This window comes from Pongo abelii, chromosome 11 (assembly GCF_028885655.2).
Source record: "Pongo abelii isolate AG06213 chromosome 11, NHGRI_mPonAbe1-v2.0_pri, whole genome shotgun sequence".
Classification (NCBI taxonomy): Eukaryota; Metazoa; Chordata; class Mammalia; order Primates; family Hominidae; genus Pongo; species Pongo abelii.
In genome coordinates this window covers 51,628,684-51,917,041 of record NC_071996.2, presented here as the reverse complement: position 1 = coordinate 51,917,041, position 288,358 = coordinate 51,628,684, and the positions used below count along the sequence as shown (strand labels likewise).

The 288,358-nt window shown below is 40.2% G+C and overlaps 1 protein-coding gene, 1 long non-coding RNA gene and 2 pseudogenes across 4 annotated transcripts; 1 reads left to right on the top strand and 3 right to left on the bottom strand.

The window, feature by feature from the left end:
* Positions 1–58,715: 58,715 nt before the first annotated feature.
* On the bottom strand, positions 58,716–200,663 carry LYPD6 (LY6/PLAUR domain containing 6). 3 transcript variants are annotated; one of them, XM_054548637.2, is made up of 6 exons: positions 200,452–200,663; positions 140,141–140,167; positions 94,419–94,607; positions 83,116–83,214; positions 63,531–63,661; positions 58,716–61,659 (listed from the first exon to the last, which is right to left on the bottom strand). In XM_054548637.2, exons 3-6 carry the CDS (start codon positions 94,534–94,536, stop codon positions 61,492–61,494), a joined length of 516 nt encoding a protein of 171 aa, XP_054404612.1. In that variant the 5' UTR covers positions 94,537–94,607; positions 140,141–140,167; positions 200,452–200,663; the 3' UTR covers positions 58,716–61,491.
* Positions 165,551–165,679, top strand: LOC112132527 (U2 spliceosomal RNA; annotated as a pseudogene).
* An 8,025-nt stretch (positions 200,664–208,688) lies between the features above and the next one.
* On the bottom strand, positions 208,689–209,883 carry LOC100446662 (protein FAM8A1-like; annotated as a pseudogene).
* Positions 209,884–233,119: 23,236 nt separating this feature from the next.
* On the bottom strand, positions 233,120–236,509 carry LOC129057875 (uncharacterized). Its single transcript, XR_008522655.2, has 3 exons — positions 236,282–236,509; positions 235,557–235,811; positions 233,120–233,275 (listed from the first exon to the last, which is right to left on the bottom strand). It is a non-coding gene; the product is annotated as an uncharacterized LOC129057875 (long non-coding RNA).
* Positions 236,510–288,358: the final 51,849 nt, after the last annotated feature.

Here is a 288,358-nt window from a genome sequence, read left to right as displayed (position 1 = left end):
CACAGGGCTATCTTATTTCAGATTCCATGACAAGCAAAATATGGCTATTTAACAGAGGAGGCAAATTCTACCCTATGGCTAAGAACTGAAGTCTAAATGGAATGCGAAAAGGAAATTCAACTTCTCTTTAAATGCCATCTACAGATGGTTTCTAGCATGCCTTCAGCTATTTTACAATGTCATCCACTGAACGAGGACTTTTTGAAGACCATGTATGTAAGTATTTAGAGACACTTCTAAGAAAGATATCCTTATAAATATCCTTTACTTGCTACTAAATCCAGCTTTTACTAAGACAGAACTTCTCATTATTTGCAAAGAGAAAAAATCCTGTTTACCTGTGAGTTCTTCTTGTTTCAGAATCTATGCCTCAGAAATAGGATTGCCTCATGTCTAGCACTTAAGATTGTGGAGTCCATGTGTGTTTAAAGTAGAGGGGGAAAGAGAAGGGTGAACAGGGCCAGAAGCTGACCTGCTTTAGGAGTCAACCTTCCAGGAATGGCAAGTTCATGCATTGATCCAGCTCTCTGTCAACAAGATAACATATGTCTATGTCCAGTTACTATGTGACAGGGATTGGGCTAGACCCTGGAGCCACAAAAACAGAAAAACCACCCTTGAACGGTTCAAATGTTCTTTCTAGAAAAGGTTGCATGGCTCTGAGAGTCTACGCTTCACATCTTCTACTCCTGTAATGAGGTCCCTTGCCAGCTCCTCCTCTTTGCTCCACAGTGTCTGGAATCTTCTTTAAGGGGTTGCCAGAAGGCCAAACACTCTCAGGATATCTTCTAGATTTTGTTCCCCCAAAAAGAGATTAGCAAAGCAAATATGAACCCCGTGATGGAGGGAAGGGGAGGCCAGTGCACTCAGGATCTGTTCCAGTATTTACACAGGCCAAGAGCTCAGTGCACTCTGCAGGCTGGTACAGAATGATACCTCACCTCTCTGTTGCAGGGAAACTGAGAGGAGTGGGGATGGGGAACTAGTCCTAGAGGCATCTTCATTAATTAAATCCTGCCTCTTAGTCCTTCTTTTCTCACCTGCCTGAAAGCCAGATTGGCCTTCCAACTCCTCCTTTCTTAATTGTCATTATCTATGTTTGCTGCTGCAATTCCTAACACTTCTGCCACCTGCCCCAGGACTCTCAGGCTTTCCAAATCAAACCCACTCCTCTTCAGATCCCTCCACCACCCTTCTAGCTTCTTCCTGTACCTCCATTTGATTACAAACAGCCTACTCGGTTATCAGACTTTTCTTTGTGTATATCATCCACTAACATTTGTTTTTATTTTTATCCTCCATGACAGTGCAGAATCTTTCTAGTGGTACCATTCTCTCCGTTTCTCTCATCCTGTACCCCATCATCACGCCCTAGGCACAGGTCAGCAAATCCCTTACAGCCACCTGCAGATCATTGTCCCATGCCCTCCCTCCACAACTAGAGGAACTTCCCTTCTTTGTTGATCCCACTGTTTAACTATGGAATCCTCTCACTAGCCTCTCCTCTGAGCCCCCAGGTTTCCATTACGCTCAGTGATGTCTCTCTAGGAATTAGCAATGCCAGACTCAAGCTACTTATCAAATACTTGAACTCCTAGTTCAAGCCCCAACAGAGCAATAGAAAATTCACTACAGTGGGGCCAAAATGGCTGATTAGAAGCAGCTGGGTCTGCCGCACTCAAGGAGAGAAATGAAAGACGCAAGTGAATTCAGCACCTTCAACCGAAACATCCAGGTTCTCGCATTGGAACCGACGAGGCAAACAACTCGACCATGGAGAACAAAGAAAAGCAGGGTGGTGGGATGGCACACCTGGGAGCGCACGAAGCCAAAGGAACCTCCATCCCCAGCCAGGGGAAGTGGCGAGTGATTGTGCAACCCCTCCGGGAAACCATGCTTCTCCCACAGATCTTTGCAACCTGCAGATCAGGAGATCCCCTCGTGAGCCCACACCACCAGGGCCTTGGGTCCGATACACAGAGCTGGTTGGAGTCTCAGCAGAACTGAGACTGTTCAGGCACACCTAGAAACCACGGAGTTTTACATACCTCAGCCCCAGGATCCCTGGCGAGGCGGCAGATCCGTCTGTACATACCTCCAGGAATGGGGCTGAATACCGGGAGCCAAGCAGTGTCATTCTGTGGGCCCCAATTCCGTGGCACCTCACAAGTTAAGACCCACTGGCTTGGAATTCCAGCCAGCCAACAGAAACAGGCTGGAGTCTACCTGAGAGGGGACTGAGTTCCCCCAGGGAGGGGTGGCCGCCATCTCTGGGGTTTGGTTGACTCAGCCATTCTAGCCTGCTGGCTTGGAGAATCCAAACGGTCCCGACAAGGAAGGGTCCCCACAGCACAGCACAGCTGCGTTGCCAGATTGTGGCCAGACTGCTTCTTTAAGAGGGACACCGATCCACTCTTCTTCACTGGGCAGAATCTCCCTGCAGGGGCTTCAGCCACTCCAGCCAGGGTTATATGCACACAGCTCTGATCTCTCCCTGGGATGGAGGTCCTCGGGAGAGGGGTGGCCACCATCTCTGTGGTTTGGTGGACTCGGCCATTCCAGCCTGCCAGCTTTGGAGAATCTAAACGGTCCGGATGAGGAACGGTCCCCCTCAACACAGCACACCTGCTCTACCAAAAAGCAGCAGAATGTTTCTTTAAGAGGGCAAAACCACACAACTACATGGAAATTGAACAACCTGCTTCTGAATGACTCCTGGGTAAATAATGAAATTAAGGCAGAAATCAAGAAGTTCTTTGAAACTAATGAGAATAAAGAGACAACAAAACAGAATCTTTGGGACATAGCTAAAGCTGTGTTAAGAGGGAAATTTACAGCACTAAATGCCCATATCAAGAAGCTAGAAAGATCTCAGGTTAACAACTTAACATCACAACTAAAAGAACTAGAGAACCAAGAGAAAAAAAAAAAAACAAAAAAACCCAAAGCTAGCAGAAGACAAGAAATAACCAAGTTCAGAGAGGAACTGAAGGAGATAGAGACATGAAAAGCCCTTCAAAAAAATCAACAAATCCAGGAAATGGATTTAAAAAAATTAATAAAATAGATTGCTAGCTAGACTAATGAAGAAAAGAGAGAAGAATCAAATAAATACTATTAGAAATGATAAGAGGAATATCACCACTGGCCTTACAGAAATATAAACAACCAGCCGAGAATACTATAAACACCTCAATGCACATAAACCACAAAATCTAGAAGAAATGGATAAATTCCTGGACACATACATCCTCCCAAGACTGAACCAGTAAGAAATTGAATCCGAATAGACCAATAACAAGTCTGAAATTGAGGTGTAATAAATAGCCTACCAACCAAAAAAATCCCAGGACCAGATGGAGTCATAGCTGAGTTATACCAGGGTTACAAAGAAGAGCTGGTACCATTGCTACTGAAGCTATTCCAAATAATTGAAAAGGAGGGACTCCTCCCTAACTCATTCTATGAGGCCAGTATCATCCTGATACCAAAACCTGGCAGAGATACAACAAAAGAAGACAACTTCAGGCCAATATCCTTGATGAACATCGATGCAAAAATCCTCAATAAAATACTGGCAAACCAAATCCAGCAGCACATCAAGAAGCTTATCCACCACAATCGAGTTGGCTTCATCCCCAGGATGCAGGCTTGGTTCAACATACACAAATCAATAAAAGTAATTCATCACATAAACAGTCCTAAAGATAAAAAATACATGATTATCTCAATAGATACAGAAAAGGCCTTCGATAAAACTCAACATCGCTTCATGTTAAAAACTCTCAATCAACTAGGTGTTGAAGGAACATATCTCAAATGAATAAGAGCCATATATGACAAACTCACAGCCAATATCATACTGAATGGGCAAAAGCTGGAATCATTCCCCTTGAAAACCAGCATAAGACAAGGATGCCCTCTCTCACCATTCCCATTCAACATAATATTGGAAGTTCTGGCCAGGGCAATCAAGCAAGAGAAAGAAATAAAGTGTATCAAATAAAAAGAGAGGAAGTCAAATTATCTTTGTTTGCAGATGACATGATTCTATATCTAGAATACCCCATCATCTCAGCCCACAATCTTTTTTTTTTTTTTTTTTTTTGGGTTTTTTTTTTTTTTAATGTTAACTATTGTTTAATCTATTATAAATAGTGATATACTAGTGTTGGTTGTATTAGTCTTTTTTTTTTTGTACTTATTTTTGTCTTTTTTTAATTATTATTATTATTTTTTTAATTTATGAAGTATTTATTGATGATTCTTGGGTGTTTCTCGGAGAGGGGGATATGGGAGGGTCATAGGATGATAGTGGAGAGAAGGTCAGGAGATAAACACATGAACAAAGGTCTCTGGTTTTCCTAGGCAGAGGACCCTGCAGCCTTCTGCAGTGTTTGTGCCCCTGGGTACTTGAGATTAGGGAGTGGTGATGACTCTTAAAGAGCATGCTGCCTTCAAGCATCTGTTTAACAAAGCACATCTTGCACCGCCCTTAATCCATTTAACCCTGAGTTGCCACAGCATATGTTTCAGAGAGCATGGGGCTGGGGGAAAGGCCATAGATCAACAGCATCCCAAGGCAGAAGAATTTCTCCTAGTCAGAACAAAATGGAGTCTCCTATGCCCACCCCTTTCTACACAGACACAGCAACAATCTGATCTCTCCTTCCTTTCCCCACACTTCCCCCGCCTTCCTTTCAACAAAACCGCCATCGTCCTCATGGCCCGCTCCCGATGGTCGCTGTCTCTTCGGAGCTGTTGGGTACACCTCCCAGACAGGGCAGCCGGGCAGAGGCGCTCCTCACCTCCCAGACAGGGCGGCCGGGCAGAGGCGCTCCTCGCTTCCCAGACGGGGCCGCCCGGGCAGAGGCGCTCCTCACGTCCTCCCAGACCGGGTGGCAGCTGGGCAGAGGCGCTCCTCACCTCCCAGACGGGGCGGCCGGGCAGAGGCGCTCCTCACTTCCCAGACGGGGCGGCCGAGCAGAGGCGCTCCTCACTTCCCAGAGGGGGCGGCCGGGCAGAGGCGCTCCTCACTTCCCAGACGGGGCGGCCGGGCAGAGACGCTCCTCACTTCCTCCCAGACGGGGTGGCGGCCAGGCAGAAGCGCTCCTCACCTCCCAGACAGGGCGGCCGGGCAGAGGCGCTCCTCACTTCCCAGACTGGGCGGCTGGGCAGAGGCGCTCCTCACTTCCCAGACTGGGCGGCCGGGCAGAGGCGCTCCTCACCTCCTAGACGGGGTGGCCGGGCAGAGGCGCTCCTCACCTCCTAGACCGGGTGGCCAGGCAGAGGCGCTCCTCACTTCCCAGACGGTGTGGCGGCTGGGCAGAGGCGCTCCTCCCTTCCCAGATGGGGCAGCCAGGCAGAGGCACTCCTCACTTCCTCCCAGACGGGGTGGCGGCCAGGCAGAGGCGCTCCTCACTTCCCAGAGGGGGCGGCCGGGCAGAGGTGCTCCTCACTTCCTCCCAGACGGGGTGGCGGCCGGGCAGAGGCACTCCTCACCTCCCAGACGGGGCAGCCAGGCAGAGGTGCTCCTCATCTCCCAAACGGGGCAGCCGGGCATAGGTGCTCCTCACTTCCTCCCAGACGGGGTGACGGCCGGGCAGAGGCACTCCTCACCTCCCAGACGGGGCGGCCGGGCAGAGGCGCTCCTCACCTCCCAGACGGGGCGGCCAGGCAGAGGTGCTCCTCATCTCCCAAACGGGGCAGCCGGGCATAGGTGCTCCTCACTTCCTCCCAGACGGGGTGACGGCCGGGCAGAGGCACTCCTCACCTCCCAGACGGGGCGGCCGGGCAGAGGCGCTCCTCACCTCCCAGACGGAGTGGCCAGGCAGAGGCGCTCCTCACTTCCCATATGGGGTGGCGGCCAGGCAGAGGCGCTCCTCACTTCCCAGATGGGGCAGCCGGGCAGAGGCGCTCCTCACTTCCTCCCAGACGGGGTGGCGGCCAGGCAGAGGCGCTCCTCACCTCCCAGACGGGGCGGCCGGGCAGAGGTGCTCCTCATCTCCCAGACGGGGCGGCCGGGCAGAGGTGCTCCTCATCTCCCAGACGGGGCGGCCGGGCAGAGGTGCTCCTCATCTCCCAGACGGGGCAGCTGGGCAGAGGTGCTCCTCACTTCCTCCCAGACGGGGTGACGGCCGGGAAGAGGCGCTCCTCACCTCCCAGACGGAGTGGTCAGGCAGAGGCGCTCCTCACTTCCCATATGGGGTGGCAGCCGGGCAGAGGCGCTCCTCACTTCCCAGATGGGGCAGCCGGGCAGAGGCGCTCCTCACTTCCTCCCAGACGGGGTGGTGGCCAGGCAGAGGCACTCCTCACCTCCCAGACGGGGCGGCCGGGCAGAGGTGCTCCTCATCTCCCAGACGGGGCAGCTGGGCATAGGCGCTCCTCACTTCCTCCCAGACGGGGTGGCAGCCGGGCAGAGGCACTCCTCACCTCCCAGACGGGGCGGCCGGGCAGAGGCGCTCCTCACCTCCCAGACGGGGCGGCCGGGCAGAGGCGCTCCTCACTTCCTCCCAGACAGGGTGGCGGCCAGGCAGAGGCGCTCCTCACTTCCCAGACGGGGTGGCCGGGCAGAGGCACTCCTCACCTCCCAGACGGGGCGGCCGGGCAGAGGCGCTCCTCACTTCCCAGATGGGGCAGCCGGGCAGAGGCGCTCCTCACTTCCTCCCAGACGGGATGGCGGCCCGGCAGAGGCGCTCCTCACTTCCCAGACGGGGCGGCCGGGCAGAGGTGCTCCTCACTTCCTCCCAGACGGGGTGGCGGCCGGGCAGAGGCGCTCCTCACCTCCCAGATGGGGTGGCCGGGCAGAGGCGCTCCTCCCTTCCCAGACGGAGTGGCCAGGCAGAGGCGCTCCTCACCTCCCAGAGTGGGCGGCCAGGCAGAGGTGCTCCTCACTTCCCAGAGTGGGCGGCCGGGCAGAGGCGCTCCTCACTTCCCATACGGGGTGGCAGCCGAGTAGAGGCGCTCCTCACTTCTCAGATGGGGCAGCTGGGCAGAGGTGTTCCTCACTTCCTCCCAGACGGGGTGGCGGCCAGGCAGAGGCGCTCCTCACCTCCCAGACGGGGCGGCCGGGCAGAGGCACTCCTCACCTCCCAGACGGGGCGGCTGGGCAGAGGCGCTCCTCACTTCCCATATGGGGTGGCAGCCAGGCAGAGGCGCTCCTCACTTCCCAGACGGGGTGGCGGCCAGGCAGAGGTGCTCCTCACTTCCCAGATGGGGCAACCGGGCAGAGGCGCTCCTCACTTCCTCCCAGACGGGGTGGCGGCCAGGCAGAGGCGCTCCTCACCTCCCAGACGGGGCGGCCAGGCAGAGGTGCTCCTCATCTCCCAGACGGGGCAGCCGGGCAGAGGCGCTCCTCACTTCCTCCCAGACGGGGTGGCAGCCGGGCAGAGGCGCTCCTCACATCCCAGACGATGGGCGGCCGGGCAGAGGCGCTCCTCACTTCCCAGATAGGGCGGCCGGGCAGAGGGGCTCCTCATATCCCAGACGATGGGCGGCCAGGCAGAGATGCTCCTCACTTCCTAGACGGGGTGGCGGCGGGGCAGAGGCTGTAATCTTAGCACTTTAAGAGGCCAAGGCAGGAGGCTGGCAGGTGGAGGTTTCAGCGAGCCGAGATCACACCACTGCACTCCAGCCTGAGCACCATTGAGCATTGAGTTAGCGAGACTCCGTCTGCAATCCCAGCACCTCGGGAGGCCGAGGCAGGCAGATCACTCGAGGCCAGGAGCTGGAGACCAGCCCGGTCAACACGGTGAAACCTCGTCTCTACCAAAAATACAAAAACCATTCAGGCGTGGCGGCGCGCGCCTGCAATCCCAGGCACTCGGCAGGCCGAGGCAGGAGAGTCACAGGAGCCCGAGGCAGGGAGGTTGCAGCGAGCCGAGATCATGGCAGTACAGTCCAGCTTCGATAACAGCGGGAGACCGAAAAAAGGAGGAGAGGGAGACCGAAGAAGGGAGAGGGAGAGGGAGAGGGAGAGGGAGAGGGAGAGGGAGAGCCCAAAATCTTCTTAAGCTGATAAGGAACTTCAGCAAAGTCTTAGGATATAAAATTGATGTGCAAAAATCACTAGCATTCCTATACACCAACAACAGTTAAGCAGAGAGCCAAACCATGAATGAAATTCCATTCACAATTGCTACAAAAAGAATAAAATACCTAGGAATACAGCTAACAAGGGAAGTGAAGGGCCTCTTCAAGGAGAATTACAAACCACTGCTCAAAGAAATCAGGGAGGACACAAACAAATGGAAAAACATTCCATGTTCATGTATGATAAAAATCAATATCGTGAAAATGGCCATATTGCCCAAAGTAATTTATAGATTCAGTGCTATTACCATTAAACTACTATTGACATTCTTCACAGAATTAGAAAAAAAACTATTTTAAAATTCATATGGAACCAAAAAAGAGTCCAAATAGCCAAGACAATCCTAAGCAAAAAGAACAAAGCTAGAGGCATCACGCTACCTGACTTCAAACTACACTACAAGGCTACAGTAACCAAAACAGCATGGTACTACTACAAAAACAGACACATAGACCAATGAAACAGAACAGAGAACTCAGAAATAAGACTGCACACCTACAACCATCTGATCTTCCACAAACCTGCCGAAAACAAGCAATGGGGAAGTGATTCCTTATTTGTTAAATGGTGCTTGGAGAACTGGCTAGCCATATGCAGAAAATTGAAACTGGACTCCTTCCTTACACTATAAACAAAAATTAACTCAGGATGAATTAAAGACTTAATTGTAAACCCCAAAACTATAAAAACTCTAGAAGAAAATTTAGGCAGTACCCTTCAGGACATAGGCATGGGTAAAGATTTCATGATGAAAATGCCAAAAGCAATTGCCCCCAAAGCCAAAATTGACAAATGGGATCTAATTAAACTAAAGAGCTTCTGCACAGCAAAAGAAACTATCATCAGAGCGAACAGACAACCTACAGAACAGGAGAAAACTTTTGCAATCTATCCATCTGACAAAGGTCTAATGTCCAGACTCTACAAGGAACTTTTAAAACAATTTTACAAGAAACAACCCCATTAAAAAGTAGGCAAAGAACATGAACAGATACTTCTCAAAAGAAGACATACATGCAGCCAACACACATGAAAAAAAGCTCAACATCACTGATCATTAAAGAAATGCAAATTGAAACTACAATAAGATACCATCTCATTCAAGTCAGAATGTCTATTATTAAAAAGTCCAAAATAACAGATGCTGGTGAGGTTGCAGAGAAAAAGGAATGCTTTTACACTGTTGGGGGGAGTGTAAATTAGTTCAACCATTGTGGAAGAGAGTGTGGTGATTCCTCAAAGACCTAGAGGCATGGATACCATATGACCCAGCAATCACATTACTAGGTATAATCTCAAAGGAATGGAAATCATCCTATTATAAAGATATTTACACGTGTATGTTCATTGCAGCACTATTCAAAATAGCAAAGACATGGAATCAATCTAAATGCCCATCAGTGATAGACTGGATAAAAAAAAAAATGTGATACATATACACCATGGAATACTATGCAGCCATACAAAGGAACGAGATCATGTCCTTTGCAGGGACATGGATGAAGCTGGAGGCCATTATCCTTAGCAAACTAATGCAGGAACAGAAAGCCAAATACTGCACGTTCTCACTTAAAACTGGGAGCTGAATGATGAGAATACATGGACACATGGGGGGAACAATACACACTGGAGCCTGTCTGGGGAGGAAGAGTATCAGGAAGAATAGTTAATGGATGCTGGGCTTAATACCTAGGTGATGGGATAATCTGTGCAGCAAATCACCATGGCACACATTTACCTATGTAACAAACCTACACATCCTGCACATGGACTGCTGAACTTAAAAAGTTGAAAGAGAAAAGAAAGAAAAAGAAAATTCACTACAGCAGGAGCCATACCTTCCATTTGCAAACACCTCTATCAATGAGAAATATTTTAATAAGCTGAAGCCTGTGTTCCTATCATCAGTGTTAATTGTCTAGTCCTGCTTTTTGAAATTCTATAAAAGAAATCAAATTGCTTTTCCTATATCACAGCCCCTGGACCATTTGGGAATTTTTATCATATTCCTGCTAAGACTTCTCTACTGCAGGCTAACCAACTCCAGGGCCTTTTAGTTTTGTGAATATAACACATTATAAGGTTTCTTCACTCATATAATTGCTCTCCCCCTGAATATTCTCCAGGCTCTGCATGTGGTAAGACTGTATATGTAGTTTTCAGTGTGATGTGATCAGTGGTGCTATCCCTTCCACTCCAGAAACAGTTTTTCCATGAACACAACCTAAGAACACATAAAGTCATTGTGGTGGTGGTGATGGTGATTATGGTGGCAACAGTGGTGGTGATGATGGTTGTCGTGGTGGCAGTTATGGTGGTGATTGGGATGGTGAGGAGGGTGATGGTAGTAGTGGAGTTGGTGGTGTGGTGGTGGTGTTGATAGTGGTGTGGTATCACCATCTTCGGTGATAGTCTCAGTAATCATGTAATACTCTTGACTTAGTGAAATTAAGTAAAACTAAAAGCTTGTTTTGCTGTTATTAAGTCACATCTCCATCATCTTTTCGATCAACTGTTGTCTTTTGGACCAAGATCAAGACTACTGACCATATGTTGGTAGATTTGAGCCATGATTTCAACCTAACAAGGGTCAATTTAGATCCTGATTTTGTCACTGTTTGTTCACCATTCTTCCCAGCTTTGGTTCATCTGCAGATTAATGATCATGTCTTCTATATCTTTATCCAAGTTTCTGATTAAATATGAATCAAGCAGTGTTAAAGTTAGAGGCCTATGAAGAGACACTAAAGAGTGTTCTTCAGGGTAACATCTATCTATTAATCACCATCCTTTGGATAAAATTGTTCAATTAATCAATTTTAATGTACCTCATTTTTCTTCTGTTCCATTCCCAAGGCTATCATGAAATTTGGATGCTCTCTCCATATGTTGCATTTCTTCTTTGTACCAATTTAATAATCAAGGCCCCCCTTGAAAAAAAATTAGTTTGATATGACTTTTTTGTGTTGCTATAAGAGAATACCACAGACTGGGTAATTTATAAAGGACAGAAATTTAATTTCTCACATTTCTGGAGGTTAGGAAGTTCAAGATCAAGATGCCAGCATCTGGTAAGTATTGCTCTCTACTTCCAACATGGTATCTTGAATGCTGAGTCCTCTGAAGAAGAGGAACATTATGTCTTCACATGGCAGAAGGCAGAAGGGCAAAAAAATGGCACACTCCCTCCATCAAGCCCTTCTACAAGGAGACTGCCTAGTCTCGTTCTTGAGGGTGGAGCCCACATGACTCAATCACCTCCCAAAGCCCATATCTCCCAATAATGTTTCATTGGGAATTATGTTTCAACATAAATTTGGAGATGATCAAAACATTCCATCTACAACAGACTTTTTTCTTTTTCCATAGGTTATTGGGGGCACAGGTGGTGTTTGGTTACATGAGTAAGTTCTTCAGTGGTGATTTGTGAGATTTTGGTGCACCCATCACCTGAGCAGTATACACTGCACCCTATTTGCAGTCTTTTATCCCTCGTTCCCCTCCCACCCTTCCTCCCAAGTTCCCAAAGTCCATTGTGTCATTCTTATGCCTTTGCATCCTCATAGCTTAGCTCCCACATATCAGTGGGAACATACGATGTTTGGTTTTCTATTCCTGAGTCACTTCACTTAGAATAATAGTCTCCAGTGTCACCTAGGTTGCTGCGAATGTTGTTAATTCATTCTTTTTTATGTCTGAGTAGTATTCCATCATTATATATATATATATATATATATATATGTATACATATATATATGAGTGGATAAAGAAACTGTGATATATATGTATACATGTGTGTATATATATGTATGTGTGTGTGTGATATATCTCACAGTTTCTTTATCCACTCGTTGATTAATGGGCATTTGGGTTGGTTCCATGTTTTTGCAATTGCGAATTGTGCTGCTATAAACGTGTGTGCAAATTATCTTTTTCGTGTAATGACTTCTTTTCCTCCAAGTAGATACCCAGTACTGGGATTGCTGTATCAAATGGTAGTTCTACTTTTAGTTCTTTAAGGAATCTCCACACTACTTTCCATAGTGACTGTACTAGTTAACATTCCCACTAGCAGAGTAGAGTGTTCCCTGATGACCGCATCCACACCAACATCTACTGTTTTTTTATTTTTTATTACGGCCATTCTTGCAGGGGTAAGGTGGTATCACATTGTGGTTTTGATTTACATTTCCCTGATCATTAGTGATGTTGAGCATTTTTTTTCCATATGTTTGTTGGCCATTTTTATATCATCTTTTGAGAATTGTCTATTCATGTCCTTAGCCCACTTTTTGATGGGATTATTTGGGGGTTTTTTTGTTTTTTTTCTTACTGATTTGTTTGAGTTTGTTGTAGATTCTGGATATTAGTTCTTTGTCAGATGTATAGATTGTGAAGATTTTCTCCCACTCTGTGGGTTGTCTGTTTACTCTGCTGACTGTTCCTTTAGTCATGCAAAAGCTCTTTAGTTTAATTAAGTCCCAGCTATTTATCTTTGTTTTTATTGCATTTGCTTTTGGGTTCTTGGTCATGAAATCCTTACCTAAGCCATTGTCTAGAAGGGTTTTTCCAATGTTATCTTCTAGAAATTTTATAGTTTCAGATCTTAGATTTAAGTCCTTAATCCATCTTGAGTTGATTTTTGTATAAGGTGAGAGATGAGGATCCAGTTTCATTCTCCTACATGTGGCTAGCCAATTATCCCAGCACCATGTGTTGAATAGGGTGTCCTTTCCCCACTTTATGTTTTTGTTTGCTTTGTCAAAGAACAGTTGGCTGTAAGTATTTGGGTTTATTTCTGGGTTCTCTATACTGTTCCATTGGTCTATGTGCCTATTATTATACCAGTAACATGCTGTTTTGGTGACTATGGCCTTAGAGTATAGTTTGAAATCAGGTAATGTTATGCCTCCAAATTTGTTCTTTTTGCTTAGTCTTGCTTTGGCGATGCAGGCTCTTATTTAGTTTCATATGAATTTTACAATTGTTTTTTCTAATTCTATGAAGAATGATGGTCGTATTTTGATGGGGATTGCATTGAATTTGTAGATTGCTTTTGGCAGTATGGTCATTTTCACACTACTGATTCTACCTATTCGTGAGCATGGGATGTGTTTCCATTTGTTTGTGTCATCTACGATTTCTTTCAGCAGTGTTTTGTAGGGTTACTTGTAGAGGTCTTTCACCTCCTTGGTTAAGTATATTCCTAAGTATTTTTTTTTCAGCTATTGTGAAAGGCGATGAGTTCTTGATTTGATTCTCCGCTTGGTTGCTGTTGGTGTATAGAAGAGCTACCGATTTGTGTACATCAATATTGTATCTGGAAACTTTGCTGAATTCTTTTATCAGTTCTAAGAGCTTTCTGGAGGAGTCTTTAAGGTTTTTGAGTTAAACAATAATATTATCTGCAAGCAGTGACAGTTTGACTTACTTTTTACAGATTTGGATGTCCTTTATTTTTTTCTTTTGTCTGATTGCTCTGGCTAGGACTTCCAGTACTATGTTGAAGAGGAGTGGTAAGAGTGGGCATCCTTGTCTTGTTCCAGTTCTCAGAGGGAATGCTTTCAACTTTTTCCCGTTCAGTATTATGTTGGCTGTGGGTTTGTCATAGGTGGCTTTTATTACATTGAGGTATGTCCCTTGTATGCTGATTTTGCTTAGAGTTTTTATCATAAAGGGATGCTGGATTTTGTTGAATGCTTTTTCTGCATCTATTCAGATGATCATGCGATTTTTGTTTTTAATTATGTTTATGTCGTGTATCACATTTGTTGACTTGCATATGTTAAACCATCCCTGCAACCCTTGTATGAACCCCAGTTGATCATGGTAGATTATCTTTTTGATATATTGTTGGATTCGGTTAGTTAGTATTTTGTTAAGGATTTTAGCATCTATGTTCACCATCGATATCTGTCTGTAGTTACCTTTTTTGGTTATGTCTTTTCCTGGTTTTGGTATCAGGGTGATACTGGCTTCACAGAATGACTTAGGGAGGGTTCCATCTTTCTCTGTCTTGTCGAATAGTGTCAATAGGATCGGTAACAATTCTTCACAGCAGACTTTTTCAATATTGGTGATCACCAGATTCCTTTCTCATCGCCATCCTGTTAATAATTAATACTAGAATCTTACTTGGAATCTATACAATACCCAATGATCTTTAGTGAAAAAATGCTGCTTCTTCATTTTGAGAACCAGAATCACTTTTGTCCATTCCACTTTTTTAACGCCTTTCCCCTCTACAATTCCCTCATTGGAGAAAAAATTCATTCCTCCTTGGAGCCTCAGAGCTCACTGAAACCTCGTGAAACAGCTCTTGCTCTGCCTTCTATTAGGGTTGTTTATTTAGATAGACATCATATTCCTTCTACCCCCACCCCCAAGATATTCACACTTGATTATACATTCCTTGGTAACAAAAGACATTGCTTTTTTTTTTTTTTTGCTATCTCCTGCAGTGCCTTACACCATATATTTGAAAGACTGAATTGAACTAAAGTGCACAAAGGAAGAAAATTAGTTTTATCTATGCAGTCTCAAAATTATTTTTGGTCAAATTGGATTTTTTTCATCTATCTTAATGTCTAATTTGTTCATAGTTGAATCAGTCTTGCAGTTAATCTGATGTGGCCGTTAAGACTACTGAAGACAGTAAATTCATTTTCCTGATCTAGTGATTTTTAATCATATAGTCACAACCACTCACCCAGAAAAATAAAACAGCAGACTAAATAGCAAACTAATAGCAGAATGATGAATGGAATTATCCCTAGGCCCAAAGGCTATTATATGTAATCTACAGTCTCTGTCTAATTCATTCATTCAGCTTTGATTCAACACCCTTTTGTTAAGTGACAATAATAGTTACCAGTTACTGAATCCTTCCTATGGGCTAAGCACTTGAATAAGACAGTAATGTGGTGGCTGCCAATATCAGGCTTGCCTTGAGTCCTGGCAACACCAGTTATTATTTGTGCAACCATAAGCCAGCTACTTCATTTTAAAACAAGTTATCATAAATATTAGTTATACCATTATTGTTAAAATGTATTATCTCATTGAATCCTCACAACAACCTTGTGAGCCACTTTTATTTCTTCCTACTTTAAAAATTTGCAAGGTACTGGGTGCTGGATGCTGCAGGATTTATAGAAATGACCATGTCTATAAATGACCTGATCCTGCCCTCAAGGACTTTACAATGAAGTAAAAAGGACTGAATTTTAAATAATTAATTATAATCAAAAGCAGAATGAAATATTTCCCATAGCATTGTGAATGCAAAATGTTGGAGAGCACAGAGGATTCAACGGATGATGGCTTTATATAAAAGGTAGAGTATGAGTTGAAACTGGAGGGGTGAAAAGGATTTGCAGAGTCATAACAGAGGTAAAGGACAATCCACAAAAGTGAAGGAGCCACAGAAGCAAAGCATGACAGCATAAAAAAGCATTAGGGGTGCAATGCTGACCAGGGAGTGTTTCTCAACCTGCCAGCTGCAAGAATTATTTCACTGTGGCCCTACCAGGATTATTTTTGTATATGGAGTATATCAGCAAGACAATTAGAGCGCATCACACATAGAAAAGATAAGGTTGGTTTTGTGAAATTTTTTTCAATGATATGCAAGAGTATTGAGTCATAATATAAAATATACTTCTTATTGTGGGTTGTGGTCTAATAAGTGGGGAAGGCGCTCATCTAGAGAGGTTGAAACTAAGTCATGAAGAGAGATGTAGTGTGGGGATGAGGCTGGTATCCTAGAAAAATCATGTCTAGAAAATGGGATGATGTATTTACATTTGAGATGAGGAATGGAAGAAAGGAAACAAGTTAGGGGAAGCTGCAACAGTCTGTGCCAGCACATCCCAAATTGCTGTGAATCAAGCCTGTTCTGGGAGTTATTAGTAGGCATGAGGAGGGGAAAGTCTTTGGGTGAGCAAATACAGGCATTGTAACATGTAGATAGAAGTGGGTTTATGGTAAAGCTAATGAAGCTAAATCTTCTTGTTTTCATAAGTCCCTTCCAAGGCTCTGTTCTGAATTTTGTGTTCATAATTTTGTGTTCTTTTTCTTAAAAAGGACCTTCAGATTGTATAAACTTTGATACCCACCAAACCTGAATCTTCCTCAGCTTGTATATAAATTTAAGTAGGTGTCTTTTTCACAAAATAGGGCTTCTCAGAAACTTTAAGCTACTGTTGTGCAGGCTGGGCGCAGTGGCTCATGCCTGTAATCCCAGCACTTTGGGAGGCCAAGGCAGGCAGATCACAAGTTCAGGAGTTCGAGACCAGCCTGGCCAACATAGTGAAACCCTGTCTCTACTAAAAATACAAACATTAGCCAGGCATATGTCTGTCGTCCCAGCTACTCAGGAGGCTGAGGCAGGAGAATCGCTCTGTTGCCCAGGAGATGGAGGTTATGGTGAGCCGAGATCACGCCAGCCTGGGCAACAGAGCGAGACTTGGTCTCAAAATATATATACTCAGTCTCAATATATATATATATACTAATGTTCATTTTGAATCCCCTGAGATAGTAATATTATACCTTCTCCTCTTTCCTCAAACCCCCACACCTCTCCCTTAACCCTTCATCTCAACTGTCACTCACACCTCACATTTCATGAGCAACACAGAAGCCATTCAATGCAATTTCACTCGTCTCACCAATAAACCTACTATATTGCTGTCAAAATTTATATCACAGCCCATGTTTAGGGAAAGGGTGACTTTTTTTCTTTATGTCTAATTGACCCCATCTTTCTCTGGAGTTCTCATTTCCACAAAAAAAAAAAAAAAAAAAAAAAAAAAAAAAAAGATAACAAGTTTACTAAGAGTAACTTGGTTTCTTTCCATTTAAAAGAAGCTGTTGGTTAAATAGTCTCTGTGGAGTTAAATACTCAATTTTTCAAAGTGTTTTCCATTTCCTGTTGTCTTTCTCTTCTCCTTAGGTAGCATCTGGACATAGTGGAACCCTGTGTGAGTTCATAGCAGTGGGAGAGAGGCCTCTGGTCTACCTCCTCTCCTTTGAGCCCCCAGTCCCGCTAGGGGATAAGTCATTCTAGTGGGCTTCTGGCCATCTGGCAGCATCCACAGATGATACCCTGGTCTCTCACCACATCACAGACTCCCATCTCAACCTCAGTCTTATTCTGAGCCTTGGCTCCTCTCAGCACTTCCGCCACCACTGGGAGCTGGAACCAGCTGCTTTCTCAAACCTGTGGGAGCAGCTTTGTGTTGATGGAAATATTTGTTGAAGCATCTCTCAAGCATCTCTTTCAGCCTTGATTTCTCTCCCATTCCTATGCCTTCTTGGAGATGATGCCACCTCAAATGTAGGGCTCATTTGAGAGGATTTCAACCACCCCAGGCTGTGTCTCAGCAAAGTAAGTACTAGCCATATAAATTTTGTTTTCTACAAATCTATCTAGAACTTTCCAATATAACATACTCTCAAGTTAGACCTCAAGAGCATTCGTGTGGCTGCTTCTTTCTTTTACACTTCTCTCTGGCCTCTCCTCCCTTTGTCCTCCCCTTGCCTGCCTGGCAGGAAGTCCCCTCATATCGTTTTCTCCTCCTCTTCTATTCTTTGTGCTTTACTCAAGACAGTACCCTCCACTTCTTCCTTGGGGCAATAATATGTGTAATTTAACCTTATAGTAGAAGGTCAGCAAGAGAAAGAAACCCAGATAACAAAGAAAAAAAAAAGTCAGGTTATGGTTTTTAGATGTCCATTCTCCTACATGACAAATGTATTTGTTAATCCATAGTGTCTTTATCTTTTTCCATCACCATGGAGACTATTCATATAAAAGGTTAATCCTCCACTTTGTCAACAACCACAAGTACCCTCCAGGATTTCCCTTTTAGGTTATCTCCCCTCAGTCTGCCTCATCAGTCTCCTCCTCTGAGATTACCACCCTCCACATATGAACAGATTCCAAAATCACCCACCATTTCACTCATTCTTGACTCTAAATTCTCCTCCAGGACAACACCATTTCTCCTGTCATTCAGAGCAAACCTCTCAAAACAGTTGTCTCATTCCACATTTCCATTTTCTTGTATCTCTCTAACTATTTAATCCACTATAATCTGATTTCTTCCTGAACCATCCCACTGAATTTAATATTGTCAAGATCACCTATGATTTTTGTATTAGTCAGCTCCAGCTACCATAACAAAATATCATAGACTGAGTGGGTTAAACAACAAAAATTTAATTCTTCACAGTTCTAGAGGCTGGAAAATCCAAGATCAAGGTGCCAACAGGATTTGGTTTCTTGTGAGGGTGCTCCTTCTGGCTTGCAGATGGCCACCTTCACACTGTGTCTTCACATGACCTTTTCTTGGTTTATTTGTACATATGTGTGGTTGAGGGGTAGGGGGGAGAGAGAGAGAGAGAAGAGATCTTCCTCTTTTTATAAAGCCACCAATTCTATGTATTAGGATTACACCATTACGACCTCATTCAACCTTAATTAGCTTCTAAAAGCCTTGTCTCCAAATACAATCACATTGAAAGCTGGGGCTTCATTAGATAAATTTTGTAGGGTTGGGGTGGTGGGGAGGAGAACACGATTTTGTCCATAGCAACTTGCTTATTGCTAAAGCCAATAAAGATTTAGATTCTCATGCTTGTCTTCTTAATAACATTTGAAATAAGAAATTATGACTGCCTTCCTGAAACACATTTCTTAGTTCTCTGTTATCACTTTTGTTTTTCTGTGCTTTTTCCTCTGCCACTAGCCTGTCCTTTTCAAGCTTGCTTGCTAGGTCTGGCATTTGATTTTGGGGGCTGCTAAGGGTCAGTCCTGAATGCTGTCCCTCTCTCTGCCCTTTCTTTATGTTCATGACTCTAAAATTTATATTGCCAACCCAGACTTCTGGTTTGAGTTTGCTACCATATAGCCATGTGCCTACTTAACATTTTTTGAATGTTTCACACATGTATCTTCAGCTTGACAGATTTGAAAAATAATTATTGATTTTTCTTAACACACTGCACCCCAACCCCAATTTCTTCCTATCTTATTAAATAGCATCATTTTCTTTTTCTTTTTTTTTTTGCAGGGTGGGGTGGGGGGAGGAGGGGCGGGGAGGTAGGGGAGGGGATAGAGTTTTGCTTTTGTTGCCCAGGGTGGAGCGCAATGGCGCAATCTTGGCTCACTGCAACCTCTGCCTCCTCGGTTCAAGCAGTTCTCCTGCCTCAGCCCACCAAGTAGCTGGGATTACAGGTGCCCGCCACCACACCTGGCTAATTTTTTTGTATTTTTAGTACAGCTGAGGTTTCACCATGTTGGCCAGGCTGGTCTCGAACTCCTGATCTCAGGTGATCCACCCACCTTGGCCTCCCAAAATGCTGGGATTACAGGCATGAGCTACTGTGCCTGGCCCAAGAGCATCATTTTCTAACAGTTGTTCAAGCTATAAATCTAGGAATTTTCCTTAATTTCTACCTTTCCCTTACCTTCTGCATGTAATCCAAGAAAAAGTGCTTTCAACTCTCCAAATATGTATTTTTCTCTCCTCTGCCTGCCCCTTACATCACACCACAATTATGCCACAATCACCTCTCACCAGACCTTGCACATTAGCCCCTTAACTAGTTTCCCTGCTTCAGTTCCTGTCTTCTCCAATTCACGCTCCATATAAATGTAAGAGATGTTGGTTTAAAATATACCATAGCTCTTCTTCCTTCTCCTCCTCTTTCTTTTTCCTTTGTTTCTTTACCCTTCCTCAACAATTCAGCCCCTAAGCCATTCATTGGTGTTAAACAACATAGGCATTCATATTGTGGGGGACTGGCCACAATGACCAGAAACGGGGGTCAGAACCCAGGGAAAGCTCAGGAGGGCATCCATGTGGGGAGACAGCTTGGTGGGTATTGCCTAAGCCTGGATGAGTAAGAAGGATATCCACATAGGAGGGCAAGGAGATGGCAATAGCCCGGCATGGCTGTTGGAGCCTGAGTGGGTGAGATTGTCAATGTTGGGAGGTGCAAAGGGTTGGCAGCAGAAATGGGAGACTGATTATATGCAGGGATGCTGATCAAATAAGTTAAATAGATTAAGGGTAATGGAAGCCATATTTCTCACTGTGGAAGAAAAGGGCTACAAATATGGAAAGGTATAAAAATAGGATTTACCCTGTAGTGTTGCATTGGAATTGGAGACAGCAGTATGAATTCATGATCTCCAATATATACCAATGGACATAAAAATCAACAGAGGTAAATATGTGTAAACACACACACATACATACACATATAGCTCCCTAACTCTGTCCACTGAGAAAGCCTGGGAGCAGTGACACCCAAGTAACAATAAGCACAAATCTTAGTGTCTAAATACCATTTTCTACTAAAAAGAACCAGGGCTCCTAATTGAAATGGATCATCCCAAGCCTGGGGCAAGGGAAGTACTAGATGACTGTGGAAAATGTTTTATGTGAGAAATTGAGAAAGTGTTCATAAAATGATGGAAACATATCAAAAGAACACAGAAGCCACCTTGAAGGGGTTCCCACTGGTCACATCTGTAACTATTTTAGCACCAAAAAAATAGTGATCATACTAAATAATTATTCATTAAATAAAATAAGACATTTTAAAGGTAACTTTTCAGTGGAGAGGCCTGGCTCGCACCTGACCAGAATCAGGTGATCAAAGTTAAAATCACTGGCTTAAATAGGTTGCTCAAAACCATGCACCACTTTATAGGATGTAATGCATCATTCTGATGATATTCCTGCCAATTATACATAACATGAATTTAATCATAAAGTGACATCAGAAACACCACAATTGAGAGATGTCTACAAAGTAGCCTCCAATCTTGCAAAGTGTCAAGATCATGGCCATCGAGGAAAGGTGGGGCACTATAGCAGATGGAGGAAAACTAGAGATATGCTACCTAAAAGCAAAGCATGATTTTGAATGGAATCCTTTTGCTATAAAGGACATTATTGTGACAACTGGCAAGACTTGAATAGGGTCCAAGGATTAGTTAATAGTAATGTATTGACTGTAATCTCAGCACTTTGGGAGACCCAGGTGGGTGGACCACTTGAGGTCAGGAGTTCAAGACCAGCCTGGCCAACATGGTGAAACCCCATCTTTACTAAAAATACAAAAAGTATCTGGGTGCGTTGGTGTGCACCTATAATCTCAGCTACTCAGGAGGCAGGAGGATTGCTTGAAGCCGGGAGGCCGAGGTTTTAGTGAGCCGAGAGCCTGGGTGACAGAGCAAGACTGTCTTAAAAAAAAAAAAAAAAAAAAAAAGTAATGTATTGATTTAATTTCCTGATCTGTGGGATCGTATTTTGAGTAGTAGGAGAATGTCCTTGTTATAAAGTGGTTGGGTTGATGGGTCACATGGTAGGCAGCCTTTAAAATGTCTCCATGATCCTTTCCTCTTGATATTCATGCCCTCATATAATCCCCACCCATTGAGTTACATCTATGCCTAGTGACTCACTTCCAAATAATAGCACACAGCAAAAATGATGGCATATCACTTATGAGATTAACCTTTTTGGTTACAAAAAGATTGTGGCTGCCATCTTGGGTACTCTTTCTCCTTTTCTTGCTCACTCACACTGAGAAGTCAGCTTCCATGCTGTGAGCTTCCCCATAATGGGAAGTACATGGCAAGGAACTGAGGGAGGCCTCCAGCTACATGCCAGTGAGGAACTGAATCCTCAGAAAGCAACTGAAGGCCTTAGTTCAGAAGCCTAAAAGGGGCTAAATCCTGCCAATGACCACTTGAAAGAGCTTGGAAGTGAATCTTCCTACAGTTGAGTATTTGAGTGAGACTGCAGCCCTAGCCAACACCTTGTTCAAAGACTTCTGAGAGTCTCTGAGGCAGATGATCCAGCCAAACCACACCTGGATTTTGACCCACAGAAACTCTGGGATAATAAATGTTGTTTAGTATTTACATTTCTTTCTGGATTTTCTTGGATTTTAATGAAAAGTTGGGACACAAGGCATCAGTCTTCAAACTACATTCTGCTGTCTGCGGGCAAATAGAACTTCCTTTCTCCCTTTATTTTAGAATTAAATACATTCTAAATACATAATCTCATTCCTAAAGCTGCTAAGCTTTAGGGTAATTTGTTAGACAACAATAGATAACTAATATAGGGCATCATATTGCAACTTACTCTCAAATGGTTCTGAGGAAACGGCAGAACCATTTCAGTTCCTTGGACAGATCCTGCCCTCTCCTATCACAGGGCCGTTGAATTCACTGCTACCCCTTCCTGGGATGCTCTTTCCCAATTCCTCATGTGAATATTCTAATCTTATCTTTGGAATCTCACTATAAATATTAGCTTAAGTCTCTTACCCCTCCTTCATATTCTCTTGTTCAGCTCCTCATTCATTTCTTTCATATACTTTATCAGATGTTGTAATTCTCCTATTTGTGTACTTGTTTTGATCAGTCTCAGCCTTTGATAAAGACAAACCCCATGGGAGACATCTTCCTCTTCTACACCATTACATTCCCAGTACCTAACAAATAGTAAATACTCTTTAAATACTTGTTGAATGAATTGATTAATATAATGCTTGATCATCTGGGTAGAATTTTTTAAAGTAAAATTTGATTAATACTCACTCCCGAAAAGAAATTTTAAGGCTACATAGAGAGTTCAATTGTACCAATATAGGCTGATCATACCAATCGAGACTCATTATAATAGATTATTTATCTTTCAACATCAAAATTAAGAGTGTCCTTTTTCTATATTACGTTCTGGTTATCTTGGTTACCACACTTACCTGTCTCTACAAGTGGGTTTTTCTTTCTTTTTTTTTCATTCTTTCAATCCCTGTTTTGCAGATATCACAACAGAGTTGTATTCTATGTACAATAAAATCCCACATTCAGGTAACAGCACATTCTTCCAAGAGTTCCAGGAACAGCCCCCATGTGGATTTAATAGGCCAAGGAGCATGGCTTTCAGGAAGGCAATGATGGTGGGGCTGGGGACCCTCTTCTGACGGCTACATGGCCCCATTCCTCTTCAACAGTTCAGCACCATCAGTGAGGAGAGAAAAAGGCAGAGAGAGAGACAGAAAGACAGACAGAGCATACCTGAAATCTCCCAGCTTGTTTCTGTCAGAACACATCAGTTCCAGGTCATGTTTCTGCAGCAAGCATGTCATGGAGCAAGCACGAGCTGTCAATATGGAGAACAGAGAAGCTCCTTTGACAGATCCCACATCTACATTCCAGGCCCATTATGTCAAGATAACTTGTTGTTCCCCTTGAATGAGCTGCCTCTCCCTCTGCTGGGTCCCCAGCTGTGGAAATCCTCAGTGTCGAGCCTTGAAAGGTGCCATGTCTCTGCTTGTCATACATATTTACAGGCCAGAACTGCTATAGTCATAGTTGGGAGTAGGGGTGAGGAGGGACAAACAGGCAGGAACTTAGCCCGTCTTCCAGAAGTGCCACCTGCCACTCCACATTCTCACCATGGGAGGTGTGTTCAGTTCAAACCTAGAATCATTAAAGTCAGCATCAGAGTTAACTTCTTTTAGTGGTAACCTCACACTTCTGAAAGTAGCTTTTGAGAAATGGGTAAACAAATCTTTTAATGAAAATTATAATAAACTCTGCCTAATTCCTCATTACCTTTGGCTTCTAGTGTCTGGGTATGAGGGGGTTGGGGAAGAAGACAAATGTGTTTATTTGTTGACTGGGGCTGTATATTGTAAAATAAAGGGAGAAAGGTAGTTCTATTTGACAGGAGACTGTAGTGTGAAGACTGACGCCTAGTGTCCCAATTTTTTATTAAAATCCAAGAAAATCCAGAATGAAATGTAAGTATTTACACTGGCCAGAGCTAGTACTGACAGTCAAGTTATTGCCCAACTCTAGGAGGAATTTTTATAAACTACAAGACTGGGTAGATTGAAAAACACATTTGTGGGCGATGGAGCCAAGATGGCCAAATAGGAACAGCTCCAGTCTACAGCTCCCAGCGTGAGGGACACAGAAGATGGGTGATTTCTGCATTTCCATCTGAGGTACCGGGTTCATCTCCCTAGGGAGTGCCAGACAGTGGGAACAGGACAGTGGGTGCAGCGCACTGTGCACAAGCGGAAGCAGGGTGAGGCATTGCCTCACTCAGGAAGCACAAGGGGTCAGGGAGTTCCCTTTCCTAGTCAAAGAAAGGGGTGACAGACGGCACCTGGAAAATCGGGTCACTCCCACCCTAATACTGGGGTTTTCCAACGGGCTTAAAAAACGGCACACCAGGAGATTATATACCGCACCTGGCTCAGAGGGTCCTATGCCCACAGAGTCTCGCTGATTGCTGGCACAGCAGTCTGAGATCAAACTGCAAGGTGGCAGCGAGGCTGGGGGAGGGGCGCCTGCCATTGCCCAGGCTTGATTAAGTAAACAAAGCAGCTAGGAAGCTAGAACTGGGTGGAGCCTACCACAGCTCAAGGAGGCCTTCCTGCCTCTGTAGGCTCCACTTCTGGGGGCAGGGCACAGACAAACAAAAAGACAGCAGTAACCTCTGCAGACTTAAATGTCCCTGTCTGACAGCTTTGAAGAGAGGAGTGGTTCTCCCAGCACGCAGCTGGAGATCTGAGAACGGGCAGACTGCCTCCTCAAGTGGGTCTCTGACCCCTGAGCAGTCTAACTGGGAGGCACCCCCCAGTAGAGGCAGACTGACACCGCACACGGCCGGGTACTCCTCTGAGACAAAACTTCCAGAGGAACGATCAGGCAGCAGCATTTGCAGTTCACCAACATCCACTGTTCTGCAGCCACTGCTGCTGATACCCAGGCAAACAGGGTGTGGAGTAGACTTTTAGCAAACTCCAACAGACCTGGAGCTGAGGGTCCTGTCTGTTAGAAGGAAAACTAACAAACAGAAAGGACATCCACACCAAAAACCCATCTGTACATCACCATCAAAGACCAAAAGTAGATAAAACCACAAAGATGGGGAAAAAACACAGCAGAAAAACTGGAAACTCTAAAAAACAGAGTGCCTCTCCTACTCCAAAGGAACGCAGCTCTTCACCAGCAACGGAACAAAGCTGGATGGAGAATGACTTTGACGAGTTGAAAGAAGAAGGCTTCACACAATCAAACTACTCCAAGCTACAGGAGTAAATTCAAACCAATGGCAAAGAAGTTAAAAACTTTGAAAAAAAAATTAGACGAATGGATATCTAGAATAAACAATGCAGAGAAGTCCTTAAAGGAGCTGATGGAGCTGAAAGCCAAGGCTCGAGGACTACATGAAGAACGCAGAAGCCTCAGGAGCCGATGCCATCAACTGGAAGAAAGGGTATCAGTGATAGAAGACGAAATGAATGAAATGAAGCGAGAAGGGAAGTTTAGAGAAAAAAGAATGAAAAGAAATGAACAAAGACTCCAAGAAATATGGGACTATATGAAAAGACCAAATCTACGTCTGACTGGTGTACGTGAAAATGACGGGGAGAATGGAACCAAGTTGGAAAACACTCTGCAGGATATTATCCAGGAGAACTTCCCCAATCTAGCAAGGCAGGCCAACATTCAAATTCAGGAAATACAGAGAACACCACAAAGATACTCCTCGAGAAGAGCAACTCCAAGACACATAATTGTCAGATTCACCAAAGTTGAAATGAAGGAAAAAATGTTAAGGGCAGCCAGAGAGAAAGGTCGGGTTAACCACAAAGGGAAGCCCATCAGACTAACAGCGGATCTCTCGGCAGAAACTCTACAAACCAGAAAAGAGTGGGGGCCAATATTCAACATTCTTAAAGAAAAGAATTTTCAACCCAGAATTTCATATCCAGCCAAACTAAGCTTCATAAGTGAAGGAGAAATAAAATACTTGACAGACAAGCAAATGCTGAGAGATTTTGTCACCACCAGGCCTGTCCTAAAAGAGCTCCTGAAGGAAGCACTAAACATGGAAAGGAACAACTGGTACCAGCCATGGAAAAAACATGCCAAAATATAAAGACCATCAAGGCTAGGAAGAAACTACATCAACTAACGAGCAAAATAACCAGCTAACATCATAATGACAGGATCAGATTCACACATAACAATATTAACTTTAAATGTAAATGGGCTAAATGCTCCAATTAAAAGACACAGACTGGGAAATTGGATAAAGAGTCAAGACCCATCAGTGTGCTATATTCAGGAAACCGATCTCATGTGCAGAGACACACATAGGCTCAAAATAAAAGGATGGAGGAAGATCTACCAAGCAAATGGAAAACAAAAATGGCAGGGGTTACAATCCTAGTCTCTGATAAAACAGACTTTAAACCAACAAAGATCAAAAGAGACAAAGAAGGCCATTACATAATGGTAAAGGGATCAATTCAACAAGAAGAGCTAACTATCCTAAATATATATGCACCCAATACAGGAGCACCCAGATTCATAAAGCAAGTCCTTAGAGACCTACAAAGAGACTTAGACTCCCACACAATAATAATGGGAGACTTTAACACCCCACTGTCAACATTAGACAGATCAACGAGACAGAAAGTTAACAAGGATACCCAGGAATTGAACTCAGCTCTGCACCAAGTGGACCTAATGGACATCTACAGAACTCTCCACTCCAAATCAACAGAATATACATTTTTTTCAGCACCACACCATACCTATTCCAAAATTGACCACATAGTTGGAAGTAAAGCACTCCTCAGCAAATGTAAAAGAACAGAAATTATAACAAACTGTCTCTCAGACCACAGTGCAATCAAACTAGAACTCAGGATTAAGAAACTCACTCAAAACCACTCAGCTGCATGGAAACTGAACAACCTGCTCCTGAATGACTACCGGGTACATAACGAAATGAAGGGAGAAATAAAGATGTCCTTGGAAACCAACAAGAACAAAGACACAACATACCAGAATCTCTGGGACACATTCAAAGCAGTGTGTAGAGGGAAATGTATAGCCCTAAATGCCCACAAAAGAAAGCAGGAAAGATCTAAAATTGACACCCTAACATCACAATTAAAAGAACTAGAAAAGCAAGAGCAAACACATTCAAAAGCTAGCAGAAGGCAAGAAACAACTAAAATCAGAGCAGAACTGAAGGAAACAGAGACACAAAAAACCCTTCAAAAAACTAATGAATCCAGGAGCTGGTTTTTTGAAAAGATCAACAAAATTGATAGACTGCTAGCAAGACTAATAAAGAAGAAAAGAGAGAATAATCAAATAGATGCAATAAAAAATGATAAAGGGGATATCACCACCGATCCCACAGAAATACAAACTACCATCAGAGAATACTACAAAAACCTCTACACAAATAAACTAGAAAATCTAGAAGAAATGGATAAATTCCTCAACACATACACCCTCCCAAGACTAAACCAGGAAGAAGTTGAATATCTGAATAGACCAATAACAGGCTCTGAAATTGTGGCAATAATCAATAGCTTACCAACCAAAAAAAGTCCAGGACCAGATAGATTCACAGCTGAATTCTACCAGAGATACAAGGAGGAGTTGGTACCATTCCTTCTGAAACTATTCCAATCAACAGAAAAAAATGGAATCCTCCCTAACTCATTTTATGAGGCCAGCATCATCCTGATACCAAAGCATGGCAGAGACACAACAAAAAAAGAGAATTTTAGACCAATATCCTTGATGAACATTGATGCAAAAATCCTCAATAAAATACTGGCAAACCGAATCCAGCAGCACATCAAAAAACTTATCCACCATGGTCAAATGGGCTTCATCCCTGGGATGCAAGGCTGGTTCAATATACGCAAATCAATAAATGTAATCCAGCATATAAACAGAACCAAAGACAAAAACCACATGATTATCTCAATAGATGCAGAAAAGGCCTTTGACAAAATTCAACAACCCTTCATGCTAAAAACTCTCAATAAATTAGGTATTGATGGGACGTATCTCAAAATCATAAAAGCTATCTATGACAAACCCACAGCCGATATCATACTGAATGGGCAAAAACTGGAAGCATTCCCTTTGAAAACTGGCACAAGACAGGGATGCCCTCTCTCACCACTCCTATTCAACATAGTGTTGGAAGTGCTGGCCAGGGCAATTAGACAGGAGAAGGAAATAAAGGGTATTCAAATAGGAAAAGAGGAAGTCAAATTGTCCCTGTTTGCAGATGACATGATTGTATATCTAGAAAACCCCATTGTCTCAGCCCAAAATCTCCTTAAGCTGATAAGCAACCTCAGCAAAGTCTCAGGATACAAAATCAATGTGCAAAAATCACAAGCATTCTTATACACCAATAACAGACAAACAGAGAGCCAAATCATCAGTGAACTCCCATTCACAATTGCTTCAAAGAGAATAAAATACCTAGGAATCCAACTTACAAGGGATGTGAAGGACCTCTTCAAGGAGAACTACAAACCACTGCTCAAGGAAATAAAAGAGGATACAAACAAATGGAAGAACATTCCATGCTCATGGGTAGGAAGAATCAATATCGTGAAAATGGCCATACTGCCCAAGGTAATTTACAGATTCAATGCCATCCCCATCGAGCTACCAATAACTTTCTTCACAGAATTGGAAAAAACTACTTTAAAGTTCATATGGAACCAAAAAAGAGCCCGCATTGCCAAGTCAATCCTAAGCCAAAAGAACAAAGCCGGAGGCATCATGCTACCTGAGTTCAAACAATATTACAAGGCTACAGTAACCAAAACAGCATGGTACTGGTACCAAAACAGAGATATAGATCAATGGAACAGAACAGAGCCCTCAGAAATAATGCCGCATATCTACAACCATCTGATCTTTGACAAACCTGACAAAAACAATCAATGGGGAAAGGATTCCCTATTTAATAAATGGTGCTGGGAAAACTGGCTAGCCATATGTAGAAAGCTGAAACTGGATCCCTTCCTTACACCTTATACAAAAATTAATTCAAGATGGATTAAAGACTTACATGTTAGACCTAAAACCATAAAAACCCTAGAAGAAAACCTAGGCAATACCATTCAGGACATAGGCATGGGCAAGGACTTCATGTCTAAAACACCAAAAGCAATGGCAACAAAAGCCAAAATTGACAAATGGAATCTAATTAAACTAAAGAGCTTCTGCACAGCAAAACAAACTACCATCAGAGTGAACAGGCAACCTACAGAATGGGAGAAAATTTTCACAACCTACTCATCTGACAAAGGGCTAATATCCAGAATCTACAATGAACTCAAACAAATTTACAAGAAAAAAACAAACAACCCCATCAAAGTGGGCAAAGGGTATGAACAGACACTTCTCAAAAGAAGACATTTATGCAGCCAAAAAACACATGAAAAATGCTCATCATCATTGGCCATCAGAGAAATGCAAATCAAAACCACAATGAGATACCATCTCACACCAGTTAGAATGGTGATCATTAAAAAGTCAGGAAACAACAGGTGCTGGAGAGGATGTGGAGAAATAGGAACACTTTTACACTGTTGGTGGGACTGTAAACTAGTTCAACCACTGTGGAAGTCAGTGTGGCGATTCCTCAGGGATCTAGAACTAGAAATACCATTTGACCCAGCCATCCCATTACTGGGTATATACCCAAAGGATTATAAATCATGCTGCTATAAAGACACATGCACACGTATGTTTATTGCGGCACTATTCACAAGAGCAAAGACTTGGAACCAACCCAAACGTCCAACAATGATAGACTGGATTAAGAAAATGTGGCACATATACACCATGGAATACTATCAGCCATAAAAAATGATGAGTTCATGTCCTTTGTAGGGACATGGATGAAACTGGAAACCATCATTCTCAGCAAACTATCACAAGGACAAAAAAACCAAACACTGCATGTTCTCACTCATAGGTGGGAATTAAACAATGAGAACACATGGACACAGGAAGGGGAACATCACACTCCAGGGCCTGTTGTGGGGTGAGGGGGGAAGGGATAGCATTAGGAGATATACCTAATGCTAAATGACGAGTTAATGGGTGCAGCACACCAACATGGCACATGTATACATATGTAACTAACCTGCACATTGTGCACATGTAACCTAAAACTTAAAGTACAATAATAATAAAATAATAATAAATAAAATAAATAATATAAATAAAATAATAAAATAAAATAAAAAAGAAAAACACATTTGTGACCTTCTAATTTTTTACCTCCAGAAGGGGAGCAATCTGACAGCCTTTTTCCTGTCCCTGCTGGTTGTCACTGGCCCAGCAAATAAAGTCTGAACCAGCCAGAGAAACGAGGAATTGTCTGTACTACAAAGGTGGAGAGGGTAACTGGTACTGCTGTTGACTAATGATGAAGAAGGACAGGGTTAGGAATGAATGACAGTGGGAAAATCTGGGAGTGGCAATGTCACATATATTCCAGAGGTTCTGAGTGTCAGAGCACCTTGCCACAGTCCAGCAGAGTCAAGGCATGGAAACATGTGGGGTGAGAGGAACTGGCCTTGGGATTGTGTTTAAAATCCTTCCTTCCTTCTGAGGTAAAGTTATTCATTCACTCAGCAAATATTTATTTAGTGGCTACTATATGCTAGACACTCTTCCTAGCAATGGGGTAAACTACTTGCCTTCAAGCAGCTTACTTTCACATAGGAAATAAAGAACAAATGTTGCTTTTTAACATGAAGTGCTGTGAAGAAAATTAGTCTAGTGATCTGGCAAGATGGTCAAACAGGAACAGCTACAGTCTGCAGCTCCCAGGGAGACCAATGAAGAAGGTGGGCGATTTCTGCATTTCCAACCAAGGTACCCAATTCAGCTCATTGGGACTGATTAGATAGTGGGTGCAGCCCAGGGAGGGAGAGCAGAAGCAGGGTGGGGCGTTGCCTCACCTGGGAAGTACAAGGGGCCGGGGAACTCCCACCCCAAGCCAAGGGAAGCTGTGAGGGACTGTGCCATGAAGGATGGTGCTATCTGGCCCAGATACTATGCTTTTCCCATGATTTTTGCAACTCGCAGACCAGTAGATTCCCTCGGGTGTGTACACCACCTGGGCCCTGAGTTTCAAGCACAAAACTGAGTGGCTGTTTGGGCAGACACTGAGCTAGCTGAGGTTTTTTTTTTCATACTCTAGTGGCACCTGGAACCCCAGTGAGACAAAACCATTCAGTCCCCTGGAAAGGGGGCTGAAGCCACGGAGCCAAGTGGTCTTGCTCAGCGGGTCCCACCCCCACAGAGTCCAGCAAGCTAAGATCCACTGGCTTGAAATTCTCACTGCTAGCACAGAAGTCTGAAGTCAATCTGGGACACTTGAGCTTGGTGGGAGGAGGGTGATCCACCATTACTTTGGCTTGAGTAAGCAGTTTTCCCCGCACAGTATAAACGAAGATGCCAGGAAGTTCAGACTGGGTGGAACCACCACAGTGCGGCAAAGCCACTGTAGCCAGACTGCCTCTCTAGATTCCTCCTCACTGAGCAGGGCATCTCTGAAAGAAAGACCATAGCCCAAGTCAGGGGCTTATAGATAAAACTCCCATCTCTCTGGGACAGAGCACCTGGGGGAAGGGGCAGCTGTGAGCGCAGCTTCAGCAGACAAACATTCCTGCCTGCCAGCTCTGAAGAGAGTAGCAGATCTCCCAGCACACCACTTGAGTTCTGCTAAGGGACAGACTGCCTCCTCAAGTGGGTTCCTGACCCCTGTGCTTCCTGACTGGGAGACACCTCACAGCAGGGGCCAACAGATACCTCACACAGGAGAGCTCTGGCTGGCATCTGGTGGGTGCCCCTCTGGGATGAAGCTTCCAGAAGAAGGAGCAGGCAGCAATTTTTGCTGTTCTGCAGCCTCTGCTGGTGATACCCAGGCAAACAGGCCCTGGAGTAGATCTCCAGAAAACTCCAGCAGACCTGCAAAAGAGAGGCCTGTTAGAAGGAAAACTGACAAACAGAAAGCAACAACATCAACATCAACAAAAAGGATGACCATGCAAAAACCCCATCCAAAGGTCATCAGCATCAAAGATCAAAGGTAGATAAATCCACAAAGATGACAAAAAACCAGCACAAAAATGCTGAAAATTTCAAAAACCAGAATGCCTCTTCTCCAAAGGATCACAACTCATCAATAGCAAGGGAACAAAACTAGATGGAGAATAAGTTTGATGAATTGACAGAAGTAGGCTTCAGAAGGTAGGTAATAACAAACTCCTCTGAGCTAAAGGAACATGTTCTAACTCAATGCAAGGAAGCTAAGAACCTTGATAAAGGTTAGAGGAATTGATAACTAGAATAACCAGTTTAGAAAAGAACACAAATGACCTAATGGAGCTGAAAAACACAGCATGAGAACTTGGTGAAGCATACACAAGTATCGATAGCTGAATTGATCAAGCAGAAGAAAGGATATCAGAGATCAAAGATCAACTTAATGAAATAAAGTGTGAAGACAAGATAAGAGAAAAAAGAATGAAAAGAAACAAACAAAGCCTCCAAGAAATATGGGACTATGTGAAAAGACCAAACCTACATTTGATAGGTGTACCTGAAAGTGAGCAGGAAAATTGAACCAAGTTGGAAAACACACTTCAGGAGAATTTCTCCAACCTAGCAATACAGGCCAACATTCAAATTCAGGAACTGCAGAGAACACCACAAAGATACTTCTCAAGAAGAGCAACCCCAAGACACATAATCATCAGATTCACCAAGGTTGACATGAAGGAAAAAATGTTAACAGCAACCAGAAAGAAACATCAGGTTACCTACAAAGGGAAGCCTATCAGACTAAAAGCAGATCGCTCTGCAGAAGTCCCACAAGCTGGAAGAGAGTGGGGCCAATATTCAACATTCTTAAAGAAAAGAATTTTTAACCCAGAATTTCATATCCAGCCAAACTAAGCTTCATAAGTGAAGGAGAAATAAAACCCTTAACAGGCAAGCAAATGCTGAAGAATTTTGCTGCCATCAGTCCTGCCTTACAATAACTCCTTAAGGAAGCACTAAATATGGAAAGGAAAAACTGGTACCAGCCACTGCAAAAACATACCAAAATATAAAGACCAATGACATTATGAATAAACTGCATCAATTAATGTGCAAAATAACCAGCTAGCATAATGGTAACAGGATCAAATTCATACATACCAATATTAACCTTAAATGTAAATGGGCTAAATGCCTCAATTAAAAGACACAGACTGGCAAATTGGATAAAGAGTCAAGACTCATTGGTGTGCTGTATTCAGGAGACCCACATGCAAAGATACACATAGGCTGAAAATAAAGGGATGTAGAAAGATTTACCAAGCAAGTGGAAAGCAAAAAAAAAAAAAAAAATGCAGGGGTTGCAATCCTAGTCTCTAATAAAACAGACTTTAAACCAACAAAGATAAAAAAAGACAAAGAAGGGCATTACATAATGGTAACGGGATCAATGCAACAAGAAGAGCTAACTACCCTAAATATATATGCACTCAATACTGGATCACCCAGATTCATAAAGCAAGTTCTTAAGAGACCTACAAAGAGACTTAGACTCCCACACAATAATAGTGGGAGACTTTAACACCCTACTGTCAACATGAGATCAATGAAACAGAAAATTAACAAGATTATTCTGGACTTGAACTCAGCTCTGGAACAAGTGGACCTAATAGACAGAAGTCTCCACCCCAAATCTGCAGAATATACATTCTTCTCAGCACCACTTGGCATTTATTCTAAAATTGACCACATAATTAGAAGTAAAACACTCCTCAGCAAATGCAAAAGAACAGAAATCGTAACAGTCTCTCAGATCACAGTACAATCAAATTAGAACTCAGGATTAAGAAACTCACTCAAAACCACACAACTACATGGAAACTGAACAACCTGCTCCTGAATGACTACTGGGTAAATAACAAAGTTAAGGCAGAAATAAATAAGTTCTTTGAAACCAATGAGAACAAAGACACAACATACCAGAATCTCTGGGACACAGCTAAAGCAGTGTTTAGAAGGAAATGTATAGCACTAAATGCCCACATCAGAAAGCAAGAAAGATCTAAAATTGACACCCTAACGTCAAATTAAAGGAACTAGAGAAGCAAGAGCAAACAAATTCAAAAGCTAGCAGAAGGCAAGAAATAACTAAGATCAGAGCAGAAGTGAAGGAGATAGAGACACAAAAAACCCTTCAAAATATCAATGAATCCAGGAGCCAGTTTTTTGAAAAGATTAACAAAATAGGTAGACCACTAGCCAGGCTAATAAAGAAGAAAAGAGAGAAGAATCAAATAGACACAATAAAAAATGATAAAGCGGATACCACCACGAATCTCACAGAAATACAAATTACCATCAAAGAATACTATAAACACCTCTATGCAAATAAACTAGAAAATCTAGAAGAAATTGATAAATTCCTGGACACATACAGCCTCCCAAGTCTAAACCAGGAAGAAGCCAAATCCCTGAATAGACCAATAACAAGTTCTGAAATTGAGGCAATAATTAATAGCCTACCAACCAAAAAAAGCCCAGGACCAGACAAATTCACAGCTGAATTCTACCAGAGGTACAAGGAGGAGCTGGTACCATTCCTTCTGAAACTATTCCAAACAAAAGAAAAAGAAGAACTCCTCCCTAATTCATTTTATGAGGCCAACATCATCCTGATATCAAAATCTGGCAAAAACACAACAAAAAAAGAAAATTTTAGGCTAATATCCCTGATAAACATTGATGCAAAAATCCTCAATAAAATACTGGCAAACTGAAACCAGCAGCACATTAAAAAGCTTATCCACCACGATCAAGTCAGCTTCATCCCTGGGATGTAAGGCTGGTTCAACATATGCAAATCAATAAACGTAATCCATCACATAAACAGAACCAATGACAAAAACCACATGATTATCTCTATAGATGCAGAAAAGGCCTTCAGTAAAATTCAACACCCCTTCATGCTAAAAACATTCAATAAACTAGGTATTGATGGAACATATCTCACAATAATAAGAGCTGTTTATGACAAACCCATAGCCAATATCATACTGAATGGGTAAAACTGGAAGCATTCCCTTTGAAAACTGGCACAAGACAAAGATGCCCTCTCTCACCACTCCCATTCAACATAGTATTGGAAGTTCAGGCTAGGACAATCAGGCAAGAGAAAGAAATAAAGCATATACAAATAGGAAGAGAGGAAGTCAAATTGTCTCTGTTTGCAGATGACATGATTGTATATTTAGCAAACCCCATCGTCTCAGCCCCAAAACTCCTTAAGCTGATAAGCAACTTCCGCAGTCTCAGGATACAAAATCAATGTGCAAAAATCACAAGCTTTCCTATACCCAAAAATAGACAAACAGAGAGCCAAATCATGAGTGAACTCCCATTTACAATTGCTACAAAGAGAATAAAATGCCTAGGAATACAACTTACAAGGGACGTGAAGGACCTCTTCAAAGAGAACTACAAACCATTGCTCAAGGAAATAAGAGAGGACACAAACAAATGAAAAAACATTCCATGTTCATTGATAGGAAGAATCAATAATGTGCAGATGGCTATACTGCCCAGAGTAATTTATAGATTCAATGCTATTCCCATCAAGCTACCACTGACTTTCTTTAGAGAATTAGAAAAAAACTACTTTAAATTTCATATGGAACCAAAAAAGAGCCCACATAGCCAAGACAATCCTAAGCAAAAAGAACAAAGCTGGAGGCATCATGCTACCTGACTTCAAACTATACTACAAGTCTACTGTAACCAAAACAGTATGGTACTGATACCAAAACAGACATATAGACCAATGAAACAGAACAGAGGCCTCAGAAATAATGCCATACATCTACAACCATCTGATCTTTGACAAACCTGACAAAAACAAGCAATAGGGAAAGGATTCCATATTAAATAAATGGTGTTGGGAAAACTGGCTAGCCATATGCAGAAAACTGAAATTGCACCCCTTCCTTATACCTTCTACAAAAATTAACTCAAGATGGATTAAGACTTAAACGTAAAACCTAAAACCATGAAAACCCTAGAAGAAAACCTAGGTAATACCATTCAGGATGCAGGCATGGTCAAAGGCTTCATGACTAAAACACCAAAAGCAGTGGCAACAAAAGTTAAAACTGACAAATGGTATCTAATTAAATTAAAGAGCTTCTGCACAGCAAAAGAAACTATTGTCAGAGTGAACAGGCAATCTACAGAATGAGAGAACATTTGTGCAATCTATTCATCTGACAAAGATCTAATATCCAGAATCTACAAGAAACTTGAACAAATTTACAAGAAAAAAAACCCCATCTAAAAGTGGGCAAAGGATATGAACAGACACGTCTCAAAAGAAGATGTTTATGTGGCCAACAAACATATGAAAAAAAGCTCATCATCATTGGTCATTAGAGAAATGCAAATCAAAACCACAATGAGATACCATCTCATGGCAGTTAGAATGGCCATCATTAAAAAGTCAGGAAAAAACAGATGCTGGAGAGGATGTGGAAAAATAGAAATACTTTTACACCGATAGTGGGAGTGTAAATTGGTTCAACCATTGTGGAAGACAGTCTGTCAATTCCTCAAGGATCTAGAACTAGAAATGCCATTTGACCCAGCAATCCCATTACTGGGTATATACCCAAAGGATTATAAATCATTCTACTATAAAGACACATGCACACGTATGTTTATTGCAGCACTGTTCACAATAGCAAAGACTTGGAACCAACCCAAATGCCCATCAATGATAGACTGGATAAAGAAAGTGTGGCACATATACATCATGGAATACTATGCAGCCATAAAAAAGGATGAGTTCATGTCCTTTGCAAGGACATGGATGAAGCTGGAAACCATCATTCTCAGCAAACTAACACAGGAACAGAAAACCAAACACCACATTTTCTCACACATAAATGGGAGTTGAACAATGAGAACACATGGACACAGGGAGGGGAACATCATACACTAGGGCCTGTCAGGCAGTGCGGGGCAAGGAGAGGGATAGCATTAGGAAAAATACCTAATGCATATGGGGCTTAAAACCTAGATAACGGGTTGATGAGTGCAGCAAACCACCATGGCACATGTATACCTACGTAACAAACCTGCACATTCTGCACATGTATCCCAGAACTTGGAGTATAATTTAAAAAAAGAAAATTAATCTAAATAGGGAAATGGAGATGGGTGTCTAAAAAGGCCTGAGGAGGTGACATCTGAAGAAAGACCAGGAAGAAATAATGAAGCCAGTGTGAAGGTCACGATGAGCATTACAGAGACAAAGACAATTAAAGAAGTGGAGGCAGAAATGAATGCAGAGCCTGGGTCAGGGAAGCAGCACAATCAACAGAGAGGTTGTGGGAGAAAAGAGAACACAGGTGACTAGGGGGCAGGTAATGGAGGGTTTGGGTTTTATTCCAAAGGGGAATGACATGATTGGGTTTACATCATTTAAAGATAATTGCAGTTACTGTGTTGAGAATTTATGGAATGCGAACAAAGGAGGAAGAGGCACACGAGTTAGGAGGCTGCTGCACCACTCCAGCCTGAAGGTGGATGTGCCATGGATTAGGGTAATAGCTATGCACATGATTAGAAGTTGTCATATTCAGGATATAATTTGAAGGCAGAGATGATAAAGTCTGCTGATGAATTAGATGTAGTATGTGAAAGAAAGAATATTAAAGATGACTCCTTGGTCCTGCATCAGCACTACTGGATGAGTGATGGTGCCATTGTGATAGAAAAATCTGGGGAAGAATACAGTTGAGAAGGTAGAAATTGAGGTTCCGTTTTGCCTTTTTTTTTTTTTTTTCTGAGACAGAGTCCCACTCTGTCACCCAGGCTGGAGGCAGTGGCATGATCTCAGCTCATTGAAACCTCCACCGCCCGGGTTCAAGCAATTCTCCTGCCTCAGCCTCCTGAATTGCTGGGACTACAGGTGCATGCCACCAAGCCTTGCTACATTTTTTTTTTTTTTTTTGTATTTTTAGTAGAGACAGGGCTTCACCATATTGGTCAGGCTGGTCTTGAATTCCTGACCTCAGGTGATCTACCCTCCTCAGCCTCCCAAAGTGCTGGGATTACAGGCATGAGCCACCGTGCCCAGCCTTGCATATGTTTAATAGAGCTAACTTCTAGGCATCCAAGCTAAGATATGTGTGTAGCTCAGGGGAGTGATTTGGACAGGAGACATGAATTTGAGGGTCATCTGTTAAGAACTGTAATTTAAAGCTATGAGACTGCACAGGATCTGCGGAATGAGGGTAGATCCAGAAGAGGAAACAGCCAGGATCTGAGCCTGGGGCACTCCTGCATTTAGTCAGAGAGAGAAGGCAAGAAGGTATGAGAGGAACTCAAAAAAGGAAGACAATGGAAGACAGAGTTCAGACGCTGCCAAGAGATGAAGATGAGGACTGGGAATTGGTCTTGGGAGTTGGCAAGATGGGGGCTGCTGACTTTGGGAAAAATATTTCATGTAAGGGTCGACCAAACACGGATAGGAGCGGGTTCAAGAGAGAAAGGGAGGAGAGGAAGTGGGGATATCAAGGACAGACCAACATTTTAGGGAGTTTATTGTAGAGGGAAGTAGAGAAGTGGGGCAGTGGTAGAGGGAGGTGTGGGTCTAAGTCCATATTTTTTCTTTTCCTTTCTTTTTGCATCAGAAGTAGAGGGAGGATCAGTTCTCCTCACTCCTATCACAATGCACTTTCCATCTGACCACATGGATTCTCACTTCATTTGAACTGAGATGAGAAATTATGATGAACTTCACAGTTAGAAGAGTATTTGTTAAAATGGGTAGTATTGCAGCACACTTATACACTGATGGGAAAAAACTCTAGTAGAGCTGGAGAAATTGTGGATGACATAGGACAGGAATTGACATACAATTGTTGCAGGACAAATCCGGACTTCTGCCTACTTTTAAAAGTAAAATTTTACTGAAACATAGTGACAGATATCATGAGACTTACAAATCTTAAAATATGTATTATCTAGTCTTTTACAGAAAAAGCGTGCTGACCCCTGATATAGGAGGTCAGGGGAAATTGGAGGAACTGTGGACTTGAAGAGATTAAGAGAGATGAGATTCAGGGTACAAGTGGAAGCACTGGCCTTAACTACAAGCAAGGACACCTCCTCTCTGTAACTGGAGAAGGCAGGTATGGTATACAAATCGCACATTAGTGAATCTGGAGGTGCTTCTTCAGGTTGTTTTCTTCGCATTATTTATATTTTTTCCATTAAATAAAAAGTAAAGTCATTTATTGAGAGTGTGGAGGGAAGAGAGTGTTGGATCTGAAAATATGAGAAATGCATTTAATAGCACCAAGGCAAGGGAAGGTGATGAGGAGAAACATCATATCCAATCATGCAACAAAGAGTATATCTGCATAGATCTTCCCTCACCGGAGAAATTGCAAATTAAAATAAATTAACATGGGACCTCACACAATCACTAAAGATCAAGAGGAAAGAAATATTCTCACCAAGATTTCAAGAAGAAAACAAATGGAAACTAATAATTTGAGATATTAACATCTAGCAAAACTTAAAATGTGTGTTCTCAATGACTGAGTAATCACATTTTCAGATAATACTCCTTAAATGTGTAAACATAAGTAAATAGATAAATAGCCTCATTCAAACACTTTTACTGCAGTCCTCCTAGAAAGAAAACAAACTTGATAACAACCCATATTTTCATAGCAGTGGTACAGCCAAATTAATCTTGGTATATTTATATAATGGAGCTCAGTATATATGTAGACCTTGAAAACATCATGTTGAGAAACATTCAATTTGCAAAATATTATGTACAGTAAATCATTTATGTAAAATTTACTTACACAAAACAATGTTGTTTATTAATATATATTTAGTAAACATATAAAACCTGATGCACAAAATTCATGATAGCATTTCACTCTGAGGAGAGAAGAATAAAAAGAAATATAACCAGGGAAAGGCTGATAGAGAACTCAACTTCATTGGGAATAGTTTATCTCTTTAAAAATCAAATGAAATATGACATATTAATATTTGCTAATTCTGGATGGGAAATACATGGGTATTTATCTTATCCTTTTTTAAAACTTTTTTATCTTTAGTTATTCAAAATAAAAAATAAATTATAACAGTTTATAAAATTTTGAAAAAACACAAAAACAGGAGCTGAGATAGGTTAACAGGATGAGAATCACCATTATAAAAAGCTCACCAGCCTGGACAACACGGCAAAACTCCATCTCTATGAAAAAGTACACACACACACACAAATCCAACCAGCCATGGTGGCATGCACCTGTAATGCCAGGTGCATCTATTCGGGAGGCTGAGGTGGGAGGATTGCTTGAGCCCAGGAGGTCAAGGCTGCAGTGAGCCGAGATTGCACCTCGGCACTCCAGCCTGGGTGACAGTGTAAGACCCTGTCTCAAAATAATAATAACAACAATCATCATCATCATCATCATCCCATTATCTCAGTGGTCAGGGATGCTGCCACGAGTAAACTACAAAGCCCTTCACCCTTTGCTTCCTACTTAGGGGCGTGCAGCCTGAGTCCCAGAATGGATTTCCTCTCCTCCCTATCACCTGGCTGGCTCTACCTCATCCTTCATCTCTCAGTTTATAAATCATCCTCTCTAGGAGGCCTTTCCTATTTTGTAAAAGTGAGTTATACTTCCCTCCTTTGTACTTGAAAAGTTCTCTTTGTACCTCAACCTTGCAGCATTCATCACTCTAGTATAATTTCTTGTTTACTTGTTTGTCTCCCCTCTGAGATTGCTGGCTTCTGAGGGGAGGGGCTGTGTAGGATCCAGCGTTTCAGCTCCAGCTGGCGTAGTTCCTAGCCCTGAGTACACGTGTCCTACATTTTTGCTGAATTTTGTAGTTTCCTGGCCTAGAGTACTGCAAAGGGCAGCATGAGGGTACTGAATGCCTGAAGATCCCAGCAGGAAAAAAGGCAAGACAAACCATCCACTGAAAACCCTTTGCTGGAGCTGGACTTGCATTTCAGAATCAACGTCTAAAACTGATTTTCATGAGAAAAAAAAAAAAGTAGACATTTTATTTTTAAAAAGCAGCTGATCTTCAGTCTTGCTTTTTTTCCTTGTTTTATCTAAACACACAAGTAGGGAAAATTGGCTCAGAAATGATTCAAAATTGGATTTTTCTTTTACAGCCACCACTCAAAATCACCCACTTAAACCATTTTTCCTCATAAAAATAAATCCAAGGCTCAGCCGTATGGAAAACATCCTAACGACATTTTTCTGTTGTCATCTTGTCCAATTTTGGAAAACGTAGAAACCACATGAAACCTACCTATTTCAGTAAGGAGGAAAAGACGAGGGTGGGATGGTGGGTAATGCAGGTTGCATGGAGTGAAACCATACCTCCCATGAACTTTGACCTTCACCCATCCCTACTTTTAGAATCATGACTTAATATTGATGCCCCTTGGCTTCACAGCTATTGGTCAGAACACATCAAAGGCAGGAGCCCCATCCCCTCTGATTTTTGAGGAGCACAACGTTTGTGGGACTTAGCCTGAATGGTAGGTAGCACAGTTGTTCCCGAGTGTTCACTGCCCCTTCCCCGACTCGGCTTGCCCCTGCCACGTGACTTGCAGAGTCCTCAGTCGGAGGAGAGGAGGAGAGTGCTGCTCTGCACTGCCGTATTGACAGTAGCTTGGCTAAGGGACCTGCTTTGGCCAATGAAATGAGACCAGAAGCGAACGTGTGTGTTCCTAGCAGAAGGCGTTAAGAGGCATTGTGAAAAACAAACAACTGCATCAAAAAGTGGGCGAAGGACATGAACAGACACTTCTCAAAAGAAGACATTTATGCAGCCAAAAAACACATGAAAAAATGCTCACCATCACTGGCCATCAGAGAAATGCAAATCAAAACCACAATGAGATAGCATCTCACACCAGTTAGAATGGCATTCATTAAAAAGTCAGGAAACAACAGGTGCTGGAAAGGATGTGGAGAAATAGGAACACTTTTACACTGTTGGTGGGACTGTAAACTAGTTCAACCACTGTGGAAGTCAGTGTGGCGATTCCTCAGGGATCTAGAACTAGAAATACCATTTGACCCAGCCATCCCATTACTGGGTATATACCCAAAGGATTATAAATCATGCTGCTATAAAGACACATGCACACGTATGTTTATTGCAGCATTATTCACAATAGCAAAGACTTGGAACCAACCCAAATGTCCAACAATGATAGACTGGATTAAGAAAATGTGGCACATATACACCATGGAATACTATCAGCCATAGAAAAGGATGAGTTCACGTCCTTTGTAGGGACATGGATGAAATTGGAAATCATCATTCTCAGTAAACTATCACAAGAACAAAAAACCAAACACCGCATATTCTCACTCATAGGTGGGAACTGAACAATGAGAACACATGGACACAGGAAGGGGAACATCACACTCTGGGGACTGTTGTGGGGTGGGGGGAGGGGGGAGGAATAGCACTGGGAGATATACCTAATTATACCTAATGCTAGATGACGAGTTAGTGGGTGCAGCACACCAGCATGGCACATGTATACATATGTAACTAACTTGCACATTGCACACATGTACCCTAAAATCTAAAGTATAATAATAATAAATAAATAAATTAATTAATCTTAAAAAGAGGCATTGTGGCTTCCCCACAGCGATCTTGCTCTCTTTGCCCTCTATCAAGAGAATGACATGCTCCAGAAAGAGGCTGCGCTTGTAGCCTGAATTCCAGAATGAAGGAGACCAATGGTGCCAACTTGCAGCTGATAGTGTGAGCAAGGAGGGAAAACAACAACAAAACCCTTTCTTTCTGAAGCCACTAAGCTTTTAGTGTTGTTGGCTACCGTGGCATAACCTACTGAAAGATGACAGACAGTGAGTTTAATAATAATAATAAACTAAAACTGTGCCCCACACAGAAAGCACCAGGGTGCGGCTCAGCGGCTTCTCTGGAAGGTGGGAGGGAACTGCGCCCGGAGTTGGCCTCTTTTCTTCTGCAAGCTCACGTGTAGTGAATGTTCTGTTTCTGGTACACAAGCCGACAAAAAGCCTTTTGATTTTTTTTTTTTTTTAATCCCAAAGACCCAGAATTTTCTGAGTCTGAGACAAGCTGCTGTGTTCCACTGAACTTCCCAGGGAGAACTTTGCCATTTGGGCAGAGCAGATTGTTTCCTATCTTTCCAGTATCATTGGTTGGAAGTGCTAGAATTTCCCAAATTAAAGTATTTTTCCCCCTATTGATTTTGCCATGAGCGACAACAGCAGCTTCTCCAGGAAGTTAAAAAACCTTTCATAAAATATTTCTAGAATATGGGTGTAGCCTAGAGTCTGCCTGTGGTTATCTTATTTCAGAGGAGCAAGACAAGAGTTTCATAGTTGCAGAGAAAAAAACAACAGCGTTTCGTGGAAACATGGTGCTCAGCAGGGGTGTTGCTCTGAAGGAAAGAAATTCAACTAGAGAAGGTGATTAAAATGCTGTATTAACACTGGAAATGTAGAATAAACTGGATATTGCATCCATTTGGTTTTAGCGCATTCAATACATGACATTATTCAGCTCACATAGGAGCATTCTGTACATAAAAATAATTCCCTTTCAATACCAAATGTACACGCTGTTGAGAATTCAACATGCCATTCTTATTTGCTATTATCATAGTTCACGACAGTGCCTCTAACTTACTGTGTGACCTGGGATAAGTCATATCTCCTCTTTGTGTATCCATGTTCTCATCTATCAAATGAACTGAGGATGTTTGGTTTAATTATTTCTAAGGTCCATTGTCACATTTTAACAATAGGAATCTTGCTGCTTCTGTGTACATTTGGTCATTTGAGTCTGCTAGTTTTGAATCATCTGCTAGTTTTCATTTGAATCTGCTAGTTTCCTTGAGCCAGTTTTACTACTTCTTTATTATTACTATTTATTGACATGTGGGCTTTGAAAGCAGGTATTTTCTCTTATTTAACAGCTGCTGTTATATTGAAACCTGATATTGATTGTCCCTAAAATGATATTTCTAATTTGTAGATTTTCTTAACAAAAATTCAGAATACAAAGTTGCAGAATCTAAAAGGGATAGGGGTGGGGTGGGGAGGGGATGAGGATTTTCTTCTGCCTGAAGATGGCAAGTGAGTTAATCCATGTTTCCAAAGAAAATAATCATAAAGCTACTCTTAAGAGAATTTCAGCATCTGTCCTGCATCATAAGGCAAGAGTGTTGATTTCCAATGTGCTCCCAGAGTCTATTCTTCATAAGCCAGGACCTAAGCAACAGAAGATGGTGGTGTGATAGCAACCTCTCTGTTGGTGAATAAAGGGAAGGAAGTAAAATCAGTCACATCAGCATCAACATAGCTGCATGTGGCAGGGCTGAGAAAGGCTCTCTAGGCTTGTAGGTCATTTGATTCACGATCTGTCAGACAGTAGATGCCTCAAGCCTTCAGAAAAAGTGTGTGCTGCACATATAGTCAATGGCCAGTGTCGAATCTCTCCTGGAAGGTAAAATGACTTGTCCCATGAGCAGTTTTCCTCCCAAATAATTCCAGAATGGGCAAGGGCATTGACCCCTCTTATCTAAATGTCTCCTACTTTTCTCCACTGAGTTAACATAAACATTTTTGTTAATATTTCCAAATGAGAAAAAAAGAGATCTCAAAGATAAAATATTGATGGGATACCAAGTTTAGAGAGGCTTTGCAGATATAGCCATTCTCATACACTGTTGGTATAAGCCTAAATTGGCACCTCTTTCAAGAGGGTAACTTGGTAACATAGATCACAGCTATAAATGCATAAAATAATTCCATTTCTATTAGTTATCCCACAGTTATCTCTAGAGGGTACACAGATGTTTATGGCATTATTGTTTATGATAGCAAAATCTAGACACAACTTTTAGAACACACTGAATTTGAATAAGTAGGGGATGAGTTAAATAAATTATGGCCCATCTATACAATGGAATACATACAGCCACTTAGAAAACAAAATGAATCCACATGTGCTAGCAACAAAAGATGTTCCAAATGTACTAATATTAAAAGGCATATTGCAGATCTTGCTTTCTACATGTATATATGAATTCATTCACATAATTATATAAATATATGCAAAATTGTATATGCATTAGAAAATATTTAAAAAGTATACTCAAGAAATTATTAATAGTAGTTATTGCTGAAGAATGGGAAGAGATGGAATGGAAAGGGAGAATGGTTTTACTTTTCTGCAGAACAATTTCAAATTTCAATGCTCATGCATTACTTTTATACAAAAAGATTTTCAAAGTAAAAAACTAGAAGCACCTAAAAAATAAGGAGGAAATGATGAAATAAATTATGGTGCAATCATAAAATGTAATACTAACCAACCATTAAAAATTATTTCCTACAGTTCTACTTGCTGACAGAAAAATGTTTGTGATGTATTGGTAAATTTTCAAGGCAGTTTACAAAACAAAAAGAGAAAGAGGGTGAGCCTGACAAGCACCAGAGCCCCTTAGGGGTGCATTCCAGGTCATGGTCTTTGTCACACCAGTGCCAGCACAGTGCCCAGCACACCCATCAAGAAAGGGCTACTCATCTGATGCTTGCACATGCCTGCACCTGCACATGCTATGGGCTTATATTGCTGATAGCTGACCCTCGCAACAAGCTCATTTATCCCATTTTACAAGCAGAAGATTGAAGAAGATTAGGGAGAGTGTTTTAACTAGCGAAGCTTGAATTCAAACCTAGATTTGTCTTTTTAAACAAGAAGATTTGTGAGACAATTAATCAACACATCAAAAAACATTCGAATGAACTGCAGAAAGATTACAGGACTACACTTGAGTTAGTACAAGAGTGAATGTGGAACTCATAATTCAGGAAGAGATCATTACCTTATCGAAACACCTGATCAGTGAGGGGGCATGGTCTTTAGACCAGGTATTGAGTTCCTGATTTGACTTCAGGTATATAACTGGAAATAAATATTGAAAGGGTCATTAATAATCATATAGTTCACCGTTTTTCAAACTATAAGTTTTAACCCATTAGTGGAGTCATGAAATCAATATTGGTGTGTTGAAATTAAGACTTTTAAAAAATAGTAAACTGGAACGGAATGGAATAGAGACAATATTCAAGTGTAATATAATAATGAATACTGTGAAGGTCCATATCTTTTTGTGAAATGTATTTCAGTTACATTTTTATATACATAGAAATATGTGCATTGAGTCACACTACAAACTATTAGGATGAATGGCAGCCAGAAATGTTTTAAAACCCCTGATTCAAGTCTGCTCCTTCACCAGTTGGTGACCCTGAGGTCTGGAGGGATTAGGTGGTTCCTTTAGGCCATAGTGTCTTTGTCTACAGAACCTGGCTCCATATTGTGCTTCCCATGTACATTTTGTGTTTTAATGTTCCCAACTTTCAAATGGGGCTAATTTTGAGCTCACCTTTCTGACAGGGCCATTAGGGGAATGAAATTATCTTAAAGTGCTTTGAAAAGATAAAACTTATAAATACGGAAACTCTACCCCCTAAGACTTGCCGTGCTATTAATACAGGATGAGCTGCTGGGCTCTGGCAGGATCCAAAGTCACTGGCTCAGCGTCAGACAAACAGAGCAGGTTTCATGACCTGGAGAGTGAGAATTCCAGGTCCACATATGCTGACAGCTTAGAAGAAATGTTTCCAATCCCTAAATGGCTCACAGGTAGAGAGAAAAGCGTGTGGCACAGGACCAGCAATGCAACATGACAATGAGTACTTATGGAGCATTCCACATCACTGTGCTCCAAACGCCTGAAAGCAATTCCCTTTCAACTGCAATCCTTGCTCTACCTGCAACCCTTTAGCCTCAACAGGTGTACGAAATTGGTAAGAAAGTTGTAATTGTGATTCAACTTAATGCTTTTTCCAATGCCTTACCTACTCAGTTTCATGCTGAGTAAAAACTTGCTTTTCTTTAGTCTACCAATGTACCATTTTATTGCAGAAGTACAAAATTTTCTCCCTTCAGGAGCATAAGGAATGCCCTCCCCTTCTCCATCTCAAGATGTAAACACTTCATTCTTCCCTGGCCCTTAACTATGATCACTTGTGCTATGAATCCTTTTGGCTTGTGCTGAGGGGCCCGTGATGACCCAATTAACAGGGCTCTTTATGGAAGGTTTAATGTCAGGCACTCCACATGCATAGTCAAAACACTGTGGCTGGATATCAGATATCCCAAGACAAGAAATAGAACAAGGCTAAGAAGTAGATATTGTGAGATTGCTAAGTTTCCAACTTTTATTGGGTTTTGCCACCTTTGGTTTGGTGTGGTCTGGGCATGGGCAGTACTAAAGACATCCTTAGAGGGATACAGGGGAAAAATAACACCAAAAACGCAGTACCTTTTTGCAGTTTTTGATCCTTTTTTTTTTTTAACCTAAATTACTCATTTGCTCATTACAACTGGTTTGATTTAGGTGTGCTTTTTATCTTACCTTGTTTTGGTCCCACTAGGATTGGCCTGAGCTGGAATGTTCGTTTCTTGATTTGGAATTCCATTTCTAATCCTTGCTTATTCATTTGCTCAAAGAACAACCCAAATACCTTGACACATTAATTTCTAAGGAAAGCTTTGCCTGCATCCACTAGGTTCTGAAGGATTGCTGTGCATGGACTATGGGGGTAGCTATGGACCTATGACGGTCTGTGTTTGTATCTGAATTTTCTCTGCCATTTATGGTCTTTCCATAGGATCCAAGCTTTCTCCTCTCTATTCCCATGGAGGGCATTTTAAATCTGTGCTTAGTGTTTAGTCTGAAAATGGATTTTCCACTGGACAGAAACCCTGGCATCATGACAATTCCTGTGTAAAATTAAACATACCCCAGCCATAACTGCAAGCTGCAGTCCTCTGGCATTGACACTAGATCACTTATTTTTCAATAAGGTACAGGTTAGGGATAATCAGTCCACACTAAAAGAGTCATGTTGGGTCCCTTGTTATTCTAATCCATTTCTCTACAATCTGAAATGTCAAACAGTTTGGTAAACTTCAACCTAAATCAGTTGACAGTACTATAGGTTTATCCAATTCAAGTCAGTGGAAACTTAATAAGCAGTTGAAAGAGAGCAACCCATACACAAATCTATTAACATTTTTTGTAAGTTCACTGTGTGCCCACAGTTAAGAGCTTTCCATGATCTCTTTTGAGCCTCAACACAATGTGAAGAAATTTAACTGAGGTCACTTCGCTTTTTGGTGGCTGAGCCATGACTTGAGACCTAACCTGCTGATCCCAAGCTAATGCTCATTCCATTTTTACAGTTCTCTCTTGTCACTACGATATACACTACATTTTATGGATGTATTTATTCTGGCACTGATTGTAAAATGTGTCATTAGGTTCAATAGCATTTCAGAAAAAAAGTATACTTCAAAAATTTCTAAATTTAATTCCATTTTTAATTGACAAATAATAATTGTATAATTTATGGGCTGCAATGTAATGCTTTGATATATGCTTACATTGTGAATGATTAAATCAAGCTGCTTACCATATCCATCACTTAACAGACTTATCAATTTTTTGCAGTGAGAACATTTAAAATCTATGTTTTTAACCAACTGCAAATAGCATATATTCACCTCCTCAATTGCATTTATTTATAGTCAGAATTTGAGTCTAAGCCTTCTTCCCATTAGGGTCTTCTAAATAATTCTTGACCAGTGAGTCAGAAACTTCTGTAAGAAGGAAGAGGTCAAGAGAAAGAGAGCGGAAGGAGAGACCTTCTCATGCTTTAGTATTCAATGGGAGCATTAAAACCTCCCTTCCTTCTTAGCACAGTCCCACATACGCAATCAACATAGATTAGAGAGTGAGAAGCAGAGAGGCAGAAAATGCATTTTTCAGCATCTTTTTTTCCTCCAGGAAATATGCAGCCCACAACTCCTGGAGTTGAGCAGACTTGCCCAGACAGAAGTTCCCTGGTCAAAGGTTTTCTTATCGTGGAGCAGGCAAAAGCCCTGCACTTGAATGCCGGAGTGCGGAGTGCCAGACAAAGGCAGGCTCCTGACATCCTGCCTGGAGGCTGATGGGTCCCCCGGGGCCCACAGACAACTGGTTTCCCTCCACTAAGACCTGAACGGGTGTCCATGACAGATGCAGTCTTGACAAACCTCCACCGGGCTCGCATCCAGGGGACTCTCCAGACACAGGGAACTGAAGTAGTCACCTTTGGAGTCCCATGTCTGCAGGAGGTCCCTGGCCATGGCTTCCTCTGGTCTTGGGATCAGCAGCTTTTAGCAATGCTTTCTGCTCACTCAGAGCCTCAGCGTTCCAGGATTTTTCTTAAGTCAGGATTTGATCCTTGGAGCCCTGGTCAGGTGTGGTCAGATCTCCTGTGGACAGGAATGATACTTGTCTTCCACCAGTTTCTATATCCTGAATGATACTTGTCTTCCACCAGTTTCTGTATCCTGAAGCATTTTGTGTCCTAAAAAGGAGAGGGGGAATGTCCTAGAACAGCCCAGTAAGCTTAAAGACATGAAGAACTCAAGTATTCTAGGAACAGTCCCAGCTCAACTACTCTAAACCAGCAGGGTTCTTTGGTGGCAAGCAACAGAAACTGACCCTAGCTAACATAAAACTTTATTGGAATAAATAAAGTTTTTTCCATTTGGCTAGAACGATATATGGGAGCTCAGAGAATGGAAGGAGTCTGAAGAAACATGAGAAAGGACAGGTCTGATTCCTGGTATAAGGGCTGATTCCTGCTGCTTTGTAGCTGATGGTCTGTGTAGCCAGAGTAACAATTAGAAGAAAGCCAGTTCATCTGTAATAACTACCTTCTTTGTCAAATGCTTGTCTTAGAATTAGAATATGGATAATAAGCTGTTGTGTCTATGTTAAATTTCTTGATTTTTATAACTGCATTCTGGTTATGAATAGAGAATATCTTTGTTCTTAGGAAATGCTGAAGTATTAAGGGGTAAGGAGGCATAGTGTTTGTAACCTTCCTTAAAATGGTTCAGAAGACAAACTGTAATATTATATTATTGGAGACAAAGAGAATGACAAATCAGCAAAATTTAAAAATTAATGTGCTTGAAATTTTTCTATACATTTGGAATTTTTTTAAAGTAAGTAGTTTTAAAAGAAAAAATTTTTTAAAGTCATTTTCTCCAGATTATCTCATCCAAAATCAGTACAATTTGCATCTCTGGGGGTAGGATTCCAACACTGGTAGATTTTAAAGCTCCCCAGGGACTGCACTGGGCAGCCACAGCTGGAACCAGGCTCCCAGGGTCTGAGCCCTGATCTGGGTTAAAAGCAACACTTCTGAGGAACCCCTAAAGTAATTAACAACCATAAACTTAACATATATAGTCTTAACCATTTATTATATTTATGTTTTTCATTATAAAGGTAATATAACTACATTGCATAAAATTGGAAAATTTTTTAAAAGAAAAAAGTTATTACCCTAACATAAACAATGAGAGGATTTTGGCTTATTTTCTCCAAGCATTTTTTAATGTACATATTTGCTTCCTACATAGTATGACACATTGAACATATGGCTTTAGCACTATTTTCATTTGACTTGAAAATGTCTTTAGAGCAATCATTTTTGTTGATAGTATATCAAGTGGATGTGCTGTTACTGACTTAACTATTCCCTTACTTTCATGTATTTACATTGTCACGATTTGTTTTTTGTTTTGTTTTGTTTTGTCTTTGTAATTACAAATAATGCTTCAAGGAACAAATTTGTTCATAACAGTGTTTTTAATATTTCAGGCCACTGTACAGAAGTAGGATTATGGCGTCAGAATATGTCCATTCTCATAGCACTCAACACATACTGCCAAATTGCTTTGTGAAAGAGCTTTAACAATTTATGTTGCAACCAGCAAGAGATGCTAGTTTTACAGCTTTGACATTATACAATTTTTAGTGCAAAATTAAATATATGAAGATGTGTCAGAAGTAGGCCAGGACTAGCAGAAGTACGACCTCAATTTTAACTCTTGTTGTGTCACTTACTAGCTGTGATGCTTTGAGATTGCCCCTTACTCTTTCTTCCTCATTTTATGGGTCTACTCCATACATTTACCAAGCACCTATTATGTTCCAGGCACTATTCTCCATGCTGGGAATATGTATTGCTATAGGTTAGGACTCTTGAGAAGGAGGCTCTGAGATGGAGATTAGTGTGCAAGAGACTGATTAGGGACTGTTCTTGGCATCGACACTTGTGGAAGGGAGGTGACAGATGCAGGCTTGAACAGAGAGGGGAGTTGGGCTGCAATGAAGTCTCAGTGAAGCCACAGCCAACCCCACATGAGCTCGTAAGATGGAATATGCCTTCAAAGGTGTCCGAGGTAGGTGATAGGGGCTGGGCCTTTATATTCTTACTTTGCTTCATGACTGCATGTAGGGGCTGCCTAGGGAAGGGGGCATGGCCTTGGGTGAGGCAACTCTCTTCAGCCCCCATCACTTCACAAGGACGACTACTATCAGAGGGCTGCTGGGGCAACGCTCCCCCAATAACGAGGAAACAATCATTCCTGAAGGGAAATCTGGGTGGTGCACGGCAATACCACTGCAAGTGATAAGCAAAGCAGACAATGGTCCTGGCCCCATGGAACTTAGAGCTGGAAGGAGAGCCAGGCACTGAGATTACAGACACAAACACCCACACACACAGGAAGACAAACTGAAAAGCACTGTGAAAGGAAAGTTCAGGGTCCCATGAGAGTGGGCAACAAGGGGACTTGATCTAATTTGGGGGTGTCAGGGAAGATGTTCTTGAGGAAGTGATAATGAGCTGAGATATGGAGGGTATAAAGGGGGTCACCAGGTCAATGGAGAGAGGGTGAAGAGTACACCTGGCAGAGGAAAGAACACTGTGCAAAGAGCTGAGGCTGGAGGGAGCACAGTGTTGAAAGAAAAGAAAAGCAGAGGCCGGGCGTGGTGGCTCACGCCTGTAATCACAGCACTTTGGGAGGCCGAGGCAGGCTGATCACCTGAGGTCAGGAGTTCGAGACCAGCCTGACTAACATGGTGAAACTCTGTCTCTACTAAAAAGACAAAAGTTAGCCAGATGTGGTGGTGCATGCCTGTAATCCCAGCTACTTGGGAGGCTGAGGCAGAAGAATCGCTTGAACCTGGGAGGCGGAGGTTGAAGTGAGCCATTGCACCCCAGCCTGGGTGACAAGAGCGAAACTCCATCTCAAAAAAAGAAAAAAAAGAAAAGCAGAGTGGCAGGTACCTTTCAAGTCAAAGGGCATGTAACAGGTGTGAGGCCATGGAGCTTCGAAGGCTGTGTGGCCAGTGCAGGGGGACTTGCTGGCCCATAGAGAGGGTATTGTTTTCCACCCCATGAACAATGTGAAATTCTTCAATGGTATTAAGCAGACGGGTGACTTAATCAGGTTTGCATTTTAAAATCTACTTCTGGCTATGAAAAATGGATTGAAATAGGGCAAGAAAGGATGAGTGAGATCAGTAAGGATGCTGGGAAAGATGTGATCATAGCTGGGACCAGAGGGGTGGAATTGGACATGGAAAGGAGTGGATAGACTTGAAACGGAAAAAATTGACAGGATTTGACAGTAGATTAGACCTGGGAGGTGAAGTAGAGGGAAGTGTGAAGGAGAAACCCAGGTTTCCGGTCCACACAACCAGATGATGTCAACGCTGTTCACTGAGATGGGGACACTAGACGAGGTGAGCCTGGGAGTGGATGATACATTTGGTTTTGGTCACTCTTGCATTGGAGGTGCTTGAGTTTGAGGAATCATACAAATGAAATGTTGAGTAGATAATTTGGGGAGAGCATTCTAGAATTCATAGAAGGAGTCTGAGGGGGAGCGATTATTTGTCAGCCACTGACAAATGGCTGGAAACTTAAATAACAGGCATGGAAGAATCACCAAGGAAAGATTATAGAATGGGGAGGAAGCTTAGCACCAAATTTTGAGGAACTCTGACATTTAAATTTGTATAGAAAGAAGGCAGGTTTTCTAAGTAGGAAAGCTCCTAGGGGTGGGTGGTTCATGGAAGCCAATGGAAGTATTTCAAGTAGGAGGGACTAGACGAAGTGTTGAATGAAGCTGAGAAGTTACTTGAGGAGAGGACTGAGAAGTGACTGTTGGGCTGAGCAGCTTGTCCTTCATTACTGAATTCAGTGAATTCACTGTGAGTCCCGAGGACAGACTGGAGTGGTATAAAGAGTGAGTGGATTGTGAGGAAATGGGGTCAATGAGCACAAAAGTCTTTCAAGAGGTTTGGCTGTAGAGGGTACTAAAGAGAGGGGGTAGTTGGATGGAGAATTAAGAGTTTAGGTCAATTGTCCTTTGTTTTGCTTTTATGATGTGTGAATGTGGGTGGGACAGATCCAGTTCTTTCAACTTCATCATTCCCTTCATGTAAGTACCAGGGGTGAAATGCCCCAGGTAGCAGGTGGAAAAATAAAGTAAAAGTATCCAGAGTTGAGCTCAAAAGAGGCATTTCCTAGACTGAACCAAATGTTCATTTCCAGAGCCAAGTGCAGTGCCTCACTCCCGTAATCCCAGCACATTGGAAGGCTGAGGCTGGCAGATCACTTGAGGCCAGCAGTTTTTGACCAGACTGGGCAATATAGCAAGACCCCATCTCTACAAAAAAGTAAAAAGTTAGCCAGGTGTGGTGGCACACACGTGTAGTCCTAGCTACTTAGGAGGCTGAGGCAGGTGGATCATTTGAGCCCAGGAACCAGAGGCTGCAGTGAGCCATGGTTGTGCCACTGTAACCTGGGCAACACAGTGAGACCCTGTCTCTAAAACACACACACACACACACACACACACACACACACACCCACAACACCTCTACATACCAAAGGGTGAATTCCCTGTCTTCTGAGAATTTGGGGCAGTATTTGTCTACCCTATTTGTTCAGTGGACAGAACCACTTAACAGGGGCTCTGAGGACCCTAGTGAAAATCATATTCCTAGTAGGCTGCCTTGGTACTCCAAAATTCTTGAGGTGAGTACGAAGAGATGCCCTTGCTGTCCTACTATCTTTAAAATTAAGGTGGTTATGAGCCCAGCTAATTAAGTTGGTCTGGAGTGCTCTAAAACATCAGGTAGTTTTTGAAAGCTCCCCTACCCCAGGTGATTCTAACAGGCAGATACTAGCTAACAGACTGGAAGGGCTACAACCATCAAAGATGAACAATAATAATCACAGAAGCAGCCTTAGTGAGGACCAATCTATAAAAATTAATCATGGACGGGCCTATTGCAAGTTATATTTACCTACAGCTAATTACCAATTTCTCTCATGACTGATCTCACAGCTTTCCTAAAATTCCACATCCGTGACCTTTTGATGCCTGTCTGACCAGGGGACTCTTTTCACTAGCCTGACACCTTCTCATCTTCCAAGTATTGGATTAAATATTATTTTTCCTGGGGAGTCTTCTCTCACCTCTAATCAGAAGCCAGACTTATACTCTGGTTGTTTTCAAGATCCTCAGATATAGCCTGGCTGAAACATACCACTATGCTTTTTTCCTAAATACTCCAAATAGGCCTTTCAGGGTTGTTGTTTCTTTCTTCCTTTTTTTTTTTTTTTTGAGACATAGTCTCGCTCTGCTGCCCAGTCTGGAGTGCAGGGGCACAATCTCGGTTCACTGCAACCTCTGCCTCCCAGGTTCAAGCGATTCTCCTGCCTCAGCCTCCCAAGTAGCTGGGATTACAGGCGTGTGCCACCATGTCTGGCTAATTTTTGTTTCTTTAGTAGAGACAGTGTTTCACCATGTTGGCCAGGCTGGTCTTGAACTCCTGACCTCAGGTGATCTGCCCTCCTTGGCCTCCCAAAGTGCTGGGATTGTAGGTGTGAGCCACCACACCCGGCTGACCTTTCAGTTTTTTCAAGATGATCTGACTTTAAAGAAAGGGCATTCATGGGAGGTCTGATGGTATATCTCACGTGGTCTCAGGCTGTCTTGCATCAAGGAGAATGTGTCTCTACACAGCACACTTGGTATTTAGGGCGGTGGCAAAACATACACAAGGTTATTAAGTAATTAAACTTATTAAAGTCAAGGATGGGCCCAACGCTTTGAGTGTTTAAAGCCTTTAAAGGTAGGGATAAACCCAGTGCTGACATATGCCAGGACTGAGCCAGGCTGAGTCATGAGTAAGTCCAGAAGTGTTCTCTCCCACCACTGACATCTACTCAGCCCCTTTCCACCCAAAGCACCTCAGTGCCAAGCTTCTCAAGCGTGATCCCTCTCCCCAAACAACTGGTCTTCACACGCCACTGTGTGATGTGGGTTGGTCGTTGTTCACAGACTTTCTTTATGGCTGGGAGAAGCTAGGGTCAGGGGAAAGCTTAGCCAGCAGGTAGCTGTGAAGTTGGACCAGTAGCCATCACCAGGTTCACAACAGTGGGGAGGCGGACGGCATGTGCTCAGACTCCGGGTGCAAACTCCATGGGACCCAAACAGTCACGCTCCTCTGTAGATGGAAGAGGAACAAGACACTAAGTCTATTCTGAATTCTTCTCAAAGATGAATGGATTTATTGAGAGCATGGCTTATTTTTAGCCCTTCTCTTTGCATCATGGCTACATCCTGGTGGCATTTTGTTCATTTTGCCTAAATCCAACAGAGCTGCTTTTCAGATACACTTTCCCCACTGTGACAACACAAGCCCTGTCACCTCCCCAGGAGGACATCAATGGAGGCCTGAACTCTGAGCATAGAGACAACACACGGTTTTGGGAGGCCAGTTTCTGACATGGGACATGCCATAAACCCCAAGAAAACTACTTCTGAATAACTGATAAGGTCTAATTTAGACACATCATTCTACCTTTTTAGGCCATGATTCTGAAAATGATTATTTTCCCAGAATATTTTTCTTCTCATGTAAGAATGAAAAATCTGTTTCCATTAGGCTAGCTTGCTGTCCTGCAAAAGCTTGCCCTTTTATTCTCTACCCTTCACTACCATGATGGTCCTCGTGAGACTGCCAATCCCACAGTAAAGGGAGAGGAAGCCTCTAAATTGTTTTCTATCAGCCATGTCTTAATTACTCTGAGCATCAAAGAAGGGACATTTTGATGAGTTGTAACAAAAGCAATGTGGCATGCTCAGAGACAAATGATCTGAGTTCTCCAGGGTTCTTTTCTCTCCTGTATAAATCTAAGCGGGTAGACTAGATGTTTTCTAAGGTTCTACTCACTCTAACTTTGTGACCTGAGAAATGGCTTTCTAGTAAAAGTGCCAGAGAAGGATGAGGCCATTATGCATGTCACCCTGGTGACATGTGTGTGGAACAAAGAGTCCTGGATCAGGGATCAAAATCCTTCTAGTATAAACTACCAGTGGGGCCTCCCAAAACCACTCCAAAGCTTTAGCTATGAAAGCTATAAATGGGGTCATGCTGATCAACTGAAGCAAGGTATATAAAACTGTTTTGCAAATAAAGTCATATACAAAAATCATTCTATTGGGGTAATAGAAAAGAGGACCCCAGATAAATTTCTTAGGCTCTAGATTTTAGGTCTCTACCCAGTTTAAAATACAGCTATGTAGAGGTCCTCCAATCCAATTCCAGCAATTGCAATGGAGTTAAAATTTGTCAAAGATAATAAACAGCAAGATAATAGTAATTGCTAATGAGAGAGGCCATAATTTTTTAAAATAGCTAGAGAGAGTAACTGCTGAAAGTGAAGGCTTCATTTGAAAGACATTTTGGAAATCTGCATTGGTTTTGTCACACCAAATTATGTCAGAAATGTTTACTTTTTTAAAAAAAAATCATAGGCCTGTTTTCAGTAGACTCCAGTGAAGAATGCCCCAAGGTAAAGTCATGATGCTTCACGTCCACGCCTTAGTCCTGCCCCAAGTTCCTGTGCAATCTTAGAAAAATACCTGAATCTTTAAGTTCAAGTGCCCCCAGTTACAATGAGAATTCATAACAGATTCTCAGTGTTTTCATGTACTTCACTCCTAGTAGGTAAGTTAAAGGAAAGTTATAAAAACATTTGTAAGTGCTCTAAGTATTTCAGATAAAAGATACTGTAACACAGCCAAGGCACCACTTCTAACTTTTACAGAGCTCGCATGCACTAAATTTTGTTTGTAAATAAAATCTTAAAAATGTGTTAGGAAAGGGATACGAAATACATTTATAAAGTGAAGAATTTCTTTTAAAACCCCTCTGGGAGGCCGAGACGGGCGGATCATGAGGTCAGGAGATTGAGACCATCCTGGCCAACATGGTAAAACCCTGTCTCCACTAAAAACACAAAAATTAGCTGGGCGTGGTGGTGGACACCTGTAATCCCAGCTACTCGGGAGGCTGAGGCAGGAGAATCGCTTGCACCCAGGAGGCAGAAGTTGCAGTAAGTGTGAGATCGTGCCACTGCACTCCAGCCTGGCGACAACAGTGAGACTCTGTCTCAAACAAGCAAACAAACAAACAAAAATCCACATTAAGTAAATATGTAAGTCTATAACTTCAAAATCAAATTTTCTAAAAGCACAGTCCACCTGCAGTACCATTTACATTAAAGACAGAACTATTCACGGAGATGAGCAATAAGAGCTATCTTCATGTAAGTACCACACTTTAAGGAGCATCAGTGACCAACTGTGTCACTGATTCAGACCAAGAGAAAACATATAACTTTGTGGAAAAGATTTCCCTGGAAATTTCAAAACATACGTAATTAAATAACCAGAGGTTGGGTGCAGTGGCTCACACCTATAATCTCAGAACTTTGGGAGGCTGAGGTAGGAGGATTGCTTGAGCCTCAGAGTTTGAGGCCAGGCTGGGCAACATAGTTGGATCCTGTCTCTGCAAGACATTTCATTAAAACCTAGCCAGGTGTGGTGGCACATGCGTATACTGTAGTCCCAGCTACTTGGGAGGCTGAGGCAGGAGGATATCACTTGAGCCCAGGAGTTTGAGGCTGCAGTGAGCCATGATGGTGACACTGCATTCCAGCCTGGACAACATAGCAAGACCCTGCTGTCTCAAAAAAGCAAAACAAAAAAACGAGAAGGAGAATAATCAGGAATCACAAACAAGCTGACATTTTTCAAGCTTGCTTTCAATGTCTATCACTTTACAAAGAAAAATATAATAAATTAATTGTATAGATAAAAATGACATGTACACTATTCCACTATTTGTTTCCTGTTGAAGAAACCATCAAGAGAAAATCTTTTCTGGTGTATCATCATTAACACAACCCCCAAAATAGAATAAGATTTAAAAATAGTTAATAGGGTGGTATATATATATACATACACATACACACATAATTTTTATATTTCCTGATTTAACAAAGACATGCTCTTGGGAAGCTGTAGACCTTATTGAAAAGTCTGGTGACAGTATTTCCTTCTTTTATTTTCTGCAGTACTTAAACAGCCTGTATGAATCATTTGGCATGGGTGAATTGTCTTCTATCTTCTCATGCATGTATTCTTGTCTATACAACTAGAAAGCGAGCCTCTGGAAGGAAGTTCCCTGTGGTGCTAAGCCCAGTGCCTTGTACGTAACCTGGGTGCATTAATCATTGACTGACATGTGCATTTGCAGGGAGGAGCCTGGTAAGATACACTCAAAACCTTTATTCATTGATTTACAAAATGTACAATATTTACAAAGTTTAGGCATTAATCTCATATTGACATGAATGCTGTGGAGAGTCTAAAAATAAATATGTGGCACATAGCTTAATATACACATCATGGCTCTTTATACTTAAGCCATTACCAATGGTGAGATGTAATGGAGAATTTAATGTGGTAGAAAAGTCAGATGGCTGACCAGTCCTGGACCTTCCATGTGAATGACTCTTCCTTGGCTCCTTGAGGCTGGGGATAGTGAGCAAATCACTTTCTTTCAAGAGAATTAAACACAGCCATTCTGACAGGCACATGGGATGCATGCAGCAACATCTATGCAGAGTCCGCAAGCACTCCCTGGGTGGTGGTTGAATCTGCACCACTGTGGACCTGATCCCTGTACACCAGCCAGGGAGGCTTTGGTGTGGTCACTTTCTTGTTTCTTATTCAGTCACATGCAGTACTTGGAAGATGTCAGTGGAGTGTAATCATGCACAAAAATGGTACTTGTAAGTATGTACAACATCAAATTTTCATTGTCTTATAGCATCTTTAGATGCAACATCAACTATCTCCTCTTTCAGCAAGAGGGATGAATGAGGAAGCCAAACCCCTACTCCCCAAAGAAAAAACATCATCTGGGGACACATGCAAATGGCATCCTGCAACAGCAGGGTGAGATAAACTCCACATGATAAGATGGATGAATTCCCATGAAGTCAGGCCTGAAAGTCTTCCTAGGGGGATAATTCCACCTTTCTTTCCTCTTCAATCCCACCTCATCCCACGCAACCTGAATCTGAAGGAAACAGCTTCACAACATTGCGTTTGAGTTTTGGTACCTTCATTTCGAAAGTGTAAATACTAGTAACATTCCTTATAGGATTCTTGCAGGGATTAATCCTAACTTATGTAAAGTGCTTAGCATAGTGCCTGGCACACACGAGGTGCTTAATAAATGTCGTGCTTTCTCTCCCTCTACTTTCCCACCCCAATTAAAAGCAACATATTGATAAGCCTAACAAACTCTGAATTAAGGCCATTTGATGCAATTTAGATTATTCTGTATCAGAGTTACTGCTGTCAGTTCATATTTAGTCCCCGAGGGAGTCTCATTTTATGAGCCAGAGACATTTTTCTATGGAGGGCAGATGGACCCTGACAACACTGTCCTCTTTATTCACCACGGTTCTACCAAGTTTCACACAAACACATCCCAAAACCCTGCACAGAAACTTAGACCAGTGATGGTCACTACCTGAATAATTCCGGGACACCATCACTGAGGAAACCATGAGAAAAATCCTTGAGACAAACATATTGCTCTTGCTCACATGTTAACTTTTTTCAAAACTGGTGCAAGTATTATAGATAACTTTCAATAAACATATATTAAAAGCTCTACCACTGTTGAAAAATATGTATTCTAATTTGATCACTTTGTTCAGAATAATGAATTTTTTAGAATATATTTTAGTTTTTAGTTATGCCTTACAAAAATAAATACTGTTTAAATTATTTACAAGGAAGAAGAAAAATTGTAACTTGGGGTACAAAAAAATACAGGAAGGATGACAAAAATTTTACCATCTACTTCAAAAGCAATATCTAAAAGAAATAAGAACTTCCCATTGAGTCTCCTTGCTAGTCTTGCAATCACCTCACTGGTCTACTTTCTCCTCATCATTGCATATTATGCTTGCTTCCCTATCATTCTAAAGACAATTTAATGCAGAATCTTCTCCATAAAGTCGCTGGGGATTTGGAAGTGGGAGCTCTTTGGCAGTATGAACTGCAGATGGAGTAAGAAGCTGGCTGAGCCACTTAGTCGGCCCTCAGAATGAACTAGGACTAATCTCCACACATTTTTCCTTTCATTCTGAAATCCTCTGTCTAGATTATCTATGGCTGAATAGAACCCCCTATCTGGGGAAAACAACTCCATCCTGGTTTGGGGCTCTGGACACAATTGACTCAGGTGGAATCTAGGATCTCATGAAGCATAATTAGGTGCCAAGTCAAGGAGAAGGCCGATCTCACCAATTATATGAATAGATAACACAGCCACTTTATGGACAGTGGCTCCATTAAGTTGAGGAAAATCCTCCTTCAGGCACCCCCACAAATATAACAAACTTTCATGATTGCCTTTTTGTCTTCTGCACAGAACAGAGGGAATGTGATTCCCAGCACTGGGAGAAGAATGTTGGGAAAATTAATTGAACAAATGGCTGGAATTGTTGGAATTACTACTCTTGCAGGGACTCAGTCAGAATTTCCAAGGAAATAGTCCATTCAGTTTGGAGTCAATGTTTTAAAATTCTAAAGCTACAAATGAACTCATGATTATATTTAAACCAATGGTTACTTTTCTCCTGAAAAGCCCACATCTATACATGCCCCTATAACATACTCCTAATATCTTAGAGTCTCAGGACCTACTGCATCTCATGCATGTATTCTTCCAAATTAAGAACCCCAGATCTTGATAAATGCAGAACTACTTCTTGGAATGAAAACAAAGGTTTATGGTATGGAACTTGGGCTGTACTGACAGAAGGCTTTGATGAGTCTCGGTTAGACTCAAAATGGCTACAATGAAGCAACATTTATTCCTCATGATAAGTGGCAATGCTTGGCTGTGATGACCTCCAAGAGTGTTGTGTCTCACATGTGTAATTACCGTCAGGCCAATGACTCATGCAGGACTGTGGACCACTGAGATCCCCATGGATCGCTACTAACACATGGAGCCATTGAGCTGCTATAACATGAGCCCTAACCACAACCACAAGCAGGACACTATCACTGACATACAGCGTGGGTGCCCATTTGTCTGATTTATAGGTGACGTCGTGGCAAATGTGGCATCAGTTTCATTTCGGGGCAGTGGCAAGTTACAGATATTTCCTTCACAACAAGAAGTGCAGACCTGAAAGAAAGGAAGAAAAAAAGATAATGAGAAGCCAGCACGTCTTGGAAGGAGGCGGGGTTTTTGAAGGCATTGTCGCCCACATGGCAAGATGCAAGTAAAAATTACCTAATCTATAAAGGAAATGCCAACTCTATGTTCAGGAAGGCTGGGGATAATATTTCTTCTAGAAGCAATCTGGTCAACATTTCAAGAGATCTAGGTTTTGTTTTTGACACCCTCCACCCATACAATTCTTACAAAGGTGTGTACCCTTCCTGGGCCTCAGTTATTTCACCCTTAAAATGGGAATAACGAAACTCGTCCTTCTTTTTCCATGAGGCTCTTTCTGACTATTTGAGGAAGAGAGGGTAAGCCTTCATTTGCCAAGTTTTCAAGTGAGAGTCAAGTGGCAACAACCCGGGTAATTTAAACTTGAGTACTGACTTTCATAGAACTGTTTGCATAAGTGTCTCCATTCTCATTGGGTGAGTTAATGTTTGAAGGGTTTTCATTCATGCAGTTACTCCTGCTTTACACCAGCTTACTCATGGATCATTAGAAAGAAATAAACCCACAGAGCTAGTGACAAAAATTTTCTTGGAGCATGGCTACACAAGCTACAAACCAGCAGCTCCAACATCAGCTGGGAGTTTGTTACAAGTGCAGAATCTCAAACCTTGCCCCAGACAAAGAATTAGAACTACATTTTAACAAGATTCCCAAGTGATTCCTAGTCACTAATAACCACTAGGATGGTTATTAATAATATTCTATACAGTCATCTTCCTGCAGGGATTTGATTCTTTAGTCACAGTGACATGTGCCAGAAGACAGTATAATGTTGCGGAGGTAGACTCCAAACCAGACGTGAGCTGGAATTCTGTGCCTGTCACTTACCAGCTGTGTGACCAAGCATATGACCCAACTTCTCTAATCCTTAACTTTCTCCTTAGTAAAGAGGCCACAGTAACTCCTCAGAATCAAGTCCAATTTGCTGGAGAGGTCAGGGAAAGCCTTTGGTTTTACTCATTTTGAACCAGGAGCAGAATAGGCAGATTATATTTAAAATTTTAATTATTAGTGTATTCAAGAGGTTGCTTGAAAAATAAGCCCTTACTGACAGTGCTGTTCCCAGGTATTGAGACTGGACATTGCCCAAACCACCAGGAAGGCCACCTGCAGGAGAAGTGTTCAGCTGCTAAATAAAGGCCAAAGCCTGATATGTTAAGGTCACACATATAGACACACATATAGAGGGCAAGGCTGCCTTTCTGTGATTCTTTATATGCCCCTTAAAAGTTGCCTCCCAAGCTCATTTTACACTGAGTGCTTCTGTATATAGGCACCATGTGTTTCCGTATACAGGCTTCTACAGGTACCAGGTGAAGCTTAAGCAAACACACAAGATGGGTCTCTCGTCACCTATCAAATAACTCAAGAGCCAGTGGAGACCCTCCCCAAACTGACATCCCAGTCACAACATGAGCCCTACTTTACATAAAGTTATCAAAGCTGAATTGCCTCGGTCCTCCTGTGATGAATGAACTGGGTACATCTGCAAAGCTTCACTGTGATGGACATAACTGGTCCCTTGCTCCTCTTTTTTCTGGTAGCTTTATTACTTTCCTCTGAGTGAAGAAAGGGTTTAAAATAACACTGAATACCCTCCTGATGTGTGTTTACACAATTTATATCAGTTGTCCTATGCTCTGGTATAAACGTGTATTCTTTTAGAGCAAACACGAAAGGAAGCGTCTTTTCATAGAGCATAAAGACAGTCAAAAGACAGCCTTCATGGGGGAGTAAGAATCTGCTCATGAGTACTGGCAGATGTCTGAAGAGAAGGCAGCTGGCTATGTAGTACTGGTCACTTGCTCTGTTGCCCAGACCTTGTGGCCTTCATGCTCGGAGTCTCTGCAGCCAGTGGATAAGCACTCTTCCAGTGGGACACAGCGTTTGGTGACTGAGATACTGTTTCCTGTGACTTCCATTGTGTGCTGAGTGTAGCAGTATCTGGTCTCTGTCAACAGAGAAAATATATTTGAAATGGGAAATGTTGGCCCAACCTGCCTAAAAGGAAAATAACAGGAATGTCAGCATTATCATTCCAGAAAAGACCTAATAGCACGTAAGATATGCACTGCTTTGAGTTTATGTCCAACCCCAAAGACCTCCTTGGAGAGCTCCACTTTGCCATGGTAGGAGGACAGCCTTCAAAGAATATTGATTTCTCTGCCCAGCATTATTCCCATAAACCAAGACACATTGGTTTCTCCTTGCCTTTCAACAAACTTTGCCACTGGACTGATTTTTATTTTTAGGGGATGAGTGGTTTTGCGGGGAGTCATAGCAATTTTAAGGAAGATGAAAGGACAAAGAGGTTCAAAGAACTCAGGGTTAAAATGAGTTAGGCAGGTAACAGTAGTCCTCAAGGAGATAAAACACTACAGCAGTGGCTGGTGTGTGTGTGTGTGTGTGTGTGTGTTGGGGGAAGCAGCTATTCACAAGAGCAGAACAATTTAAAACTTTGTGCCAATGAGCATAGCTGGGTCCAGGGTACATTACAGAGGAAGACTGAAACAATAATAAACATTTTTCCAAAACTGAGGAGCTTTGTTTCTCCCTAGCATGATTTCAGTGTCTTCCTAGGACAACAGATGAAGACCATGATGGGAGTTTCCAGAGGTCCCTCTAAGTCTAATGAATCTGAAAGCTTGAGATCTCTTCCAAAATTCTTTAGGGGAACTTTTTATGTGTAATTTAAAAACTAAAGAAAAATGGCTCTGTCAATGTAATTCTTTAAGGCCTCCGGGCAATGCTCAGCTCTCTAAGTCTGGGATTTAGGAGAATGTTCTTGCTCTACTTTCACATTAAAAAAGAAAATGAATAATTCTTAAGAAATGTCACTGAGCTGTTTTTCATCTACATCTTGGGTCCAACTTTGCATGCATTATACATTTCAGATATTTAGTGGCTAATATGGAATTATGACCTCCTATGAGATTATTTATTAGGCAATAAAAATTCCTCCCCCCCACCAGATTCTGTCATGATTTTGGCAGCTTTTAACTGAAGAACTAATGTCCAAAGAAGAAAGCGTAAGAAAATTTTAGGTCTTGAGAATGAGCTAATACAGACCTATCAACACATCCTGGAAGTCATCAAAATTCAGGGGTTTTAACAGTCTTCCTAGAGACTCTCACCTGACAGGAATCCCAAATGGTCTCCAATTAAATCGTACAAAGAGCTGCCACTTTCCCAGTGGTGATGCTATTGGCGGGTGTGCCTGGGCAGAGTCTGTGTCAACACCCTCCCCTAAATGCTGTCCCACACTGCATCCTGGCTGGAATCGTTAGTTGGAGTGGGCTGAAGCTTGCTCCAATTGCCCAGGGTCCTACAGTGCTCTTTGGAAGTAGGGTAAGGTCATCTGGTGAGCTCACAATAAGAATAGTTGAAAGTTTTCTACCTGGCAATAATTCTCCCAAAGCCCTAAACTATCTTAACATTGGAATGATTGCTTTTCTGTTGAAGAAGAGGCAGTAGCTCTCCTCTTTTTTAAGCCTTAACAGGTTTTGACAAATGGAGGCCAGTGGCCTGGGAGATTTACCACATCTTCTAAGAGGACTGGTTTACTTCTTTGGTATCAGACTCGATGGACATTTATGGTCACAATAGGTTCATCTTTCCCACCCCCACCCCAACTTCAAATGTTCTAGAAAGCAATAAAATCAGGAATGTTCTTATCTCCCATCTCCTCTTCATGCAGACAGCTAAGAGCAGCTGCCAGAGGTTTTACTGCTCCAAATGTAAATCCGAGCAGATAAGATCATAGGCTTACGGAATAAGTAAATCACTACATAGCTGCAGTTTTGGAAATTAGCCTTTTCCCCCAAGTAGTGAATTATCCTGTTTTATAAGTAAGCCTTAAAATAACAATTGGTGAACATGATATGACTACTTCTTTGTTCATACTTTTCTATCTTTAACAAAATATCTTATACATAATGAAGAGCGTATTCCATTGAATGAAAGTAGATGCAACAACTGATAAAAATAATTTTTCAGGAAAACATGCAAAACCTTAGTACCTAATAAGCTGATTTTTTGCCATTCTGGGGGTAGAAGGGAGATCAGTGCAGTCAGAATTTTTTCTTGTATTTCACCCAGTCCAATCCATGAAACAAAAATATATGGAGAACACTGCCATCACTTCTAGCAGTACAGACCTCGGTGCTGAAGCACCAATCCTTCAAAAGCATTTATTCCACTTCTTATCTTACAAAAACCCTAGGTGAGTTATGAAATGTTAACGTGGAAAAAGGTTCTGTGGTTTAAGAAGTTTTGAAAATGCTCAAATAAAGTTGAACAGGTTTCTTCAGTGCACAATTTATGAGAACCTTCTATATGTGTTGTGATCTCGTGATCTCCAAAGGTATATTGGGGTGAGCAGGCAGAATTTCCCAAGTAGAACTAGGTGGGCCACATTTGCCTTATCACTGGACTGGAGTAGTGATAAAATCCTAGTTTCAGCCACAGAGCATTGTTCTCCATGCATTTGGAAAACTCCTTGGGTTAGTAATGAGGTAATATGAGAATCAAGCCTGCTGATAACTTCACACTAAAAGAATTTCAAAGGCTTTTATCTAAAAGATAAAAGATGAATTTGAATTTCCACCAGGTTAGTTTCAGTCTCTAAAATCTCATATTCCACAACTACATGGTATTCCCAGAGGTTGTGAAACAGAAGTCTTTTACTATTAGATCCACAGGCATTCAACTAAAATCAGAAATGGGAAAGAGAACTTCATCAACAATTGGAAAATATAATTTTTATGAAATTCACACCCATGTGCACGCATGCACACAGAGTTCATAATCTAGTTCTGAAAGTTAAAAGTAATCCAAAGCTAAATTGCAAACTTTCATTTACCCACCAATATTGTTTTTAATAACAGAAACTATATTTAAACAAAACATACATAAGATGATTTGAATTGAGACATTACAAATGTCCAACTTTCTTATAAAAGGCTTTCCTGCCACTCAATTATTCTTCATGGTTCTGCTTGTTTTAGTTTCTTCACAAACATACAGGTTGATAAACATGATGCTAGAGAATAATTCTCCAGGTGCAAGAAAATTAAAGGGAGGAAAATACTTTAATAGTAACATTATGAATTATATTTAAAAATGAAAGGCCAGTCGCAGCTGCCTGCTCTCTCCCTGCCCCCATTCCTTACTGTTCACACAGCTCTTCACTTCTGCCACACTACGCCCCTGCAACGACTGTTCCCTACGCATCAAATTCCATGCCCTTTTCCCATGTCTGACCCTCTAGGATCTCTTTGTGACTCTGGGACTCTACTATGGATAATCTCGTCTGTGGGACTTTCCATCCTAGACTTCAGAGTTCTGTCTTCCAGATGTTCTCCTAATCTCTGTTCTCTCCACTTTCAACACTTTCCCTAATATGAAAGTCAATATTCTCCCGTGTTCTGTCCTTGAAACTCTTCTCACTCAAGTGGCCTCATCAAACTTCTCATGCCATGTGTTCAGTCTGACTCTTTCTCCTGAACTGTAGAACCAAATTACCAACTATTTTCTGGACACTTCCAGCATCACCTCACACCTAATGTGTCTCAACCCAACACATTATCTCCCTCCCTCTTGCATCTTTTTATCTTCACATGTGTCTATCTCAAGAAGTGACCTCCTGGGATATTGTAACTCCATCTTCTCCAGTAACTTGAACTAGAAATCTGGAATCAGCTCAGACTTCTCTCCCTAATCTGGGAGTCTCCAAGTCTTCTGAAATGTCTCCATTAACCATCTGGTCTTTTCTATTCCATTTTCCATTTCCTCAATCCGGACCTCATTGTTTCTTGTTTTCTTTGTCTCTGACATGCAACTCACCATGCACAAAAGCATGAACGCCACCTAATTGTCAAAGAATCCTGATTGCTGAATTACTAGGCTTATTTGGCCTGCCTGAGTGGCTTGGGAATAGGCCATTGCTCTCTCTGCTCCTGAAGCTGTGTGTCAAGTGCATTGGAGTAACTGCGCTTCCCTGATAGAATCATCAATTAATTTAATTTCTAACTCAGAGCCTGGCATTTGAAACTCAGCCCTCATTACTCACGGTTCTCCTTGATGGAGGCTCCAAACTATCTCCTCATTGCCTCGTATATACCTTGAGACATAGTACCACAACTTTTGACCATGCACGATGAAAAATGTGCATCCTTAGCATGGTCTGCATATTTTTTCCTATCTTCTACTCCTGGACACCTGATATTCTTCAAGGCTCAATCCAAATGTGATAAATTCTGTGAAATCTTCCTGATCTTCCTCCCAACCAGGTCAATGTTAATCTTCTCTCTTCTCCATGTTGCCTCAGTCCTTCTTAACTTTCTCATTTGGGATATCTGGCTTTTCTTCTAGATCACGGTTCCTGATCAAAACAATTGACTTTTTGTTTTTAAACTTTTTTTTAATTTAACCTATTATTTTGAGATAACTGTAGATTCCCATGCATTTGTAAGGAATATTAATAATAGGAGATCCTCTACACCTTTTACCTAGTTTCCCCAAATGGTAACAACTGCAAAACTATGGTATAATATCACAACTGTGATATCGACATTAACCCAATCAAGATACAGAACTTCTCCACAGTCATGAGGATCCCTCATGTTGACCTTTTATAGTCACACCCTCTTCCCTCCTGCCCCCACCCCTTCCCTAACCCTTGGCAACCACTAAACGGAACTGCATTTCTATAATTTTGTCATTTTGAGAATGTTATATAAATGAGTCACACAACATGTAATATTTTGGAACTGGGCATTTTCACTCAGTCTCATTCACTGGGTTTGCTAATTTTTAAGAGTTTGTTAACTTTTATTGCTGAGTAGTATTCCATGGTATAGATGTACTAAAGTTGGTTTAACCATTCAGCCATTGAAAGGACATCCAGGTTTGTTTCCAGTTTAGAGATATTATTAATAAAGCTACCATGAACATTTGTGTAGAGGTTTCTGTGTGAATATAAGTTTTTACTTCTCTGTATGAGTGACCAGAAGTGAAACTGCTGGGTTATACGGTAGTTGCATGTTTAGTTGTTTAAGAAACTGCCAAGCTGCTTTCCAGAGTGGCTGTACCATTTTATATTCCTATCAACAACATATTGAGTGATCTAGTTTCTCCTCCTTTTTACTAGCACGTGGCATTTTTCCTATTCTTTATTTTAGGTATTCTGATAGAAGTATCGTAATATCTCATGTTTGAAATTTGCATTTCCCTTATGGCTAATGATGTTAAATGTTTTCATGTGTTTATTTGCCATCTGGTTATCTTCTTTGGTGAAATGTCTGTTCATATTTTTCCTATTTTCTAATTATGTATTTTGTTTACTGGTGTGTTCTGAAAATTATTTATATATTCTAGATAGCAGTTCTTTGTCAGATACGTGATTTGCAAATATTTTTCCCATTTCATAGCTTGCATTTTCATTCTCTTAACAGGGTCTTATGCAGGGCAAAAAAGTTTTAAATTTTGATGAAGTCTAATTTATTATTTTTTCTTTTATGAGTCATGCTTTTGGTATTAAGTCTAAGAACCTCACCTAGCCCTAGATTTATGAAGATTTTCTTCTATTTTTTCCTAAATGCTGTATGTTTTTATATTTCACATTTAAGTCTGTGATTCACTTTAACTTTTGTAAAAGGTGTGAGACTTAGGCTGGGATTCATTTTTTGCCTGTGGATGTCCAGTTCCTCCAGTACCATTTGTTAAAAAGGCTATCTTTCCTCCAATGAATTGCTTTTACACCTTTGTTAAAAATTAGTTGGGCATATTTTTAAGGGGCTATTTATTCTGTTTAATTGATCTATGTCTATTTCTCTGTCAATACCGCAGTCTTGATTACTACAGCTGTATATTAAACCCTGAAATAGGGTAGTTTGATTCCTTCCACTTTAGTCTTCTTTTTCAGAATCGTTTTAGCTATATACCAGTTTCTTACCTTTCATAAAAACTGTAGAACACTTCTGTCTATATCTAAAAAAAAAAAAAATCTTCCTGGGATTTTGACAGGAATTGTGTTAAACCTATATAACAATCTGTAGATAATTGACATTTTACTATGCTGTCTTTCAATCTATGAACATGGTCTTTCCATTTATTTAAATTTTATTTTTTTCACTGATGTTTTGTAATTTTCAGCTTACAAGTCCTATACATGTTTTGCTTAGATTTACCTGTAAGTATTTAATTCTTCTGAGCAATATAATGCTATATTTTAAATGGTATATTTTTAAATGGTATATATAAATGGTATATTTTAAATTTCAGTGTCCACGTGTTAATTGATAGCATAAACACAACTGAGTTCTCAATTTATCTTATATCTTATGACCTTGCTGAACTCATTTATTCGTTCCAGGAATTCTCTTTACATTTGTTGGAATTTTCTACATAGAAATCATGTTATCTGTGAAAAAGGACAGTCATATTTTCCTTTCCAATCTGTATGTCTTTTATTTACTTTTCTTGTCTTATTGCACTCGCTAGAACCTACAGGATTGCACTAAATAAAAGTAGTGAAAGCAGACATAATTGCCTAGTTCTCTGTCTTAGCAGGAATGCACGCAGTCTTTTACCATTAAGCATAATGTTAGCGGTAGGTTTTTTATTGATGTTCTCAAGTTGAAGAAGTTTCTCTCTATTCCTATTTTTCTGAGAGGTTTTAATCATAAATGGTGTTTAATTTTGCCAATTTTTTTACATCGGTTGATATGAACATGTGATTTTTCATCTTTAGCCTATTAATACTGTGGATTATATTGGTTGATTTTCAGAGATTAAACCAGCCTTGCATCCATGGACTAAGCCCCACTTTTTCATGGTGCATAATTCTTTTCATATATTGCTATATTCTATGTGCCAATATTTTGTTAAGAACTTTAGTGTCTATATTCGTAAAAAATAATAGATTTTGTATTTGTTTGTTTGTTTGTTTGTTTGGTGCTGTGTTGGTCTGGTTTTGGTATCAGGGTAACTCCAGCTTCATAAAATGAATTGAGTATTCCCCCTTCTCTTCCATTTTCTGGAAGATTTTATGTAGAATTGGTGTTAATTCCTCTATTAAAATTTGGTAAAATTCTCCAGTGAAATTATTTGGGCCTGAAGAGTTCTTTTATGGGTGTTTTTAAGTTATATAAAAAAAATTTCTTAGGAGTTATAGGACTATTTATTTCATTTTTAGTGAATTGTGGCACTTTGTTTTTTGAGTTATGGTCCATTTCATCTAACTTGTCAAACTTATCTTTTTGAGTTGTTCATACTATTCCCTTATTTTCCTTTTCTTAGTACCTTAATGTTTTTCTCCATTGATTTTAATTAAAAAAAAATTGTATATGTTTATGGTGTACAATGAAATGTTTTAGTATATGTATTCTCATTGAGTTTTATTCTTATCATTAATATTTCCTGATTTTTGCTTAGTCTTGTTTTGTTTTACTTTTGGTTTGTTTTTCTCTTCCTTTTTCATCTTCTTGATGTGTGAGCTTAGAGAATTGATTTTCCTGTTTTTAAATATGTGCATATAATGCTATAAATTTCTGTCTCAGCACTGTTTCTGCTGTGTCCTACAAATTTTCATATGTTTTAATTTCATTCAGTTCATTGTCTTTTAAATTTCCCTTAAGACTTTATCTTTGATCTGCGGATTATTTAGATGTGCACTGGTTAGTTTCCAAGTGTTTTGTGATCTTCCTTTTATCTTTCTGCCATTGATCTCTAGTTTAATTCTATTGTGTATTGAAAACACTCTGTATGATTTCAATTTTTAAAAGTTTGTTGAGGTTTGCTTTATGGCCCAGGATATAGTTTATTTTGGTATGTGTTCCATGGTCACTTGAAAACCATGTATATTCTGGTGTTGCTGGATGGAGTGTTCTGTAAATGTCAATTAGATTCTGTTGGTTAATGGTGCTGTTGAATTCTTCTATATCTTTGCTGATTTTCTTTCTGTAGTTCTATCAGTTTTTGAAAGAGTGGTGTTGAAGTCTCCAACTATAATTGTAGATTTATCTATTCCTCCTTTCCTTTATATTATTCTGTTGCACATATTTTTCAGCTCTGTTATGTGATGCTTATATACTTAAGATTGCTATATCTTCTTAGTGGATTGGCTTTTTTTAAATCATGCTATAATGTTCCTCTCTGCCTCTGGTAATTGTGTTTGCACTGAAGTCTTTTGATTAATGTTTCCATATTATCTTTTTCCATTCTTTTAATTTGCTTATATAATTATTTTGAAGTAAATTTATTAAAGATGACATATATTTGGGTCATGGTTTAACATATTCTGTCAATACATTTCATTTATTTTGTATATTTATGCCATTTACATTTAAGGTAGTTATTGATATGGTAAGACAAATTTTGTTGTTTTCTGTCTTTTCTTTGTTTTCTTTTTCTTACGTTCCTATGGGTTACATGAACGTTTTTTAGAATTCCATTGTGATTTATCTACAGTGCTTTTGAGTATATCTCTTTTTAAAATTGTTGCACTAGGTATTAAATTATATGCAAAACTTATCACATCCTGCTGGCATCATAATTTTACCAATTAAAGTGAAGTGTAGAAAACTTACCTATTTTTATGCCCTAATACCTTCACTTGTTTGTAATAATTTTTTTTTTTTTTGAGATGAAGTCTTGCTCTCTCGGCCAGGCTAGAGTGCAGTGGTATGATCTTGGCTCACTGTAACCTCCGCCTCCCAGATTCAAGTGATTCTCCTGCCTCAGCCTCCCGAGTAGCTGGGACTACAGGTGCCTGCCACCAAGCCTGGCTAATTTTTGTATTTTTAGTAGAGATGGGGTTTCATCAACCTGACCAGGCTGGTCTTGAACTCCTGAACTCAGGTGATCCACCTGCCTTGGTCTCCCAAAGTGCTGGGATTACAGGCATAAGCCACTGTGCCTGGCTGTAATATGTTTGTATTAAATAATCCTCTACAATATATTTAGAACCACATCAGACAGCATTATAATTTTTGCTTCAACCGTCAAACATAATTCAGAAAACTCAAGAGAAGAAGGACATTCTGTTGTACTGCATTGTAGTATAAAGTATGTTTACTAAGTTTTTCCTTCCTTTCTGATGTTTCAAGTTTCCTTCTTTTATCATTTCCTTTCTGCATATAGAGCTTCCTTCAGCCATTCTTTTAAGGTAGGTCTTCTAGTGACACCAATTCTCTCAGTTTTCGTTCCCCTGAAAATGTCTTAATTTCTTCACATTCCTGAGGGATATTTTCTCTGAATATAAGATTCAGCATTGATAGCTTTTTTTAACAGTTGGAAAATATTGTACCATTGACTTCTGGCCTCCATAGTTTCTGATGAAAACGTTTCATTCAACTAATATTTCTCATATCAGATGTTCTTTTTCTCTTGCTATTTCAAGACCTTTTGTTTTTAGAAGTTTGATTATTATGTGTTTTTGTGTGGATTGCTTTAGTTTTGTCCTCTTTGGGGTTTGCTCAGCTTCTTAGAAAAACTTTTAGCTGCTAATTCTTTGAGTACTTTTTTTAGCTTCACCCTCTTTCTATTGTTCTCTTGAAACTCTGATGATGTAGTGTTAAAACATTTGTTACAGCTCCATAGATCTCTGAGGCTCTGTAGAGGTTTCTTTCCCCTCAGCCTATTTTCTATCTGTTGTTCAGATTGGACAATTTTTATTGCTCTATTTTCCAAATTCACTAATTCTTCCCTTTGTTCCTTCAATTCTGCTGTTGAGCCCATCTATTGAGATTTTTATTTCAGGTACATTATGTTACAATTCTACAATTTCCATTTGGTTCTCCTTTATATTTTCTATTTATTTGATGAGATTTTTAAAATCTGTTTCAAGTGTGTTTGTTATTACTTACTGAAACATTTTTATTACGGCTGCTTTAAAATCCCTGCCAGATAATTCTAACATCTCTATTTACCTTGGTGTTGGTATCTATTGATTGCTATTTTTCATTCAGTTTGAGATCTTTCTGGTATGACAAGTGGTTTTTTTTATTGAAGACTGGACATATTGTTATTATGTTAGGACACTCTTGATCTCATACTCCCTGTTTGAGAGTGGTAAGAGTGCCTCATTAATGCTTCCCATGTAGCCTCTACTGATGCGATGGGATGGGAGATGTGTTGTAGCCTCAATACCAATGGGTGGCAGTGAAGGGTGAAGTCTTGACTCTCCATTAAGCCTCCTTTGACACAACCTTGGTCAGAGGAAAGTAGAGGCATCTCATTGTTGCTGGTGGAGGTGAAAGTCTAGGTTCCCTAACATGGTCTCTACTGACACTGTGGAAGAGACCTTGTTACTGCCTGGTGGGGAGGGACAAAAGTCACCTTTACTTGTCCTTCTCTGATACAATCCCAAGCAGAAAGGTTGGGACGTCTCATTACAGCCTATTGAGGATGAAGTCAAGGCTTTCCATTCAGCCTCTGCTGGTATGGGATTGGGGCTACAATTTTTTCCATAGTGTTTTGCTGGAGTAGAGCAGCTATTGCCTAAAAGTTATCTTTCTAGGCTTCCCCCTTCCTGGTCCTTTTGCTAGAGAGCAAACTTTTGTTGGGGGGTTATTTTGCCAGTGCCTATGGCATTTTCAGGATGTTGACTTCTTTAGCTTCAAGTCTAGAATATATAAGACTGAAAGAAAACCTAGCGAACTCAGCACTGTGTTGTTCCTTGAGTCTTGAAGTCACTAGTCGGTCATTTTCTTTACACCTTTCAGAGTCTTTTCATGTTTTTGGTTTGCTTTTTAATAAATAATGTTCAGAATTTTTTGTTGTACTTAGCAGGAGGAATAGAAAAGTACATCCACTCCATCTTTCCAGAAATGGGAGTTTTCAGCTTCTGACATTTTGGGCTAGATAATTTTGTTTTGGGCAGACTGCTCTGTGAATTGTAGGACATTTAACAGCATCCAACAGCCTCTTCTCACTAGATGCCAATGTCACTGCCAACAGTAACAACTAAGAATGTCTCCAGACATTGACAAATATACTTCGGGCAGGGAAGAGGGAATTGCTCCTGGTTGAGATCTACTGTTGTGTTATACATTACAGTCTTGAGAATCAGGCCCATTCTTGTTGGTGTCTGCATTCTCTCCAACATATAACACAGGGCATTTCACACAATAGCAGGCATTTAATCTCTAATAAACTCTGTATTACCAGCAGAGATGGATGGGTAGGAAGAATATATCTAGCTGAGCTCTTCCATTCAAAGGTGAACCAAATTAAAACATTTTAATTTAGTTCTATGATGTCTATATCTTCCATTGAATTTGAATAGTCTCATCAAATTTAAAAGAGAAATAATACTACACTTCTACCAATAGTGCAATTTTCACATACTATCACGACTTCTCAAAATTATTTGCCAGGACTACTAAAAGTAAGCCTATGCATATTCTATGAAGCTAAAATTCTATTCCTCAATATACATCCAACAGGAATGATAAGTCCTAGAATGCGCAAAGAAGAACTGTTCATACAAACACGCTGTAAAAATGTCAATTAGTGACAGAATAAATAAATTATAGTATCCGTTCACATAACAATGAGAATGAATGGATTACAACTAAATCTAACAAAATGGATGAATCTCACATAATATTGAGTGAAAGAAGTCAGACACAAAAGAGTTATACTGTATGATTCCACTTCTACAAAGAACCCAGCAAGACAAAATTAACCTACACTACTGGAAATTAGGAGGGTAACTATATTAGTTTCCAGGGTTGCCATAAAAAACCACCGAATGAATGCTTAAGCAAAGGTTTTCTCACAGTCCTGGAGGCTAGAAATTGAAAATCAAGGTGTTGGCCAAGGCTGGTTTGTTCTGAGGCCTCTCTTTTTGGGCAGTCTTTTCCTTGGGTCTTCACATCAGCTTCCCTCGGTTCCTGTCTGTGTTCCAATCTCTTCTTATAAGGATACTTGTCAGACTGGATCAGGGCCCACCTGAATGACCTCACTTAATTACCTCTCTAAAGACTATTTCCAAATATGGTCTCATTCTGAGGTACTAGAGGTTAGGACTTCAACATAAGAATTTGAGAGCAGGTAGGGGGAAAAATGGGGAGGACACAAGTCAGTCTATAACAGCGACCCTTGGTGGTAGGAAAAGTGACTGAAAACAGGCATGCAAGGAGCTTCTAAGATGCTGGTCATTTCTTAATCAGGGTGCTGCTTACATGGAGTATTCAATTTGTGAAAGTCCATCACGCTATTTACTATTCAGTATGTATACTATACTTCAAAGCTCAGCATAATTGAAAGCGAAAGAAAAAAAGAGCCCAAGATGAAAGAAAATAGACTCAAGAAAAGGATGAACTACAAATTGAGTTGCAGATAAACTGAATTATTTAAAACTTACCCTTATTAGTAATTACTACAGTCTCTGCTTTCAGGCACCAGATTATTGTTTTGGCCTTTCTGCTCTTAACAATTATTCTCCATAGATCTTTTAAAAAGATGCATTTTCTCCTCTTGTCCCAAGTAAAAAATTCCACAAGGCAGAAATTAAAAACAAATAATGCTCATCAAACTGACTGAATCGTAACTGGTTGGTCTCCTCTACCCTGAAGTCAGCACCTTTTGAGGAAGCTGCCAAATGGAGACTTCCCTATTTTCTTTTAAAAAATATTCATCCACATTTCTTAATGAACCTCTCACTAGAGGAACTTCTTTTAAAACTAACCACTGAAATTCAGGAGGCAATGTACTTATTACCAAGGCCAACTCCAAAAAGGCAGTTGGGAAGGTATGCAAAGGTAGTGAGGACAGATAGGACTTTATGGTGAACAGTGGTCAGGATAAAAGTGATAAGGCAGACCATCAAATGGAAGCGTCCCAGCTGAGGCAACTGGATTTGTAAAATATATTTGGACAAAATACTGTGAATTGGAGAAGGTTAGATGCTCTCAGTGTACGAAAAAAAGTCTTGTACAGGCTGACAGAACTTAAGGTTAAAAACTTGCTGGAGGCCAGGCGTGGTGGCTCACACCTATAATCCCAGCACCTTGGGAGGCCAAGGCGGGTGGATCATGAGGTCAGGAGATCAAGACCGTCCTGGCTAACATGATGAAACCCCATCTCTACTAAAAATACACAAAATTAGTCGGGCGTGGTGGCGGGCGCCTGCAGTCCCAGCTACACGGGAGGCTGAGGCAGAAGAATGGCGTGAACCTGGGAGGCGGAGCTTGCAGTGAGCTGAGATCGCACCACTGCACTCTACCCTGGGCAATACAGCAAGACTCTGTCTCAAAAAAAAAAAACTTGCTAGAAAAGTTCTAAGACTAATTCCGAGAATTATAATGCCAGCTGAAATGGGATGGCTTACATTGTCTTACCAAGAAACAGAATAAAATTAAAATAGCCAATTAAAATGTAAACAACAAAAATCTGTGTGAAAGCACAGGCCTGCCGTTGTAGACTGGATTTAAAGAGCAAGGTACCAGAGAAAAGACAAGCCCCCTGAGTGGTGCCTGACATTCTATACCTGTTCTCCCCTCGAGGCATTTGCTGATTCAAAAATTGCACAGGTGGAGAGGCTGAGAAACCAAGCAGAAAGCTCTGCTAAGGGGCAGAGAAGTAGGGCAGCACCTTCATCGGTCTCAAGGGGACTGGGAGCACAAATAGGAGATCAGAGCTAGCAGGGCAGCTGCAGGAGAAATGAGGTTCAGAGAAGCGAGACTGATGGCCTCCACATAGAATTCCAGGATGCCAGTTATTTACTTTCAGCACTTTAAAAATGTCATCTGGTTAACTTCTACCTTGTATTGTTTCTGTCAATACTAGATGTTGGCAAGATTGTGCAGCAACTAGCACTTGCATGCACTGCTGGTGAGATTATAAGTGGTACCGTCATTTTGCAAACGGTCAGGCAGTATCTAGTAAAGCCAACGCTTACATGCCCCATGCCTAGCAATCCCACTTCTGGGAAAGACCTAGCAGAAACGCATATGAACACGTACCACAAGACATACAGAAGAATGTTCATAGTGTTAAGAAACTGGAAACAATTCAAATGTCCTTCAATAGTGGAACAGATGAATTTTGGTATATTCATATAATGATCTACTATACATCCCTGAGAAAACATGACTTTGTTGCTCAAAAAGACATGGAGGAATTTCACATACATAATGTTTGAAAGCAAGGAGTACATTCTATACAACTCCACATATATGATGCTCAATGATAACAGTCTCAACATTGTTACCTTTGGGGATGGAGTATAATGACTGGGGCACCCTAGCAGCCTCTGGGGTTCTATTGCTTCATATGGGTGGAAACACAGCATGTTCACTTTGTAAAAATTCACAAATTGTGCACTTATGATCTCTTCACTTTGCGGTATGTATATTCAACTTTACTTTAAAATTACTTTTAAAAAGGAGGATGTTACTTTTAAAAAGACTTTCACTTAGCAAGATGACAATAATACGATGAGAGATCATCTGAAAAACACCTTATTACATAGCAGCCAGAAGTGTTGGATAAAATGTAACCAGCACTTTTTGTAAATTACAAATGAATTCTCCAGAAAGGAAAGTGTCAAGGGCCAACACTGGATAAGGTACTGATCTCTCTATCCTAGGGAAAGAACAATGTTAAAAGATAAGCCATAATAAATTCCAAGTCGTTGGGTCCCCATGGGATTCAGAGAGACAATAGAGACTCCTGTATAAATGAAAAAAAATTGGAGGGCTATATTCTAACTGTAAAATTGCCTAAAAGGAAGAAATTTCCACCCTTAGGTTAAGTCAAACACAAAGGTTGTCTGTTTCAGCCTGGGCCATGTCAAAAAAGTCAACAATAAAGAAATCATTCCTGAAAATTTGTAACTATGGTCTTGTCTTCAGTTGAGCTGAGGATCACATTTACATTTCCTGCTTATAGCAAGAACCATCAGGCAACTGATCTGGAAAAAGCCATCAAGAAATATGTCCAGCTTTTTCTTTACTTTTACAGAAAAACAGTGAACAGCATAGAAGCTGGAGCCAAAAGAATATGTGTTCTCTAACTCAAGAATTTTCTTTTTCTGATTATATATCAGCAATATTTTCAAATGGAGATTTTGCCTTAGAGGGAGGCATCTGTACTTCATAATTAAGAAGGAACATAATGTCTTTGGCTTAGCTATCCTCCACAAAACAGGCCTTTTTAAAAACTGTAATGTCGTTGACTTCACATTTAATTCCACAGACTTTTAATAACCATTTTTACAGTCCCTCTCTCTAGGATCTTTTCATCTTGCAGCACAGAGAAAAGTCATGGGCAAAAGTAGATCCAAGCACATGACATTCAACTCTTGTTTTAGATCATCAGTTCCTTCAACTGGCTCCTCACATAATGTGATTTCAAGATCCTTTTCCATTCTGGTTCACAAAATCAAGAAAATTGAACAGATTTATAATAAGTAGCTGATAAAATTAAAGTTGTTGCAAAGGAAGTGTTCAGAGACCAAAGATGAAATGGAAGCCAAGCAAGTAAAGCAACCAGAGTCAGTTATGGAGAGCATCTTAAGCTCCCATTTCTAGGAAGGGAGTATGGTACTATGAATCTGGAAGCACCAGAGGCACCAATAATGTAACGGAGGAGAATGCCCTTGTATCACACACCTTCTGAAAAAAAGAGAGACAGGGAACCTGAGTTAGCTAGAGGTGTGCCCAGCTGATGCCACCACTGCCAAAAGAGTGATTCCAGTCAGGAGAAAGCTTTCCTGACACTTGGCCAAACAATAACTCAAAACAAGTCTGAATCCCTGAATGTCAGTCGCTAAGATACACTATGTCTCTATGCACATGCATGTGACTGAGGTTAGCCTTAGAAAATTCTTGACATTCAGTGAATCCCCTAAGCAATTTGGGGTGTGCACTTATTCTGCATATATAAGATTGAATACTTAGATGAGGTGATTTTTTTCACTTTCAACAAATTATTTTCACATCAGGTGATAATTTAAACCTAGTTAACTATGTCACAAAGCAAACCAAAAAAAACCCAGGAATGTCTTAGAATTTCCATAGCAGTGTCTCAGTTGCCCTTCCTAAGCCCTTTGGTAGTCCTAGAGCTGCTTCAGACTACTAACAAACAGAAAAATCTAGAGTTAGCTAGTAGTGAAATACATTTTCTATTTTAATTTATTAATAAAATGGCATTATTTTCATTGTTAGAAAAATCTGAAGAAAACCTGGAGGAAAGAGCGGAAGACTCATGGGAAATAGGGCTGGCCAAGCAGGAAGCTGAGTGTGGCCTCACCCCTTCTCAGGTTACAGCTTTAAGTTCCCACTCCTTACCTGATGCTCAAGGCCCCACAAAAATCACCTGGCTCCACTATTTTGGGTCCCTAATTCTCTCATACAAACTAGCTGCTACTCCCAGGTCAGCTCTCTCCCCATCCACTGAGCACACCTGGGGAGTCTTGTCTCTATGCCTTTGCTATGAGTGAGTTCCTGGAAGACATGTTCTCTCCAATGCTGGACCTCCAGTTCCAAGTTGTAGAGCTACTGCAATCTTCTCAGCACATGATGCTTTTGCTGGATACCTCAGTCCCCAATAGCTCTTTTTCCTGTAAACTCCCACAGTGCTTAATGCCAGGTTCCACTTGGCACTTACCTTTGTCCTGCTAATTTTGACATCTGATATGTTCAGATCCTATCGGCCCAACTAAACCGCCTGCTCCCTGAAAGAAGAAACCAGATTCCTATCTTTCACTTTGTAATTCCCCAAGGGGCCTAGCATGGTTGTTTTGTGTTCTGAACCTCAGTGCATGACTCTCTATTTATCCCTTTAAATTGAAGGACAAAAAGATAAAAGTACAGGGGAAAAAAGAGAAAAGGATAAATTGTGTAGAGACCACTCTGCAATACCTTTAGGTATCCGGACTTTGAAATGATAGATTATGACCACAAAAGAAAGTATCAAGATGGAACTTCCTCTTTTCTCTGAGAGGCATTCAAGCAGTGTTTCTGGTCCCTTGCTTTTTCTTTTTGACAGGGATATACTTGTATACCATCAAACGTGGCCCAGAGCCTACAGAGAATACCAGTTCACATTCCTTTTTCCTCTGCATTATCTCCACTAAGGTTACCTCAAAGCTCAGTCAGTACCAAGAGAAGCACAGTCACATTTTGCTATGGTCCGAATGTGTCCCCCAAAGTTCATATGCAACTTAATCACCAATGTGAGGATATTAAGAGGTGGGGCGTTTAAGAGGTGATTAAGTCATGAGTGTGGAGCCCTCATGAATGGGATTAGGACCCTTATAAAAATGTTTGAGGGAGTGGGTCTGTTCCCTTCCCCCCCTTTTGTCTTCTGCCACGTGAGGGCACAGTGTTCCTCCCCTCCAGAGGATGCAGCAGCAAGGTGTCACCTTGAAAGCAGAGAGTCTATGCCCTTCTAGAACCTGCCAGCACCTTGATCTGGGACTTCCCAGCCTCAAGAACTGCGAGAAATAAACTTCTATTGTTTATATATTACCCAGTGTGAGGTATTTTATGACAGCATCACAAGTGGACTAAAACATGCTTCCTATACACTAGCTCTGACCAACGGGGCAACAGATTCAAAAGCAAATCAGCCAGCTTTATCACACAGGAACCAACCCAAAGATGACTAGATATACAAAGCAAATCATCTTGGTTTTGCCTGAAGTCACTGTTCATGATGGTTCTCAAATTTGGTTGCATATTAGAACCATTTGGAGGGCTTTTAAAAATCCTTATGCCTAGCTAGACCATTTAATATGAATCGCTGGGAATAAATCTAGGTGTTAGTGCTTTCGAAAGTTTACCAGGTAATTTCAATAGACAGCCAAGTCTGAGAAGCAGTGGTTTAACCAGATCCATTAGCAATGTTCATTCCACAGTGGTAATGTTAGAAAATACTGGCCCATTTGGAAATGAGCAGTGACTACAGATGGCAATAAAACTTATTTTTGATTACTCAGATGGCCGGATATCTAGTTTTCAGTTAAGCCAATCTTTAGTGCTTCCATGTTTTTCTCTGCCCTATAGGCCCCATTGTCATCTCTACCTAAAAGTCAACAAGAAGAGCCTAGAAATGACAACACTACATTTCTCTTTCTTATATAGAGGAGCTCCCTGTGGCTCTTGCCCCTGACTTTTCATTAGAATCAACTGCAATATTTAAAGTACCAATGCAGGGCCCTAATCTCAGAATGCTGGTTCAATTTGTGTAGAGCTGTGATTCTTAACTCATCACCTGACAACACTTTAGAAATGCGAATTCTCAGGCCCTATCTCAGACCCACTGAATCAGAAATGTGGGTGAAGAAGTGGGTGGGAGCAGAAATCTATGTTTTAATAAGCTCTCTGGAGAATGATGCTGCTGCTGAAGTTTGAAAACCACTGGTCTAGGCAGGGCAAAGCTTTCAGTGATTTCTTTGAAAAATTCCACAGGTGTTTCTACTGCACACACTAGGTGGAGTGGAGACTCCTGGGTTAGAGTACTAGCTTGGATAGTTGACATGTTTCCTTTAATTTCAGTTTCCATGCTCTCCCAATTTCCAATCCTCCATGAGAGGCAGAATACCATTCACTGGGTTAATTATGAGAACTCTTATATAATACTCGTGTTATGTTGAAAAATAATTGATTTGGTGGTGTTGTGTCCAAGCCATTTTAACAACTGAATTAGATCAGCAGTGAAACCCATCTAACTACTCACTCGAACATTTGTCAATAAAATTCCCTGTGCTCATTATCTCTACCCCCACCAAATAAATAGATTTTCCTCCAAAGTAAAATAGCCAGTTAACAGTGACTCCGTAGCCAAATATAACCATCTATTTTTTTTGATAGGATAAAAGAGACATGAATATAATGGGTATTTCTTTATTTTGAAATGGGCCTTTGGGTCAAAATTCCATGCTTCAGTTCAGTGTTCATCTCATCCTTCAAAACTTAATAGTTTAAAAATCCCAGGGATTTTATTTGTGCAATGATGACATTCAGAATTCTAAATTCTAGAGACTGCATGAAAGTCTCTGGCAAGATATGTAATCAATGGAATCTTTATATGAACATCAATTCATACATTACATAAAAGAGGTTACTATGCACTGACTAATGCCTCAAAGAGTGGCAGACAGACTGGCTGTTCTCTTGTCCTACATTTGACTGGGCCTGGGGGTACAGACGAAGGTATCACCTCCTGTGGAGTGCCAAAAATACTTCATGAGAAAGGAAACAATCCTATGCTCCGTTTATATCTCTGAGAATCTCTGATAAGTTATTGGTGTGGTACAAAAGATCGAATAGCCTTAGACAAGAGGAGCAGCTGAGATTGCAAGCATGCCTCTCTTTATACATCACCAAAGTCAAAAGGGCTGTTCACTCATAGACAGCCCAGGGGACCCCAATCAGTCTACTGAGAGTTTACCTCGAGGGCAGTAGATGTCTGGAGCCCATCGGTTGCACTCATAATTGTCTGCTGCCTTTTCACAGGTGAAACATTTAAATCCACCAGGATATGGTGTGGCTAAAAAAAGGATTAAGAGAAAAGATTAATTTTTAGACAAGGCACAGAATCCTGTGAAGTTAAGACATTTTCATTATTTTAAAGAAAGGATTCTCAAGACAACTTAGCAGTTTCTTAAACCTTCAACTACCATATGACCCAGCAACTTTACTCTTGGGCATCTATCCCTGAGAAATGAACATTTGTATTCATGCACAAATCTGTACACAAATGTCAACAGGAACTTTATTTGTAATAGCCCCAAAACTGGAAATATCCTCGATGTCCTTCAGTGGGTGAATGGTTAAACAAACTGTTGGACATCCATACTATGGAACATTAGTCAGCAATAAAAAGGAATGAACTATTACTACTTTCAACAACTTGGGTGAGTTTCCAGGAAATTATCTGGAGTGAATAAAGCCCATCCCAAAAGGTTATATATTGCATGGTTCCATTTATATGACATTTTTGAAATGATTAGTGGTTGTCAGGGGTTAGGGATGGCAGAGGTGGGAGTAGGGGTGGAGAGGTGGGGAGAGAGGTGGGTTTGAGGCCAGTAGGAGGAACCCTTGTGTTACTGAAACTCTTCAGTGTCTCGACTGTGGTGGAGGATACACAAACCTACACATGATAAAATTAGGTAGAACTAAATGTACACACACAGAGTAAAATTAGGGAAATCAGAATGACATTGGTAGACTGATTGTGTTGATATTAATATAATGGTTGTGGTATTATGCTATAGTTTTTCTTTTCTTTCTTTCTTTTCTTTTTTTCTGACTTTCACCCTCGTTGCCCAGGCAGGAGTGCAGTGGCACAATCTCGGCTCATGGCAACCTCCTTCTCCCGGGTTCAAGCGATTCTCCTGCCTCAGCCTCCCAAGTAGCTGGGATTACAGGCATGTGCCACCATACCCGGCTAATTTTGTATTTTTAGTAGAGATGGAGTTTTACCATGTTGGCCAGGCTAGTCTTGAACTCCTGACCTCAGGTGATCCACCCTCCTTGGCCTCCCAAAGTGCTGGGATTACAGGTATGAGCCACCACACCCAGCCTATGCTTTAGTTTTTCAAAATGTCACCACTGGGACCAACTGGATAATGGGTACATGGGATCTCACTGTATTATTTCTCGAACTCCTGGCCTCAAGGGATTTTCCAGCCTCGGCCTCCCAAACTGCTGGGATTATAGGCATAAACTACCACACTCAGCATCATGTACTATGTCCTAAAATTGCGTATGACTTTAAAATTATCTCAATAAAAATTTTAATTAAAAAGGCATTCTCTGGATTTCTAATAACTTACTCATGTCAACTTATACACAGATGTCAACATGCGAATAAAAATATTGGGTTGAATCATCACAAAATTTCCTGATGTTTGACCATTTCAATCTACAAAAGTGGCAATTTCTCTGGTACATTGTAAAATTTTTATCTGTTCAGACCTGATGTCATTATGAATCCTTGGAGATGGTAAGCCTTAGCTAAGAGAAGAGTCTTCATTGCTAAAATATATGCTGCCCATGCAGAGGTGACCCTCTTCAGGTGCCTTTCGGACCCATGTCCATAGAAGCTAGATGCTGAGGGGACATGGGGATGAGGCACCAGAGGCTACCAGTTCTAGCCTGAGGACTAGGCCATTCCAGGAAGCCCCACTTATCTCTTCCTACTGCTCCCACTGGAGAGTTGCCTCTTCCTGCCTTCAGAAGGAACTGTCCTCCAAGTGCTTCTATTCTTCACCTATAAGCTCAGGTGAGGAGGGGTCACATGAGATTTGAGCTCTGGAGATTGTCGCGGGCACCCAAGGCCTTCTCTCCACAAAAAGATGAGGATCACCGAGGAATGTCAGGCCCAGCTGTTCTTTGTCCTTACCACTGACGTGCATTTAGCTCTAATCATTTGCTTGCTTCACTACTTAAGAGTTTTGCCTTTCATAAACAAAACTTGTGTTGTTTAATTTGTAAAATTACCTGGCCTATTTGAAAGCTGCAAACACTCAAACACTTCATCTGCAGGAGCCAACTGTTCTCCCTCGCAGATGGCTGAGCCTGCATATCCCACTGGCGGAAATAATCATCTCAGGGTAAATTGCTCTGCCCACATGGAACCAATTAGATATGTTATCAAAAATAAATGAAGGAGAAGGCAGCAGCTTAAGGCCAGAATGATGGACCAGATATCACTTTGATTTTCACCTTGCCGAGAATAGCCGCCCATCCATGTACATGCTTGCATTACTTCACAGACCTGACTATGACAATATCAAATAATGTATCATGATCAAAAGTCATAAACAGTCTAAAAAAGGCAAGTAATCGGAACTTTTTATGGCCCATTTGCATGCTCTAAGTCTCTCACACAGTAACTCAAATTCATAAACAGAATGATAGAAAAAGTACATAGATCATTTTACAAAATGATGGAAAGCAGCTTAGACACAGCCATCCAACCACTCCATTTTCATGAGGAAATTTTAATAGGGGGAAAATGTCATATAATTGTGATAAAGAGAAGTATTTTATAAGCTATAAACAAATACTTTTTATACCTTCACATTACCCACCTATAGAAAAATGGGTTACATTTGAATTGAAAGGTTCTATTTAGGTAAGGGCAGATATACCTTGTTGTATCACAATTCATTTTAGCACACTTTGCAGATACTGTATTTTTACAAATTGAAGTTTTGTGGCAACCCTGCATTGAGCAAGTCTATCAGTGTCATTTTCCAATTGCACATGCTCACTTCATATCTGTGTCACATTTTGGGAATGCTTGCAATATGTCAAACTTTTCCATTACTTTTGTATCTGTATGGTGACTTGTGATCAGTAATCTCTGAAATACTATTATAATTGTTTGGGGGCACCACAAACTGCACCCACATAAAATGATGAACTGAATAAATGTGTATGTTTTGACTGCTCCAACGACCTGCTATTCTTCCATCTCTCTCTCTCTCCCTTTCCCTGCCCCAGACCTCCATATTTCCTGAGATACAACAATACAGAAATTAGGCCAACTAGTATCCCTACAAATGCCTCTAAGTGTTCAGGTGAAAGGAAGAGTAACACAATTTTCACTTTAAATCAAAACCTAAAAATGATTAAGACTGGTGAGGAAGGCATGTTGAAAGCTGAGATAGGCTGAAAGCTAGGCCTCTTGTGCCAGTTAGCCAAGTTGTAAATATAAAGGAAAGGTTCTTGAAGGAAGTTAAAAGTGCTACTTTAATGAATACACGAATGTTAAGAATGTAGAACAGCCTTTTTGCTGATACAGAGAAAGTTTGAGTGGTCTGGATAGAAGATCAAACCAGCCACAGCATTCCCTTAAACCAAAGCCTAATCCAAGTCAAGGTCCTAACTCTCATTAGTTCTATAAAGGCTGAGAGACATGAAGAAGCTGCAGAAGAAAAGTCTGCAGCTAGCAGAGAATGGTTCTCAAGGTTTAAGGAAAAAATCCATTTCCATAACATAAAATCATAAGGTAAAATGGAAAGTGCTAATGAGGAAGTTGCAGCAAGTTATCCAGAAAATCTAGTTAAGATCACTGAAGATGACACTAAACAGATTTTCAGTGTAGACAAAACAGCCTTATATTGAAAGAAGATGACATCTAGGACTTTCATAGCTAGAGAGAAAAGTCAATGCCTGGCTTCAAAGGATAGGCTGATTCTTTTGTTAGGTGCTAATACAGCTGGTGACTTTTAAATTGAAGCCAATGCTAATTTATCATTCTTAAAATCCTTGAGACTTTAAAAATTATGTTAAATCTACTCTGTGCTCTATAAATGGAACAACAAAGCCTGGATGACAGCACATTTATTTACAGAATTGTCTACTGAATATTGTAAGCCCCCTGTTGGGATCTACTGCTCAGAAAAAAAATATTTCTTTCAAAATACTACTGCTCATTGGCAATACAGCTGGTCACTCAAGAGCTCTGATGGAGATCTACAAGGAAATTAATGTCGTTTTCATGCCTGTGATCCCAACATCCCTTTTGTAGTTGATGGATCAAGAAGTCATTTTGAGTTTCAAGTTTTATTATTTAAGAAATGTATTTGTAAGCCTATAGCTGCCATAGATCATGATTTTGCTAATGAATATGAGCAAAGTAAATTAAAATCCCTTCTAGAAAGGATTAATCATCTAGGTGCCATTAAGAACATTTGTGATTCACAGGTGGTCAAAATGTCAACATTAACAGCAGTTTGGAAATACATGATTCCAACCATCACGGATGACTTTGATTTCAGTAGAGAAAGTAACTGCAGATGTGGTGGACACAGCAAGAGAACTAGAATTAGAAGCGGAGCCTGAAAAGGTGACTGAACTGCTGTAATCTCACGATAGAAGTTAAATGAATGAGGAGTTGGCTTCTTATGAACGAGCAAAAAAAAATGCCGTTTCTTGAGATGGAATCTACTCCTGGTGAAGATGCTGTGAACATTGTTGAAATGACAAAAAAGGATTTAGAACATCACAGAACTGTTGATAAAGCAGTGGCAGGGTTTTGAGAAGATTAATTCCAATTTTGAAAGAAGTTCTCCTGTGAGTAGAATGCTGTCAAACAGCATCACATGCTACTGAGAAATCTTTTGTGAAGGGCAGAATCAGCTGATATGGTAAACTTCATTGTTGCCTTATTTTTAAAAATTGCCACAGCTACCCCAGCCTTCAGCAACCATCACCGTGATCATTCAACAGCCATCAATATCAAGGCAAGACCCTCCACCAGAAAAAAAGATTACAACTCACTAAAGGCTCAGATGATCTTAGCATTTTTAGCAATAAAGTCTTTTTAAATTAAGATACGCACATTGTTGGTGGAACATGGTGGCCAACGATGTAATCTCAGCACTTTGGGAGGCCGAGTCACGTGGATAGCTAGAGCTCACAAGTTCAAGACCAGCCTTAGCTACATGAAGAAATCCCGTCTCTACTAAAAATACAAAAATTAGCCAGGCGTGGTGGTGCACACCTGTGGTCCCAGCTACTCAGGAGGCTGAGGTGGGAGAATCGCTTGAGCCTAGGTGGCAGTGGCTGCAGTAAACTGAGATTGCACCACTGCACTCCAGCCTGGGCCACAGAGCCAAGCCCTGCCTCAAAAAAAAAAAAAAAAAAAAGATATGCACATTGTTTTTTAGACATAATGCTATTCCACACTTAATAGACTATGGTATAATATAAACATAACTTTTATATGCACAAGGAGACCAACAAATTTGCATAACTTGCTTTATTGTGATAATTGCTTTGTTGTGGTGCTCTGGAACTGATCCTGCAATAATCTCTAAGGTATTCCTGTACATGGCTGAAGAATTAAAAAAACAAAAACAAAACAGGTTCTCAAATGCCAAAGCCATGCAATACTCTTGCAGATATTTTAATTAATCATATAAAATATTTTAGGAAATTGTCCTCATTGGATACATTAAAAAAGTTTCCCTATCAAGTTTAAAATACTTAATATATAAACAACTTTCAAAGATTGGACTTTAAAATGGCTTGTAAAATTTGAAGCAGAATGATCAAAGTAGACATTTTGGAAAAGAAAAGATATAAAGCATTTGTCAAAGAAGTGCATTTCTCAGAAAAATGATCCTCATATTCACCAAGGTTTATGGCTGCAAGCTACTCATACCACTTCAGTTTGCATGATTAATTCACTGGGGCATCCAATTTTATCTGTCTGTCACTGCAGCCAGTAAAATTTTTGGATGGAATACTGAATTAGTTATTCCTGGAAACTTTCCCATCAAAGAGATAAATTAAGAATTCTGAATGAAGATTGACGATCCAGCTACTCCAAGAACAAACTTATTGAGACCCTAATACTAGTAAGTTGTAGTGTTCACAAATTTGAATTACTTAATAGACTTTTCAAAATGATCTTTTGTGAGACAAGTGACATACTATAAACACTTATTTCTTACATAAGAGGCCTGGATTCTGAAAATGAATCCAAAGTATATTGAAATTTAAACAGGAGTGGGAACTAAAATACTATGGCAGCAAAATGAAGCTTTGCTTAAATTCTTTTATCTCTGAGTTTATCAGCACATATCATTGACAACCAAATTATCTCATTTTTGGTGAGTTTTCTTTTAGAATCTACAGCTCCATATCTGTGCACATTCTCAATGGCTAGAGTTTAATATTTGCCTGTAGGAACTTTTACTGACATCTTGGCAGGTAATACCAATTAGTGAATAATCACACCCTGATTAATGACAAATCTCTGCAAACATACTGCTTTCAGTGGATAATTAAGGTATAATACAAGTAAATGGTTAAATTCTTCCCTCGAGATATTTTGTCAGAAATGAGGTCTACAGATGAACAACTATCTCCAGTAACTTGCTAATTGATACTGCATCTGATAAAGAGGTTTTTTTTTTTTTAAAGGAAGGAAAGAGGTTCCTAAGAGATGTGCTATTTGCTTCTTTGTTACTTCAAAGTACTGTAGAGCAAGCGGAGTTTCAAATTGTTGTGGCCCCAGCTGTGAATGAATCTAATTTGGCTCTTGATCACAGAGTTAATAAGCTCAGTACTCTGTATTTCAGGGCATAAGTCCTTGGTCCCTTAAGAGAAGGTGATTGTAAAGAAAAAAAGAAACGCCAAAGTGCCCAGTTACTTCCTGTAAAATAATCTGTCCATTAACTCTCATGGTCAGCCATAGTTCAACCGACCATAATTCATTTGTACGGTATCAGAAAAGATTTAGTCTTTGTTTCCATCTCTTGGAACTTTTGCCTAGACAAAGGCCTTCAGTTACCAGAACCGTGGTGAGAACAGACTTTTGTTTTGAAAGGTACGCTGATGTGTAATGCATCCAAACATTTTTCTATTCTTACCAAATTAACTTCCATTGTTTCTGAAAACTGGATGCAAATATAAAAATTCTAGAAATCTAATAAATGTATCTTTTTTCTCAGTCCACTTGGCAACAAAATATTGTAAGTAAAATTTTAATATGAACATATTTCTGACAGAAATAAATACATTATCTGGTACCTTCCTAGAAAGTCCCCTTACTCTCTAAGGCTTACGTAGTACAGTCTGAACAAACTTATTTGGCTCTCTACATGGGCACAAACAAGCCCCCACAGGAATACAGCTCTTTGGTGCACATGATTAAGGAAAGATTCAAAACATGCAACCAGAGGAAAACTGGATATTCTTAGGAAAGGTTTCTTTCTATTCTAAGGAAAGAAATGGAGGCCAAGAATAGGTCGCAGCCACTTAGTATATTAAACTCTGCTATCTCTTACAATGTCTGACTACCAAATAAGCAGCTCCATTTCTCTTAATAGTAACTCTTGTTTTGAAAGTTTTTATTTGATTTGGTATTTGAATCATAGGCTGGGATGAAATTCATTTTTCACATAAAAACAAGCAAAGAAAAACTCAACAACAAATGACACAAGGATTACAGAAAAGAACATTATTGACGACAGTGCTTCAGATTTGAAAGCCATGAAGTTTCTTTCTTTTAAATGTTCAGAAACTTCAAAGATTAGGAAACCAGGGAGCAAAAAAGATTAGTCATGGGAGGCTGAATTTTCCCAGCCTGAGTTCCAATCTCTCCCCAGTTATTATCAGTGATGGCTGTTCCGGGCATCGGAATGAGGTGAAAATAGCTTCTGTTTGTCTGGTACAGAAAATGTGTGTGTGTCTTCTCATATCTCCAGCATCACTATATTTCTCCTTCAGCAGGTTCCGAGCTTCATGTTACACACTGTAACATTAATGAAATGTGGCTCACTCACAAAAGAACGCTGTTTGTGCCTTCATCTACAAAGTGAGGTGACTATATAAATAATTCAAAATCAAACTAATCCCATACTTCCCTCAGATATTTTTTACGGTCTATGTTCAACAGATAACTGCTTATTTGTAGAGACTACATCTTAATATGGTCTAGTGCTCAAGGACATAGAACCATGCCATTTAAAAAATCAAAGTGTGAAAACACACACCACAAACTTCTAAAATAGTTCAAAGAAATTAGAAGTTAATACTGATTTAAAAGTGGACAGAATAGGCCAGGCGCGGTGGCTCATGTCTGTAATCCCAGCACTTTGGGAGGCCGAGGCGGGCAGATCACGAGGTCAGGAAATGGAGACCACCCTGGCTAACATGGTGAAACCCGTCTCTACTAAAAATACAAAAAAAAAAAAAAAAAAATTTAGGCCTGGTGGCGGGCGCCTGTAGTCCCAGCTTCTCGGGAGGCTGAGGCAGGAGAATGGCATGAAACCAGGAGGCGGAGCTTGCAGTTAGCCAAGATCGCACCACTGCACTCCAGCCTGGGCGACAGAGTGAGACTCTGTCTCAAAAAAAAAAAAAAAAAAAAAAAAAAAGGGACAGAATAAACAAACTTCTGGCCAAGTAGGAGCCATTCATAGTAACTTCACTCTAACAAGAATTTATACAGTATTCCCATCATAAGTTACGGAGGGAGACTCTAAAGAGAACTTGGACCCTGACCTGCTGGTGAATCATCTACTTATAATCTCACTTAGGAACAACTTCTATCCTTTTCCATATCTCAGAATCATATCAGAAAACCTCACCAATTCTTTTTTCTTTTACTTTTATTTGCATTTGTTTTATGCTGCATTTATTCCCATGTCATACGTTTTTGTTTCTTCAGTTTCTTCCGGGATATCTTTTTCTTCTCTGCAACTCCCTCTTCTGGTTTAGGAACAATTTGATTCTTTTCAGTAAGGGTCATCTCGACGTGACACGGGGAGCTCATGTATGGCTCTTTAAGTAAGTTCAGCCGTGCATCTTGGATCCCTTGTTCACCTGGATAGGCTCAATGACCAGGGAATCTACATCTAAACCCTTAAGTACAGCATGACTCTGCGTTTTAAAGCATGTGCAGCAAACAATCAGCACTCTTTTCAGGCCACTGGTCCTGTGTTCAGCCTCACTGTTTGGCCTGGGCACACCTACCAACTCCACCATCTTAATGTTAGAATGGTAGACATTATTTTTGTAAAGTGACATCTTTCAGACAACTCAGTGGCTTTTTGTACATACATACGCTTGATGGTCTGGGCAGTTTCACAGGTGTTCTTAAAGTGAACATGAAGATTTGAACCCTGATTTGCATGATTTGGTTTTCCAGGTCAAATGAATAGTGAACCATTTTTACAGATCACCTCAGGCCAGTGAGGGGAAGAGGAAGCCCTAATAATTCTTTACATATGGCGAGTTTCTTCTAATCAGGCCATGGCTTTATTTAATTAACATTGGTCATATGAGCAGAACTTTTTCACCAACTTTTCAAGAGCAGAAGTGATTTCCCTCTGCTTGCAAGGCTCAGCCTTCAAGACCTCCTTCTGAAATTGAATTTCCAAACAGAGACCCAACACACAGGGCACTGACCCACCACACTAACTGAGGTAGAAGTGGTGTGTATGTTGTTAAATCCAGTCACCTTAATTCTCCTTCCCACTCTGTGTGTACAATCACAGCCTCCGTGTAGGTCCGGTGTGGACCTTTTCTGCAGCCCAGTTACTACTGAGTCTGTCACTGAAGTTGAGAAGGAATCATACAGAAGCTGAAAACTCTGGCAATCAACCCTAAGAGACAGAAACTTAGGTTTTTGATTCACCAAGTCTAATAAAGTAGCATGCCTATTTGGAGAAAACAGCAAAATGCAATCTAGAAAACAGAACAAATATTAAAGCACCTTCTCTTCATGCATATTATTAAAATAAAAAGCCCCACGAAACAAGCAGCCAGGTAAGTCTTCCATACGATTAACCAGTGGGCACCAGACTACACTGATAAGAGGGTACAGACACAATAGAAGTCTAAAGAAATTATTTGCTGCCTATTAAAAGTATATTGGAGTTATACAACACTGCAGCAGTGTATTCTCAGCACCCCCAGTTTACTAAGCCAATGATAACAAAAACAATAATGTAAACAACCATTTGATTGCCTGGTGTGGTATAGGCCTAGTGTTTTACAGATATTATTTCTGCTCCGTAAAATAATGCTACCGAGTATGCATTATATTACTTTACCACTTTAGAAAAGACAAAATTAACACAAAGAATTCTCCTAACATTGAGCATGTCCTATGTCTCACACGCAGTGCTAAGTGCTTCATACACATTTTTAATTTAATCTTCACAATGATAGGGAATTTAAGTCAAAAGGCCACAAAGCAGCTGAGCTAGTTGCTGACCCTAGGTCAGGTGGACTCCAAGCCCCGGGGCATTCTGCATACCACCTCTCAGCTAACCCAGAACAAGCAGACATTAAATATTCCAACCATGTGGATTGAAGGAATCCACATGGCTGCCTTCACTTTGTAGACTATGTGATCCTCAAAAGCAAGGACTGTGTTTGATTTGCCTTTATGCTTTCAAGCCTATCACAATCCTTGACACACAGTGGACACTCAAACTATATTTGTTAAGTAGAGCATTTCAAAAGAGTAATGCACCTTGGGGCAAAAGCCGAAGGTCAGAATATACACAATGCAACCAGCTCTCACCTCAACAGGGGCAATACAGAAGAGGATTCATACAAAGAGACAATAAATACAAAGATAGAGACCAAAAGAGGAAGTCAAACTGCTGTTTCCTAAAGTGTGATCCTTAGAATATCTGCAGCAGAAGTAGTTGAAGTTCTTGCTGAAAGCAAAAATCCACAGGTACAGCCTGAGATACATGCAAATCAGAAACTCTAGGGCAGGGATCTGGGCATCTATGTTACTATGCATTCCCTAGATAATTCTTAAATATAGGCAACCAAAAGGAGGCACAGGGCATTGGAAGTTGTGGGAGGAAATTACGCTGAAATTGAGAATTAGATGCAGAGAGAGGAAGACCAGCTATTATCTTACGTATAAAGGATTGATCTTTTACAAACAATCCTCCTTCTGGGATATGGTGGTTCACTTTAATAGCTGACTTAGGACTGGCACGAGTACAAGGGGAAGAGTGTTCAGAATCAGAGTGATTGTGTAGGGAACAGAGAAAACAAACCCAATAATTTGCCTTAACACCACCAAAAATCTTCTTGTGAAAAGGTGAGGGTAAAGCATAAAACATCTTTTGTAAATTACTGCACCACTCCAATTAAATCACAGGAGGTTTTCACTATACTGAAGGATCCTTTTCCTGGCCAGTTTTTGAACCACTTCTTATTTGAAATAAAGTGATATTTCTGCAGCAAAGAGAACAGTCTTACTTGAAGGGTGGAGGTAGATAATGTCTTTCACTGTGAAGTCTCGGGACTGAGCAGCTTTCAGACAATCCGCCAGCAGGCTCAGGAGCAGGAGCCAGGCCAGAGCAGGGCCAGGTTCCATGGCAGACCAAAGTGTCACTCATACAGAGGGCCTGGGAGTGGGCACTCAGGGCAACAGGAGAGAACTTGCACCTGAAAAATGAAGAAAGAATCATCTCAGTGATCGACTGGAGAAAGCCACAGGAGGCTTGGCTGAGCTCCCATGCTGGTAAGATGGGATGGAGAGCAACAGGGCACAAGGAAGTGGGTAGACATGGAGAGAAACTTTATCAACAGTAATTTTAGAGCACTGAGAACATTCCAGCCCAGATCTAGTCTTAATCAGGTTGCTAAGGCTCCACTGGTAGCCATCCCCTCTCATATCCAGCAGAGATGGTATCAAGAGAGACTGAATTTTAACAAAATCCAGCTACTTTTTGCCAGGAGGCTAGGGGATGGCTGCCAGAGTACGATAAAGAAGTCAGGAGCAAAAGCTCAGAAGCATTTCCCTGAGAATGGTGCAGGTCAGATAGGGAGTTCAGCCATACTGGGCCACGGTGTCCATGCAAACCTGTACAGGGCAGACTTTCAGATTTAGGAAAACAAACAAATACAGAAAAGCTGACCTCTCCAAAATTAAAAAGTGCCTCCGTAACACAAAATCTCCTTAACGTAACTAATATTTGTTGGCCAGGTACTACTGAAGTCCTTTATGTAAATCCATTTATTCTCCCAGCAACCCTATGAGGTAGGCATAACTATTAACCCATTTTGGGTAAACTGGGGTTCAGCAAATAAGTAGCAGATCTGACTCCAACCCAGGCAATGTGGCATTGGAGTCTGCATATTTAAACACTAGGCAATTCTGTGTTCTTAAGACTGACTTAAGGTGTATTTAAAAAACGGATTGGATGGGCGCAGTGGCTCATGCCTATAATCCCAGCACTTTGGGAGGCTGAGGCGGGTGGATCGCCTGAGGTTGGGAGTTCAAGACCAGCCTGGCCAATATAGTGAAACCCTGTCTCTACTAAAAATACAAAAAATTAGTTGGGTGTGGTGGCAGGCACCTGTAATCTCAGCTACTCTCTGGAGGGTGAGGCAGAAGAATCACTTAAACCTGGGAGGCAGAGGTTGCAGTGAGCTGACTTTGTGCCGTTGCACTCCAGCCTGGGCAACAAGAGTGAAACTCCATCTCAAAAAAAAAAAAACAAACTGATAAGATCGTGTTGTCGCTATAGCACTAAGTGATTATTATCTACTGTGTCCTTTATTCTGATTGTCCTTTTCACTCAAAATTAAGGAAAAGACAAATCTGTAATAACCCTGAATTGCTCTGCTTACTGGGAATGCAGAGATCTGTCTTAATTTTTATATAGGTGCTATTCTCTTGCTATCTTCTTGGTTTCCTATAAAGCTTATTCCTCATGTTCTACTACTTTTCCAAGTACCATTATCTCTATTGCTCTGCAAGGAGTCAGGGTTATTCATTTTATTTTAACCTAGCTGAAAACCAACAGTTTTGATATTTTGTTTAATATAAATGTTCAACAAGATTTTTTAAATAGCATAATTACTTTGTAAAAATACATAGGCAAGGAAATACATTATGAAACAGAAACTCAGTAGAGAAAATCAATATGACCCAATCAGATCTAGAATATACTACAAAGCAAAATTAATCAAAACACAATGATAGAAAGTGTAAAAATGAACTTAGAAAGTAGAATACTCTAAGGAGCCCAGAAATAGACCCAACTGTTTATAGGGTGCAAGCAATTGTTCAAAATTACAGAATGGGACCACATTAAGTGAATAGTATTATAACTTTCTTAAATATTTTTTTAAATAGCTGAAACCATAAAATGCATAACTTGCTAAATTACTTCCAGATGTGCTGATTATTCTTTTTTAATTGGCAAATTGTTAGACAACAGAGTAGAGCTCTCTTATCACTTGTAACAGCTTGATAATGCCAACCTTGCTAATTTCATGCTCACTACGCCATCTTCTGTTTACAATTTAATTCCCCAAGCAAACCTGGCATTCAGGAAGAGAATGGGCCACTCAATCACTTAATAAATGTGACTGCCAGGCACTGTGCTGGGCACTTGGTTGAACACTATGATGAAAAAACAAGTATCCACCAGTATCTTTCCCTTGCAAGTCAGCAGCCAAGTGACAGAGACAAACATCACTTCATCTTGAATGAATGCAACAGTGCTTCTTTCCACATCCATCTGGCTTTTCTCTGCCAGCATGGTGAGGTTGGTAAGGTGAGGCTGCACCTCTGGGACAGGTCTGCACAGCACCCCATGGAGACCTGGCAGCACCATGGCCAACACCCCCATCTCCTCCCAATCTGTATGTAGCAGGGCTCAGTTTGAGAGTCAGAGATCAAAATGGCATGAACATTATGTGTGTAACTGTAAACATAAATGTGAACAAATGCACAGACAAAAGACTGGAGAGGAAAAAACAAAATTAAGATAGTAAAGCCATGGTGTATGAGTTAGCCCAGGCTGCCGTAACAAAATACCATAGACCGGGGGGCTTATACAACAGAGATTTCTCACAGTTCTGGAAGCTAGGAAGTCCAAGATCAAGGTGTCAGCAAGGCTGCTGTCTCCTGAGGTCTCTCTTCTTGGCTTGCTGATGGCTTTGCCCTACATGCATAGTCCTGGTGTCACTTCCTCTACTCGTAAGAACACAGTCAGATTGGATTAGGGTCTCAGCTTTATGGCCTCAGTTAGCCTTAATTACCTCCTTAAAGGCTCAATCTCCAAATATAGTTACATTCCAAGGTACCAGGGGTTAGGCTTCAACATACGAATTTTGGGGGCACACATTTCAGCCCACTGCATGTTTTCTCTTATTGTTTTGTTTTTTAGGTAACATTTCCTCCCACACGACATGTCCCAGTGATGATGATGTTTCATAATTTTAAAACAGTATAATTGATCTGAGATGACACAGAGTACTGTAAACTCCTTCCCAGGTTATAGGACCATGAGCTCCTCAGGACAGGAACTTGCCGTGATTATCCTTACTTTCCCTGCCTCAGACCCTGGCCACAGAGAGGGCTCTGAGAGCTTCTGTGGATGCGGACGGGAACATTTATGTCAGACTATTCTAATACCTCAGGGTTGGCCTCCTGCCCTCCACTCCCTTTCTTTGTCAACTCATCCTTTGTTTTGCCATAAGAGATGAGTGATAAAAACATCATCACATCTGCTAAACACAAAAATCCAGATCCATGCTCTAGAAAAAGACTTAATTTGAAGTCATGTATACTACATCTTTTATGACCAAAAATATGAGCAGATGGGAGTGAGAAATGTCTTGAAGGGATAGTTAAAAATTCGCAATATCAAGAATATGAAAAATTATATTCATAGTAAATAGTGAAGCAAACTCATGGCAAAGTTTAAATTGATGAGGATTAAGTATAGCAGAACTTTTGTTCTGGTTACTTTTTGGAAAAAAGTAATGACTTATAAAACTATGTGGCATCACTTCAATTTTTAACTTACTCTTCCATGTACTCTTATGCAGCATTTTCCATTTTTGTTTTGTTGCCTTTAATAGTGTGTTTAAATTGTCAAACATGCTTCCCCCCTCCCTCCACCATACCACTTATTTATCATCTAACTGGTTTGCAAATGTCTATGTGCAGAACTAAGAGTGATCATGGTACCTCCATGGTGCCTAACGTAGATGACGGGCTGATAGGTGCAGCAAACCACCATGGCACGTGTATACCTATGTAACAAATCTGCACGTTCTACCCATGTATCCCAGAATTTACAGTATAATAAGAAGAAGAAGAAGAAATGGTGGGAGATATCTTCACAATATATCATGATTCCACATCCTTTCTGACAAAATTATACACTAATGCTAATGATATATTAAAGGACAATACCAAAAAGCCAAGGCTCAGGTCAAAAAGGAGATGGATATTTTTACAGACCAGACACAGAGTACATATACAATGTGGGGAAAATGCCATAGGGTTGCTGGGAAATGGACCCAGCAGCAGGGATGTGGCACCAGGAACTTGGCCTCTGTGAATAGTCTTACATGTTTTCATGTGAGATAGGGAACTAAAACCAGGCTCACAGCATCAAACTAGGGACTGGAGTACAGCACTCTGCTCATAGAAGCTAAAAAACCCAAATGGCCAAAAACCCCAAATGACTACAATTGCTGCTTGAAGCTATGCCTCATAACAAGCAGGATGCCTCATGAGAAAACAATCAAAGTTCCTGCTTTGCAGCCAGGAACTAAACCAAGTCCCCCACAGCTTTCCTGACTGTATGGCAATATCTCCATATCAAAAAAAAAATTTTACTTGTATAAAAGATGCTGATGGAGGTCAGGAGCACATTGTCTTGTATCACCTTTCAAGGCCACGTCCTGTGTGTGCACAGGATGGTGGATCAGCGCGGATGAAATTAAAGCAACTATTTCACTCATTACAAGAGATCCACCTCTACTCATCATAGGAAAGAGCAAGCTGAATTCATTAGGCCTGATTTGTTTAGCACAAGTTTTCAAATTTGGGGGATTCAAATAATTTTTTAACCATGAATTTCATGTGTTTAATGCTGAATTTCCAAATTCTTAAAGTAGTTGAATTTTAATTCTCCCAATACATTTTACTTGTGAAATCATTTCTTCTTTGGAAAAAAAAAGAGTATGTCTTTTCTAGGTTTATGTGTAATTAGAAAAAGGACTGAAAGGATAGACACCAAAATAATGTAGGATTTAGGGAGTGTTTTAATATTCACTTACATGTTCAAAACATCTTAATGAGCATGTATTATTTTATAGAGAAAAAACTTTTAATAACATTTTTCAAAGAATGAGTTTGACAGACTTACTTTTTATGCACAAGTCAGTCAGCTTTTCACCTAAAACCAATGAACATAACCTCAAAATAGTCATATGTCTTCTAAAATAATAGATTCAATATGAAACAGAATGTTCTCTCTTCGCATCTCTTACCATGCCCTTCCCTGGTGTCCTAACACTACTTGGAAGATGCAAGCCTAAGACAATGAGGGAAAGGGGGAAAAGAGAGATGGAAATAAATCTAGAAAACAGGAGGCGATGTGCTCATAGGGTACTATGCTGCTCACCACCTCAAATGACGCCACAACGGTAGAAGATTAAGAGGAAGGCCTGCACCTTGGTGTAGCCCGTGGAAGGAGAAAGAGAGAAGTCATCTACCTGGTTCCTTCCTGCTTGATCACCATTGATCAAGCTTCACTCCACAAGGAACTCCCTCCCTCCCCTACACTTCAGCAGCCAGAATGGAGGGCCATAACCCAGTGTGGACGGACCTCTGATCAGGAAACAGAAAGAAAGCACCTGGCACAGAAATCTGACGTTTCTTTTATTGTATGAACATACTATGTTTATCCATTATCAGATGATAGACATTGGGTGATTTTCACTGTTTGACTATTGAGAATACTGCTGCTAACATTCATGTACATGTTTGTGTGTGGACATACGTATTCTGTTTTTCTTGGGTATATATGCAGGAGTGGAACTGCTGGGTCTTGTGGTCTTACGTTTTACTTTTGGAGGAACTGCCAGTTTTGCACTGAAGCTGCAACATTTTACATTCTCATCAGCAATATATGTGTTCCAATTTCTCCACATCCTCACCAACACTTTTCTTTTCTTTCTTTTTTAAAAAAAATTATAGCCATCCTAGTGGCTGTGAAGTATATCTCACACTGGTTTTGACTTGTATTTCCCAAGCAACTAGTGATGCTGAACATCTTTTCATGTGCTTATTGGCGATTTGTATATCTTCTTTGGAGTGATGTCTATTCAAATCCTTTGCCCAATATTTTGCCTGAATATTATCTAATTATTTTTGAGTTGTAAGAGTTCTATATTCTGGATTCTAGATCCTTTTCAGATAAATGTTTGCAAATATCCTCTCCCATTCTGTGTTGTCTTTTACTTTCTTGATGGAGTCCTTTGATCTACAAAAGTTTTTAATTTTGATAGAGCCCACACCTTATTTTTTATAAACATAGATTTTGTTCCCTTATAAAAGTCACGACCAACATAAGACTAAAAAAATGCACACAATGCACAGTAAAAGAACTTGTCTACTTTATAGCAGACAAGACTGTATTTTCCACCTCTCTTTTCCATGGGAAAAACAGGATGGGCAGGACTGTTTATTCATATCACCGACTGTTTACATTCCTGCAGTAAATCATGAAGCATCACTCACTCTATTAGTATTTTCTAGGAACTGAAAAATGAAAGATGAGTGGCATGCATTCACAATTAACCTAACAGCTACTGAAATACAAGCACTGCTAAGGGGATGTATCTTTTCCTCACAGATTCTCAATAGTTGATGGAGCTTTAATCCACAAACCTCACAAATGTGATGCTGGACATGTTCAGATGATATGAAGTCTTTTCTGGGACTTTGATGCTTTTCCACAGAATCTGCAGTGCCTTTGTACTGTATTAGACATTTAGAAAAGACATTGTGTTTCCATTTTATGATGCTGCTATTTGAATATGCACTGCGGATCCTGTCCCTGAATACGGTTCTCTTTATGAAGAAGTACACTCTCATTTTCACAGCTCTGTGACCTTTCATTTGTTATTTATGAGCTTTTGCAAATCTAATACCGCTCTGACAGATTTAATTTGTGCTCTAAATTACCTTTGCATGAGTTACTCAACTGCTGGTTTTATTCCAATGGATTACTTGCTACATTCCAAAACAAACAAAAAAAAATTAGTTCATGATCTATTGGACTTCCACCACTTGGGAGAAAGTTGAGAAGAGTTGCATTCCGAACCTTCACTCTGTGGATGGTACTAGACAATATAAAGGAGGATTTCTAAATCAGTCAGGGGCAAAGTGCTGGACCATAACCCAGGTCAAGTTTTACAAGTCTACACCCTAATTACTATTTCATGTACAGTCTATAAAATGAGATACTTCCACTTAAACTGGTCACTAGATGAAAATTAAGCACTTTGGAAGCTATCTTAAGAACCAAGTACTAAATTACAAAATCTCAGGACTAAGTCAGTATATAAGCAATTATAAAGTGGCAAACAAATACAAATCTAAATATTTCAATGCTATTCAAACAGAAATTTAAAAATGCCTAATACAAGAGCAGAATGGAATTCTGAAGCCTCAAAGATCACAATCAATCTTGATTTAATTTTTAATATGGTGGTACCTTAGTTGCCTGAAAAAGTTAATACAGTTTCCAAAAGTATAAACTAAAGGTAGGTCTTTCGAAAGCTAAGTCTCCTTAAATGATATATTCTGACCACAGGCACCTTTCTTGCAATTTGGGAATTGCTCAAGATATGCCCTGCTTTAAAAACTTGTCTGGGGGCTAGGTGTGGCAGCTCACGCCTGTAATCCCAGCACTTTGGGAGGCTGAGGCAGGAGGATCAACTGAGGTCAGGAGTTTGAGACCAGTCTGGCCAACATGGTAAAACCCCATCTCTACTAAAAATACAAAAATTAGCTGGGCATGGTGGCGGGCACCTGTAATCCCAGCTACTCCAGAGGCTGAGGCAGGAGAATTGCTTGAACCCGGGAGCCCGAGGTTGCAGTGAGCCAAGATCACGCCAATGCACTCCAGCTTGGGTGACAGAGTGAGACTTCATCTCAAATAAATAAATAAATAAATAAATAAATAAATAAATAAATAAAATTGCGAATTCTTTCACATGTCTCCATTGAGATGTGAGGTCTGCATCTTGTCATTTTGACTCTGGGCCAACTTTACTAACTAGTTGACCAGAGTGTGGTATAAATGATGCTATGTGATTTCCAAAGCTAGGTCATAGAGCATAATGCAATTTACACCTGGTACTCTGGAATAATTATGTTGAAGCTCTGAGACACCATGTAAGCAGCCTAAGTACCTTGAGGCTGCCATGCAATGAGGAAGCCTAAGTAGTCCACAAGGAGCTACTGAGACTTCATAAAAAAGAGAGCTGCCCAGCCAACCCCCAGGGGCTCCAATCCCAGCTCCTCCCTTCTATTCCATAGCCACAGTTACCTTGCAACAGCATAGAAACTTCCAGAAAAGCCTAGCTTAGCCCTTCTTACATTCCTGACCCACAGAAATCATGAGAGAAAATAAAATGATTGTTACTGCCTTCTAGCCACTAAGGTCTGTGGTGATTTTCAAAGCAGCTACAGATACCTAAACACAAGGAAGTGGAGCTAAAGAGCTAACTAGAAATTACAGTTCAGCTCACGAAGATAATTGCATTTTTAAGAACACACTGGTTGTAAGGTACAGAAATCCCAATCAAATAGGCTGTAACTAAAACTGCAACTGGGAAGGAAGGGGAAGCATTTTACTGTCTCACCTAACCATCCAGTTTAGACATGGCTGGACTTTTAACCTTGTTTTCAGAAATTTTCATCCCTCAACTTTGCTCTGCCCCCTCTTTTACTTTTATTCTCATCAGGTCCTCCCAAACTACAGCCACCAGCAGTTCCAAAGGCATTCTCCAGAAGTCTCTTTTCAAAATGTTTCAAGAAAAGCTCTAAGAAAGGAGGGAGGTCCATCTCTGGACCAAGAATTGGCCAGAGGAATGTGCCATTCCACTTGCCCAGGGCTGCGTCACTAGCATGTAGCTGAAACAAGAGCAAAAGTGTCATTTTTATTGAAATCACAAGGTATGAGAGTGTGGGAGGTATTGGTTTCCCACAGGAAAACCTAGGTGTTTCAAGCTGAAGCAGAAGGACTGACTAGAAGCTGGGAGAGCGAAACCACAGATGACCACTACAACAACAACACAGAGTTTGAATAACCTCATTAGCCGAGGCATGCAAAATGAAGCTAAAGGTTGCTCTGGTGAATATTTCTGCAAATACCAGAAGAAAGCAGTGTTCTTTATTGACATGTTACCTATTGACAAGTAGGAACGTTACCTATTTTCTTCTCTAAAAATTGAATACCACTCCATTACAACTTTTCAAATCAAAATATAAGATTGAAACAATAAAACAAAAGTTCTAGGGGGCATTTGCAATGCATTCTGCTCTATACTTCCCCCTTCTTATGGGAATGGGTCTTCTGCTAACACCAATCATGTGTTACTATTGAAGATTTTCACGTTCTTACATGGCCCAGCCTACTGGCTACTGTTATTTGGGTCAGTGTTGGACATTTTCACCAAGTCTGGCCAATTAGAAGTATTCCCGAATATTTTTCAAGTGAGAATGGAAAAATAAACCAGTCTTCTCTGGTACAGGAGCCCCCAAGGTGTGACACGCAGGAACACATGTATGCCATGTTCCTCCCATCATGGAGGAGGAAGAAGAGAATGAAACTTGCTGGCTAAGAGAAACGGTGATGAGAGAGAGTCAAAAAAGCCCCAACTGTGTTCAACCCTTGCATTTTTTGCCAATTTTTAACTCTTCCCTTAATTATTATAGAAGCCTTAATATCCATCCAATAAATCTCCCTTTGCCCAAGCTAGTTTGAGCTGGCATTCTGTCCCTTGCAGCCAAGGAACTCTGGCTCCAAAAAAGTCCTCCAAAAGGATCCAGCCAATAGCTTAAATTTTGTTTTGTATGTTTTGTTTTGTATGTTTTGTAAAAAATATGCTTTTTACATTAATATTTCTTTAAGGCTTATCAACTAAAGGTTAAAGGTGGTTTTAAAAATGTCAATAATAGAGAACTAGCCAGAGATGATCTCTCTTGGACTTCACAGACAGATACTTTATTCTACACCTAGACGGAGAAAGTTATTCACACATACCCAATCTTAACTGCGAATCTATTTGCATAAAAATCAATGTTTTTTAAAAAAGTTCATTTCTCTTTCTGGAGCCCTTTGGCAAGGCTAGAGTTACAGGGAAAAGCTGTCTTCCCCAGTTTGATTTAAAGTTCAATTGCATCAAAATACTTCAATTCCTGAAGGGCAAATGATGTCTTGTTGTGTATGTCTAGTAACACACAATCATACATCATTTAACAACGAGGATACGCTCTGAGAAATGCATTGTTAGGTGATTTTGGTGTTGTGTGAATATCATAGAGTGTACTTATACAAGCCTAGATGGTATAGCCTACTATACACCTAGGCTATTGAGTATAGCCATTATAATCTTATGGGATTACTGTTGGATATGCAGTCCACTGTTGACCAAAATGTCATTATGCGGTGCATGACTGTATTCACAATTCTAAAGGATGTATTTATTCTAGGAGCTATTCAGCTTGTTGGCTGTACGCTTGTTTGCTTTCTCCATCAATCTGAAGGTTCTTGAGAACCGACAAGAAGGCATTTTCAAGTGCAAACAGCCAGAAGGGAAAGGAGTCAAGGAACTCCCAGGCAGGAATGGAACACTAGGTACATTTCAGTTACAGCCTGTCATTTTTTATTTATTAGGAGGGGGTGGTGGTCTGAAGAAATTTTTGCCTTTAGTGTCTTTTATTAAACTCTTCTTATGTTTCAGAATGCCATTTTTCATTTTATTTTTTCCAGGAATTTTTACCCTAGAGATATTCCAAAAATGCAGAAGTATAAAATGTACTCAGAAACAATATAATATTTCTAAGTGAACTAAATTGCAGCCAGGTCTGTTCTTATATTCAAAATAACCTGGTTCCAAATCTAACATTAGATTATTAGGCATATGCTTTATATCCTTTAATCAAAAAAAGAGTTATCTTGGCACTATACAGAGGTAGTCATTTCTGTATTTGGAGTGATGTATTTACCTTTCTTTTATTCATGTTTCCAAATCTTCAGAAACAAGAAGTACTAGTAATCAGTTATAAAGCACATGCTGCCTGCCATGCACCCGTGGAGATATTCTGCACTATTTGAACTGAGTTTTATTGGAAATGCCCACTGAAAGGTGTTTTGGGCCACTCTGTCATCATTTTAGAGGGCTGGCATGAAGATTCTGTTTGAGACTTTGAGATCAGTTCATTCTCCCACCCCACCCAATGTCTTTGGCACTGCCCTGCTCACCACTTGACACCCCTCACCACATTGTCTGAAAGCCAAATGTAAACAAACCACTCTGAAATCTTTAACCTCTTCATGAAATGTTTCTTCCATTGCTTTGTGTTGACAGAAGCCCAGCTCACAGCAAAAAACTGCTGCTTCCTTTTGAGCTATTTCCAGTAGTGAGTACTCACTCTTCCAAGTCCCATGGATTCTGGGGACAGGAGGAAGCCAGAATTCTCCCTCCCACCATAATTTACAAATCATGCCCTTTCTCTCTACACAAATTCTCCTCCTTACCACAAAGCCTAAACCATCTGCCCTTGTAGCTAGCTGTCAAGAAGGGGTTAGAGAACGTGAAGAATATGGCTCACCTTCAACCATTAACAAGCACTTAGCTTCATCTTGATTCCCACTCAAGACTGGGAAGAACCAACTCATGCTGAATCTTATGTCCTACCTGGCATGGAGTAGGGTTTTTCCCATGGTTCCAAGAACCCTGACCAAATGTTTGTCAAAAAATCTTGAGAGTTGTTTCCATTTGGCCTTTGAAATAATTTAAGTTCAAGAAAGAGCTGTAATTACTAATCTGGTAAGTGTGGAGAGTCCTTCCAGAATTTCTTACAGCAGAGAAGAGCCAGCCTGTGCTCTCTTTTCTTGTAGGAAAAAAAAAAAAAAAAAAAAAAAAAAAAAATCAAACAGCCAACAACAAAACAATGGCTTAGGTAAAAACCCTATGGCTAAACCACTATTTGCAAACCACTGGGTTAATTAGCAGCCAACTTCTAAATCTTAACCAATATTTCTCACTTGATAATGAATATGTTTTAAAAACAAATCTATGTGTGTACATATCCTCCAAATCTGTGATCAATACCTTCAGCTACACACAGTATGTCTCCTGGTAGCTCAAAGACCATCACAGTTTTATTTTTGTGAAAGGGTATAAGATTGGCTAAATCAACCTAAACTATAATTTGACTTTTCAAACACATTTAACTAATTAGCACACGTATTTAGAGGAAAGAAGGATTTCCTCATCCTGCATTTGAAGGCAAAAAAATGTATCAAATAAGCTCCCAACTCTGCATCACTGAGGCAGGAATTCTTCCTTTTAATGCACCATCTTCATTTATAAGTCCCTATAAATAATGATAATTTAAGAAGTGTATTATTGTAGCAAAGCAGAATATAATAAGATTTTACATAGCATTCATTCAGGCAGAAAAGGATACAGGGGTTATTAGTAAAAGAGGGCCGTTCTTCATAATACAACATTTTTGTTTTGGCATCTAAATTAATTTCTTTCTTAGAGAAAAAAGTACTGAGTAGCCTCCTATGGATAAGAAAATTGTCCTCCTTGTGTTCTATTTTACATGTTCACTCATTCACCCACTCATCATGCTCTACAAGGCAGGCATAGATAACATTATCTATTATATACATTATTGTTAATAGTTCTAGCATAATACTCAGATTCTTGAGCTCTCTTAGTAAAATCATTAAAGTTATTCTTAAAATAAAAGTCCCCACAAAGGCTGCTAAGAGCATGTGAGGAAATGCTGGTTTCAGTCACTTAGTGAATAGTGAGCATGGTGTGATGTTGATGTGCCATCCTTAGAACCAAGGCCACATACATGTGAGACGTAGGAAGAGAAGCCAGGTGACATGACTGCATCAACCCTACACAGGCATTACCCATGAAAACCAATAAGACATCCATAATCCTTCCTTCCAACTAGAGAAGCTTATCTGGAAGAAAAAAGGAAACAAAAAAATGGAGAGAGACAGGGATGACACACAACCTGAGGGGCAGGCGCGAGCTGTGGAATGCCCTGGACTCCCTGATCCAAGGTGATCCCATTGAAGCTTTCCGGTGTCCAACCAGACTGGCAACTAGGGCCCAATTCTGTCTTCAAAACAACCCTAAGACGAACCTTTGGGGAGGAAGTAAAGTGGGAGCTCCAGCAGCAATGAGAAGCATCGGTTCTGGGTAGAAGGGGAAGTCTACCAGTCTCCCCATGATCTGGTGCCTGCCTACCACTTGCCCCTTGACATTTCAGCTCAGTTGACAGCGCCACTATGAATAGGTGTCTAGTGCACCACGCTACTTCTCATTCAGTGCCTTGGCTCCTGCTGTCATCCTTGGTTTCCTTCAATTCACTACTGAAGGATCAGTTCACTTCCTTTAGAAAGCCTCCCATCCCCTCTCCTCACACCAGATCAATTAGGAACCACCTTCTCTGCTCCTGTTTTGGCCTCTACCTACCTACGGTGGCTACAGGCCTTACTTCATAAGGACAATGGGCTTTGTATTTTGACAGATTTGGGCTCAAGTCCCAGCTTTGCCACTTATTAGGACTATGACCTTGGACAGGTTACTTTTTCTTTCCTCATCTCTAAAATGAGACTGATAGCTTCTACGCTGTAGGGACATGATATGAATTAATATACCACATATAGCTTTCATTAGTTATTATGATTGCCAACATGTAGTAGAACTGTTAAGATGACATACTTTTTACTAAATATTGAGCTCCTTAAGGGCATAAATTTTATGGACATCATCTGATTTATCCTTAGGTCCCCAACCCCTATGACATAGGAGGTCTCTGATAGCAGATTTGTTGATTTGTTGATTTGATATTGAAATAATCGTAATAACTGCTTTTATAAAAGATGTGTGTGTGTGTGTGTGTGTGTGTGTGTGTGTGCGCATATTGACATGTGTACGCATGCTACAGGAACTTGGAGGAAGAAAAGAATTTGGGGTGTTTCTGGCGAGGAGGGTGAGAAGATAAAGCCATCTTGAGACGATGGCATCTTTCGGGAAAATCTTCATGTGTTTGAGTAATACTTTATCAGGGCTGGACTGGACCAGCAAAGGGTTCTGTCCCACATCTCCCAAATCAAGCTTACTCAGAGGCGTCCATGGGAAATACTGTGCATTAAGAGTCAGAATACACATGAGCGTATTAAAGGCTCTGAAATGTGCTGCCGTGAAGAAATCTTTTCGGTTTTGCTTAAGTCAGCATTTTCCCCACACTTATTTGAACAGCGACAACTCCCACCCCCCGGCCCAGCAGAGAGCTTATTTTTTAATGAACATCTATTAACTAGTCTAGTTTTCTGAGGAGTAGTTTGCGGAACCAATGTCCTATTCAAAGTGTGTTATTTTATACATGAAGGAATTGAGGCACAGAGTATTTCAGGTATCTATCCACAGAAAAAAGCTGGCAAACAATTAGAGCTTCAAGGGCAGCCTCGTTTTCCTGCCACCCTGGCTAGGACACTTTTCAGCCTAGCGTGCCATGTCACAGTCAGCAGAAACACGGCAACTCTAAACCTTGCTTAACTTCAACAGAGAAAGTAGGCAATTGTCTCATTTTGCAATGTACAGGGTGATTAAAATCTACCCCAAATCTGCATCCCACCTATCAAAATTTCCCCCCTTCATCATGCAGCCTGATATCATCACGAACTGGAAATGTATTTAAGGTTCACAAATGTTTTCTTTTAAAATTCAAATAACCCAGAAGCTTATTTTAAGAGAACCTTCCTTTATTGAATGCTTCAGGCCAATCTAATTCCTTGACCTCCACATCCCACCTGAGATACAGCTACCCCCACGGTGCTGATGAGAGAGGAAGGCAGAGGCTGGGAGGTGGGCAGGGCAGTCCAGCTGATCCTCCAGCTACATATGAGGTCACCTTGTACCTCCTTGCCCTGTGGGGGCAGGTGGTTATCTGTCTTAGTGTTGCCTCCAACTGCCAACCCAGCTCAGGATCCATTACATTTTATAAAGATCAGATAAACCTCTATGTTCATAAGTATACAAGTGGTATACTTATTTGATTATTGGGCACTGGAAATAAAAGGGTTTAGAGAAAAAGCTGTTAAAATTCAATTGCAGCAACATGGATGAACCTAGAGGACATTATGCTAAGTGAAATAAGCCAGGCACAGAAAGACAAACATTGTATTCTATGATCTCACTATATGTAGGACCTAAAAAAGTTGAACTCACAGAGGAAGAGTAGAATGGTGCTTGTCAGGAGCTGATGGGGGCGAAGACAGGCAGATGGGAGATGTTGGTCAGAGGGTATAAAATGTCAGTGAGATAAGAGGAATAAGTTCTGGGGATCTGTTGTACAGCATGGTGACTAGAGTTAATAACAGTGTGTCATATACTTGAAAATTGCTAAGAGAATAGTTCTTAAATGTGCTCATCACTAAAAAATCTTAAGTATGTGAAGTGACTGATAAGTTAATTAGCCTGATTTAATCATTTCACAATGTACACATATTTCAAAACATCACGTTGAATACCATAAATATATATAATCTAAAAAATACTAATCCCAGCTACTCAGGAGGCTGAGGCAAGAGCACCTGTTCAGCCCAGGAGCTCAAGGATGCAATGAGCTATGATGGAGCCACTGCACTCCAGCCCGGGCAACAGAGTGACATCCCTAAAAAATGAAATAAAATAAAAATAAATAGATACTGCATAAAAAATAAAAGAAAAAATTCACAAGCACCATTGCTAGAGGTGGATGTATTGTACAGTTTAGTGGAGTCTAAGCTTCAGGGTACCTGACTGCATGAACCCCTGACAAGACCCTGCTCCTCATTTTATGGTTGTAATTGTGTGTTTTTTTCCTTAAGGAGGGCCCTACTCTCTAAAAACCTGGATCCATCACCCCTGACCAGAATAATGCAATAACAATTTTTATGATTAATAATAATATTCTTTTCTCTGAGAAAGGATTAATAAGTAAGAATACATGCTGTCATTCTACTTTCATGGAAAGAAACAAAGAGGGAAAGATGCCACACTAACAAAGGCCTTCTCAAAATTGGGGAAGTAGAGTTACAGCTGGAGAAAACTATTAGCCCACTGAATAACCCCACTGTCTCTGAGCCTCCTCCAGCACTGCCCTGGAACACTCAAAGGGGAGAGGGTGTTGGGGGTCCCAAGGTAAGTATAGTCAACAGAAGGCTCCAGCAGCAGATACCATGTTTTTTACCTATTCTACGAAGGCTCCAAGAAACCATTTCATCTCATCACCCTAAACAGGGCAGAGTCCTGGCCTTGGAAAGGAGAGCCTCTAAGGATAATAGGGCAGCCACACCCAACAGCCACAAGCAGGCTGACCAGGAACCACTACAGCAAGGACATGAAGTGCTGGGCTCCAGAGCAGAGAGACCCCAGGCACCATTACCCACTTGCTAGGCTTACTGTGAGGGAGAATAGGTAATGCATCAAAAGCAGTGTGGTACAGTCCAGGAGCACAGGCTCTGGGGTGGGCCAGCTCAGCCTAGCATGCTGACTGCTACTGGGAAGGTTGCTTAACCTCTCTGTGCCTTAGTTTCCTCAATTGCAAAATAGGGAAATTAAAACCTCTAGTTTACAGGGCTCTTAGGAGGTTTAATGGAGATAGTACACTTTGAACAATGCTAGCACATGCTTGCTAGCTAATATAGTCCTTAAAATCAGCTCACAGTAGGCGAAGCAGGCACCTGGTTACTCATCTGGGTCAAGACACTGCCCAGGAACGTTTGCTTTCCATTCAGAAAGAAACTTTGAAAGGTCTTCCAAAAGGCGCCATGGCATGCCAAGCTCTATTATAAGAAGTCAAAAGCCTGGGTCACCTGTCAGACTTTCTACCTGATCCCAAGCTAAGATCAGCATCTTGTGGTGAGGATAAAAACACAGGCAGAAGTGAGGCAAATTAGTTAGGGAAGGTCTGGGGCAGACTTTCTCAAATTTGAAAAGTGTTTTCTCCTATAAAAGGAGAAAACAGTTTCACAGACAGAACCTCTCCCACTCCATTAACTAATGAATGTTAATTATGATACTACTTATGAATACAGACAGAAAACTGAGATTAAGCTTTAAAGCCCATATATGGCTTTAAAACTAAATAAAAATTGCCAAATATAAATATTATATTCAAATAAAATACATTGGTTACATGGAAAATAACAGCAACAATTAACATTTATCGAGCACTTACTATAGGACTGAATAGTATAAGATTGCCACTATTCCATCATTTTCGACCTACAAAAAGAGCAACTTCATATGGCTCAACCTAGTATGTGCAAGGTGCTTCCATAGGTGCTTTCTGTAATCCCCACAACACTCAGTGTAGTAGGGGTAATTATTATTACTCCATTTTACACATACAGAAACTGGGACATCAAGAAATAAAAATGCACTTTTTTTTTTTTTTTTTTTTTGAGATGGAGTCTTGCTGTGTCACCCAGGCTGGAGTGCAGTGGTATGATCTCAGCTCACTGCAACTTCTGTCTCCCAAGTTCAAGTAATTCTCTTGTCTCAGCCTCCCAAGTAGCTGGGATTACAGGCATGCACCACCAGGCCGGGCTAATGTTTTGTATTTTTAGTAGAGACAGGGTTGTTGGCCAGGCTGGTCTCAAACTCCTGACTTCAAGTGATCTGCCCACCTTGGCCTCCCAAAGTGCTGGGATTGCAGGCATGAGCCACCACATCCAACCCCAAAACACACATTTTTAAATCTAAAAAGCTGGCAGGTGCCTGAGACCTGGGAGCAATAAAGCATCCTGGGGATGAGGTGATGGAGAAACAGACCCAGATAAAAGTTTGGGGCAGTCCGTGTGAACTAGAAGGACACAGAGACCCTGAACAGTGTCTTCTGCTGGAGGGATAGGACCACTGAAGACCACCTTGCCTTGGTTTCTTTTTGGTTTTGCTTATTTTCCTGTTGTTTCAGGGTGGGGCAGAAAGAGGGCTTCCCTGGTACATCCCAGGAAGACAAGTGCTGGCCCATAGTAGGGAACAACAGTTATGGGAAAACCTGCAAAGGGGAAGAGGAGGGGGAAAGGATGATGAAAGGAGAGAGGGAGATGAAAGAAAGAGGGTATCAAAAAGGGCCAAGGTTTCCAAATTTGCTGCACATTGGAATCCCCTGGGGATCCTGAAAAACTCCTGATGATGGCTCTCACCCATTACCATTTCACTGCTATGGGATGCAACCTTGATACTGGGATTTTAAGAATCCTCCAGGTGATTCTAATTTGCAACACAGTTTGGGAAACCTTATAATGCTTCTGCAGAGTTGCCAGCGGGAAGAAACAGCCCGAAATGTGTTCTGTTATTCCACAGGCTGCAGCAAACAGCACTGAGAAGTTCTCCACATGGCTCAGTTAAGGGGCTCTTAGCAGTCCCGCATAATCAGAGTACGATGTATTCCACCAGGTCTCCTCTCTCTATACTGCCTGTGGGTCTTCCAAGTCTTTGGGGAAAGGAAGTAGGCAGGCCCTCACCTATGAAACTACCACGGCATCTTTCCTGGTTTCTACAATGCCAAGCCCTAAACCTAATGGGATTCTCTTCACTTCTTTGGCAGTAACTTCCCTGAAGTGTTTTTCACCCTCTTGATGGAAGTGGTTGTCTGGTGTTACCCTTGAAATACTCCAGGTGAAGTACACTCTACCTTTCCAGCCAAGCACACTCGATTTTTATGACAACAAAAGAGAAAATGTCTTGAGGCCTCTCCAGGGACGAACATACACTCACACCCATTACTCTAAAGGTAGCCAGCGGGACGGGTCAGATTTTGAGAAATGAAACACACACAGACACCAACATTTTCAGAGGCAGCATGGAGCGACCAGAAAAGAACAGCTTTTGCAGACTGCATACTTGAACTTTGACTCCTGCTCTGCTACAAAGAGCAGGGTGAACTTGAGCAATAAAACTTCCCTGCAGTTCAATGTCCTCGTTTGCAGTGTCACACTGAGATGCCTTCAGCTCACTGGGACCCCCGCCCTGACATCTGGACTGTGAGTAACTATGCTTGTGAGAACTAAGCCTTGATTACATGACCCCTCTCTAAAGGTGGCACACTTTCTGGCTTCTCTTTCTAGTCACTTGTTCTGATGTTATTCATAGCAGAAAAGCAGGCAGGCCTGGGATTAAGGCAAAAGGAATAAATACAAGTAATGTAGTCAGGAATCAACAGGAAAGGTAATGATACATTCATTCTGATTTCACTCTGTAACGTAGAATAACATAGTTCCAATATCAAAACCATACAATTTCTGTAGTTACACTGTATCCTGCAAGGTCTTTTTCCTTATGAGCAGAAAGAAACACACACACACACACACACACACACACACACACACACACACCCTGAGCACATGTTGTAGAGAATTATCCCACAAGAGGCAAAGGAATTTGATCAAAAGTCTTTGAAGGATCGGCATTTGATATGAGATAACTGGTTGTTCTAATTCCTGTTTTTATGCTTATAGGGATCTGAAGCTTTCTAACAGCTTGTCTGTGCACGAGAGCACGCAGGTAGTGAGGATAAATGCTACAGTGATTCTCTATAACAAGGGCAGCAAAAGAAAGCGTCTAAGTCAGCTGTCCAATAAGACTTTCTGTAATGACAGAAATGTTCTGTCAGTGCTGTCCAATTTGGGAGCCACTAGCCACAACTGAAATGTGTGACTGAGGCACTGAATTTAATTGTATTTAACTGAAATTTAAGTTAAATAGTCACATGTGGCCAGTGGCTACAGTACTGGACAGTAGAGTTCTTAATTAATGATAAATGAATAAAATCCAATCACTTAAAGCTGTGACCTCAGAACCAATTAGGACTAGGGTGAAGAAGAATGAGTATTACCCAGTGAAATACCAACACATCAACGTTAATTAAATAAGAAAATATAACACAGCTGCTTCTAGGGGAGATACTCTAGGCCTGATCATTAGAGCCCAGTAAAAGGGGATCGAAAGGAAATGAAATAGACCAGCCATCATACCTGCAGAAGTACTACAAAGAAACACTCCACCTCACCTTTCTTTTGTAGCTGATGGCTGAAAATGATAGATTATTTGAAAAGAATCATTCCATGCTTTACATTTGACTCCGTCAATTACCCTCTGAGGTAGGTTATTATCTTAATCCCAGCTTTTACAGATGAGTAAGCTAAGGAAGATCAATTGTCACCTATAATTGTATTATAGAAAGTGGCAGACTCAAAATTTGAATTGAAGCAGCCTGGTTTCACATGCCAGGTTTTAAAAGTCTTCAGCCAGTTAGAAGATAAGGTGAACAAAAGCCAGTTAGAAGATAAGGTGAGAGAGGCTGGCTTGCTCAATGTATCCTGGACATGCTAAGAATGTGTCACTGTAGGGGAAAGTGGTCATTTCGGTTTTAAGAAGTATAAAGCAAGCATGTGAAAGCTGGGTGCTGAAGAAGGGTGAAGAGAAGGAAGCAAACATTGAAACCTGGGGCTCTGGGGTACTCGCACTTTGCCAACTGGCCAAATGCTCTAGGCCTTCTCTGAATCTGCTAGCTTCTCCTCAAGCTATTAAAGTCAATGGGAAAACTGTGGACAGGTATCTGAGAAATAGCGCAAGGTCTTGAGAGAATTAGAGGAAAGAAGTGTTTCTATATGTTAGAAGTTGGTTTCTCTTTAACCCAGTTTGCTTTAACTATAAAATCTTACCAATACAGATCAAAATGTAGGTTATTTTAAAGGGCCATGTCCCCCATTTCAACCTCTTATTATTACTCATTTCAGAGAGTTCCAAATTTTTATGTTCTAGATAATGCGTGAGCAACGTCCTTGCTACTACATTATATGGTCTATGCCCCATTATTTTCTTAGAATAAACTCCTAGACATGAGGGAAAAAAAGGAAATGATCGAATCCCAGCTTGCACTGGTTGGACCAGTAAGAATGTGGGGGTTTCCCTTCCCCTACAATTGTGTCACAAAGGAATTTCCATATTGTCTGGAAATCTTTGTTCCCTTTGGCTTATAATCAACAGGAGAAAAAAGAGGATCTCTCTTGGTCCCTTCCTGCTGTGAAGATTTGATCAGGCCATAGAGATCGAGCCCATGCAAAATCAGAAAACATCCGAATTGTCTGTAATTTAATACAACCAGTCCCGCTTACCACAAGACGAGTGAACAAAGCATTTCACCTCCAATATTTATTACACTGCAAGTTCAACATCTCCCAGTAGTAACTCAATGCTCATGGCAAAAATGAATCACAAATTTCGGATTATGGTTTAGTTGGGAAAATTCATTCATTTAATAAATACTTACTGTGTATAATATGTATTAGGTACTACTCTAGGTTCTGGTGTTACAAAGAAAACAAAACAGATGAAAACAATATTGATATTCTGGTTCATTATATTTCTGGTTTATCCCAGCTCAGTATTTTTTGGAAGAGAAAAATTAATCCAATATGAATTAATATTGGGATTCACTTAAAAATCCAGCTGATTAAATATAGCTCAACACAGGTCAAGTTTCTTTTAGTGGTATAGTCCTTGGGAACTCCTTACTCTAAAATGCAGCATCAAAAATTTAACACATGAAATCCTTTCTGGTTACTTTGCAGATCCCCAAACCCCAGAATTGTTCTAGACAGTTTTTCCCTCCCAACATGCAATTTCCCCATTTTACTGATCCTACTTTCTAAATACTCTTCAAATCACTTCCCCTTTCTTCATCATGCCTATGGCCTAAATTTTAGTTCAGACCCCTTAATTTTTGCTGGTCTGACTGCTTCTTTTCTTTCCAAACATTCTGTATTACAGTTTTCTAAAAGATCTAATAATACAGCTCCACAGTTAGAAACTGTCAGTGGTTCCCCACTGCTCACAGGATAGTCTAAATGCTTTATCAGTATATACAAGGCAGTATAGAGCTTATGGTGAGCCCCAGTGGGAGAATCATCAAATAGGCCTTGGGATTCTGGAGCAAGTCCATGTCATCTGCAGTAGAAGAGTAAAGCCCTTTTAAGAAACTGCCCTTGGCATGTTACTGATTCTTGCTAACAGTGGAGTGTTGCCCATGTGATAATGAGTGATCCTGAATCTGGAACTACCCATCATGAGCTGAGTTCTATTGGGCATGCCCAGTCATAAAGGGACTCACACCCAGCAGAGCCCCAGCCAGCATTGCTACCTGGGGGATTGTGGACTGCCTGGTCCATAGGCACGAGATCCTGCACAGCATAACATCTTCCCATGCTGTCACAGAAAAGAGATGCAAGATTGGGCCCAAGACCATGGAATCCAGTGTTGTATCACATACCACACCACTCATAAGCAGCAGGCCTCACAGAACACTAGAACTGCCTTCTAAATGTGCAGCTGAAGCACCAGCTAGGAGGCGATCTTCTGAAAGGATGTGGTGCTGTCCTTCAGGATGCAGCATACACACTGCATCAGAGTCCTCCACAGGGTGCTATGTCTCGAATAGGAAGATGGCATGGGCCCCAAAACCAAGAACAGGAGTAGCCCCACTTATTAACACTCCTGATAACTCACCAGGGGATTCTATGATTCTCCTTCACAAAACTCCGGGCTTTGTAAGGTGGGAGGTCCTGGTCTCCTTACCCTCCTGCCAAAGAACTTAGCAAGGGTCCCACTGAACTACAGTTATAGCTGCCACGAGGGCACCCTGGATTCTTTCTGTCCGGGGACCAACTGGCAGAGATAACTGACCCTAACTGGCAGGAAGAGGAAGGGCTGTCTTTACCCAGGTAAGGCAGAGAGGAATACATACGAAACTGAGGCAACCCATGTAGGTGCCTCCTGATATTCCCTTACCCCACTGTAACTGAACAGACACATGCAGCAATCCCAGCCTCTGAAGGGCATGACTACAAAGGTTTCATTCCCCCAGGAAAGAGGATTTGGGTCACATCATTAAGTAAGCCAGCAAGACCCACCAAGGTGATAATTAGGGATATGGAGAACTCAGAGTGGGTAGCTCAGGAAGGAGAAGATGAGTACCCACTGCAGACCCCAAATTAACTGTGGTGAGGAAGGGATATAGTTTGTCATGCTAACCTTCCTCTTCTGAGTTCTCTCTCAGAAAAAGCAGCCCATGGAAATCACGGAGGCACTGCTCTTCAAACCTGAGTGGAGAAAGAGGTCTGTAAGGCACAACTGTGGCAACTTTGACTCGAGACTGTTAGCTTTGTCAAACTTTCTTAGAATTACAGGTTAGGCTGGGCATGGTGACTCATGCCTATAATCCTAGCACTTTGAGAGACCAAGGTGGGCAGATGGCTTCAGCCCAGGAGTTCAAGACCAGCCTGGGCAACATGAAGAGAAAACCCATCTCTACAAAAAATACAAAAAAAAAATTACAAAAATTAGCCTGGCACACTGGTGTGTGCCTGTAGTCCCAGCTTCTCAGGAGGCTGGGGTGGGAGGATCACTTGAGCCCAGGAGGTTGATGCTGCAGTGAGCCGTGATCATGCCACTGCACCCCAGCCTAGGGGACAATGTGAAACCCTGTCTCCAAGAAAAAAAGAATTACAGTTTAGTGTAAGGCCTTCTACCCAGCCCTTCCTTCTTTCTTTCCTTCCTTCTTCCTCCCTTCCCTCTCTCCTTCGTAAGGGTGAGACCTGCATTACAGTCTGATAGCTCTCCAAGCCTTCCCCAGCTCCAGCACCATTTCCCTTAGAGATATTTCTCCCAGTCAGTTGCTCTCAGCATCTGCTTCAGTCCTTCCTAATCTGCCTGTACCATCCCTAGGCTTAGCCCCCTTCTTTGCCCCTAGCAAGCCCCCTGCCTTCTGCCATGTGCTTCACAGACTCCACACTAAAGAGCCATCCTCCTTTCTCAGCCAGGCAGAGGGGGATCTATACTACTCCCTCTGCTCTCTCTCCAGGAACTGACGTTTGGCATTTGGCAGCCAGTCTAAGGACGAGAGTTGACTCTGGCCCTGCTTTCCCTATTTGTTTTTGCATGGCCAGTTCAAAAGGATCTGCCTGACTGCGGAGCACAGATTCCTCCACATCCTACACCAAGTTGTAGGGTTCCATATATTTATACTACACAGCATGCATCCCACAGAATGTCTCTTTCCCACTGGACAGTGATAAAATCTAGAGTGTGTATCCATCTATAAGGAACACCCACTACCAGCTCTGGCTGAATGTTGTCACAAGGGCTAGTGAGGTTAGCTCTGCAGAGTTTTTAAGAAACCTCAGAAGTCTGTACTTTTATTGTAAGATCACTGCATTTTTAATGTTGTAAACTGGTTCAAAATTAACAAAACGTAACATGAGGACAAATGCACCCAATGACTGTTTTGGTTCCTGCCTGCCAGCTGGTGTCCACCATTCTAAATGCTCCAACAGCCTCAACATGACCTCCACAGAATGCCTCTTAAGAAGCCAAACTGTCACCATTTTAAGAAACTAAGTCATTATATTTTGGATTTTGTCCTTTCAGTTGGTGGGGTATTTCATAACTCCAAGATACTACAGAATATATTAACTTCACCAAAGAGGCAATTAATTTATTGTCTTATTCAACAACTATTTTCTGAGAATTCAATATGGGTCAAGCCCTGTGCTAGTTATGAAGGTTCAGATTTGTATAAGAGTTGATCCTTATCCTCCAGAAAATCATAATTTAATAGGAAAGAGAACAATGTTAAAAGTATAATTTTATATTATTTGAGGCAATTTTAATATATATATTCTCTACTAAAGGCCAATGTTTTGATTTTTCAAAGAATAGTACCATCTTTCAAACAAACAAAAATATAATGCAAATTTAAAAATACTATCTTTTTAGAAACACCTTTAAACCATAAGCTATTTCCAAAGAAAGATTTTAATGGATGAGAAAGCTTGTCATTACAAAACTGTAGAACGTGAGAATTTGAGAAATATTAACAGTGAGTATTAAAAATATATTAGGGAACATTTAGTAAATGTTTTAACAAATGCTTTAATAAAATCACTTTAAAATTATATCTTATTCTAATACTCTGAAATTTCTTTTTCTGAATAGTGGCATAAAACACAAATTAATCTGAGGGAAGAAAAAAGGTACAAGTTCTTTAACTGAACATCTATCAAAGTTCCATTGCTTATCAAGTCCTATTTCTAATTATGTAAATTTGTAAAAATATACAAACACAACACCAACTAGTTCTAGGGAAAAGTGGCCATAGATTCTGGGATTGCTAAAGAACCACCTACACATTTTAAAGATGCAAGTGGCCACCCTTTGGCCAGTATTCCTAACTTATGCACATTTTCAATAACCTGTAAAGGTTATAAGATATGTTCTCATCGATTGTGCTGTATGGTGCAGAATGCGGACGGACTCCAGAATTAGAGTAGACTTGGTAATTGTTCTCAATACCTCTTCCCTTCTTCTTCCCCAAAACCCACAGTCACATAGCAAATCAATTGCCAGGTACTGTCCTGGTGCCACAAAGTAGATATGTGAACTTTGCTTTTCTAATGACCCTGGCCAACACTTTAAAACACACAAATTGAAACTGCTCCATGTCAGTGAGTATTGGGAGAATTTTAACAACTAGATTAGAAGGCCAATCAACAGGTAAGTCCCCAGGGGAAGTGCTAATGCCAGGGAATAGATTAACTGTTAACTGATTTCAAGAATAAATGGAAAGTGCAAATCTCACAGAAATGAGGTGGAAAGGAGAATAAAATAAGTGGGAGATGAACAACTAAAAGAATTTTGGACCAGATAAACTGTAGTGTGGTAAGTCTGTAACACAGTAGAAAGATGAAATTCTTCTTTCTTCTAATCTCTCTGTCATTTCATTTTTCTTTACATGAGAAAATTTGGGCTGGTTTATTTATCCATGTTTCTGTATCATGTTGCAGTAAATCAGAAGGTAGAAAATGTACCCAGTAACTCACAAACTCAACCTCCTCTTTCCCCCATCTTAGTCTCTCCTGGGCAAGGAAAGGCTGCCTGGCAGGATGTTGGCGCCATAATTACTGAGTAACAGAGGGTGTCTGGAGGACCCAGTTGGGGACTCCCAAATATCCTCAGTTTGCCTTGGGTGAGGAAAAGGCCAACTGCAGATGGTACTTAAAGATGTGTTAATCCTTTATAAAGTCAAGAAGAAGGGAAAACACAAGCCCCGGGAGAGTTTTGGAGATGAGTGTAACATTCTCAAAAACAATAGAAATTTGGGGGAAAAAATAGAAATATCAGAAACCTAGCAAAATACAGTTGCTATGATTGGTCTTAAAATTCAGCTCTGGGCTTCTAGGCTCAAAAGGTAGTATGGAGAGCATGATGAGTTAATGATTATGAAAGGAAAACACTGAACTAGCACATCATTCACAAATGGGAATTCTCCTAGAAATAATTATTCTCTATATTCCATTTTCATTTCTGCCACAAAAGGCAGTTTGGATCCTAATATGATATTACTTTTTACATATACTTTTTTTGCTTAAAAAAAGTTGACACAGTATTTTAGTTTCCAATGATAATATTGCTTACAATGCAATACTGAAAACTGATTTCTAGTCAATTGGATATAGACAGCAGAGACACTACTGGTGTGAGAAAGCTCCCTTAGATGCTATGTTTATGCTGCTCTTGGACCACAGCCTACATCTGACTGACTGGCAACAGAATCTGTAAAAGCAGGCTATTAGAGTTGAGAAACAGACTCAAGAACTCTAGAGTAGAATCAGAAAATCTGTACTAAAAAAAAAAAAAAAAACAAAAATAGCTTCTCTGATGGATTCTAAGGATTTCTAGGTATGGGAACTTGAAGATTAGATCATGAAAAGCATAGATAAATGCCATCTCTAAACACCAGTCCACAAAAAAAAAGAAATAAAATTAGCTAATAAATCTTTTTTAAATGCTCAACCTCATCAGAGTTAAAGAGATGTGAATCAAAACAATTAGATTTGATTTGTACACCCATAAAATTGGTAAAAAGGTTTTCATTTGATAATATCCTATGGGAAAAGAGAGTCTCATTTGAAAAGCAAATTAATTTATATTTTCTGGAAAGTTACTAGGCAGTACCTATTCATTTTTTAAATGTATATACTCTTTAATCCCAAAATTCCACTTCCAACAATTTTCCTAGCTGATAAATTTCAAACGTGTGTCAAGATAATATAGGCAAGAATGCACATAATCTAAATACTTGATAATAGGAGGTAGGTTTATAAAGTTCAATCATATAAAAGAATATCATATAGACTTTAATAAGAAGACCATATGCTATATTATGAGAAAAAAAGATGCAAACAAGAATGTACACTAGGTCCTTTTTGTGATTTTTAAAAGGCAAATGCATAAATACATATACATATATATGTGGGCTCTATGTCTAACCTTTATTTTCTAAACTGAGTTAATGATTATCTTTGGGGAAAGAGCCATCACTAGGGGAGTGCGGGAGGTTTTAAATTTTTCATTTTATATTTCTCTATACTGTTTGCATTTTCTTACCATGTGTAAGTATTCAAAGGCATACATGGTATTTTCTGCAAAATATGTTTAATTCCATGCTAGCTTCCCCTACTATCATTTCTTTGTCAAATATTTCCACTGTCAATCATATCATGTGAGTGAGTCAATTTGTTTCAAATTATATCCCACCCCACACTGCCAACCCACTTACTAGCAAAATGGATTTGAGAAGGCCTATAATAAAAGATTCATAGAAAGGCTGTTAAATAAAACAAGCAAATAAAATTCATGGAAAGGAAGAGAAAATAAAAAGCCCAGGCAAATGGAGTAAATGGAATGCCTATGATTAAGCAATAAGCACAGCTCCAAGTTTCCTGAAGGAAAAGGCAGAAATGGAAACATGATGAGTGATGTCACTCTTGTTGTCTGGAGAAAGACTTCATCCCTGTTTATAAAAAAAAAAAAAATACACACACATTTTTACTAGACGATGAATTCTCAGATGTTATGCAAGACACTGAAAACATCTTGATTTTACGGCTTAGCCAGTGGTCAGAGGGCTTGTTAAAACAGACTGCTGGACCCCACTCTCATTTGAGTCATTAGGTCTGTGGAATGGAGCTTGAGACTACATTTCTTACAGTTTCCTAGATGATGCTGATGTTGCTGATCTGGCACCACACTTTGGGACCTTAGACCAACCATTCCACTGTACTAATCCTAATGGTCGATGACTTCATCAGCAGTTCTGCTGAAGATCTGGAGATACTCTTCACATAAGCATTTCAGTAAAACAATGAAATGTAACATGGCGAAAGCATTTACAAACCTAATGAGACCACATAACTTTCCTATGATCTAAACAGAAAACACAGATGGAACTTGAGTACACCCATACATTCAAATGTATTGTACTTGCCTGGGTCCTTCATAATGCAAATGTATTACACATCACCTGCCCCTAATAGGGCTTAGACAAGAGCTCATAATACAGATTTATTGAATACTGACTCGCATGAACAATAGCCTTGTTTTATTCACACAGAAGACTGGTCTCCTGCCAACATCCAGAATACATTATAATTCAATTCAAAATCAGGAATCAATGAACTTTAGACAATCTGCACTCTTTTTTTTTTCTATTGACATGAGGAATAGAGGATTAACTGTACCAGAAATTAGCATAGGACTTTTCACTGGAGAAGCAAGAGTTACTTTTCAGGTAAACAACCTCATTTGTTTTCCAACATCCTTGAGGGGTAAACTGCACCTTAGTCACAGCACTAGAATCCTATGTCTGAGACCACCATTTCTAACTCCTACTTGGTTCACATTTGTCAAAAGTACTTGATGCCATAGGAAATAGCTCATGTATTTAACAACTGCACCTAGATACAAATCACAAACACATACAACTATTCACGTATACTGGCACAAACAACCAGCATGTTTTACAAGATTAAAAACAACTAAAAATGTATCCAACAGATACACTTATAAACGTATGCATTATACTCAAAAAAGAGAAAAATAAAAAAAGAATTTTTACAAAAACTAGAAGTACTCTGAGACCCCTAAATTTCAGTAAGTTTTACTAGTTTTTGACAGTTCAAGTCAACAAACTTCAACTGAGCACCTACTATATGCCAAGTGTTGTGTTAAGAGCTGGGAACTGGGGATTAAGATGGTAGGTAAAAGGCAGGACTAGCTTGCAGCTCCTGCTCAGAGGGACAGAGCAGTGTGTGGAGATGCACATCATGACCTTTTGCTCCAAGAACTACTGCAGGAACACACCAGGAAAGCTGAGAGAATCCATAGGCCCTTTGAAGGAACTGAATCACTGCTGCAGGCCCCCTGAGATGCCGAAAAACTGTGATTCTGCTGCTTCCTTTCTCGATGGCTCATGGTCTGGGGCAAGTTTTCAGCCCTGGTCACTGGCTGCCTGGAAATAGACTCGGTGCTACTGGTGGTGGGGGGCACAGTAGGAGTGAGACCAGCCTTTAGGACTGCCAGCTGTGTGGAAGCAGGGTGAAGCCAGTGACTGCCAGCTTTCTCCCACTTCCCTGGCAACCTATATGACTCAAAAGAGGCAGCCATAATCCCCCTGGGAATATAATTCCACTGGACTGGGAACCATACTCCCATCCCCCCACAGCAGCTGCAACAAGCCCCACCCAAGGAGATGCTGAGCTCAGACATGCCTATCCCTGCCCCAACCTGGTGGTCTTTCCCTACCTGCCCTGGTAACCAAAGACAAAGGCCATAATCTCTTGGGAGTTCTATGGCCCTGCTCACCACCTGAGAAACCTGAATACTTAACCAGGTGTCTCTAGGGCAAGTGTGCATCCTCCCTATAGGACTGCAGCTGATGCGCTCTTGAAAGCGCCACCTCCTGACTGGAGGCTAACCAACACAAAAGCAGTGCTCTAAACAAAAACACAACCAAGGACCCTCAGAGTCCACATCACTCCCCTGCTACCTCCACCAGAGCAGGTGCTGGTATCCACAGCTGCAAGACCTGAAGAAGAGATACATCACAGGACTCTTTGCAGACACTACACAGTACCAGCCCACAGCCTGGTAGCTCTGCTAGGTGGCTAGACCAAGAAGAGAAAAAACATTTACTACAGTTTGGCTCTCAGGAAGCCCCATTCCTAGGGGAAAGGAGAGAACACCACATCCAGGGAGCACCCCGTGGGCCAAAAGAATCTGAACAGCAGCACTTGAATCCCACATCTTCCTTATGACATCATCTACTCAAATGAGAAAGAATCAGAAAAACAATTCTGGTAATATGACAAAACAAGGTTAACAACCCCAAAAGATCATACCAGCTCATCAGCAATTAATCCAAACCAAGACAAAATCTCTGAATTGCCAGAAAAAGAATTCAGAAAGTCGACTATTAAGCTAATCAAGGAGGCATCAGAGAAAGGCAAAGTCCCACTTAAATAAATCAAAAACATGGTACGGGATACAAAAGGAAAATTCTTCAGTGAAATTGAAGTACGTAAATAAAAAACAATCACAACTTCTGTAAATCAAGGACACACTTAGAGAAAAGCAAAATGCACTGGGAAGTCTTCACAACAGTATCGAATGAGCAGAAGAAAGAACCTCAGAGCTTGAAGACAAGGCTTTCAAATTAACCCAATCTGTCAAAGGCAAAGAAAAAAATTTAAAAAATGAAAAAAGCCTCCAAGAAGTTTGGGACTCTGTTAAACGTCCAAATCTAAGAGTAACAGATGTCCCCAAGGAAGAAGAGAAATCTAAAAGTTTGGAAAATATATTTGAGGAAATAATCAAGGAAAACTTCCCCAGCCTTGCTAGAGATCTAGATATCCAAATACAAGAAGCTCAAAGAACACCTGGGAAATTCAATGCAAAAAGATCATTGCCTAAGCACACAGTCTTCAGCTTACCTAAAGTCAAGACGAAGGAAAGAATCTTAAGAGCTGTGAGGCAAAAGTAACAGGTAACCTATAAAGAAAAACATATCATATTACACAGCAGATTTTTCAGCAGAAACCTTAAAAGCTAGAAGGGATTGAGGTCCTATTTTTAGCCTCCTCAAACAAAACAGTTATAAGCCAAGAATTTTGTATCCAGTGAAACCAAGCTTCATAAATGAAGGAATAATAGTATTTTCCAGACAAACAAACGCTGAGAGAATTCACCACTACCAAGCCAGCACTACAAGAACTGCTAAAATGAGCTCTAAATCTTGAAATGAATCCTTGAAATACAATCCAAAATAGAATCTCCTTAAAGCATAACTCTCATATGACCTATAATACAATAACACAATGAAAATAAAAAACAAGGTATTCAGGCCAACAGATAGCACAATTAATGGAATAGTACCTCACATCTCAATATTAACATTAAATGTAAATGGCCTAAATGCTCCACTTAAAAGATGCAGAATGGACAAGAATTCATCAACCAAGTTTCTGCTATCTTCAGGAGACTCACCCAACATATAAGGACTCACATAAACTTAAGGAAAAGGGGTAGAAAAAGATATTCCATGCAAATAGATACAAAAGTGAGCAGGAATAGCTATTCTTGTATCAGCCAAAACAAACTTTAAAGCAGTTAAAAAAGACAAAAAAAAGGACATTATATAATGATAAAAAGAACTAGTACAACAGGAAAATATCACAATTCTAAATATATATGCACTTAACACTGGAGCTCCCAAATTTATAAAACAATTACAATTAGACCTAATAAATGAGAGACAGATGGCAACACAATAATAGTGGGGCACTTTAATACTCCACTGACAGCATTAGACAGGACATCAAGACAGAAAATTAACAAAGAAACAATAGATTTAAACTATATCCTACAACAAATGGACTTAACAGATATTTACAGAACATTCTACCCAACAACTGCAGAATACACATTCTATTCATCAGCACATGTAACAGTCTCCAAGATAGACCATGTGATAGGCCACAAAACAAGTCTCAGTAAATTTAAGAAAATCAAAATTATATCAAGTACCCTTTCAGACCACAGTGAAATAAAACTGGAAATCAACCACAAAAGAAACTCTCAAAACCATGCAAATACAGGAAAATTAAATAAACTGCTCCTGAATGATCATCGGGTCAACAATGAAATCAAGATGGAAATCAAAAAATTCTTTGAACTGAATGATAATAGTGACACAATCTATCAAAACCTCCGGGATACAGCAAAAGCAGTGCTAAGAGGAAAATTCATAGCATTAAATGCCTGCATCAAAAAGTCTGAAAGGGCACAAATAGACAATCTAAGGTCACACCTCATGGAACTGGAGAAACAGTAACAATCCAAACCCAAACCCAGCAGAAGCAGAGAAATAACAAAGATCAGAGCAGAACTAAATGAAACTGAAACAACAACAACAAAAAAATACAAAAGATAAATCAAACAAAAAACTGGTTCTTTGAAAAGATAAATAAAATTGATAGACCATTAGTGAGATTAACCAGGAAGAGAGAAAATCCAAATAAGCTCAATTAGAAATGAAACAGGAGATATTACAACTGATACCATAGAAATACAAATGATTATTCAAGGCTACTATGAACACCTTTATGGACATAAACTAGAAAACCAAGAGGAGATGGATGAATTCCTGGAAATATACAACTCTCCTAGATTAAACCAGGAAAATATCTCTAACAGACTAATAACAAGCAGTGAGACTGAAATGGTAATAAAAAAATTGCCAACAAAAAAAAGTCCAGGACCAGACAGATTCACAGCTGAATTCTATCAGACACTCAAAGAATTGGTACCAATCCTGTTGACACTATTACAAAAGATAAAGAGGGTATCCTCCCTAAATCATTCTAAGAAGCCAGTATCAGCCTAATACCAAAACCAGGGAAGGACATAACAAAAAGAGAAAACTACAGACCAATAGCCCTGATGAAGATAGATGCAAAAATCCTCAACAAAATACTAGTGAACCAAATCCAACAGTGTATCAAAAAGATAATTCACCATGATCAAGTGGGTGAATTATCCCACTTGAATGCAGGAATGCAGGAATGCAGGAATGCAGGAATGTTTTAACATACACAAGATATCCACAGGAATGCAGGAATGTTTTAACATACACAAGTAAATAAATGTGATACACCACAAAACAGAATTAAAAACAAAAATCACATGATCATTTCAACAGATGCAGAAAAAGCATTTGACAAAATCCAGCATCCCTTTATGATTAAAACCCTCAGCAAAATTGGCATAGAAGGAAATAACTTAAGGTAATAAAAGCCATCTATGACAAACCCACAGCCAACATTATACTGAACGGGGAAAAACTGAAACCTTCCCCCTCAAAAAGCTGAGAACTGGAACAAGACAGGATGTCCACTTTCACCCCTTCTATTCAACATAGTACTGGAAGTCCTAGCAACAGCAATCAGACAAGAAAAAGAAAAGGCATCCAAATACAGTAAGTCAAACTGTTGCTGTTTGCTGATGACATGATCATATACCTAGAAAACCCTAAAGACTTACCCAAAAAACTCCTAGAACTGGTAATGAATTCAGCAAAGCTTCAGGATACAAAATGAATGTACACACATCAGTAGCTCTGCATACACCAACAGCGACCCAGATGAGAATCAAATCAAGAATTCAACCCCTTCCACAATAGCAAAAAAAAAAAAAAACCCTTAGGAATATACCTAACCAAGGACGTAAAAGACCTCTGCAAAGAAAACTACAAAACACTGCTGAAAGAAATCATAAACGACACAAACAAATGGAAACACATCCCATGCTCATAGATGGGTAGAATCAATGTTGTCAGTACCATACTGAAAAAAGCAATCTACAAATTCAATATAATTCCCATCAAAATACCACCATCATTCTTCACAGAACTAGAAAAAGCAATCCTAAAATTCATATGGAACCAAAAAAGAGCTCGCATAGCAAAAGCAAGACTAAGAAAAAAGAACAAATTTGGAGGCATCACATTACCTGACTTCAAACTATAAGGCCACAGTCACCAAAACAGCATGGTACCAGCATAAAAATAGGTGCTCATAGACCAATGGAATGGAAGAGAGAACCCAGAAATAAAGCCAAATACTTACAGCCAACTGATCTTCGACAAAGCAAACAAAACACAAAGTGGAGAAAGGATACCCTATTCAACAAATGGTGCTGGGATAACTGGCAAGCCGCATGTAGGAGAATGAAGCTGGATCCTCATCTCTCACCTTATACAAAAATCAACCCAAGATGGATAAAAGACTTAAATCTAAGACCTGAAACCATAAAAATTCTAGAAGATAACTTGGAAAAAACCCTTCTAGATAATGGCTTACGTAAAGACTTCATGACCAAGAACCCAAAAGCAAATATGACAGAAACAAAGATAAATAGATGGGACTTAATTAAACTAAAAAACTTCTGCACAGCAAAAGAAATAATCAGCAGAGGTAACAGACAATCTGCAGTATGGAAGAAAATCTTCACAATCTATACATCCGACAAAAGACTAATATTTAGAATCTACAAGGAACTCAAACAAAACAGCAAGAACAAAAACAAACAATCCCATCAAAAAGTGGGCTAAGGACATGAATAGACAATTCTCAAAAGAAGATACACAAATGGCCAACAAGTATATGGAAAAATGCTCAGCATCACTAGTCATCAGGGAAATGCAAATCAAAACCACAATATAATACCAACTCACTCCTGCAAGAATGGCCATAACCAAAAAATAACAGATGTTGGCGTGGATGCCAAGGTGAAAAGGGAAAACGTTTGCACTGTTAGTGGGAATGTAAACTAGTATAGCCACTATGGAAAACAGTGTGGAGATTCCTAAGAGAACTAAAAATAGATCTACCATTTGATCCAGCAATCCCACTGCTAGGTATCTACCCAGAGGAAAATAAGTCATTATATGAAAAACATATTTGCACAGGCATGTTTACAGGAGCACAATTTGTAATTGTAAAAATATGGAACCAGCCCAAATGCCCATCAGTTAACATGTGGATAAAGAAAATGTAATACACACACACACACACGCATGCGCGCGCGCACACACACACACGCACACACACCGTGGAATACTATTCAGCCATAAAAAGGAATGAAATAATGGCATTTGCAGCAACCTGGATGGAACTGGAGACTATTATTCTTTTCTTTTTTAAGTTCTGGGATACAGATGCAGAACATGCAGGTTTGTTACATAGATATACATGTGCCATGGTGGTTTGCTGCACCCGTCAACCTGTCATCTAGGTTTTAAGCCTCTCATGAATTAGGTTTCCGGAGACTATTATTCTAAGTGAAGTAACTCAGAAGTGGAAAACCAAACACCATATGTTCTCACTCATATGTTGGAGCTAAGCTATGAGGATGCAAAGGTGTAAGAATGATACATTGAACTTCGGGGATTCGGGGGAAGGGGTGGCGGGTGGCAAGGGATAAAAGACTATGCAGTGGGTACAGGGTACACTACTCAGCTGATGGGTACACCAAAATCTCAGAAATCACCACTGAAGAACTTATTCATGTAACCAAACACCACCTGTTCCCCAAAAACCTATTGAGATTTAAAAATTTTAAATTAAAATAATACTAAAAATAAAAGAGCTGGGAATAAACATTGGACACAAATCCTACTCTCAAGGCACTTACAAGTATAATGAGGTAATACTCCTAGAGATTTCCACCAGATATAGAAAATGTATATGTGGAAAAAGACAGGAAATATGAGATGTGTGAATACAGAGTACCATCAATGCTCAAACAATGGACACTTAACCCCACCTGGGGCTCACAGAGGGCTTCCTGGAGGAGATGACACAGACAGAGGCCTTCCAGATGAGCAGAAATCAGCTGGAACAAAGACAGAGGGGAATGGTGAAGGCTCCTGTGCCTGGCACTTCTGCTTACATATCCCAAATCCAATCACTCCTTCTTCATTATGAATAGAAAAATTTTTTCAAGGTGGCAACCGGCCTGACCCAAAATATACTTCCCAGAATTCCATACAGGTGGTCATGTGGTGCATTCCTGACCAACGAGATGTAAGTGGAAGCCACTAGCAGGCCTTCCAAGAAAGCTTTGCATTGGACTTTTGCTTTTCCTTCTTTGTCCTTCAGCCTTCTAGCTGCCTGAAATACAGATAAGAAGCCCAAAGGCATGGCTGTCACTTGGGGGAGCATGAGGTATGGAAAGATGAAATGAGAATGGTATCCCAAAGCTTTCATACCTGCTTTCGGCTACCCACTACCAGTCTTCATATTACTGAGAAAAGTAAATCCCAATTTAGTTAAGCCCCCGGAAAGAGGATCCATCTAGATTTACACAAACAAAAACCCATCTCATACACACAGTGCATTTAAGCATTACTATTTGTTTGCATATGCTGGAGAAGGCCCCAAGTTTTAGATAACTGAAAGCAAACTTTCTGAATCTTTCACTCTTATCAAAACATAAATTAAGGATGCCCTGACACTTCTGTAAAATGCTGTTATAATTAAGTAGCAAATGATATTAAAATTGTGTTACCAGGAAGTTTATATATGACATTTAGTCAAGAACTAACACAATTACAATCTCTAGCAACATTTGCAGTTTCCTCCAAAAAAGTTCACGACTATATAATCCCGGGGTTTAAACATCATTCGTTTAAACAATACTTGTTACTCTCTCATGCTCCAGAAAGACACTGAACTGTAAACACACCAACACAGCATTCACTGACACAAACACCCTGCCCCCATTCTTTTATCGTTTTCTCACATACAGTCACCAGTCTCAAGAACTGATGTTGCTTTCCGTTTGCTACATAAACAGCCATGTGCGACCATCGATCAGCAGGAAACAATTCAAGCATTCTCAAATCCATGTCTTCATTACCCCCTGTAAGAATGGTAAGAGCTGGGTAACCCAGGAGGGTGGAGTAAGAGGCAAGAAGTGCTCAGACAGTGGACACTCTAATGCTGCTGCTGCTTCCCGCACAGGGCACGCATCACTCACTAGCTGTTCTCACGCGTAGAAAAGCACCAGGCCATTGTGCTGAGACTTCCCACTGCCAGGACACTCTCTCCAGCTGCAGTGTGCTGGGAAGGACCCAGCTGCTCCCCTCCGACAGTCACACAGGCTTTTCCACCCTGCATCTGTGGGTTGTCAGCTGGAGGGTTTTGTGGACCAGTAAAAGTGTGGTCCAACAAACCTTTGCCAATGCTGTGTTTTTCTCAAAATGAGCATCCAAATAAAGCAACAACAAAGGACAAAAGCCTTATTAGACATAATGTTCCCAACCACCACCCTTTATTGGGAAGATTTATCCTTTTATTATGAAGGATTCTGTTCTTCCCATTTTGGGTGTGTTAGACTGTCCTCCAAGTCTCTTTATGTCCCTCTAATGATTTTATTTATTTTATTTCATTATGTACTTATTTTTATTTATCCATATACTTACTTATAATTTATACATTTTATTTTATAATTTATCATTTATATTTTGGTTTTTTTCCACTTTTATTTTTATATTTTTATATGTTTTTGCTCTTCCACTTGATCTTCTGGGCCAATAGTTTACTCCAATGGTCCCTATATCCCATAGGTTTCTTGACCTTTTTGAGGGCATGATCCCTTTGGCAGTCTAATGAAAGCTAGGGACCCTATCCCAAATATAATATGTTTAAATGTATGAAGTGAAATCCATAGGATTACTAAGGAAACCAATCCTATTTAAGTATCAAAATACTAAAATACACAAACTCAATGACATATGCTTTTATTATGACATTAAATACCAAGCTCTAGTGGTGGTACCATGAACAATTATAACTTTAAGCTCTGATGAACATAAATGCTATTCAAGATGTCTGCAACAACTGTAATATTATATGAAAATATTTTTGATTTCTATTGCTGACAAAGTTACAGGTACTAATAACACTGTTCCAGTTTCATTAGAAGAAAATGAAAAAAAGATGTATTTTTTTAATTCCAAATTAAATGTTGTATTCTACTATAATTCATAAACAGGAAATTTCCACCCTGGCCTAACACCACTGCTTGATTTTTTTTAATACCTTCCTCTTCATTCTCCATTCAACTATAACTGCATATATACATGATATATCATTTTGGCGTAGTGGCAAATGTCAATGAATAAAGGAAGTCATCTTCTCACCTTGGTCCCCAGCCATCCTTTTGCCTCCTCTCTGGAGGTAATCTCTTGGCAATTTCTTGGGTATCTTTTCCATATATTGAATGTCTCATTTTTAAACTACTTGTTTAAATTCTAGAAAACTTTCTTTTTGCAATGGAATTATTTTATACCTTTTTGTTAGGATTAAACCTTCTCCTCTATCCATTCTGTTTGACTTGCACCACTTACCTTCTGCTTATTATTTTCTGGTGGCTGAGTCCCCTTATGTTGGTTTCCAGGCTTCTCATTGTTCTATTCACCCTCAGAGTTCAATTCAGGTCGAGCTATTTGGGAACTGTGAACAGCAACAACCCCATGAGAGGGCTAGGGCTGCAGCAGGTCTAGCTGCCTGTCCTTTGTGGAGGTCTCCAGGAAAGCTTCTCTGCTACCCCCCATCCCCTCCCCACTCTAGCCTCCTCAGTAACAGGAAAGTAAGGAAAGCAGCATCCCTATGAAAATCTGCTGGAAACAGTTTCAGGACAGCCAGGAGACAAAAACAACAAAACGAGTGTGCATGTACACATACACACACACACACACACACACACACACACACAAAGCCATCTTTGCTATTCCCATCATATCACAAAGGACAATCTTCTACAATAGGAAAAACAGAACTTTATAACAAAAGAACAAATCTTCCCATGAAAAGGCAATTGTCATATCACAGCCAAGCAAGTAACAGAGAAAAAGGAGTATATGGAAGAGAGACAGTAACTGAAGAAATAAAAGTGAAAATAATCCCTACTTTTTAAAAAGACTTCAGTTGGCATAAGAAGTCTCATCCAACTGAACTGAAAGAGCTCGTCCAGTACCAGGTTTAGAATAGATTATAAAAGACTTTCTATCAATCCAAACTATGGTGCTCGCTAGAATAGAAAAAAAAAGCTATTGTGTTTACATGTTTATCTTGTAATGTCTCATCTTACTATGTTCCCTCTTTAATTCTAGTTAGCTGCTTTTTTCTTAATGGAGTATCCTGGGCTTGCTAAAAATAATCATCAGCACAGAGAGGAAATTTTATTTTTTTCAATATCTACTTCTTCCTTTTCTTGTCTTATATTTTCTAGAACCTCAAAAGGTCTGTTAATAAGTGGTGATAACTATCTTATTTCTGCTTTTACTGAAAGCTCCTAGATAAAAATAACAACTTGCCTACAAAGGAAGAGTCATTAGACTGGCATCACACTTCATCTGCACATTACTTACAGAAAAGAACCGCAGTCCTAGACTTCTATACTCATACAAGACATCATTCAGCTCTCAGAGTAAAAGCAAATTCTGAAGGTAATTGAACGACCGCAATAATATCACTGAGTTAATAATTCTATAGCACTTATTCAGTGCCAGATTCTAGTCTAAGCACTTCACTTATTGTGGTAGTTTGTCTATAAATGTGGCTATCATTAATTCTTTCCCTCCCTCTCTACTTGTGCCACTCCTCCAACTCAAGGTAGAGTCTATTCTTCCACTTCACAGAATGTGGTTGAAGCACTGCTACACCAGTTCTGAGCCAAGACATTATGAAGACCAGCAGTTTTCTGCCTCTGGGAACCCTGAGTTAGCAGGTAAGAAATCCAGGCTACTCTGATGGAGACAGAGGCCTCATGGAGGAACACTGAGACGATAAATAAAAAAGCCATTTGGGACTCCCGGCCCAGCTGAACCTTCAGAGGACTCCAGCCTCTGCTGCTATCTGACTCCAACCATGACAGCCCCCAAGCAAGAACTGCCCAGCTAAACCCAGCCAACTCATAGACCCATGAGAGATAATAATATATTGTTGTTACACTGCTGTTTTAAGGTAGTTCATTATACACTGCTGGCCCTCCATATCCACAGGTTCGACACCGATGAAGTCAACCAACCACGGATAAAATATATTTTTTAAAACATAAAAAATACAGTATAACAACTGTTTGCATAGCATTTACATTGTATTAGGTATAATATAGAAATGATTTAAAGTATATAGGAGAGCTGCAAAGGTTATATGCAAATACTAAGCCATTTTATATAAGGGACTTGAGCACTTGTGGATTTTGGTATGGGAGGGCAGAGGGTGTCCTGGAACCAGTCCCCCACAGCCACTGAGGGACAATGTAGCAATAGATAACCAGAATGCATATATTAACTCATTTCATCTTCATAAAGTTCCTGTGAGGTCTCTGTTCTTAGAATTCCCATTTTACAGTTAAGGAGACTGAGACTCAGATAAGTTAAATAACATTCTCAAGATTATACAGTTAGAAAGAAAATCTTTGGAATAATGTAGTTTCAATAGTAAATCAACCCCATGCTTCATCTGAGGAAAACATCAAGAAAGACTCTAATGCAACAAGAATAAATCAGAGCAGAGATCTCCAGGGAGAGGGGAGGGGAAAGGAGAAAAGAGTGGTGAGAAGGGTATCTTGCAAATACATTATGAAATCTAAATGGAAAATGATACCATGACTGAGAACATGTAAATAAATATTAAAGATTTCTGAAATAAGAGGCAAACTTCAAGGGTATACTAATACTCAGGAACAAAAGAAAACATAGGCATTAGGAAGAAGCAGCGCTGCAGGCAGAAGGGGGAGAAAGAAGAGCATTCTGAAGTTCTTGATGTGGCTTTCCACAAAACATAAAGGAACAAAACTGACTCAAGTAGAAAATTGAATAGACCAGTTACCACAGGAGAGATAGGTGAAGTGATTTTCTATCACTAAGAGGAAAAAAAAAGCAGAGAGAAAAAACAGTTGATTTCACAGAGAGTTCTATATAACTTAAAGGACAGAAATGTGATTGAAATTATTCAAGACAATAGAAACATAGGGAAAATCACCTAAGTCCATATTATGAAACTGGTTTGGCCTTAAAACCAAAACTGGTAAAGGCAGTACAATAAAAGAAAACTACAGAGCAATCTCACTTGTAAATATTTGTTAAAATTCTAAATGAAACATTATGAAGCAAAACCCAAAACCATATCAAATGAATATTGTCAATGATCAAACAAGGACAACTCCAGAAAGGCAGTTTTCACATCAGCAAATCCATTACCATCATTCATAAGAGCAACAAATGCATGGAGTAAAAGTGGTTGGTTATATCAATAAGTTCTAAAAAAGCATTTGGTGAAATTCAACAGCCATTTCTAATAAAACTTCAAGTAAAATAGGAATAAAAGAAACCTCTTGAATATGGATTCATCAAAAATCAATTGCAAACATCATTCCAAACAATCAAATGCCAGGAATAAGATGGGATACCTGCTGTTATCATTATAATTCAAATTGAGGGGAAAAAATAGTTACTATAAACAGAGTAAACGAGAAGACAAAATTTTCCCTTCCTGCTAATATATTCATACTCCTAGAACACCAACTCTAAAAATAAAAAGTACTCGAATCAATGAAGGAATTTAATCAGGTGGCTGGAAAAGTTTAGGACTTTTTAAAATATCTGTAATGCAAATTGAAAAAAATTACAATAGCATTATACTGTCATTAAAAAGGAAAAGAAAAATTAAAGCATATAAATTCAAAATTCACATATACATTTAATTAGAATCCCAAAATTTTTAATGTGGATATAATACATTTTTAGGTAATATCAAATATCCAAAAATTGGCAGAAAACTTTTGAAAAAGAATTATGAGGGGAGTATCATACCAGACTTAAATCCACTAAAATGAAAACATGGCATGGGAATAAACAACAGAACTGACAGATGAACTCGGAAATCAATTCCAGTATCAACAGAAGCTTCTACGTGACAAGGTGAGTCTTGTGATCCATGGTGGAGAGAACAGCTTATTGATAAATGGCACATGCACAACTGACTACTCAAATGGAAAAAAAAAAAAAAATGGTTGGTCTCCCACCTCACATCCTATTCCAAGGCCATTACAGAGTGAGTCAGCCCGAAACCATCAGGAAGGGTAGTCCATGAGGTATTGTTGAGTGAGAAAAGTAACATGCAGAGAATATATGTTTCAATAATCTCATTTTTTGGAATATCTTGTCCACCATTTTGAATTGTGAATAATGGATCCTGGGCACATGACAAATACCGCTTTGGAGGGTGACTTTTTGTAGAAAACAAAACATAAATATATACATAAACATGGATAGAAATGTGGACATCTACAAACTAGGCTGTTCAACACTGGTTGATGGTGGTGAGCGGGGAGTGAGTATCAAGGGAAGGAAAGGAACAGAACAGAACATAACTTTTAAAAGCTATGTACAATAAGTATAAAATGTATAATGTAATTTGTGAAAATCTATTTATACCCATGCCACATACCAGTGCATGTGTAGAGAGAGACAGAAAGAGAGAGAGATATATGAAAGAATGAGCACCAAAATGCTATTTGTGGTCATTACAGACAGATGAAATGTCAAATAGTTTTTACTTTATGTGATCAAAAAAAACATTTTATTATCGAAAATACTAAAATTATAAAATATAAATGTATGGGTGTAAATTTAGTTTTAAAATATATCCAAAATGGATGCCAAGTTGGTGGGCTTTCCTACTATATTTTGAGGAGTTAAATACGGTGGAGAGTAAAAGCCCATGGCACAGTGCCTGACACATAGAATAATGATTGCTATTTTTACTACTATTTTCAGAGGTCCGTGATCACCTGTTGACAACTCTGTCTACTTGTACCAAAAGAATCCCCTCAGGGACCCAGAGGGGAGGGAAGCTTCTAGAAGCACTAATGGCTCTAAAATCACCTCCATCCAGAGGAAAACAAGAATATGGACTGATTTTCTCCACAGGACTGTGCAGCAACAGGAGATGACACATTGCGAGTTAAGAGTTGAAGCAAAAACATTAGTTTCTGACTTTCCAAACAGAAGGTCTTAAGTCCTCTTGTCATTCAGCTAGAAATGTGACAGTGTAAGCTAATGACTGCATTTTATATTTGAGACTGTCGAGCTGCCCGATTTGTAAGCAGGCTTTGTGTAATATCTCCCTACCTCTATCGGCAGGTCTGGAGAGTCCTTCCAGTCTCAGCTGGCACCTTGGGATTCAAACCTCACCACAAAGGAGAGCAAATTGCCCTGTCACTGCCCTATCTTTTTGGCAGTCAGTGTTTCAAAGCTAATAGATGGTAATGGATTCCAGGAGAACTTAGAAAACCCTCTGGTTAAAATGCTTTTTAAAATGTCTCCAGTCTCTCCAGCTGGGGAAAGCTAATCTCATCTTCTCTCACGGTACAGAGCAACCCAGATCCCTTAATCTTCCTCAGATTTGTGCATAATACTTACCCTCTGATGTTTAAGTAATGCAGTCCAAAAAGGTGGCTCCTTAGTGCACCACACAGTCAGTAGCCTGCTGGCTGCCCTCACGGGACCAGGAGGACCACACTTGGCTCAAGCTCCATCTTGGTGAGGCTGCCCTGTCCACTCTGCTTTTATGCCCCCTAACTCAGTGGGCCTTAATTCTTGATAAATTGGCTCTTTAGTACCTGAAAGAACAACTATGAGGCTATTTACTTTCAAAATGTATGCTTCTGTAATTGTGAGCAGAAAATATCCTGTTACCATCACACATAGAAGAGCTTTTAATTCACACACTCACCCTAAGTCGTTTATGAGCACACTGACCTCAGTTGCCTGGCTGCCGAAAATGATGGGAACACAAGAATAGGTTTTAAATGGACCCTCTTCGAGCTAAATCAGCCCTCAAAATACTTCTGATGGCATCTATTTACGTGTAAAACTGAGAAGCTATAGATGCATAAATGTATTCAGATGTCTGATTATAATTACCATGAAAAAAAGGCTTTTATAGCTGTCTCTGAGTCATTGTAACTTCGAAAGCAAGGGAAGACTTGTGTGAGATTCTGCTCAATCAGGTGAGTATGTCAAAAGAACACAAGACCATACACTTCACCATGTACCTGGGCCAAAGCACAAGGATTGGTCTTCCTTTGTGAGATGGAGTCTCGCTCTGTCGCCCAGGCTGGAGCGCAGTGGCACGATCTTGGCTCACTGCATCCTCTGCTTCCCGGGTTCAAGTGGTTCTCCTGCCCCAGCCTCCCAAGTAGCTGCAACTATAGGCACTCACCACCAGGCCCAGCTAAATTTTTTTGTATTTTTAGAAGGGACGGAGTTTCACCATATTGGTCAGGCTGGTCTTGAACTCCTGACCTTGTGATCTGGCCGCTCAGCCTCCCAAAGTGCTGGGATTACAGGCATGAGCCACCACGCCCAGCCAAGGACTAGTCTTTCTAGCGGGGTCATACATAAAGCAGTATCCTCTCAAGTGACAGAAAACTTTCCCGGGGGTCAAATTTGAACCTAATGTATTTCAAAAGAACAGATATTCGTATAGCCTCAAAAATAAATAAATAACACGTTTGCATTCTGCTTATGGCAATGGGGACAACACTCTCTCCCATGCCATCACAGCTTCCCTGGTCCTCAGGGGGACTGGTTACCATGTGAGTTTCCAAGAGTTGAGAGAAGAGCTGAGTTATGCCAAGCATTCACAAGTCCCACTTTCCTCTTACTTGCAGTCCAAACAGACCACTGAGAGATTGTTTTCTATAACCTTGTTGATTATGCCTTTTATGCCCACACTTAAACACCCACACACTTGCCCTGACCATCCTGGAGTGCGATCTTCCCCCACGTTTTAACCTCTCCACCATTATGCTATGTACTGAATGGTATCCCCACAAAATTCATGGTGAAGCCCTAACCTCCAATATTTGGAGATGGGTCTTTGGGAGGTGATTAGGGTTAGATGAGTTCAGGAGAGTAGGACTCTTATGGTGAGATTAGTGCCCTATAGGAAGGGGCACCATGGAACTTGGTCTGCCCTAACCACCCCATCCCCATGGGAGGACACAACTAGAAGGCAAAGGTCTGTAAGCCAGGAGGTGGGCCCTCACCAAGACCCAAACTGGCTGGCACCTTGATCTTGGCCTTCCTGGCCTCCAGAATTATGGGAAAATAAATGACTGTTGTACGAGCCACCCAGTCTGTGGTATTTCGTTATGGCAGCCCTAGCTGATTCAGGCACCGACTTCGATGGCTTCCCCCTGCTTTGTTTCTGGGCCCCAGTTGGCCAAACCATTTGTCCTGGTGAGGTACATCAATTAGTTTCTATTTCCCCACCAATAGGGATGCACATAGCCACATTTCCTTCTAATATACCTTCTATTCTTCCAGAAAGCTTCTGCCAGCAACACCTCTTCCTCTTATTGAAAGGGAGGTATGTCACAGGCAGGGAGAACTCAGGGTCATGTCCAGCTCATCACATACCCTTGAGTGGCCCCTAAGTGTACCACTGTGAAACAGGGATCAAATATTTGCCCTTCTAGGAGCAAATCAAGTAATGTATATGGAAGGCATTTTATAGATCATGAGGGGCCCTATAGATGTGAAACATAATTATACTTATACAATCTTAGCTCCTTTTGTGGAATTTGACCTCAAAGCAAAGATCACACAGCTCCAGTAACAAAATAAGTTGAAAGAAAAAAAACCCCACAAGCATATGAAGATCCACAACAGTCTATGCCATCCCTTAAGGTGCATTTCTTTAGGGCAAGAAGTTTTCTTCATTTTGGGGGGGAAAAAAGGGAGTTGGAATAAGAAAAAGCTCAAAGGTAGTAGTTTCATGACCTTTCTCCACCAGATCAAAAATTCTGTGACATTAAACAAGTGGTTCCCCCACTCAACTATGAAATGTTTGAGGTAAGAGCCAAGTCTTACTTACCTTTAAAACTCGAGACCATGTCAGCATCTGGCAGATAACAAAAAAGGATCAATCAGTTGATAAGCAAATATGGTGTACATTCAAGAGAACGCTAGTGTCTCCTCCTGCCAATAGTAGGTCACTAATTATCACCACTAGGATTCTTCTTTGTGAATATATAGCCACATAGCCTAATGGAAAACTGACTTTGAAGTCAGATATATTGGCACAATAACACTGATTCCACCTCAGGCAAGCATCTCATGTCCTTCCTCTATAAAATGGGGATACCAATGCTCACCATACAGGTTGAAAGTGTTATGGGAAATACTTAGAGCATTATGCAATCCAGCATATGTTCTCAATAAATAAAAGTTGTTTTTATTATTGATGAATCTCTCCAAGGAAGAACCCAATTATAGCTACATGATGTCATAATCTGTTCATCATCTATAAAGTACATCTAGTAATATTTCCATTCAATTAACTGTCTGCACTATTCTGTGTGTTAATGGATTGCAATATTTTCTGCTGGACATCAAGAAGTCATAATGCTAAGATAGAATTGGCTATCATAAGAATTGAGGTACTGAGATTTAAAATGGAAGCTAGGATAAGCAGTACAGACAGGGCCTACATGACTGAGGAGTGGGTAATGCTGCAACAAATCCCAAGGAATTTTCCAGAAAGCCAAAAAAGTTAGCTGTCTCTAAGTAGGACAGAGGGCCACTAAGCAAGGTTGAAATGACCAACATACAAATGTACAATTAAATGGAACCACAGGAAGTACTGCATGAGTGGAAGATAGGGACCCAGGACAAGCCAGGCCTCCCCAAATCCCCTAAACCAGTAAGAACCAGTGAGCATTTAGCTTCACAGCTACAGCATGTAGGAGAGTCTCCCCCGAGGGACAAGGGCCACTGTCCTTCCTAAAGGATGGACAAGAGATCATTCAAAGTAGAGATGAAGTAATAAGATGCTTCGGGTAAGAGGCCAGAGAGCCAAACTAAATGGTGGGGCTGAAGGACTAACCATTGCATGGCTAAAGATTTTCAAAACTGACCAAGACTTCTTTCAAGGTCAATATATGGTACCGTGAAAATTAATCAAGATCCAAAATACGAATGAACTACCTGTACAGAATATCTACCAACAAGGAACTGAATGCAAAATAATTATAGTCAACCACATCTGATTAGCAAACAGCATATAATGCTGTTCAATGTGCTTACACATAAATTATTCCATTTGGGAAAATGCCAAGAGGCTGTATGCTAAAAGGTCAAGAGCCAGGGATAGGGAGGGGGTCTGCTAACATAATCTCAAGAAAGCTGGCCACCATGCTAACCATACAAATGACAGTTCAGTACTAAAGTGGATCCCTGCACTGCAGCTCAAAGAGAGAGAGGGCTTGGGGGTCCTGAACTAACAGGACATCCATCAGTAGTCAGGAGCAGGGGGAGTGTCTGACTAATTAGAAACATGAAGCCAGTCCACCTCCACTCAAGGCCTGGCTCAGGGAGAGATCAACTTTGCCTTGAACAAAAGAGCTTACAGACCAAAAATAAAGATAACAAACCTAAACCCCATTGCACGGACAGGTCAGAACTCTTAATCCTGGTGACCTTCCATGCTATTCAAATGCAGGCATTGTGATGAAAACGTCCCTGGATTCAGTTTGTAAGCTAAGACGCAGACAACCACAGATGTTCCCTCAGGCCATTCATTAATGCATGGGGTCATTTTGGCTTCTCTGATTTTCATATATCTGTAATGTGGTTCTCATCTTCTAAATGCCTAACTTGGTCATTCTCCCTGAAGCCAGTTCCATGCCTAGCTGTGACTGTTTTTATGCCACAAAATTTTAATCTCTTCAGGTGTCCTGATTTCAGTAAATTCAAGGAAGCAGTATCAAATCAACTCGGAGAGACAGGAGTAGCTCCCCAAACTCTCCCCCACCCTGTATAACTGGCCCCAACTCTCTCGGGCATCTACAGGACAGTATTTTTGCCATTAAAGAGCTTCCTAGGAAAAGGTTAGGGAGATTGTTATCAGAATGGAAATTAAGAAAAGTGATTCATCAAATGTCACAAAGGGAATACAATTTCGTAAGTCTTTAAAAGCCAAAACTTAGGGTTTTTTTTTAACCTTCTAGCCACTCTCTCTTTCCCCTAAAGTCATGGCATAATTGACCTTTAAATCCTATGCTGTAACCTGATCTGACAATGCCCACAGTAAAGCTGAACAAAGTGTGCAGTACAGTGCTAACCTATTTTGTTGGGCAACTACTTTCCAGAATTTTCTCAGTCCATCCAGGAAAGGAAAGCTAATGTGCCCAGCATTAGGAAGGGTTAAGTATATCAAGCTGTTGATAACTTTTAATCTTTCTTTTAATCTAAGTCATAGTACTATTAACTTGAATGTTATTGAAAACAGATTGAGTTGATCTGCTCATAAAATACCAACACAGAGAAGAGGAAAACATATTCCAACTCCAGCAAAATTAAGAATGTGTAAAGAACAGGTTTTTAAATGTAGCTAATCATCTTGTAAAAAAGAAGCCAGGCCTTGAAACAAGAATTACATGACTCTCCCTCCCACCACACCCCCTACCTTCCCAGCTCCTCATCCCCCTAGCGGAGTTGTGAGAGTTCCAGGAGCATTAACTAACACCCAGACATGTTCTCCTGACACACCATCTCTGCATAAGGACCTTCTTGTGCTTGGCTTTGCTCAACAACAGAGCCCAGTGCTTCTCAGTCTTCTTGACAACCCCACTGCAGAGCAGAGCAGGCACCCACCCAAGAGGGCTTGAGATTCAGCCCAAAGTAGAAACTTCCTTCATGCCTCATGTTTGTTTTTAAAACATGCCAATTGCATTCTACTCCATAATATATACATTTTTTTTCATTTAATAGCAATGTTTCTGAATTCATGTGAATGAATCATCCCAGGTTAACCCTGTGCCCTTGTATATCCATGGCACACTGACAGTATCAAAGTACACTTCCTCTGCTTCTAAAGAAATCCACTCAACTCTTTCAGACACTGTAGACCAACTTAGACCAAAAAAAAAAAAGAGAGAGAGAGAGGGAGAGAAAGGTAGTTATACATATTTAATTATCTAAATGAAATTTAGGTTACTATTTAGAAGACACAGAATATTTCAACTTTACTCAAAATTTCCTTTAGGCATAAGGTGATTTAAGTAAGGCTCGGTCATTTAGAACTGAGGGTCACAACACATTTTCCAAAATGAAAATATGGACATGTAAGTCCCAGTTGCAAGTCCTTCAGTGTTCCCTACCAAATACTTAGAAGAAGTCAAAACTGCTTAGTATAACACCAAGGTCATATTTCATGTAGACTCCACCTTCCACAGGCCAAGAGTGACTGATGGATGAGGCTTGGTTTTGTGCACTACATGCAAAGACAATTGAGAAGATGCTCCAACTCTTGATAAAACTACAGGTTCCCATTTTCTCCATTTATTTCATCATTTACCTCATGGCTCCCTCTATATTCCCTCACTCACCCACATTTGTCTGACCTATTCCCCTTGCTGGGAGCCCCTCGTGCTCACTGTCTACCCTATCTCAGCTCAAGCAGATTCCCCCTCTAGAACTCCACCCCAATCCTTTCCCGCTGAGTTGCTAAATTCTTTGATGCTTCCTTAATTCCACCCAAAGGAGTCACTCCAGGCTGCAACCTGTCTTTTTAATCTTTGCATCACTAGCATCTAACACAGCGCTTCCCATGAAGTAAATCTTAGGTACACATTTATTAAATGAAAAATGAACCAGTGAAATTAACATACCAGTCAGTGCTACCTCAAAAAAGGGCAAGATGAGAAAGAGAATGGAACTGAATGCCAGTTTGCTTCTTTCCACCTGGAAGTTAGCCAAGGACCTCTATTACTCAAAGTGGTTTGGCCTAAGAGAAAAGTATCAAGAAGACTAAATGGAACTAGAAGTACTTAAAACATTTTCTTTCTCATTCTGCTATCCACACTCAATACAATATCTCCCCTTGGCTCTATTCATTTGGAAAAAACTTTTTGTTCAGATGTTCACATTGAAATGAGAGTTAATATTATTAAAAAAATAGAGGATCTCAAACTAAGGAAGAGGCTGGCTTTCCTAAACAGCACACTTTCATATTGCTAGAGAGAAGTGGCCTGCTGGGTGCACTGAGATTTTTTTTCGACTTGGTCTCAATGGCCACTGCAGTCCCCAGCCTTTCCAGGAGACACAGATTCCTGCGGGTCATGTTGGGGGTGGGGACAGAGTGCTCTGTTTTCATAACCGGGAAGCAAGATAGCTGCTGTGTGAGCCATGATTGTGCACTACATGCAAGGGTGATTTAAATATCTTTCAAGTCTTGATAAAACTCTTTCCATGTTCTCAATTTTTTTCATTGTCTATACTCAAGATGTAGTGAAGGTAAGGCCCACTGTCAGCCATCTGGCTTGGCTGCAGGCTGCCACACAGAAACTGTACGTTCATTTTGGTCTACCAGAACTTCCCAGTGTTGATTACAGTATACTTTATATCCATTCTCTCCCTTTTCAGAAATTCTATTAGCATTCAGATTTGTTCTAAAATGTCTATTTTCTGAATAGTCCATCTTTGTTAAATGAGAAGACATGGTTCTTCGCCACCAGCACCATCCTGTGCTCACCACCTCCTTGTTTTCAGCAATTGGGAATATGTCTACATGCACGGCTCTCATGGTTTCCATCTGGAAAGCAGGTCACACGTCCCCACGCTGAGCCTGATATTCAAGAACGCATTTCCACCCTCACTGCTGAAGGCTTTAGGATGCAAACAGGCTTACTGTGGAAAGAACAGTTTCTAGCAGCTGAGGTAAGAGGATGAGACTGGTAAGAAGCAGAAAATCAGAACCCTCCATGTCCATAATGTTATTAAAATTTAAAGTATGTGGTGAATGAGAAATCTAAAAATCATCTTACACAGAGGAAGAAATGCTCAGGCAGCTGTAATGGAAACCAAAATACTCTAAATCTAGGTATAACAGGATATAAAACCTAGTACCCTGCCATTGCTTTTCTAAAGATTCTTCTTTCCTTATAATTATAGCTGAGTTCAGGTTAATCGTCATTCTTCAAGAAGGGGTAACTTCCCCCACATGCTATTTATCTCTTTACAAAAGATTTAAAAGGTTAAAATATGTGGATTAAGTTTTAAGGAAATTTTCATTTTGGAAAACATAGGCAATTGTAATGGTTAATTACAGGTCTGGGGGGAAATTCTGAATCTTTTGCCAAGATGTATCTATTTAACCATACGTGGGGAACAGTAGCAGTGTTCCAGACCTAAGTGCTGCCTTAATCTTCTAACCCCTGGAAAGGGAGTCCCAACCCCACTCCACTCTCTAAAGCAGGTAATTTCTGTTCTCTGCCTCACTTCTTCTCTGCCTCTCTCCTTCTCTGCCGCTCTTGTTCTCTTTTTCCCTCTCTTTCTGTATACACAAAGACAAATGTGCATTTTGATTTCCAGTGCCCGAGAAAAGTCAACCCCTTTCCCCTCCCCCTTTGCCATAGCTGTTCTGTTCCAGAATGAGCACAAACAAACAAGGCTTAACTACTCTGTTTGTTAATCATGGGAAAGGAAAATTCCAGTATCTATACAAAGTCAGTCTAATTGCTTTCACTGAATCCACTGGTCATTTCAGTCCCAGAAAATAAATCACTCCAACTGCCTGGCTGAGGAGACCAGCTAAGTCCCTGAATTTTAGCAAAAAAGTCACCAAGGTAGCCCTATGCAGACATGACTGACATTAGGACTCTGTTGGTAGTTTTCCAAATTGCCAATGTCTTTGGCACATCATGGCTGGTCTCAGGCTAATACCATTAAACTCAGATAAATCCACTATGTCCTTGCTGGGTTTGTCCTCTTGGAGGTTTAGTGGAAGAAATGTGCCTTTCAGACGCTTCTGCTCTGAATGCCACATGTTAAATAGAGGATCTCAGGCAAAGGTGGTCTCTGAGATGGGTAGGCTGGGTTTACACACAGTGAATACATCAGGCGCTAATGAACACCCCATCTTTACCCATTTCCACTCTGCCACCTAGAGCTTCATAACTTTCCTTCAGGGCAAAGGAGGAATCAGAAGGGAAACAAAGGGAAGAGAGATAAAATGAAAGGAGAGGAAACGAAAGGATGGTCCCACAAAGCTACTGAAGGTAGAGAAATGCTGTCTACATCCATAAACAGAGCCTGGAGAGGAGTAAGGGAAGTCCCACTGTCTAGTCACAGAGATGCATGGTGACACCTTGGGTCAGGCTATTCCCTCTGTGCTATTACCTCTGTGGTACTGTTAACAGCTATAGTGCCAACACAAGCACACCTCTGTGGTAGGCGCCATGTCAAATGGAATGGCCCCAGTGCCCATGACTGGGGCCAGTGCTGAGCCTTTGCCCAGGAACAAAGCAGATGATGGAGATTTTGCAGTCTAGCATAGGCAACTTGGAGGAGACACATTCCCCTGTAGTGCCTTCTCAAACCCCACAACCAACAAACACAGACATCCAGGTATTTCGATTGCAGATGTCATTTGAGTTTTCTACAGGCACTGACAAATGCCCAGGAGTTTGTGATAAGAATACTCTGCCTTCAGCTTATGTCATAAATGGAAATGTCTGCTGCCTCAATGCATACGACTGAACCCTATATATATTTTGCTAATTCCCTTAGTAAATAAAATATGAACATCTTATAATTGAGATGCTGTTAAAAAATGAAGATTCCAGTATGGATGCTTACATTGATCAGTTCATCCATTCAAATAGTGAGTCAACAAATATTTAATGGGATTCTACTATGGGACATGAACTATACTGAGAATATAAGCAGGAATAAAAGATAGCCTCTACCCTTGAGCAGCTTACAGTGTAGAAAAAACAGGAATTTAATGTGATGTTTGCTATAATATGTATTTCTTGTAGCATATTATTACACCAAAGGAAGATTGATTGACTGTCTATGGGAGTTGAGGAAGACTTCACAAAACAAAGTATTTAATTTAGATCCTTAGGAACAAATATGTGTTTTATAGGTGAAGAAAGAGGTGTAGGTTATAATAAACACCCCATATGTAGGGAAACTCAGTTTTATTACTTACTAGTACATATCATCAGTTACTAGGAAATCATCCCCACTATTATCCAAAAGCAAATGGACCAATGCTTTAAATTGAAAAGTTATAAATGTGCTCAATGTATGATCACTTCATTGGAATCTACCAAACTGGTTCTTTCTATGGTTTTTACACAGTACATGGAAGGCTTTGACCCATAATGACTCAGAAAGATGAATGTTTCTCTCACTCCCATTTCCATGTACTGTTTCCTTTAGTCATCTGTTTTTGGAGTCTCTTTAAACTGAACTGACTTTCATCTTTGGACTGCACATGATCATCAAATCTCTTTGATGTTAAACAGATGTTGAGTTTAATTTTGTGATACTCTGATAAAAAGGATTAAAAGAAGGCTCACAAAAGCAATCGCCCTACCCCCCAAAAAAACTGAATTTTAACAATAATCAATGAGCCAAAAGATGCGGTTAAGTTTATCCTAGTAAGAAACAAAAATATTACAAAATGAACACTCAGTTTTTGACCCAAAACATTTTTACTGACCTATTAAAACTCAAGGCATTATTCAGGGTTAGTCAACCGGCATAGAAAAGTTTTAATATTTTTCTGTAATTTCAAAAGCACTTATTAAGTTTAGGTAATGAAAAGGATTTGGAAATAGTGGTGATAGTTGCAAAACACTGAATTAATTAATGCCACTGAATTACACACTTTAGTTAAAATTGTAAATTTTATGCAATATATATTTCACCACAATAAAAATACCCTATTGAAATGTTTTATTTAAAAAGCACTTATTAGAATTTTTTATAGACCAGATATTGACATTTGAAATTTTTATTCTGACCATTTTCCTTGGAGAGTATTATAAGAGATCAAAGATTCTAGATATATTGCCTTTTATCCAGGCAAAACCATATGTGAAGTACTATAAGAAAACTTAATCTATCTTAAAGAACTCTAGAAAAGAGTCCACAATATTTTCATTAATTTTTGTTACATTAATGAGCTAACAGAATTATAATAGGCTATCAATTTGATAGCAAACAGGCTATCAAATCTACTACTTTTCTACAGATGTTCTAAAATGATCTCAATTCTTACAGTTTTTGTTTGACCAGAATTTGTGCACAGCTGAATTGTTCTAACACTAACTAAATCTTATGTAAGATTTGAATCAAGCTGATGAGAGATTTAGAAACTCCAGTATTTATGGTATGGAGAGTAATACTGAACTGAAATGCTGACTGATGTCAACATGAGGTTACAAACATGATATAGGGCCACAGAATCAAGTCTGAAAAAAGGTGGAAAGAAATGAGCAAATATTCAGATGGCAGAGTATGTCAAAGAGTTCATTTTAAGAGTAGGCATTTTGAGAAGATGTATGAATTGAAATTGATTAAATGACTTCTAATACAATAGGAAAATAATTCCACCTAAAAATTCTAATCATCTCTAAGGGAACATGAGAGATATTTTAACCCAATATTACTTATGCGTATGGCACAATTAGCATTGTATGAGATGTGACTGCAAGGTAAGAAGAGCAATTCCATATACCTCAGCCTTACTTATGATAATACTTTTCACTTAAGGAAATTATAACTTCTAGTGTTAATTAATATATTTCTAAAAATGTATTTTTGGGCTGGAAAGCAACCAAAACTTCCATTAACAAGGTTATGTTTTTCCTATTAAGAAGGTTTCATTTTTAAGCTCTGCAAGGACTTTCTCCCCATTAAAACTTGCTATACACTGGACTATAACTGAAAAATGGTGAAACTCAACATTTAATAGTAATGAACAAAAAATACTTAATCTGATCTTTTCTCTCTAGGACTATTCAGAGCAATAAAACACATAAGTGGAAAAAAGAGATCCTATGAGTACATTCAGACCTGGAAATCATCACGAATTAACAGTCATTTAAAAAGAGAATATTAACAGAAGGAAAGAATTCTATACTGCAATTCAGATGACCTGGATTTGAGATCCACACTTTGACTTCAAGCTGTGTGATTTTAGAACACCCAACTCTCTGCCAACTTCACAGGGTTGTTGGGGCAACGAACATATGAGAAAGCACTTGGTAAATGGAAAAGCACTGATAAATGTAGGTTAATAAAAATCTACCGTTACCATTAAAATTTAGTCTGCAGTATTAGACATTAGTCCACTTGTGCTCTCACTCTCTTTGATGACAATGTTCTATCTTCCTTCTGTATCTTCAAATTACTATCATTTTCTACCCAAGCATCACTCTTTGTTGGTGACCTGTTTTCTGACTTCACTAAAAAATCTAAAGAAATCAGAAAAGAACTTGCACATGGTCTCACCACCACCTCTATCTACCTGTGAGAATCTTGCCCATACACTCTGCCTACCTCCTGTTACAGAGGATGAACTATATTCCTAAAACAGGGCCACCTCATCAACAGACCCCATCTCTTCCTCCCTACTCAGCAACCCAATAGCAATTCTCCCCTCAGTATCATTAACTTTTTGCTCTCTACTACTTCAGTACCAGCAATAAACCTTCATACTGTTGTTTCGCCCCTCTAAAGGCAAAAACCAAACCAAACCAAACAACAAAACAGAATCCCCCTGACTGAAGTTCCCCTATAAGGTACCAGACTATTCTTCTCTTCCTTTTGCAGCAAAACTCTTCAAGAGTCTTTACACTTGTCTCCAGTTCCTCTTCTTCCATTTTGTTGTCAACTCCCTCCAAAAAGCATCTGCCCCACCACACCACCCAAACAATTCTCAAGGCCACTGATGATGTCCATGGTGCTCAACATACTGCTCAGTTCTCAGTTGTCATCTTATTTACAGCATTTGACACAGGAGATCACATCTTCTTCATATCCTCTTCTTCAGTTGGCTTCTGGGACTCTTCTCTGGGCTGGCTTTCCTTCTTTTTTAATGGTTGCTTTTTCTCACCTTCCTTTGCTATTTCCCTGTGTCCCAGACTCAAAATTGAGTACCCCAAAGGTCAGTCCTTAAACCCTTCATTCAATACCTTCTTTCTCACTCATACCTCGGTGTGCTCATCCAGGCTGATGGCTTTAAATACCATCCGTATGCTCATGTCTCTCAACTATATATTTTTATCCCGGATGTCTTCATTGAGTTGCATACTTCTGTATCCAACTGTCTACCCAATGTTTCCTCCTGGAGGTCTCATGCCCTTATAAAACTTGCAATGTCCAAAACAGAATAACTGGTCAGTCTCCAAACATCTGCTATGCTCACAGAGTACCCTGCCTGAGTTAATGGCCACTCCCATATTTCTAGCTGTTCAGGCCAAAATGCTTGGACTATCCTTGACTCTACACTTTGTCCCACACTCACAACTTACCGTATGCAAATCTTTCAAATGGATCGCCCCTTTACCACCTCCATCAATTCTTGTCTGGAATATTGCATTAGCCTCCCACCTGGGCTCCCTGCTTCGCCTCTATAGCCTCTTCTTAGCATGTCATGTAGAGTGATTCTTTTAAAAGATAAGTTATGTTATATCTTTGCTCTGCTTAGAACACCCCTGTGGCTTTCTTCCTCACTCAGTAAAATCCAGAGGTATAACAAAGTCCTTCAAGACACTATATAATCAAGAGCTGCCCCCGCTCCCCATTTCTGACCTTATCTCCTATTCAGGATCATTCCACTGCTTGCTACTTCTCACACTTGCCAACTAGCTCCTGCCTCAGGGCATCTGCATGTGCTCTTTCCTCTGTCAGGAAGATTCCCCAGAGACCTGTGGCATTTGCCTCCTTACCTCCATCTAGTTTTTATTCAAGGTCACCTTCTCAGGGAAGCCTTCCTTATTGAAAACTGCAAATCCTTCCCATTCCTCTGCTCTGTTTCGAGGGAGTTCTCTACAGTACTTCCTTCTCACCTTCTGATATCTACTGTTGTTTACTGATTTATCTTGCTCACTGTCAGTTTCACCCATGCTGCAGATTGAAGCTTCTCAAGGGTAGGGATTCTGTTTGTTCACTGCTGTAAACTAGCACTTAGGAAGATGCCTGGCACTTAGTAGGTGATGCTTGATAAACATTTGTTGAATTAATGAACTAAATGATGGAATTACAGCTATTAGCTGTGAATGATTTCAGATGTCTAGTCCTTGCCTTATTCTGTGGTTCTGAAGGAGCATGGCTGACATGAGACACAGCTGAGCTCAGGGCTCTTTCCAGCCCACAGCCTTTCCTGACACAAAGACACAGAACTGAAGCACCCACCCAAGATAAGTTCAATCACAATCGTGAGAATAAATTCTTCCACTGCTGATTTTCATTGAATCTAATAGGAACTAACCCAGAATTTTTTCCAAATGTCAATTATAAAATGAAGGTCTATTCTATTCCAGGAATTGAGCATCCTTTGGTAAACTTTTAAAATTTTTTTCTTAAAATTTAAGCGTTAAACATTTAAGGTAAGTGGTTTGTAAACCTCAGGCTTCCAAAGGCTTAGCAGTTATGTCCATAAAGACCTGAGGCAGGTGTTGACGCACAGGTCCTAGTGGTTTCTGAGCCATCTCTGCTTCAACTACCTTCCTCTTGGACTCAAGTCTTCCAGTTCTCCTGACTCCCAATTTAAAGCTGCTCATCTGATACCAAAACCAGCTGCAGCATAAATGCTGTTTTTTCCTAGCCTCTAGTTGAGGGGGCTCCCATACCACAGATGCACAGCCCTCCTGCCTGCTTGAACCAACACAAACTTTGGTTTATATAGTGCTGAAGAATTATTCAGAGGGCAGGTTTCAGTCAATTTGGTGAATTCATAACTTCTTCAAATAGCCTGAGATGATCAGAAAAAAATGTTCGCTAATTCTTGGCATCCTCAAATACAATCTCTCTGTCAAATGTCAGTTACTTTGACATTTGACAACCAGTACTGTTTGTGATCTATATTCTGGTCAAGGACCTTGGCTAAACACTGTATAGAAAACAAGGATATAGGCACAAGTTTCCAGGATGGGGCAGTAAGGAGTACATTGCAAGATCATGCCCCAGAAGTGGAGGAAAAGAGTATTTGAGAGATACTGATCCTGTGGGTTTCATGAGAGAAGTTTTCATGTGTCAATTGTAGGGTGAGCTGAAGGGCTATGTCATAGGAAGGGAAGACACAAGGTGGCTGGCTCATTAAGTACAGGGCCAATTGCTGAATGCAAGACTCCCCTTTCATCTTCTGCAAACTCTCATTTAAACGATCTGTACAAACGAAAATAACCACTCATCAAAAACATGAACCACATAGCACCTTACAGATAAGAGACATCCAAAAATATTTGTTAATAAATTAATGAGTATTAGAATAAGTTAAAATATTGCTGCTAAACTGACTACTTAAAAACAGGAGAATTAACATGAAATAATGGGACAAGTCCTCTTAAAAAGTTTAATCGGGCCAAGCACAATGTCTCATGCCTGTAATCCTAGCACTTTGGGAGGCCAGGGCAGGTGGACAGCTTGAGCCAAGGAGTTCGAGACCAGCCTGGGCAACATGGCGAAACTCTGTCTCTATAAAAAATACAAAAATTAGCTGGGCGTGGTGGCAGGCACCTGTAATCCTAGCTATTCAGGAGGCTGAGGTGGGAGGATCACCTAAGCCAGGGAAGGCTGAGGCTGCAAGGAGCTGTGATCGTGCTACTACATTCCAGCCTGGGTGACAGAGTGAAACCCTGTCTCAAAATATATATATTATTAATCATAGATACTCCCTTGATTATTACTATGAGTTACACATAGCTAGGAAAGTCTTTCCAAGAATAGGTAAAACGGCATCTCCAGCTTTAGGGGGTACATAGAAAAAGGAACAGACAATATATAGATAGGAACTATGTCTCATTACTGGATCCCCAGGGCCTGACCTCATGCCTGGCACATTGGAGATGGTATATTTGCGATGAATACACATGAGGCCTGCAGGAGGCTCCAGGGCAAGAGTAATGATAAAGCCAGCAAACACAGATACAGACACTGGAAGGATGAGAGGCGCCCTAACAGTTTCCCTTGCTTTTTTTGGGGGGTTGGGGGGTGGGGACAAAGTCTCGCTCTGTCGTCCAGGCTGGAGTGCAGTGGTGTGACCTCAGCTCACTGCAACCTCCGCCTCCCAGATTCAAGCAATTCTCCTGTCTCAGCCTCCCAAGTAGCTGGAACTACAGGCGTCTGCCACCACACCCAGCCAACTTTTCTATTTGTAGTAGAGACGGTGTTTCACCATGTTGCCCAGGCTGGTCTCGAACTCCTGACCTCAGGTGATTCACCCACCTTGGCCTCCCAAATGCTGGGATTACAGGTATGAGCCACCACGCCCAGCCACTTTGCTTTTTTATGCTCACATTATTACTGGGCCTGTGAGAGCCACTGTTTCTTCAAGGTTAGAGCCTACATCTGGGAGAAATGCTCTTGCCTCTCGCAGCATCCCTTTAAGTCTGATAAAGCAGCTCCTGTGCGCAGTGCCCACTTCAACCTGGGACTTGCTGAACGTGTGTGTGTGTGTGTGTGTGTGTGTGTGTGTGTGTGTGTGTGTGTGTGTGTGTGTGTGTGTGTGTGTGTGTGTGTGTGTGTGTGTGTGTGTGTGTGTGTGTGTTTCCAGTGATTAAGCCAAGCAGGCAGATTGCTGCATTGTGTGTGTGTGTGTGTGTGTGTGTGTGTGTGTGTGTGTGTGTGTGTGTGTGTGTGTGTGTGTGTGTGTGTTTCCAGTGATTAAGCCAAGCAGGCAGATTGCTGCATTGTGTGTGTGTGTGTGTGTGTGTGTGTGTGTGTGTGTGTGTTTCCAGTGATTAAGCCAAGCAGGCAGATTGCTGCATAGTCTCCTTGCAACAAAACCTTCCAGCAGACCTGAGAGACAACATCACTCAGCATGTTTCCAAGAAAAAAAAAAAAAAAGAAAGAAAAGAGTCATCTACTTCACCACAAAAAACCACTTGCCTATTTAAAGTCGTTTGTTGTTAGACAAAGTTCTAAACCAGGGGTCATCAATTTTCTTAGCAGCAATAGTCCAGACCCTGGTTAAGACAGTGGAGCCCTATAGTGAGATGGCTCATATATGTATAACCATATACAGCAGAAGTCTGATTTTATACTATCTCCTGGTCCCAGTGACAAAGGAGATGCAAAGGTTTGGTGACTGCACTGTAGACAGTTTATATAAAACCAGGAGAAAAGAACATGGGAGCTTTGGATTGCTCCATATTTAATTAAATGAATTTAGTCAGTACTGCACTTACAAAATGCCAGATTCCAAATTAGGGAACAGTAGCAATGGTTACATGTGAGCTTTACCAGCAGTTCTGAGGATTTCAAATCTTTCTACACTTCATAAGCTTTACATGCGTCCCTGGATTAAGTTGCTTATCCCAAATAAGAAATTGCATATAAAGACAGTGAAACAGTGGGTAAGACACGATGAGTACCCAGTAATATATTTTTATTAGATCTTCTACACATGTATGGCATCTAATGATAATGAATTTTATATTAAATTGCAATATTATTAATTGCATTTAATTCTCACAACAACCCTATGAAGTAGTTATTATTAGTAGCATTTTACAGATGGGAGATTAGGTTTATCTGACTTTGTTCTTTATCCCCTCCTCTAGAACACCCAAGCAGTGGATTTTCCAAACTAGGAAGACCCCCTACTGAGCAGAGTTCAGATGGCAATGGAAAAAAAAATGTTCTGGGCTCAGAATGGGGTGGGTGAGGGACTTCTAATTCCATTTATTTTAACAGTATTCAGATGAAATGCAGGGCATACAAATAGATATGCACAGTGCAAGTTAACCACCAGAAAGCTCTTCAATCTTGCCAAGTTAGACAGAGCTGTTTCTTTTGTACCAGTTTTAGACCGCAAATCTGGAGAATTTATCTGTAGGGCTGTTTTCCCAAGGCCTCCAAAACAGACCCAGGGCAAACCACACATCCCGGGCTGACACTGCTCAACTTCAGCTTCTGTTGTTTCAGCTCTGAGGCGGTTTCCATGCCAGCATGCAGCCCTTTTGTGTTTTTGCAGCTTCATCCCAGGCCACATTTGTTTAGGTGCGTTCACTATCTCCAGTTCAGCTGCCTCCTCTCAGGCTAAAATAACACTTGGCTTATGCACTAAGAAAACGCTGCTATTGTAATTTTGCAGTGGTAGCATTTTTGGAACCAGATTCGCAATTCTGTATGCTTTGCATATTGATGGCATTGTACTCGTTAGTCACATCCTGTCTAACTCTCTCTGTATCCCAGTCCTCAGCTTCCCATCATCCCAGACGTACTCCTGTTGGAATTCCCCCTTCCACCTGTCAAACCCAGTTCCTTGCCTCCCCGCAATCACAGCAATAATAAAAATAACAAACAGCAATAATAACAACACTGTCTCTTTATAGCACTTGGGAATTTCAAATGTCATGGCAAAAGTTATAGCAATGGGCCCACAAAAAAAGCATGGTAGAATAAACAGAGAAACAAGAATACACAAAGAGAAAATGTTGGGAGAACCCCAAACATTTTTTCTGATTCTCTTTAGGAAAGGTATTTTCTAAATCTATTTTTAGACCATTGGGATTTCAGGGTCAAAGAATACATAAGAACTTGTTGAGCTTTATTTTCGCCATGCCAAGACAGAGGGCAGGACCACATCAGTGCCCATTCAATAAACAGTAGGCATCATTATCATCATTTCTTCAGAGGAAAAGAAACCTCTCACTCAAGTGTTCCCCACTCACACCCCACCTACCTCCCACAGTCCATGACTTCATCTCGCCAAGACCCATTACAATTAGTTTGATACCAACTGTATATCAAAAATCACAGTGCCACCTATGGGCACTTACTTATTGGGTTCATTTACACTGATGAAAAATACTCAAGAAATCAAGGTAAATCCTGGTTTGTCTACCTTCAGAATAAATCTACTCATACCTTCACCTCCATCTAAGAAAAATTTACAAAGGCACTGTGATTCTAACCCTTAACAAACCCTGAGGTCTGTGAACAGCTCTTCTGATGAATCATGGACAACCCCCAAGTCTCTCTAGATCCTTGAAGACTGAAGATCACCTGGACCAAACTGAACATCCCATCTCCTCTGAAACCCTGACTTCCTGCCAGAACCAAACAAGCTCCACAAATAGTGGGAGTGAAGTTGTTTCCTTCACTGCTTTCTTTCTTGGTCATCCCAGCACATTTCCTTGCATGCAAAACAAAACAAAACCACTATTTTTTCCTCATAAGTGTATTATAATATCATATTGCATAAATATGACTATGCTGTAAAATCAAATTTCATCCTGAAAATATTAACCATGTATAGTAAAAGCCTAACATGTGCTACCTTCCTGTGAAGCAGGATGTTAACCCTCCCTGTTGACACCAGCATAGGGAAACTTACTATAGACTGGACTTTCTGATTCTCAGGAGAACCTCCTAAATGCAAGAATAAGGAGAAAATTAATATAGATCATTTCTCTTAAGAGCCTAAGACTCAGCAAACAAGAGAAGGGAGATTGTCAGGGACAGACTTCCCTTCAGTGTAACTTTATTCAACACAATATCACTCGGGCACCTACTACTTGCTGGGCTCTATCTAGATAATACTCAAATTGTTGCCTTCGTTCCCAATATCATGGAGCACCAGGATCCAGGGCTAGATGTCACTGTGTCGCAGGAAGTAGGAAAGTCACACATCTACTCTACTTTTCAACCTTGACTAAACATTGAGTTGACATCAAATACAAAGCCATAAGATGCATAGTATTCACAAAACACTTCCTAAACTCAAGACCTGAACATAATTGAGACTTTTTTCCTTTGTTTTTCTTTTTTCTCAGTCTATGTATTTTAGTCAACAAAACCATATGATTGACTTCTGAAATAAAGTGATGTGAGCCTTCCCTGCCCTGGTTTCTTTCCATTATTGGGATTTCCATACGTTTAAGAAAAGATGCTGGCCATTTAGCCTCCAAGGATACTTAGCCTCAGGATCAGCTAGACAAAATCTAAATTTCCCAAGAAGTTCCCTCAATACTTTGGCCTTTAAAGCAATATGAATCAATTATCATGCAGTTCATTCCTGCATGGGGGCAAGAATGGAACATAAAATGACCTCTTTAAAAATCCAACTGAGTAAATACAAAGCCACAAAAATAGTTTCCCACAGCAATTTTCTATCTTCAATGTCTTTCACTAAAACAGCTAAAGAAACTGGATTCCAATTAATCCCTTTACATTACATAATAGAATTAAGCTTATACAATTAAATGTTACACGAAGGATTGATATTTTGAATACATGACTAAAGCAACAAATAACCTGCAAGAAAAACACATACAGCTTTGTTTCACTATCGTGTGGCTTCTACCAGCACATCTCCAAATAAGCCATTCTTGCTGAGATGACCAATGGCCTCCATGCTATGAAATCCAAGTGAGGATTTCAGTCCTCCACTTACTTGACTCCTCAACAGCATTCACCACAGTTCACCACTCTCCACTTCTTGTAACATTCTTCCCTTGGACACCAGGACAGCTCTGTCTCCTTGCTGTCCTTGTACTCCCCTTTCATTCCTTTTCAGCCTCCTATTCTGACTCCTCCCCTACCTGACCTCTAAATGTGGCAATTTCTCAGGACACAGTCCTGGAACCCCTTTCCTTCCTACTCTATGCTCTCTCCCAAAGTGATTTCATGCATTCTCATTGCTTTAAATACCATGCCAGCAACTCCCAAATTTATAACTTCAGCTCAGACTGATTTTCTGACTCCAGACTCATCTACTTAATTACCTACTTGTCATCTTCAACGGTGGCTCACTGGCATTAGAAACTAAACTTGCCTGCAGCTGAATTCTTGATCTCCAGGCACTGGCCCTTCCCTCCACACAACTGCTCCTGTAGGACTCCTGGGAGTCACCCTCAACACCTTCTCCTGTACCCCACAAAGCCCTTTGTCTGCCCTCTAATCAAGGGCCTGCTCTCTCTTGCTGACCACAGCACCAGCCTCCCAGCCATGGCCACTGCTCTCACTTAGTCCCCTCCAACCCCTTTTCTAGCAACAACCAGAGAGAGCTCCTCAAAGCACAAATCTGATCCTGTAACTCCCTAAAGCATCTTAAAACCCCACAAAGGTTTACACTGAGGACCTATAATGAAGCCTGCAATCTTAGGGAATGATGGGATCAACCCCTAGATGAAAATTTTTGTATTCTTTTTCACTGCTGTAAATAAAGCTCTATGAATTTTTACATTTGTATGCTCCTGTGTAACTCAACACCTGAAACAAGTTATAAACACTTCCAGCATTCTAGAAAGCTTATGCCCCTGTCCCATCCCCACCCTCTTCAGAGGAAACTACTATTCTAGCCTTTATTACAGTGAATTAATATTGTCTTTTCTTGACCATTATATACATTGGCTCATAGAGATCAATAATTTTTTAAACTAAACCAAATTCTTTGAATGCTCTGCAAGTTGATTAGACCAGCTCTAGGACAGTGAAATCCTGGAGTCATCTAATGTCAAATTTCTCAATTCCCAAAATAGTTTGTTAATTTAAAAGTGAGAATGAAATGCACCCAACACCCCAGATGAAGGTGTCCTCGTGAATTGTCCCTCAGTATTTAAGACACCAGTATTTAAGAGGAACTACTGCCTCTACTCACAGGCTTTGAACCAATCTGGATATTCTGCTAGGGAAATTTAGTCAAAGAGACCACTCTTTAAATTCAAACAGGGACTTCAAAGTGACAAAAGTACAATAGCATAAGTAAAGCATACGGTTATAGTCTTAAGAGAGGAACGGGACTTTATCAGGCATAAGGTCTTACTGATAGAGTTGTATTGCAAGTATTAGGAATTAATGAGGATGGACTGTGGTGGAGCAGCTTGAAGTCTGATAAAGCCTCACCTGTACCCACTGAACATTCTATTCACCCAGGAAGAAGGCTGACAAATCTCTATTTTCAAGGCATAGTCCTTAATTTTGTCTTTCTGCCCAGAATAAGGACCTATTCAAATAAATATCCCAGGGAAGCAAATCCCTGGAATGCCTCAGCTCTCCTATAAGTTATTCTGCCACCTGAAGGTCAAAGAGCCATCTCCCCTGGGTTTGGAATTTCAGAAGCCTCTGTGGAGGGGCAGGTGGAAGGGCTTAAGGACTTGTTTTTGCTCCCTCGATGGTCCAATACCCCTCCGTCAGATAAAGCAGAGAATTTCTAGGCCTAAAATCAGAATTAAATAGGAGTACTATGACACTCCAGCAAAGTCTGGCAGATTTGACGAAGCTACTCTCACAGCTCATCCCATTTCTTACTAGAAAGTCTGCCCTCTGCATCCTCTGGTAGCACAAACACTAGTTAAATGCATCAGCAGACCTGTGCCTCCTGATGCCTGCTAAGTGCCAGGCACGGGTTCTGACGACACGATTCCAGGCACATGTGAGGCACTCAAAAAATGCTGGTGACTATTAACATGAAAGAATTCCCACAAATCATGGTTTCTGATTCCTAAACACACACACAAAAAAAACCTGCTTGCTTCTTCCATTTGAAACATAAATTAACTTGGGTAACATCACCATCATCCCATCCTCTTTTTGGTAAATTAAATCAGAAGATTTCTTAGAGGAAAAAATACTGCTTTAGAATATTTAATGATATATAAGTCCACTTTTTCTTTTTTACTAAACCTAAGTTTCTCTTAAATCCCATGCTAGTAATTCTCACTTAGCCTTGCTAAAGATGCATGGAAGAAAACCTTCCAGGTCTTCTGGTAAATGGAGTGGTGGGTGGGAGGATGAGTCCATTTAGGGCCAGACATCCTTAGATACGTGCTTTGCCAATGACAGCTGACAAACTTGGGAGCAAGGCCATCTTGCACAGGATCCCAGCCCTATACTGTTCATGCAACCAAGAATCACCTGAGACTGAGAGGTCAAGGCTGCAGTGAGCCATGGTCTTGCCCCCTGCTCTTCAGCCTGGGCAACAGAGTAGGATCCTCTCACTTATAAAAAGAGTCAGCCTCAGTGAGGAGAGGAAAGCCATGGCAAGAAGACAGGAGAAAGACAACCTCAAATCTTTCTAATTCTTGTACAGTTGTCATTAGCTACGTTCATTACTTTTAAGAGACAGGATCTTACTCTGTTGTCTAGGCAGGAGTACAGTGGAGCAATCACAGCTCACTTATGTAACTTCGAAGTCCTAGGCACAAGCAATTATCCTGCTTCAGCCTCCTGAGTAGCTGGGACTACAGGTGCACACCACCATGCCCAGCTAACATTTTTTTATTTTTTGTAGGGACAGGGTCTCACTGTTGCCCAGGCTGGAGTGATACATTCATATTTTTATGTTTGCTTCTCATGGGATGTTCTTGAACTTACTTAGGAATTGTCCGAGTCTGTTCTGCTATAACAATATACCACAGACCGGGTAATTTATTTATAAGGAAGAGAAGTGTACTACTCACAGTTCCAGATGGTGGGAATTCCAAGATCAGGGCACCAGCAGATTCTGTGTCTGGTGAGGGCTGTTCTCTGCTTCCAAGATAGTGCCTTGTTGCTCACCCTCACAAGGTAAAAGAGATGGGAGGGAAACAGGGATGAACAGCACCCTCACGCCTCTTATATAAGGTCATTAATCCCACTCATGAGGGCTCCACCCTCATGACTAAATCACCTCCTAAATGCTCCACCTCTTAATACTATCACACTGGAAATTAAGTTCCAACATATGGATTCTGGGGGAACACAGACCACAGCAGGAACACAGAAGCATTTACTTCAGACAGGGACACTGGGCCCAACCTGGGGCTCCTATAAGGAGTCCCGGCCTGGCATAAGCTCTGTGTCAATCCCCTGGCATATGGAATACCAGATTCTTCAGTTGTCAAAGACCTTTAAATTGCTCTTCTCAGCATTTATTCAGTACATTTAAGGAGCAAAAGAAGAACTTAGGGTTTTGTAAAGAGTAAATAATTCCTGTCACCAGAATCTGGACTTAATTTCTTAGCAGCTCACCCTCCAAATATCTACATCTGCACCCCACTTTCCTGCCAGCCTTGGTGAGAGCCGTGGCCAGTTCCCGTCTGCTGCTAATCGCTCCACCTGTGTTCCCTCTTGCTTCCTCGGGAATCTCATCCATCAGTTATGCCCTCCTTCAGCTGTATTGTCTACCCTCCCACTTTAATGCCTGTTCCTCCTCTTCCCCCACAGAGAAGCATACTTATGCCTTACCCGTCTAAATGAAAACCAACAATTTCCCACTTATTTTCACAAACTTAGCTACTCAAAGTCATGGACTCACAGTCCTTTTCTTCCTGAATTCAATCCTTCTGTTGGGTCAGCGGCATCTAGCACAGTGCACCACTTCCTCCCTCCTCTTTGAATCTCTCCCTTTGTCTGGCTTTTTTGACCCCTCTTCCTGCCACTGTCTTCCTATCATTTCGGCTGCCCATGGTAGATACGATTCTAACTACATCCTTCTTTCTCTAAGGGCTGACTACAGCCAGGGTGGGCCCTCATTAGCCACATTTGTATTGCATGACACCATGGGCACCTTTCCAAGATGAAACACTAGACTAAGTCTCCCAGAAAACTGGAGTTGAGGTCGAAAGGCAGTCAATTGGATGGGTGATCTCATTATCTGGGGAGGCTTCAACTCAGAAGCTGTGGGTTTGTCACCCACACAGAGCAGTGGAGGAAGATGGTGTTTAGACAGAAAAAGGGAACAGCCTTGCTGCAATATGAGGACCTTAGTGTGACACAGTGCCTGCTGTGCTCCTGGAGACTTTCTGGGTCCTAGTTCCAGAACCTTTAGTGCCTTTGATATCCTAAATTCTAAAAAGTGTGTTTTGCTTGAGATAGCTTGTGTTGGCTCCTGTGGCCTGTAACCCTGGGAACCTTGATTATCATACCACTCATTTCTCCTCCTCTCTTACAGTGTCCTCTTCCCCCTAACTGCAGATGTCACAGGCACTCACCCTTTGCCCTATTTCTCCTCTGGGTCCACATACTCTCCCCTGGTGGTCTCCTCCACATTCACCTGAGCTCCAGATCTGGACACCCTGAAACACTGCTCATCTCTGCTCAGATTCCTACAAACTCCTATAATTAATAATTCCACAACTAAACTCAAACGTATCACTTTCCCAATATTTTATAGACTGGCGAGTCACCCCACCATCTACCCAGTCACTAAAGTCAGAAATCTAAGTCAAGCTTCCCTTCTTCCTCTGTTTCCCCCTCCACAACCAGTGCCATCACCCTGTCTTGATGATTCTGCATCCTTAGGATCTCAAATTCACTGTCTCCTCTCCCTCTGACTTCATTGTATTTTAGACCCCCTCTCCCTTCACCTACATACTATTTGGTCTTCTTGTCACCTAACACCCCTCCAATCCTTCTCTACTTCTAAAGCACAATCTGATTGGATTATCCCCTGATTTCTTTAAGGTAAAGTCCAAAATCCCTGGAACAACATCCAAGAACTCTGATGATCATTTTATTCCTGCCTACCTTGTCAGCCTCATCTTTTTATTTTTTATTTGTAGAGACAGGGTCTCACTCTGTCACCCAGGCTGGAGTGCAGTGGTGCAATCATAGATCACTGAAGCCTCTGACTCCTGGGCTCAAGTGATCCTCCTGCCTCAGCCTCCTGCATAGCTGGGATTTCAGGCATCACCACACCCAGCTCCAGCCTCAATTTTTCCTACTTTCCAAGAAGGCCCCTAAACTCCATCCATACTGAACAACTTGCAGTTTTGTGAGGTCCCAAATGCTCTCCTGCTTCTAAACCTTTATACCTAATACTCCAATGCCTCTCAGCAAAGCCTGCCTTCATTTCTTCAAAGGTTAAGTCCAACTAATTCAACTCTGTGTCACCTCTTCCAGGAAGCCTTCCTTGAGTGATGTCTAATACTCACCCACCTGCAACTTAGGATTAGGTTTATAGCCTCCGTGCTCACACAGTAGCTTTTGCATAACTTTTTCTCAGGCTTTTTGATGATATTTGGTAATTGTCCACTTCCATCTGTGTCTCTTCCATAAGACTGTAAGTTCCTTAAAGGAAGAGATGGTGTCTTTCTTCTATTTATATTCACGGTACCTGCGATTCAAAAAAGGCTTTTTGGATATCTTGTCCTGGAGCACCCAGCCAGGAATTAATGAGATAAAAAGAAAACTGAAAATCTCCAGAACCAGAATATATTCCTTTCCCTCTAACACAGTTTTGAAAATGAGAAGGAAAAGATAAGGGTATGTTTTCTCCCATTGTTTTGCTGGAGCTCTGAGGCCTCTTCTTTCTCTTGCTTGAGATTGCTCAAGGAGGTTGTTCTCTATGTGCATTTACAGAGTGGTTGGTCTTTCATGCCCTGCACAGTGCTAGCCCAGGGCTCCGCAATCCAGTTCAGCACAAAGTGCTAGCTATGACCTCACAAAGGTTTTGTAAATATTTTAACTACAAAAAAAAGGTCTCTTCCCTCAAAGAATCTAAGATCCTGAAGGCTTGTTGGGATGGAATCACATATCTCCTTGGCCTAGGATCCTAAGGTGCCCCTCGATCTGGTGTTAATGCGCTTGTGTAATCTCCTGCCCTTTAGTGTCGGCTGGTCTAGTGACTCTCTAACCAACAGAATATAGCAAAGATGGTGGATGTCTTTCCAGCAGACTATCTCTTGCTGGCTTTGAGGAGGCAAGTTCCAATGTTGAGAAGGCCCACGTAACCAGGAACTGAGGGTGGCCTCCAAAGCAGTTAGGAACTGAGACCCTCAGTCCAAAAGCCCTCAACAAACTGGATTATGCGGCAACCATGGGAACATGGAAGTGGATCTTTCCTGGTTGAGCTTTCAGATAAGATCCCTGTCCTGGCTAACAACTGATTGCAGCCTTGTAATAGACCCTGAAGCACAGGACCCACCTAAGCCATACAAAATTTGAGATAATACATATTTGTTGTTTCACTTGTGGCAATTTGTTATGCAACAACAAATAATTCATACAATCTCCTTTATCCTGATTGACAGTCTAGCACCTGAAAAAAAGAAAAAAAAACTTTGTTTTTCGGCAGGTTACATAGGAAGTCAGCATCATGTAAACGTTTAACTAAAAATGAAATAGCCTCTAAAAACAGGCTTGTAAATCATTTTAGTATTCTACAAGCTAAGGCTAAAAGAATCACACAAGACAGTGTGTAAAATGAAGTGGGGGGGAATGGAAACAAAGTTAAAATTGTAAAGGGGCCCTGGAGAAAATCTGCAGCCTCCATTGGTTTATTTAACTTTTAAATCTTATTAAATTTGCTAGATGCGTGTTAGCATTCATGGTTCATTTACTTTTATTCTGACTTCTATAAATAGGTACTCTATGAGCCCTGATAAATGACTTAAAATCTTGCTTGACTTCAATAAAAAAATTAGCAAGTTAATCTTAAAAATTCTACACATAGAAATGAACGAAAACGTTCCTCTGGGCCAACCTGCACTCCCTGAAAGTGCACCTCCCCCAGTCCCTGGACTCTTCTTGCCATCCTTGTTCTTTTTCTCTGGCTCTGTGTTTATAATATCTGGCATTCTCCCAAATCACCTAGCTCTGGCTCTCTTGTAAAAACAAACAGAAGCTACCTGGGGCTCTTTATTCTCACTCATTTACATTCTTTCCCTGCCAAGGGGTCAGGGATGTCAGAGTTGGTGGCAACCAGTCAAGCTCAGCATGGAATGGCCCTTATCTACCAATGCAGTGTTTTCCTGCCTGTGAACATGCCGGCATTTATTTATCTAAAATTTTAAGTAAAAATGTAGGTAACTGCCACAAATCAGAGACTAATGAATCTAAAAGTTCAGCCCAGAGCTGTGACCACAAGTAGACAAAAGCCTTATACAAAGCTCACATTTAATAAAAAAGGCAGGCAGTGGGTGAAAGGTGGAGATATAATCTATATGACCCATAAAATATATGGAAAACAAAAGCAAATGTGAAATTCCATGTGGTTTAATCATACAGAATGCATGTTTGAATAATTAGTCACCCACACTGAAGCACAGCTTCCTTGTAAGTCATAGTTGATGTGAGCTGAGAGTAATGTCGGTGTCATGTGTCCCACTAGTTGCACACATATGGTTATATGATCCATCAGAATGTTCAACAGCTCTCCTCTCTGCCCTGATAGCCAGGGTTAGTCATCTAAATTGGTGTGTCCATTAACAGCATTTTTGAACTCCCAAGAAGATTAAAATTGGTTGTTGAGGAACAAAAATATCAGACAGCATAGTTTGTGGTCCTCCAAGGCTCAACCCTACCTGTCAAAATTTTATTCCTTAATATTTAATTTCTCTTCACTTCTCAGCCTTTTGGCTAAGATCAAGTGTAGTATCTGTTCTTATCAGTTTAATATTTAATTTTTCTCATTAGGAAGAATGTAAATTAAATTAAATTTTTCTCCTAGGGAACGAGGAGAAATAATAAAAAAAAAAGTTGAGAAACACAACTGTAAATATGTAGAATTCTAAATGAGCATACAGAGAAGAAAATAAGCATAAGAAATGCAGACACTGAAAAAAAAACACCTTAATAACAATCCAATAACCAACTCCATTTGTGTATTAAAAAAGCAGCAGAACTAGAGAAAGCCAAAGACAGGTTCTGACACAGCATTGGAAACTCTGAACTTGAAATCAGAAGACCTACATTGAGTCAGTTCCTAACATGCGATTATAAGTTGCACAACCTTAGAGAAAAGCTACTTATTTGGGTTCCTTTTCCTTTCTCTGTAAAAATAGAATGAAAATGTCTAATTCCAAGGTCCCTGCAATAGTTAAATGAGATAGTATTCGTGAGGTGCTTTGCCAACAAGATGATGTGGTTCAGTTGAAAGGTAACATCATCCAGCAGAATTATCTGAACATTGGAGAGCTTTGCATGGGCAAAAGATTATATTAATAAGCCTAGAAGTGACACTACTGTGAATTAGTGGTTCAAGAGTGTTAGACTGATGAAGGGGCTGTTCATTAGGAATAGTATGTCCTGTATAGCAAAACACACCAATGACCTAAAGTGACTGATCTATTTTAAGGGGATAGTGAGAGAGATTCAGACCACTAAGAGATAGTAAGAGAATGCTTTTCTCCTATTAACTAAACCAGTGGTTTCAGCTTCAAATCACCTGGGGTGATTTTGAAAACTTCTGAAAAATGTCCGAACCTGGAAGATTGTGAGTACTCCAGAGATGCTATGGAGTAAGTGAACACTGACAAAGTTGCCATGAGATAAGCATTCTCATACACTACTGGTAGGAGTGTTAATTAGTACAGCCTTTAGGGAATACAATCTATTAATATGTATCTTTTTCTTGTTTGGTTTGATTTTAATGTTTTAAGTTGGTACCCTTCCTGGAGTAATTCTATGTCTAAGAATACATCCCAGGGAAACAATGAGAGAGGAACAAAAATGTATCCATAAGGATGCCCTTCAAAGTATCATTTTATGTCTGTATGTTGCACCAATCAGGATAGCTTGACTTTGAACATGCAAAAAAAAAAAACAAATTGTACTCTGTAAATCCATGTCATGGGCGGGAATATCTGACAAGTAAACAAAAGAAACACTAAATCAAAACAAGATGCTGTAAAAAGTCAGGTGTCATCTCAGCCAAAACTCATTAATTTTTCAAAAACTTGAAAATTTGCCAGTGAATTCAGGTCTGGTCAGGTCAGGCCTTCCATCATCCTGGTGATCTCAACTAACCTCAAAATCAAACAGCAGACAATTAGCAATTAAAGCATCTTAAAGGAATAAGTAACATTGCAGGCTAAGGCAGGACAGGGAAAAAGAGAATCAAACGTATTTCACTGGCTTTCTTTTTAAATTCCCTATCTTCTTGAGTCAGGACTCCCCAGGATTTGCAACTCAACACTGGCCTAAGATTCTACACCACAAATGACTTTGCATTCTCAAGAGATTAACTGTTCACTCAAAGCCCTTCTGAAAAGCTGCTGAAATCATTGCAAATCTTCTATAAGTCGTACCTTCCTATGGGCTACAAGATAAAAATATTAGCTCAGGAGTGAGATAAGAAAGGCTCATTTTTTTAAAAGTAGGAAAGAAAATAAAGTTCTATGAAGGAGACTAAATTCTGAGCTTTCAGATTTTTAGTGTCAACAACCCAAAATATAAGAATGAGAACTAAGAGGGCAAAAGAGCATTTTTATCAAATGCATTTACCAAATATTATTAAGCCCCTACTCACCAAATGAGTCAGCCCAGCCAGGTAATCCTGCTATGAGGAAATCTGCAGAAGATCTACATCAACCAAATATATACTTATAAATAGCATATGTGTAGTGCCTGCTGTTTCTCAAAGCACTTTCCCATGTGATTTATCATTCAGTCTTCATATTAACCCCATAAGGTAAGCAGAAAAAGAACGATTTAACAAAGACAGGCACACAGATCTAGGTTAGCTGACTTGCCCACATTTACAGAGTCAACTGATTACTGAAGGCATCAATATTCAAATCTAGCTCTTCCAATTTTCCTCACGACATATCACACTAGGACAGCACACATAAATTGCATACATGTGACATGAGAACATGACTAAGCAGGATAGAGCGCTGTGGCCACAGACCTGGGAGCCAGACTGCTCACTTCCAAGTCCCAGTGCCATCACCTATTGAGTAGTGTGATTGGGGGAAAATTATTAAAACACTTTGTGCATCAGTTTTTTCATCTGCCAAATAGGGATAATAATGGTGCCATATGGTGATTATGAAGATCAAGTATAAATGTTGACCACAGTGACTGGCATACAGCAAACGGTTCAATAAATGTTAGCTTTGATCATCATGGGCATCAAGAACAATTCTCTGATTAGTCAAGGTCAGATGCAAATACACTGAGCCCAACTGCATGTTTCATGTGTGTAAGGGGCTGTTGATGGGGCTCAGAACATACTAACACAAAATATGGCACCTTGGCATAGTGAAACTTTAAGGCTAAAGGAATGTGAGAAAAATTCCTTCAGTAGCAGGAAGTTCTCTGACCCGCCCCCATACTTCTCCCCTGAAGCTGGTCAAAAAACCTAAGAAGGACTTTCTGACTTTCCCTTGAAGTAGATCATTGACCCTCATCTAAGAGGTGCTTCCCTATACCAGGAGAAAAGGAACATCCTTGTTGCCGAAGATGAAGCGTCACTGTTTTGAGTTGAATGTGTCCCCCAAATTGCATGTGTTGAAAACTTAATCTCCCATGCAACAGTGTTGAGAGGTGAGATCTTTAAGAGGTGACTCGGAATGGATTAATGTCATTATTTTGGGAGTGGGTTATTTATCATAAGAGTACGTTCCTAAGAAAATAATGAGTTCTAGCCCCCTTCACTTTCTCACTCTCTCACATGCACTCTCCTTCCCTTCTACCTTCCGCCATAGGATGATGCAGCAAAAAGGCCCCCAGCAGATGCCAGATCCTTGATATTTAACTTCTCAAGACTCTGGAACCATGAAACAAGTAAACTTATATTGTTTATAAGTTGCCCAGTCTCAGCCATTCTGTTGTAGCAGCACAAAATGGATTAAGACAGTCATGGAGAGGAATCTGAACAAACAGACCTTTCTAAGTTCCCCTCAATTTATTCCTATTACATTATACCCTTTTTATCCTATCATATTTCTCCACAACTATCCACTCATTATCAAACCTAGCCTAAAAATACTCAGGTTTACCTATTTCTGTGGGTCTCAATTTCCTTATGAAGGCTCCCATGTCACATAACAATTTATTAAATAAATTTGTATGCTTTTCTCTTGTTAATCTGTTTTTTGTCATAGAGGCCTCATCCATAAACCTACAATGGGTAGAGAAAAAAATATTTTTCCTCTCCTCCACTGTATTAGTTTCCTATTGCTACTGTAACAAATTACCACAAAGTTAGTAGCTCGAAACTTACACAAATGTGTTATCTCAAAGTTCTGAAGGTCAGAAGTCCAATATGGGTCTTACTGGGCTAAAATCAAGCATCTGCACAGTTTCATTCCTTACGGAGGCTCTAAGGGAGAATGAGCTTCCTTGCCTTTTCCAACTTCCAGAGGCTACATGCACTCCTGGGCTCATGTTGTCTTCCTTTATCTTCAAAGCACAGCATTGCAACCTCTGCTTCTTCTGACTATGCCCTCTCTACCCCTGCTTCTCTCATCACATCCTCTTCTCTGCCCCAACCCTCCTGCCTTTCTCCACCATGTTAAGAAGATAATAGCCCCATCTCAGGATCCTTAACTTAACCACATCTAAGAAATCCCTTTTACCATGTAAGGTAACACACTGACAGGTTCCAGGGATTAGAACATGAAAATCTATAGGGGACCATTATTCAATTTACCACAGGTACCAAGGATATAAAAATGAATTTGATACAACTGCCGAGCTCAAGGACTTCACAAACTATTGAATAAAACAGACATATTCAAAAAGAAAATTAATTCTCAGGCACATCAGACTACAGCACTCAGTATGGTTAGAGAAGAAACAAAGTGCTCTGTGGGTAACAGAGGATCCATCTGTTTATCTCGACCAAGAAAGGAAAGGAGGACTCAAAGAAAGTGATGTATGTTTAAGAGACCAGAATATGCCATCCCAAAGTATGCCTCTTTGGCATAAAGATTACTTCAAGCTGATTATTTTGAACACTAAAAATACAGGAGAAGCTCTAAAAGCAGAGTAGAAGTTACCCTTTTGTAGGAAAATTTACATCTATAAAGGAAATCTCTATTTGTAACTGTGTCACCCTCTCCACATCAGGAAAGATGACTCTAAATCACTAGAGACTTTTATTAATGGAGAAGGCACTGACTTAAATCTATATAAGGAATCTTACCCTTGTGTCTCATGCTTTTCCTGGTTACCTCCCATAACTGTATCCCCCAACAGCTTTCTTTGTTCTAGCTGAAGATGATATTTAAGCCTGAATTCAAATCTACCCTTTTGAGATTTACTCATTTATCTGGGTATCTCCCATGTATATTTGAAATATACATGTTAATAAACTTGTTTTTCTCTTCTTAATCTGTCTTTTGTTACAGGGGTCCACCCCAACTAAGAACTATAAAGAACAGAGGAAAACAACTTTTCTTCTCCTACACCTGCATAGAATTGAGCACTGATGTGTGCTCAAACTGAGATGATGAAGGGTGTCCCAGGAAAGTACATGGAAAAATTAGGAACATTGAATGGGCTGGTGCGATCAGAGTCTGGCAGATAAAGGGAGTAGAAAATGATCAGAAGAAAATGTTGAAAAGGGACATCAAAGCTATATTGTGAAAGGCTACAGCTAGAGAAAGGGACTTTTCAATAGAATGAAAGGCCACTGAAGACTACTAACCCATCATTCAGATTTATGTTTCAAAAAGAAAACTCCAGAGGCAGTGGAGACAGTGGATTGCAGAAGGCAGAACCCAATTTAAAAGCTACTTCAATAGTCCAGAGGGAAAAAAAAAAACAAGTAAAGACTAAATTAAGGAAGTAATATAGGAAATAAAAGCAAAGATAGATGTGAGAGACATTTCCAAAGTGATACCAACAGGACTCGATGACTAGCTGAATACTGTATAAGATGGAGACAAAATTGATGCTGAAATGACTAGCTCAAGTGCATGGTAGATGTTGATGCCACTGAGGTGTCAGAGGCATTTGAACCACAGCAACTCCATCTTGAATAGGGGATGGGTAAAATAAGGTTGAGACCTACTGAGCTGCATTCCCAGGAGATTAAGGCATTCTTAGTCACAGGATGAAATAGGAGGCTGGTACAAAATACAGGTCACAAAGCCCCTGCTGATGAACAAGTTGTGGTAAAGAAGGTAGCCAAAACCCACCAAAGCCAAGATGGTGACAAAAGTGACCTCCAGTCGTCCTCACTGCTCATTATACACTAATTATAATGTATTAGCATGCTAAAAGACACTTCCAACAGCACCATGACAGTTTACAAATGCCATAGCAACGTCAGGAAGTTACTTTATATGGTCTAAAACAGGGAGGAACTCTCAGTTCCAGGAATTGCCTCTTTCTCAGAAAACTCATGAATAATCTACCTCTTGTTTAGCATATAATCCAGAAGTAACTGTAAGTATACTCAGGTGAGCAGCCCATGCCGCTGCTCTGCCTACGGAACAGCCATTCTTTTGTTTCTTTTCTTTCTTAATAAACTTACTTTCACTTTACAATATGAACTTGCCACAAATTCTTTCCTGCACGAGGTCCAGGAACCCTCTCCTGGGGTTTGGATTGGGATCCCTTTCTAGTAATAGAGGGATACAAAAAGCAGAGAAAGAGGAAGAAGTTCACGAAGGGCTATGTTTTAGATATGCTGATTAGAACCTTTCATGGAGCTAACTCTAAGAAAAAGAAAAAACAGGAAGAAATGCCATCTACATGTCTGAGAGACATGAAGGAGCTGAAGGAGCTAAAGGACCTGGCTTCTGGTCCTTTTCTGTCATTTAATAGCCTTGTGATGTCAAGTCACTCAACCTCTCAGGGCCTTGGTTTCACCAACTGTGAAGCAGAAGGTTGGGATACGAGATAATCATTAAATTTCCTTCTAATGTTTATATGTGTCTGATATCTGAGACACTATTTTCTCCTCGGTTTCAAACATTTTTCTCAGCCACTCTTGACATTAGCCACTAACAGAAAATCCAGTGGCTCCTAAGTTTCAACTAAAGAGCTAAAGTTTAAAAGGAGAAGCTAAAGACACTAGCAATCATTGTGTGCCTACTGTGTGCCAGGCACTCGGCCTGCCATACTCTCCTCCAGCTGCTTCTCCCATTAGCCTGGACACCCCCATAGGAATCTCAGAAAAGCTCTGAGTCATGAAAATCAAAGACGTGCATGGAAATCAAAGATGTGCAGTCACGGAAATCAAAGACAGACATATGTAATGTTAATATTTTTTTCCATTTCTGTTTTATGTTCCATTCCCAAACACTCCTTTAAAATATGTTTGTGCCAACAGCACAACAAATGAGTTTTTTTAAAATTTGATACTGAAAAATTACATAGAGGATCATGGGAGCGTAGAAATGGAGGAGGTAAGTATGTTTTTCAATTGTTTTATTTAAAGAATAATAAATTGAGATAGTACTTTAATGAGGTCACTGATATTAAGGACTCCACTTAAAACTCAGTAGTTTCCACTGCCCATAGCAATAATTCTCAATGCAGAGGAAGCAAGGACTTATCACAATCACCTTGCAGGTTTTTAAAATTATTAATGTGTCCCCTGTCCTCCACCCAACAAGATTCTGGTACTTCCCCAAGTTGACAATCACAGGAATATTCATCTTCCTCTTAAATACTGTAAACGAAAAATGTTGCAAAACTACTAATATCTAGAATAAAATGCAAATTCTAGTCATATATATATATATTTAGAAAATATATATATTTGCATATTCATCTTTGATTAGGCGCTATCCCACCTTTTCTGTGTCCTGCTTCTAGATACTCACTCCAATACACATTTGACTCTAAATTTAAACAAACACCTTCCCCCAGTTGCCCATGCTGCTTTATGCTCTAGGACTTGATTCACATTCTTTTGGCCTTCTTTCTGGCCCTCTCTGGGAACACTCAGTTAGCATAAGTGGCTTACTTCAAGTGTTATCTTCTAGTTAAAGCAATCCCTGAATGGAACCAGCCAGTCCCTATCTTTGTGTCCCCATTGTAGTACTTTATGTCATGATTTCTCTAACTCTTTATTAAAGATTTGTTACTTGTCTATATGTCCCTAGTATGTTTTAGGTTCCTGGAGGTAGAGTAATCGATGTTTGCTGATTGAGTGAATGAATATGATAATATAATAGGAAGAAACAGCAAGTATATTATTTGGTCTCTTTAAGGCAAGGATATGTTCAAAATCCATTTATAGGTCCAGAAAACATTATTTTGTTTATTCACTATTAACAATTAAAGGTAAGAACTTCTAAAGGTAGTACTATTTTTTGAAATATAATGTATTTCAGCCGGGCGTGGTGGCTCATGCCTGTAATCCCAGCACTTTGGGAGGCCAAAGCGGGCGCATCACCTGATGTCAGGAGTTCAAGACCAGCCTGGACAACATGGTAAAACCCTATCTCTACTAAAAATCCAAGAATTAGCTAGGCATGGTGGTACATGCTTGTAATCCCAGCTACTCAGAAGGCTGAGGCAGGAGAATCGCTTGAACCCGTAAGGCGGAGGCTGCAATGAGCCGAGATCATGCCATTGCACTCCAGCCTGGGCCACAGATTGAGGCTCTGTCTTAAAAAAAAGAAAAAGAAAAAGAAAAGAAAGAAATGTATTTCATGATTTAGAGAGCACAGCATGAACCAGGCACACAAAATGGTCACTGAAAATTAATTGAATAAAATGTTTTTAAATTGTATTTATTCTACCATCATGTCAAAAACAAAGAGTAGAAATTGAACTATCACCACCTTAAAGTTCATGCTGTAGTGAGATTATAATTTGTAATACTAAAACAGTGGGACATTTATTTTTGTTTCATCTGTGCTGAAACAGGTACAGTTTTAGCCTTTGGGGATATATTTATGGCCATATCAGTCAACAGGCCCAGAGAAACAGCTCTCAGGGAATATGATCGTTACTGATGGCAAAAATAAAGTAACCATGTTAACGTGTGCCAGGTGAGATTGTTATTGATGTGCACAACTATTAAATGGAACCCTGGAAAAAAGTGTTAGGAGACTATGTGTCCAAATCCTCCCTCAATCCTAAAAGACAATGCCTTTTCCTGCAAAAAGTGCTTACTCAGTGTCAATCATAGTGCAAACAAATCACACTGTGACACAGACACTTGAAGTTAAAGTTCATAAAGCTCTCTTCAGTAGAAGAAAAATCTAATTCAATGGTTAAATGCCAATCAGGGTAGATAACTAAGTAGGAGCCAAAAATACAAGGCTTAAAATTCTACTGCAACTCCTTTGGAAATGCATTACTACTGAATGGCTGTCAGAATTAGAACATTAAGTGAGTTAGCACCATTAACTTGGGGAAAAAAGACAGAATGGCTCCTATTTAAGCAAACACAAAGAATCTCAGTAAATTTTTGAAGAGTTGCATGTTAAAATGTTTTGGAAAACTTTCTCAGCCTAAAAGTACATACAAGTGAATTTGGATAATGAAAACAAATCAGTAAACAAAGAAAAATCAAAATTGCTTTATCTACAACTATTACATATATGTTATACATACATAAAGAATCAAATATCTCCTATAGTAGTCAAGAATATTTGGACTCCACTGATCCACTCATCCTGAAAAAACATTTAGCCTTTAAGAAAAGGGCATTATTTCCTTGGCCAAGCAGATTGTGAGCTTCACCATTTAACCTTTCCATCTGCCTTCTCCTGAGTTGCCACTTCCTCCTGCATGACAAAAAGGAAATGAGGGGCACTGGGCTCCGGGGAAAGGATCAGAAGAGATCTGCTCTAAATCACCAACCCAGAAATTCTCCTCCTGTCTACAATATGTGTTGCCCCAAGTTCTTTACCAAATCATAAAAAGAAATGGCACTCAGGCTAGAGGTAATGGGGAAAAAGAAGACATTCAGAAGAGGCCAGTAGTCATACTTGGGAAGACTGAGGTGATGTGTCCACGTAGGGAAGGAAAACATCTCGTGTGTTTGAAGCTTCTCCAGCCCACAGTGATTTTTCTTTTACTAATACATAGAAAAGGGGTCGCCAATGACAAGTTTGTACAATGTGGTCCTACCTCCAGCCACAACTTATTGGTCCATGTTGATATCTGTCCCAAGATAGGCCAATGAGCTTTCTTCCCTAGGATTGTTGAGTTTGGAACTGGAGAGAACGTGAGTCAGTCCTAAATGGTGGCATAAACTATGAGATGTGTACATTTCAGCAGCATCTGAGGACATCACTCCCACCTTGTTTGCATACTCGTTTTGCATTAAGAAAGAATGAAACCAGTAAGGTAATAGAAAAAAAAAAAAAAAGGTGGGGAAAGAGTATTAAATGCTCTCAAGTCCCTGCTATTGCCCTGTTCTTCCAGCATTTTGACTATTTAACTCTTCTTTCAATTTATTTTACACTTAATAACATAACAGAGGGGTGGCACAGTTCATCACCATAAAAATTTATTGTTAGGCAAGCACACAGACCCAGAGTACAAAGGCCAGTCCTCCCAGAGTCCACAGAGAGTAAGTCAAGTGAAAGAGAAAGACACATTCTGGCCCATACATGAGATTAATGTTCCTAAGTTAATTTGAGCCAGGTATTTGCTGCTTACAAACAAGATTCTACATACTTGATAAGAAAAATAAAAAGATTTTATTCCTGGGTACCTTTGAACATAACAGGAGAGTTAAGGGGACGACTAGTTTGAGAAGTAAAGACCTCCGTGACATTTGGCCATCTGAGTATCCACAAGTCCCTTGTCTTGCTGACCTCTGGGTTCCTTGGGAACTGATTACTCGTATATGTGGATATATGTGCATATGTATGTATGTAGGTTTATGACTATCGGGTCTTAAAGCCAACATCTCCTCTCTGATTCAACTCAATCTCAAGATAACATAAGATTATTTTGGAAGGGTAACAAAAACGATTTTGAAATCCTCAAAGAAGTTCTGAAAGTTTCTAATTTTCTAAAACTGTATGCAAGACTTTGACAAAGTATATAAAATGCTAATGTTTATGAGATAAGATTAATTGAAGACCATGTCTCATGCAGCTGATTAGAATTGACAACTGAGGCTGATTTAATTCCTATCATATCAATATAAACTATGCATTTTAGCAAAAGGTGATGTTACCAAAAAGATATATTCTTCTACTGACACTAGCAAGTTTTGATATTTAGAAATATAATGCTGAGACTGATGGTAGTTTTCTTGGGCACATCTTGATACACAACTCTATGAGCCTGCAATATTAAAAACACTCCAGATTAACATTTAATGTAACTTTGAAAAGATTAAGCCATTTACCAGGAACAGTTTTATCCCATAGGAAAAAATATAATTAATTAAATAACTTTTAATTAAATAAATTCTAGTTTTCTTCATTTGAGTGTCTAGTGGCTACTTCATAACACCACAAGTGCTCTATGCTTATAAGTCTATGGTTCCTCAAACTCTTAAATGCCCCAATTCTCAGGGCTCATGAGCTTTCAAGGCAAACAAATCTGCACATTGTGAGTGAGTACAGGAGGCACAATTTTTGGCTAGCCCTACCATTATGTAAGCCAATATCGCCAAGGTTAGCTGCTTCTTCAAATTTTGCAGGTCATTAATATTCTTGAACTTCTATTCAAGCTTGAAGCATGTCGGCTTTTTCAGAATGTATAAGGTTAATTGCATTCCAAGCCCCCTTTCGCTGTACAGTGAAAAGAAAAGGTGAGCACAGGTGATTGACGGACTCGTCTCATGGTTTTCCAACAACACAGGTGCATTCCTTAATACAAATTAAATAATGGGGCCACAGAAAGGTGCTGTAGCTTGGTCTAATCTCTTATTCCTTCATGTGTTGATGCTCTGCGCCTCTGTTTTGAATGGTTTGCCTTTTAAAATGCTATAGGAGGCCGGGTGCAGTGGTTCATGCCTGTAATGCCAGCACTTTGGGAGGCTGAGGTGGGTAGATCACGAAGTCAGGAGTTTGAAACCAGCCTGGCCAACATGGTAAAACCCCGTCTCCACTAAAAATACAAAAATTAGCCAGGTGTGGTGGTGTGCACCTGTAATCTCAGCTACTCGGGAGGCTGAGGCAGGAGAATTGCTTGAACCCAGGAGGCGGAAGTTGCAGTGAGCTGAGATCGTGCCACTGCACTCCAGCCTGGGTGACAGAGCAAGACTCCATCTTAGGGGAAAAAAAATGGCTATAGGAAAGAAGCCACTAAAATGGCCTGAACTAACAGGGGCAGCCTCTATAGCCACCATCATCACTGCTCCCACCTCTCATGCCTTATCCACCAGTACAATCCAATGTGGGGGGAAGGACAGGTGAATCTGGGAGGAGACAAACACAGGATATTCTGTTTGTATCTTTCTGACACCAGACCCTATCACTAGTTATATGTTCTCATGCCAGACTTTACACACTGCTAAATTCATACTCAGTTTTCTGAGTGAAGTTTCAGCCCCTGAATGGAAGGCAGAACCACCCTTTTGTGGCTCCTCATTAACAAGTGATCTTTGTTACAGGCCCACTGTTTCCACCATCATCTCTCTGGTGCCAGAAAGATTTGATTTAATTTACAAGCTGGAGAGTCAGAGAAAAGAGCCTTAAAAAGGTTTCAAGGTGGAATTTTTTTTTTTAATGAGCACATTTACGTTGTTATGAGCCAAGTTCAAAATTCAAGTCACATATGAACAAATTTTATAGGGGGAGGAGTAACCTGATGTTCAAATTCATTTGCCTCCCATTTTCAAGTAATTCATCTTTAAAATTTCTGTGAAAATTCTAGAGTTGCCCAGAAAATGGCACCGACCATCTGTAAGTAAAAACAAAAGCTCTCCATAGTATATATCACAGGTTCAAACCACTTTGGCATCAGCAGATTGAACACGTTATTAAACGAATTTAACTGCAAGAAGAGCTACCATAATTACACAGCAGCTGGTCTAATGTTGACAAAACAACTTTTAAAGGCTTGCAGAAGCCTTAAAGGCTAATCAATTAAAAAGGCATGAATAGTAATGTGCATCATCCTATCCTTAACACTCCGAGTTGCATCTCCTACAAATACAGTGAGGTTTTCGTTTTGGAACCATCATTTCTTACATCCTACAATTAAGCAGAATATATAAATAAATTCTAAGTTGTGTCTAGGTGAGACAATTATACTTAAAATAAAATAACTCTGTAAAACTCAACGATAAACATTGAACTTTATGAGCATTTTCATTCTGGCAAAGTTAGTATCAAAATGCCAACAGCTCATGCCAGAATTTGTGCTTACTTTACCAAGAGCAGGCCAAGAACTGTTTGTAGATGACTACATTGGCCTGCAATATGCTGGAGTCACAATGCATGAATGAATGCACAGATATTGGAATGAGTCTGTACACTGCATTCAAGGACCAGAGATGTAGTCCTCTTGAGATCTGCTCAAGAGTTCCATGTGGACAGGCCTCCTCTGCCAGGACCAGCAAGTGCTTTCTTTTAAGGCCCAACCAAAAGTTCACATCTTGCAAGAAACCTTCTTCAGACTTCCCACAAGGCTTTTGTCTTCTTTTCTGAATCCCTTACAACCAGAAAATTAAAAAGGATTTTATGTATCTCTAAATCCAATCCTATGTAGGGTCCAGCAAACTTTTTCTATAAAGGGCCAGATAACAAATATTTTAGGCTTTGTGGGACAAATGATCTCTGTCCCAATTACACACTTTTACCATTGCAGTGCAAAACCAACCATGCAGGATATGTACACAAATGGGCAATGGCTGAGTTCTAATAAAACTTCATTTACAAAAGGAGGTAGCCACCCAGATTTGACTGAGCCCTGCTCTACCAGTATGAATCCCCTTTCCCAGCCAGTAGGCAAGGTCTGTTTGTGAACACCTCCGAGGAAGGGAGATAACCTCCTCACAGCAGCCTGTTGTGTTTTCTGAAGCTCTCCCTTCTATTCACTGGAATGAACTTCCCTGTAACTTGCAGCCACTGTCACATCTTCATATCCTGCACATGCTGTCCTCTCCTAAATCATTCTCTCTCCCCAGAATACTCTACATAAATAGGCCTTCAAAAATCATTTTTTTAATTAAAGAGAAATACCACCAGTTTTGCCTTCCGGAGCCCCAGAGAGTAAGTCTAACACCTCTTCCACCTGCCAGCCCTTTATGCATTTGAAGACAACTATCGGATATGGCAGTTACTGTCTGCACCACTCATTGGGGATCTATCTTGTAGCATTTTTTATCGTTAGTTTTCTTCTTCCATGTACACATTTTTTTCCTCCTCATTTAGATGGCAAGTGAAGCATGGTCCCTGGCACATAAGCTCCATTTAGCTTTACGAGAGAGAGTGGCAGAATGTCCACAGAAATATCAACCAACAAATCTTTTTAAACACCTTTCTCAGCAAATTCAACTGGGACAGCTTCTGATACTGGGGCAGGGCAGGGGCAGCTCACCACAGCAGCAGTAAGACCGTGGCCAACTTCTTCAGTGTAAAAACTGACCACTGAGAGACAAAAAACCTCCTTTATCCTGCACCACCTACCGTGCTCCTGCAGTGTGATTTTGACCAGCACTTCCATAACAGCAACGCCCTTCTGGAGAATCCTGGGGTGGGGCCCACTGCCTGTCCTTGTCACACACTCAGCCCTTCCTTGGCTTACAGTGACCCAATCTTCATCATCTTTATGTCCTGGGCTATCTATGCCTTTCTTTAATAACCCTCTTCCTGGAACAATACATACACATTTTGTATTTACGTGAAGGTGCATGGTAGACCTTCAATAATCCACTTTTAAATTTTTAAAATAATAATCTAGAGAATATTCCTTATGAACATGCCATCTTCCTCCAGGTATGAAATTTGATTCTTCACAGAATTCTCACTTTCAAGACACCAGTAAGATGAGTATGTACTAATGTTGCCTCTAACATCTATGGCCCAGGATAATTCTCAGTCAGTAATAAAATATTCAAATAGGCTTGTTTTCTTTCTTTTCTTTTTTTTTTTTTTTTTTTTTAGATGGAGTCTTACTCTGTCACCCAGGCTGGAGTGCAGTGGCATGATCTCAGCTCAATGCAACCTCCGCCTCCCAGGTTCAAGGGATTCTCATGCCTCAGCCTCCCGAGTAGCTGGGATTACAGGGGTGCACCACCACACCCATTTAATTTTTGTATTTTTATTAGACAGAGGTTTTACCATGTTGGCCAAGTTGGTCTCGAACTTCTGGCTTCAAGTGATCCATCCGTACAGTCTCCCAAAGTGCTGGGATTACAGGCGTGAGCCACCATACCCAGCCTAGGCTATGTTCTAAAATATCTCTGTAAGAAAAAGGTCTTTAAGACCATAACAATGACCTCATCTCATCTAATGTCATTCTGCCTTTCCTTATTCCTTCTCCCCACTTCTGGGAAGGACAAGAGGGAGGCATTTCAAAAAGTCCTGTATACTGTCCAGTTCCTGGAAATAATCAGGGGTGCCGTGTCCCTGTGTGAAAGATCTGCCTGTGGACACTCACCAGGATGGCAGAAAGGCCCCAGCAAGGGTAGTGTGGGCATCTGTCCACTCTGTGCTCCAGAAAGCCCAAGATGAGCTGTCAGCTTTGGCTGTGCAGTCACTATTTTATTTACAGAATAAAAACAAGTGCACAGGAAACACTAACTACATGTGGCTACTTGCATTTAAATTAATTAAAATGAAATCAGCTGAAAATTCAGTTCCTCAACTATACTAACCACACTTCAAGTACTCAGTAGCCAGTATGGGTAGCATCTACCATATTGGAAAGTACATCCGTAGAATATTCCTGTCACCAAGAATAGGATAGAAAATTCTACTGGACAGCACTAGAGGGTCCACAGGGTTTCTTTATAAACCCCTTTGCCACTAACTGCTTGCTACTCTCCAGCCAACACCTGCAGGATTCAAGGGACACAGATAAACTGTCAAGTCCTGCAGGAGTTGTACTCTGCACCTCCTTGAAACCCAAAGAACAAATGGGGATATGGAATGTCACACCTGGTTATGCCAAACAATTAACACCACGTTATTTTAAAGGCATTCTTTAAGGAAAATGAACAACGAGATGCATAATTTGCTCTTACTTCAGGGAGTTCTGCCAAAGTCCTTAGCTTTTGCAAGTCCATGAAAAACTTTGACACAGAATAAAAACAACACTTGATTCTCATATACATTCTAGGAAAAAGTGGGGAGAGGGGACAAGAGGCAAAATGTCTCTAACCATTTGTTCTGAAGCTGGCATCCTTTGTATTCTTTCATGAGGTTCATTTTTGCTTTGTTACTTTGTATCAAAAAGGACTGCAGGGTTGTTGATTTTTTTCCTTTTTAAAAATATAACTCCAAAGTTGCTGGGAAAGCGTTAAAATACTCATGCACCTTAGATTTATCACCAGGCAAGTAAAGTTATTCAATAATCTGCCTCTAGGTAACATAGTATATATATTTTTTCAGGTTTAATGAAATTGCCATCTCTCTAAAATCTAAGAACAAGAGAAAGTTGCTAATAAATTTTAAATTTCTCATATAGTTACTTTGGAGCATGAAATTATAAGAGGAACTAAATTTAAATTCCAGGCTGCTTTCTGAAAGACAAGATGACCTCCTGATAGTCTATAAAGTCTGTGAAACATCTGTTTTGATAACATATGTACTTAAAATTCCCCACGTCAGTTTCAAGTTACTACAAAATATAAGGCAGCACCAGCTGCAAGGGTAAGGAGGAAAAACTGTTAGCAAAGTATTGGGAAATGTTAAAAAATTTAATGGGACCCAAGTCTCTTTACCATTTGCATGTCATGATCCTTGGAAACAGACTGAACAAAATCTTCAAGTATTACCCCTTCCACACATGAGAAAATCCCATCATGACTTTGGTGTGTTTTCCCTTACTACCTCATACTGCACTGTGTTTAATTCTGGTAACTTTTAACCAAAATGCCCTCTCCTCATTTTCTCTACCCCTCCAAATCCTAACCATTTGCAAGGACCAGTCCAAGTCCCACACTTTTCATGAAAGTTGCTTCAGTTCTTCTAGCCCACAAATTGCTACTTCTCTCCTACATTATTATTTCCTACAGCAAATAATAATGGAGCACACAGCTGCAACTTCGTTGTCTTCACTCTGTCTCTGACAGACTGATCTCATCTCCTCACTCTCATGGATGTGCTCCCCTTTTATGGCTTTTACTGAGATCATGACGCTCCCAACATTATATCTTCAGCACAGATGTCTCCCCTGAATTCATATTCATATTCCCAACCTCCTACTCCATTTCTCCATTTAGAAGCCTAATAGGTGTCTCAAATTTAAGGTGTGCACACCTGATCTGATCCTCTTCCAAATCTGTTCCTCTTCAGTCTTTGCATCTCAGTAAATGACAGCCCCATCCTTCCAGTTATCAGGCCCCAAACCTTAGAAGCATGCTTGACACTGCTTTCTCACTTATACTCCACATCCTATCCTTCAGAGATCCTCTCCTCCACTCTTTCCAAATAGACAAAGAATGCCCTTTTTCAGCATCTCCACTGCAACCACCCAGATCTAAGCCAACATCTGGACTGCTACAACAGCCTCTTATTTAGTCTCCCTCTTTCCAACCTTGCCCTCCTATATTTATTCTCATGGTAACCAGTGATCTTTAAAATCATTTAATCAGGTGATTCTTCAGTGCAGAATCTTCTAATGGCTCCCCAACTCACAAAGTAAGGAAGGAAGAGAGTGCGGGAAGAGTCAACATAGTGTGATAACCTCTAAGGCTTTGCATGTTGGACAGCTTGCCCTTCACATCTTTGACTTTTTACTACACTCCCCCTGGCTTGCTCTACCCGCCTTCTGGGAAGGCAAGCCAGGCATGAGGCCACCACAGCACTTTTGCATTTCTGCCTGGAGGGCTCTTCCCACAGAGGTCCTCAGGGCTCTCTCCCTTACCTGGTCCAGGTGCTCATGTGATACCTTCACAGTGGAGTCATCCATGACAACCACAGTTAAAGGTACCAGCTGCCTCCCAGCCACCCCTGCACTTCCTCTCCCCTTCCTCGCTTTAGTTTCTCCATAGCACTTACCACCACCTAACATACTGCACATTTCTTATTTATTTCCTTATTTTCTGCCTCTATTCCTCTAGAATGTAAGCTCTACCAGGGCAGGAATTTTTTGTGGTTTTTGTTCACTGCTTTATCCCTAGAGACTTTTATCCCTTTCATTTATTATTGTATTTCCACCTACAACTATGATTGGCACAAGTTGGCCCTCGGGTATTTAAAGAGAGACAGGGAGAGAAGCCAAGTTCCATGAGAACAGTTGCTGTGTCTTCCACTCTTTTTTTTTTTTTTTTTGTATTTTTAGTAGAGTCAGGGTTTCACAATGTTGGCCAAACTGGTCTTGAACTCCTGACCTCAGGTGATCCACCTGCCTTGGCCTCCCAAAATGCTGGGATTACAGGCTTGAGCCACCACGCCCAGCTCCACTCTATTTTTTTATATCCCTGGGTAGGGCCCAGAAAAAAAGTACTTGTTGCCTAATTGTTGCTATGTTTGCATTGGCAAATATAAAATATTAGGTCATTTAAATAGTTGGACATGTTAAATATAGACAGTGTTGACGCAATTAAAAGATGTAACTATTTTTTAAAGATTTCAAAGCTATTTAAACTTAAGCTCATAATCTCTGTTCAAGTATGAACAATTCTCAAAATCACCAATAAGAGATAGTTTCTTAAGTGCTGCCAAAAAAATGACACAAATACCCACTCAAAAAATATGAAAAAGGAATCTGTCATTTTGGGGATAAAATTACAGCAAATAAAATTTCAATGCCAGACCCCAAAATAAGTAACTTGAATTCTTTTTCCTTTAGGTTGATTCTTAAAATGAACAAGTGCTTTAACAAATCAATTCCATTTTGTCAAGTGATGATGTTGGTCATGGCTTTGGTCAAATTGTTAGGGAATTGGGGAAATAGGGGGAATGCCACAGACAGATGAGAAGCCTCTTCCCTGCCCATCCTAAAAAAGAATGATACGTACTATAAACTGAATGTTTGTGTCCCCCAAAATTCATACACTGAAACCCTAAACCCCAATGTGATGCGATAGTATTTGGAGATGGGACCTTTGGGAGGTCATGATGGTGGGGCTCTCTTGAATAGCGTTAGTGCTCTTAAGGAGACATGGAAGAGCTTGCTTCTCTCTCTTCTCTCTTCTTCCTCTTCCTTCTCCTCCTCTTTCTCTTCTTCTTCTCCTTCTCTCTCACCCTCTCTTCTTTCTCTCACCTTCCCCTCCAACCCCACCCCATGTAAGAATACAGTAAGAAGGCAGCCATCTGCAAGTCACCAGACACCAGACCTGCCAGCACCTTGACCTCTGACTGCCAAGCTTCCAGAACTGTGAGAAAAACAACTAGTTTTTAGGCAGGGCGCGGTGGCTCACACCTGTAATCCCAGAACTTTGGGAGGCCGAGGCGGGTGGATCATAAGGTCAAGAGATCAAGACCATCCTGGCCAACATGGTGAAACCCCATCTCTACTAAAAACACAAAAATTAGCCGGGCGTGGCGGCACGTGCCTGTAGTCCCAGCTACTCGGGAGGCTGAGGCAGGAGAATCGCTAGAACCCAGGAGGCGGAGGTTGCAGTGAGCCGAGATCGCGCCACTGCACTCCAGCCTGGGTGACAGAGCGAGACTCTGTCTCAAAAAACAAAAAACAAAACTAGTTTTTAATAACAGAGACTTACTAGTCAGTAAGTCTGAGAAGTGGCTGGAAAGCCTCAATCTTCCTACATATCCAGAGTGTTACCTATAAAACATCAACAATTATCTACAGAACAAATGCAAACTAAGTTCTTTTTCACACAAGATGACTTGAAGGTTATGTAGAAGACTTTATGGAAATCCTCCATCCATAAAATGTTTGAGCATTCCCAAGGGGAAATGCTGTAACATGCCAAAACAAACCCTACCAAGTGGTTTTATGGCACTTATGTTCAGTCCCATAAAGAGCAACTTAGTCCTACGTGAGAAGACTCAGGTCTCTTCCAAGTTCATTGAGCTGCTGCAGTACAGAACCAGTTGCACAGACACATGTGTTCAGCTTTGTGAAATCTGTATAAAAACTTTTATGTACAATAATTTTAACTTTATGCATTTTTTAAATAGAAAAACAAACATTAAATACTAATTAACATCAAGTTTTTGAGTTACAAAAAAAATTATTTTTTAACTGTTTTTAAAAAATAGTGTTAGATGCCAGGCAGTGGCTACATTACTGCAATGAAAGTGGTGACGATTATAATAGGCACTTATCACTAACAATTCATTCATTTATTCAAGAAACACTGATCAAGTAAGGAGAGTCTGCTCATCAAATATCTACTGGGCATCTATTCTCTGCCAGGGCTTGAGACTAGTAAACGAAGGCATCGTTTATATGTTCAGGAGAATAGTAAAGGTGGCCTCTAAAAATAGAAGAGTTGAATTCAAAAACTGGAGCACGGTGCAGTTTGGAAGCCTCTCTAATGCAACTCAAGGAGGCTGTGGACCTACGAGACCTCAGAGCAAAGCTAATATTATTAATATATCTTTTATCACTTGAGAAAAATATAGTTATCAGTTGTCTGCCAAATTTCAAAATGCAATTTGGAGTTTTAAAACATACATAATCAAATGTACACAACAAATTCCAATTTTTTAAACAAGACAAGGAAAACTAAATAGAAATATTAGTGTTTCATCAGAGGCAAGCTTGAATTCAAATAACAGAAAATTTGACAAATATTCTTAAAAATTTAAATTAAGGCCGGGCACAGTGGCTCACACCCGTAATCCCAGCACTCTGGGAGGCTGAGGCGGGTGGCTCACAAGGTCAGGAGATTGAGACTGTCCTGGCTAACACGGTGAACCCTGTCTCTACTAAAAAATACAAAAAAAAAATTAGCCGGGCGTGGTGGCGGGCGCCTGTAGTCCCAGCTACTCGGGAGGCTGAGGCCAGGGAACTGTGTGAACCCGGGAGGCGGAGCTTGCAGTGAGCCGATCGCACCACTGCACTCCAGCCTGGGTGACAAAGCGAGACTCCCTTCTCAAAAAAAAAAAAAAAAAAATTTAAATTGAGGGTGGACGATAGACAATCAAACCAAACACATAGCCTACAGTAAGATGTCTGCTGTACATTACCTGTAAGTTACCTGTAGATATTCAGATTGCTCTAATTTCAGAGAATTCACGACATGCAACAATAAGTACATGAAAAATCGTCAGTGTGAATCCTTACTCTTTATTCATTCTTTTTTCAGAGATGGGGTCAGGGGGTGTCTCAGTGAGAATCCTTACTCTCTTTCTATTTTTTTTAAAGATGGAGTCTCACTGTGTTGCTCAGGCTAGAATGCAATGACTATTTACAGGTGCAATCACAGCACACTACAGCCCCAAACTCCTGGACTCAATCCATACTCCTGCCTCAGCCTGCCAAGTAGGTGGACTATAGGCACGAGACACTATGTCTGCCTCTTTCTCTTTCTGACTCAAGAGATTACAAATGACCACCTTGTATTCCCTCACTTTAAAAAACCTCTGGAAGAGGAGCTATTTTTGTAGGAGGAGGTCTAATTCAGACACAGCCATCCTACATCCTGGATGTCTATACCTTCCTCCACTCCCGCACCCACTCCCACAAAGCACTTCAGCTTTCACCTGCTCCTCATCAAGTCAAGGGTGAATCTGGTGCAGAAGCCAAATGAAAAATCCAAGATCGGTGTTGGTAAGGCAAGGGGTGATAAACATCTTTTGTAATTCCAAAGATGAAGGGAAGAATAGCGCACATTTTCTATATATTCAGTATTCATCTTTTCATCTTTATGTTACAGCTCTATGATTAATTGCCCTGCTTTGCTCAGAAATGCCTCTGTCGGAATAAAATCTGGGTCTTTTATAAATTGTTCTTTTCTGAAATATTATCCCCTCTATTAGTATAAAAGTTTCAATATTTTTATTAGGATATTGGGCAGGGTATACAGCACTTGGGGAATTTATTGTTTGCTTTTTGACTGGCTTTGACTTAATGTAGTCTAAAATATAAAAATAAAAGGGAAAAGTGCATAGCTTGCAGATTTGCACTATCTCAACATGCACTTCTCTTAAAGTAGATGCAGAGATTTTCTAACAGAGTACATTGTTGATCAAATGGTTCACACACAACACAAAAACAGTTCTAGGTAAGAGGCAAGGGGACTGACTAGGAAAGGAATAGAGAGACAAACTCATTGTATATTCACAGAATTTAAAACACAGAAGGACATCAGACACCAGATAGTCCAATATTTTGTGTTGCAGAAAACACTGACCCTCAAGATGAACCCTCAAAATGAGTATCACTGTCAAATAGGTCTGGGAGTTACTGAATATTACCTATTACACCTTCTTTCAGATATATAGAGTGAACATTCAGTTACTAAATGTTCTAAAAGTCCTGCAACTCCAAAAACAAAAACATTTTTAATCCATTGTTTTTTCTTCCTGCAATATCCCACAGAACCAGTTTTTTTCCTTACAGGTCCTCCTTTGGAAGTGCTGATCTTATGCAATCATTTTGAGGAAACTGAAGTTCAAAGAAGTTAACTGGCTTGGCCTAAAACCTACCACTAATTGGTGGTTGATAATTCAGCAAACAGCGCAGTGAGAGTTTAGATGAAAGTGGGAAACAAGCAAAGATCTCAACATCTTTCCTTTCCACCCACACCTTACAAGGAAAAAGTTACCTCCTCTATTTCCCCATCTCAGTCCCCTTGCTTGGACTCATATTCCCTCAGCTTTCACTTGCCTACTGGAAGAGTATGTTACTCAGCTTAGATTCATTCATTAACGAGCATGATTTTCCCCTCAGGGAAGCCTTTTAACAGTGATCTTCTAAGGCTGAATCAATGACTTGCCAAAGGAGTGGCTTTGAAGCTGGTAGTGGCAGAAATTTGGAAGATAAGTTAAGGCAGATGGATGTTTGTCATTCTCCTCAAATTTGTTCATTTTAGGGATTTCTCTGATAGGACAGGAATCAGATAGGATTGAAAGGTTTTTTTTTAACCTATTATAAAGTAGATGATACTTTATTAAAAGTCCTTTAGCTCCTTCTTCTCTGCCCACTCTTCGTTTCCATTTTCCATGTTGGATCTTATTCAGCACACTGCTTCTCCAGAAGAGATCTGAAACCCACATGCAATGCCAGAACTGCCCAGAAGCTATAGGAAATGAGTTTGCTCGCTTCTCTACCAGACGTCTTGTAGATGCTATGGCACTGGACCTTTCTTGAACTTGCATGTCCTAGCTGAAAACTGTCTCCTCTAGCACAGATCTCTCCTAGATAATTCCCAACTGAGAAGAAAGTACCATTATGACAGTACATGTCTTTAAAATGCTATTCTATCTATGAAATGCAGTGCCCTTAATTTAGAAAGTTGAGCCACCAAATAGCTTTGGTGAGAAAAATTTTTTTGTACCATATTGATTTTTGCTTGCCTGGTTCACCTTACCAAAGAATAACAACACTGGCAACACGAGGAGTTGAACCCTGAGTCATTTATCAGGACTGTGGGGAGGTGATGCTGATCTGGCCACCTCTCACCTGGTGCTCCTTAAAACAACATTTTAAGCCAGCTGGCTGTGATTCTAATCTATGGGAATGAACAGAAAGAACATTGGCCATTAGAGATTAAACAGATCTGGCCTTGTCTATTTCTTTGTTTAAAAAATACCAGCCCTAACTATGCATATTATTCCCTTCCACAAATAGGAGGCCATATGGGAGACTACTGAGTTTTTCAGTAGCATAGAAGAAGAGTGTACATCTTTATACATAGTAAATTTGCTATATTGGCCTCTGGTTTACTCTAGTAAGACAAGGATCAAATACATTCAACATATGCTGTATCCGTAACTAGGTAGCCACCATGTGACACACAGAAAAAGAATATCATTAAAATAATAAAGAAATTACACAGGAATAATTAAATCTGTGTGATAAAATGGGGAATGATTATTTTCTTCCTTAAACTTTTGTATTTTTTAAAAATAGAAATTACCTACTGATATGGTTTGGGTGTTGTATCCCATCCAAATCTCATGTTGAAATGTGATCCCAAGTGTTGAAGGTGGGGCCTAGTATTTGGGTCATGGGGGCATATCCTTCACTAATGGTTTTGTGCCTTACCCAGGGTAAGGGTAAAAATATCATACTTAACTTTCCAAAGTCCTAGGTCACGGGCAACTCAGGGCTTAGAGTCTGTTTTGTGAATGCCCTCAATACCTAAAAGGTATTCATTATAAGGACACAGCGGCAGAGTAGAGTCTCTAAGAAGAATGTGTATAGCTTGTGGTATTCATTTGTTCTTCCTGGACATCCAGGGACCAACATTAGGTGACAGTTTGTCATATAATGCAAAACCTATCCCTTCCATCTAAACCAATCTGCTATAGTTTCCCTGTGATCCCTCCGAAATTCAGGTGTGGTCAGTGCGATAGTATTAAGAGGTGGGACTTTCAAGAGGTGATTACGCATGAAGGCTCCTCCTTCACAAATGGGATTAGGGCCTTATAGAAGAGGCTTCTTCACATGGCCTTAACTCACTCTTCTGTCTTTTCTTGTGTGAGGACACAGCAACAAAGTGCCATCTTAGAAGCAGAGAGACTGTGCCCTCACCAGCCGGTGCCTTCATCTTGGACTTCTCAGCCTCAGATATGTGAGAAATAAATTTTTGTTGGATATAAATTTCCCAGTCTCAGGTATTTTGTTATAGTAGCACAACGAGTCTAAGATGCAATCCTTTGTGATTCCCCCCAAGATCTTTACAGCTTTTCTCTATGAAAGGCATTATTCTATTAAGCATATTGACTGAGGGCTTACTCTATGCAAAACATTATGTTCATGCTGGCATCCATGAGAAATAAGACTAAAAATACAGGTAACAACAGAATGTATAGAATGTAACAAAGAATATGTTAGTACAAAATACAGGTATACATAAAAGAGCAAAATTTACACTGATGAGGGAATCAGGAGAAAAGGTGTCTTTGGGGAGGCTGCATTGAACTAGGCTTTGAAGGATGAGAAGCATTGTCAATTGTGGAATAATGGATGGAAGGACACCCCGACCAAGGACACACCTGACTGGGAACAAGTCACAACTGCTGCAAAACTTTTTGTGAATTCACTCGGGTAGTTCTTTTAATTCAGATCGAGAATCTGAATTAAAAGAATTCAATAAAAGAAAATTCTCCTATGAAGTTATACATAAAAGAAAAACCACATACTTCTAATACCATTCCTTTGATCTTCCATGAAAAGCCACTATATAAACACAGGATATTACTTCTATTAAAGTCAGTATTTTTAAGTGGCAATATTTTTAGAACACTTGAAAGTGAATTTTTTTCTCCAAGATTGAAAATTTTCTAAGAAATTAAATGTATTCCACATGGCGAGTCAAAGAACAGTGAAGATCTATATAGCAAGAAAATATATTCTAGGGGGATGTGCTACATCCCTCTAAATATTTATTAGAGGTCTCATGTTTTTAGAACACAAGAATTCTTGAATATTTAACTATTTTAGTCTATCTACCTATATTATGCCACACTTTCAGTTAATCAAAGCAATTTTATTAGATCAGCATTAATGGGTAGTTTTAAATGTCAAAAACTATATGTTGGTTCCTACTCATTTGGGAATTTAGTGAAGCCTTTTGATTTGTACAGCTGAAGCAAATGATGACCAGTGGGTGACCTACTGGCTAAAGGTCAGCCAGCTAGTTAATGGTGTAGCCGGTAAAACTGGAGGAAACTAAATAACTTGCCCAAGCTCACACAGGTAGCCACTGGTGGAGGCAGAATTACACCACAGGAGAGCCCAGACCTCCAACCTTCCCTCTACATTGCCTCTCTGCCAATGGAAAATTAACATAACTCTCACAAGCAGGTAGAGTTCTGTGGATGAAAAACCATGCAAGTAAAAGTAGAGGGTAATAAATGCTGTTATTATAAGTGCAAGTAAATGATTATATTATCTAAAGTTCTGTAACAGCATAAAGGAACTAGTATTTCTAGATATCTTGATAGAAATTTAAGTAATGTGTACATTTGGGATAATATGTTATACTACAAGGTACTAAAAATTATGCTTAAAATAACCTTTATTTCTCCTGCTTTTTTAGGTCATAAAAATATTAAATATTTTTTGAAAATGTTTACCCAAAATCCTACTACAAAAACACACTAACTGCATTGTTATTTAATCATCTGGAATGCTTAAATATACTTTTTTGGTAGTTCAAGTAGCAATAATGATTTCCGAAAGAAAAGGCAGAAATAGTAGGACAATCCTGGGTTTACGAATTCCTTTATCTATGGCTGAGAACAAGTCACAACTGCTGCAAAAGTTGTTGTGAATTCATTCGGTTAGGTGATCACGAATCTGAATTAAAAGAATTCAATAAAAATTCTAGCAAAAGATGAAGATTTTACACCCAATACTTTCATTTTGCCTAACAATCCATTATGTGGTAATTACTCACGCATACACCTAAACACTTTTGAACATATTTTTAATTTTACTTTGCATCCTCTTGTCCAGAGAATAAGGATGAGCAGGTGGGAATGCAGGACAGGAGGCAGGGGTATTACATAGTCTGACCTCATTGCTTTCTGTCTAAAATCCCTTGTTTTCAGGTATCAACAGACGTATTCTAGTTCTAGTTTTTAATTTTTGTGAAAAATAACGCAAATTCACTCTACTTGTAACTGTGCATAAGAATTTGACTTCGGGTATCTGTCTAGCTGTTTTATTGTAGCAACCTGATAAGAGTAAAAATGTCATAGTAACAAGTTACAGCTATGACTGTAATTGGTAGGCTGGTTGAAAACTAAAATTACCTGATGGGACATCATGCTTGGGGCTTCCCTGAGGGCCATGATTCTGGAAACTGGGCACATCCCTATGAGACCCTGGAAGCTTTGTCTATGGAGTTACAAGAGCTATCAACTCCTAGGGGAATGAGGCTTCTAAGCCAGGATGGCTCCAGCGCCTGTCCAATATAGATCTCATCTCTTCACACCTGAGCCGTGGACCATTTCAAGAACTCCCTCAAAGAGAAGCACCTGATGGCTAGCAGGAGTTCCTGCCCTATGGCCTTCTGCTTATACATAGTCTTTGGGTTGGTCTATGTTAGTCTTGGAGTCAGATTAGTTAAAGAAGACTTCAGCAGGCAGTGGCCTTCATAATGTATACACAAGGTCCTATCCCTTGAGCCTTTATCTTCCAAGCCAGAGTTCTATTTACATTCTGTCGTCAGAAAATAGCTACTTCCCCTAAGTCCTCACTCAAAATCCTGGGCACTGGCTTGACCATGTTATTGCTCTTATCCAATTCCTCCCTATCTGTCTTTCTTGAAAATGACAATAAGGGTTGCATGTTGTAACATATATACCAGATTTTATGTAAAAACAACATAAAATTTTCTGTTCTTCTGCCAAGACTCCTTCTGACAATACCAGGGATATTACTGAATAATTTGACTACAGTGCCTTATTAAGATAATATTGGAGAACAATCTACAATGACTCCTAGATCCCTTCTGGGGATCAGGTGTTAATATTTGTCTTAGTCCATCAGGCTGCTATAATAAAATGCCTTAGCCGGGGTAATTTATAAATAACAGAATTTTATTGCTCACAGTTCTGAAGGCTGAGAAGTCCAAGATGACAATACCAGCAGATCTGGTGTCTGGTGAGGGCTCATTCTCTGCCTCATGGATGGCACCTTGTTGCTGTGTCCTCACATGGCAGAAGAGACAAGGGAGCTCCTTTCAACCTCTTTTTAAAGGCACTAATCCCACTCATGAGGGCTCTGTCCAAAAGGCCCCACCTCTTGATACTATTACATTGGGGATTATGTTCCAACACATAATTTTGGAGGTATGACAATATTCAGACCACAGTAATATTCAATTGTTAATATTTAATAGTTTGTGGTATAAACCACTCTTTAAAAGATTCTAGCTTATCAAGAAGGGTCAGCCAAAAAATAAAAGATGCTGACATGGTTGCAGAGAAAAGGGAACTCTTATACACTGCTGGTGGGATTGTAAATTAGATCAGCCACTGTGGAAAGCAGTTTGGCAATTTCTCAAAGAACTTAAAACAGAATTACCACTTTACCCAGCAATCCCATTATTGGGGATATACCCAAAGGAATACAAATGTTCTACATAAAGACACATGAATGTGTATGTTCATTGCAACACTATCCATAATAGCAAATACATGGAATCAACCTAAATGCTCATCAAGAGTAAACTGGATTTAAAAAATGTGGTACGTATACACCACGGAATACTATGCAGCCATAAAAATGAGATCACATACTTTGCAACAACATGGATGAAGTTGGAGGCCATTATCCTAAGTGAACTAATCCAAGAACAGAAAACCTAATACCACATGCTCTTATAAGTGGGAGCTAAACATTGAGAACACATGGACACAAAGAAGAGAACAACAAACACTGGGGTCTACTTGAGGGTAAAGGGTGGGAAGAGAGTGAGGAATGAAAAATTACCTATTGAGAACTATGCTTATTTCCTGGGTGAGGAAATAATCTGTACACCAAATCCCTGTGACACGAAATTTACCTATATAACAAACCTGTCTATGTACCACTGAACCTAAAATATAAGTTTTTTTTAAAAGGGGCCCAGAGCTAACTGGGATTATATACACTGGTGTCCACAGTGGGAGAAAAAGATGACGAACCCAAGCCAAAGGCTGAAAGAGAGATAAAATCCAGAGCCAAGGAAAGAAACAAAACACCAGGCCCAAAGCACAAAACAAACTGAAATGAGAGATGGATGCAAGTGGCAGGAGCTGGATCAAAACTTGAGAATAAGCCAGAGGATCCCAGATGACCAGCACAAACCACTTTTGTGGCCCAGGGGTCATATAATACAAAGACTGCCAGGATAACTTACAGAGAAACAAACTAAAATATGAGTGAATCATATGACCTCAGAGGATACAATGGGCCCTAGAAACTCTTCTTATTTCAAATTTCTACATGCCTATCAGAGTTTTTAATCCTTTCATTCAATTCAAAACATTCCAACGTATTTACCGGGAGAGTCTTCTATGCTAGACACCAAGGCAAGCACTACACAGTCAGAAAGGAAAGAAACAGATTCGGTGCCTGTCCTCATAGCACTTACAGTCTAGAAAGAAATCAGCAATGCTTCTATAACTTTGTTCTTCAAATCCTGAGTTATGGCAAAAATGAAATCTTTTTACATTTCGTAGTTCTATTTTAAAAAGCACAGGTGTTCATCTTCAACCACATTTTTTCCTAACACCAAACACACACACACACACACAAAGTTATTTCAACCTGCTGCCCTTTTTACTTGGGGAATTCAGAGGGGAGAAAAAGGCAAAATTTTCAACTACAGATTTTCAGAAGACATAGAAATGATAATCAAATGAGCTTTCTTTCTATTAAGACTACATGAAACCTGAGGTTATAATACTAAATCTTATTTTCATAATGTTTGTCTTATAAGAATATGTGTTTAATGTAGAAAATTTGGAGAACACAGGTAAGATAATAAAAATCACTTCCAATCCCATATTACAGATAGTCACTGTTAATATTTTTATGTATTTCTTTCCACATAGATGAACAAATAGAGAGGATTTATTTACATAAACTTATTCAGCCATGTATATTTTTTAAATAGCATCACATTAATACAGAGTTTTATATCCTACCCTTTTTCTAACATTGACTTTAACTTGGTGGACACATGCTTTTTAGAGAGCTGAGAGACTATTAGCCAGCTATGTTGTCTGCTGATGAGAACAGAATTTAAAACTATCTCCTATAAATGTTCTTGGGATTGCTTTTTCCAAGTAAACTTATCTTCAATCTTCCATTTTGACTTTAATCTCCTATTATTTTTCTTCCTATTTAGATTGTCTTTGAAGTTATTTCTATAGTTCAACTTTAGCAGCTTGGTTTTTACTTACCATAAGAAATGCATATCACCCGTAAGCATTCATAAAAGTGTTAAATTAGACCATCCCCAAACTACTTCCTGGAAGAGGCTATTTGTCCACTCAGAGACATACCTATTGATCTCCATTTTTTGTTTCTAGCCAATTTCCCATTCATAAGAAAAGGTCATGAATGAGGAGGGAACCGGAATCAGAAACCTGGTTAGGCTTTCTGAAACATTAAAATATATTTCCTACAACACTTAGCAACAAACATATAGTCATGTATCACTGAACAATGGGGATATATTCTGAGAAAGCCATCATTAGGTGATTTTTGTCACTGTGTGAACATCACAGAGTATATTTACACAAGCCTAGATGTATAGCCTACTACACACCTAAGTTACATGGTATAGCCTTTTGTTCCTAGGCTACAAACCTGTGCAATATGTTACTGCACTAAATACTACAGACAACTGTAACACAATAGTAAGTATGTGTGTATCTAAACATAGAAAAGGTACCATAAAAATACGGTATAAAAGAAAAAAGATACACCTATATAGGGCACTTACCGTGAATGGAACTTGCAGGGCTGTAAGTTGCGCTGGGTGAGTGAGTGAGTGGCAAGTGAGTGAGTGGGAAGTGGAAGTGAAGGCTGAGGACATTACTGTAGACTACTGTAGATTTTATAAATACTACACTTCGGCTACCCTAAATTTATTTTAACATTTTTTCTTTCTTCAATGATAAATTAACCTTAGTTTACTGTAATTTTTTTATTTTACAAACTTTTATATGTTTTAACTTTTTGATTCCTTTGTAATAACACTTAGCTTAAAACACAAACACACGGTACAAACATATTTTCTTCAAATCCTTATTCTGTAAGCTTTTTTTCTATTAAACAAAAACATGTTTTAAACTTTTTTGTTAAAAACTAAGACATAAACACACACATTAGCCTGGGCCTGCACAGGGTCAGGATCATCAGTATCACTGTCTTCCACCACCACATCTTGTCCCACTGGACGGTCTTCAGGGGCAATAACACGCATGGAGCTGACATCTCCTATGATAACAATGCTTTCTTCTGGAATACCTCCTGAAGGACCTGCCTGAGGCTGTTTACAGTTAACTTTTTTTTTTTAAATATAAGTAGGAGTACTCTCTAAGATAATGATAAATTGCATTAACAGTAAATACATAAATCAGGAGCATAGGTATTTAATATCATTCTCAAGTATTGTATACTGTACATAATTCTACGTGCTATACTCTTATAAGACTGGTAACACGGTAAGTGTGTTTACACAAGCATTACCACAGGTGAGTAATGTGTTGTGCTACGACACAACCACGGCTAAGATGTCACTAGGTGATAGGAATTTTTCAGCTCCATTATACTCGTATGGGACCACCATCATATAAGCAGTGCATTCTTGACCCAAACATTGTTATGAGGTGCATGACTGTATTTTCCTTCAACTCTAATATGTCAATCCCCCTTTTCTTTAGAAAAAAAAAATTGTTACTTGCTGTAATCTGTTTACTTTGAATATCGATCTCCCAATCATCCACAGGGACACGGGCCTGGTTTCTTGGCCCCCAGTCCTTCTGGAAACCCTTCCCCTGACTGGAGCCCCCAAGGACACCAGTCAATCCCCCAGCAATACCCCAGATTGCTGTCACGTACACACCAGGCTTCTTCAACATACTTAGGTGAAGGCCATCTAGTCTTGGTGATTTATCTGTAATTAGTCTGCTGATTAGGTCTGGAATATCCTCAGCACTTGCCACTTCTTGATCTATTACCTCCAATGTGTGTATTGCTTGAGAAAGCCTGGGTGTAGGAATATTACTCAGCAAAAACAGAAGCAAAGAATTCATTTACACTCTGTTTTATCTCTTTTTATCTCCCCGTACATGTTTGGTATGATGAAAGATGAGTAGTTCCACAATCCTTATTTCACAGTATTTAAGGGACTTCCATTATTGTTTTGGAAATCCATTGCAAGGATTTTTTTTTTAACAAATTCACTTTTGGTTACCCCACTTCTAGTATGCCTGGGATCTGTTGCCCTTCATAAGGTCAATTTAATAAACTGACCCTTCAAATTTTCCTTTTTCATTACATGTATCCAGGTAAGCTTTCTTTTTCTTTTCTTTACTTTCCCTATGTGTTTTCCCTATGAGTTTAGTGTTTTACAGAGCTTGGGTACAAGACTTGTTTTTCTTATCACTTTTGGGTTCCTATAAGGTTAATTCATATGCTTCCCACTTTCTTATGAGTAAATTAAGTATTTCTTTTCAGTTCTTCCCTAACATATCAGCATTGAATTCCCTTTTAGAGACTGATCATACTCTTGATATCCTTCTTTGGAGTCCCCTCTTCCATTAGAATACTTAATTGAATTGACACATGTATCTTTCATCATTACATGCTGCAATCTGTTACATCTGGTAGGCACTCTGAACATTTCCTGAAAGAATGTATGATACCAACAGCCAACAATAACGGGGCATTTGGTAGGTGTCAGGTCCCATCCCAAGCATTTTAAATGCATTGTGTCATTAGATTTCAGGCACCAGACGGTAAATTTCATTGGCAAGGAGTTTGCACATGTATCCCTAGCATCTAGAGCAGAGCTGGTACATAATAGGCAATCACTAAATATTTGCTGCATGAATAAATTTTAAAAACTGCATTATTCATGCTTTACACATAAGAAAACTAAAGCACAGAGAAGTTCAATCATTTTTTGAAGTCCCACAGTTAATATACGTGAAGACAAGACTTGAATCCAAAGCCCACATACTTAACCACGACTTATTACTAGTAAACTCAACACTTAACCACATTATTGCAAATGAAATTAATCTCATTAATAAATGGCATGCAATGACACAAGTAAATATTGTAAGCAATCATTTTCCAAGAAAAGATTTGCAAATGATGAGCCCTTAAAAAATAATCAGATAGGCAGATATCTGTATGCTTCTTATTGCTAGCTTTGCAAGTAAAAATATGATTTCTCTTTAACCAACATCTTCTGCTACATTTGTACACTAGTCAATGAGGATTTCAGGACTTTTGATAAGTGGTTGTTTTTTGTGTTTCCAGAGTAGTTCTGATTTTATTTAAGTCATCTATTTTGTCAATTCTTTTTAAAATAAGAATAGCACTAATGAGATATTCATTTATTGTTTCTATTGTTAATCGTCTACAGAACTTATAAGGAGTGTTTATAAAATAGGAGACTTACATATTTCTCACACATCTCTCCTACTGTTACTTGTTTTTCTGAAACATTACAATTAGGACATCGTCCTTTAGGGTTTTGATTATATGTACCTTTAACAACTCATTAGCAAAAATAACGTATCTCTTTGAAAAGGGTAGCTCCTTAAAACTATTCTTAGTTTTCACTTTAAACCTTTATCAGCCCTCACCTTAGTGGGAGCTAAATGATATTTAGCAGACAGCAAAGCCTTTTGGGGATGATTCATAATGGTCCCTCAAGCTATGGATTAAATGGTAAAAAGAGGTGCAGATATCAGAAGTAGGTAAACAACAAAGAAGTAGGTAAACACCAAAAAGGAAGGAAGGAAGGGAAGGAGTGAGGGAGAAAAGAATTTGAAAAACACTTGACCTTGAACTCTGCTATTGATCTGGGAAAAGTCCATCTTTGAAAGCCTCAGTTGTTTCATCTATGAAATGGGGATGATAAAGATATGATTTCCTCAGACACTTTAATAGTAGATTTCAATGTGCCATATAAACTATCCAGTATGATACAACACATGGTATGGTTTTTTACTTGATATTATTTGCCTAGAATCAGCCCCATTTATGCATTATGTACTATAAACATTCACCTTACAAAGACTGTCAATAGCTTCAGAGTGTAGCTTCATCAGTTGTCTGTCTTAATTGGTCTGGAAGCATTTCCACTATTTTTAACCCAAGGAACCAATTCACAATTTTTAACAAGCTTTGTGTGCCTACAGACTCAGAAAGCTTACTGTGTGCTCTCAGGACTAGAGTTCTATAAACCTCTATTTAAACAAGGAAGCCTCTTTTAAGTCCTGTTTCAGTCTGGTGCCTTTGGTCGAGGTGGAAACTAAAATTGAAAACAGATAGATGTTTTACATTTAAATGGGTTTAACATAAATGTGCATTAAGCCATTTCATGGGCGATTGCACAAATACCTTTTGCAAACTTGGTACACGTGAGCGCATATACAGTAACCATTAATGTCTTCTAGAGAAATAAGGTGCAGATCCAAAATTTTAAACAGCTAGCTCGAGTTCCTCTCACTCGAAAGAAAATATAATGGCTTTAAGGGAACTGCTCTAATAATATCACGGCATCTGCAATGGCTGGCCAGGGCAGAGCAGAACAGAGTGTATGTCACCGCAAGTCAATTTAACAAGAAATAAGCTTCCCCCTGGAGAATCTAAACTCCCTTGCCTCCCACAAAGAAAATTGAATTTTGGAGGTCACACCTTGGGTAAGTTACCATAGAAAGAGGCTTAACATTCTTTTTGTCATATGCTCTGGGAGGTCAATGCTGTTCTTCCAACAAGTGACTACCAAAGACCCTCCTCCATTCCCCCCCACCCAATTCTCTCCCCCCATCCCATTATAACAAGTCTTTGGAGTCCTCTAGGAAACAGGATGTGATTGTGACACTTGAAAATGCCAAGGACCACACCGAAGGCAATCATGCTCAAACACCAAGTTTTGAGCCCCGCAGTGAGGAGCAGGGCAGATACTGGGGCGGGAGAGGGGACTGGAGGAGGGCAGCGGTAGAGATAGTGAGGATATGGTGGGGGTCAGAGCGAGTCAGACCGTCAGATACCGAGCTTTAGGTTGTAACTGAACGCTTAGCCAAATGTGAATCAAGGGAACTGCTGTTACCAGAGAGAAAAACAGATCGCCAAGTCAAGCCCAGCCCAAATCCCAACTCTGTGGGTGGATGGCTGAAAGGCCTAGCGTGGTCTGGCAGCGGCGGGGAGGTACCCCCAGCACACTGCACCTCCCTCAGAGGCTCCGGGTGGCCGCAGCCGGGCCACCGCCACTGCCCCCCGCCCCGCAGCAACATGTGGGGTGCTGCCAGTCAGCCGCCCAGGAACTCCCGCCGGCTGGAGTTCCTGGTGGACGCATGCCGGGCCGTGAGAAGATGCTGAATTACTCCTGGGAAAGGTTCCTCCAGCCTTGAACTTGGCAGCTCCTGACCTTTCCATACCACCCTCCACGCGCCAGCCCAGCACACACGAGTACACACGCCCCTCTGGACCCGTCCAGGCTGCGCGCGGGGCTCTCTGCCCATTCGGGGCAAAACGCCGGAGGCCGGGACCCCAGTTCCTCTGGCCCCAGGGGTCTGCCCTAGCATCGGGTAGTTCCAGCGACTCAGCGCACTCCCTGGCTTGGCCAGGCCCCGCCTAAGCCGGGGCCGCTGGCACCAACCCCCTGTTCTTTTGTGCTCTCCCGGGAAGCCCGCCTCTACTCACCCGGGCTGCGCGCGGATTCCTGCCGCCAGCTGCAGCCCGCTGCCCCATCCCACGAACACTGCGGCGCCCCCAGAGTGTGCAATGCGGAGCCCCGCCAGCGCGCTGCCGGAGCCCGGGAGCTCAAAGAGGGAGCGAGGGAGCGCGGCGGAGAGAGGCGGGGGGCCGGCTAGGGGCGCGCGCGCCACTCCCACTCGCGCCGGGCACTGGCAGCCGCCCGCAGCCGCGGCCGGCCCGGCCTCGAGGGCCGCGGAACCAATCAGCGCGCGCGGGGGGAGCGGAGCCCTCCGCGGGGCGCGCTCATTGGCCCGGCACGCGCGACCCAACTCCGGGAGAATCGGCCTGAGCGCCAAGTCTGCAAACTCCGGTCAGCGGGAGCCGACGGCCCGGCGCAGCTGGAGCACCCGGGCGCCGCGCTGCCGCCCGCAGGGTGAGCGGAACTGGAGAGATTTGGGACCTTCCCGGGAAGCCTGTTCCCAGTGAGCGTTGGAAGCGAGCAGTGTTTGTTCAGGGTGTACCGATACCTTTCTGTGCGCGACCCCCTGCGCCTCTCCCTCGCCGCCAGCCTCAGCCGGGCCAGCAGCTGCGTGCGTGGCTGGAGGCCCGGCAGTGTGAAATGACCCTGGCCAAATCTCACTCCCCGCCATCCCCTGGGCCCCGCGAAATCCGCCGGACAGCAGAGCTCAAGAGCAACTGAAGCTCCGAACCCAGGGCGGGCGGAGACCACTTGACGTTTGCAGTAAAAGACCTAAGCTGCGGGGCGGAGCATGGAGGCGGTGGGAAGAGCCAGGAAGGCAGGTCTTAGGAAGTGGGAATCCGGTTATGGGTTTTGGTGCAAAAAAGTCCAGGGCATAATACTGCCACCCTCTGCCCAACCCTTTCTCCAGGTAAAGCCCCTGCAGCCCCCTTGGGACGTATTGTTTTTTCTCTTCCTTGTTGTACATCGTGTTTGATCCCCCTGGACCGTTCGATCTAGAGCCTTAGAGTGGAAGTGGGTCATAGTCCTACTCTCCCCTGAGCAGCGCGGGGGGCCGGCGGGGAGCCGGAGTGACCAGGGAAGGTCCCCGGGAAGGTCTGGAAGGACTCCGCGGGTATGCCCGGAAACTCGGAACTAGCCTCCCCACCTCCCCTCTGAACTTGGCCTGTAAGACTACCTTCATAAGGGCGGCCCGCCCTGTGGCTGTTTGTCCATCTTTGAGACTCCTCCACCTTCTCCTTGGATTTTCTACCCCTGGAGCATTTTTTCAGGCCTCTCCTGAATCACCCTGCCTTCCCAATAATCTATCCATCTCAACATAAAAACATTCTTACTCTTTTTTTAATTAAACTTCCTTCCCTAGTCCCTCTATTTGGAAGGGCCTAGGATAACCTGTTTTTGATCGACAGCTGCTAGACCTCAGAAAGTTTTCCTCTTAGTGTATGTGCACAGGCTTGCCCAAGCTCAGGGTTCAAGTAGGCAAAAAATAATTAGCGCCCCCTCAAGGTGGAGAACTCTGCCGCGCTGTCTTCTTGCAGGGCTCAGCAGGGTGAATGAATTGAATATGAATTAATCAACCTGAACTTGGAAATGTCTCTCCGTGTCTATGCAGGTTACCTCTGCGGGTTAGCATCTACTAGTGAGGGCATGTCCCGGGTGTCACTGCTGACACTCATTTAGTTTCCAGTTGGCAGTTCCGGTCCATGTACTTATTCACTTTATTAAAAAAAAAAATCGGTGCATAGTTTAGTGAAAATATTCATATTTGGGTTCAAAGTGAAGTTCAACGTATTAATGCAATTTATGAGAGCCGAGTTCCTAGTAGACATGGAACCCTTAGGATCTCTTTTCAGAAATACATTTTCAAAGGCGGCTAGAAAGATATGCATATGAAATGTCTGCAGTGGTTATCTCTGCGTGTTGGGATAATGGATGGTTTTCTTGTTCTTTATAATTTACGGTATTTTCTAAAGAACATTAATATTAATAAAAAATTAAAAAAATATGTTGACTACCAACATACAACACTCCTCAGGCATCAGAAGAGCGAAAATGTTAAATCTTCCTTCTGCTTTTCCATTCACATCTTATCAATCGCCCAGTCCTGTATTTCTGTCTCCTAGGATGACTTCTAGATCCATCCCTCCCAGAATCTCTACTTCACTGCCAGACCTCATCATGCCTTACCAGCGCTTCAGCAACAGGCATTCACTGCTGTGCTCTCCAGTCGACCACACGCTGCCCTTTCTATTTGAGAATCACTAATGTAATCATGTCACTTTCAAGCTTAAAATTCTTCAGTTCCAACCCCACTGTTAGGAAGTTCAAATGGAGCCTGGTTGGCAAGGCGTTTCCTTCCCAGTCCGCTCCCAGCCTTCCACGTTGGTCTCATCTTCTGTCCTCACAGTTCCGCAGGCAGGATGGTTCTGCTCCACATACAACTGTCTGTCCGTGGACCTTCACACACCCGTGTCTAAGATTTCATAGTGCTAGAATGCTGTCCTCTTCCTTCTCAACTCTCTCCTGCCCCAACAGCAAGTTCCTGTCTTTGCTTCAAGATTCACTTCGAATACCACCTTTTTAAAAATCAAGTCTTCGAAACTGCCAGGGGCAGAATTAAGCAACGCCTTCTTTCTGTACATCAGCAGCAAGCATTTTTTTTTTTTTTTTTTTTTTTGACGGAGTCTCACTCTGTTGCCCAGGCTGGAGCGAAGTGACGCGACGAAGAAAACATATATTGTATTTACACTCCTGGAGTGCACGAAGAGAGAGACGCACTTTATTTATTTTAAGCCCTCTCCTTCTCACCCCTGCCCAACACAGCTGAGTGCTATCCTCTGTTTCACTCCTGCTGAGTCTGCCAGCTCACATTTACCATAGTTGGTCTCACCCTGCACCTTCCCAACCTGCCCAGCTCTCACTACAGATCTGTTTATTATTTTTTGTTGTTATTGTTTTATGTTTTTGTTTTTGAGACAGTCTCGCTCTGTCGCCCAGGCTGGAGTGCAGTGGCACGATCTTGGCTCACTGCAACCTCTGCCTCCCAGGTTCCAGTGACTCTCATGTCTCAGCCTCCTGAGTTGTTGATGCCCAGCTAATTTTTGTATTTTTAGTAGAGATGGGGTTTCACCATTTTGGCCAGGCTGGTCTTGAACTCCTGACCTCAGGTAATCTGCCCATCCTGGCCTCCCAAAGTGCTAGGATTACAGCCATGAGCCACCATGCCCAGCCTTGTTTATTGATTATTTTAAAAGTAGCCCTTTCTGATTTTTTAAATTAATGTCTATTTTTATTTCAATAGCTCTGGAAGTACAAGTGGTTTTTGGCATGGGTGAATTATATAGTGGTGAAGTCAGATTGTAGTGCACCCATCACCTGAGTAAGAGAGAAAGACTTTAGATCAAATAGTCACATGAACAATTTCATACTGAGATAGGCATGATGACACTACTACATGTAATAAAAGAAACCTGGTTCATTTTTAATATATGTCAATCACGGTTCTTACCACATTGTGTTATCCATTGATCTATTTATTGCAAGTTCTTTGTCCCATCATATGAATCTATATGCCCCCATGTAGAACACAGTCCTGGTTTATAGTGGGTGCTCAGTAAATATTCTAAAAGGAATGGGTAAATAAATGAATGGGTATTTGAAACCCCATGAGGCATTTTATTTCATGTGTCTACATGCAACTATTATCCAAAATTGAAAAGACATTAGTTCCGTGTTTTAAAAATTATTAGATCCTTGTCTCATCTTTCTTAACTCGAATTTGTTTTTTCTGCACAAATTGTCTACTGTCTTATTTAATTTCACATTTAGGAGATATAGGTAATTATTATTTACATACATGTAGATAATCTGCTATTGCTAGGAGGAAATCTTTTTTATAGAAATTTTACTTTTAATATATAAAAATTGAAGGTTGAAAATGCAAAGCCAAAAGCACAATACATAACCAAAAGTAAATCAATTGGACTTTCTAAAAGTAAAAACATTTTCTCTGCAAACAACACGGTTATGAGAATGAAAAGACAAGAATAGAGAGGGAGAAAATAGTTGCAAATCATACACCTGACACAGGACTTGTAGTTAATACATACAAAGAACTCTCAAAACTCAACAATAAGAAAACAACCAAATTTTTTTAAATGGCCAAAAGATATGAACAAACACTTTACCGAAGAAGATATATGGGTGACAAATAGCACATGAAATGATACTCATATCATTAGTCTTTAGTGAAATGTTAATTAAAACTGCAATGATAACTTCTAGACACTTATTAGAATGGCAAAAAAAAAACCCTGACAATACCAAGTGTTGATGAGGCTGTGGAGCAACTGAAACTCTCATACCACACTGGTGAGGGTGCAAAATGGCATGTCCGCACTAAAAATAGTTTTGCCGCTTTTATAAAGTTCAATATACACCTAACCATATAGCCCAATAATCCTACTCCTACATACAGACATATATTGTTTTATTTCACTTCACTTCATTGCATTTCAAAGATACTGCATTTTTTTTTTACAAATTGAAGGTTTGAAGTAACCCTGCATTGAACAAATCTCTCAGTGCCATTTTCCCAAAAACGTGCTCACTTTGTGTCTCTGTGTCACATTTTAGTAATTCTCACAATATTTCAAGCTTTTTCATTATTATTATATTCATTATGGTGACCTGTGATCAGTGATCTTTGTTGTTACTATTGTAATTGTTTTGGGGGGCCATGGACCGTGTCCAGATAAGAGAGCAAACTTAATTGATAAATGTGTGTGTTCTGACTGTTACACCAACAAGCCATTCTCCATCTCTCTTTCCTCCAGCCTCCCCATTCCCTGAGGTGCAACAGTATTGAAAATAGACCATTAATAACCCTACAAGTCCCTCTAAGTGAAAGTTGTATGTTTCCCACTTTAAATCAAAAGCTAAAAATGATTAAGCTTAGTGAAGAAGATGAAGGTGTCAAAAGCTGAAATAGGCCAAAGCTAGGCCTCTTGTACCAGTTAGCCAGAGTGTAAATGTAAAGGAAAAGTCCTTGAAGGAAATTAAAAATGCTACTCCAGTGAATACAAGAATGATAAGAAAGCAAAACAGTCTTGTTGCTGATATGGAGAAAGTTTCAGTGGTTCAGATTAAAGATAGCTAAAACATTCCCCTAAGCAAAAGCCTAATCCAGAGCAAGACCCTAACTCTCTTCACTTCTATGAAGGCCAAGAGAGGTGAAGAAGCTGCAGGAGAAAAAAAAATTGGAAGCTAATAGAGGTTGGTTTATGAAGTTGAAGGAAAGAAGCCATGCCCCTAACATGAAAGCACAAGGTGAAACAGCAAGTGCTAATGGAGAAGAGAAGCTGCAGCAAGTTATCCAGAATATCTAGCTAAGATCATTGATGAAAGCAGCTGCACTAAACAACGGATTTTCAATATAGATAAAGCAGCCTTCCATGGGAAGAAGATGCCATTTAGTAATTTCATAGCTAGAGAGAAGTCAATGCCTGACTTTAAAGCCTCACAAAACAGGCCGACTCTCTTGTTAGGGGCTGATGCAGCTAGTGAAGCTACCCCACTTACCATTCCAAAAATCCTAGGGCCCTTCAGAATTATACTAAATCTACTCTGTATATGCTCTTTAAATAGAACAACAAAGTCTATATAACAGCGCATCTGTTTACAGCATGGTTTGCTGAATATTGTATGCCCACTGTTGAGACCTACTGCTTAGAAAAAAAAATTCATTTCAAAAATACTACTACTCATTGACAATTCACCTAGTCATCTCAGAGCTCTGATGAAAATGCACAAGGAGATTCATGTGTTTCCTTGCCTGATAACACAACATCAGTTCTGCAGCTCATAGAGCAGGGAGTCATTGTTGGGGTGATCAGACCTAACACCAGGTCGTGAGGGCAGTGAAGTCCAGCAGAGTCAAAGGAATGAGAAAAAGTTTGAGAAAAAGTGGGACCAGGGGGCCATCATGAGTGTGGAGGCTGCAAAGGCCCCCGAGCTCTGGGAGCCCACGCTATTTATTGATGCTCAAACAGGTCCTGAGGATGTGGGGGTTGAAAGGAAACAGTGTATCAAGTGAATGAAAAACATGGCTGCTTGAGATAATGGGAGTGCTAGAAGCAAGGAGCCAACATGTCTAGCAGACATGCAAGCCCTGCCTCAGCTTCTCTCCCAACACTCAGCTTTTCTCCCAACATGCCCCCTGTCTCTTTTTTGTAAAAACCACCACAGCTATCATTATTATTAGCAAAAGGTGCCCTCTTTTTTAAATTAATTGAGCAAGGCAATTGCAGGCTGTACAGCCCTTATTTGCCGGTTGGTGATCCAGCTTCATTTTTCTTAGCCCTTACTCAAAATGGAATTGCTCTGGTTTGAATGCTTCCCACATATCTCCCCTTTCCCTTTTACAAGAGGAGCCTTAATCCTAGGGGTTGCAGAAGGATGAAGGTCCATCCTCTGAAACTTCCTCATGCTGAATAGGGGCGATCCTACCTATTAGGGTCTCTTGTATTCAGGATAGAGAGGAGTTCAGTCAGAAAGCACTGGTCCGTTAAGCAATTATAGGTAAAACCTTGGCACTCCAGCAGTTTCTCAGCATGGCTCATACTGGGGGAACCCAGTCCATGGTTGGGATCCATGGGTCCTTCCAGTCTCCTGTTCCATGGTTGTACACATCTTGAGGGCACCTACATGGTTTGCTTATCTCCTGCAAAAACACAAGCATACCCTCGCCCGTATGTTAGTAAATCTACTGAAACAGAAGCAAAAACTTTTGTGGCTGCAACCAGGAGGCATGCCATTGCTGAAGCATTTGTAACTCAGCTTCTGCCTCTTTGGTTAATTACCACGGGGTAAAACTTACCATTGATAACAAGAAGCAGGCCCCTTCTAACAGAAGACACAGAGAAAGCAAATCGGGGCTTAAAAGCAATCCTTCAACCTTCAATTTGCACTGTACAGGTGGGTCCACTGGATGCTGTGGCTCATGATAGATCTTTAGATGTTTGATGGGCACCCACACAGGCACCTGATTGTCACCTGGAAAGACACAAGCAAATCCTCTTCCCCATAAGATTATCTTTCCTTTTTCCTAGCTCTTTGTATGTGCATCCCTCCACCATATATCTTGTCCAGCCTTTTTATTTTCCTTTTGCCCTGTCAGGTGTTGTTCAGCTGCAGTCATGGGTTGATCTTTTTGTAAATTTAAAAAACTTAATGTTAATAAAGTTAAATGCAGTTGTATATGCGGTGTCTTATATTCCTGGTCCCCTCCCTTTTGCTTTTTGTATTTGAGTTTTTAAAGTACAATTAGCTCTTTCCACTATTGCTTGTCCTTGTGAGTTATGTGAAATACCCGTAGTATGGGCAATATTCCATAGTTGAAAAAATGTAGCCATGGCTTTATTGAAAGGGAGTAGAAGTTTGGATTTTATCAGGGGCTATAATTAACCCTGCTGCATTTACAGCCTTTTCTAACTGTTTGTAGCACAACATCAGTTCTTCCCTAGTTTCAGCTGCACACAGAATATCATCCATGGAATGGATGATACAACATTTTTTAAACTGTTCTCCAACTGGCTTAATAGCTTTCCCGACATAAGTTTGACAAATAGTCGGACTATTTAGCATGCCTTGTGGTAGTACTTTCCAATGGTATCTGTCTGCTGGTTCTTTATTATTTATGGCGGGAACAGTAAAAGCAAATTTTTCATAATCTTGGGCAGCTAAAGGAATGGTAAAAAAGCAATCCTTTAGCTCTATCACTATGAGAGGCCAGTATTTGGGGATCATTGTTGGGGAGGGCAGCCCTGGTTGTAGTGCGCCCATGGGTTGAATCACAGCATTAACAGCCCTTAAATCTGTTAACATTTTCCATTTCCCTGATTTTTTCTTAATGACAAATACAGGAGAATTCCAAGGGGAGAAAGTAGGCTCTATATGTCCCTTTTGCAATTGTTCCTGTACCAGTTCTTTTAAAGCCTCCAGTTTTTCCTGTTTCAGCGGCCATTGCTCCACCCAAACTGGTTTGGCAGTTAGCCAAACAAGAAAAATGGGAGCCAGAGGCTCAACAATGGCCACTTCTAAAAATGACACCCCAATCCGGTCTGATCTATTTATTTGCCTTTTTAATTCTAAAGGTTCTGATTGGCCATTTTTATCTTTTCCTACTCCTTTTCCCAGGCGATATCCCATATTTTTCATCATTTGTCTACTATGATTACTATATTGATCCATAAGAATAGATATTTCAGCATCCCATTGTTACAATGAGTCTCTACCCCATAAATGGACAGGAATAGGTGTAATGATAGGCTGAATTGTCCCTTCCTGACCAAATTTTTTGAAGCAATCAAAAAATTCTTGATCAAAGCTCGTATAGTGGACGTTGTAATGCTAACATTTGAGGAAGGAATCACCAAAACCCGACTTAGTGCAATAAGCACTAATGTATTACATGTCACAACTCGAAGCCCCACCAGGAACTTCCCCGGGGTAGCTCCACCTGCTCCCCAAATGCAAATTATCTCATAAAAACAAACTAATAATCTGTATATAAAAGCTACAACCATCATTTTCTGCAAGTCTTCCATTGATGTGTCCTCATCTATTTTTTCCATTATATAATGCATAGCAAACTTAGAGATATCCTTTATCCCACTGAGTTGCATAATGCTTAAGACAATGGTTGCTTTTACAAAGAAGAGAATAAAGAAATCCACCATCCTTGCCACCTGTGGCCCAAGGATGGAATAACATATTCTTTGCCTGCCTGTTGCCTGGTCTCACTGGGGCTTCATGAAGGGGCTGCAGATCCTACCTTTGTCACTGGAGTGGCCCGGACCAACGCCTGCACATGAGGAACCCAGGGTCTCAGACCCGTGACTGGAGCAGGGGTGCTGATGCCAGCAGCTGCCCCCGGGTCAGGCCCCCGGGTCAGGCCCCCGCGGCCCTGGGGCTCAGGAAGTAGAAGGGGTTGTAACAGCCCAGCCGGGGGGATGGCGGTGCCGCGGCCTGGGGGACCACAGTGCCTCCCAAAGGGAAGCTCTGTGGGGACGGTTGGGGGCTGCAGCAGGCGGGGAAGGTGGCCGGGCCACTGCGCCAGGTAAGGTAGCCGCAGCAGGACTACCACAGCCACTCATGCACTCGCCAGGAGCATCCAAGGACGCTCAGCCACGCCGGCCTCTCCCACGGCGCCGCAGCTTCGGACACTTCAAGCAGCCTATCTGCTCCTGCAGCCCTGCAAGGGAGCTGGAGGTCGCCTCCCGGATCCTCCTGAGCCCGCGGGGTGGCTCTGACCCATCAGCGGCGGTGACCCTGGGGTCCGCGCAGGGGCATGGGATGGCGGCAGGAGGGCCCCTCAGGGAAGGGAGGGGCTCATGGTCCCCTCGACCCTCGTCATGCCCCAGAGGGCAGCCTCGGGCTTCCTTGGGCCCCTCTGCCATCATCACCTCAGCAGCACCCTCCATGGTACCTGTCACTGCTGTCTTTATACACCTTTTTTAAAAAATCTCTTCCAATTCTCTCCCATTCATCCAACTCCATAGTCCCCTGTTCCAGGAACCATGGGCAAAACTGCCTTACTGTACTAAAAAGTGATAACAAACTCTGAGTACTAACTTTTACTCCCCCACTTCATAACAAATGCTTTAAAGAACTTAAATAAACAGAATGTCTGCTTTCACTTTGTCTCATTGTTACCTTGGTTCTTCCTAGCACTCAGCTTTCCCACCGAGCTTCTTTTAGACGTCCTCGGGTATCCTTTGATAATGCATCTTCTGCTTTCACATGCTCTGGTGTTCCTTCACCGGGGTCTTTGTGGCCCCACATTGGGCAGCCAGGAATGTTGGAGTGATCAGACCCAACACCAGGTCGTGAGGGCAATGAAGTCCAGCGGAGTCAAAGGAATGAGAAAAAGTTTGAGAGAGAAAGTGGGACCAGGGGGCCATGGCGAGCGTGGAGGCTGCAAAGGCCCCCGAGCTCTGGGAGCCCATGCTATTTATTGTTGCTCAAACAAACAAACAAACAGATGGTGAGGATGTGGGGGTTGAAAGAAACAGTGTATCAGGTGAATGAAAACATGGCTGCTTGAGATAATGGGAGTGCTAGAAGCAAGGAGCCAGCAAGTCTAGCAGACACACAAGCCCTGCCTCAGCTTCTCTCCCAAAACTCAGCTTTTCTCCCAACAAGTCATTTTGACTTTCAAGTCTTGTTTTTCAAATAATACATTTTGTAAGGCTATAGCTGCCTTTGATAGTGTTCCTCTGATGGATCTGGGCAAAGTCAATTGAAAGTGTTCTGGAAAGGATTCACCGTTCTAGATGCCATGGAGAATATTTGTGATTCATGGGAGGAGGTCAAAATATCAACATTAACAGCAGTTTGGACGTTGTTCCAACCCTCATGGATGACTTGGAGGGGTTCAGGACTTCAGTGGAGGAAGTAACTGCTGATGTGGTGCAAATAGCAAGAGAATTAGAATTAGAAGTGAAGGCTGAAGATGTGACTGAATAGCTGCAATGTCATGATAAAACTTTTACATATAAGGAGTTGCTTCTTATGCATGAGCAAATAAAGTGGTTTTGTGAGATGGAATCTACTCCTGGTGAAGATTCTATGAACATTGTTGAACTGACAACAAAGAATTAGAATATTTCAGAAACGTAGTTGATAAAGCAGCAGCAGAGTTTGAGAGGACTGACTGTGAGTAAAATGCTGTCAAACATCATCATGTGCTACCGAGAAATCTTTTGTGAAAGGAAGACTCAATCCATTTGACAAACTTATTGTTGTCTTAAGAAATTGCCACAGCCACCCCAACCTTCAGCAACCACCACCCTGATCAGTCAGTAGCCATCAACATTGACATAAGACCCTCCACCAGCAAAAAGATTACATCTTGCTGAAAGCTCAGATGATTGTTAGCAATTTTTAGCAATAAAGTAGTTTTAAATTAAGGTATGTCCTTTTTTAGACATAATGCTATTGCACACTTAATAGACTACAATATAGTGTAAACATAACTTTTATATGTACTAGGAAACCAAAAAATTTGTGTGACTTGCTTTATTGTGATATTTGATTTATTGAGGTGGTCTGGAACCAAACCCACAATATCTCCAAGGTATGTCTGTATTTACCCAAGTGGAATAAAAGGCCTATGTTCACACACAAAAAAACTGTAAACAAATACTTACAGCAATTTTATCACCAAAATTTTGAAACCAAAGGTCTCTCAACTGGGGGATACATAAGCAAACTGCAGTACATGCATAGAATGAAATGCTACCCAATAACAAAAAGAATGGACTATTGATATAAATAACATTACATATCTCAGATGCATTATGTGAGGTGAAAGGAAATAGACTCCAAAGACTAAATACATACACTGGCTAAGAATGGCAGAGCAGCAAGATAAAAGGACTCAAGGTTTTTCATAATGATGCAGCCACTCCTTGAGTTCCAAAGATCTATATTTGCATGAAGCAATTTGTTTAAATCATTGTCATTTCAGATTTCATGTCACACACAGCTATACCTCATCTTACCTAATATAATGAGTGCATGAATTAGTCAATTAATGAAAATTCCACTAAATGTAGGCTTTGTGAAAAGAGAAACTGTGACTATCTTATTCACAAATATCACAATTTCCTCCCATAACACCATTACACAGAGTGGGTATTTGATAAATATTAGTTAAATGATTAAACAGATAAGAATGAAAATAAAGTTAGGGTTTTACAGGGATATAACAAAATTTTACATTCAGATAAGCATGCTCCCCTTCAAAGTAGTGACTTTGGCACGTTACATTTTTCATTCCAGTGATGCTGCTTTCATTTGAAAATATATTCCCTCTCCTATTCTGCTTATTAAAATATTGCCCTTTCTTTAAGTAAAATTGCTTTTCTTAAATAAATTATTGACTTTCTTTCTTTCCCTCAATGAGCCAACAATAAATTTAACATGTCTTAACATTTTATTCATTTTTCAATATCCCAAGTAGTGTGTAATTTATCTTCTTTTCCTCTAACAAATATAAGAAGTTAATATAACAGGCACAGAGTAAAAATAAAAATTCAGATTCTATGCAAAGCTTGAGAGACTTTGGCTCAAAAAACCATCATATTTCCAGATGTATCACTAAAAGTAATTTTCATTTATTGGACACTGATGGTTGGCAGTAAGCTCTTGAAATATCATTAAAATATTTCTGCTCTAACCAGTTTGCACAGTCAAGTGACTTTTAAAAAATCATTTACAGCTAAGCTGCTGTTATGGAATTTATTATAAGAACTCAATTTTCTCTACCAGTTTTTCTACTAGGAAACAGTAATCCTGGCTACGAGTAGAGACCCCTTAGTTGCTTTGAGACATCAATCAGTTTTGTACCTTGTTTGTGTCACGGAGCACTTTTGCGTAAACACATAGACCATCCTACATGGGATTGACACTGTAATTCTTCAGATAAATAAGCTCTTGTCCTAATGACATTCTGACAATAAAAATATTGGGGGCTAAGGAGAGAGAGTTAAGAGAGATGGGCAGATATATATAAGCTAAATAGGATATTGTAAAGAAAGTCTAAAAGTTTTATTACCTTCATTTTTTCCAGTTTCTATCATTGCACTTGAGAGCGAGTATAGTTTGAATTTTTCCCTGTGATCTTATTTCTGTACCCAGGGCCAGGAAAGGTGAAATGGGTAAGAATTTAAGACACTGGGTTTCCACCATCCCATCAACTTTTTCCCTTACCCCCATTGCTGATGCCTATAATTCCACCATCAGAGCAAATTTCCTTAGTCAGATGGCAAAGGGGGTTTATTTTGAATTGAGTACTAATCTGAAATGTGGTAATGGCTGTCTGGGACACAATGCTCATAGGGATCATGATGCCAATTTGATGGATCAGTTAACCCAATTTTATTTTAATTTTAGGCATGCACAGATTGAGGTAGTTGGGGTATCCAGATAAGATTACCCAGTGGGTAGTTGAATATGCAGGTCCAAAGTTCAATAGAGACAATAGAGATAGACATTTTGAGACTTAAGTATAAAGTTGAACCTCTCACTACTCTCCACTTGTGTCCATAATAGACAGGGTGAGCCACTCATGCACTTGTTTCTTCTGAGCCCAACTTGTTTATCTGTACACCGCTGCTCAAAGCCACCACCAACAGATAGTTGGAACCAGATATGAAAAACAATCTTCATTACAAGTTGTATTAGGTTGGTGCAAAAGTAACTGCAGTTTAGAATTACTCCATGTTTAGCACTCTGTGGGCTAGTACAACAGGACAGTATTTAAGGAAGTGTTTGTGATAGTAAGATCATTATTCAAGTGGCTGACCATGTTATCTAAGTTGGATAAAAAAAGAAAAAATCAGGAATAAACTTTAAAATGATTTTTTCCTCATGAGTCTCAAGAATCACTCTGCCCAGGTACTGTATTTTCTCACCTGGTTTCCTTAGCTCTTGTGAGGGTATTTTCATGCATAGATACTTGTTCAAATTGAGGTTTCTGCAGGGAGATGGACCTGGAGAATGCTATTATGGCATCTTCCTTAGGTCCCTCCCAATCCCAAGAATTGAAACCAATAGAATTCCCCTGTCTTGTGCTAACCAATTCTGGGACCAGGCATACTCTTCTCTCCCTATGTTAAATATGATTGAGACCAAGCAAAAATTAGCCTGACTCTTTGCTTCATAAATACCTGCTCCTGTGCACCTATTTAAACTGTTTTCATTTTGAGAATAACTTCTCATGGAGTGAGTACTTCAAGATCCTCACCTCACTGGGCCTTCCAATCTAAAAGTATCATGTTATAAACTGCCCGTTCCAACCAGTCCATTTTACAGGGTTTTCGGAATGCAGGAACTATCTAGTTTGTCTTTGTGAGCCTAAGCTGAAACTTGAAAAGAAACCTGGAGTATAAGGTTAACCTTTCAATCACTTAGCAAATTCCATTTGTTAAGTATCCCTCATAATCTCATACAGATACATGGACACACCTCTTACAGTGAATTCCTTTATTGTCTTTGCCACTCTCAGCAAGGAATTGCACGTGTGTGCATGAGTATGTGGTGGAAGTGGTAGCCTCCCACAAATTTCAAGTCCTTTTTCCCGTAATTAAAATACAGATACCATTGGGTGGGTAAAGTTCTGAGTGAATTGCTTAACAAGCATGAGCCAGATTTCGACTATTGTGTTGTGAGTAAGCCCACTCTCTACTGGTAAGTACTTGGGGGCTAAAGTTCTTGCCTATATTTCTTCTGCAGATGTCTCACCTTGTCACCAGCCACCCCCACTGTGAGGAGAACACCCTGCAGGCATCTGTTCCCTTTGAGTAAATGCCACTCTCCAAAGCGTTTTATTCTCAGGATAAAACATGCTTTGCACAAAGTCCATTCCTGATTCCATGAGGGGCACACACACCAAAAAAATATTCTTCTCAGAAGTAAATAAATGATCTAAAATGCAGAGGATACAAAGTTTTGTGTTTTTCCCACTGGCTGCATCTTATCAAAGGAAAGATTCTTATTGCTGACTTATGAACAACTGATGGTGTGCATTAATTAAGTTATTGGAGTGAAAAGAAAAAAAGGGAAAACTAACAAGTATTTTGGTTGGCAGACACAGGAGCCTTTCCATGCAACAGAGTAGAAAAAGCCTGGTAAGATGTATTTTGCTGGATTTCTTCAGTCTTTGCCTGGGGCAGTGCAGCCCCTGTCTTTGAACAAGGTCAGGTGCATTGTGCATGCCCACGATTTAAAGAGCATTGACGGATTCCTGCGGGGGGTGTAACCCCAGTAACAAATGGCTCTGTGGAGGAGAAGGGACCCCACACAGACTGCCTCTTTATCTCCCAAAGGTAGGGGCCCTGCAGGCTCTTAACTAGTGGGGGTGGGTTAACACCTGCTCCCAGAAAAAATGTACTCAGGCTCTCTGGTCACAGGTAGCTGACTTCCTGATAGGCAACGCTGGAGGCCCCTTTCATGGGGAGTTTTTCTCTCTCCATATAAATGCAAAATGGATTGTAAATAACTGTACAATGTTTTCCAAGTTGAAGGCCAGTAGGCACTAACTCTCAAAGCATGTAGCAAGGAAATCCCCCCAGAAAGTGTCAAATATGTGTACACATTTGTATGTTGTATATAGTTGTCCATTTTTTTATTTCAACATTACCTTTGGATATATAAATATTTGTATTAAGTGTCATAGTGCACTTGATTAAGAAAATTTGGGATACCTGGAGTAAATCAATCGGATAATTGATATTTATATTGAAGCTTACTGTGTGTGGCTACCAGAAAATATGTCATTTAGAGAATACTTTAATGATAAGTCATGGTCCCTGCTTTTAAGCGGTTGGCAGATTATTTGCAGAATGGTGCATGCACACACATAACATTTCTAGCAAATCAACAAGTACTAACTTGTACAACATACCACAAGTATTAATAGAAGATATCGATGCTCAGGCTCTGTCAAGTGGAGGAATAAATAGGAGTTAATCAGAGGTGTCTTCCACAAGGATTTCTTATGTTGTTGTAGAGGATGTGGATCTCACTCCAGAGAACTTGTGCTTGAAAGAAATGTCATTTATTTACCATTTTCAGATGAATTAATTCAGACTTTTATAATGATCAGAAGGCAGTGAATTCACCTTCTGTGAACACATAGCAATGACAGATGAAATATTTTTTAAAAAAGAAAAAAAAAGCAGCAAGATCTAACTAGGCTCTGGTACAAGATAAACATCTCCGTGGACCAGAAACAAAAGAAAACCATAAATCATGGGTTGTCTGAGCTCTGGAAATAGACACTGGTGACTGAGAGTTTGGTCCCTATGGGAAAAGGAGTTTTAAATGTGAGTGAGACCTGGAGCAGAGCCAGGCTTCCTGTGTGATGCCAGAGGCGAACAAGGCTCGCTGCTCTATTATGACTATGGCTTCAGATGAAGCTGCAAACCTGAAGAGACAAAGGGCGAAGACGAAGTGTGACTCCCAGGAACTGAGCCAGCACCATACAGACTCGGTAATGGATCTGCTATACTCCACAATGTCCCCTAGGGGCAGTACATCCCAAGCTGGATTGTAAACCTGATTCTGGTTTAGGAGTAAAAGGGCTGGGCTAGGTAAAGAAAACCACCAAATTCTTAGGGAGGGAAAAGTTTGAAGGGGATGCTCAAAATGAGCCTGCAAACCAAAGTTCAAAAACACATGAAGAAGTCTAATTTCTCAAAGGACAGCCAAGGAACAGAAGACTTGGTAGTATAATTCAGAAAGAGTAATTCATCCAAATAAAAATTATTTTAGAGAATAGCCTGAAAATAGGTCAGAATAAATTTGTTGAGGTGGTTCAAAGACATAATAAAGGCATTTATACATTAAATAAATAAATTATGGAACATAAATGGGCAGAAATGAAATGAAGCAAATTAAATCACATCATCAGTTCCTACATTGTTGGAAGAGCTGGGAACCAGCCTATGTAATAATCAGACTCCTTCCCCTACCTCGGAAGGGATGAGAAGTCTATGAGGCTTATCTAACATTATAAGATGAATGAAAGATCCCTATGGTTAGTCCATCCTGGTCATTGTTACTATCCTCATGTCTAGGCTCTTATGGTCTTCCATGATGACTGAACTGCTTGAGTTACAGGTGGACAGAGGTTATACTGAAGCTGAGACCCCTCCTGTTCAGAGCTGAGACTTCCTACCTTGCATCTCCTCAGAAGTCATGTCACTGAACAGAATGCCACCAAGAAGGAGAACACTTTCTCTCTTAGAACATTCTATTACTATTGTGTTTAAATATATAGGTTCTCAGGCTGGGCTTGGTGGCTTAATGCCTGTAAATTCAGCACTTTGTGAGACCAAAGTGGGAAGATTACTTGAGCCCAGATATTTGAGACTAGCTTGGGCAACATGGAGAGATCCCATCTCTACAAAAAAAAAAAAAAAAAATTAACCAAGGAAGGTGGCCAGTACCTGTGGTCCCAGCTACTTGGGGAGACTGAGGCAGGAGGATTGCTTGAGCCCAGGAGGTTGAGGCTGTGGTGAGCCATGTTTGTGCCTCTGCACTCCAGCCTGGGCCTCAGAGTGAGACCCTGTCTCCAATATATATTTTATATATATCAGATACATATCCATATATATATATATATATATATATATATATAACATATATATAATTGTGTGTGTGTGTGTGTGTGTATGAAGGGGAGAGAGAAAGAAAGGTTCTCAGGCCCTACTCAGAAATTTTGATTCCCTAGATCTGGGGCAGGGCTTAGAAATTAGCATTTCTGACAAACTCCCTTATGATTCTTGTGCAGCAGGCCCATAATTTGGAAAACACTAATATTGTTTATAATCCTCATTTTTCAAGTGATGGAATCAGGCAGAACCAGAGATAACAACACTTGCCCAGGTCACACAGCTAATTGTTGTTATAATAAAGCCCAACCCTTTTTTTCTGCTTGTTTTGGGTTTAATTCTCTCCTGTTTGTCTAGTTTCTTGGGTGGAAACTGAAGTCACTGATTTGAGACCTTTCTTCTAATATAGGGGATTAGTGCTGTAAACTTCCTCCTATGCACTGCTTTATTGGAATCCCACAAATACTCATATCTTACATTTTCATTTTCTTTCACTTCAAAATACTTTTTAATTCCCATTTCAAATTCTGTTTTGATCCATAGATAATGTATAGGTGTGTCACTTATTTTTCAAATACTTGGAAATTACCCTCCCTGGACCACACTTGGAAACTGTTTCTAGGCAATAAGTTGGGGGCACTTAAAGGCTCACCTCATTTGTTTCCTCTCTCTCAGATATCACTGGCCTTCATTGCCTGATGTCCAATGTCCTGAAAATGTTTGCTTCATATATTTTGTTCAAGTTTTTAGTTGTTTCAGGTGGGAAGGTAAATCTGCTCCTTGTTATTCCATCTTAAGCAGGAGGCCACTCCAGCCCCTACCTGGCCCCACAACACAGCTAGAGGGTCAAAGCCGGGCCATGCCACAGCTCTGTGTCCATACACGATCCTCTCAGGGCAGCGTGGTGGCCCCTCCCTGCTCAACCTCATTATCCTAATTTCAAGCTTCCTTCAGCCTCAAGGAAGCCTGTCCTGCCTGAAAAGAGGATGGAGCTCCTTGAAGAAGGAACTATGTTTTCTCCAGCAGCTCGCCAATGCCCAGTATACACTAGGGGCTCAGTTATTGTTTGTCTTGTTTTCTTGTTCACTCTACTTTAACTTAGGACATGTCACTTTCCCCTGTTGAACTCCATATTCAGATCTGTGAATAAGAGTAAGTGGGTAACGTACCTTCTACCTTTAACTATAGAGCAAACCCTAAAACTAGAACCAGAAGCTGAGGACTTGTGAATAGGGCATTTTCCCTGGCATGATGGATATGACCTACAGATGTGGCTATTAGGATGTTAGCTTGCCACTTGAATGTTTCTGCAGAATTTGACCCTAGTTTTCAAATCAGACTCAAGAATGACCTTTAGTGTTGGTGGTTTTTTTGTTTTTTGTTTGTTTGTTTGCTTTTTCTGTGAGTGTGTGTATTTTGAGACTTTGACACAACAGCTTCCGGAAATCTTTTTCACGGAGAGTATGTGGGCTTCTTTGGCCAAATTGGTTGGATGAAGGCTCCCATGCGCTTGGCAGCTGCTGTGTGAGCTGCAGCATGCCCCATGCATCCTGCTCTTCTACAGAGGTTTTTTCAGACATTACCCTGTGTCTGGCCATGTCATTTGTCACAGGTGTAGAAACAACAACCGAAAGCCTGAAGCTGCTGGGATGAGCACCTGCTGCAGAATCCTGGCCCCTCACAGAAGCATTAAGAAGGTGCTCCCACCCTCCGCCACTGCGACTGCCAGGATCCTACTCCCTGGAACACCATAGTCTGCGTAGGCAGCAGACCTGGTGAGAGCTGCCATGATGGTGTGAGCTGAGAGCCAGATGGTCGTGTTAGAAAGGCAGCAGCCTGGCCTCCTGAAAGCAGAGAGACTCGGCCTCCATCTCCCACTAGGAGCTGCCGTCTTGTCGTGGCTTTCCTCAGGAGCACCAGGAACGCTTCCCCAGGACCCCCTTTCTCAGCTTCCCTTAGCAGGACTCCCAGTGGGCTGCGGCGGCCGGGGACTTGGAGCAGGGAGCGGAGGGGCAGCCAATGGGCCTGAGGTGGGCTGACGGCCAAGGAGCCTCCTCAGGGCCTGTCCCTGCCTGGCTCTGGGCCTGCGCTGCCTCCACAGCCTCCGGGAGTCCCCCTGTTGGAGACTTTTAACAGATCTGAATTGCCCCGTAGCTTCTGGAATACAATGACATTTGCATGTCTTAATTTTTCTAAATAAAAGAAATCTGCTTCTGACACCCCTTTACCAAGGTTGATGGAAGGTTGGCTATCAGGGCTTACTTGACACTCTTGGATCTTACAAGAACCTCTATCTTACATTGCCAAGAAAAATGGAAAATAACTCAGTTGAAGTGGAGCTATTTTCTCTTATGCCTCAGGCCTTTAAGGGTATACAAACAACTAGCATCGCATACAGTCCCTCCAACACTCTTCCACACTCCCACTAAGCTCAGCTAAGGGAATCTTTGCTGGGACCTCCAAGGCTATGCTGCTTGGTTCCCAGTTTCACAGAGTCATTTCTATCTGAGATTCTACCATCTCTAGAATATTGTAGTGCAGTGACCTCATCACTTTGCCCAGTTGCAAGAAAACTACCATACTCCAGGGTCAGACCCTGTAACATAATAAAATATAATATATTTGGTCTCTGCTCCTGGTTCCTGCCATAGAGCTCCTAAAACCCTTGTAATTTCCTAAGTGCTAGGAGTGTTAGAAACATCTTTTGTATAATGTGATCTTTGATCCTGGTTCCTGACACAGAATGGACTAAATCCCTTAGAATTTCCTGAGGGGGATAAAATCATCTTGTGTTCTAATGAGGCAACTTTGGATAGGCTTCTGGCTAGCTTCAGGATGGGAGCTGGTAGCCCCCATGGCCATGATTAGAGCTTGTAACTTTCAGTCCTACTCCCCATTTTTCAGAAAGGGAAAAAGGGCTAGAGATTGAGGTAATGGTCAGTTATACCTCCCTAAAATTCCCCAAAGTATGGCGTTCAGAGAACTTCCAGGTTGGTGAACATGCCCATGTGCAGGAAAGGTGATGCATCCCAATTTCACAGGACAGAAGCTCCTGGGCTTGGGACCCTTCCAGATCTCACTCTGTGTATCTCTTCATCTGGCTGTTCACTTGTATCCTTGGTTATATTCAAATGCAAGTAAATATTTCCCTGAATTTGAAGCCATTATAGCAAATGATCAAACCTGAGGAGGCAGTCATGAAAACCCCCGGTTTGTAGTCAAGTTGGACAGAAGCGTGGGTAACCTGGGACTCACTACTTGTAATTCGCATCCAAGCAGGGGGACAGTCTTGTGGAACTGACCACTTAACCTGTGGGGTCTGCACTAACTCCAGGTAGTTTAGTGTCATAATTAAATTGTAGGGGACAATTGTTGCCTGGAGAGTTGGAGTACTGGTAGGTGTGGGAATGCCCTGTCCCCACATGTGGTATCAGAAGTGTTGTGGAAGTAGATAAAAACAGTTTGTTTTTCCTATTTAGGCCCCTTTCCTCTTCCACCTAAACAGCACCAAGTCCACATCTTGTTCTCTTTTCAGACAATGCAGCCCATTCTCTCAATGGACCTAAAACAGTGTTTTTTATAGTGTGGTCTAAAGAACACTGGTGGTCACTGGCAGCTCATCAAATAAGCTGCATGTGTTTTAACAGTTTCAGATAAATAAAAGGATGTAAGCAACTTTGTTTCCAACCAGTTCACAAATTGGAAATGTAAGATTAATTATGACTTTTACAGAAAACCCATTGGATTCTTTGTAATACACCCAAGCTTACCAGGAAGCCTCTGCTGGAATAGATGCCCACAGGAATAAGATGAGATAGTGTAAGAAAGGACTAGTATAAGAGACAAGCCCTTGGTGTTTTGTGGGTAGCATTAGGCATTAATCAATGTGACCTCTGCAGAAGAGCAAGAGAGGTCTCCTCACACAATGTCACTCATCTTGTCATCTCCTTCAGCTTCCTCAATAAAAAGAGTGCAAAGCAGCTGAAGCAGGATCTTCACAACAAACAAGAAAATGCTAACACACCTCAGGGTTTAGAGTGCGTGACATGAAGACCCCACCACTATGCCACATAAAATAGTAACGGGATTGATGGTAAATGAAATCATGTAATGGAATCTACTCTATTTAAAAGCCCCGTCATTAGTCTCCATGAACATTGTTAGACATTTTAGGAAAAGCTAGAAAACATTTTTAGGAGAGAAGAATGAATTTAGTCAGTGGGATAAAAGCTACTGGGTAAAAGCTTAAATTAGCACTCCCTTCCCCATGGTAACCTTTCCCCATAACCCTCAAATTCAGCCTAACACATCACAGCTCTATTGGTATATTCCTTTTCTTCCCTGACACTAGACTAAATAATAGGATCTGATATCAACAATCATGAAGTAGTCCCAGAACAATGCAATACAACCAAGAACAAGATTTTTTAAATGCTGCCTAAGAGCTGCCTCCTCCATAGTTACCTAACAAAGCTGTGCCCTAATCATCTCTCTGCAACTGCTTCTTCATTTCTAATCTATACTATGCAATTAACACCTCATTCTACTCCACTTTGTTCTCTGGACTTGACTCTTTAGCACTCTGTTTTGTCAATATAAAATATAGTTAATTATCACATTGTCTCCTCACTAATTGCTATTTGAGATTATTTTGTTTCCCCAATTAAATTTTAAACTTCTTGTGAACAAAGAGTATTGAAACTATTTGGCATGCTATAATGACTAACATAGGCATAACTACCTGATTAAATGATCAATAATCGGTTGACTCTCAGGTTTAAATCACACATCAAAAATAAAACAAAATTGGATTATTTCTTAGTTTCTTTCCTCCTAAATTAGATGTTACCTCAGAGGCACTACAAAATATTAGATTTTTTGGTTATAAAATCCATTTTTTTTTAAGTCGCTCTTAGTAAACTAGTCAGAAAAATGCAATACCCCAGAGAGATAGGGACATCATAGGAGAGTGAGGATAAAATGAACTTTCTCTTAGGGAATTATTTTAGTTTCCAATTTCTTTTATTGGACTAATTAGATTAAGAAGGATGGAACCATTCCTCAGGCGTGTTCGGAAGAGTCAAATTTGGAGTAGGTGGAAAACTAAGGATACAAAAAACAGGAACCAGGTCAAAGGTCTTCCCCAGGGAGAGGCTTCATGACTCTCATGACTCTGCCTGATGAAACCCTTACTGCCTGTCACTATCTTCAAAGCACAAAACAGTACACAGCCCAGAGCAGACCCCTGGTTGTATCTGCCCTGTGATTAGTTGACAAGATCACTGAATTGTGGGCTGATGACCCCAGTCACTGATGGAATCTGTCGGGCTCACTTTTCATCATCCTGGTACCCTTTTGTGAATAACTAGAGTTTCCTTCCTTTCCTTCCTGTCTGGTTTGCATCACTGACAAATTCCACTTTTCCTCTCTTGAGAAAGACATTCTTCATTGGCCCAGCCCATTATAATAGCACATTCCATTTCAAGATGAACTGGAATATAGCCTTCAACATAAAACAATTGTAAGTGGTTGAGATAAAGCACCCAATAAAGCAACTGAAAGTAGAAAAAGGCAGAAAGAATTTGTGCCTTCTTATGGAGCAATACTCCTCATCCATCAGCTAAAAAGGAAAATCTGGGACATGGCTTAAAATTTTCATTAAAATGGAACAGAGCATCAGGAAGTCAGATTTAGACCAACAACCATGAGATATTTTTCTTACAGTTCCTTTCTCCTGGACAGTCTTGCAGTCGGCTTCAAAGTTCTCTCTGTGACCAAGTTCAGTAAAGTTGCTTTTTCCTCCTCTCTTTGATTGAACCAGAGCTTTGGGAAGGGCAGTGAAGTAAGCCGAAATGAAATTGCCAAAGTTATGGTTCTCAAGTAAATGAGATTTTCTCTAATGCTTACCAACTGTCACCAGGTCAGATGAATTTTTCTGCTTGAAGTCCCCTGATGCATTAATTTCTTCACTGTCTTATGGTATCCCTCCAAAAGTAACCCCAGCAGCCATAAAAGCATAAAAAGAAAATACATAGCATAACTGGTGCACGAAAGGATGACAAGAAATAAAAAGTGGAGAGAAGGCAGAAAGAAAGGTCTTTAGAAAAGCATGTTGTTTTCTTGGCTTTCAACTCAGGGGACAATTCACACATCATCCCACTCAGACCTATCAGAAAATATCATGATGTGACAGGTCTGAGTTTGCTGAACTAGAAATCCTTAAAGGTGCGTGCATGTTTTCTTTTCTTGATTCATCTAGTACAGTGATTTTGGAGAACATTTTTAAAGCAGTGAAACCACTATATGTAAAGCAGCTGAAAGCAGAGTGACACTGGCTGAGTTAGGGGTCTCACTAGCAGGGCTTCCCTTCCCCACAGGAGTAGCCCATATGAGCCTTCAAGTAATTGCAGGATTGGAGGTGCAGAAGTCACCACTCTAGAGGATTTTTGGTGATCCATCAAGTGACAGCACCAGGACTTAATTTCTCTGAATACAAATGGCTGTCATCTAAATCAGGGAACAAGAAGATAGTCTCTGTTTCTCTCTTATGTATTCACGTACAGTTTCCTCATTCACTCTGGTTTCTTGGGCTAAAAATTAGTATCATTTTATGATAGAGACCAGAAGTCTTATCACCTACCATCTAACTGCCCTCATCTTCCTTCCTTCATAAAACATTTCAACAGATGTTTATTGAATCCCTCTTTTAGGTGCAAGGCACTATCTTGTTGAAAGTTAGAAATAGGTATAATAGTAGTAGTAGTAACAGTAATAATGGTAAAGATAATAGCAAATACGTAGATAGTATTAATTAACTTCCAAACACTGTTCTAAGCTCCTTATATACGTTAAATCATTCAATCATCTAAATGACACTCTAGGAAAGACATGATTGTCATTTCCAGTTTATAGATGAATAAATCAAGGCACGAATGATGAATCTGCCTCAGTTTAAGTTGACTTTCACTTCTCTTGCCCACCAAACCAGCAAACAAGTAGTGCACATAACATACACAAGATTAGCTGGGTGTGGTGGTTCATGCCTGTAATCCTAGTGTTTAGAGGGGCCAATGTGGGAGGATTGCTTGAGGCCAGGAGTTCGAGACCAGCATGGACAACATAGCAAGACCCCATCTCTGCAAACATTTCTAAATATTAGCCACCATGATGGCATCTGCTTGTAGTCCCAGCTACTTGGGACGCTGAGGCAGAAGGATCACTTGAGCCCTGGAGTTCAAGTGACATAATCATAGCTCACTGCACTCCAGCCTGGATGACAGAGCAAGACCCTGTTTCCAAAATAAAAATTAAATAAAAAACAAGATTAAAGAGTAAAGCTAATAGTTGTCATTCTCCAGTTCCCTCTGTAAAATTCAGTGTTCCACTGGAGTGAGGACTCTGCTGTGTTAGAAGACATAGAACATGGGTTTATAGATTTATTATTCAGGAGTGCCCTCGGCTGGGTCAAATACCCATACAAGTGCCATCCTATTATGGCAAAATCATATCTCACAGCAGCCTCAAACTCCTGGGCTCAAGCAATCCTCCTGCATCAGCCTCCCATGTAGCTAGGAGTATAGCTACTAGTGTATGCCATCATGATCGGTTAATTTTTTTAAAAAATGATTAGGAATTTCTTGCAGCACCACTCTGCTTCTAAGTTCTATCACTTACTGCGTCACTGGGTTTGTAGCAGGCCTGGCCATGGCCTACTAAAAAATAAAATCACTAATGTTTCATGTGTAGAATAAAAAAGTGCTGTTCATGCCAGATACCATTGGATATCTTGTCTGGAATGGGTGTGAGACTGTTTGTGTAGAGTGTGAGGTTAAACAATACAACTTCCTAGAAGTCTGTTTGGTTTTCTAAGCAGAAAGCCCCCTGCTGTAGATATTTACTGAATTTTTAAATTAATCTAGAGTACTTGAAGATATTTAAAAGAGATCCCCACTAATTTTACTTGAATTTTATGGAAACCTGGAGACCTATGTCAAAGAACTTGCATCCTCTGTATAATGTGGCTTCAGACATTATAGACCCATTGGATGGACTAAATATTTTCAAAGAGAAGCGAGCTATAAGAAATGGAACCTGGACCCCTGGAGAAAAATCATCTTGAAAGATGAAACCTCTCAAGGAGGCTAACTAAGCAAGAAGGGTTGACACTTTAGTTCTGAGTGGAGATTAAGGCCCTCACGTACCCACCCAGATATAACCCCAACCTCAGAATGCCTGGGGGCTCTGCAAAAGAGAGGAATGGGGAATAGAGAACTTTGTCTTTAGAGACCCTACAGCTCTGCTATAGAAGGCCCTTCTGAAAAATCTGGTCAGGCAAGGAGAAAGTACTTCCCTAGTAAATGATGGGGAAGAGCAGCAGTGGCAATTGGTGAATTAGAGGAAGTCAGGAGCTGTGGAAGAGGAACCTGTTGACAGCATGGAGGCCAGTGGCTTCTAGGTCAGGCCAGGTATGATCAGCGGTGTAGTCAGCAGGCTCAAGCTTGATCAGTGTCCTGTGGTGGTGCAGACACAGTCAGTCTAGAGGAAAACTGACAGTGATATGGATAGCAGCAAGGGCAGCATCTAGTGGGCGGCCAAGTGGCAGCAGAAAGATGAAAGTTCTGCAAATCTGCATCCACTGGGAGATGATACCCCAATCTGGTACTCCTGTAGGGGGACTGACTCCATGCTGAACCCCTAAATCCTAGAGGAAGGGTAAGGAGGAAGCTAGAATCATTCAGAATACACCTGTAGGCACACTTAGGGATTCTTCACTGTCTTCAGGGAGAGGAGAGGACTTACTGTCAATTAGGCAGGCAGGGGCTTCGGAGCATTGAGATTCCAGCTATCACTATAAATGTGACACCTCTGACTGTATGAAGTCTGGGACTTAACAAGTTACATATGTAACATTTGGGGTTTTTTGTTTGTTTGTTTTTGTTTTGTTTTTGAGACAGAGTCTTGCTCTGTCACCCAGGCTGGAATGCAGTGGCGAGATCTCAGCTCACTGCAACCTCTGCCTCCCAGGTTCAAGCAATTTTCTTGCCTCAGTCTCCTGAGTAGCTGCGATTACAGGCGCCTGCCACCATGTCCAACTCATTTTTGTACTTTTAGTAAAGACGGGGTTTCTCTATGTTGGCTAGGCTAGTCTCGAACTCCTGACCTCCACCTCAGCCTCCCAATGTGCTGGGATTACAGGCGTGAGCCACCTTGCCTGGTCCATATATAACACTTCAATCTTAGTCCCAATGAATGCAGTCTTCATTATTTGTAAAGGAGTGCTGACAGAGTTATGTTTCAGTAGATATGTCTTTGGGAGCCTCTTTAGTTCATATGCTTCCATGTTTCTTAATTCATCAGACATTTATCGAACATCTATTATATGTCTGACAGTAGGCCAGTGATTGAGAATATAAAAATACATACACCAAAATAAATATGGTGTAGTCTTAATCTCAACAATCTCACAGGTTAGCCGGGCACTAATCTATTAAACAATGATGGGATGTGAGGTGGTCAATGTCACAGAGAGGTATGGCCACATGTAGGGAGAAGCAAAGAAGGGGCTGGTGAGAAGTTACAGAAGGTGGCACAGTGGATGAGCTACACAGGGCATAATAGGTGACAATGAATTTGGTGGGAAAACAGATGGGAGGCAGGGCATTTGGATCTGTAAGGGAAAATGGAGAATGCCCAGCATAATCTCCAGGCATCTCCCTACTCAGTATCCTGCGAGTTTGACTTCTATGGATTGTGTTCCCTCCTATTCCCTGCCTTTCAGGTTTGTATTTCTGAGGGGAGGTGCCAGCAAGAGGAAAGAGAGATATTTATTCCTCCACCTCCCTCTCCGTCCAGTTTGATAGTAGCTTTGTTCTTCCATCTGACAAGGACTCCCTCCCAAGTTCTGGCAAGAGAAGGTAACAGTTACTAGAAGAAGCCAAGGTTGGCAGCTGCCTGCTTTTCTGGTGCCAAGGTAGTCACCTTCCCTTACCGGCTTCATTAATCCTGCCCACATCTCTACAGAGAATCCCTTTGCTTTACTACCTTCCATTACCTTTCTAGGTGCACCACCTGTTCCCTGTTGGGACCCTGCATGACACAGCACTGTAAGTATAATAGTATATGCAAATGAGATATGAAACGACACAGCTCAGGGAGCTATTATTAGTTCAGTGGCTGTAGGCAGAGCTCAAGAAGCAGAAACAAGAGATGTAGCTGAAGAGGATGCCAGGGGCCAGGTCACATGGAGCCTCATGTGCTATGTGTAAGACGCTTTGTCCCAGAGACTCTGCTAATATAACTGGTGTTCATGTATTTGGCTTTTCTGGTGATTTCCTCACAATTACTCAAAATTCCTTAAAATCTTATATTATCATGGCATTGGATTAAAGGCATTTCTCTGCCTGTGAATTATAGAACACAGCTTTCAAATAACCTGGTTGAGAAGTAATAGAACTCCTCTATTTTCTGCCAAGAACCACTGTGAATTACTCTTAGGAATAAGGACACAGGATTTAGTTGAAGGTAGTAGCTTTCCCCTTCCAATATGTATAATCCTTAAACAAATCATATTCTGGTAGATGATCCAGAATCGAGTGCTTCCCTAGAATTCCACATAGTTGTTCTTCACTTTTTATTTTTCTCCTAAACAAGCACTGAATTATCTTGGGAAGGTGAGCCAGATGAGAGAGCCATTGCAAGCCCAGAGAATAGAAGTTCTCAGTATATTCCATATTCCTTCTCAAACACAGACCTTCTTGCTAGCTGAGAGCAGAAGAGCCAAGTGGAAGAGAAGGTAGTTCTTTATTTATTATTAAGCACAGTGTATTTAATATAACAGGATATTATTGGTGGAGTTATTGCTCTAAAACAGAGATACTCAAACTCTCCGGCCAGCCCTGAATGAAACAGATATTGTAGGTGGGCTGATTCACACCCATTCACAACACTTTTTCCCCCTGTCAACCTCTATCATAGAGAGTAGAAAAGTTAAATATTCATTTTACCCACCTCCCTTGCATAATGATGAACAGCCAATCTCCAAGCCCTGAATTCCTTACTGGAATATTCACCTGCTACATGACAACCTCTATGTGAATATCTTGTTAGTATCTCAAAGTTGTCATGTTTAAAACTGAACTCACTTTGTTTCCCACTCCCTCCTCTCAAAAACTTTTCCTCCCCCAGTCTTCTCTATCTCAATAGAGGGCATGCCAGCCCCCCAGTGGCGTAAGGCAGAGACAGGAGTTATCCTTCATCCCTGTCTCCCTCACACCCTGCAACATATCAACCACTGAGAACTATTTTACCTTCAAGACACGTCTCAAATGGTCTACATCTCTTGATCTCTACATTTTACCACCCGACCAAGTTACCACCATCTTTCATTTGAACCACTACAAAAGCCTCTCCTCTGTTCTCCCTTCTTTATAATTTTGTCTCCTCCAATCTACTCTCATATGGAATCCTAAATAGTCTTTTAAAATCATAACTCTGATTAAAAGTACCTGAACTGTGTAAATGGCAGTGTAAAAGAAGACTCCAATGTCTTCTAATTGTATTTAGAATAGAATTCAAGCATCTGCAAGTGTCTGTATATCTGACTCCTGCGTCTTGCTACTCTCCCCTTCTCCCTCTATACCTTGCTTCCCTTCACTTCCTTGAAAATGCTGAGTCTTTTCTATGTACAGAAACATGCTGTTTTCTCTTCCCCGCTCCTTCTAATCCTTCAGGGACCAACTTAAATGTCTCCTCCTTAGGGAACCGTGTCTTGACCACCATGTTTAAATACTGTCCCCCATTCCCTTTACTCTCTATCACTGTACCCTGTTTACTTCCCAGCACTTCATATGTACATATTTGCTTACTTACCCACCCACTAGACTGTAAGCTTCATGAGTGCAGAGATGGCACCTTCTTTATTCCCAAATAAAATGTAAATCTGGTACCTCCCACTGTGCCAGTGGATAATAAACAAGCTCACCCATCCAACTATCTCCATCCTTCCAACAACAACAACAACATATTGCTTATCATTGTGATTTACACTGATAATGATTTAAATGTCATGGGACAGAGTGACCTAGCAAAGACTTTTGAAACTGAAATGGATAGAAGTTAAAGAAAATGTCTTAACGATTGCAAAAAGTGTTCTGTTTCTCAAGGGGTAGTGGATTGTTTTAATCTTGGGGAAGGCAGTTTTCTCAATTTGGGAGAACTATTAGAAGAGGACCTTTGCTCTCACATAAGTAAATCAGGTTCTTACCAAGTTTTGTTTGGGAAAACTTTGAAGTCCCCATTGAGCTAAATATACATACTTTAGTCAGGATGCTAAGTGCTCCAGGTAATCTGAACCATTAAGAATAATTAAAGCAGAGGGATGTCTTTGCAAACAATTTTCCTCACTCTTTTTTATGGGTTAGGGCACAAGTATTTTATCAGGTAGGTGGTATATTGCACTTTGCCTGCAATTGTCTCTTGTTCTTCAAAAGGCCTGGGTACATTCTTTTGTAAATAGAAGCTCACTGAGGCAATGAAGACTGTAGAAAGTCAATAGCAGAGGCTACCATTATCTAGTTCTATTATGTAGAGAACTTACTACAAGTCAGGCACTAGGCTAAGAATCTGATAGTTAGTGTCTCGGTTCATCTTTTGACATGTCTGTGAGGTAAGTACTCTGTTTGCCCCAATTTGTGTTTGAATAAAACAAGACTCAGAGTGGCTGAGCTACTCTTTTTTCTTTTTTTTTAGACAGTGTCTCAACTGCTGGCTGAGTTACTCTTAAAATGTGATTTATTAGGTTGTGATTTATTACAAAAGTAACTGCAGTTTTTGAAATTAAAAGTAATGGCATCAACCCAATAGCTACTTTTGCATCAATCAAATAGCTGCTTAGCAGCAGAGCCAGACTTTCAGCTGAATTCTAGGCACTGTTAAGGGGTGTGTTAACTAGGCAGCATTAAGTGCCGTAAGTTAAGGAATATCATAGGTTAAGGAGTGATCTTCATCTCTTGCTGGAAGAGAGACACTAACAAAAGCAACTCAACTGGACTGGACTGGTCGGCCGCTGTCCTACACAAGATGTTGTTAAAGGCCGAATGCATTATTAACCAGTATGTGCTGAGCCATCAGCCTGCTGGGACCAGTGAGCAACACCTTGTTCTTGTGGATGGGGTGGGCTTCTTCCACAGGAGAAGCCATTTCCACTGTTCACTGTCTCAGAAATAGGCTGCTTCTAGAAAAGGAAGTAATGTTTGGGGAGGTGGGCCTTAGACTGGAGAAACTAGAAATTGGAGATACTTTGGTTTCATGTCCCCACTTTCCGGATATAACAAGAATCTAGCCTCTCTCATTCATTCATTACTTAGTATCTGTGGAATTATATTTCTGATTACAGGCTAGTGAGAACTTTTCTTGTTTAAGGTGACATTTTTTACTATAACTGGCATTTTGTGTTTGTATTTTTGTCAAAAACCTTTAAGATGCTGTGGCAGAAATCCAACTTAACTAGCTTATGCAGGAATGGGAATTTTTTGGCCCATTGGCCTAGAAAGGCTAGAAGCCTGGGGCTCAAATATCTCAAGCACTCCTTGCAGCTCCCCCACCCCTCTCTCCTGGCTTTGCTATTCTTTGTGCTGGCTTTTTTCTTAGGCAGATTCTCCTATGTTGTGGCAAAGATGGTCCTTGCAAATCCTAAGTTTTACTCTCTTTACAACTAACAATTCCAGATGAAGTATAAGAAAGGGCCACTTTCCTAAAACTTCCAACAAAAATCCCAGAGAGGCTTTAGGAGTGGCTTGATTTAGGTCACATACCCTCATCTGAACCAATCAGGGTTCAGGCTAATGGGATGGGGTATTTTGGCCAACCTGAGCTGGGTACCAGAGGAGGGGAGATAATGCAATTAGACAGCCCGTCCAGGCAGGTAGGTCCTGAAGGAAAATCATGTTGAACTGACAAAAAAGAAGTGTATGTCCCTTATTAAAAGAAGAAAAGGGATGACAAGAAGCAGAAAAAAGGTTAAAATGTGTTGATTCCAAAATAACCGAGGAGCCGGCACACAATTGAAAATATACCACAAATAATAGAAGTGCCCATGGTTTCTGGAAGATACAGAAACAATTCCTAGAGCTGAGGCCCTGAGAGATACAACCTGAGACGATGTCATTCCCTTCAGTACCAAGGGAGAAACAAAGGCTAGTCACAGACTGGAATTTAAGATGCAAGGGGGAAAGGTGTCCATAAAAAAAAAAAATCACAGATTTCAGGTTTGTCCTCTATTATTTCTTCTAAATTAAATTTCTATGCAGAGGATCCATATTTTTAAATATGAATGAGTTCTGAGCTAACAGCGACTACTTTCCCTAAAGCAGAATACCAGGGGATCTACATATGATCAAAGTGACATGAGTGTTTGCGTGTAATATTCAGGGTGGCCAAAGACAGAAAGAAAGTAGTGTTGGTGATGATCTTGAGATATCATCTGACTCCAAAAGTTTGTAATCAGGTCCAGCTGATATCTCAGCCAGTTGGTCTCTGGAACAGCAGCCTGACTGTGGAATCCTGTTAAAAATCAATCTTGGAGATCAAGGCAGATTTCACAGGCTATACATGATCTGGTAGTAAGCATATAAGTGACTTCGTTTCAGAATCCCTTAAAAACAGGAAAGAGCATATAGATAGGGACAACATACAAACAGAGGGAGAATGAGAAAAGGATTTTAGAATATATTGCACCTAACACCTTATTTTCACAAACAAAGAAACTTAAGAGAGGAATGTATGGAATTCTGTAAGGCACACAGTAGCCAAGGGCGTCCTTTAGCACATAGTGACCTCATCACAGAGGGGTGATCCCCACGTCTTTAGCCAAAGGACCAGCAGAAAGATGAGCTATCAGCCTGCTGATGAAAGATCCGTCTTATTTTTAGCATTTGTGGTTATCATCTTTCCTCCACAGTGCCCCAGTCCTTTGCCCATAGCCATCCTCATAGTGCTGGGAATCTCTTTCAGCAGACAAGACATCTAACGATGTGAAAAGGAACAAAAAGTCCAGAATAGGTGAGAAACACACACAGGGCTATGTAAGTGATGCAGGGGAAAGGTAGAGTGCAGGTGGCTATCTCAGTCAGCCCCTCAAGGGGCTAATCGGTTCCATAGGAAATTGTCAAAACAACTGTTTCACTGAAACTCAAACACCAGCCATCATCCCCGTTATATTGTTTTGTAGGTGCCACTCACCTTTCAACTTCAAGAGCTCGGAAACTGTATCACTTAGTTTTGAAAATATACTAATAAATACCATACCTTGCAGATTCATTTTAATCAGCCCTGTCTTGAAATAGCTGTTTACTAATTTTGCATAATATAATTAAATTCCCAAACACTATACTTAAGAACCATTAAAGATATGACTTATCCTGATGAGAGCTGGGAAATTCCAAATTTAGGATGTCTACAATCCCTGGTGTTGTGAAAATAAGATTCTCCACGAGGACAGCAAATTGGAATGAGAATTAAAGAGTACAGTTTCCCTTTTATTAAATATTATAATACATGAAGAATACAAAAGGCAGGAGGCTCAGGCAGGCTGAGAATCTGGTTCAACATTTTCTCCCCTGGTGAATCCAGTACACAAACACTGATTTTGGCATTAGGTTTCACAAGCTCCTAGCTGCAAAGGTTTACAGCAAAAGGAAGAGAGGTGTGGTGAAGTGAGTTAGTAATTTCTTCTACCTTCTAGACTACTGATTCTTTCTCTGTCATTTAATGTCTCTCCCTCCACCTCCCACCCCAACACCAAGCAGGACATCCTTAATTTCTCCCTCTTCCCGTTGCACATTTTTGACAGTCTCATGTCTGAACATTCTTATCCATCTCACGTGGCCTTTGTCCTAGTGAGGCCCTCATCGTGTTATACCTTATCTGGCTTACTGCAAAGGTCTCCCAATTAGTTTTCCACTCTCCAATATCTTTTTCCTCCAGTCTTTGCTACTCATGCTGTCAAATTAACCTCTAAGAGGTTGTATATTTCACTTCTACTACTCAAATCCCACCAATATTCTTCAAACTCATGTTGCTGGAATCCAAAATTGCAGGCCATATTTCTAATATTTTGAATGCTCCTTTACTCAAATGCCTCTGCCTCAGTCGAATTGATTTTCGTTCCCCCTAAAAAAGTAGGTTAATGACCTAGACAGTGCTTGGTACATAGAGGGGAGAATAAGAAATATTAGTTTATTCTGCTTGGGATAAAATAAAGCTATTATAGTCCTAGACCTTTGCCTGTATCTTCCCTTTTATCTAATGTACTCCCTTCTCTTAGCTGCCTGTCAAAATCTGGTCTTTTTTAAAAAAGATGAAGTTTCACCTCTTCTGTGAAGCCTTTTCTATCTAGCCATTGTGATTATTCTCCTTCTAACTTTCTGTAGCAGTTACTTCTCCATAGCACCATTTGGTTCCAGTCCAAGGGAGAAGAAGTTGCGGTATTTGCCCACTAACTCCAATCTAGCACAGGTTGAGAGCAGCTTCTGGGAACATTTGGCTCCCTGGCATATTGACCTGACCCATGCATTGACCAAGAATGATTTCAGCCCCCCACCACCCCACCCCACCCCGACCCCTGGCAATAAAAAAAAACACTCAGCCAGAAGAAAGTCTTGCAGGTCTTGCAATAGAAAGCTGTGGAAATGTAAGGGCATATTGAGGTCCCAGGAGCATGGGAGGGGCATCCTTCCATGGTGACTTATTGTAGGTAAGTACTAAGAGTTTCCCCAGGGAACCTCTTATATGTAAGATGGCCTCTTCCCAGCTCCCATGCTGTAGCAGACACCCTAACCCCTCAAAATGTCAGTGTCAGCAAGTGACTTTAAGAACCCCTTTCTCTGCCTGCTAGACCACTGGCAGGAGGCACCAAAATGCCTAGGAAGCAGTGGATTAGTATGATGTTCTGTGGAATGTCAAGATAACCAAGATCCTTTGGATTATATTCTGTCAAAGAGCAGCAAACACCACCATGGGGTGAGGCTCTGATTGAGTACAGCTGTTCATCCCAGGTGACTGGAAGCTGCTTTTGATCCTAATTCCTGGTGCAACCTGAAGGGTATATATGCCAAATAAATAGTCACATACCAAGTGCCAAAGTGTGGGATGCTATGTAGATATGTTCTAGAACATATCAACACTGATATGACACTGCATCCAGCACAGCTGCTGTGATTGGGCTACAACTTGATTAAGCTTACAGTGGTCAACCATAACTTGCCATGATCTACCTGGATTTTTTTCAAGGGCTAGGTTGGCATATTAAGTGCAGTACCCTGGGTTTATACTCTGAAGCTTGTCTACAGAATCTTTGACATCTTAATGGAGATACTAAGAATGAAAAAACACAGCTGCTTTCACCAGGGAAGAGTTGGAGACTTAGATCCACTTAGATGGTTTGATTTGGGAAAACTAAAAGAATCAACCATTGATTTACGTAAATGATAGATACCATTACTAGAAATATAAGGGTTGTGAAATGTTCTGGGTATACATTGTTAAATGGTTCAAAAGTTACCTATGTGAGAAGCAGCAAAAACTGGCGAGGTAAGGGGCTGGAACCTCAAAGTATGAAGCAAGAGCGGTGATGCAAGCCTAGGTCCTAAACTCATTCATGAGAAGTAGCTGTGGTCACTTCTGGACCAGGCTGGATAAAGCTTAACCTTGACTGTATATACTACACATGGTATTTAGACTGAATAACTCAGACTTAGGGAAATACAGTTGTGTATTTTTTTTTTTTTTTTTTTTTTTTTTTTTTTTTTTTTTTTTAGACAGGGTCTCACTTTGTCGCCCAGGCTGGAGTGCAGTAGCATAATGAGATCAGGGCTCACTGCAGCCTCAACTTCGCCAAGCTCAGGTGATTCTCCCGTTGCCTTAGCAACCCCCCCACCCCCACCCCAACCCCATACCTGGGACTACAGGCGCAGGCCACCATGCCCAGCTAAGTTTTGTATTTTTTGCCGAGATGGGGTTTCAGCATGTTGTCTGGGCTCAAAGCAATCCACCTGCCTCAGCCTCCCAAAGTGCTGGGATTACAGACAAGAGCACCTGGCCACACTTGCATATTCTGATATCATTTTTCAGTGGAGATAAAAAGTCAGGGTTGGGCCTTCCCTGGGGGACTGGTTGTTTCCACTCTCAGTCATCCTGGGAAGAGTCAGCGCCTAGGACAAGATAGAGATTATAGACAGGTTTTCAAGGACATAATACTTTGAGAAGAATATAAGCATATGAGCAGTGATTATTAAAACAAATAATTATAAGAAAAAAACAGAACTGAGTTGTCACCATTTTCATCACAAGTTTAGCTGCCCAAGCAGGTTTAGCCTGCAATCCTATGAACCAATTCCACAGAAGGGAAACACACAACCCTTATCAAAGACCCACACAACTAAAAAGCAACTGATTCATCCTGCAAAATAATTCCCAAGATGATAGAAACTATGCCAAGAAGAAATGGACTAAGGTCAAGGATAGAAGAATGAGCAAAAGAGATCAGAAAAAAAAGCAGTGGTTATATTGGCTTTACTCCTCTCAAAATGTTTGATGGAAAAGACCAACTCTCCATGGACAGTCAAGTATTTATACTGATGCTGCTGGAGGCTCTTTGAGGTTATAGTAGGTTATTACTGACCAGCTCGGGGAACTAACTTGCAGGGACAGGCCTATGTCTGCATCTTCTCTAGCCGTAACCCCCTCCTACTGCTCATAGGATCCATTAGGGGCCTGTGCAAGGCATTGGATTTCTACAATCCCATCATCAGAATGCGGAGTTTTCTCTCCATGCCTCTTAGGGAATTTTGTTTTATGACATCATTTGATTTTCAGTGTCCCATCTCCATTGATTTCCAAGGCAAATAAACCTACTAAAGCTCATTAGAAAACCAACACTTCATGCAGTTACAAAAACCACCCCTATCTATAGGGCATCTGCTCTTAGGTATTATTAGGTAATATTAGGTATTATTCTACCACCACTGGATAGATCTTAATTATTGCCAAGTTTACAATAATAAAACGTAAGTACATTATTTCAGGCTTCATATCACATTAAAAAAAGCTAAACATTACACCTGTGAACTGGTCACTTCTTTTCACAAATGTGTCTCTCTTTGCCTTTGTTCACAGTGCTGCCAAATGTTATCCTTTTGTCTGAAGCTAATGGATGTGCCTCCACTTCGTCTACTCTCAGCAGCTGTGACCATCATCTAAATGAATATAAGAATTGAATTAACGTGCAGTGAGTGCCCACAGTGTCCTGAACTATATTAAAAATGATGATTGATGGCTCTGTGGAATAAGTTCCTATTTTCTTTGGAGCTCAAAATCTGTGTGAGGAATAGATTAAAACTATCTCATACATAGTTTACCTCCCAACTGTGAACTAATAAGATGGATAACTCATAAGAGTATTATATCTGATTCTGGGGTTTATTTCTTTACTAACTTGTAGAGGTGTGGATGAGATTTTGAGAATTCATAAAACTTAAATCAAAATAACAAAACCGCTATGTGAAGCTCTGTTTCTGCCAGGAAGATGTTCAGTTTCCTCTTGGTATTACATTTCAGACTGAAGAAGCTATCCCTGTGTTAGTTGGGACCCACAGAAAATAGAAGGCATGCTCTGATGGGGTTTCTGAAGAGACTGTAATGAAAGAAATTTTTGCAGAGGCTTGGGTGTGATCAAGGAAACCTATAGGCAAAGCTGAGGATTCCAAGGATAGTACCAGGGCAAGTCATTACCACCCTGAGACCTGAGCCCTGACAGAGTGAGGGAAGATGCATGTCACTGGATCCTGGGAGAGCTGAAAGAGAGTAAGGGGGTTTGCTGTGGAGGCACGATCATCAGGGAGGGATGCAGCTACCGCTAGGGCTGCAGTTCCAAGCAAAGGGAGCAGGGAAGACATACTCTGACTTCTGTCTTCCTGCTCTTCCATCTCTTGCATTGCTTCCCATTGGCCAAGTCCAACCGGAAACAAGAGGGCAATGGAACCCAGATGATGGAGCCTGTGGAGGTCAGGAGAGAGGAGGGTAGAGAATGGATTTGAGGAAGGGCAAAAGGTGAATGACCAACACAATCACCATCTAGACTAACACAAAATGCCACCCTCTATTGAACTGTCTTTTCTTGCTCTAAGGTAGTATTTCCCCAAATATATTCCAGATGGGTGCTCTGTGTTGCAGGGGGGTGGGTTTGGGGAAAGGAGAATTTCTTGTGCATACATTCATTTGGGAAACACTGGATTAACATATTAAACTCTGGATCAACACACTAAACAGAACTCTTTACTCAAGAAATTTTCAAAGCTGTAGTATGTACATAATTTTTTTAACAAATAATTATTGAGAGCTATGATGAGCCAGGTTCTGGGCCTAGCTAGTGATATGATGAATAGGACAGACACCCACACTTGCAGTACTCACAAACAAGTGGAGGACAGACAATAAGCAGTAAACCAAAAACTAAATAATTACAAAGTGTCTGATGAAGCTCCCAATGGGAATGAAATGTGCAGCATATCTCATACATTATTTAGCTTCATAAATCTTTGTTTCTGGAAATCTTTTGGAGAGTGAAAGACTCTCTTTGAGAAAGGCCACTCTAAGTTTTTATTAACTATTGGTTACATATTTTGGTCTGGAATTTACTTGATTAAATGCTAGATACCTAGTTTTTGATAACAGCTTTACACCTTGCTGGCCCTAGACAGTCAAAGAGCAAATCTGATATTTATGGAAAATGGGGAATGGGAAGGTAACACAAAAAGGAGAAGCAAAAAAGGGAGAACACAAAGAAAGGAGAATCTTAGCTGTGAAAGCCATTTAAATCAACTTAGCATTTTTCTTGCAATGTAGACTCTTCCTTGGAGTCTATCCTGTAAGGCAAGGTGATATTGTTACTAAAGTTACCATTAGGGTGGATGTGCATGAAGAAGGTAAACCTACTACCAAATTTTTTGGGGGGGGGGTTTTACAGTGTTTATTTCTTTGTTTCATATTTTCTTTTTTTAAATTTTATTATTATTATACTTTAAGTTTTAGGGTACATGTGCACAACGTGCAGGTTTGTTACATATGTATACATGTGCCATGTTGGTGTGCTGCACCCATTAACTCGTCATTTAGCATTAAGTATATCTCCTAATGCTATCCCTCCCCACTCCCCCCACCCCACAACAGTCCCCGGTGTGTGATGTTCCCCCTCCTGTGTCCATGTGTTCTCATTGTTCAATTCCCACCTATGAGTGAGAACATGAAGTGTTTGGTTTTTTGTCCTTGTGATAGTTTACTGAGAATGATGGTTTCCAGCTTCATCCATGTCTCTACAAAGGACATGAACTCATCATTTTTTATGGCTGCATAGTATTTCATGGTGTATATGTGTCACATTTTCTTAATCCAGTCTATCATTGTTGGACATTTGGGTTGGTTCCAAGTCTTTGCTATTGTGAATAGTGCCACAATAAACATACGTGTGCATGTGTCTTTATAGCAGCATGATTTATAATCCTTTGGGTATATACCCAGTAACGGGGTGGCTGGGTCAAATGGTATTTCTAGTTCTAGATCCCTGAGGAATTGCCACACTGACTTCCACAGTGGTTGAACTAGTTTACAGTCCCACCAACAGTGTAAAAGTGTTCCTATTTCACATCCTCTCTAGCACCTGTTTCCTGACTTTCTAATGATCGCCATTCTAAGTGGTGTGAGATGGTATCTCACTGTGGTTTTGATTTGCATTTCTCTGATGGCCAGTGATGATGAGCATTTCTTCATGTGTTTTTTGGCTGCATAAATGTCTTCTTTTGAGAAGTGTCTGTTCATATCCTTCACCCACTTTTTGATGGGGTTGTTTGTTTTTTTCTTGTAAATTTGTTTGCGTTCATTGTAGATTCTGGATATTAGCCCTTTGTCAGATGAGTAGGTTGCAAAAATTTTCTCCCATTCTGTAGGTTGCCTGTTCACTCTGATGGTAGTTTCTTTTGCTGTGCAAAGTCAAGTCTGCAGGGGTTCAACAAAGATGGAGAAAGCAACTGTCTGGGGTCATTTGTTCATAACACACATTTACATGACTTTTTGTTAGAAAGCTCTTCACAAAAAAAAGTATGGCCTGTTTGTCATAGATGTGATTTGGTGCCCCACCTCCATTCTCTTTACTGGGCCTGTGCACGCCACCCCAGCTGTGAGTATCGCTTTCTATTGCCTCCTAAGAGCTCACAGCTGCCCCATCTCCAGTCTCCTCTGCCCTCCCCTCTTCCAAGGGGAAAGTGCTCTTGAGTGTTTCATGCCAGAGGTGCCAGTGAATCAGGCCAAGGCTCCACTTTTCCTAGGCCATATCCTTGCTGACTCTTTCCCCTTCACTCCTTCCCTGATAAATTATTCCCAAATAGCCTTTCCGTAGTTGTGGTCCCCTGTTTTCATCAGGCTCCACAGGAAACTGGAATCAGAAGAGATTTGGAAAAAGTCACACAGCAAGGTAATGCCAGGACATGAAAGACACCATCAGCGTCTTTATACTGTGCTCACTGGTCTTTCCATTTGCCCCATGGAGATCTAGCACATTCGCTCATTTAATAGCTTTCTATTTTGATTTCTCTTCAAAAAGAATATATGTGCAGAAAAGCTTATTGAACTAGCTGTTCTCCACATCTATGAGAAGCTATTATCCACATCTGTTATCCACATTTATGAGAAGCTAAGCTATTTAGATCATTTGTCACGATTCTTCTGTTGACCATTGATGCAAATTATAGACATAAATATCTATGAAGAAAATTTAAAATGTGAGCTTCCAAAACCAGCACTCCAGTAAACTCTTTAAAGTGATAGCAAAGGTTACAATCCTTAAAGAACCTTTGCCACATATTAAATGTTGTTAGAATATATAAGCATTTGCATTGCATATTATGATTTATAATACACTATCATAAATATTTTATTCATCCTCCCAGTAACCTTGTGACTGGAGTAAAGTATTGGAATCTCTATTTTGTAAATGAAGAAACTGAAGTTAAGGAATATTAAGGGACTTGGTCAATGTCTAATAGTGATTAAGTTGCATAGTGAAAATTTGACAGTTTTTTTATTAGCAAATTTTGAGCCTTTCTACTTTATTGCCTATTTTATCTACTTTGTCATATTTTGTCATTTCTTAAATTGTTAGACCTTATAACATCAGTGTATCATTTAGTCGTCATGAAACTCTGTAGTACTATTTGTATTCCAGAACACAAGACCTTCTAGAATTTCTATGGCATAACAAAACAGACTGCATAATCAAACATTTATCCTATTTCTAGGAAGTTGATGTGTCAAGATTTTTATTTCTCTCCACTTGTTATAAATTTGACTTGTGGTTCTATAAAATTAATGTCCATTGATTTCTTAGAAAACAGTGCATTCCCTACACAGAGGGTTTGGTTTTCAGAAGAACCAAACAGTACATCATTATTGATTATGTATTGCCTTTCCTTAAGAGCTGTTGAGAATGTGTATACTTTTCTAAATGGTTACTCAGACATAACACTTTAATTCATTTCCAAAATTCAGCCTGTCTCCTAGCCAACTACAATATAGTTTACTTTAGAAATATCAATATATTGTTTCAGCAAAAAAAAAAGTCAAGCAAGAAAATATTGCTCAAGTGTTAGCTTTTGTACACAGAGAAAATATATGGTTTCAACTAAGTAGGAGAAAATAGAAACCATTTCTTCTCTGTGGGTTAAAAGAATATACTCTCCATTTACAGTATCTTCTTGAGTCTGTGCAGTTAAAAGTGACAATGGGACTGTTGATGAGCCAGAGAGAGAACACAGAACTACTGAGGGGCTCATGCGTATCTTAAAAATTATCATTCCAAGTGCCTTATGCACTTACTTCTAACTCTAGGCATACATGAAACAGCCAAGCAAATTTCATGTAATTGCCATACTCTAACGGTTCCAGAGGGAAATTACTGATCACAGTTATTTACTTAAACACAAATGGGAAACTAAAGTAACCTCAGGGTCACACTGAAACAGCCCTTGACCTGGGTTATGACTTCAAAATTAATGGGAAAGAGCAGGCAGTAAGGCCATTGGGGTGCACTGAGCAGCCTCGCCATAATTAAAGACCCACAGGCAGACAAATGACATTATCCGCTGCTCTGGGAAGGGAGACAGTTTACCCATTCCAGCAGATCTCTAAACATCAGTAGTTGCGAGTTCTTGCCACATGGTTCTATGCCTTTAAGAAAGCAAGCTTCCTTCAGTGTTGTCGATGAACTGATGGTCATGGGCAGTCTTTTTAATCACTTTTAAATCTTCAGTAATCATGCCATCCAAGGATTTAAATATCATTCCATGCCTAGCGTGGGGCTTCAGGCACCACACACAAAAAGTATCCATGGGCCGGGCAAAGTGGCTCATGCCTGTAATCCCAGCACTTTGGAGGCCGAGGTGGGTGGATAACCTGAGGTCAGGAGTTCGAGACCAGTCTGGCCAACATGGTGAAACCCTGTCTCTACTAAAAAATACAAAAATTAGCTGGGCGCGGTAGTGCGGCACCTGTAGTCCTAACCATCGGGAGTCTGAGGTGGGAGCTTGAACCCAGGAGGCAGAGGTTGCAGTGAGCCGAGATCGTGCCACTGCACTCCAGCCTGGGCAACAGAACAAGATTCTGTCTTAAAAAAAAAAAAAAAAAAAAGGTATCCATGTACAATTAGCTCTGACAAGCATAGAGAGCTTAACTCTGCAATTTTCAAACAAACATAACTTGCATGTTGATCAAGTCACTCAGAGCCAGAGATCTAACCTAGATTCTTGGAAGTACAATGCTCTTTGGAAGATTATTATAATAACAAGATGAAGTAAGAGTTAGAGTAGAACAAAAAACACATGACGAGCCCAGCCAACCAAACCCGAACACATTCAAGCAACAATTTAAACCTGTGGATAGGCTGAGATCATTGCAGACATCTGGCTATTTCATCATGGCTGGGTTTGGGTCACTCTGTGGGCAGTCTTTCCCCGGAGGTGGGTCTTCACACAAGGAAATAGCTCTGCTCTGGGGCCTCCCAAAACTTCTACTTTGGCCACTAGTCCTTAAAATTAAGATGCCAGAGAGCTCATTTTTAAGAAAAATGTGAACATAAGCAAGGCAAAGAACCCAAGCGATATAACAATAATGGAAAAAAGATTGTTTCTTTCCAGATAGCTGATAAAATTAGCAGAAATTAAGGTTTTTGTTTTTGTTTTTTGTTTGGAATGTAGTGTGTTTTTGTTTTGGTTTGTTGTTTTGGGTTGTGTTTTAGCTTTATCCACATAATTGCTTCTGATCTGCCTGGTCTTGGTGGTGATACACTAGACGTCAGAGCCCTTCTTAGGGTCCTGAAAGATCTCGTTAGAACCCAAGGTTGGGCTGTGCGCGGTGGCTCACACCTATAATCCCAGCACTTTTGGGAGGCCGAGGCGGGCTGATTACCTGAGGTCAGGAGTTCAAGACCAGCCTGGCCAACATAGTGAAACCCCGTCTCTACTAAAAATATCAAAAATTAGCCAGGCATGGTGGCACGTGCCTGTAATCCCAGCTATTCTGGAGGCTGAGGCAGGAGAATCTCTTGAACCCGGGAGGCGGAGGTTGCAGTGAGCCAAGATCATGCCACTGCATTCCTGTCTGGATGATAGCGCGAGATTCCATCTCAAAAACAAACAAACAAACAACAACAACAAAAAAAAAACCAGGGTTGTTATAGGAGCAGCTAACTTGATTCTGATCAAGGCCACCATTCCCTAAGCTTTCCTGGCTTAGAAGGAGTGATTAACAGCACTTTAGAGACCAATAGTAAGAACAAGAGATTTTATTTTCACTGCACTTTCCCACATGACATTTGAAAGGCACAATTGCTCTGAGAAGTTGAATAATGAGGAAACTGAGTCAAAGTTAAAGAATTACTTGCCAGTTGAAGAACTATTTCTCTATCAGAGAAACAGATAGAGCCACCTCTCCCAGGTGCAATAGAGCTTGCTTGTCAGTAGAAGTGTTTGGGATGAGCCGGCCGCAAAGACGCCCACTGTTCTTCAGTGAAACTGACTCTCAGCAAGCACCTGAAAATAATCATGTTTTTGCGTCTCTCTCTGATTCACCAGAGTCTTCCTTTGTCATGGATTTCTACTTCATTTCCACTTTATACTTGTTTTATGTGCAATATTAAATTGCTTACAAGTACTTACAGAATTCTAGATGTGATATCTGGAAGATCTGAATTTTAAAATTTTCCCATTCCCAAGCACTAATGTTCACACTATCTTCTTCCCAGCATAACTGAATCAGATGAATAGAGAAAACTAGGATTCAAATACCCATATTGCAGGCAGACTACAGAAACATCTGTATATAACAAGAATTTCTGTTATAACAAAATATTTTATATGCTTTCCCCCCAATTATTGCACATTGTGTTAATTTTTTAAAAATCAGAAATATTTAAGTGAATTGTTAAACATGCAATGCTGGCATACTTGCTGCTGAGTACAAAAGCAATTTTAACACACCACTCGGTTGATTAAGTCGTGTGTACACAAGATCACACATGACATACATTCCTTCAAAGTTGCCTTAAGCACAGGGCCTACAACTACCTTCCTAGACAGTAGGATCAGAAGCCTATAATTTCTTCCAAAATCTTCTGTGGCTCTTTAAATGAAAGCTTTACACAGAATACAAATTAAGCTACATGCAGAAAGAGGCATTTAAAAAAAAGAAGTTGAGGAGCTACCCTAATATTAGTCTACCATTCTTGTTTTAAGGAAATCTATTGTGTGCTTTTATAATTAATTAAAGAAAAGGAAAATTACTCGTTTCAGAAAAGTAAAGTTAGATCATTTGTGTCTTCATGTTTTTGATGACTCATAGGCAGGGTTTTTTTTTTAATGAGTGTTCTCTTTGTTTTTTGAAATAAATATCATCTGTTCTAAATGTAATGCTTTATTTTCAATTAATCCAAGACCTGAGAGTATTAATTATCTTAGCAGCAAGTCAAACTAAAACACTGATTACAGACATTTAAACTTTGACCCTAAGAAATAGTTACTCTTCAACATGATTCATTTTATTTTTTTCTCCAGAGGTCTAATCTTTCAACCCTTCCCAGACAACCTATAATTCTGTTCCTTTGCCCTCTCTGAAATTACCCAAGTGCTGTCTGCCTTCAGGGGAGATTTACGGTCCTAATGGTAGAAGTGGTGAAGGTCAGCTGAAAGCTTCAGGTCTGTCTACCCAGGAACAAGGAATTCCTAAATAATTTCAGTAGTCCTAAAAATAATGATTGGTTTCAGCAACTCGATGACAGATAAACTACTACCCCATTTGGCAAAAGAGTTTGTTTCTCCACTGGGAAGAATTCATTTGCTGAGTTTCTCTGTATAATGACAATAACTGTGGGCAGAGTCAACGTGACTGACCGTGTAACATCATAAACAAGCCATTAAACCACAACCGCATCTCCTGGAGTTTCTGGGGTGATTTTCATTGCTCCCTTTTAAGTGCACACAGTGATGGTTCTCATGCCAGATATTTCACTTGCTTTCCTTAGGGCTGTGCAAGGCACTGTTTTATCATCCATCATGAAATCTCTTCAGACCTGGCTTCCCAGCTTCTCTTAAAAGTTGTATGAGGTGGTTTCAACTAAACTCTTTTGAGGGTTTGGTCTTGAACTAGGTTAATATCCATAAACTTTGTGAGCTAGAAGTTGACTCTGATTGTTAAAGTGAATTTTCTCCTACCTGAGAGGGTTTTTTACCCTCTCAGTCATGTGGCTCCCCGTGACTTCCTATCCCGCCTGTGGGTCAGTTCATGAAACGTTAAAAGATTAGATGGTGGGGGGATGAGAATGTGAAGGTACCAGAGGTTGGTGTAAGTGCCTGTAACTCAATGTCCTTCACATGGCATGACAAAGGCAGATATTGACAGCCACTCATTTGGTGTTCACTAAGCCCATTTATGATTAACTCCTCAGCACCTTCCATATTCTTCCCTTACTAATTGCATGCTTAAATTCTAAAAGCAAACCTTGTCACAGGCGTGGCACCACATTTGTGAACAACTCCACAAGTATTTGTCTAAACAGTGATTCTCTTAATCAATTTTTCAGTCTCATGTGGACAAAAAGTAGAAAAAGACACATACCAATAGCATAAAGCAAGAATCTGGAAATATCAGAGAGTTGAGTTCCCAAAACTCGGTTTAAACATGTAGGTGGCATCATAAAAAATCATTATTTAAATAATAGAGAACTACAGTTTTTTTTCTACTCCATACCATCTCCTTTCAGTTTTAATTTCTAGAATTAGGATTATTCAAAAAGCACCAAATGAGACACCAAGCACATACTGTTCATGATCTCTGCTCTCAAAGAACATTCAATTGTACTATTTTCCATGAAATCTTCACAAATCATTATCTTCCATTACTTGGCCCTCATCTGCCTTTCTCAAGGGGTAACATTGACTTCCTCCCTTGCTGTATACAACATCAGGGATCACATCTCAGACTTAAAATGTCTTCCAGGAACTGTTCCTTCTTAAATTTCTTTACTGTCTTCACCATTCCTATTATGTTCTGCTTCTGTAGTTTCCTACAGACTTCCCATAGTCATTTAGCTCCTTTTTTTTTCCAAGCTGGATTCATGTACAAATTAAATGACACAAACTATACGTATATGCATGAGCTGTTTGGCTTATTTTTGTCCTGGCTTTAAGGTAAAACTCATTCAGTTTTAACAACTAATTATTTTATATCATTGTGCTGGTATGTATACCCCCAGAATACATACAGAAGAAAAGTTACTGGTTTTCTAAATATTAGGCCATTACCTCACTAATTGCTATTCTTGTTTAGAGCTACTTATGCAGGCTTGAAGGTCATAATTTAGCCTGGATTCCTTAAATAAGTTTCTGCCCCATTTTTCCTCCTTTATTTAAACTTGCTTTGTCCCTTTTTTCATCCTCAGTTTGATTATTAATCACTTGTCCTTGTTTTCTACCAAACTTAGATTAAATTTCTTAATAAAAATCTCCCAAATACTAAATCAGCATTTCCTATGCAGCAAAAGACACAATTATTCACGTTGTGCTGAGGATTTGCCATCTATCCACAATAACATCTGCTTCCAAAAACAAAGTCAGACGTATGACTTTTGTTGATTTTTATATTTTTGTTTCTGGCTTTCTCAGACGCTCTGGATTTATTGCCCCATTACTATGATTTGGTCCTTTCTTCATCTTTGTATTGTTGACCCTTCCATCTATTCACTGATACAATTACTTTCCTTCAAAAATGGAAATAAATCTGCCCAAACTTGGGATGGAATTATAATTTACTCTTTCTGTTGACTTCCTTGATTAGTTTCCTACTTTTCTTTAAGAGTAGCGGATATTTCACATCATCTCTTTGTCCTTGCTTGTCTACTAGAGTCAACACCTTACAGTAATTTGACAAAAGTCAGGTAGCACTGGTTACACACACATTTTTTTGACACCCAATAAATTCTACACGAGTTCCCTAAGGTTTAATCAAGATAACCTTTCTAGTTCTTGGCTGAGCAAATGAACCTTTCTTGATGTTTTCCAGTGAAGGGAACTAGCATTTACTGAGTGCCTTCCCTGCATGTCATTATACCACATTAACTCGTTTAATTACTGCAAACAGACTCATGAAGTATGTACTATTATTCCTGTTTTGCAAATAGGAACTGACCACCTCACAGGTGAAGCGACTTTGCACAAATTACATAGCTGCTAAATAGCAGATGGAATTAGTGCCCACGCCAGCCTGACTTCAGAATAGCTGCTTTGTCTGCAATATATCATTCTGTCTCTAAACCAATTCTACCTTTCAAGAAACAGAAGAACAAGACCTACCAAGCAACCTTCTCCCCAAGCCAGAATAATAAACACAATTCACGCTTTTTGGTAATGGCTCACCATATATTATTCCCAGGTGAGCTGGGGCAAGCAAGTCATTCTGTAAGTGTTCATGCTAGAAAAACTTCTTACAAAATCATTTGTTACCTTTAATTCCTAAAATTTATTTAGATCTCTATTCATACTATTCTTACAATTTAGTATCACCAACACCTAGCTCCTTGAACCAAGCCAAAAACTATTAGCTTGTTCTTAAACATTGTTGACTCTGAGTATATATAGCATATTTGTATCTACAAAATAAGCATCAACCATTAGAAAATTTAAAAAACTTTTAAAATTTATCTCTATGATTCATCTAACATTAAATGATTGAATATATATTTGAAAGCATCTGGATTTTCGACTACATGTCTTCATTTTCTCCCAGCTGTTAAGCATATAAATTCTGCCTGTTGGCCGGGCGTGGTGGCTCACGCCTGTAATCCCGGCACTTTGGGAGGCCGAGGCGGGTGGATCACGAGGTCAGGAGATCGAGACCATCCTGGCTAAAACGGTGAAACCCCGTCTCTACTAAAAAAAAAAAAAAAAAAAAAAAAAAAGAAAAAAAAATTAGCTGGGCATGGTGGCGGGCACCTGTAGTCCCAGCTACTCGGGATGCTGAGGCAGGAGAATGGCATGAACTCAGGAGGCGGAGCTTGCAGTGAGCCGAGATCGCGCCACTGCACTCCAGCGTGGGCGACAGAGCCAGACTCCGTCTCAAAAAAAAAAAAAAAAAAAAAAATTCTGCCTGTCATTATCTCTTATTTGTTCTTCCTTTATAGATTTTTTTTTTTTGGTTTTGCCTCCTTCAGTCCATTCCCACAAACTTGGTCCATGGATTTTTATTCTTTTATTGCTGTAAAACCTTCCTCTCTCTGCCTCTAATTCGTCCGACATACCATAATAACCATTGTAATCTTTTTAAAGCTTTGCTTTCATCCTTTTACCCCCTTGAACAAGCATTTCCAGTTTCTACCTGTTTCATCAAATATGAAATTCCTCTAACTGCTGAGCTCTCAGAAATCATGCCCCACTTCCATCACACTCCTTTCTCACTGTTCCTCAGCACAAAACCTTCACCCTGATTAGGCTAGTTCTCTCTTTGGGTTCCATATGAGTCTTTGCTATGTAGCCTAAGTCCCAGATCTGAGCCAATGCCATGTGGCTGCCTTGATTTAAAGCCTTCTCCACCTCCTACTCCTGTTGTATAACTGGATGTGCATATGATGGAATGAACTGCTGTTAGACAGCCAGAGCCTAAAGATCAAAGACACCAAGTAGCCTGGAGAAGGTAGAGGAAGCTGTCCTGCCAGAGAAACTGAGTGTCAGTAATGGACCTGAGAGGGATGAGGAGTAGAAAGAAGGAGAAAGAATGGAGGAAACTTATGGAAAAGTGGTTAAACCAGTGTTACCCTTACCGGAACAAGGGTCTTGAAGAAATAAAGCATGAGTAATTTCTGGACTTTAGGAACTAATGAGAGATCATCAGATGTAACGAACTAACTGGAAAAGTTTCTGTTCTCCTTGTGTGGAAGCAGAGAGTTTAGATTCTCAAGAGAGACTTACCCATACCTGTGGGCAAGGTGACTCAAGGCTGCAAAGATCAGAAAATGATGATATCAGGGTACCAAGTAGAGCATTACAGCACGAAATTCCCAAGGGCGATTCAGCAGCTTTAAAGAGGACCACGACATGAGACTAATTCCCCCTTTCACAGAGGGCACGTTTGCTCAGTCTCACAATGCCCAGCAGCTTCCCTGTAACACCAGGACTGTTTCTGGGCTTATGTGAAACTTATGTTTTTGCTTATGTAAGTGTGTGATTGCAGGGGGATGGTCTTTAATACAAATCTTAAAGCTGGCAGAGCTAGGCCAAAACCAGGTCTTTGAAATTTTTTTCTGTCTTGAAACTCATGAATCTTTTTATTCAACTGTATATGAATCTGGAGATCTGTGGGTAGAAATTAATCTTTCTAGAGCTTCAGAGTGCCAAGGGGAATTTCGTTTTGGAGTAGTTGGATGGTAACAAAATAATCCTAAAGTTGCTATTCGTATTATTACCCAACATCTTCTCTGGTAGGGGAAAGTGGGGTCCAGAAGTTTGTCAACAAATACTAAATCTCTAACAATAGCCTTAACCAGTCTAGGACTGGCTGTCTTCTAACTTGGGACGGGAGTTTTAAAGAGGCTCTTAATTATGCAGTCAGCATTGGGAATTCAGCAAAGGGTTTATTTTCCAGTGTGATGCTCTTGAGGAAATGTATAGGCATAGCTGGCGAGCTCTGTCAAATTACTTAAACTCTTTAAGTCCCAGATTCCTCAACAATAAAATGCGTATAATTATAGTACTATGGTCTAATAATATTGTTGTGGGAATTAAATGAGATCATACATGCAAAAACCTGAGCACATCTTCTGGGACATGGCAAGTGTTTTATTATGAGAAGCTATCTAACTTTATTGATAATGCATACAATAGCCCCTTTTTTTTTGCTCATTGTTTGGAAATACAATGTATTTTATAACTAACTAAAGCCTAATTCTGTATTAAAACTTTAAGATGTCAATTTTTTCAGTTGAAAGTATTTCTGAAATGTGTTTCATACATTTCTGTTCTTCTTAATTACATAAATAAGGTTTGTTCTAGGAAAGGGGCAGAGGGGGCTTTATGGACAGATATTGTACTTTCTGAATTTTCAGTTGTTGTATGTTTTAAAAAAATTAGACCCCAAGGTGATGCTGACAAGGACTAAGAATTTCAAGACTAATAACAAATTTGTTTCAATCTTAGTCTCTATTTTCATCCTCCCAAAACACCTCTCAAGCCCTGAAGAGAAGGAATTAGCTTGTTTATTTAACAAATATCTATTGGGTGCCTACTTTGTGCCAGGAATTGTTCTAGATGCTGAGTAAATAGCAGGGCATAGAACAGGAAAAACATCCCTGTTCTCATAAAGCTTGTATTGTAGTAGAGGCTTACATTCAGATAAACAAACAAAATGCTTTATGTAAGATAGTAAAAGGTAATAAGTACTGGGTGGGTTGGTGGGGGGTATAGTTTTCAGTAAGTAGTCAGGCAAACCCTTGCTGGTAAAGTGATGTTTGATTAATGTCATACATTTGTTTAATATAGTTGTTGCCTGGGTATCCAATTTTAGGCCTGACATAAGTTGTTGAATTCCAGGTGTACCCTGTCACCTTTGCCCTGGTTAAAACTTCCCCTCCTCGTGTGGTTGTTTTTGGATAGCCCACTTCCATCTCGCTGACCCAAAACTCAACACTCCCCACAGCTGCTGATCATGATAAAAACCTAATGGTCAACGCCAGAGTCATGTAAATAAGTTCCTGCCTTGTGCACGTTTTCCTTAAACTAACCAATCCACAACACGTGAAGGAAAGCCTAGGGGATAATACTATGGACCTTGAGAAAGGCATAGTTCCACAGGTTCTCTCTCTCTCTCTCACCCCAGTTGCACTCCCTACCACCGTTGGATTCCTCACATCAGCACCCCTAACCTCTCTGGGTGATGTGCATAATAAATTTATTCTGTTTCATGTCTTTTGTTTCACCACCTCATTGCATTTTACCTGACACACACACAGGGGAACCTAGTCCCCTCCCCAACAGTCTGTCCTGGAGAGTGACTATCTGGGCTTATGGCTACTCTCAAGAGAGAGATCTCAAGACCCAATTAGAAAAGATCACAGCAATCAAAGACATGAAGGAAATGCAGGAGAAGGAATATAGAATAATGGAGAAAGTTCATTCCAGGCAGAGGAAACAGCACCATAAAGACCCTGAGGTAGGTAGAACCTCACCTGCCATCAAGGAACAGCAGCAGGGAAAGGGATTATGATGAATAAGACAGAAGGGAGTGGTAGGAAATGAGGTCAGAAAAGGTTTGTAGGATATGAAGTTTATTTTCAGGACCTTGACCTTTCCTCCGAACCAAGGGAAAGTCCCTCTGGTGTTTTGAGCAGAGGAATAATTTGACTTAAGTTTTCAAAAGGTCTTGAAACTCCAGCTGCTGAAAATAGACTCTGGGGTAAAGGGTGGGGACAGAGATCAGTATAGTCATCTGGTGGGAGATGGTGTGGCCAGGGAAGTGATTACATTCTCGATGTATTTTGAAAGTAGACTTGCTGATGGAATTGGTGTAGGATGCAAGAAAGAGTATCCATAATGACGCCAAGATTTTTAGCCTGAATGATTGGAAGAATGGAAATATGATAAATTGAGATGGAGAAGACCACATGTAGAAGAAATTTGAAGGAGAGGAAGGAGCACAGTCCGGGAATACGTTTAACTTGAGATATCTATTAGACACAATAGACAATGTCAAGTAGGGCATTTGGATATGAGTCTGGAGATTTGCAGAAAAATCCAGAAACAACCCCTCACATTAATAACCATTTTTAACAAATAATTAAAATAATTAAATAGGAAAATGATATTTTCAGTGGTTTCTGCTGGAAGTGGATATTTACATAGAAAAAAGTAAACTTGGGTTCCTATCTAACACCGTACCTATACATTAATTTGAAATGGATTATACATCTAATTGTAGAAGACTAAAATTAAAAACTTTTAGAAGAAACATGGGAGAAAATCTGCACCACCTTGAAGTAGGCAGATTTATTAGACTGGACACCAAAAGAAACACCAACTGTAGCGTGGAAAATTCATAACTCGAACTTCATCAGAATTTTAATGTTCTTCTAAAAAATTAAGTCTCAGAATGACAAAATATTTTCAATATATCTGATAAACAGCATGCTTCCAAAATATATAGAGATCTCTTAAAAATCAATAATAAAATGACAACCACCTTTTTTATACAGAACTCTTGAATAGTCACTTCATTTAAAAAGATATAAAAATAATCAATAAGCACCAAAAAATGTGCTCAGCATCATTCATCATCAAGAAAGTGCAATTGTAACACCCATGAGTTACTACTTCAAACCCATTAGAATAGCTATAATCAAACTTTTTTAAAACAGTTAATTTTTAACATTTATGGGTACATGTTGTATATAAGATATCTTGATATAGGCATACAATGCGTAAATAATCACATCAAGGTAAACGGGGCATCCATCACCTTAAGCATTCATTGTTTCTTTGTGTTACAAACATTTCAATTGTATTCCCAGTTATTCTAAAATGCACAACAAATTTTTGCTGACTGTAGTCACCCTGTTCTGCTATCAGATACTAGATCTTGTTTACTGTATCTGACTATACTATATTTTTGTGCCTATTAGCCATCCCCATCTCCCATTCCCAACTACACTTCCTAGACTCTGGTAACCATCATTTTATTCTCTTTCTCCATGAGTTCAATTGTTCTAAGTTTGAGCTCCCAAAAATGAGTTAGAACATGCCAAGTTTGTCTTTCTGTGCCTGGCTTATCTCACTTAACATAATCTCCTCCAGTTCCACCTATTTGCATGTTGTTGCAAATGACCAGGTCTGATTCTTTTTTATGGCTGAATGATACTCCTTTGTGTATATGTACCACATTTTCTTTATCCATTTGTCTGTTGATGAATGCTTAGGTTGATTCCAAATCCTGGCTATTCCTAATAGTGCTGCAATAAATGTGGGAGTGCAGATATCACTTTGATATACTGATTTCTTTTCTTTCGGATATATCCAGTGGGAATAAATAATAAGTGTGGGAGTGCAGATATCACTTTGATACACTGATTTCTTTTATTCTGGATATATCCAGTGGGGTTGCTGGATCATATGGTAGTTCAATTTTTAGTGTTTTGAAGAACCTCCATCCTGTTCTCCATAGTAGTTGTACTAATTGTCATTCCCACGAACAGTGTATGAGGATTCTATTTTCTCCACATCCTTGCCAGTATTTGTTATTGCCTATCTTTTGGATAAAAATCATTTTTACTGGGGCGAGATGAAATTCATTGTAGTTTTGATTTACATTTCTCTGATGGGCAATAATGTTCAGCATCTTTTCATATAGCTTTTCACCATTTGTGTGTCTTCTTTTGAGAAATATCTATTCAGATCTTTTGCCCATATTTAAATTGGATTATTAGATTTTTTCCTATTGAGTTGTTTGAGGTCCTTATGTGTTCTGGTTATTAATTCATTGTCAGATGGATAGTTAGCAAATATTTTCTCCCATTCTGTGAGTTGTCTCTTCACTTTGATGATTGTTTCCTTTGCTGTGCAGAAGCTTGTTAACTTGTAATCCTATCTGTTCATTTTTGCATTGGTTGCCTGTGCTTTTGGGGTATTACTCAAAAATATTTGCTAAAACCAATATCTTGGAGAGCTTCCCTGATGTTTTCTTTTAGTAGTTTCATAGTTTCAGGTCTTAGATTTAAGTCTTTAACCCATTTTGATTTAATTTTTATATATGATAGATATTTAGCTTTATTTTTCTGCATATGGATAACCAGTTTTCTCAGCACTATTTACTGAAGAGACTTCATTTCTCCAATGTATATTCTTGGCAACTTTGTTGAAAATTAGTTTACTGTAAGTATATGGATTTATTTCTGGGTTCCTATTTCTTTTCCACTGGTGTATGTGTCTACTTTTATGCCATTACCATGCTGTTTTGGTTACTGTAGCTCTGTAATATAATTTGAAGTCAGATAATGTAATTCCTCCAGTTTTGTTCTTTTTGCTTGGGATGGCTTTGGCTATTTTGGGTCTCTTGTAATTCCATATAAATTTCAAGATTATTTTTTCTATTTTTGTGAAGAATATCATTGGTATTTTGACAGAGATTGCATCGAATCTGTAGGCTGCTTTGAGTAATATGGATATGTTAACAATATTGATTCTTCTAATTCATGAACATGGGATATCTTTCCATTTTTCTGTCTTCCTCAATTTATTATATTAATGTTTTATAGTTTTCATTGTAGAAATCTTTCACTTATTTGGTTACATTTATTCCTAGGTATTTTATTTTATTTGTAGCTATCATAAGTGGAATTTCTTTCTTTCTTTCTTTTCTTTCTTTCTGAGATGGAGTCTCACTCTGTTGCCCAGGCTGGAGTGCAGTGGCACAATTTTGGCTCACTGCAGCCTCTGCCTCCCAGGTTCAGGTGATTCTCCTGCCTCAGCCTCCTGAGTAGCTGAGACCACAGGCACACGCTATCACACCCAGCTAATTTTGTATTTTTAGTAGAGATGGGGTTTCACCATGTTGGCCAGGCTGGTCTTGAACTCCTGACCTCAAGTGATCTGCCCACCTCGGCCTCTCAAAGTGCTGGGATTATAGGCATGAGCCAATGCACCTGGCCATCTTGATTCCTTTTTCAGGTTGTTCACTTCTTGCAGATAGAAATGCTACTGATTTTTGTATGTTGATTTTTTTACCTGCAACTTCACTGAATTTGTTTATCTGTTCTAATAATTTTTCAGTGAAGTATTAAGTTTTTTCAAATATAAGATTATATCACCTGCAAACAAAAATAATTTGACTTCTTCCTTTCTAACTGGGATGCCCTTTATATCTTTCTCTTGTCTGATTGCTCTAGCTAAGAATTCTAGTACTATGTTGAATAATAGTGGTGAAAGTGGGCATCCTTGTCTTGTTCCAGATCTTAGATAAAAGGCTTTCAGTTTTTCCCGATTCAGTATGATACTAGCTGTGGGTCAGTTGTATATGGCTTTTATTGTGTTGAGGTATGTTCCTTTTATACACAGTTTGTTAAGGAATTTTATCATGCAAGGTTGTTGAATTTTATCAAATGCTTTTTCAGCATCAATTGAAATAAACATATGGTCTTTGTCCTTCATAGTATAGCTAAAATTAAATGTTGGCTGTTAATACCAAATGTTAGGAAAGATGCCAAACTCTAGAAATAACCCAAATGTTCATGAATATGTTCATGGATAAAACAAGTGTGAAATATTCATACAATGAAATTATACTCACCAATACAAAGGATCAAATTATTGACTCATGTAACAATATGGATGCATATTAAAAACATTTTGCTGTCTGAAAGAAGTCAGGCCAAAAAAAGTACATACTATAATAAGATTCCATTCGTGTGAATTATAACAACAGAGAAAACTAACTTCTAATGTTAGAAAATCAGGAGCATGATTATTACCTCTTTAGTTAGATAGGGTTGACAGGAAATAACATGAGAGAATGCTTTGAGGTTACAGAAATGTTCTCTATCTTGGTTTGGGTGTTACTTATATGGGTATATGCACTTATTAAAACTCATCAAGCTGTTTAAGTTCTGTTATGTCTTATTGAATAAAAAGTAATTTGGATTTTAAAATAAATCTACTCTGTACAGCTTGCCAAAGTCGTCCTCCCTGTCTTCCACATAAGCAGTTTTCCTCTCTGTTCTCCCGTGCTATCACAGGATGCTCCTCAAAGCAATTAAGAGAACCCACAAGCAGAGTGTGAGCCTCCTAAGCCCTCTTAGGTACTGTTACTTCTTCTTAGATCTTGAGATGTTGGGGGTGAGAGGGAAGAATTTATAGAAAAGGCAGAATTAGTGTTTATAGATACGTTAGAGCTATTTCTTCTAAGATTTTACGTTTCTCAGCTGTACCTAAGGTTAAAAATAACCTGATTTAGGTAGTTATGCATGATGCAGAACAATATTACAAAATTTGCATGTTCCACTAGCAGTTTTCCAAAGAGGAGAATGCACACTTGCTAAGTAATAGGCTCAGTTATTTTGCGAGCTGATTTAAATTTGTATTCCTTTTTAGTTCTTCTATATTTTGAACTGATTACAAGTAAGGGCTGAAATTTACTACATAACATCCAGCTGGTAGAACAGGGTCTGGGTTTTCTCCATTCTTCACAATAACCCAGTTCAGTCTGAGAGACAGGCTCTGATTCCAAGAATATGTGAAAGCTTATTTTTTATGGACTGAATTCTTTATGAATATCAATCATTTAGTGAAAGTCTCAGAGGTTTTGGAGCTCTTTAAAGAAGTTTGACTTTTATTAAGTAATCCCAAATAATTTTTATTGAATTTCCAAGACTACTTTGTTATGTTTTCTGTCTCTCACCTTGTAGTCAAGCTGATCACAATTATTTCTATTTTTCCAGCTTTATCAAGATATAATTGGTAGATAAAAATTGTATATACTTAGAATGTACAACATGATGTTTTAATAGATGTATACATTTTGACATGATTACCACAAACAAGCTAATTAACATATCATCACCTCACATAGTTACCTTTTCTGTGTGTGTAGAGAACATTTAAGATCTACCCTCTTAGCAATTTCAAGCATATAGTACAGTGTTGTTAACTGTAATTACCATGCTGTACATTGGATCTCTACAATGTACAATCTACATCTTGCATAACTGAAATTTTGGCCCCCTTTGACCAATATCTCCCTGTTCCTTTCACCCCCAGAACCTGGTAACTCTACTATTACTCTCTTGATTCTAAGAGTTTGACATTTCTAAATTCCACACATAAGTGAGATCTTGAGATATTTGTCTTTCTGTGTCAGGCTTATTTCACTTGGCATAACATCTTCCATGTACATCTATGTTGTCACAAATGGCAGGATTTCCTTATTTTTTTATAAGGCTGAATAATATTCCACGAAATCATTTCTTGATATATTCATGCTTCCAAGACCCTTGGGGTTACTTCCTATAATTTGCTAAGGGCCAGGAAACTAGAAACCCAGTCAAGCATTGTGTAAATTAAGTGCATATTCAACAATAATTGAAACTAGTATAATATTGATGCAGAAATGTATTCATTAATACAGCATAGACATTGAAGAAGAAAATGCATATATAAGAATTTTAAATATTTTAAATAAATGAAAAGGGGGTGGATTATTTACTACATAGGTAGGGTTAAAAGACTGATAATTTAGGAAAAATAAAGACATCTCCCTATTTATACCAAAATGAATTCCAAGTTGATTAAAGTTTTAAATGTACCAAAAAAGACAACATAAAAATAATAGAACAATATAGGTGACTATTAATATATTATTGGGATGGAGGTATACTTTCTATCATACTCAAGGCAGAAATAAAGAAAAAGATAATTGATTTACAACATAAAAATGTAACAATTTTATCTGTGTAGAATGAATAAAATTATAAGGCAATAAACAGATAGAAAAATAGCTATACGTTTATGGCAGTCTAAGAATGAATGAGTTTAGTATGTTTAAAAATTCAATATAAAAATCACCCAAATGAAAAATGGACAAAGAACATGCAAAGGCAATGCATGAAGGAAATATGTCTGCCAAGAGTGAGTATTAGAGAGACTCTCCTAAATAAAGAGGCACGTGGACATGGGATTTATGACTACTATCTAGGTAATGTTATAGTCTTCCTCGCCCCCTTCTTGGCCCCTGAATGGTTAAATTTGCCAGTTAAAAGTACAGAAGTAGAGAAGGATTTTTATTGATGAAGCAGTATTGTCACTGGGTTTTCATTAACCCAAGACTACACTTATAAGACAAGTAGCTTAGGCTAAGAATGCAGACCATGAACATGGAGTAGATAAAAGTTCCTTGGTGTTTACAGCCTAGAATCCATGGCTTTGTCCTCATTTATGCAATTGGCCTAAGTTCCTTGAAATAAACAGTGCTATGGACTGAATGTGTTTAAACACAATTTTTATGTTGAAATCATAACCCCCAATGTTATGGTATTAGGAGAAAGGGCCCTTGGGAGATAATTAAGTCATGAGGATGGAGCCTTCATGATGGAATTTGCATCCTTTTAAAAGGGATGTCAGAGATCTCTCTGGTCTTCTTTCCACTCTGTAAGGACACAAGAAGATGGTGATTTGCAATCCAAGAAGCAAACCCTCACCAGAACTTGGCCATGCTGGCACCCTGGTTTCAGATTCCCAGCCTCCAGAATGATGAGAAATAAATGTCTGCAGTTTAAGTCACCCAGTCTATGATAATTTGTTATAGCAGCCCAAACTCACCAAGACAAACAGCTATAGACACTAAACATTGTCTTCCATGTCGTTGGTGCACAGTAAAGGGTGTGGAGGCAGTTCAGTGGAGTGGTCAAACAGCAGGGCCTACACTATTCTAGAGTCATGGCTACCTCATTTTGAATCCAGGCTCACAATTTGCAATCTGAGCTCTTATTCTCCCTGATCCTTACCTTAACTGTAATATAGGGATAATATTATTAACTACCTTCTAAATTTCCTATGAACATTTAATGAGATCATGTTTATAAAGCACTTAGCATATTGACTGAAAACATAGGAACTACTCAGCTATTGGCTATTATCCTTGTTACAGGCAAAGAACCTTAATTCTCTACCTTCCTCATGGGTAGGAAGAATAAATATCATGAAAATGGCCATACTGCCCAAGGTAATTTACAGATTCAATGCCATCCCTATCAAGCTACCAACGACTTTCTTCACAGAATTGGAAAAAACTACTTCAAAGTTCATATGGAACCAAAAAAGAGCCCGCATCGCCAAGTCAATCCTAAGCCAAAAAAACAAAGCTTGAGGCATCACACTACCTGACTTCAAACTATACTACAAGGCTACAGTAACAAAAACAGCATGGTACTGGTACCAAAACAGAGATATAGATCAATGGAACAGAACAGAGCCCTCAGAAATAATGCCGCATATCTACAACTATCTGATCTTTGACAAACATGACAAAAACAAGAAATGGGGAAAGGATTCCCTATTTAATAAATGGTGCTGGGAAAACTGGCTAGCCATATGGAGAAAGCTGAAACTGGATCCCCTCTTTACACCTTATACAAAAATCAATTCAAGATGGATTAAAGACTTAAACGTTAGACCTAAAACCATAAAAACCCTAGAAGAAAACCTAGGCATTACCATTCAGGACATAGGCATGGGCAAGGACTTCATGTCTAAAACACCAAAAGCAATGGCAAAAAAAGCCAAAATTGACAAATGGGATCTAATTAAACTAAAGAGCTTCTGCACAGCAAAAGAAACTACCATCAGAGTGAACAGGCAACCTACAGAATGGGAGAAAATTTTCGCAACCTACTCATCTGATTAAGGGCTAATATTCAGGATCTACAATGAACTCAAACAAATTTACAAGAAAAAAACAAATAACCCCATCAAAAAGTGGGCGAAGGACATGAACAGACACTTCTCAAAAGAAGATATTTATGCAGCCAAAAAACACATGAAAAAATGCTCACCATCACTGGCCATCAGAGAAATGCAAATCAAAACCACAGTGAGATACCATCTCACACCAGTTAGAATGGCAATCATTAAAAAGTCAGGGAACAACAGGTGCTGGAGAGGATGTGGAGAAATAGGAACACTTTTACACTGTTGGTGGGACTGTAAACTAGTTCAACCCTTGTGGAAGTCAGTGTGGCGATTCCTCAGGGATCTAGAACTAGAAATTCCATTTGACCCAGCCATCCCGTTACTGGGTATATACCCAAAGGACTATAAATCATGCTGCTATAAAGACACATGCACATGTATGTTTATTGTGGCACTATTCACAATAGCAAAGACTTGGAACCAACCCAAATGTCCAACAATGATAGACTGGATTAAGAAAATGTGGCACATATACACAATGGAATACTATGCAACCATAAAAAATGATGAGTTCACGTCCTTTGTAGGGACATGAATGAAACTGGAAATCATCATTCTCAGTAAACTATCGCAAGAACAAAAAACCAAACACCGCATATTCTCACTCATAGGTGGGAATTGAACAATGAGAACACATGGACACAGGAAGGGGAACATCACACTCTGGGGACTGTTGTGGGGTGGGGGAAGGGGGGAGGGATAGCATTGGGAGATATACCTAATGCTAGATGACGAGTTAGTGGGTGCAGCGCACCAGCATGGCACATGTATACATATTTAACTAACCTGCACGTTGCGCACATGTACCCTAAAACCTAAAGTATAATAATAATAAATTAATTAATTAAAATAAATAAATAAATAAAACACACACACACACACACACACACACACACACACACAAACATGCTAAGATATCACAGGATGATTTAGGTTGCCTTTGTGTGGACAATTATGTGGCATCTTGGGAAAAGTGTAGTACTTGGGATCAGGAGATCTCATCCTAGTCTGGACTCTGCCTCTAACCACATGACCATTTTGGGCCTCAGTGTCCCCATCTGTTAAAGTTGTTGAACTATTTATTGCTATATACCCTTTTCAGTCCAATGTTACACCCTAGAGAAATGCAAAAGAACAGATAAATCAGGGTCTTTAAATATGGTTGTATCTACAGCATGTAATAATTAGGTCTTTGATCTATAAGTTGAAGTGTTTAAAGCCTAAAAGGAAGAATGTATTAGTTTGCCAAATAGCAGGAATTACATCAATCTGTTATAATACTGATTATGTCACATCAATCAGAAGCTCCAATTGATTAATGTTTCAAAATTAATAAAAGGAGTTCATTTATTGTGTTATGAGATATGGAGAGCTCTTTAGTGGTGAAATGTTTGTGAACCATTAGCCTGTGTGCTTAGCATTGATGAAGATATCCCAGCCACTAACAGTTTTATAAGAAAGCAGAAGTTGATGCTAATTTACAGTGCAGAGCACATAGTAATAGTAATAATGAAAAATACCCAATAGTGTTGACCATTTATAGTGAGGCCACAACTGTCTAAATATCTTGTGTAGATTATCTCCTTTAATCCTCACAACAACCTCTTTAGTATTTCCATTTCACAAATAAGAAAACGGAAACTTGAAATTCAGCTGGAATGTCCATAACACAAAGAAGTGATGAATACCTCGTTTAACCTGATGTGATTATTACACATCGTATGCCTGTATCAAAATATCTCACCTACTCCCAAAATATATATATACCTGCTATGTACCCATAAAAAATACTTTTTAAGAAACCTGAAACTTAAGAATGGGACCTATTGTCATCTATACAGATGAATCTCCAAAACTACACTGTTTCAAGAATCAAGAAGTTTACAAAAAAGTTTAAAAATATGTAAATTAAATGTACCTTTTTTTCAGGCAAAATATTAATAATATGCATATGAAATAGCTCTTACTGTTGAAGTCCCAATTTTTAGGGGGACCAGGGGTTGGTAAAATACACAAATAACATATTGTTGTCATTTAGAAAAATTAACTGGATTACCCCCTGAAGAATTATTACTGGGACATTTTTAGTCTATTGTTGATGTTTTCTTGCTATTCAGCACCCTCTACATTTGTAAATTCACATAATTAGTGTGAAAGTGCAAAAATAAACACATGAACTTTAGTATTAACCCAAACAAAATGTAATTAAGGAAATAAATCTACACCAGAAAAAAAGAAAGCCGTATAATGTTTTGCAACGTCCAAGAAAAATGGCTTTTGGATTATCTGCTATTAGGAAGTATTTTGCTCATGTTCCCTTCTCTTTACTCATTTATATATTCATTCCATAATTATAGGGAACTTGCCAAATATGCAGGAATATGACCCTGAATTAAGGCAGATCATGGAAAACTGACGATGCTGAATTGATGTTGAACAACTGTTATCATGATTAACCTGAAGTTTCTTCCAGAAGTGTCCTTTGATCTCCAAATACAGCTGCAAAAAGTGAAAAAGAAAGAGAAAAGTCAACATTGGCCACTATTAGGGCTTTGTCTTTTGGTCAGAGGGTTGAAGGTGGATTTACAGATAAATCTTTCACAACTGATTCCAATTATACCTCTGAGTCTCACCCATCATTGGTGTCATCCTAATATCCCCCAAAACACAGAGGTCACTTTGAAAGTGCCTTAAACTCTCTCTCAATTACCAGGCTTACTTGCTGTTTCTTTGAAAATGATTTTCATGTGAAAATGCTCCAGCAACATAAAAGTTAATCACCCTGCATCATTACTCGCGTCTAGCAGCAGGGTAAAAAGGAAATTAAATTCTTGTTCATTCTCTCCTACAAAATGAATTAGAACCTCACTCAATCTTCTCTACATTATGTGTAAAAATGGAGCACAATCCAATGCTTCTCTTTTTTCTTTTCTTTTTTTTTTCAGAAAGCAAAAGGTAAAACACAGAGAATGTTCTCAAATTTTCATAGTTGGAGAGGAATTCCAGCGAGAGTTGCATTTCTGCTAGAGGTGTATTGTGAAGGTGTGGAAATACAAGTTAATGAGAGGTTAGTTCTCTAGCAAACAAGATGTGACTTATTTACATCTTCAACATAAACCATGGAAAGCTACATAATAAGTCCGTTATCCTGGATATTTTATTGTCAGTGTTCAGCAAATCCTTTATGTTCATTTTTTAATAATGAAGCCAAATCCCCAAGCTTCCTTTTATTTCAAACTTTTTCGTAGACTGGCCTGAGTGTGAAATAGAAACCTTGTGCTTTACTAACTCCGGGGTGCTCAGCTTGAGCCCTATGAATAAAATATGACTCTGATCATTAAAATGTAATAAAAGCTGGTACTTTGAAGCCTTAACCTAAACAAGCTTGCTCTCTGATCTTGGGGGCAAACTTCAGCTGTTCTCTCAGCAGGGCCTCCTCTGCAGAAAGCCCAGGCCTCCTAGAAACCACTGCAACCTGCTAATCTGTGACCTGCACAGCTAAACACAGTCAGAGCCATTTCCACAGTGAGGTCTCCCAGTGTCTCTCAGTGTCTCATCGTTTTCAGGCTACCACAGCCTTCTCAATTTCCTGCCAGAAAGAACAGTGCACGAGGCAGGTGTCAGGCTCAGGCTGTAGAGAGGCTAAGTTTGTAGTTTAGTGTCCCTCATTTTTATCTTCCCAAAAATCCCCTTCCAGAAGAACAGAACAAGGTGAGTTTTCAGACAGCTCATTCTCTAAGGGAAGACTAGGCAAATGTTCATGAAGATTGGCCAGTAGGATTGAGAGAGAAAGCCATCAGATAAATAACAAAGAAATGGTGCAATGTGATACAGTTGTGCTCTTGGAATTTCCTTTTTATTGGTGCTAATATAACCCACTCAATAGTGGGTGGGAAATATCCCCAAACTACTGCTGTTGCTGCTGCTGCCAGGATTCACCAGAAAGGATGTTGAACACCCAGAGAAAGCTGTCCTAAGGCTTGTGCTCCCATGCTGCAGGGAAAAGGCCAATTGTAGCTCACATCCCAGAAGAAAGTCACTTCTGTTCAAGAGAACATAGTTCAAGATTTCTCTCCCATTATCACAGCATGGACAGAAAACAGAACTACTTGACTAGGGAAAAAATATTTCATTGAAGAAAAAGGAAGCAGTAAGGAAATGAATAACCCAGGTGCTTCTCAGAGAAAGGATAAAATATCTTAGCAAAACTAGCAATTAAACTCTTAAAGTAAATTTGGGGCATCAAGTAAAAAAAGTGACAACTTCTGGGAAAAAAATACATAAATAAAAAACTAAGAGTGTAAATTTAAGATCCCAAACATCCTAGTACTAGGGAGATGTGACTATATGAAAGTGCTGGGGTTTAAATCTACTGAAATACTAATAACTGTAAGTTTTTACTCATAATACACAGCTAGCAGCAGAGGGAAAAAGTAACTGGTGGCCAAGCACCCCCTCACCCCCCGCTCCGTACCCCCCACACACTAAGCCATATCTGAATTTGGTATGGGGTTTTCAAAGCATACAGACAACCTGTGATCTAACTCTTAATGTATGCTTATCCCAGATTTGGAACTCTGTTGAGCAAATTTCTGTTTAAGAGTTTTGATCAATAGCTTGAATCTTTTAAAGAGATCAAATCATCACATAAGATGGGGTCAAGTTGTTGTTTAGATACAACACTGCCAAAGTTCTATGCTCAACTGAAGTATTATTCTACACCTTAGCTCCTTACTAGGCAGGGTGCCCCAGACACACATAGCAATCTAATCCCAAAGTTATGCTGATATCTGGGAAATATCTGCATCATTGACTTAATTTTTCTTTTTCATTTAAGCTAGAGTCAGGAAGGCTGGCCTTCAAACCACATCTAATCCTTGTCCTCATTTCTTCCAGCCTACCAGATGACAAAATTTTTATCAATACAGCTGAAACCTAGAGAATAATCCTTCAGTGCTGGGTGTAGTGACAACCCCATTAACACAGGAGCGACATTCAAAATGTTTGCCAACCAATCATCATGGATCCCTGAAGCAGGGATCTGAAGATTCTGCTGGTCCAGGGATTAACCCTTTGGTCATTGACAGTGAGGAGTTTGGTTCCTGAGAAGGGGCTGAGACATCAGGAGCAAAAAGGCTGGGTGGGCAGGTGTACCTCTGGGCTGCGACCATCTAAGAACTCAATATTACAGCAGCTGCTACAACTATACCACTTCATCCTGGCTGAATCTAAGAAGCAAGTGGCTCACATATTACAGAAGAGAGCTAGACTTGTGAAATTTGAATATCCATAGAATCAAAACTTTAAATGCCTTGTTTAATGTACCTGATAGTGAACCACAACTAAAGGTTCCTTCAAAATGCCTCTGCTTCTCTGTTATCCATCTCCCCCTTTTTCTTGACTGTCTCTCATTTTTCTCCATCATTTATCTTCCATTTAATACCTTGACTCTCCCGTTACCTCTTTCCTTTAAAAAAAAAATATACTTTTATGTTGCTCTCTTTGCTCCTTTTCTTGGCTGTTTTCCCTTTCTCTTCCATTTCCCATCCTATCACTTCTCTCCATTCTCTAAAATGTACTAAAGTACATTTATTTTTGAAGTGTTTTTTGTAAGCCACTGTGGCTCACTCCACTTAAGGGCTATATGTAAGAAAACATACACACAAGAAAGTAAAGTGAAAAATAAGCCTTTGTTTACATTGTGTGCAAAAGAGGAAGGCGTCATTTCAAAATTACTAGTTTTAAGATTTCCTACCTTGGCTTCCTTGGGTGCATTATGAAAGGCATCCTTTTCTTAACCTCCTTAAACCAACTGGCCAGACTTATTCCCATAAATCACTTAATTGCATTGTTCAGCCAAGGTCATGAGTTTGGCCATTTGGCTGCTTACCGCTCCTTTATCTTCCAGCTGCCCTATCTACCCTAGTTCCAAATTTTCACAGCCTTGGTGGAACCTAAGGAGGACAGTCATATCCTTTCCAACTGATAGCAGCCTAAGCCGTAAAGCTTAGTCAGCAGATTTCAAGAGATACTACCAAGGCCAGCAGAGGGCATGCACAAAAACAGGTAGGATCCTCCAAATAAAGCAGGAGAGGATTGTTGGTATCCAATAGCACAGCGGTACCAAGTACACTTTGCCATTCTGGTTCTGTTTTCCTTAGATTGATTCCTTGCCCTTTCCCCACTCTGTTCTCTTTCCCTGGTTCCCAGGTCAGATGGCTTCTGGCTGGGTTGGCCAATAGAAGACACCGTCTGGAGGAAGGAGATGCCAGTATGTTTCTCCCCTTTCCTATCTGCTTTGGACTCTTTCCCCTCTACTCTTCTGCTTTAGACAGAACTCTGGCTTGGCAATCCACTCCCTGGTTGGTTTTTTAGCCTCTTCCATCTTTTGTGAAATCAATCCCCTGAATCAAATTCCCTCTGTTTTAAATGCTCACAATGGTTTCCATTATTCTGGTTGGACCTTGACCTTAATACCACTCCTTAGGAATAGCCACTTTCCTAACAGGCAATACCATTCCTGCCTACCTCCACTCCTCTAACACTCCCACTCCACATCCACACACATACTCAGCCACCACCTACACAAATCTACACCTTCCTTTTTGCCATTCTAGTTCAATTCCTGTCATTACAAGAACTGCAGACCTACCTTTTCTCCACTAGAGGAAATACAAGGGCAGGGTCTGGAATCAAGCAGGTCTGGATTCAGAGCACAGAAGAATAGGTGCTGTCTCTCCAGCAGCCAGCATCTGTGCCTAACTCCAGCCAAGTCATTGTAAACTCAGCAGACAAACAACAAAAACTTCCCTAGAGCCCTCTGGATAGATGCCAGGGAATCAGAAAACATCATGAGCTAGCATATGAGATTTCATTCAAATGTATCTGTTTTATTTTTCTTGGGAGATGGTCTATTTATTTTATTGATTTCTCAAAGGGAATGTAAGCCAAAAACAAGCGAAGAAAAATGTAACCACACCAAAACTTAAAACTTCAGAGCATCAAAGGACACAATCAACAGAGTGAAAAGGCAACTTATGAAATAGGAGAAAATATTTTCAAATTGTGTATTCTGATAAGGGATTCATACCCAGAATATATAAAGAACTCCCATAACTCAATAACAAAAAACCTAACTAGACTAAAAAATGAGCAAAGAATGTGAATAGATGTTTCTCCAAAAATATACACAAATGACCAACAAGCACATGAAAAGATGCTTAACGTCACTAACTATTCCTGGGCAAGATGGCCAAATACGAACAGCTTTAGTCTGTAGCTCCCAGCAAGACCAACACAGAAGGCGGGTGATTTCTGCATTTCTAACTGAGGTACCCAGTTCATCTCACTGGGACTGGCTAGACACTGGGTACAGCCCATGGAGAGTGAGCAGAAGCAGGGTGGGGCATCACCTCACTCAGGAAGCGCAAGAGGTTGGGGAACTCCCTCCCCTAGCCAAGGGAAGCCATGAGGGACTCTGCCATAGGGATGGTGCTTTCTGGCCCAAATACTACACTTTTCCCAAGGTCTTCGCAACCCACAGACCAGGAGATTCCCTCGGGTGCCTACACCACCACAGCCCTGGATTTCAAGCACAAAATGGGGCGGCTGTTCAGGCAGACACCGAGCTAGCTGCAGGTTTTTTTTGTACGCCAGTGGCACCTGGAATGCCAGTGAGACAGAACTGTTCACTCCCCTGGAAAGGGGGCTGAAACCAGGGAGCCAAGTGGTCTTGCTCAGCAGATCCCACCCCCACAGAACCTAGCAAGCTAAGATCCACTGGCTTGAAATTTTCACTGACAGCACAGCAGTCTGAAGTCAACCTGGGACTCTCAAGTTTGGTGGGGGGAGGGACATCTGCCATTACTGAGACTTGAGTAGGTGGTTTTCCTCTCACAGTCTACAAAACCTCCTGGAAATTCAGACTGGGTGGAGCCCACCACAGCCCCCTAAAGCCCCTGTAGCCAGACTGCTTCTCTAGATTCCTCCTCTCTGGGCAAGGGATCTCCGAAAGAAAAGCAGCAGCCCCAGTTGGGGCTAATAGATAAAACTCCCATCCCCCTGAGACAGAGCACCTGGGGGAAGGGGTGGCTGTGGGCACAGCTTCAGCAGACTTAAATGTTCCTGCCTGCCAGCTCTGAAGAGAGCAGTAGATCTCCCAGCACAGCGCTCAAGCTCTGCTAAGGGACAGACTGCCTCCTCAAGTGGGTCCCTGACCCCCGTGCCTCCTGACTGGGAGACACCTCCCAGCAGAGGTCAACAGACGCCTCATACAGGAGAGCTCCGACTGGCATCTTGCTGGTGCCCCTCTGGGACGAATCTTCCAGAGGAAGGAGCAGGCAGCAATCTTCGCTGTTCTGCAGCCTCCACTGGTGATACCCAGGCAAACAGGGTCTGGAGTGGACCCCCAGAAAACTCCAGCAGACCTGCAAAAGAGGTGCCGGACAGTAAGAAAAAAAACTAGCCAACAGAAAGCAATAGCATCAGCATTAACAAAAAGGATAACCACACAAAAACTCAATGCAAAGGTCACCGACAGCAAAGACCAAAGGTAGATAAATCCACAAAGATGGAAAAAAAAAAAAAGTGCAAAAAGGCTGAAAATTCCAAAAGCCAGAATGCCTCTTCTCCTCCAGAGGATCACAACTCCTCGCCAGCAAGGGAACAAAACTGTACAGAGAATGAGTTTGATGAATTGACAGAAGTAGGTTTCAGAAGGTGGGTAATAACAAACTCCTCTGAGCTAAAGGAGCTCAGAACCCAATGCAAGGAAGCTAAGAACATTGATAAAAGGTTAGAGGAATTGCTAATTCAAATAACCAGTTTAGAGAAGAACATAAGTGACCAGATGGAGCTGAAAAACACAGCATGAGAACTTCGTGAAGCATACACAAGTATCAATAGCCAAATCGATCAAGCAGAAGTAAGGATATCAGAAACTGAAGATTAAATTAATGAAATAAAACATGAAGAAAAGATTAGAGAAAAAAGAATGAAAAGAAACAAACAAAGCCTCCAAGAAATATGGGACTATGTGAAAAGACTGTTTGACTGGTGTACCTGAAAATGACAGGGAGAATGGAAGCAAGTTGGAAAACACACTTCAGGATATTATCCAGGAGAACTTCCTCAACCTAGCAAGATAGGCCAACATTCCAGTTCAGGAACTACAGAGAACACCACAAAGATACTCCTCGAGAAGGGCAACCACAAGACACGTAATCATCAGATTCACCAAGGTTGAAATGAAGGAAAAAATGTTAAGGGCAGCCAGATAGAAAGGTCAGTTTACCTCTCTGCAGAAACCCTACAAATTAGAAGAGACTGGGGGCCAGCATTCAGTATTCTTAAAGAAAAGAATTTTCAACCCAGAATTTCATATCCAGCCAAACTAAGCTTCACAAGTGAAGGAGAAATAAAATCCTTTCCAGAAAAGCAAATTCTGAGGGATTTTGTCACTACCAGACCTGCCTTACAAAACTCCTGAAGGAAGCACTAAATATGGAAGGGAAAAACTGGTACCAGCCACTGCAAAACAAATAAAAAATGTAAAGACCTTCGACACGATGAAGAAACTGCATCAACTAATGGGCAAAATAACCAGCTAGCATCATAATGACAGGAATAAATTCACATATAACAATATTAACCTTAAATGTAAATGGGCTAAATGCCCCAATTAAAAGGCACATACCAGCAAATTGGATAAAGAGTCAAGACCCATTGGTGTGCTGTATTCAGGAGACCCATCTCAGGTGCAAAGACACACATAGGCTCAAAATAAAGGGATGGAGGAAGATTTACCAAGCAAATGGAAAGAAAAAAAAAAAGCAGGTTTGCAATCCTAGTCTCTGACAAAACAGACTTTAAACCAACAAAGATCAAAACAGGCAAAGAAAGGCATTACGTAATGGTAGAGGGATGAATGCAACAAGAAGAGCTAACTATCCTAAATACGTATATGCCCAATACAGGAGCACCCAGATTCATAAAGCAAGTTCTTAGAGACATACAAAGAGACTTAGACTTCCACACAATAATAGTGGGAGACTTTAACACCCCGCTGTCAATATTAGACAGATCAACAAGACAGAAAATTTACAAGGATATCCAGGACTTGAACTCAGCTCTGGACCAAGTGGACTTAATAGACGTCTACAGAACTCTCCACCCCAAATCAACAGAATATACATTGTTCTCAGCATGACATAGCACTTATTCTAAGATCTAAAATCAACCATACAATTAGAAGTAAAACACTCCTCAGCAAAGGCAAAAAAAAAAAAAAAAAAAAAAAAAAAAAAAGGATTTCATAAGAAACAATCTCCCAAACCACAGTGCAATAAAATTAGAACTCAGGATTAAGAAAATCACTCAAAACCACACAACTACACGGAAACTGAGCAACCTGCTCCTGCATGACTACTGGGTAAATAATGAAATTAAGGCAGAAATAAATAAGTTCTTTGAAACCAATGAGAACAAAGACACAACATGCCAGAATCTCTGGGACACAGCTAAAGCAGTGTGTAGAGGGAAATTTATAGCACTAAATACCCACATTAGAAAGTGGGAAAGATCTAAATTGACACCCTAACATCACAATTAAAAGAACTAGAGAAGCAAGAGCAAACACATTCAAAAGCTAGCAGAAGGCAAGAAATAACTAAGATCAGAGCAGAACTGAAGGAAATAGAGACACAAAAAACCCTTCACAAAATCAATGAATCCAGGAGCTGTTTTTTTAAAAAGATTAACAAAATAGATGGACCACTAGCCAGACTAATAAAGAAGAAAAGAGAGAATAATCAAATTGCACAATAAAAAATGATAAAGGGGATACCACGACTGATCCCACAGAAATACAAACTACCATCAGAGAATACTATAAATACCTCTATGCAAATAAACTAGAAAATCTAGAAGAAATGTACAATTCCTGGATGCATACACCCTCCCAAGACTAACATTACAATTAAAAGAACTAGAGAAGCAAGAGCAAACACATTCAAAAGCTAGCAGAAGGCAAGAAATAACTAAGATCAGAGCAGAACTGAAGGAAATAGAGACACAAAAAACCCTTCATAAAATCAATGAATCCAGGAGCTATTTTGTTAATCTTTTAACAAAATAGGTGGACCACTAGGAAGACTAATAAAGAAGAAAAGAAAGAAGAATCAAATAGCACAATAAAAAATGATAAAGGGGATATCAAAACTGATCCCACAGAAATACAAACTACCATCAGGGAATACTATAAACACCTCTATGCAAATAAACTAGAAAATCTAGAAGAAATGGACAAATTCCTGGACACATACACCCTCCCAAGACTAAACCAGGAAGAACTCAAACCCCTGAATAGACCAATAACAAGTTCTGAAATTGAGGCAGTAATTAATAGCCTACCAAACAAAAAAAGCCCAGGACCAGACGAATTCACAGCTGACTTCTACCAGAGGTACAAAGAGGAGATGGTACCATTCCTTCTGAAACTATTCCAAGCAACAGAAAAAGAGGGACTCCTCCCTAACTCATTTTATGAGGCCAGCATCATCCTGATACCAAAACCTGGCAGAGACACAACAAAAAAGAAAATTTCAGGCCAATATCCCCAATGAACATCAGTGCAAAAATCCTCAATAAAAGTCTAGCAAACCAAATCCAGCAGCACATTAAAAAGCTGATCCACCACCATCAAGTCGGCTTCATCTCTGGGATGCAAGGCTGGTTCAACATATGCAAACCAATAAATATAATCCATCACATAAACAGAACCAATGACAAAAACCACATGATTATCTCAATAGATGCAGAAAAGGCCTTCGATAAAATTCAACACCCCTTCACGCTAAAAACACTCAATAAACTAGATATTGATGGAACATATCTCAAAATAACAAGAGCTATTTATGACAAACCCACAGCCAATGTCATACTGAATGGGCAAAAGCTGGAAGCATTCCCTTTGAAAACCGGCACAAGACAAGGATGCCCTCTCTCACCACTCCTATTCAATATAGTATTGGAAATTCTGGCCAGGGAAATCAGGCAAGAGAAGGAAATAAGGTGTATTCAAACAGGAAGAGAGGAAGTCAAATTATCTCTGTTTGCAGATAACCCCATCATCTCAGCCCAAAAACTCCTTAAGCTGATGGGCAACTTCAGCAAATTCTCAGGATACAAAATCAGTGTTCAAAAATCACAAGTGTTCCTATACACCAATAATAGACAAACAGAGAGCCAAATCATGAGCAAACTCCCATTCACAATTGCTACAAAGAGAATAAAACACCTAGGAATACAATTTACAAGGGATGTGAAGGACCTCTTCAAGGAGAACTACAAACCACTGCTCAAGGAAATAAGAGAGGACACAAACAGAAAAACAATCCATGCTCATGGATAGAAAGAATCAATATCATGAAAATGGCCACACTGCCCAAAGTAATTTATAGATTCAATGCTATTCCCATCAAGCTACCATGGACTTTCTTCACAAAATTAGATTAAAACTACTTTAAATTTCATACGGAACCAAAAAAGAGCCCATATAGCCAAGACAATCCTAAGCAAAAAGAACAAAGCTGGAGGCATCCAGGTACCTGACTTCAGACTACACTACCAGGCTACAGTAACTGAAACAGCATGGTACTGATACCAAAACAAATATATAGACCAATGGAACAGAACAGAGGCCTCAGAAATAACACCACACATCTACAACCACTTGATCTTTGACAAACCTGACAAAAACAAGCAATGGGAAAAGGATTCCCTAGTTAATAAATGGTATTAGGAAAACTGGCTAGCCATATGCAGAAAACTGAAACTGGACCCCTTCCTTATATCTTACACAAAATTTAACCCAACATGGATTAAAGATTTAACTGTAAGTCCTAAAACCATAAAAGCCCTAGAAGAAAACCTAGGCAATACTATTCAGGACATAGGCATGGGCAAAGACTTCATGACTAAAATACAAAAAGCAATGGCAACAAAAGCCAAAACTGACGAATGGGATCTAATTTAACTAAAGAGCTTCTGCACAGCAAAAGAAACTACCATCAGAGTGAACAGGCAACCTTCAGAAAGGGAGAAAACTTTTGCAATCTATCCATCTGACAAAGGGCTAATATCCAGAATCTACAAAGAACATAAACAAATTTACAAGAAAAAATGAACAACCCTATCAAAAAGTGGGCAAAGGATATGAACAGACACTTCTTAAAAGAAGACATTTATGTGGCCAACAAACATATGAAACAAAGCTCATCATCACTGGTCATTAGAGAAATGCAAATCAAACCACATTGAGATACCATCTCACACCAGTTAGAACGGCCATCATTAAAAAGTCAGGAAACAACAGATGCTGGAGAGGATGTGGAGAAATAGGAACGTTTTACACTGTTGGTGGGAGTGTAAATTACTTCAACCCTTATGGAAGACAGTGTGGCAATTCCTCAAGGATCTAGAACTAGAAATACCATTTGACCCAGTAATCCCATTACTGGGTATATAACCAAAGGATTTTAAATCATTCTACTATAAAAACACACGCACAAGTATGTTTATTGCAGCACTGTTCACAATAGCAAAGACTTGGAACCAACCCAAATGCCCATCAATGTGAGACTGGATAAAGAAAATGTGGCACATATCCACCATGGAATCCTATGCAGCCATAAAAAAGAATGGGTTCATGTCCTTTGCAAGCACATGGATGAAACTGGAAACCATCATTCTCAGCAAACGACCACAAGAACAGGAAACCAAACACTGCATATTCTCACTCATAAGTGGGAGTTGAACAATGAGAACATATGGGCACAGGGAGGGGAACATCACACACTGGGGCCTGTCAGGGGGTGGGAGACAAGGGGAGGGATAGCATTAGGAGATATACCTAATGTAGATGATGGGCTGATGGGTGCAGCAAACCAGCATGGCACACGTATACCTATGGAACAAACCTGCACATTCTGCACATGTACCCCAGAACTTAAAGTATAATAAAAAAAAAAAGAAGAAAAAGATTTCAAATAGTTTTACCACTTGCAAAAAAAATCACTAATCATTAGGAAAATGCAAATCAAAAGCAAATGAAATATCACCTCATAGCCATACGACGATCACTAAAAAAATATACAAAATAACAAATGTTGGCAAGGCTAAGAAAAAATTGGAAACCTCATTTCCTGTTGGTGGAAATGATGCAGGCACTATGAAAAACTGTATATATAGCAGTTCCTCCAAAAACTGAAAATAGAATGACCACATGATCTGGCAATTGCACTTCTGCATATACACCCCCAAAGAGTTGAAAGCAGGGTCTCAAAAAGATATTTGTATGTTCACATTCATAGCAGCATTAGTCACAATGCCCAAAAGGTGGAAGCAATGCAAATGTCCATCAACAGATGAATGAATAAACAAAATATGGTACATGCATACAATGGCATATTGTACAGCCTTAAAAAGGAAGGCAATCCTGATACATGATACAATGGATTAAACATGAGGACGTTATGCTAAATGAAATAAGCTAGTCGCAAAAGAAAAATAGCATATGATTTAACTTACATTAGGCACCTAGGGTAGTCAAAGTCGTAGAGACAGAAAGAATGGTGGTTGCAAGGGCCTGCAGGGAAGGGAAAACAAATGGGCAGTAGTGATTTAATGGGTACCAACTTCCCATTTTACAAGATGAAGAGAGTTCTAGACATTGGTCACACAACAATGTGAACGCACTTAATGTATCATTAGATTATACACTTAAAAATTGGTAAGAAGGAAAATTTTTATGTTACTTGGATTTTACCACAATTTTTAAAAATTTTAAACAGTTTTTAAAAGGAAGAAAGTGAAACCTACCATACACTTGAGAATTTATTTTATTGCCCAAAAGAATGGATTAAGGAAGATTAGATTTAGGTCACATGATATTTTTTCTTCTTCACAGCTTAAGTAATTTATTGGATTAAAGTTTGGTTAGAGGTGTGTAACTGGCCAGAATTTCTTAGATGAAGATGGCTTTGAAGATGTGGTTTGCAAATGCTGATTTGGTTTTAAATTTTAATGGATATCATATGGCATATAAGTTTACTGCTATGCAGCCAATGCTAGTAGCTCTGTCCTCTGGTAAAAAAGAAAGCAACATGATATGATAAAAGGAACACTAAACCTAGAGTCAAATCTGGGCCAGCCTGGGTGCAGTGGTTCATGCCTGTAATCCCAGCACTTTGGGAGGCAGAGGTGAGCAGATCACCTGAGGTCAGGGGTTCAAAACCAGCCTGGCCAACATGGTGAAACTCTGTCTCTACTAAAAATACAAAAATTAGCCAGGCATGGTGGCACACGCCTGTAATCCCAGCTACTTGGGAGGCAGAGGCAGGAGAATTGCTTGAACCTGGGAGGCAGAGGTTGCCGTGAGCCAAGATCGCACCATTGCACTCCAGCTTGGGTGACAGATTGAGACTCCCTCTCAAAAACACAAAAAATCTGGGCCTAAATCGTTGTCCTACCACTTGTGACCCAGGGCAAATCAAACAACTTCTCTAAATCTCAAATCCTTCCTCTATAAAATAGGGCAGATAATACCTGTTCCCCTATTTCATTGTTAGGAGCCTCCAATAAGAAAATGTATGTGCATATACTTTATAAACTGTAAATGTGATTTCAAAGAAGGTATTAGTATAATTTTCACTTATGATCCTTGGTTTATGTTCTCTTTCAATTATTTTTACATCACTTTTCCAAATCAACCTATTATTTATTAGTTCTTTTAACTTAAGCAACTTAGCACATAATGAAGACTATAGTAAATGATTAATATCAGCCTTATGAAAACTATCTTCCAGTCTTTATTAATGTACAGGCACAAATCTCTAATTATAATTAGCTGTAGCATGCCACTTTATATTCTGTCTTTTCCATTTAACATTATACACCATTCTCAGGTATTAACATGCCATGTAAAATAACTATGGCATTGCAAACCATCAACATGCCATAGTTTGCAGCATGGTTCCTGAATGAGCATTGGTATTCAAATGTCAACCAATAAACAGAAAGCTTTAGAGGAAAATCTATGTGCTGGATATACCCTTGTACAAAAGTGCCAGAATATAATCTGATGGGCTTGGGAGCAGAGGCAGTACCCACCTCCTTGGCTGAGAGAATTCTGAGGCCATAACTGAAGGAAGCTACAGTAATGATGAAAATACTCCTACAGGACAGAGATCTGAAGCCTGCCAACTTACTATCCAAGAAGCAAGACTAGATTGATCACAAATCAAAGACCAAAACAGTCCGGTAGGGAGCAAGGAGACTGTATACAAAGTAGCCCACAATTTCAGTAGTGGAATTCATGAAAACTTGGGTTTGAGTTCTGAATCTGCCTCCAATGAGGGCCACTTAACTTACCATTGGTACTTCACTGTTATAAGTCTTCATTGTTCCATTTATAAGAAGAGATAATAGTAGCACCTTACTCATAGGGTTGTTTGGAAAAGCAAATGAGGTCATACACATAAAACACTCAGCAAGTGCTCAAAAATTGCAGATACGGAATTAACTTTGGCACTATGTTTCCATACATAACCAAACACAATGTAAAGGCTAAATGAGGTCTCTGTGGAATATGCAAGTCATATCAATCTTGTGGGAATCAGACATACTCAACGAAGGGGTGCTGACTGAATCCTTTCTTAGGGATGTTAGATGTTTTACAAAAGCAGCACTTTGTTTGCATTCAAACAGTCAGTGAAAGGATAGCACCCATACCTTCTACTCTAAACCTTTGAGTGTCCCCTGGGTGAAGATCCAAAAATTCCAATCATCTAATATTAATAAAGCAATGTACCAGGCAGCCCTACCTGAAGTCTCAGAAAATGTCAGGTTGCAATTCATCCTTCATTAGACAGTATCTATTAGCAAAGGAAAATATCAAAGTCCACTTCCAGATGTTACAGAGTTTTTAATGCAAAGAAGCTTTATCCACATGTGAAAGCAAATTCTGCAGCCTGAGGAAGGCAGGTGCCATGAAAGCAGCACCTTTCATGAAGATTCACAGAGTTACTAAATTCTAAGGGTCTGAAACTGCCCAATAAGCCATGACACCCAGCAGCTTCAGAATGTGTGTTTCTCCTTTTAGTATTGACCCAGAAGTAAAGGTTAGCTCCTTGCTTCGTTTGGCAGAAAAGATAGTTTCCAACATGCAGAAAACATTGAGGAGTTGATGTAGAGAAGGGAACTTGTAGAATTTTTCGATCTTTTTTCCAAAATTTTTCATTACAGGCAAACCCTGTGCTCTCAGAATCCAACTCCTAGTTGTATATTCGACAGACAGGCTTTAAATGTGCACCAGAACACATGAACGAGATAGCAATGGTAGCTTCGTTCCTAATGGCCCCAAGGTGGAAACAACCCAAATGTCCACGATTGGAATGGATAAATAAATCATGGTATATTCATATAAAGGAATAATAACCAGCAATAAAAATGAATAAACTACCACAGTACACAATATAAATGAATCTCCCAAACATAATTTTCAATAAAGAAGTCAGACAAATAAAGAATATATACCATATAATTGCTTTTGTAAAAAGCTCAAAAATAGGGCAGCTTAATCTATGGTGTGGGAGGTTATGACAGTGGTCACCTTTGGCTGGGGAAAGGGCAGGGGAAGAAGGGCATAGGGTTTGGGAAAGTGTCATTGAGGTTTTGGGATGCTGGGAAGGTTCAATTTCCTGATCTAGACAGCAGTATATGAGTTTGTTAACTTTGTGCTAATTCATCAAACACTTTGATTTGTGCATTTTTCTATATGCATATTGTATTTCAATTAAAATTTTTATCAAAATAGATTTTTACCTTATTGCAAATTTTTTTTTTTAATTTTCTGTATTTTATGTTTTGACGTCTTTAAAAATCTTTCTGGCTAGGGAGAAGCTGCCCTTCTTGGGGCTGGTCAATTCTTACAGGTAGCAAAGGGCCCAGCCTGGGTCACATATATGTGCAAACTAACCAATCCAGAGCCACACCTCCTCTATCTGGCCATACACTCCAGGGGGTAATATTCTTTTGTTTGATCATCCCCAGGCCAGGTGCCAGATAACTAGGCACCACACCTAAGTCCAAAGCCTGAGGAAATTATTCAAGCTAGCCAGTCCAAAACTATTTACCTGGCCCTGCCTTGCCTTTTTCTGGGGAACCACAATAAAGGCAGTGGCCTAAACTCTTCTTCCTTCTGACCACCTGGTGTCTTTCTCACGTGGCCTTGTGTGGTGTGGCATGACGTTCAGGATCTGTAAGCATAACAGACTTTGTTTTCCTGAGCTTCTCCTATATCTCTTCTTGTGGCCACACCCGACTGACCATCTCATAAAAGAATACAATACATTTATCAAATTGACTAACACATTAAAAAAAGGAGACATTGCCTTACTGTATAGGACTGATGAACAATTCAATCTAATTTTCTTATAATGAAACCAAGAAAATGAAACCATGTGTTGAAGTTGCCAACTAGGGCATTATCATTAAGTTAAACTTCCTTCTTTTGTCCAAATAACCTGATCTGAAGCTCTAATCTAATAATTCATTATTACCATCTTTAAGTTACATTATTTTTATTTATTTGATTTGATAAGTTTCATATATTCATTATTGCTCTGAAACTATTTCTTTTTTTCGTAGGTACTAACAATCTCTTTTAAACCTTGGGGAGTATCCCATCTATCTTAATAGGCCAAAATTTACACAACAAATTCATTTTCGTATTTCATAATTGTGTTAATGTGTTTGGTATATTCTCTCTGAATATTCCCAGCTTCAACATTTCTAAGATTTCAGACGCTGCTGATGAAACACCAGTGTTGGAGTTTCTTTTTATACACGTCCTTCCGGCTTCCTGATCAGTTTTGTTGCCTTCTTTAGACTGGGTCCACATTCATTATGTTTTTCTTAAGTTCACAATGTGCAGTGATTACATAGGAGGTGGGGAAGCTCTGCATTGAGGAGCCTCCCTCCATCTCTTGCCCAGCCTTTCCTGGGCCTTTTTGGCAGCTTTAAGGAAGACAGCAACCAGTCTGGTTGGCCTGGACCAAAGCTGTTAGCTCACCTTTCATACATGTTATAAAAAATGCATTATTTGTATTTGCCACATTGAAGCTCATCTGCCTCATTTTGAAACACTCCAGAACAGATCCATATGTTAGCTTTCCAAAAAAAAAAAAAAAGCTACTAGACATTCCTAGAGTCTCTAGAGTATTTTTGCAAAGTTGGCAACTTCTGTTCTCCTGCCTTCAAAACAATTATAAAAAACATAAAAATGTATAGGCCCAGCACCAGCTCCTACATGACCTCACATTTGGCCTTGCCGATCCAGAGTAGTACTTATGTAGTTCTTAGGTTACATTTGCTGGCATTCATCTGGTTTCTTATCCTTGATAACTTATTTTCCAAAGCCTATGATAATACATTTTTAGAAGATTTTGACATGAAACCTTGTCTGACATTTCAAAAATCCAATACATACATCCAGTAGTTGACGTATTCAAATAGTGACAATAATAATAATTCACATTGGAAGCTTATCATGTACTGAGCCCCTTGCTAAGTGATTACATGCTTTTCTCTCTTTCAATCCTTTCAAATATCTGATGAGATAAGTACTATCACCATTCCTGAGGTCACTTTTTTTTCTACAATGGCATAGTCTTGATGAGAATTCTGGTATGCCTGATGCTGTCCACACTCGGAACACATTACTACCCCCTTTTCAGCTTACTTACTTCCTTAAATAATTGAAATAGATACCACATGTTGTGTGAAATATTATGAATCTTCATGATCCCATCTTAAAATTAAAGCACCAAGGTGCATTTCAAAGCTAAATTGAAGTCAATTTTGGATTAGGAACACTCCTAAATAATCTGCCACCCTTAGCATTGGTAATCAACATTTGAATGTAAATAATAACAATTAAAAGAGTAATTGGAAAAAACACTTCACCTAAAGTTTTGGTACAAAGAAAGGAACAGAAGGAATCCCTCCTTTTGTCCCACTTCCCTGCTGCATGTGAATGTGATTCTATTGCACTGAAGATATTGCTAGCAAGCAAATATGTAGGCAGGCATATTTGATATCTTTATATTTGTTACTTTATTTTTTTCACTATTGTTCTCTCTTCTCAAGTAAGAAGACAGTGGGATTAGTGTGCCAGCCACTTATTTAATGTTAATATATGAATTGTACTTTAATTTTAAAGGGCCATTACAAATGCCCAGATACTGGTCTACAGAAATCTCAAGAAAGAGGTACTTAAATTTTCAGAGGAAAAGTTAAGGGCCAAGGAGTCACTGAGAACGTTATGCTAATGTATACAAATACTCATAAACAGAGTCCACTAAATTAGAAGCTTTGAACTGAATTGGTAAGATAAGTGAGGGTCACTATAACAATGTTCCTCTAAGACTGCTCCTCTAAAACAGGCTCAAATGAGGACAAGGAGATTTTAAAAGGCTTAATTTGAAACAAGCTGAAAAAAGAAGCTTGATAGTGGAGAACTGCTGGACAGAAGTGAACTGGCATAAATTTCATTTTAGAAGAAGTATTTTTATGCTCAACATCATTAGCTCTGTGACTGAATCAAGAAGAACATTTGAAAATTAATTACTCCTCTATTCAAAAATGGAGATAAGCCAACACACACAGGCCAAGAAAAAGCTTGTTAGCCAAGCGTGTTAATGCGAAAGTTCTGAGGTCATGGAATACTCTGTGCATACCTCAGTCACCTTTGGGAATTGGGCAATGAAGAAAGAGAGCTGATGGGACCTAAAAGACATCTATTCATCTCAAGTATAAGCCAATTTCACCAAGGTTGAACTGTCTCCTTGAAGGGGATGATAAAATATTCACCAGGAATAGGCTTTTCCATGAAGAAAAAGAAAAAAAAAAAAAAAAGAAAGAAAACCTTAGATCTTTTCACTGCATCTGCCTCACTTGTCCTAATTGCAGTTGCAAAAGGAAGAAAGAGGGAGGAGGGAAAAGCAGAAGGGAGGGAGGAAAAGAAGAAGGGAAGGGTTGCCAAAGGATAACTATTCCTTCTTTGTCCAAAAGGCTATCTAACATTTATGGTGAGGCTAAGACTGCGGTATTTAAATTTCCCACCACTGTCACATTTTATTCTTTTACTCTGCTAGATTTTTTTCACAGTGCTCATTGTCATGTCCTGGTTGTCACATATTTTCTCCACTGCAATGCAAGCTCCATGCAGGCAGCGGTGTTGTCTCACTGCAGCTGTGGCTCCAGGTCCTGGAACAGTGCCTAAAACAGTAGGCACTCAATAAATATTTGTGAAATGGCTGCACAAATGAGTGAATGGTTGAGTTAATTAATTAGCTAGGGTACCAGAATATCTTGTTTTTTCAAAATATTAATATTCGGCTTCCTTTTCCTCATCAGCCATATTGACATGGAAGTGAGATGATTCTGACATTACTTCCTCAACCCCAAGCCCAATTTAGGACCACTTTCTTAAGCACATACACACACATACACAAGTTTTTGTTGCAAAGAAATTCAAGCTAAAAAAAAAATACACTCTGGTGGAAAGGGAAAAGATAGGAATGGGCCATTTTTAAAAAGAAGAGAAATAGCAAAAAAATACACCCTCTGCATTAAAGAAATAAAATTAAAACAGAAATGAGGTACCAATTTTTTAAAGTCTTTGCCATTGGGATGCAAAAAAGCAATAATCACTGTTGCAAGTGTACAGGGAGATGAGCACTTTTATATGCTGCTAGTAGGAGTGTCAGGTGTTAAGTATTCTCTTCACACCACATAGTTTTGGTAGAGCTGTCAACTACAATGTCCATGCTTCTGCCACAGAGGTAAGCCCAAGATGGTCATAGGATCCAACAGAAGGAAGAGAAGAAGTTGTTCTTGGAAGCTAATTCTTTCCCTGATGCAGATTACTACAGATATATAATAGCATTGAACTAATTCAGACAAATCAATGACCCAAGGACTGACCTAGCACTCTTCAATTGGCCATAAGTACAGTACCTTCTATGGACTTTTGGAGAAGGAGCAAGAAAAAGAACACTGTTTTTTTAAAGAGACAAAGCCAGAAAAGATGCACTATCTAAAGCAATGGAAATAAAATTACCCTGTATGTGTCCAGTTCCTATCAAACCAAAACCCCATAGAACTACATTATCTAATAACACTGTAATGAAGAAAGTCAAAAAGGAAGTGCCTCGTTGAATAATGTGCTGGGCATAGCTATGTATGTGTTGATCCTCTCCCTGTGTATGTTTCTTTCGTGAAAGATAGTAGGTCTGCTTCATAAGTTATAATAGATTTTTATCAATATATATACTGGAAGAGACATGAACAATTTGGTGTTTGGTATCAATACTAAACTAATTTTAAATGGATTTTCATTTGCTTTGGCTGAACATAGATTAGTTAGATAACAAATCATTTTTTCAACAAAAACCATTTGGAAATTCTCTGTTTCACTCATCATCGTTTTTCTAAAGTGATTTCAAGAAAGTAAATGGAAATGTATTCTCTTTTCAATATAATTTAAAGAGAATCAAGAATAATTTTCAGAGTTTTTAAACAAAATATCCACGACTGAAATAGCACACCACGAATGTCATATCTATAAAGAAAATGTGAATTTTGAACCCAGCCACTTTCAGTGATGTAAAAGTCAAATTATTCAGTGCCCAGACACATCTGGTGACAACAGGGGCAGGGGTGATACTGACTCATCACTTTGCAGGAGTAATACAAGATTTTGAATCATTTTGGGTAAGACTTCTGAGTAATATTTTTTATTATTTTCTCCATGTTTCCTCTTTAGGAATTCTGGAAATTACTTTTGGTTGAATGAGAATGGTAAAAAATAGAAGAACAATGGTCTGTTTACTGCTGAGTAAAAGTTCATGGAAAGGCCTTATTCCTGTTTCTCCTTTCCTTCCTACCCTTCCTACAAGTAACAGAATGTTCTTCTGAAAGTAAATGAGAAAAACAAGCCTTCACTTTCACCATCAAATCCAGAGCCACTGAACTTCCAGAATCAGTTGGCTCTAGATCTGATTCTTTATTGGCACTTATCTTCATAGTCATAAAATAGTTCAACGATTGAGCTCCAATCATCATACAATCACTTTACATTACTGGAGGCAGAGAAAATCGTACGATTTATCATTCAAACTAGACTATTTTTATTTATCTATTTTATTTAATTTCTCATGTCAATAATTTCTGGGGTACAGGTGTGTTTTGGTTACTTGGATAAATTCTTTAGTGGTGATTTCTGAGATTTTAGTGCACCCCTCACCCAGGCAGTATACACTGTACCCAATATGTAGTCTTTTATCCCCCACCCCCAAACTTCTCCTGAGTCCACAGAGCCCATTATATCATTCTTATGCATTCTTATATCCTCATAGCTTAGCTCCCACTTATAAGTGAGAACATATGATGTTTGGTTTTCCATTCCTGATTTACTTCACTTAGAATAATGGCCTCCAGCTCCATCCAAGTTGCTGCAAAAGACATTATTTCTTTCCTTTTTGTGGCTGAGTGGCATTCCATGGTGTGTATATACCACATTTTCTTTATCCACTTGTTGGTTGATGGGCACATAGATTGATTTCATATCTTTGCAATTGTGAATTGTGCTGCTATAAATAAGCATTTTTATGTGTCTTTTTGACATAATGACTTCTTTTCCTCTGGGTAGATACCCAGTAGTGGGATTGCTGGATTGAATGGTAGTTCTACTTTCAGTTCTTTAAGCAATCTCTATACTCTTTTCCATAGTGGCATTCCTACCAGCAGTGTAAAAGTGTTCCCTTTTCACCACATCCACACCAACACAAGCTAGAATATATTTAAAAATGAATGAAGCACTATTCATAATTATACCAGAACAATACACATAAACCAGTGCTATCTCAGGAAAATTGGGATATATGCTCAGCTTACTTATTAGGGACAAAAGCATTTCCCAGAATCCCTGGGAGTTTGAAGGGGGCACTCCTTCTCTGAGCACTTTGTCACCTATATAGGCTTCTGTTAGCAAGGAAGAAGATGGATTTGCTGTTGAGTAGGCAACAACCTGTATACACCATAATCCCAGCCCTCAGTCCGGGTCTATGATAATAAACTGAATTTGCTCTTCAAGTCTTAGAAATAAAAAAGGTTGCCTGCTTTTCTGAGAACAAAGCTGTAGGAGGCAGAGATAGATCTTTGATGGTGGTAACCATCCTTCCTCCTGGCTTAAATCCTCCCATATCCCATTATTAGACACAAAACCCTCTACTGTCCTATTTGAGTTAGTATTCTCAGAGTGTGAAGAGCAGTACCCTATCTTTGGCAATGCCTGCACTTGGCTTTTCAGTGAGTGTGCAGTGGGATAATTATGGAATCAGAGAGACCGAGGGGTTGAGGAGGAATTATTTAATTATTTAGGTGCACCGACCCAGTCGGATTAACATCCAAAGGACTGAGCCCCGAACAAAGAGTCAAGCTACCTTTTAAGCATTGTGTGGGGTGGGGGGAGATTTGTGCAGGGGGAAACATATTACAGAAGCGAGAAACGAAGACAGTTATTCAATTAAGACATGCATTACATTATTTCTTACTTTTTAAGGAACAACATGCTTTATGACTTGAGATTATCTGTTTAGCGACCTTGCAGCTGCACAGCTAGAGAAACAGTCTTCACAATGCCTGAGACAGGGAAAGATAAGGCTCACTAGCCACAGAAAAACAAGCAGTTAATTTTAAAGGACTCCAGCTCTTTCTCTTCTTCAGGGGGAATTGGGTTTTCTTACATACAACTGAGTTTTTGCTTATACATTCTTTAATTTCTTTTAATTCCTGTTCCAAGTGGACATTCATTCCTTAGCCCAAAGCACATGTATGCACATGCAGGCAAGCAGAGTCACATTTCACTCTGTCAGGTTGAATGGCATTTAATTCTCAAAGTTGAGAATTACAGAATAAATATTTTAAGATTTTATTCTAGTGTCATTCTCCAAGTCATAACAATAAAATATTGCCTCATATAACCTCTAACCATCCCATTTAAAAAAATCATTTGATGCAACTTTAAACCAAAAAGCATCAAAGTCCCAAAAGGTTATTGAAAAGGTTGGAAGCAGTCAAACAGATGTGCAATTAACATCTTTGTTGTCCTTTTCTGATGGCATCTATACCATCTGAAAACATAAAATCAACATTCTGTTCTAAGACTTTGTTTCTTATGGTGTGAACACGTATATAACATGCCTTAAAAACTAAATGCTGAGGGCACTGAACCAATTCGAGTTCAATATGTTCACAACCAAAGGGGAAATACTTGCTGTCAGATCTTGACTTCCCTTCACATTTATTAAGTATGGTGGTTAAGGTCCAAAAGCCAAGGCTTTTATATTCAGGATTAAAATAATACTATTAACCCCTAGATTTCTATTATTAAATCTTCATTCCTATCCGGAATAATTGGCAATGAAGAGAAACATTTTTACATTTACTTAAGTCTGAGGCCTGACATAAGAAGGGAAGTTGAGATTACAAAGACCATTGGCTAGAGCAAATGGTCACGAAGAGAATGCTGTAGGATGCATTTGCTTGCATGCGTACATGTTCAAGGATGATGCTGGTCACTCAGGAAGAACTCTGACTTAATCGCCACACCTCTAAGAGCATCAGTTCCAAGATCCCTGAAAACAGGAAGTTAACCTATATGTCAATTACTGATCCTCTCAGCTTGTGAAATACGGAAAACTTCTAATTAAGTAGAAGGCAATAGAAACCAAATAAGTTCTCCATTTTTAAAACAATTATAACCCCATCATTCTAAACAGATTACTTCTACTTAGTTTTTAGTGTGTGGTAAAGAGGCACCATTCTTTCTTACTCATTTTCATTTTTTTGAGATTGGGTCTCGCTCTGTCACCCAGACTAGAGTGCAGCGGCACGATCATGGCTCACTGCAAACTCGAACTCCTGGGCTGAAGGGATCCTCCTGCCTCAGCCTCCCAAGTAGCTGGGACTACAGGCATATGCTACTATACTCAGCTAATTTTTGTTTTTTTTTTGTAGAGATGGGATCACATTATGCTGCCCAGGCTAGTCTCAAACTTCTGACCCATATGATCCTCCTGCCTCAGCCTCCTAATATGCTGGGATTACCAGAAGGAGCCACTGCACCTGGCCAACACCTCTCTTTCCATAAATGTATAATGTGCCTCAGAAAAGAGAGAGCCCCAACTCTACTTCGGCTTCTGTGGGCGTTTACCAAGGAAAATTGGTACTCTCATGAACATGCTTCCTGACGGTTGTGTATATTCTCTCCTAATCAGTCTAGTTCATTTTTTTTACATGAGCACTAGTATTTCACTATTATTTTCAGCCACATTCAATTAGTTAAAAACAAAAAAGAAATCAATTCAAACATTAAAAAACATCATATTTCTCATGAATTAAACAAAATTCATGCCTTAGCAGTGGTCTCCTTCATAGCTCATTTTTTTTTTCACTCAACAACAAGAAATGACGTAATGAAGAAGATACTAAATAGAGAAGTGCTTTTCAGGAATAGCAGCTTTCTGAATTTAAATTATTGCCATAATGATGGGGTGGGGGGAAAGGAAAGGGGCTGTTTTGTACCTGTTAGACAAAAGAATTTTCCTTCAGTATATTGCAGAGTGAATTTGGTACAGTCTCCTACTAAGATCTCAGGTTGAACCCTATGAGTATCACAAAGTCCGCCTTCCACCTTGGAAGGCTTAGCTGATTTCTTTGCTTTGCAGTTCCTCATGCAGAGATTGCATATCAAACATGCCATCCCAGGAAAAGCACCAAAGTGAAATGCAGTCAGGATCCTGTCCAAATGTATTAGAGGTTTGACAAACAGTCAAACAGACGCAGGTAAAATTTTTCTTATTCGGCAATGGCCTCAAAAAGCCACAGGGACATGTTTTACTTATTTGCTTTTAACATGCCTTATTTGTGTAGCCTAAAATTGTACATTACTTAGCAAATGGGCAGATAATTTTAGTCAGAGGACAAATTCCATCAGACAATGGATGATTTGCCCCACACTTCCCAGGCCTCAATGTTGATTCTCAGGAAAGGCACACCTAAGTCAGCATCCAAGGGGAAAGGATTGGAAAGTAAAATAACTCCAATAACAAGAAATAAATTCCCTAAAAAACTAAAATTGTTCTCAGTATACAAGTTCACTCTGTCCTCTTCTGGATATAAAATAAGTCTCTCCTATAGATTGGGGTGCTCTGAGCTAGCAACACTAATATTTAATTTAAGAACTTCATAGCAAAGTAATCCTTCACACTCAAAGCTATTGAAATAAAGCTTCTCTGCTTCTATGTGACTTTCCTGTCCTAGAACTCGAGATCTCCTTTCACCCCAGTATTATATAGTGATATGAAAAGATGCTAAGTTTTTAAGGTTAAACGGAAAAAAATACGATACACAGAAATACGGCAATAGTAGTTATTCTTGAGGTGTGAATATTAGTGCTGTGGGTAGTACTAATATTTCTTTCTCCTTTTCCACTATTCCTAGGGTTCTTCAACAAGTATGTTATTTGCATAAAGAAAAATAAATGCATAAAATCTAGTAGTCACAATAATTATATTGTTGATATATTCTCATTCTGAAATAAAGCATCTGTATTTTTCTAAATGAAAATGTTATGCAGTTGTCTTCAGTAGGTTTATTTCCTATTCAACTTTTGTCTTCACTTTTTTTCATTTCATTAGACTTTCCAGTTTTCTTTTATCTTACATTGGAAAGGGTTCTCTCTTTGATCCTGTTTAGCAGAACATTTAGACATTAGTTGAATACAAATAAATGATATATACTGTGTTGTAACATATAAATATCTTCCAAGTATCTATGTATTGCTCCTTTACAGAAAAATCTCCTGAAGGTAGGGAAATTATTTTTCTACGCATTGTGTACAGCTGTAACTATGAGGGCTTAAGTGGAAAAATAATACAGGCCTATTCTCTTACTTGAAAGGAAGTTTTATTTATCCATTAAATGTTCAAATGTTCCCAAAACCCATCAGCTGAAGTCCCAGAGTCCTGACTGATAAAGTGTGGAAGAGATGTCCTCGATCTGGGCTATTCCGAGAGCAAGGTCTGTCAACTTTCTGCTGCTTCCAAAATATAACCTTAAGATTGTGCCAGTGGAATACTTGATTTTTGAGGAAGACTGCATAGCAATGAGCCTACCAGGTCAGTTAGCTACAAAACTTACTTCCAGGTAAATCATTTAAGCATGCCCTCTGATGCACAGTGAGCCCTTTTAAATACAGTTTCCACATTGAATTGAAATTATTTGCATACACCTTATCACTCTGGACATGAGGGCTCCACGAGGACAGAATTTTTCCTTCTCCTTCCTGCCCAGTTCTTATCAGAGAGCTTAGTACATAGTTAATATTTATTAAGTATTTATTCAAACTTACTTAACAGTATAATTGATTATTGGAACATTTAGATGAACAAGGCTATTACCAGGAAAATGTTTTTTAAATCAGACCTGTGTGACAGACACAGATTAGCCAAGGCATGACTCTTCGACATCTTCCTCTGCCCAAT

Coding starts and splice junctions, on each gene's coding strand:
- LYPD6 (XM_054548637.2), bottom strand. CDS start 94,536: ATGGAACCTGGCCCTGCTCTGGCCTGGCTCCTGCTCCTGAGCCTGCTG. Junction 63,662..83,115: donor AGACATCTACTGCCCTCGAG/GTAAACTCTCAG, acceptor CTCTGTTGACAG/AGACCAGATACTGCTACACT. Junction 61,660..63,530: donor CCGAGCATGAAGGCCACAAG/GTCTGGGCAACA, acceptor CCTTTCTTTCAG/GTCTGCACTTCTTGTTGTGA.